This window comes from Scyliorhinus canicula, chromosome 6, assembly GCF_902713615.1.
Source record: "Scyliorhinus canicula chromosome 6, sScyCan1.1, whole genome shotgun sequence".
Classification (NCBI taxonomy): domain Eukaryota; kingdom Metazoa; phylum Chordata; class Chondrichthyes; order Carcharhiniformes; family Scyliorhinidae; genus Scyliorhinus; species Scyliorhinus canicula.
Genome location: NC_052151.1, coordinates 121026322 through 121308569, shown reverse-complemented (window position 1 = coordinate 121308569; position 282248 = coordinate 121026322). Strand labels below are relative to the sequence as shown.

The 282248-nt window shown below is 47.1% G+C and overlaps 1 protein-coding gene across 2 annotated transcripts; it reads left to right on the top strand.

Annotated features, from left to right (window-relative positions):
- Positions 1-160258: 160258 nt before the first annotated feature.
- Positions 160259-276115, top strand: si:ch211-243j20.2 (uridine-cytidine kinase-like 1). Of its 2 annotated transcripts, none has more exons than XM_038800031.1 (15): positions 160259-160394; positions 173776-173975; positions 175684-175790; positions 180675-180845; positions 196215-196286; positions 214815-215004; positions 228431-228492; positions 233215-233234; positions 236531-236629; positions 238400-238493; positions 240181-240243; positions 250739-250861; positions 260086-260193; positions 262161-262317; positions 275649-276115. In XM_038800031.1, exons 1-15 carry the CDS (start codon positions 160315-160317, stop codon positions 275723-275725), a joined length of 1623 nt encoding a protein of 540 aa, XP_038655959.1. In that variant the 5' UTR covers positions 160259-160314; the 3' UTR covers positions 275726-276115. The 2 variants fall into 2 exon arrangements, with proteins under 2 accessions (XP_038655959.1, XP_038655960.1); XM_038800032.1 differs by lacking the exon at positions 233215-233234 and adding an exon at positions 232055-232071.
- The last annotated feature ends 6133 nt before the right edge of the window (positions 276116-282248 follow it).

Genomic DNA, 282248 nt, shown 5'->3' with positions numbered 1-282248 from the left:
TGCTGACTGTTGCTGGGCTCTGTGTACTGTGTGGGAGTGAACCATTGACGGCTGGTGGGGTTGGGGTGAGGGGGTTAGCGTCCGCGCGCAACCAAAGGGACCCTGCTAGTGTCCATATAACAAAGATGAAGGTTGTCTTCATCTTTCCTTCTCTTCTCTTCTTTTCTTCTCTTCTGGTCTTCTTTGAACTTCTGGAATCCTGTGAACACAAGCATAATATCTGTCATTATCTTTCTTAAGATCTCGTGTGTTTGTCTGTCTGTCCTTTATTGCCAATTACCCTTTATAATTGGTCACCATCTGTGACTCCCTCATTTTTAAAAAAACCGAATTTCAGGACAAGACATTCTAAAAGAAAAATACTGACACAGTGCGAGCCATCTCGCAGCCTGTGCGATTTACCATCCCAATGTTTGAGGATGTAAATAGCATGAGGAAAGCAACCAAAGGGTCGCCGTGAAACAAACCAAAAATCTTTTGAAATAAAAGAGCCAAAATGAGGTGCGTATGGGCCGCGGTGGGTAAGAAATGGATGGAATCCCCGGGTAGGACGGTATGTGCTCTACCCGAGTGGAGCTGACCAGAGGGGGGTGTCCTCAGGCAGGGCGGCGATAAGTGCCGTTTCTCCACTGCCTGAGTAACTGGCAAGAACGGGTACGAATGTGGTCATCGTGGGGGGTTGCAGTAATGCTTCTACCGTCAAATCAGAAGAGCAGTTACGAACCGGTGTCTGGGCAAATTCTCAGAGGTTTCTGCGGACAAACTAGTCGGTTGTCCGTGGAAAAACTTGTTCCATTAACTGCCAGGGGTCGTTAAAGGAGTGGTGGCGTGGGGCTATGAAAACTCTGTTAATGCTAAACAATGAACACGTAACAAACACATACAAACAAACATGCAACAAACATGATGCAGGTTCCATCAGAAAGGACATCGTATCTCTCTATCGATTCCTTCTTAACCAACATGTGGACACCTCAATTCTCAGTAGCAAACAGAGTCGCAAAGGGGTTCATTTGATGGGAGTCAGTCTCAATGTCATCATCTTCTCCCGGCTGCCATCCTCTCGATTGGAGTAGCCTTGCCAAAGCTGCGTGGGGCGACTTGGGGTCCATCTCATCGTTCCGGATGAGCCTGGATGAATTGTCGCGGTGCCAGATTCATGTGTCTAGGTTGGAGCTACTGGGGTTCAATCCGTAATCGTTGGGCGGTGGGTCTGGGTCAGGGGCTTCGATGTATGTGATCTCGAAGGGATCACTTGAATTGTACTCGGAATCGCTGGGAGTGGTGCCTGGTGCAGGGGGATAGTTGTAACGTGGTGTGCTGTGGCTGTCGTTAGTGCTTTCGCAGTCACTGTCGCAGCTGTTTGGGGGCGGGGAGAGACGGAGTCGTGTGTCTGGGGGCGGAGTCGAAGTTGAGTCTGAGGACGGGCTGGACTGGCTGGGGGAGGGTAGGAATGTGTCTTCTGTGGGTGGGGCGTGGTTTTCTGCTGCTGAGAGCAGGATGTGGTGTGTGTGGTTGTTCTGCGAGCCCTAAGCCTGAAGCTGGTTTATGTGGAACCACGCAGACTTTCCATTAGGGTATTTAATTTTGTAGACAGAGAGGCTAACTTTGTCCGAGATGGAGTACGGACCTGAGTATTTTGGTGAAATGAATGTGCTCGGGTTATAGAGGGAAAGCATTACTTGCTGCCCTATTGCAAACTCAGTGGCATGCACTGTTTTCTCGAAACAAGCCTTGCTCTGTTTCTTCCTTGTTCCCAGTCTCACAGCCGCTGCGAGTTGGGCAGCTTTAACATTTTCTATTAGCTGTTGCACATCGTTTTCGTGTGTGAGGGCTGTCACTGCGGGGCTGCTCAAATCTAAACCTAATAAATATCCCGCTCCTTTCATGGGGTGTCCGGTCATGAGAGTGTGGGGGGTGTATCCTGAGGATGTGGATATCTTGTTCCTTAAAAACATTAACGCAAATCGGAGAACTGAATCCCAGGTGCTGTTATTCTGCTGGACAATTTTTCTGAGGGTGGCTTTTAGTGTCCTATTCATGTGTTCGACGATACCACTTGACTGGGGGTGGTATGCGCTATGAAACTTCTGTGTTATTCCGAAAATTGTGAGGACGTTTTTCATAACGCATCCTGTAAAATGGGAGCCTTGATCAGACTCTATGCTGCGGGGGAGTCCCCATCTTGTAAAGATATGGTGGGTTAGTATTTTTGCCGTTGTTTTCGCTGTATTAGTGCGTGATGGAAAAGCTTCCACCCATTTTGTGAAGGTGTCGATGACCACCAACACGTACTTATATCCATTTCTGTAAGGGGGTAGGGGTCCTATGAAATCTATCTGGAGATTTGTCCAGGGGCCATTAATGGGGCGGGTGTGGCTAAGGTGAGCCTTCTTTGCGTATCTGTCCAGATTGTTCTGGGCACAGATCAAGCAATTCTCTACGTAGTGTGTCACATCGGCTTTTAAATTTGGCCACCAGCAGAGCGGTCTGAGGTGGGCTAAAGTGGGTTCAATTCCCTGATGTCCATGATTGTCATGGAACTGACAAATGAGTTGGTTCCTATCCTGCTCTGGAACTACATAAAGGCTGGCTTTTAGAATCACACCGTCATGTGTGGTTATGGATTTCTTGAATTTGTCATAAGGGGCTGGGAATGTTCTCTTTAAAACGTCTCTGAGTTTCTCGCCCTGTTTCTGTGTCTGGGTTAAATCCTGGATGTTGGTTTGTGAGACCTGAACTGCGTGTACTGCAAACTTTAACAGTTCCGTATTTCCTATCCTTTGCTGCTTTAAAATATGGCGGAGTAATGGGGCTGATGGTAGGGATTTTCCGTCTGCGGAAACAAATCCTCTTGTTTCCCACAGGGGTAGGAATTCCGTCAAACTATTGCAGACATACAGGCTGTCTGAATAGTTGTCTGCTGGGGTGGGGAACGAGTTCTGCTGCCTGCAAGCCTTAGTGTCCTGGCAACCAGGTAAATCTCTTCTAGGGCGTGTCCCTGCGTGTCCTCTACATAAATGCCGCAACCTGTTATACATCTGCCATTTAAAACTGTGGAAGAGCCATCCACATAAAGTTTCAGAGGGTGCGCACGTGTCTGTGGGCTGGGGTCTCTGGGGTGAACGACCTCTTTTCCTGGGAGGTGTTTTTTGAATGAATGGGCCTGTGTTGTGCTGTGTGGAGTTAATCTCACATTCATGAGGGGTGCCTGGGTACTGTAAATTGTCTGCAAGGAAAGTGTGGGTTTTTGTTCTTTTAACTGTGATGTCCCGTCCCTGTAAAAGAAGGGTCCAACGGGCTGCTCGGATTTGGCTGACTGTGTCATCTTTAAGTCGGCCGTCTAATGTAGCCCTCTAAGATGGACACCAGTCTACAAAATGGAGAACCGCAAAGAATACAGGGAAAAACAGCCATAGTAAGGACACACAGCTTGCAGAAGCATTTAGCATTTTGCACGTACAAAACCGGTTTCAAGGCAGTTGCAGAAACTCAGCCAAAGGTGCAAATAGGAAAGCGATCTGCATACTAATGAGGTGATACTGGCCCAGTCCCAGATACAATAGAAACATTTTAAGTATCAATCGATACTTTTCTATAGCTACCCAGCCAGGATGGCGCCAGAGAAACCAGAACAATGACCCCTAGGAACCGCCCCAGCCATCGAGAAACGACCCCAGGATAGGGGAGTTCAAAACGTATCGATCGGGAAAGACCCAATCGATGAGGGAACCGCCCCAAGGGGGCCTGGACCTCCTGGGACCTATAAAAAGAAGGTCCCACACATGATTCGGTCTGTTGCTTCCTGACTCCGGCCTAGGCTGTTGCATCCTGACTCCGGTCTCCGACTCCAGCCTCCAGATCCTGTCTTTCATCACCGGCCATTGAGCATCAGCCATCTATCAGTAAGTGCCAAAAAAACGATCGCTCCGTGACCCAGGCATTGCTTATACTCTTGCCGACTTTAATAACCAGAAGTTGCAGACCAAGAACGGGACGAAGGTCTTGCCCCCCTGACCTTGCCTGTTCCTTTCTAGATAAGTATTTAGTCGTTTAATAGTAGGAATAGGTATTAGTCTTTTAGCGTGTGCATGAGTATTTATTATATTTGTTATAATAAACACTAATTGTTTGGACTTACTGATCGGTGTTTAGATTTATTGCTTTGAACTTGACCTTGATAACTTGTGACGGTGTCTCTTACGGCACCTGGCGACTCCAGAGCATAGATACAGATACAGAGCCAAACCAGTGTTAAGCACATGTCCTTTATTGGAGGCGTGTTAATCACACTAACAGTAGAACGAGCAACATTTAGTGGCAGACTCTGCCGGGACTCGATTAAAAGTGGCACCCCCACTCAGAGAGAACCCAGAAATTTGAATTGGAAATCTAATTGGGCAAAAGGAAAAATCACAAGTGTTCAAGGAGTTCAAATCAATAACGATAATTCGGAAGTGTGTTTTGTGCATGCGTAACTAACAGGGTTGTAAGGTTAACCTGAGAGATTTGTGTTGCGACAAACTGTCCGGAGTTTTTAAGCGGAACATAGCGAAAGCCTTACCCGTCTTTTAAAACATTACCTGAACATCCCCGTTCCAAATTAAGACAGAAGGAGGAAATGGCCATGCAGGCAATGGAACGCCTCATGAACCCAGAGCAGTTCTTGGTCGCAGCGACCAGCAGTAGCAGAGTAGGTCAGTGTCCCGTATGGGAGCTGGAACTCCGCAAGTATCTAAAAGGGAAAGGATGGCCCCTTTGGAATGAGATTAGTATGAATGAGGAGACAGGTCCCGGGAGTATAGGACATACTTGGTGGGAAAACCTCTCTCAAATTCATAAAAAGAATTTAAGTAAATCACGCAAGCCGATGGCAATCGTGTCCTGTTTGGCACAGTTGCGAGGCACTGAGGAGGTCGTTCAGACGCTCCGAGCAGAGTTAGAAGAACGAAATAGAATGAGTAAAGTGGATGTCAGGGACATCGAGAAGGAAAACCGGGAACTAAGAGGGAAGCTGGCAGAGAAGGCTAGAGAGGTAGATGATGCCAAGAGGGCACATCAGTCGTGTCTAGCCCATCTGAGCAGTTCCCAGACCCAATATGAAAAAGCCTATCAGGATGTGCAACGTGCAGTCCTGATAAGAGAGGAATCGGAAAAGCAGGTAGAGGCATTGCAGAGGCAATGCTCTGACCTAAAGGCAGCTTTAAGAGCACTCCACGCTGCCACTACTGAGCAAAGACAGAGCACAGTAGACCATGCAAAATGCAGGAAGCAGATTGCGGAGCTGCAATCGCTGCTTTCAGTGCAGAATGGGTTCCAAAGCACCTTTGGAACGCAGTTAGATGAGGAGAATGCCCCAGACTGGCAGGAACTGAGTGAGACAGCGCAGCGTTATGTTCAAGGAACATGTGCGCCAGCAGCGCAGCAAAAAAGGAAAGCACCCCAACCCCCCACAGATCAGATAATTACCGCACCAATGAATCCAGTCACCACCCAAAGGAAAGCGACCACAGACGGCGCACCCGATATCACCTACACCACCCCCTTAACTGTAACGCAACTCAGGGACGCGTGTGAGAAAATCACTCCGTTTCTCCCCACCGCAGACCCCCACCAATTTTTCGCAAATGTTAAACAGCAGGCTACCATGTACGGCCTGGACAATAGAGAGCAGGTTAAGCTCACGGTTCTGAGCTTAGACCCATCCGTAGTAGCAGCCCTCCCCGACCCACAGAACGTTGGAGGAGGCACACTAGAGGAAATGCACACCTCCATTTTAGATTCAATAGGGTATAACAGAGGAGACCCAGTTAAAGGACTAAATAAATGCAGACAAAAGAGAACAGAGCATCCCACAGCATTTGCAGGAAGGCTGTGGATCCATTTCACTGCAGTTTTTGGCGAATTAAACCGAGCGCATTTGAACTGTGACAACATGGTTAAATGGACGCGCACCATAATCTCCCATGCCACAGATGCAGGACAGAGTGCTTGCAATAGTTACGAACCCTCAGAGGAGGCCCATAACGAGAAATTGGTTCTGAAAAGATTGTCCCGTGCTTGGGAACAATCGGTTCAGGGCAAAATTAAAATAAAGACCCCAGATGAAGCTCAGGCTGCAGCGGACATTCAGGCAGTGAGAGCGCACCAAAACCCCGCATGGGTAAACGAAGGGAAGAACAGCCCTCCACAGAAGTCGCAGGAATGCTACAACTGTGGTCAGTTAGGACATTTTGCTAAGGAATGCAATGCACCCCAAAGATCACAGAGAGGCCAGCAGACAGGCACTCTGAACAGAAATAGAGCGAAGCCTTTTCACAGTATAGGAATGCAGTCAGGACAGACCAATGTGGACGGAACGGACTGACGGTGTTCGGGCTCCCCCACTTGGGTCTGTGACACCCTCTAGGACCAATCCGGGAGACCGGTAGTCACAGCAAAGGTTCGAGGGAAGCCCATAGAGTTACTTTGGGACACAGGAGGGTCCCGCACCACAATTAATTCCACCACCACGGCACAGGCAGACACGTGGCCGACCACATCCACCATTACACTCAGCGGTTTTACAGGACACTCGCAGCAGGGACACATTACAGCCCCCGTAGCAATTCAGCTAGGGACCATCTCCACCAGACACCCCGTTGTATTAGTTAATCTACCCCGTACAGCAGAACACATACTGGGTATAGATTTCATGAATGCCCATAGCCTGTCGTTCGATCCAGTAAACCAGTGTGTCTGGCGAATGACAAAATCAGACAGAGCACCCGCTACTCTCACAGTAGGAGAGTACGCTAATCGGATTAGTGCAGTAGGCGACTATTGTTTCGACCCGACCACGCTTAGCACGGACAAACAGGTTAGGACAGTTTTGAATAAACACAGGACAGCATTTGCCAGTCACCGGCATGACTGCGGCAGAATGACGGGCCAAGTTCAAGTTACCGGACCTGACCCCCGACCACAGAGACAGTACCGATTTCCCCTAGAAGCAGAGGGAGAAATAGGAAAAGTAATAGATAGCTTATTGGAGCAAGGTGTACTTAGGACAGTAGCCTCGACCAATAATGCACCTATTTGGCCAGTGAGAAAGCCCGACGGATCATGGCGTCTGACCATCGATTATCGGGAGCTCAACAAAGTAACCCCAGCAGTAGCCCCCACGGTAGCAACAAGTCCCGAGACCATGCTCAAACAGGGACTCAACTCCAAATATTTTACGGTATTGGACATTAGCAACGGCTTCTGGTCAATCCCATTGGCAAAGGCGTGCCAGTACAAATTTGCCTTCAAATTTAAAGGACAGCAGTATACGTGGACATGCCTCCCACAAGGATTCCACAATTCCCCCTCCATTTTCCACCAACAGCTGCCAAATGGTTTAGTAAAATTTTCCCGACCCGAATGTCTGGTACAGTATGTGGACAACCTATTACTGCAGACAGACACAAAGGCAGAGCACATTACGCTTCTGGCCGAGCTCCTGGAACCTTTAACCTCGATCGGAAACAAAGATAACCCCAGAAAGGCCCAGATATTAGAAAACAAAGTGATGTACTTGGGGACAGTCATCACGCACGGCAAACGCGAGATCGAATTCAAAAGGATTGATTCGATTGTCAAATTGCCCCTTCCCCAGAATGTTTCAGCCCTCCGGTCGTTTTTAGGACTGGTTGGTTACTGTCGGAACCATATCGATGGATTCGCGACAAAGGCAGCCCCACTCTCAGACCTCCTTAAGAAAGGAGCCCCATGGGAATGGCTTCCGCAGCATACAGAGGCTGTGGAAGATTTAAAGAAAGCCCTTAGCGCAGCACCTGCGCTACAAGTCCCAGACCAACTCTCCCCCTATGCAATAGAGGTAGCGAGCACAGATCTGACCCTCTCAGCCGTGCTACTCCAGGAACGGCATGAGCAGCTAAGACCAGTGGCTTATGCCTCCAGACTTTTAGACCCCGTAGAGCAAGGATTTTCAGCCTGCGAGAGGCACCTCCTAGCAGTTTTTTGGGCAGTTCAGTACTTCGCGTACATTACCGGACTCAATCCCATCACCATTTTGACCGAGCACACCCCCACACAGTTACTTTTAGACGGTCGACTGAAGGACGGTTCAGTTAGCCAGATTAGAGCAGCTAGATGGACGTTACTTTTACAAGGACGGGACATCACAGTTAAACGGACCAGGACACACACGTTTTTAGCCGACAACCTCCAATATCCAGGACAGCCCCATGAATGCGAAATTGCAGCATCCCTACACAACACAGGACCCTTCATTGCAAAGACACCCCCCCAGAAAGATAGGGAATTCAAGCCAGAGCCCCCAGCACGCAGACACGTGTGCCCCACTGAAAATATATGTGGACAGTTCATCCACAGTTTTAGATGGAGAACGCATCACTGGATGCGGAATCTATGTTGAGGATGCGCAGGGTCGCGCATTAGAAGAAATCTCTTTAAAATTACCAGGTCACTTAGGCACACAGGCAGCAGAGCTCGCGGCCATTGCTTATATAGTGGACCACCCAGATTCGTTCCCCAGCCCGGCAGACATATATTCGGACAGTTTTCTACCCCTGTGGAGGACACAAAGTTTTGTCCCCGCAGACGGGAAACCCCTTCCATCAGCCCCTTTACTCCGCCATATCTTAGACAAGGCAAAGGATAGGACGTATGGCATAATCAAAGTTAGAAGTCACCATAGGTCATCCCCCCCTGGAAATGTAAAAGCCGACGTACTGGCAAAAGCAGGTTCCAGGAGAGGACACTTTTGGACACCCCCAGCTAGCGCACCAGCCAGCGCCCCTGTGAGTGCAGTTCAGGTCTCACAGACAGGGATAGAAGATTTAGTACAGGCCCAGAAACAGGATAGAGATCTCAGGGAGATTTTTAAAGGAAATTTTGTGCACCAATACGATAAGTTCAGACACGCTTTGACCACACATGAGGGTGTGATCATTAAGGATAAACTTTATGTGGTTCCGGAACAGGATAGGAATCAGATGATTGCCTTGTTCCATGACAGTCATGGACACCAAGGGATCGACCCGACCACAAGGCACCTCAGGCAACTCTGTTGGTGGCCAAGTTTAAGAAACGATGTGACCCATTACATCGAGAATTGCCTAATTTGTGCACAAAATAACCTGGAGAGGTACTCAAAAAAGGCACAACTTAGACATACTCGACCAGTTAATGGCCCCTGGACTAACCTCCAGATCGATTTTATAGGACCATTGCCCCCTTGTAGGAATGGCTATAAATATGTTCTGGTCGTTATAGACACCTTTATCAAATGGGTAGAGGCATTCCCCTCACGAACCAATACAGCTAAGACAGCTGCAAAGATCCTGACCCACCACATCTTCACGAGATGGGGTCTCCCGAGAAGTATAGAGTCAGATCAGGGATCTCACTTCACAGGACGGGTCATGCAGAACGTCCTGACAATATTTGGAATAAAACTAAATTTTCATATTGCGTATCACCCCCAGTCAAGCGGGATAGTCGAACGCATGAATCGGACCCTAAAATCGACTCTTAGAAAAATGGTTCAGGAGAACAATTCAACATGGGATCCAGTACTCCCATTCGCACTCATGTTCATCCGCAAAACGGTTTCATCATCCACAGGATTCACCCCACGCACACTCATGACCGGACGCCCTATGAAAGGTACAGAATTCCTTTTAGGACTGGACATGACTAGCCCCGAAGTGACGGCCCTCACACATGAGAAGGCAGTCAAAGATTTAGTTGAGACTGTGAGGTCTGCACAGTTAGCAGCCGCAGTAAAATTGGGAAAAAGATGAAAACAGAGCACAGCCTGCTTTAATAAGAATGTACACCCCACAGAATTTCAGGTTGGGCAACAGGTTATGTTATCTGTTTATAACCCCAGCACGTTTTTGGCACCTAAATTTTCCGGCCCGTATTCAATTTTGGACAAAATTAGCCCCTCTTACAGAATAAAATACCCCAGCAGTAAGACTGCGTGGTTTCATATTAACCAACTGAAGGCATATGGAACACAGATTAACCACACACACCATGTCCTGCTAGACGCAGCAGAACATCTCGCCTCGCCCACTAGAGACACAGTCCCACCATCCCCCTCACAGACCAGTTCCTCATCGGACTCGCCCACGACTCTGCCCACTGACCACGCCCCGAAACGCCCACAAGCTGCCACAGCAGAGGCAGCGACACTGACTCTGACAATGAGGACAGCCACAGCACCCCACCCTACAGCCCCCACATCAGCGACTACGACCCCGACTCCAGTGACCCCATGGAGGTCACCTACGTTAAACACCCAGACCCACCACCCGACCCCGATGACACCGACAATGCCCCTTCAAACTTAGATACCACACTTTGGCACAAGGACAATTCATGGAGACTTGTCCGCAATGATGCGAGTGACCCCCGGTCACATAACGCACAGATCGCATGCCTGATCCATACAAGAGTGTGGGATCCGGGAGAAGAGAAAGACGTGATGTCTGACTCCCGATACGGCAACCCCTTTGTGACCCTGTTCACAGAGAGAGAGGAGAAGTGAGGTGTCCAGATGATGTAAAAGAGGAACCGCTTGAGGGAAGCGATATCCTTTCTGATGGAACCTACACGTATGTTTGTTTGTTTGTGTTTGTTTGTTTTTTGATAATATTAAGGGTTTGATTGGAGATCAGATCACAGTCTTTTCAGCTGAAAAGCTTGTGACCGCCTCGCACACACGTTAGCTTGTCCGCAGATACCTCTGAGAACTTCAGTTAAGTATCCTCTGGTGAACCGACAAAGTTCACGACTTGTAATCTGTTTTCAGATGGTGGAGCATCTTGGCTCCTCCCTTGGTTTTTCAGGTACCCCTCTATTCTGTGAATAGAGGCTGCAATCCCACGATGAATACATTCATACCCGTTCATTTCAGGTTGCTCAGGGAGTGGAGAAACGGCATTGAGGACCCGCCCTGTCTGAGAACCCCCCTTTGGTCAGCCAAGCTCGGGTACGGCACAGCACGCCTTACCCGGGGATCCCATACAAATCTTACCCGTAGCGGCCCATACGCAACTCATTCGACCTTTTCGTTCAAAATTTGGTTTCATTTTTCTTTAGGTAGCCCTTCGGCAGCCATCCCACATGCTATTTACATCCAGGAACATTCAGATGGTAAATCGCAAAGCCTGCGAGACAGCTCGCAGTAGAAAAGTTGTTAGGTGTATATCTGCTCCTAAATTCGCATTTGAAAAAAAAAAATGAGGGGAGTCACAGGGTTTGACTTGGCCATTCATTTAAGGGTCAATTGGAATGAGAGGATAGATACACTAACAGTACAGATATTAAACTGTGTATTGACAGATACTGTGCTTGATCCCATAGTTTTCGAACAGTTGAAGGAGGGTTCACGGCAAGATCGGCCATACAAAGGAAGAGAAGGAAGAGAACAAAGAAGACCATGGTGGAAGCCTACCTATTTAAATTAAATGTTGTTGCATTTTTGCATGTTGAAGCAAATCATGTTTCCCCCACGACCCCCGCCGTTAATGTTTCCCACACACCGACTTCTCCGTGCTCAGCACTGATCAGTGAGGTTCAGACCTGGTGCACGAAATTCATGACCTGGTACTCGATGTCGTATGTGATTGAATCACTGTTGGTGATTGCAATTCTCTGCATCATAGTACAGACCCTCAGGTAGAGGAAATTGAAAAGGAGAGCCTCCCGTTCCTGCCCCTCAACCATTTACGGAGTTCAATCCCCTATTTTCGGTTTTCACCAATCCCCCCAACCCCTTGATCCATAGGAAATGTATTTATAGCCATATGTAAATAAAAATGAGACACTGAACTCGTGGTTCTGAACTTGACTGCCGAGTCAGAAAGCGACATGTACTGTGGTGTGAATGGATAAGACTTTAGAATGTGATGAAATGTTTAAAGTAAGATGAGAGTAGGAATTGTGATAGGTAGAGGTTCCCGAATATTGGTAATGCATGTCTCCTTTGACATAGCGCCAAGTAGAAAATGTGAGTTAAAATGTTCTTGCCATAATTAAGGACAGAGTAGACGCCCAGGAACTTGCTAAGGTCAGGGAACCCAAAAAGTAACCCAAAGGAAATCAAAGTAACATAGAAGAACCATGCATAGGTGATCCTTCACAATTTCTCGTGAGGATCACAAGGAGGGAATGTAGCCCTCTAAGATGGACACCAGTCTACAAAATGGAGAACCGCAAAGAAAACAGGGAAAAACAGCCATAGTAAGGACACACAGCTTGCAGAAGCATTTAGCATTTTGCACGTACAAAACCGGTTTCAAGGCAGTTGCAGAAACTCAGCCAAAGGTGCAAATAGGAAAGCGATCTGCATACTAATGAGGTGATACTGGCCCAGTCCCAGATACAATAGAAACATTTTAAGTATCAATCGATACTTTTCTATAGCTACCCAGCCAGGATGGCGCCAGAGAAACCAGAACAATGACCCCTAGGAACCGCCCCAGCCATCGAGAAACGACCCCAGGATAGGGGAGTTCAAAACGTATCGATCGGGAAAGACCCAATCGATGAGGGAACCGCCCCAAGGGGGCCTGGACCTCCTGGGACCTATAAAAAGAAGGTAGGTCCCACACATGATTCGGTCTGTTGCTTCCTGACTCTGGCCTAGGCTGTTGCATCCTGACTCCGGTCTCCGACTCCAGCCTCCAGATCCTGTCTTTCATCACCGGCCGTTGAGCATCAGCCATCTATCAGTAAGTGCCAAAACAATGATCGCTACGTGACCCAGGCATTGCTTATACTCTTGCCGACTTTAATAACCAGAAGTTGCAGACCAAGAACGGGACGAAGGCCTTGCCCCCCTGACCTAGCCTGTTCCTTTCTAGATAAGTATTTAGTCGTTTAATAGTAGGAATAGGTATTAGTCTTTTAGCGTGTGCATGAGTATTTATTATATTTGTTATAATAAACACTAATTGTTTGGACTTACTGATTGGTGTTTAGATTTATTGCTTTGAACTTGACCTTGATAACTTGTGACGGTGTCTCTTACAGCACCTGGCGACTTCAGAGCATAGATACAGATACAGTGCCAAACCAGTGTTAAGCACATGTCCTTTATTGGAGGCGTGTTAATCACACTAACAGTAGAACGAGCAACACTAACAAAAGCTGTGTTAGGGTGTGTTCAGTGAGGATGGTGTTGGGGTGAGTCCTGTGATATATGAGAAGTACAGTACTGCCCAAAAAACTGCGAGCAGGTGTCTTTCACAGACAGAAAATCTTTGCTCGACAGGGTCTAACACCCTTGAGGTGTATGCCACGGGTCTTAACTGGTCATGGCGTTCCTGGAGGAGCACTGCCGAAAGGGTTGGGTCGGTGCTTGCTCCTTCGATAGCATACGGGGATAGGGGGTCTGGGACCTGTAGTGCGGGGGCTGTGCTGAGTGCTCTTTTTAAAGCATCCACGGCATCTGTATGCTGTGGAAGCCATTCCCAAGGTGCCTGCTTCTTGAGACGTTCCGAGAGGGACGCTGCTTTAGTGGCGAAACCATCGATATGGTTTCGGCAGTAGCCAACCAGTCCTAAAAATGACTGAAGGGCTGAGACATTGTGGGGGAGGGGCAATTTGACGATCGAGTCAATTCTCTTTTGCTCGATCTCGCGTTTACCATGCGTGATAACTGTTCCCATGTATATCACTTTTTCTTCCAAACTCTGGGCCTTTTTGGGATTTACCTTACAGCCAATCTCTTGTAGGAGTCCTAAGAGTTCTGATTGAAGCGAAATGTGCTCTGCTTTTGAGTCTGTCTATAGTAGGAGGTCGTCTACATACTGGACCAGACATTCGGGGCGGGAAAATTTAGATAATCCATTTTTCAGTTGTCGGTGGAAAATGGAGGGGGAATTGTGGAAGCATTGTGGAAGGCACGTCCACGTACACTACTGTCCTTTAAAGGTGAAGGCAAATTTGTACTGGCACGCTTTAGCCAATGGAATGGACCAAAAGCCGTTATCAATGTCCAAAACCGTAAAGAATCGTGACTGGAGTCCCTGCTTGAGCATGGTCTCGGGACTTGTGGCTACGGTGGGGGCTGCTGCTGGGGTAACTTTGTTCAGTTCCCGGTAATCAATGGTCAGTCGCCATGATCCATCCGGTTTCTTGACGGGCCAAATCGGGGCATTGTTTGTGGAGGCTACTGATCTCAGTACACCCTGGTGTAACAAGCTGTCTATAACTTTCGAGATTTCTCCCTCTGCTTCCTGGGGAAATCCGTACTGCTTCTGGGGTCTGGGGTCAGGACCTGTAATCTGCACAGAGGCAGCCATTCTGCCACAGTCATGCTTGTGCTGTGCAAATGCTGCTTTGTGTTCTTGCAGGACTGCCCAAACCTGTTTGTCTGCACTAATGGTTCGTGGGTTCAACCAGTAGTCTCCTACTGAGCTAATCCTGTTTACATATTCCCCCACTGTGAGCGTGGCGGGGGCTCGTGATGCCTTTGCCATTTTCCAAACACATTTGTTGACTGGATCAAATGAAAAGCTGTGGGAGCTCATAAAATCAATCCCTAAAATATGTTCTGCTATGTGGGGCAGATCAACTAACACTATGGGGTGCTTGGTGGTTATGTTACCAATTTATATTGCTACAGGGGCTGTGATGTGTCCCTGCTGTAAGTGACCTGTAAAGCCGCTGAGGATGATGGTGTCTGTTGTGGGCCATGTGTCCCTCTGGAACATCGTGGAGGAATTGAATGTGGTGCGGGATCCTCCTGTGTCCCAAAGAAATTCTACGGGCTGACCCCGGACTCTGCCTGCTACGTCTGGTCGACCGGACTTATCCCAAAGGGTGTCGCAGACCCAAGTTAGGGAGCCCGAACACCGTCAGTCTGTGCCGTTCATGTCTCCATGGTCTGAACGGGTGCTAACACTATGTATCGGCTTTGCCCTATTTCTATTTAGGGTGCCTGTCTGTTGGCCTCTCTGTTTCTGTGGCGCATTGCACTCTCGTGCAAAGTGTCCTAACTGTCCACAGTTGTAACACTCCTGTGATTTGGGCTGGGGTGGGCTGTTGCTACTCTCATTTACCCATGCTGAGTTCTGGTGCGCTTTAACTGTATGCACGTCTGCATCTGCCTGTTCTTCCTTGGGTTTCTTTAATGTGGGTTTGTTCTGAACGGATTGTTCCCAAGCACGGGATAAACTTTTCAAAACCTATTTCTCATTGTGGGCCTCATCTGAGGGGTCGTAATTCGTGCAAGCTCTCTGTCCTGCCTCTGTTGCATTAGAGACCAAGATTCGAGTCCATTTTGCCATGCTATCTGGGGACAAATGGGCGCGGGTTAATTCACCAAAGACTGCTGTGAAATGAATCCACAAGCATCCAGCAAACGCTATGGAGTGCTCTGTTTTCTTTTGCCTACATCTATTTAGTCCTTCTACCGGGTCTCCTCTGTTATAGCCGATCGCATCAAGGATCGCTGTGTGCATCTCTTGGAGTGTGCCTCCTCCTACATTCTGTGGGTCAGGAAGGGCTGCCATGACTGAAGGGTCGAGGCTTAAAACTGTGAGCTTTATCTGCTCTCTCTCGTCCAGGCCATACATGGTGGCCTGCTGTTTAACCTTAACGAAGAATTGGTGGGGGTCTGAAGTGGGGAGGAACGGTATCATTTTCTCACATGCGTCCCGTAATTGGGTCACGGTTAAGGGGGTTGTGTACAGAAAATCTACTTCTCCTTCTGCTGCGGCCCTGCGGTGTGTGGTTACTGAGTTCATGGGGGTATGTTCTGCCTGTTCAGTGAGGGGTTGGGGTGCTCTCCTTGTCTGGGGTTTCTCCTGCGTACATGCTCCATGTACGTATCTATGGGCTGTTTCGTTTAACTCCTGCCAATCTGGGCCGTTTTCCTGGTCTAGTCGGGGTCCGAATGTGCTCTGAAAGCGATTTTGACCAGAAAGCAGGGATTGCAATTCTGCAATTTGCTTCCGGCACTTTGCGTGGTCTACGGAGTTCTGCCTCTGTTCCGTTGTGGAAGCATGGAGTGCTCGTAGGGCTGCTTTCAAATCATTGCACTGTTTCTGCAATGCTTCTACCTGCTGCTCCGTTTCCTGTCTTACCAGGACCGCACGTTGTGTGTCCTGGTAGGCCTTATCGTACTGTGTCTGGAAGCTGCTTAAGTGCGTCAGACAAGACTGATGTGCCCTCTTGGTATCATCCACCTCTCTGTCTTTAGCTGCTAACTTCTCTTTCAAATCTTTATTCTCCTTCTCAATTTCACTCACATCTACCTTACTGGTTCTATCTCTCTCCTTTACCTCTCTACGGAGCGTCCAAACGACCTCCTCTGTGCCTCACAATTGTGCCAGACAGGACACGATTGCCATTGGCTTGCGAGCTTTTCCCAAGCTCTTCTTGTGGATCTCTGTCAGGTTCTCCCACCAAGTATGTCCTATACTCCCGGAACCTGTTTCTTCATTAGCGCAGAATTCGCTCCAAAGGGGCCATCCTTTCCCTTTGAGGTACTTGCTAATTTTCTCTTCCCAAACGGGACACTGTCCTACTCTACTGGTCGCTGCGACCTCAAATTCCTGGGGGTTCATAAGGCGTTCCATTGCCTTCATTGCCATCTTTCCTATCTCTGGGTTCTCTACTGAATTTGGAACAGGGGGTGATAAAGCGGTGATGGAAACACGGGTACGGCTTACGCTAATTTCCGGCCGACAAAACTCCCGACAGTTTTACGCAACAATATCTCTCAGGTTTACCTTATATCCCTGTTAGTACGCATGCATTAACACACTTCCGAATTCTGGAGGATTGATCAGTACTGCTTAAACACTTGTGGTTTTCTGTTTCCAATTGGATTTCTAATTCAAATTTTGGGTTCTCTCGGAGTTGTGGGGCCACCTCTAAGTCGAGTCCAGCGGAGTCGCCAGTAAATGTTGCTCGTTATGCTTTCCTTAATTTGCTCTGTTTTAATTACCTTTGCTCAAGAGTCGCCAGGTATCTTTGTGATACCACCACAAGGTTCAAAACCGAATACTGATCAATGACTCGATACACCTGTTAGTAAGTTTGAAATCAATGCACATTTATTTACACACACAGTCAATTATTACTCATGCACAGACTCTACTCACTAAACTGCAACTACTACTAAAAGCCTATACTTAGCTTTGGGTGCCCACTCAGTCAGAGGAACAATGGCCGTTGTCCGGTTCTGAGGCTGCTGGCTTCGAACCGGTATAGAATAGTAGCTAGGAGCACCTATTTTGTAGCGTGCATTGACCTTAGACTTACTTGGCTGGTGCTTGGCGGGCCTCTCGTCGCTGAGAGCCAAATGCCAAGATGAAGGTGAAGAAGAAGAGAGCGATCTGGCCTTGAGGACTCCTCTTTATACCTCAAAGGGTATAAAGTCCCAAATGTCCCAATCATTTGTATTGATTCTCTCCAATAAAGGGGTCGTTGCTTGATCACTGGGCGGGCCCTAGGTAACCGTTGGCCTGCCTTTGTTTTAGTCTCCACTGGCACCGGGGAGTCTGCTCTGGTACCGATTGCCTAAATGTTTCTCTTTTGTCCCCGGAGATAGCTCATTACTATGCTAATGGCTTGTAGTATCAGTTCTGTCTGGGAGCTGCAAATTCCAATCCACAGGCAAACCTTGCACCTGCTTGTTTTCCTAGCATTGTCCATTTTTCCCTGTACTCTTTGCAAGTGTCCATTTTGAAATCGGGACGTGGCCACCCCAGGTGGCTACACATCCAATTCCTGGGGCAAGCAAGACCAAACCTTTATCTGCCTGAACCTGTTGGTCACGTGTGGTCCCTGGGTTGTGGTCTACCCGCAACATGACTGCCCAACTTTCTAACTTTGGTAGTAGTGTTCAGACTGAAGACTTGAACTTAGACATAACCATCTTACCAGTATGTATCCACCCTATTGGGAATTTGGGTCCACCATTGCTTCATGTTCTTGCTAATTGCAGTAATGCTGAAAGCCTATGACATTTTACCTCATGCCCCCGTTCCAAGGGAGGATCTGGGGAACCTACTTCCCCTCTCAGTGGTGTCACAAAGCCAAAGCTTCTAATATCGTGAGGTAGGCAGGCCCTATATGTCCATCTGTAGTGGTTATTGTGCCCATTTCTTTCAGATTGCATGAGATGCACTTTATAAATGCAACTTCTTTCTTAAAAGAGGTACTCTCCCAATATTGGCAGAATCACCAGGATCACAGTCTGAGCAATTTAATTAATTTTCGCCTATTGAGTGTTTCCAGGTACCAGGAGGACATTACGGTGGCACTCGAGAAATTACAGTGGCACAGGGTCATTATAGTTGCACTGGGAGATTACAGTTATACTGGGAGGAGGATAAAGAGGACCCAGGAGGTTGTGACAGTGGCACTGGGAGGTGATTGTAGTGGTATTGGGAGGAGGTTACTGTGGTATTGGGAGGAGGTTACAGTGGTATTGGGAGGAGATTACAGAGGTATTGGGAGGAGGTTACAGTGGTATTGGGAGGAGGTTACAGTGGTATTGGGAGGAGATTACAGAGGTATTGGGAGGAGGTTACAGTGGTATTGGGAGGAGGTTACAGTGGTATTGGGAGGAGGTTACAGTGGTATTGGGAGGAGGTTACTGTGGTATTGGGAGGAGATTAGAGTGGTATTGGGAGGAGATTACAGAGGTATTGGGAGGAGGTTACTGTGGTATTGGGAGGAGGTTACAGTGGTATTGGGAGGAGGTTACAGTGGTATTGGGACGTGGTTACTGTGGTATTGGGAGGAGGTTACTGTGGTATTGGGAGGAGGTTACTGTGGTATTGGGAGGAGGTTACAGTGGTATTGGGAGGAGGTTACTGTGGTATTGGGAGGAGGTTACTGTGGTATTGGGAGGAGGTTACAGTGGTATTGGGAGGAGGTTACAGTGGTATTGGGAGGAGGTTACTGTGGTATTGGGAGGAGGTTACAGTGGTATTGGGAGGAGGTTACAGTGGTATTGGGACGTGGTTACTGTGGTATTGGGAGGAGGTTACTGTGGTATTGGGAGGAGGTTACTGTGGTATTGGGAGGAGGTTATAGTGGTATTGGGAGGAGGTTACTGTGGTATTGGGAGGAGGTTACTGTGGTATTGGGAGGAGGTTACAGTGGTATTGGGAGGAGGTTACAGTGGTATTGGGAGGAGGTTACTGTGGTATTGGGAGGAGGTTACAGTGGTATTGGGAGGAGGTTACTGTGGTATTGGGAGGAGGTTACTGTGGTATTGGGAGGAGGTTACAGTGGTATTGGGAGGAGGTTACAGTGGTATTGGGAGGAGGTTACAGTGGTATTGGGAGGAGGTTACTGTGGTATTGGGAGGAGGTTACAGTGGTATTGGGAGGAGGTTACAGTGGTATTGGGAGGAGGTTACAGTGGTATTGGGAGGTGGTTACAGTGGTATTGGGAGGAGGTTACAGTGGTATTGGGAGGAGGTTACAGTGGTATTGGGAGGAGGTTACTGTGGTATTGGGAGGCGGTTACTGTGGTATTGGGAGGAGGTTACTGTGGTATTGGGAGGCGGTTACTGTGGTATTGGGAGGAGGTTACTGTGGTATTGGGAGAGGGTTACAGTGGTATTGGGAGGCGGTTACTGTGGTATTGGGAGAGGGTTACAGTGGTATTGGGAGGAGGTTACAGTGGTATTGGGAGGAGGTTACAGTGGTATTGGGAGGAGGTTACAGTGGTATTGGGAGGAGGTTACAGTGGTATTGGGAGGAGGTTACTGTGGTATTGGGAGGAGATTAGAGTGGTATTGGGAGGAGATTACAGAGGTATTGGGAGGAGGTTACTGTGGCATTGGGAGGAGGTTACTGTGGTATTGGGAGGAGGTTACTGTGGTATTGGGAGGAGGTTACTGTGGTATTGGGAGGAGGTTACAGTGGTATTGGGAGGAGGTTACTGTGGTATTGGGAGGAGGTTACTGTGATATTGGGAGGAGGTTACTGTGGTATTGGGAGGAGGTTACTGTGGTATTAGGAGGAGGTTACAGTGGTATTGGGAGGAGGTTACAGTGATATTGGGAGGAGGTTACTGTGGTATTGGGAGGAGGTTACTGTGGTATTGGGAGGAGGTTACTGTGGTATTAGGAGGAGGTTACAGTGGTATTGGGAGGAGGTTACAGTGATATTGGGAGGAGGTTACAGTGGTATTGGGAGGAGGTTACAGTGGTATTGGGAGGAGGTTACTGTGGTATTGGGAGGAGATTACAGTGGTATTGGGAGGAGGTTACAGTGGTATTGGGAGGAGGTTACTGTGGTATTGGGAGGAGGTTACTGTGATATTGGGAGGAGGTTACTGTGGTATTAGGAGGAGGTTACAGTGGTATTGGGAGGAGGTTACAGTGATATTGGGAGGAGGTTACTGTGGTATTGGGAGGCGATTATTGTGGTATTGGGAGGAGGTTACAGTGGTATTGGGAGGAGGATACTGTGGTATTGGGAGGAGGTTACAGTGGTATTGGGAGGAGGTTACTGTGGTATTGGGAGGAGGTTACTGTGGTATTGGGAGGAGGTTACTGTGGTATTGGGAGGAGGTTACAGTGGTATTGGGAGGCGGTTACTGTGGTATTGGGAGAGGGTTACTGTGGTATTGGGAGAGGGTTACAGTGGTATTGGGAGGAGGTTACTGTGGTATTGGGAGGAGGTTACAGTGGTATTGGGAGGCGGTTACTGTGGTATTGGGAGGAGGTTACAGTGGTATTGGGAGGAGGTTACTGTGGTATTGGGAGGAGGTTACTGTGGTATTGGGAGGAGGTTACTGTGGTATTGGGAGGAGGTTACAGTGGTATTGGGAGGCGGTTACTGTGGTATTGGGAGAGGGTTACAGTGGTATTGGGAGGAGGTTACAGTGGTATTGGGAGGAGGTTACTGTGGTATTGGGAGGAGGTTACTGTGGTATTGGGAGGAGGTTACTGTGGTATTGGGAGGAGGTTACAGTGGTATTGGGAGGAGGTTACTGTGGTATTGGGAGGAGGTTACAGTGGTATTGGGAGGAGGTTACTGTGGTATTGGGAGGAGGTTACAGTGGTATTGGGAGGAGGTTACTGTGGTATTGGGAGGAGGTTACAGTGGTATTGGGAGGAGGTTACTGTGGTATTGGGAGGAGGTTACTGTGGTATTGGGAGGAGGTTACTGTGGTATTGGGAGGAGGTTACAGTGGTATTGGGAGGCGGTTACTGTGGTATTGGGAGAGGGTTACAGTGGTATTGGGAGGAGGTTACAGTGGTATTGGGAGGAGGTTACTGTGGTATTGGGAGGAGGTTACTGTGGTATTGGGAGGAGGTTACAGTGGTATTGGGAGGAGGTTACTGTGGTATTGGGAGGAGGTTACAGTGGTATTGGGAGGAGGTTACTGTGGTATTGGGAGGAGGTTACAGTGGTATTGGGAGGAGGTTACTGTGGTATTGGGAGGAGGTTACAGTGGTATTGGGAGGAGGTTACTGTGGTATTGGGAGGTGGTTACAGTGGTATTGGGAGGAGGTTACAGTGGTATTGGGAGGAGGTTACAGTGGTATTGGGAGGAGGTTACTGTGGTATTGGGAGGAGGTTACAGTGATATTGGGAGGAGGTTACAGTGGTATTGGGAGGAGGTTACAGTGGTATTGGGAGGAGGTTACAGTGGTATTGGGAGGAGGTTACTGTGGTATTGGGAGGAGGTTACAGTGGTATTGGGAGGAGGTTACTGTGGTATTGGGAGGAGGTTACTGTGGTATTGGGAGGAGGTTACTGTGGTATTGGGAGGAGGTTACAGTGGTATTGGGAGGAGGTTACTGTGGTATTGGGAGGAGGTTACAGTGGTATTGGGAGGTGGTTACAGTGGTATTGGGAGGAGGTTACAGTGGTATTGGGAGGAGGTTACTGTGGTATTGGGAGGAGGTTACAGTGGTATTGGGAGGAGGTTACTGTGGTATTGGGAGGAGGTTACTGTGGTATTGGGAGGAGGTTACAGTGGTATTGGGAGGCGGTTACTGTGGTATTGGGAGAGGGTTACAGTGGTATTGGGAGGAGGTTACAGTGGTATTGGGAGGAGGTTACTGTGGTATTGGGAGGAGGTTACTGTGGTATTGGGAGGAGGTTACTGTGGTATTGGGAGGAGGTTACAGTGGTATTGGGAGGAGGTTACTGTGGTATTGGGAGGAGGTTACAGTGGTATTGGGAGGAGGTTACAGTGGTATTGGGAGGAGGTTACAGTGGTATTGGGAGGAGGTTACTGTGGTATTGGGAGGAGGTTACAGTGGTATTGGGAGGCGGTTACTGTGGTATTGGGAGAGGGTTACAGTGGTATTGGGAGGAGGTTACAGTGGTATTGGGAGGAGGTTACTGTGGTATTGGGAGGAGGTTACAGTGATATTGGGAGGAGGTTACAGTGGTATTGGGAGGAGGTTACAGTGGTATTGGGAGGAGGTTACTGTGGTATTGGGAGGAGGTTACTGTGGTATTGGGAGGAGGTTACTGTGGTATTGGGAGGAGGTTACTGTGGTATTGGGAGGAGGTTACTGTGGTATTGGGAGGAGGTTACAGTGATATTGGGAGGAGGTTACAGTGGTATTGGGAGGAGGTTACAGTGGTATTGGGAGGAGGTTACTGTGGTATTGGGAGGAGGTTACAGTGGTATTGGGAGGAGGTTACTGTGGTATTGGGAGGTGGTTACAGTGGTATTGGGAGGAGGTTACAGTGGTATTGGGAGGAGGTTACAGTGGTATTGGGAGGAGGTTACTGTGGTATTGGGAGGAGGTTACAGTGATATTGGGAGGAGGTTACAGTGGTATTGGGAGGAGGTTACAGTGGTATTGGGAGGAGGTTACAGTGGTATTGGGAGGAGGTTACTGTGGTATTGGGAGGAGGTTACAGTGGTATTGGGAGGAGGTTACTGTGGTATTGGGAGGAGGTTACTGTGGTATTGGGAGGAGGTTACTGTGGTATTGGGAGGAGGTTACAGTGGTATTGGGAGGAGGTTACTGTGGTATTGGGAGGAGGTTACAGTGGTATTGGGAGGTGGTTACAGTGGTATTGGGAGGAGGTTACAGTGGTATTGGGAGGAGGTTACTGTGGTATTGGGAGGAGGTTACAGTGGTATTGGGAGGAGGTTACTGTGGTATTGGGAGGAGGTTACTGTGGTATTGGGAGGAGGTTACAGTGGTATTGGGAGGCGGTTACTGTGGTATTGGGAGAGGGTTACAGTGGTATTGGGAGGAGGTTACAGTGGTATTGGGAGGAGGTTACTGTGGTATTGGGAGGAGGTTACTGTGGTATTGGGAGGAGGTTACTGTGGTATTGGGAGGAGGTTACAGTGGTATTGGGAGGAGGTTACTGTGGTATTGGGAGGAGGTTACAGTGGTATTGGGAGGAGGTTACAGTGGTATTGGGAGGAGGTTACAGTGGTATTGGGAGGAGGTTACTGTGGTATTGGGAGGAGGTTACAGTGGTATTGGGAGGCGGTTACTGTGGTATTGGGAGAGGGTTACAGTGGTATTGGGAGGAGGTTACAGTGGTATTGGGAGGAGGTTACTGTGGTATTGGGAGGAGGTTACAGTGATATTGGGAGGAGGTTACAGTGGTATTGGGAGGAGGTTACAGTGGTATTGGGAGGAGGTTACTGTGGTATTGGGAGGAGGTTACTGTGGTATTGGGAGGAGGTTACTGTGGTATTGGGAGGAGGTTACTGTGGTATTGGGAGGAGGTTACTGTGGTATTGGGAGGAGGTTACAGTGGTATTGGGAGGCGGTTACTGTGGTATTGGGAGAGGGTTACAGTGGTATTGGGAGGAGGTTACAGTGGTATTGGGAGGAGGTTACTGTGGTATTGGGAGGAGGTTACTGTGGTATTGGGAGGAGGTTACTGTGGTATTGGGAGGAGGTTACAGTGGTATTGGGAGGAGGTTACTGTGGTATTGGGAGGAGGTTACAGTGGTATTGGGAGGAGGTTACTGTGGTATTGGGAGGAGGTTACAGTGGTATTGGGAGGAGGTTACTGTGGTATTGGGAGGAGGTTACAGTGGTATTGGGAGGAGGTTACTGTGGTATTGGGAGGTGGTTACAGTGGTATTGGGAGGAGGTTACAGTGGTATTGGGAGGAGGTTACAGTGGTATTGGGAGGAGGTTACTGTGGTATTGGGAGGAGGTTACTGTGGTATTGGGAGGAGGTTACAGTGGTATTGGGAGGAGGTTACAGTGGTATTGGGAGGCGGTTACTGTGGTATTGGGAGGAGGTTACTGTGGTATTGGGAGGAGGTTACAGTGGTATTGGGAGGAGGTTACTGTGGTATTGGGAGGAGGTTACAGTGGTATTGGGAGGAGGTTACTGTGGTATTGGGAGGAGGTTACAGTGGTATTGGGAGGAGGTTACTGTGGTATTGGGAGGAGGTTACAGTGGTATTGGGAGGAGGTTACTGTGGTATTGGGAGGTGGTTACAGTGGTATTGGGAGGAGGTTACAGTGGTATTGGGAGGAGGTTACAGTGGTATTGGGAGGAGGTTACTGTGGTATTGGGAGGAGGTTACAGTGATATTGGGAGGAGGTTACAGTGGTATTGGGAGGAGGTTACAGTGGTATTGGGAGGAGGTTACTGTGGTATTGGGAGGAGGTTACAGTGGTATTGGGAGGAGGTTACAGTGGTATTGGGAGGAGGTTACAGTGGTATTGGGAGGAGGTTACTGTGGTATTGGGAGGAGGTTACAGTGGTATTGGGAGGAGGTTACAGTGGTATTGGGAGGAGGTTACTGTGGTATTGGGAGGAGGTTACTGTGGTATTGGGAGGAGGTTACAGTGGTATTGGGAGGAGGTTACTGTGGTATTGGGAGGAGGTTACAGTGGTATTGGGAGGTGGTTACAGTGGTATTGGGAGGAGGTTACAGTGGTATTGGGAGGAGGTTACTGTGGTATTGGGAGGAGGTTACAGTGGTATTGGGAGGAGGTTACTGTGGTATTGGGAGGAGGTTAATGTGGTATTGGGAGGAGGTTACAGTGGTATTGGGAGGCGGTTACTGTGGTATTGGGAGAGGGTTACAGTGGTATTGGGAGGAGGTTACAGTGGTATTGGGAGGAGGTTACTGTGGTATTGGGAGGAGGTTACTGTGGTATTGGGAGGAGGTTACTGTGGTATTGGGAGGAGGTTACAGTGGTATTGGGAGGAGGTTACTGTGGTATTGGGAGGAGGTTACTGTGGTATTGGGAGGAGGTTACAGTGGTATTGGGAGGAGGTTACTGTGGTATTGGGAGGAGGTTACAGTGGTATTGGGAGGAGGTTACTGCGGTATTGGGAGGAGGTTACTGTGGTATTGGGAGGAGGTTACTGTGGTATTGGGAGGAGGTTACTGTGGTATTGGGAGGAGGTTACAGTGGTATTGGGAGGCGGTTACTGTGGTATTGGGAGAGGGTTACAGTGGTATTGGGAGGAGGTTACAGTGGTATTGGGAGGAGGTTACTGTGGTATTGGGAGGAGGTTACTGTGGTATTGGGAGGAGGTTACTGTGGTATTGGGAGGAGGTTACAGTGGTATTGGGAGGAGGTTACTGTGGTATTGGGAGGAGGTTACAGTGGTATTGGGAGGAGGTTACTGTGGTATTGGGAGGAGGTTACAGTGGTATTGGGAGGAGGTTACTGTGGTATTGGGAGGAGGTTACAGTGGTATTGGGAGGAGGTTACTGTGGTATTGGGAGGTGGTTACAGTGGTATTGGGAGGAGGTTACAGTGGTATTGGGAGGAGGTTACAGTGGTATTAGGAGGAGGTTACTGTGGTATTGGGAGGAGGTTACTGTGGTATTGGGAGGAGGTTACAGTGGTATTGGGAGGAGGTTACTGTGGTATTGGGAGGAGGTTACTGTGGTATTGGGAGGAGGTTACTGTGGTATTGGGAGGAGGTTACAGTGGTATTGGGAGGAGGTTACTGTGGTATTGGGAGGAGGTTACAGTGGTATTGGGAGGAGGTTACTGTGGTATTGGGAGGAGGTTACAGTGGTATTGGGAGGAGGTTACTGTGGTATTGGGAGGAGGTTACTGTGGTATTGGGAGGAGGTTACTGTGGTATTGGGAGGAGGTTACTGTGGTATTGGGAGGAGGTACTGTGGTATTGGGAGGAGGTTACAGTGGTATTGGGAGGCGGTTACTGTGGTATTGGGAGAGGGTTACAGTGGTATTGGGAGGAGGTTACAGTGGTATTGGGAGGAGGTTACTGTGGTATTGGGAGGAGGTTACTGTGGTATTGGGAGGAGGTTACTGTGGTATTGGGAGGAGGTTACAGTGGTATTGGGAGGAGGTTACTGTGGTATTGGGAGGAGGTTACAGTGGTATTGGGAGGAGGTTACTGTGGTATTGGGAGGAGGTTACAGTGGTATTGGGAGGAGGTTACTGTGGTATTGGGAGGAGGTTACAGTGGTATTGGGAGGAGGTTACTGTGGTATTGGGAGGTGGTTACAGTGGTATTGGGAGGAGGTTACAGTGGTATTGGGAGGAGGTTACAGTGGTATTGGGAGGAGGTTACTGTGGTATTGGGAGGAGGTTACTGTGGTATTGGGAGGAGGTTACAGTGGTATTGGGAGGAGGTTACTGTGGTATTGGGAGGAGGTTACAGTGGTATTGGGAGGTGGTTACAGTGGTATTGGGAGGAGGTTACAGTGGTATTGGGAGGAGGTTACTGTGGTATTGGGAGGAGGTTACAGTGGTATTGGGAGGAGGTTACTGTGGTATTGGGAGGAGGTTACTGTGGTATTGGGAGGAGGTTACTGTGGTATTGGGAGGAGGTTACAGTGGTATTGGGAGGAGGTTACTGTGGTATTGGGAGGAGGTTACAGTGGTATTGGGAGGAGGTTACTGTGGTATTGGGAGGAGGTTACAGTGGTATTGGGAGGAGGTTACTGTGGCATTGGGAGGAGGTTACTGTGGTATTGGGAGGAGGTTACTGTGGTATTGGGAGGAGGTTACAGTGGTATTGGGAGGAGGTTACAGTGGTATTGGGAGGCGGTTACAGTGGTATTGGGAGGAGGTTACAGTGGTATTGGGAGGAGGTTACTGTGGTATTGGGAGAGGGTTACAGTGGTATTGGGAGGAGGTTACAGTGGTATTGGGAGGCGGTTACTGTGGTATTGGGAGAGGGTTACAGTGGTATTGGGAGGAGGTTACAGTGGTATTGGGAGGAGGTTACAGTGGTATTGGGAGGCGGTTACTGTGGTATTGGGAGGAGGTTACTGTGGTATTGGGAGGAGGTTACAGTGTTATTGGGAGGAGGTTACAGTGGTATTGGGAGGAGGTTACTGTGGGATTGGGAGGAGGTTACAGTGGTATTGGGAGGCGGTTACTGTGGTATTGGGAGGAGGTTACAGTGGTATTGGGAGGAGGTTACAGTGGTATTGGGAGGAGGTTACTGTGGTATTGGGAGGAGGTTACTGTGGTATTGGGAGGAGGTTACTGTGGTATTGGGAGGAGGTTACTGTGGTATTGGGAGGAGGTTACTGTGGTATTGGGAGGAGGTTACAGTGGTATTGGGAGGAGGTTACAGTGGTATTGGGAGGAGGTTACTGTGGTATTGGGAGGAGGTCACTGTGGTATTGGGAGGAGGTTACTGTGGTATTGGGAGGAGGTTACTGTGGTATTGGGAGGAGGTTACAGTGGTATTGGGAGGAGGTTACTGTGGTATTGGGAGGAGGTTACAGTGGTATTGGGAGGCGGTTACTGTGGTATTGGGAGGAGGTTACAGTGGTATTGGGAGGAGGTTACAGTGGTATTGGGAGGTGGTTACAGTGGTATTGGGAGGAGGTTACTGTGGTATTGGGAGGAGGTTACAGTGGTATTGGGAGGAGGTTACTGTGGTATTGGGAGGAGGTTACTGTGGTATTGGGAGGAGGTTACAGTGGTATTGGGAGGCGGTTACAGTGGTATTGGGAGGAGGTTACAGTGGTATTGGGAGGAGGTTACTGTGGTATTGGGAGGAGGTTACAGTGGTATTGGGAGGAGGTTACATTAGTATTGGGAGGAGGTTACAATGGCATTGGGAAGAGTTTACAGTGGCACTAGACAGATTGTCAAGGACAGGAAATTTATTAATATTCCACCACAGCACAAATAAATATTAGTCCACTTACAACTGATTTGATTTGATTTATTGTCACATGCATCGAAGTACAGTGAAAAGTATTTTTCTGCAGCCGAGGGAACGTAGACAGTATGTACATAGTAGACAACGAGAATAATCAGCAGAGAACATTGACAAATGGTTAAATAGTTTTAGGAGGTCATAAGGCGATAGGAGATAAAAGAAAAGGAACACGGGGAGAGAGCTCGCAGAGAGTCGCCATGCTCCAACGCCACATATACCATATGAAACACATATGAAATAATTGGCACAAGTCAAAAATAATACCAGGTATACTAATACCTGATTGTTTTTATACCTGCATGTTATCTCTTGAACATTAGAGGGCCTCCTTAATGGAGTAAGCATATTGTAGTAATATACTGGTCTCATACTATTTATCTGAAATTTAAGACTTCACAAAGTTTTGTTAAGATGTGGGTATCATTATTCTTCTATGTTCTCAACCTTCAGTACCATTAATTAGCATTTCTTTAGTCCCAACTCCCAATTTAGATTTGCAGTACTTGCTTGAAGTGCAAATTTTCTGGTTATACCCACTCTATTTCCAAAATCTCCCTTCTTGTCAGTTGCAAAATAATTATTTTTAGTTCCCCTTACCTCCTACGGTGGCTTTGTAATTCGGCATCAAAGCACGTCATAAAGATTTTCCATGGAATCCTGACATCTGTTATACCAAAATCTGAGAGGTAAAGTCCTTGAAATGATTCATTTGCTTGCATTGGCACCTTGAAAGTACTGATAAAAGTAAAGAAGAAGAATAATTGGACTTTGTAGCACAAAGTAGAAATTAAATATATAAAATATTTCATAAATCCTATGGTGACTATGTAAGATTTCCTCTTCTGAGTCACGATTAATGTTTTAGGTCCTTTTCTGCTAGTTATTCATTTTTGCTGTCGGCATGGCTGGTATGGCTCGCATTTTCAGCCCATCTCTATTTGCTTTGAGAAGGTGGTAGGCCTTTTTGAACTATTTTACATGGAAAAGTTGCTGTTTGTAACAGTTTGATACATGGCTTTCTAGGTCACTTCAGAGGACGTTAGAATCAAGTAATATTGATGTGGGATTAGATTCACAGATAGTCCGACAGCCTCCCACAGTGAAACAGTTGAATTTTTGTGTGAAAATCTGATTTATACAACAGCTTTAAAACTGGATTCAAATTTTCAAACTTCAAACTTCCACAGTGGTACTTGAATTCAAATTCTCTGGATTTATTAAACCAGGGGCTGGATTTTCCATGTCATCCACTGCCAGTGGAGTTCCCGGTGAGGTGGAGAATCCGGCATCGGGAAAAAATTGATCCATTTCCTATGCTCCGGTCTGCCGCTGGGGTCAGAATCGAGGTTCGTGCCCCATGCCAGCGGAAGGTTGTAAATGGGTCATTAAGTCACATTTTCATCCTATTAATGGGCTGGGAAACACATTCTCTGGTCCTCCGGGCTGGGAATCACGTGGCCAAGAATTGGTGCAGGTCCTGACAAACATGTACCTGACATGGTGGACCTCGAGATGGACCAAGGTAGCTCTATAAGGGAGTTGCCCCTAAAGTCCATCCGAGCGCCACGCACCCCCCCCCCCCCAATAATACAAAACCTGCCCACCCCACAGACTCTCCCTAATTAAAGAGACGCCCAACAGAGAGACCCCCCCCAGAAGAGAGACCCCTGTTTGGAAGACCACCAGAAGAGGGTTGCCTGTCAGGAAGTACCCCAGAAGAGACCCTGTCAGGAAGCCCCCTCAGAAGAGAGATCCCGATCTAGAAGTTAGAGAGCAGTCCAGACAGAGGCAGTGAAAAATCCTGCTGACTCAGGCAGAGAATGGAGCACCTGAAATGAAATGAAATGAAAATCGCTTATTGTCGCCAGTAGGCTTCAATTCAGTTACTGTGAAAAGCCCCTTGTTGCCACATTCCAGCGCCTGTCCGGGGAGGCTGGTACGGGAATCGAACCATGCTGCTGGCCTGCTTGGTCTGCTTTAAAAGCCAGCAATTTAGCCTGGTGAGCTAAACCTGGCAATTCCTGGGAAAGATAAAACCAATCAGCTGAGTTCAAACCCCTCAGATCTTTGATCTGCAAACCATTCATTCACTTCGCCTTCATATTGGTTTTACTAGAATATGATTGACAACTTCCATACACACCCAGCTGACAGCATTGATCCATTCATTTCCCTTTATGGTTGAGTGACCTTGAAGTGATCAGCTGTGAAACTAACCACAATGTTTATAAACATCAAGCTTTGATTGACAGCTTCTGGACCACTTCAAACAGAGCTAAATGTTTTCTGCTAGTTTTACTGCTGACAGGTTATCTCTTTTAGGGTTTTCCAGACAGGGGTCTCTCTTCTGGGTTGTCCCTGGTGGGGGCGGGGGTCTCTTAAATTAGGGGGTGTCTTTGGGGAATCTCTTTGTTTATGGGGTATGTGGGGGTCTCTTTATTAAGGGGGTTTTGGGGTCTCTTTATTTAAGTGGTCTCTGGGGATCTCTTTAATTTGGGGGTTTCTGGGGGTCTCTGGTGCAGAATAGTGGGGGTGTCTGGTGGGGGTGGGGTTGGCAGACCTTGTATTGTGGTGGCGGGGGTGGCCCTCTGATGGATATGGACTGGATGGACTACACCTCAGGGTTCTGAAGGAGATAGCTGAGGATATTGTGGAGGCATTGGGGGTGATCTTTCAGGATTGAATGGAGGCAGGGAGGGTCTCAGAGATCTGTAAAATGGTGAATGTAACACCACTGTTTAAGAAGGGCAGAAGGCAGAAGATGGGAAATTATAAGTCTGTTAGCCTGACTTCGATCATTGGTAAGATTTTAGAGTCCATTATTAAAGATGAAATTGCGGAGTACTTGGAAGTGCATGATAAAGTAGGATTGAGTCAGCACGTTTTTGTAAAGGGGAGGTCATGTCTGGCAAATCTGTTAGAGTTCTCTGAGGAGGTAAGAAGGAAGTTAGACAAAGGAGAACCAGTGGACGTGGTCTATTTAGATTTCCAGAAGGCCTTTTACAAGGTGCCATATAGGAGGCTGTTAAATAAGTTAAGAGCTCATGGTGTTAAGGGTAAGATCCTGGCATAGATAGAGGATTGGCTGACTGGCAGAGGGCAGAGAGTGGGTATAAAGGGGTCTTTTTCAGGATGGCAGCCGGTGACTAGTGGTGTGCCTCAGGGATCAGTGTTGGGACCACAACTTTTCACAATATACATTAATGATCTGGCAGAAGGAACTGAGGGCAATGTTGCTAACCTTTTGCAGGGAGGCAGTGACGTAGTGGTATTGTTGCCCGACTAATAATCCAGAGACCCGTTGTAATGCTTTGGGGACCGGGGTTAAATCCCACCAGGGCTGGTGATATTTGAATTCAATTTTAAAAATATCTGGAATTAAAAGTCTAATGATGACTACAAAACCATTGTCAATTGTCATAGAACCTCCGGTTCAGTGATATCCCTTTAGAGATAGAAATCTGTCATCCTTACCTGGTCTGGTCTACATGTGACTCCAGACCCACAGCAATGTGGTTGACTCTTAAATACTCTCAGGGATGGGCAATAAATGCTGGCCCCGCCATGACGTCCACATCCCACAAACAAATAAAGAAAAAAAATGATATAAAGACATGAAGAGGAGACAGGTAGTATTGAGGAAGCAGAGAGGCTGCAGAAGGACTTGGACAGGCTGGGAGAGTGGGCAAAGAAGTGGCAGATAGAATACAATGTGGAAAATTGTGAGGTTATGCAGTTTGATAGGAAGAATGGAGGAATAGACTATATTCTAAATGGGAAAAGGATTAGGAACTCAGAAACACAAAGGGACTTAGGAGTCCGTGTTCACGATTCTCTTAAGGTTAACGTGCAGGTTCAGTCGGCAGTTAGGAAGGCAAATGCAATATTAGCATTCATGTCGAGAGGGCTAGAATACAAGAGGAGCAAAATACTTCTGAGGCTGTATATGGCTCTGGTCAGACCCCATTTGGATTATTGTGAGCAGTTTGGGGCCCTGTATCTAAGGAAGGATGTGCTGGCCTTGAAGAAGGTCCAGAGGAGGTTCACAAGAATGATCCCGGGAATGAAGAGCTTGTCATATGAGGAGCGGTTGAGGACTCTGGGTCTGTACTCGGAGTTTAGAAGGATGAGGGGGGGGGATCTTATTGAAACTTGCAGGATACTGCGATGCCTGGATAGAGTGGACATGGAGAGGATTTTTCCACAAGTAGGATAAACTAGAACCAGAGGACACCATCTCAGACTAAAGGGATGATCCTTCAAAACAGAGATGAGGAAGAGTTTCTACTGTTAGAGAGAGGTGAATCTGCGGAACTCATTGCCGCAGAAGATTGTGGAGGCAAATCACAGTGTCTTTAAGACAGCAATTGATAGATTCTTGATTAATAAGGGGTTCAGGGATTATGAAGAGAAGGTGGGAGAATGAGGATGAGAAACATATCAGCCATAATTGTATGGTAGAGCAGACCCGATGGGCTGAATGGCCTATTTCTGCTCCTGTCTTATGGTCTTATGAGGGAAATTCCCTTGAAGAGTTACCTCCTTGGCCCACCGCGTCAGGTACATGCCTATCAGGACCTTCACCAATTCTCATCCATGCAATTCCTGGCCCTGAGGACCAGAGAATGGGTTTTTTTTTTTAAATAGCATTTTATTGAGGTTTTTTTTGGCATTGTCACAGCAGCAATGTACATAAAAATAAACATAGTGCAAATATTGCCTCCCTCCCCCACAGGTCCCACCATTACTTTACCACCTAATCTACGCTAACGTAGCCCCCCCCCCCCCCCCCCCCCCCCGCCCCCCCCCCCCCCCCCTCCCTTCTGCTGACGGTTAACTCTCTGCGAAGAAGTCGACGAACGGTTGCCACCTCTGGGCGAACCCTAACAGTGACCCTCTCAAGGCGAACTTAATTTTCTCCAGACAGAGGAGGCTAGCCATGTCCGATAGCCAGGTCTCTGACTTCGGGGGGCTTGAGTCCCTCCAATCTAATAGTATCCGACTACGGGCTACCAGGGAAGCAAAGGCCAGATCGTTTGCCTCTTTCTCCTCCTCGATTCCCGGATCTTCCGACACCCTGAAAATCGCCACCTCTGGACTCAATGCCACCCTTGTATTTAATACCTTGGATATGATGTCAGCAAACCCCTGCCAAAATCCCCTCAGCTTTGGACATGCCCAGAATATGTGGACATGGTTCGCTGTTCCTCCGCCACATTTTGCGCATCTATCCTCCACCCCAAAGAATCTGCTAATCCGAGCCACTGTCATGTGAGCCCGGTGCACGACCTAGAATTGAATCAGGCTGAGCCTGGTACACGTCGCGTTGACTCTACTCAATGTGTCTGCCCAAAGGCCCTCCTCTATCTCTCCCCTAGCTCCTCCTCCTACTTTCGCTTCAGCTTGTCGGTCTGCGTCTCTTCTGATCCCATAAGCTCCTTATAAATGTCCAAACGCTCCCCTCACCTATCCATCCTCCAGAAACCACCATATCCTGAATCCCCCTAGCGGCAGGAGTGGGAAGGTTGGTACCTGTCTGCGCAGAAAGTCTCCCACCTTCAGATATCAAAATTTGTTTATCCCACCCAATGCAAACTTCTCCTCCAGCGCCCTCATAGTCGGAAAGCTCCCCTCTATAAACAAGTCCCCCATCCTCTCAATTCCTGCTCTCCGTCAAATTCTGAACCCCCCATCCATCCTCCCCAGGGCAAACCAGTGATTATCGCTGATTGGGGACAACACCAATGCTCCCACTGCTCCCACATGTCTCCTCCACAGCCCCCAGACTCTCAAGGCCGGCGGGAACGGCAGAGGCGCAGTTACCAGCGCCCCCAGACTTGTGCCCCTGCAAGAGGCCGCCTCCATACGCACCCATGCCAACCCGTCCCCCACCAGCAACTTCCTAACCATGGCTATATTAGCTGCCCAGTAATAATTGCTGAAGTTCGGCAGCGCCAGCCCGCCCTCCACCCCTTTTTCCGCATCCATTGCGACCACTACCTCCACCTCCCTACTCTCCGGGAGCATCATGATCACGTTTAACAGCCTTCTTACATTGGCCACCAGCTGCCTGCCCTTAATCGACCGTGGATATCTAAGGAAATAAGGGAGAGTATCAAATTGAAGAAAAAAGCATATAAAGTGGCAAAGATTGCTGGGAGATTAGAGGACTGGGAAATCTTTAGGGGGCAACAGAAAGCTACTAAAAAAGCTATAAAGAAGAGTAAGATAGAGTATGAGAGTAAACTTGCTCAGAATATAAAAACAGACAGTAAAAGTTTTTACAAATATATAAGACAAAAAAGAGTGGCTAAGGTAAATATTGGTCCTTTAGAGGATGAGAAGGGAGTTTTAATAATGGGAAATGAGGAAATGGCTGAGGAACTGAACAGGTTTTTTGGGTCGGTCTTCACAGTGGAAGACACAAATAACATGCCAGCGACTGATAGAAATGAGGCTATGACAGGTGAGGACCTTGAGAGGATTGTTATCACTAAGGAGGGAGTGATGGGCAAGCTAATGGGGCTAAAGGTAGGCAAGTCTCCTGGCCCTGATGGAATGCATCCCAGAGTGCTAAAAGAGATGGCTAGGGAAATTGCAGATGCACTAGTGATAATTTACCGAAATTCACTAGACTCTGGGGTGGTCCCGGTGGATTGGAAATTAGAAAATGTGACGCCACTGTTTAAAAAAGGAGGTAGGCAGAAAGCAGGAAATTATAGGCCAGTGAGTTTAACTTCGGTAATAGGGAAGATGCTGGAATCTATCATCAAGGAAGAAATTGCGAGGCATCTGGATAGAAATTGTCCCATTGGGCAGACGCAGCATGGGTTCGTAAAAGGCAGGTCATGCCTAACTAATTTAGTGGAATTTTTTGAGGACATTACCAGTGCAGTAGATAACGGGGAGCCGATGGATGTGGTATATCTGGATTTCCAGAAAGCCTTTGACAAGGTGCCACACAAAAGGTTGCTGCATAAGATAAAGATGCATGGCATTAAGGGTAAAGTAGTAGCATGGATAGAGGATTGGTTAATTAATAGAAAGCAAAGAGTTGGGATAAATGGGTGTTTCTCTGGTTGGCAATCAGTAGCTAGTGGTGTCCCTCAGGGATCCGTGTTGGGCCCACAATTGTTCACAATTTACATTGATGATTTGGAGTTGGGGACCAAGGGCAATGTGTCCAAGTTTGCAGATGACACTAAGATGAGTGGTAAAGCGAAAAGTGCAGAGGATACTGGAAGTCTGCAGAGGGATTTGGATAGGTTAAGTGAATGGGCTCGGGTCTGGCAGATGGAATACAATGTTGACAAATGTGAGGTTATCCATTTTGGTATGAATAACAGCAAACGGGATTATTATTTAAACAATAAAATATTAAAGCATGCCGCTGTTCAGAGAGACTTGGGTGTGCTAGTGCATGAGTCACAGAAGGTTGGTTTACAAGTGCAACAGGTGATTAAGAAGGCAAATGGAATTTTGTCCTTCATTGCTAGAGGGATGGAGTTTAAGACTAGGGAGGTTATGTTGCAATTGTATAAGGTGTTAGTGCGGCCACACCTGGAGCATTGTGTTCAGTTTTGGTCTCCTTACTTGAGAAAGGACGTACTGGCGCTGGAGGGTGTGCAGAGGAGATTCACTAGGTTAATCCCAGAGCTGAAGGGGTTGGATTATGAGGAGAGGTTGAGTAGACTGGGACTGTACTCATTGGAATTTAGAAGGATGAGGGGGGATCTTATAGAAACATTTAAAATTATGAAGGGAATAGATAGGATAGATGCGGGCAGGTTGTTTCCACTGGCGGGTGACAGCAGAACTAGGGGGCATAGCCTCAAAATAAGGGGAAGTAGATTTAGGACTGAGTTTAGGAGGAACTTCTTCACCCAAAGGGTTGTGAATCTATGGAATTCCTTGCCCAGTGAAGCAGTTGAGGCTCCTTCATTACATGTTTTTAAGGTAAAGATAGATAGTTTTTTGAAGAATAAAGGGATTAAGGGTTATGGTGTTCGGGCCGGAAAGTGGAGCTGAGTCCACAAAAGATCAGCCATGATCTAATTGAATGGCGGAGCAGGCTCGAGGGGCCAGATGGCCTACTCCTGCTCCTAGTTCTTATGTTCTTATGTTCTTATGTTCTTAACGAACCCCGTCTGATCCTCCACAATGACGTTCGGTACACAATCCTCAATCCTAGAGGACAAAATTTTGGCCAACAGTTTGGCATCTACGTTCAACTGGGAAATCGACCTGTAAGACCCACATAGCTCTGGGTTCTTGTCCCGCTTGAGGATAAGCAAAATCGTGGCCTGTGACATCGTCTGGGGCAGAATCCCTCTTTCCCTTGCCTCATTAAACACCTTCATCAGCACCGGTCCCAATATCCCGGAGAACTTTTTATAGAACTCCGCTGGATACCCGCCCGGTCCCTTCAAGCCCTCCACTACCTCTTCCAACCCGATCAGGGCCCCCAGCCCTTCCACCAGCTCCCCGTCCACCTTGGGGAAAGTCAGCCCCTCCAGGAAGTGCCTCATCCCCTCCAGTCCCGCAGGGGGTTCCCACCTGTATAACCCGCTGTAAAAATCCCGAAACTCCTTACTCACCCCTGCCGAGTCCCCAATTAAGTTCCCATCCCCGTCAATAACTTTCCCTATTTCTCTAGCTGCCTCCTTCTTTTTGAGCTGCTGTGCAAGCATCCTGCTGTCTTTCTCACCATGCTCGTATATCGCCCCCCTCGCCTTTCTGAGCTGTTCCACTGCCCTCCCTGTGGTTAACAAGCCAAACTCAGCCTGTAGCCTCCGCCGTTCCCTTAAAAGCCCTATCTCTGGGGTCTCTGCGTAACTCCTGTCGACTTGTAGAATCTCTTTTACCAGTCCGTCCATCTCTGTCCTGTCCGTCCTGTCCCTGTGACCCTGGATCGAGATCAGCTCTCCTCTCACCACTGCTTTCAGCGCTTCCCAGACCACCGCTGCTGAGACGTCCCCCGTATCATTTACCTGCAGGTAATTCAGCATGCAATTCCTCAGCCTCTCGCACACCGCTTTGTCCAACAATAGTCCTACATCCAACCTCCATTACGGGCGCTGATTGCTATCTTTGCTAACCTGCAGGTCAACCCAGTGTGGAGCATGGTCCAAAATCATAATCGACGAGTACCCCGTGTCCACCACCCCTGCCAGCAAGACCCTATCTAAAATAACGAAATTGATCCGCGAGTATACCTTATTCACGTGGGAGTAGAAGGAGAACTCCTTCACCCACGGCTGCCTAAATCTCCATGGATCCACCCCCCGCCCTATCTGCTCCATGAACCCTTTCCATTGTTCCTTTACCATTGCTGGCATCCTACCCATTTTCGAGCATGACGGATCCAGGCCGGGATCAATAACTGTATTAAAGTCCCCTCCCATGATCAGCTTGTGCGAGTCCAGGTCCGGTATCTTCCCCAACATTCTCTTTATAAATTCCACGCCATCCCAATTTGGCGCATATACATTAACCAGCACTACCTTCATCCCCTCCAGCTTACCGCTAACCATAATATATAGACCCCCCCACATCCGAAACTATTCTACCCACCACAAATATCACCCGCTTATTAATCAACATCGCAACCCCTCTAGTCTTTGTATCCAGCCCCGAGTGGAAAACCTGACTGACCTCAATCTAACCTGGTCCACTACTCTAAGGTGCGTCTCCTGCAGCATTACCACGTCCGCCTTCAGTCCCCTCAGGTGCGCAAACACACGTCCCCTCTTAACCGCCCCATTTAACCCGCGAACATTCCAGGTGATCAGCCTAGTTGGGGACAAAGTGGCCTCCCCCCTCCGCCGATCAGCCATCCCCTTTCTTGGGCCAGCTTCCAGCCCCTGTGCCACGCCTCCTCCGGCCCGTCCCCGGTGGCCCCCGCCACACTGTCCTCCTCACTGTCCCGCCACCGAAGTCCCTCCCTCATCAGCAGAACCACCCCCCCCCCCCCCCCCGCCAGCAACACTACTCTCAAACCTAACCCATCTGCTAAACTAAACATATGCACACCCCCCACTGCGCTCAGAGAATGGGTCTTAATGACCTATTTGCATCCTCCTGCTGGCATGGTGTGTGAGCCTCGAACCCAATGCCAACGGGCGACTGAAGCATCAGAAGGATGATGATCCTGTTTTTTTCCCGCTGCAGGATTTTCTGCTGCATCGGGAACTCCGCTACCGGTGGCAGGCGGCAGAGAAAGAAGCCCATTATCTCAAACTACTGTTGTCAGATGGTTTCAATAGTTTGCAAATAAGCCAAGAAAAGATAGGAGGGGGCTCTCCGTCGGCTGACACCGGAATCGGAAAATACAATTGGGTGGAGAATCGGTTCTGCTGCTGAAATCATGGCTGGTGCCGGTAGGCACGAGAGGCCGCAAAATGTGTGTGCCAGGGTCAACACACACGGGACGCTCTGATCGCCTCCAGGTTCACCGATGGGGGGGGGGGGGGGGGGGGGGGGGACGACTGCCCAGGGGCACGGATACCGTGTCCCATACCCACACTCACCTGATGAAGGAGCTATGCTCCGAAAGCTAGTGATTCCAAACAAACCTGTCGGACTTTAACCTGGTTCCTGGTGTTGTAAGACTTCTTACCTTGTCCTTCTAGATGGTAGTGGTTGTTGATGTGTTATCTGTATTGGTCTAACATCGACTGCAACTGGATGTAGTGAAACGAGAAATAGGCTTCCGACACAGGAGATGGTCCAACACTGTTTTATTGAACCTGTTGATTGCTGTACATCATCTGCTGTGGGTTGACACTCTATTAACCTAACTGGTAACCTCCTACTGGCTTGACCAGACTAGCTCTCTACCACATGGTGATGAAATTCATTGACCTGTCCGTGTCCTGTGAGAGAGAGAGTCTCTTAATGCCCTGTGGGCTTTACAGTGGTGGTGCCCTGTCTGGTGATTGGTTGTTTTGTGTCATGTGTGTTCATTGGTTATCCTGCGTGTCAATCACTGCCTGTCTGCATCTCATGATATACATGAGTGGATATTATGACAGTTGTGGGTTTGGAAGGTACTGCCTAAGGACCTTGGTGAGTTACTGCAGTGCATCTTGATGGTGCACACAGCTGCCACTGTTCGTCGGAGGTGGAGGTTTGAATGTTTGTGGAAGAGGGAGCAATCAAATGGACTGCTTTGTCCTGGATGGTATCGAGCTACTTGAATGTTGTTGGAGCTGCACTCATCCAGGCAAGTGGAGAGTACTCCATTACATTCCTGACTTGTTCCTCATAGATGATGGACAGTCTTTGGGGGGGAGGAGGGGGGGCTCAGGAGGTGAGTTGGTGAGTTACTCACTGACGGATTCCTAGTCTTTGACCTGCCCTGGTAGCCACAGTATTATTATGGCTAGTCCAGTTCAGTTTCTGATCAATGATAACCCCAAGGATGTTGATTGTGGGGGATTCAGTGATGGTAATGCCATTGAATGTCAAGGGGTGGAGTTAGATCCTCGCTTGTGGGAGATGGTCATTGCCTGGCACTTGTGTGGAATGTAACTTGCCACTTGTCAGCCCAAGCCTGGATATTGTCCAGGTCTGGCAACTCTCTGCAAGCTCTTCCTAACAGATCCACTTTTTACTTAACTTACAATTGTTCTAATCTTTTCCCTATTATGTATTTTATTTTATTTCCTTTTCTTTTCATGTACTTAATGATCTGTTGAGCTGCTCGTAGAAAAATACATTTCACTGTACCTTGGTACGCGTGACAATAAACAAATCCAAAGCAATTTGGACATGGACTGCTTCATTATCTGAGGAGTCACGAATGGTGCTGAACATTGTGCAGTCATCTGCAAACATCCCCATTTATGACTTTATGATGGAAGGGAGGTCACTGATGAAGCAGCTGAAGGTGGTTGGGCCTCGGACACTACCCTGAGGAACTCCTGCAGTGATGTCCTGGAGCTGAGATGACTATCATCCAACCACCACAAACATCTTCCTTTGTGCCAGATATGGGGTGGAATTCTCCGACCCCCCGGGATGACGTCAGCAGCCGCTGATGTTCCGGCGCATGCGCGGACTTCCGCCGGCCGGCGAAGGCCTTTCGGCCCCGGCTTGCGGGGTGCCAAAAGCCGTTCACGCCGGCCGGCGGAGCGGAAACCACTCCGGCGTGGGCCTGGCCCCTAAAGGTGCAGAGAATTCCGCACCTTTGGGGAGGCCCGACGCCGGAGTGGTTCTCGCTACTCCACAACATCGGGACCCCCCGCCCCGCCGGGTAGGGGAGAATCTCGGCCATGACTCCAACCAGCGGAGAGTTTTCTCCCTGATTTCCATTGACTCCAGTTTAACTAGGGCTCCTTGATGCCATATTGATCAAATGCTGCCTTGATGTCAAGGGCAGTCACTCTCACCTTACCTCTGGCATTCAGCTCTCTTGTCCATGTTTGAACCAAGGCTGAAATTAGGCCAGGAGCTGAGTGACCCTGGCGGAACCCAAACTGAGCGTCCGTGAGCAGGTTTTTGCTGAATAAGTGCCACCTGATAGCACTGTTGATGATTCCTTCCATCGCTTGTTTCTTGAGTACAGGGCAATTTACCACATTGACGGGTGGATATCAGTGTTGTAGCTCTACTGGAACAACTTGGCTAGAGGTGCGGCAAATTCTGGTGCACCAGTGTTCAGTACTATTGTCAAGATATTGTCAGTTGCCTGTATCCCCAAGGCATTCTTTAAAAAAGTAAATGCTGGTGATCCACACAATTTGTTGATGACACAAAGATAGGTAGGAAAGTAAATTGTCAAGAGGACAGAGGAGTCTGCAAAGAAACATATATGTGGGTTAAGTGAGTGGGCAAACATTTGACAGATGCAATATTATGCAGGAAAACTTACTGCCATCCCAGGGGATACAGGATAAGGTGGTGTCGAGAGTAGGAATAGGGGGGGAAGAAGGTTTCAGAGATCTATAAGGAACTGATGGGAGTGGGAGGGAGCCCCAATAGGAGAGGTGAAGAGAAGGTGGAAAGAAGAGCTGGGTGGGGGGTTGGAGGCCGGATTATGGGAAGAGTCATTGAGGCGAGTCAATGAATCCTCGTTGGGTGCCGGGCTCAGCTTGATACAATTCAAGGTGGTCCACAAAGCGCACATGACGGTGGCCCGGATGAGCAGGTTCTTTGAGAGGGTGGAGGATAGGTGTGGCCGCTGTTCGTGGGTCCTACGAACCATGTCCATATGTTTTGGGCATGTCCGAGGCTGAGGGGTTTCTGGCAGGGGGTTTGCTGACGTCATGTCAGAAGTATTAAAAGTAGGGGTGGTTCCAAGTCCAGAGGTGGCAATCTTTGGTGTGTCGGAGGACCCAGGAGCCCAGGGGGGTGAGAGGCCGATCTCCTGGCCTTTGCCTCCCTGGTGGCCCAGAGACGGATCCTATTATGATGGAGGGACTCGGGACTCCGAAGTCGGGGGTATGGGTTAGCGACATGGCGGGTTTTCTCAGACTCGAGAAAATTAAATTCTCCTTGCGGGAATTGCTGTAGGGGTTTTCCCGGAGGTGGCAGCCGTTCATCGACTTCTTTGAGAAAAATTAAGCTGTCAGCAGGGTGTGAGGGGTTAAGGGGGGGTGAAGGGAGGCATGGAGGGTCGAGTAACATCAGGAAAACCAGTGGAAAGAGGGGCTGGGGAAGGAGGTCCTGTTTGTGTAAGCCATGTTTGCTGGTGTTTGTTACTGGGCAGGGTGGGGGGGGGGGGGGAGGGGGGGTGGGGTGTGTTGGTTATAGTGTTTTGTTCTTGTTGATACCTGAAGGTTAAAATTGTTCAAATTATAAATGTCTTAATAAAACATTTTCTAAAAAAAGTGATGCTGCCTGTATCCTGTCTCGGTCTAGATGGGTCTTGCGTCCATGAAGGGAATTTGCTTGGGACTTTGCACTGATTCATCCATTCTTATTTGTTCCCATTCTTGGTTAATGTGGTGCGCTGTAGCTGTTGGACATTGCTACCTATGGCTATCTTTTGTGTTTTGTTTTGTCTGATGTGATTTCATTAAAAATTGAAAACTCGAATAAAGAGATGTTTTTTAAAGTTAAATGCACAACATAAAATGGCAGTGATTCTCCTAGTCTATCAGCAGCAAGTTTACATTGTTTTAGGAACTCCGATCTTGTGCTTCCTCCACTGCCACATTTGAGAGATTGTGCAATTTTCCACTGGATTACAGAAAGTCCAATTTGCATCAGTTTGGAGACATTCAATTTTCTTTTAAATATGCAACATAGATAAGGGAGGCGGTAGAGTAGTGGTATTGTCACCAGAGATCCGGCTTAATGCTCTGGAGACCCAGGTTCAAATCCCGCCACTGCAGATGGTGAAATATGAATTCAATAAAAATCTGGAATTAAAAGTCTAATGATGACCGTAACACTGTTGTTGATTGTTGTAAAATCCCATCTGGTTCACTAATATCCTTTAGGGAAGGAAATCTGCCATCCTTACCTGGCCTGGCCTATATGTGACTCCAGACCCACAGCAATGTGGTGGACTCTTAACTGCCCCTCAAGGGCAATTAGGGGTGGGCAATAAATGCTGGCACAGCCTGTGACACCCATGTCCCATGAACGATTTAAAAAATACACCTGGACTAGGCAATCATTAATCATGAGGAATAATAATCACTTATTTTAGTTTAAAAATGGGATGTATTTTAATGTTGGATATTTTAAAAATAGATGCAGTTCCATATGTTAACATAAGAATATAAGAAACAGGATTGGCTCTAGGCTATACGACTACTCAGACCTATTCTGTTGTTCAATAAAATCATGGTTGATCTTCTACATTAACTCCACTTTCCTGTCCCATCCCCACAACTCTTGCCTCCCTTTGTGACTAAAATCTCAGTCTTGAATAAGCAGAATGACTGAGTATCCACTACAGTCTGAGCTGGACAATTACAAAGGTTGGCCGCACTCTAAATGAAGAAATTTCTCCTCATCTAAGCCCCAAATGGCCAACCCCTTATCCAACAACCATGGCCCTGGTTCCAGAGTCTTCCATCTGGGGGAACAGCCTCTCAGCATCTACCCTTGTGGGAACCTGTCAGGTTTGTACCCTCAGCATCCTCCATTTCTACATTTTCCACTGTCTCATCTGCCAATTTTTTCCTTCCAATTTATCTAGGAGATGGAGTCAGACTAGCATCGCAACTTATGAAGTGTTTCCCAGTATCTGGATGAAGAATAGAACTGGCAACGGCTTGTAGTAAATAAATCAGCCATGAGTGTGACAGTTCCAAGGTAGGGGTAAAATATTTCTACTGTATGAGAATTTTCTGAAAAATATGGTCCAGGTGTAATCACCTTCTCAATGTAATGGTTTAGCTAGTGCTGTCATTCATTTTTGTATATATATATATGAATATATGTATTTGGCATTCAGCCTCTCAAGCCTGCCCAGCCATTCAATAAGATCATGGCTGATTTGATTGCAGACTCAACTTCACCTTCCTTCCAAACCGCAGCCCCCAACCCCCACCAATACCCTTTGACTCCCTTGTCAATCGAGAATCTATCCAATTCAGCTTTAAAAAATATTCAATGATCCTGCCTTAACCACTCTCTGAGGACGAGAGTTCCACACACTTAGGACCCTCTGAGAGAAAAAATTTCTCCTCACCTCACCCTTAAAAGGAAGACATCTTATTTTTATCTGTATCCCCTAGCTCTCGTCTCTCCCAGAAGGGAAAACATCCTTTCTGCATTCACCCCGTCAAGTCCTCTCAGGACCTTATATGGTTCAATAAGATCACCTCTCATTTATACAGGCCCAACCCCTTCACCCCTAGAATCAGTTGAGTTAACTTTCTGCGGCATTTAAGTCCTTTCTTAAATATGGAGACCAAAACTGTACATAGCACTCCAGATGTGGTCCCACCATTACCCTTTGTGTCATCAACAAATTTAACAATCATTCTTTCAATCCCGTCATCCAAGTCATTAATACAGATTGTAAATACATAGAAACATACATAGAAAATAGAAGCAAGAAGAGGCCATTTGGCCCTTCGAGCCTGCTCCGCCATTCATTATGATCACGGCTGATCATCAAGTTCAATACCCTGATATCGCCTTCCCCCTATATCCCTTAATTCCTTTAGCCCCTAATTTCTTCTTGAAATTACACAACTCTTTGGCTTCACCTACTGATGGGACCATCAATTCACTAGACACGTGCTTTAAGATATGAACAGTGGTTTTAATCTACTTACTACAGAGCCAGCCTGTTACCCATTGAACTCTCGATGAACTGCAGGCTGGCTTGGGACAAGGGTATTTATACAGTAGTCCAGGGGGAGGAGTCATGGGCGGAGCCAAGGGTGGAGCCCTGTACAAACTCCTGAGCATTCCCAGAGCTACTCCCCCTAGTGGTCGGATAACGCTACTGCGCTTACAATGGTATTGGTAAATACAGTGTGAATTACTAAGTTACATTCACCACATTCACCCCCTGCAAAAAAATCAAGTCCGGTGGGGGTGGTGGTCTACAAAGTCAGCCGGTGGTCGAACTGTCCGCTGTGATCTGCGGAGCACCGGCGGTGGCTGGATGGGTGTTGTGTGCTGGGGTACGATGGCGAATTCCAGGGAGGGTTGTGTCCGAGCGTCATACTCTTCTGGTTCGACCGGGGACTGGGGGCGCTGGGGGCTGGCCGGAACGGGTGCACAGAACTGGTGGAGCGAGCACGTGGGCTCGGGAGCGCGAGGGGGCGGCAGCATGGGGTGTAGGGTGAGGGGTCCTTCTGTGGGGGTAGAGGGGGCGCTGGATCCGGCGGGTGCCAGATCCCGGAGGGATACTGTGTCCTGACGGCCGTCAGGGAACTCGACAAAGGCGTACTGGGGGTTGGAGTGGAGCAGGCGCACCTTTTCAACAAGGGGGTCGGTTTTGTGCGCCCTGACGTGTTTCCTCAGGAGTACCGGGCCCGGTGTCCTCAGCCATGCCAGAAGTGAGACCCACGTGGTAGTGCCCCTGGAAAAAATGAAGAGCCTCTCGTGAGGGGTCTAATTGGTCGCTGTGCACAAAAGGGACCTAATAGCGTGGAGCGCGTCTGGGAGGACTTCCTGCCACTGGGAGACTTGGAGCTTTCTAGACCGGAGTGTCAGCAGGACGGTCTTCCAGACCGTCGCGTTCTCCCTCTCCACCTGCCCGTTCCCCCTGGGGTTGTAGCTGGTAGTCCTGCTCGAGGCAATGCCCTTGTCGAGCAGGTACTGACGCAGCTCGTCGCTCATGAAGGACGAACCCCGGTCACTGTGTACGTAGCTGGGGAAACCAAACAGGGTGAAGATACTATGCAGGGCCCTAATGACTGGGTGGGAGGTCATGACGGGGCACGGGATAGCAAATGGGAAACGGGAGAACTCATCTACGACGTTTAGAAAGTAAACGTTCTTGTTATTTGAGGGGAGTGGCCCTTTGAAATCAATCGCGAGGTGTTCAAAGGGCCTAGAAGCCTTGACCAGGTGGGCCCTGTCTGGTCTATAGAAGTGCGGTTTGCACTCCGCACAGATCGGGCAGTCCCTGGTGACCGCTTTTACCTCCTCGTTGGAGAAAGGCAGGTTTCGGGCTCTGATGCAGTGGACGGGCCGGGTGACCCCCGGGTGGCAGAGGTCATTGTGGATGACTTTTAATCGGTCAATCTGCGCGCTGGCGCATGTCCCGTGGGATAGGGCATCCGGAGGCTCGTTGAGCTTCCCCGGTCGATACTTAGTATCGTAGCTATAGGTGGAGAGTTCGATCCTCCACCAAAGAATTTTATCATTTTTTATTTTGCCCCTTTGCGTGTTATCAAACATAAAGGCAACCGATCGTTGGTCGGTGATGAGGATGAACCTCCTACCTGCGAGGTAGTGCCTCCAGTAACGAATAGCCTCCACAATGACTTGTGCTTCTTTCTCGACTGAGGAGTGTCGGAGTTCTGAAGCGGAGAGGGTACGGGAGAAAAATGCGACTGGTCTCCCTGCCTGATTTAGTGTGGCTGCTAGAGCTACCTCTGAGGCGTTGCTCTCTACCTGAAAGGGAGTGGATTCATCCACCGCCTGCATGGCTGCTTTGGTGATATCCTCCTTGATGCAGTTGAAGGCCTGACGGGCCTCAGCAGACAGGGGAAATCGTGTGGCCCTAAGAGTGGGCAGGCTTTGTCCGCATATTGAGGGAACCACTGGGCGTAGTAGGAGAAGAAGCCCAAGCACCGTTTGAGGGCCTTGGGGCAATGGGGGAGGGGGATTTCTAAGAGGGGGCGCATACGGTCCTGGTCTGGGCCCAGGACTTCGTTTTCCACGACGTAGCCGAGGATAGCCAGTCTGTTTGTGCGGAAAACGCATTTCTCCTTGTTATAAGTGAGGTTTAATTTCTGAGCCGTCTGGAGAAAACGGTAGAGGTTGGCGTCGTGGTCCTGCTGGTCATAGCCGCAGATGGTGACATTGTCCAAGTACGGAAACGTGGTCCGCAGCCTGTACTGGTCCACCATTCAGTCCATTGCTCGTTGGAACACCGAGACCCCATTAGTGACGCCGAAGGGGGCACAGAGGAAATGGAAGAGGCGGCCATCGGCCTCGAATGCCATGTAGTGGCGGTCCTCTGGGCGGATTGGGAGCTGGTGGTATGCAGACTTCAGATCCACCGTGGAAAAGAGCCGATGCTGGGTGATCTGATTTACCATGTTTGCAATCCTGGGGAGGGGATACGCGTCGAGGAATCTATTTATGGTCTGACTATAGTCGACAACCATGCGGAATTTTTCCCCGGTCTTAACGACCACTGCCTGAGCTCTCCAGGGACTATTGCTGGCCTCTATAACCCCCTCACTGAGTAGCCTTCGGATCTCTGCTCTGATAAATACCCTATCCTGCAGGCTGTATCGCCTGCTACGAGTGGCTACAGGTTTACAGTCCTTTGTGAGATTGGCGAAAGAGGAGGGGGGAGATTCGCAGCGTAGCGAGGCTGCAGATAGTGAGTGGGGGCAGGGGCCCGCCACAGCTGAGGGCGAGGCTCTTAAAATCTAGGCCTAATAAGAGTGGCGCGCAGAGGTCGGGCAAAACGTAGAGTTGAAATTTTGAGTAGCTAGCGCCTCGGATTGTGAGTGTCATGGCGGTGCGCCCCTGGATCTGGACAGAATGGGAGCCTGAAGCGAGCGAGATAGTTTGCTGCACGGGGAAAACGGGGAGCGAACAGCGTCTTACCAGATCTGGATGTATGAAGCTCTCAGTGCTCCCAGAGTCGAAAAGGCATGGCGTGTTGTACCCGTTGATTTGGACCTCTGCCATCGAATTTCGCAGATGCTTCGGGCGTGATTGATCCAGGGTGACTGCGCTGAGTTGCGGGCCGCGTGACGAGCGCCCGGGGAGGTCGTACTCTTCCGTTGAGTTGTTCGAGCGTGGAGATGCAGGTCGGGCCCATGGATCGCACGTGGCGGGCAGCGAGGAAGATGGTGTCCAAGATGGCGGCCCCCATGAGTCGCACGTGGCCGGCCGCGTGGTGGAGGTTTGCCAAGCTGGTGGCCCCCATGGATCGCACGTGGCGGGAGGGGGTGGGGTCGGGGCATAGGCCGCAGCGTTTCGGGCCCCGCGGGCCTGCGGGTGTGAGGAGCGATTACTTCGTGCCGCTGGGGAGTTGGAAGCTGGGGCCCTTTTTGCGAGGCACACTCTCGCGTAGTGGCCTTTCCGCCCACAGCTGCTGCAGGTCGCGTTGCGGGCCGGGCAGTGCTGCTGCGGGTGCTGATTCTGTCCGCAGAAATGGCAGGCTGGAGCAGCATAGTGGCTGGCTGGAGCAGCATAGTGGCTGGCTGGGGCAGCATGGTGGCTGGGCGGCCGCGTGGCACAGGCCTGGGGGAGTCGCTGGTCAGGGGCCCACGATTGGGTCCGCGGGGAACGAGGTGAGGCTGCGGAAGGAGACCTCCATCGTGGTAGCAATTTCCGCAGTTGTTTCTAAGTCTTGGGCCCCCTTTTCCAGCTGTCGTTGGCGCACATAATTAGACCCGAGGCCCGCTACAAAAACATCGCGTACAGCAAGTTCTCTATGTTCAGCCGCGGTAACCGCTTGATAATTACAGTCATTTGGTAGATTATTGAGCTCTCTTAAAAATTCGGTGAGTGATTCTGTAGGCCGCTGGTGGCGAGTCGTGAACACATGGCGAGCGTAAACCTCGTTAATGGGCCTTACATACATCTTATCGAGTATCGCTAGCGCTGCAGTATATGAACCGGCCGAGTTTAGTTGCGTAGAGATTCTGTGGCTCACCCTCGCGTGCAGTAGACTTAACTTCTGTTCCTCTGTTTTTTCGGCTGTGCTCGCTTCTGCCAGGTAGGCCTTAAAGCACCGCAGCCAGTGGGAGAAGATTTATTTTGCCTCTGCATCCTGTGGGTCGAGTTCCAGGTGTCCAGGCTTGAGGGCTGATTCCATGATCGATCCTGACTGTTCTTAAGTAGATTAAATTGATGGAAGCATCAATTCACTAGACACGTGCTTTAAGATATGAACAGTGGTTTTAATATACTTACTACAGAGCCAGCCTGTTACCCATTGAACACTCGATGAACTGCAGGCTGGCTCTGGAAAAGGGTATTTATACAGCAGTCCAGGGGAGGAGTCGTGGGCGGAGCCAAGGGTGGAGCCCTGTACAAACTCCTGAGCATTCCCAGAGCTACTCCCCCTAGTGGTCGGATAACGCTACTGCGCTTACAATGGTATTGGTAAATACAGTGTGAATTACTAAATGACATTCACCACACCAACTTTCTGAGTTAGTGAATTCCACAGCTTCGTTCGCTCACTGGGTGAAGAAATTTTTTCTCACATCAGTCCGAAAAGGTTTACCCCTTATCTTCGAACTATGACCCTTAGTTCTGGACTCTCCCACTATTTGGGAACATTCTATCTGAATCTACCCTGTTTAGCTGGTTTGTGATGCAAAACAAGGCCAGCGGTGCGGGTTCAATTCCCTTACCAATTTACCCGAAAAGGCGCCGGAATGTGGCGACTCGGGGCTTTTCACAGTAACTTCATACTTGTGACAAGAAAAGATTATTATTATATGCCCACTCACTCAGCCTGTCCAAATCGCATTGAAGTATTTCTGCATCCTCCTCACAGCTCACCCTCGCATTCAATTTAGCATCATCTGCAAATTGCTAAGGCCCAGCACTGATTCCTATGGCACTCTACTCGTCACACCTTATCAAGCTGAAAATGACCCACTTATGCCTACTTTCCGTTTCCTAACTATTAGCTAACTATTCTTCTCCATTATGAGCTGTTATTTTGATGTGGCACATTGTCAAATGTCTTCTGAAAATCTAATAATTTCACATCCTACAGGTTCCCCTTTATCCATTTTGCTGGTACTTTCTCAAAGAACTCTAATAAGTTAGTCAAACATGGTTTCCCTTTCGCAAAACTTTGTGTGATGATATAGAAATTCTCTAAGTGCCCCACCATAACCACCCTCATATTCCAGTATTTTCCAGAAGATACATGTGAAGCTTAACTGCTTTTTGTCTGTCTCCTTTAATAGAGGAGCTACATTACTATTTTCCAATCTGATGAGACCTTTCCAGAGAATTTTGGAAAATTAAACCCAATGCATCTACTATCTCAGCAGCTACTTCTTTTAAGACCCCAGGATGTAGTCCATCAGGACTTGGGAACTACTTTGTTTTTAGTTCTAATAATTTTCTCAGTACTCTTTTAGTACTCTTTAGTAATTTTTTAAGTTCCACACCCTTCCTTTCACCTCTTGTCACTCTCATTAGTCATAGTTTTCACTTCTATTATTCTCTGATGATAGCTTTAGATACAATTTTAAATTTGACAATTGTTTCTTGCTGAGGTTTGAGTTTTTTGCTCTAACAAATGTTCTTCAGTGAATAATATTGATGCTCTGCAGAACACACCTGATCAGTCGGTGACTAGTTATAAAAAGTACGCTTTTGAGGCTGAAACATGCCCCAGACAAATCCTGGCACCTAATCCAGAGATTTTGGTAATTGGACTGCTCTGACAGTAGCTTTCAGTACAAGGTGGGATGGGCTGGAAAAATAATTGAAGCATCCTCACATTATCTTGCAGAAGAAGACCTATAATAAGGATGACACCAGGAAGAGGATAAGGAAGGACATGAACCATTTACAGCACACCCTAGTGCACGAAATGACAAAGATTCAAGGAGAACTCATCAATTATTTTCTTCCCCTCGAGGCCCACACATAGCACTTTCTGCAAAGATAAGGACACAATTCAGGAATCTGTAAATACAGAAATAAATATTATTTCCCAATATGTAGAAAATAACTCTTACGCATCAATGTCCATATAAAAGGTGATGGCTACTATTGTATTAATGCAATATTAGTCTCTTGAAAGCCTTTATGCATAATTTCTTTATCTCTTACCTTTATGCATCCCAGCCTAATAGAGCTCTGTCTCTCTGTCAGAAATAGATTGTCTTAGACAAGCTGTGGGGGTGTCAGTGATGAGAGGTCATCTATCGGAAATTGGCAGTAAGAGCACAAGCAAAGAGATTAGGAACGATTTCTTTAACCAGAATTATTAGAGCATGGAATGATTTGACACAAACCATTACACTTTTAAGTGAAAGTGAATAAATATTACATAGAATTACATAAAATATACAGCACAGAAGCAGGTTATTAAGTCTGTGCCAATCTACATGCTCCACATGAGCCACCTCCCATCTTTCTTCATCTCACGTGATCAGCATATCCATTTTCTTTATTCTTCAATTTATTTCTCAATCATCTACATATCTAGCTTCCTCTGAAGTGGATCTATGCTATTCACCTCAGTTACAACAACAAGGAAACACATTTATATAACCATTCCATGTGGTAGCTAGTTCCACATTCTTACCAATCTCTTGGGAAATAAGTTTCTCCTGAATTCATTATTGGATTTAAGAACAAAGAAAATGGCAGCACAGAAACAGGCCCTTCGGCCCTCCCAGCCTGCGCCGATCCAGATCCTTTATCTAAACCTGTCCCCTATTTTCCAAGGTCTACTTCCCTCTGTTCCCTGCCCGTTCATATATCTGCCTAGATGCATCTTAAATGATGCTATCGTGACCACCTCTACCACCTCCGCTGGCAAAGCGTTCCAGGCACCCACCACCCTCTGCGTAAAAAACTTTGCACACACATCTCCCTTAAACTTTCCCCCTCTCACTTTGAAATCGTGACCCCTTGTAATTGACACCCCCAATCTTAGATAAAGCTTGTTGCTATCCACCCTGTCCATACCTCTCATAATTTTGCAGACCTCAATCAGGTCCCCCCTCAATCTCTGTCTTTCCAATGAAAACAATCCTAATCTACTCAACCCTTCTTCATAGCTAGCACTCTCCACACCAGGCAACATCCTGGTGAACCTCCTCTGCACCCTCTCTAAAGCATCCACATCCTTCTGGTAATGTGGTGACCAGAACTGCACGCAGTATTCCAAATGTAGCCTAACCAAAGTCCTATACAACTGTAACATGACCTGCCGACTCTTGTACTCAATACCCCGTCCGATGAAGGCAAGCATGCTGTATGCCTTCTTGACCACTCTATCAACCTGTGTTGCCACCTTCAGGGTACAATAGACCTGAACTCCCAGATCTCTCTGTACATCAATTTTCCCCAGGACTCTTCCATTGACCATATAGTCCGCTCTTGAATTAGATCTTCCAAAATGCATCACCTCGCATTTGCCTGGATTGAACTCCATCTGCCATTTCTCTGCCCAACTCTCCAATCTATCTATATTTTGCTGTATTCTCTGACAGTCCTCCTCGCTATCTGCAACTCCACCAATCTTAGTATCATCTGCAAACGTGCTAATCAGACCACCTATACCTTTCTCCAGATCATTTATGTATAACACAAACAACAGTGGTCCGAGCACGGATCCCTGTGGAACACCACTAGTCACCCTTCTCCATTTTGAGACACTCCCTTCCACCACTACTTTCTGTCTCCTGTTGCCCAGCCAGTTCTTTGTCCATCTAGCTAGTACACCCTGAACCCCATACGACTTCACTTTTTCCATCAACCTGCCATGGGAAACTTTATCAAACGCCTTACTGAAGTCCATGTGTATGACATCTACAGCCCTTTCCTCATCAATTAACTTTGTCACTTCCTCAAAGAATTCTATTAGGTTTGTAATACATGACCTTCCCTGCACAAAACCATGCTGTCTATTACTGATAAGTCTATTTTCTTCCAAATGTGAATAGATCCTATCCCTCAGTATCTTTTCCAACAGTTTGCCGACCACTGACGTCAAGCTCAGAGGTTTATAATTCCCTGGATTATCCCTGCTACCCTTCTTAAACAAAGGGACAACATTAGCAATTCTCTAGTCCTCCGGGACCTCACCCGTGCTCAAGGATGCTGCAAAGATATCTGTTAAGGCTCCAACTATTTCGACCCTCGCTTCCCTCAGTAACCTGGGATAGATCCCATCCGGTCCTGGGGACTTGTCCACCTTAATGTCTTTTAGAATACCCAAAGCTTCCCCCTTCCGTATGACAACTTTACCTAGAGTATTTAATCATCCATCCCTAGCCTTAACATCCGTCATGTCCCTCTCCTTGGTGAATGCCGATGCAAAGTACTAATTAAGAATCTCACCCAGTTCCTCTGACTCCATGCATAAATTCCCTCTTTTGTCTTTGAGTGGGCCAATCCTTTCTCTAGTTACCCTCTTGCTCCTTACATACGAATAAAAGGCTTTGGGATTTTCCTTAACCCTGTTGGCCAAAGATATTTCATGACCCCTTTTAGCCCTCTTTATTGCGCGTTTGAGATTCATCCTACTTTCCCGATATTCCTCCAAAGCTTTATCAGTTTTGAGTTGCCTCGATCTTATGTATGCTTCCTTTTTCATCTCAGCTAGTCTCACAATTCCACCCGTCATCCATGGTTCCCTAATCTTGCCATTTCTATCCCTCATTTTCACAGGGAGATGTCTGTCCTGCACTCTAATCAACCTTTCCTTAAAAGACTCCCACATTTCAAATGTGGATTTACCCTTAAACAGCTGCTCCCAGTCCACATTCCCTAGCTCCTGCCAAATTTTGTTATACTCGGCCTTTCCCCAATTTAGCACTCTTCCTTTAGGACCACTCTCGTCTTTGTCCATGAGTATTCTAAAACTTACGGATTTGTGATCGCTATTCCCAAACCAATCACCAACTGAAACTTCAACCACCTGGCCGGGATCATCCCCCAATACCAGGTCCAGTATGGCCCCTTCCCGAGTTGGACTATTTACATACTGTTTTAAAAAAACTCTCCTGGATGCTCCTTACAAACTCTGCTCCATCTACGCCTCCAACATTACACGAATCCCATTCGATGTTGGGGAAGTTAAAATCTCCCATCACAACCACCCTATTGCTCCTACATTTTTCTATAATCTGTCTGCATATTTGTACCTCTACTTCATGCTCGCTTTTGGGAGGCCTGTAGTAAAGTCCCAACAATGTTACTGCACCCTTCCTACTTCTCAGCTCCACCCATATTGCCTCAGTGCTCGAATCCTCCATCGTGCCCTCCTTAATCACAGCTGTGATATCATCTCTGACGAGTAATGCAACTCCTCCACCCCTTATACCTCCCTCTCTATCCCTCCTGAAGCATCTATATTCTGGGATATTCAGTTGCCAGTCCTGCCCTTCCCTCAACCAAGTCACAGTAATACCAATAACATCATATTCCCAGGTATTAATCCAAGTCCTAAGTTCATCTGCCTTACCTGCTACACTTCTCGCATTAAAACAAATGCACCTCAGACCACCTGTCCCTTTGCGTTCATCATCACTTCCCTTAGTCACATTGAGTTTATTATCTAGTACCTTACTGGCTTTAGTTGCTGCCTCTTTACTGACCTCTAACTTCCTAATCTGGTTCCCATCCCCCTGCCACATTAGTTTAAATCTCCCCAACAGTGTTAACAAAGCACCCCTTAGGACATTGGTTCCAGTCCTGCCCAGGTGTAGACCATCCGGTTTGTAATGGTCCCACTGCCCCCAGAACCGGTTCCAATGTCCCAAAAATCTGAACTCCTCCCTCCTGCACCATCTCTCAAGCCACGTATTCATTCTGACTATTCTTGAATTTCTACTCTGACTGTCGCGTGGCACTGGTAACAATCCTGAGATTACTACCTTTGAGGTCCTAACTCCCTAAATTTTGATTGTAGGACCTCATCCCGTTTTTTACCTATATCGTTGGTGCCTATATGCACCACGACAACTGACTGTTCACCCTCCCCCTTCAGTATGTCCTGCAGCCGATCTGAGACATCCCTGACACATGCACCTGGGAGGCAACATATCATTCAGGAGTCTCGTGTTCGACCACAGAAACGCCTGTCTACTCCCCTTATGATTGAATCCCCTATGACTATAGCCCTGCCAGTCTTTTTCCCACCCTTCTGTGCAGCAGAGCCAGCCATGGTGCCATGAGCCTGGCTACTACTGCCTTCCCCTGGTGAGTCATCTCCCCCAACTGTATCCAAAACGGTATACCTGTTTTGGAGGGAGATGACCGCAGGGGACACCTGCACTGCCTTCCTGCTCTTTATCTGCCGTTTGATCACCCATTCCCTGTCTCCCTCACCAATCCTAATCTGCGGTGTGACCAACTCACTGAACGTGCTATCCACGACCTCCTCAGCATCACGGATGCTCCAAAGTGAGTCCATCCGCAGCTCCAGAGCCGTCATGCGGTCTAACAGGAGCTGCAGCTGGACACACTTCGCGCACATGAAGGAGTCAGGGGCATCAGCTGCGTCCCTGAACTCCGACATTGAGCACGAGGAGCATAACACGGGTCTGGGATCTCCTGCCATTTTTACCCTTTACATTAACTGACTACAAATATAATATCAAGTGAAAGGAATAAAGATTTTACTTACCAATCACAATACTCACCAACACACAAAGAGTTAAATTTCTCCCAGCTGCTGCTAATTGGAGCACTTTCCTTACCAGCCAATCAGGTCACTGCTTTGCTGTGATGTCACTCTTCAAGGTAAGTTTTTAAAGTTTTTAAAGAGGTAAACTTACCTTCCCAACGACCCCTCGCCACTGCTCCCGCCAAAAATCTGAAGGCTGCTGCTCCTTATCACCACAGTCTTTTTTTTTTGGTTAGAGGAGGAGGGCGGGTGGGAGACACTACACGTGTAGTGTCTCGGGTTTACCTGCTGCCCAAATATATCAGTTCACTCACCTTCCCAGAGCGCAATTCGACCGCTCCCACTCAGCTCCTCCCACGCACTGAAACTGCAAGGTAAGCTTTTAAAAAGGGAAACTTACCGCTCCCACTCAGCTCCTCCCACGCACTGCTCCTGCAAGGTAAGCTTTTAAAATAGGAAAACGTACCTTTCCAACAGCCCCCTGGTTTCTGCTCTCGCTGAAAAAAAGCACACTCCGTGCTCCTGAATGAAGTCTCACCCCTGTCTCTCCACTCTTTTATGAAGTCTCCTCACCTTCCCAGAGCAGAATTCGACTGCTCCCGCTCAGCTCCTCCCACGCACTGCTCCTGCAAGGTAAATCTTTAAAATAGGAAAACTTACCTTTCCAACAGCCCTCTGGTTTCTGCTCTCGCTGAAAAAAAGTGACTTATTAGTGACTATCTTTTATTTATATTTATCTTATATTTATTATTCCTACTTTTGGAATCTAAGACCGTTTACTCCTTTCACTATTCTTTTTGTCCTAATGTATTGTTTCACATTTTTTGTGTTGAACTGTGTCTCCATTTTGTCTGAAAATATATACATTCTGCTGCCATCTCTGCATTGCCCTCTAACTTGGCATTGTGAACAATCTTTGATGTAATTCTTCTGTTTATGGCCAAATAAATAAATAAATAGCAGGATCTCCTCCAGGGCAAATCATTACATCCTGCCTCGGTGAAAAATAAAACCCTTCACCCTCCCCCTGCTTTTTGACCCATAGTCATCTTTCTGGGCAACCTGTTCCCTTTACTGCCATGCGCCTCAGTCTTCTCCAAAAAGCCTCTTATCAAATTATAAATATATAAAATGTCTTGATTTGCAATTATTGACATAAAAACTACAGTCAAAAAGATTTCAATAAATTTCAAAAGCTCTAACTGATGCAGCTGCACGCTGCATCTACCAACAGGACAATTTGAGCATCTGAAAGAAGCTATGATTGTGCATCAGAAAACTCACCATGACAATAATAGATTTTTGATTCGACAGTTTGATCAGCCATTTATAAATGCATAGCTAAGGTCAACATTTTCACAGTCTGAGGTAGAACAAACGGAAAATGCCCAAATAGTTGAATGGGGTGTGTAGGACATTGTGAAGGTGTATGGTGTTATGGGTAATGTATTAGCATGGATAGGGGGTTGGTTAACTGACAGAAATCAAAGGGTGGGGATAAATGGGTGTTTTTCTGGTTGGCGATCAGTGGCTAGTGGGGTGCCTCAGGGATCAGTGTTGGGTCCACAACTGTTTACAATTTACAAAGATGATCTGTGTTGAGGACCAGGTATAATGCGTCAAAGTTCGCAGATGACACTAAGATGAGTAGTAGAGCCAAGTGTGCAGAGGACACTGAAAGTCTGCAGAGAAATATAGATAGTTTAAGTGAGTGGGCAAGGGTCTGGCAGATGGAGTACAATGTTGGTAAATGTGAGGTCGTCCATTTTGGTAGGAATAACAGCAAAATGAACTATTATTTAAGTGGTAAAAAATTGCAGCATGCTGCAATGCAGAGGGATCTGGGTGTCCTTGTGCATGAATCGCAAAAAGTTGGTTTGCAGGTGCAGCAAGTAATAAAAAGACAAATGGAATTTTGTCCTTTGTTGCAAGAGGAATGGAGTTTAAAAGCAGCTGTATAGGGGGCTGGTGAGGCCACCCCTGGAATAAAGTGTGTGTTTTGGTCTCCTTGCTTGAGAATGGATGTACTGGCACTGGAGGGGGAGCAGAGGACATTCACTAGGTTGATTCCGGAGTTGAGAGGATTAGCTTATGAGGAGAGACTGAGTACAATACTCATTGGAATTTAGAAAAATGTGGGGGAATCTTAGAGAAACATATACAATTATGAAGGGAATAAGTAGGATTGTGCAGGGAGGTTGTTACACTGGTGGGTGAAACTAGAACTAGGGGGACACAGTCTCAAAATAAGGGTGAGCCATTTTATGACTGTGTTGAGGAGGAACTTCCTCACCCAAAGGATCGTCAATCTGTGGAATTCGCTGCCCAATGAAGCAGTTGAGGCTACCTCGTTGAATGTTTTGAAGGCAAAGATAGATAGATTTTTGAACAGAAAAGGAATAAAAGATTACGGTAAGTGGAGCAGAGTCCACAAAAAGATCAGCCATGATCTTATTGAATGGCAGAGCAGGCTCGAGGGGCCAGGTGGCCTACTGCTCCTAGTTCTTATGTTCTTAGTTTTGAATTACTCTGGTGAAGAAGCAGTATAGCTGGGATGGCCAAATTGACTCTGTAAACCTCTGTAGCTTTATAGTTCATACAGGCTGTTCCAATTGTATAAAAGGAGAGCTGGTAAGCAATCCTTCTCAGCAGCTAATAAGCATGACTTTTTCTTTCTGGCCTGTGTCATTCTGTTTTTTTAAATAAATTTAGAGTACCCAATTATTTTTTTTCCAATTAAGGGGCAATTTAACATGGCCAATCCACCTAACCTACACACCTTTGGGTTGTGGGTGTGAAACCCACGCAGACACGGGGAGAATGGGCAAACTCCACACGGACAGTTACCCAGGGCCAGGATTCGAATCCAGGTCCTCAGCGCCGTGAGGCAGTTGTGCAAACCACTAGGCCACCGTGTTGCCCAGCCCCTCCACCATTGAAGAATTGTGGCAGTGTACCATCTATAAGATGAACTGCAGGAACTCACCAACGGTCTTTAGCCAGCACCTTCCAAACCCACCATCACTACAATCTAGGCTGCAATGCTAACCACTGTGCCACGTGCCACCCCAACATGTATCATTCTTGTGAAATATCATCATTACCTCTCTGGTGTATTCCATTTTAAAGTATTTGCTCAATTCTGTTTTAGAATACTCGTGCCAAACATTTCTATGGTTGAAACCTGCAAACACTGAGTTAAACATTTCAATCAATATAGCTACTTGTCCCTCACATGTGAGTGTGAAATAATTCACTGTCGTCTCATTGCTTGCCTTAACATTTTTCTTTCAACCAATTATTTTCCTCCATATATCCTTCCAAATGGAGGTTATTGAGGTTGTATTGACCTGCTGTATAATTGCCTTCCACAACTGCTTGACTCTTCTCTCTCTCTCGTGCAATAATCATCATTAAAGGAAGCCTTTGGATTCCTTATTCTCTCAATAAAGGTCTGTTCAGGGACTAAGGAACTATGTTGATCGCTTGGCCGTGCACAAATTATACTTCGACCAGCTAGGAAAAGAAAGGGCGGGGGGGGGGGGGGCGGAATTAACTAATTTAACTCCCAATCCTTTTGACAACAGCCTAGGAAATCACAAGAAGTAAAATACAGCAATGCCAGAAATCTTAAATGAAAGCAGAAATTATTGGAAGCACAGAGCAGCTCAGGCAGCAGCTGTGGAGAAAGGAAGCCAGATGAACAGCTTACAGAGAAAAACCAAGCCAAGGAAAAGGAAGTGAGAAAAAATAAAGTTATTGCTGTTGAATCCCACATGGAAAGGCAAGGTGAAACACGATGCTTCTGAATGAATTGTTATTCCTGGGTCAATGACAAAAGACATTCACAGAATCACAGAATTGCTACAGCACTGAAGGTGGCCATTCAGCCCATCATGCCTGCACGAACTTTCTGAATGAGCAATGCATCTGGTGCATTCTCCAATCTGTTGGTATCTCAGAGCCAGAAACAGATAGTGATCACATGCCAGAAGAATCCCAAAAACATCCACAAGATACCTTGAAATCACTTCTCAATTAGGAACACTTGGAAGTTTGGCTTTTCCAGCGCAGCATAGTTACTAGATAGGCAATCACATCACAGAGGTAAATGTCAGAACAACCAATTACAATACACATTCTACAGACATTTGCTATTGCTGCAGTAAAAAATAATTGCTTCACTGAGTCATTATAGTATCTATTTTATTACAGTGTATATGTACATGAGGAGTTTATCAGAGGTTTAATCAGAGAATCAAAGAATTTACATTGCAGCAGGAGGCCATTTGGCCCATCGGGTCTGCTCCAGCCCTTGGAAAGTGCATCCCACTTTCCCCATAACCAGTAACCCCACCTACCCTTTTTGGACACTAAGGGAAATTTAGCATGGCCAATCCACCTAACCCGCACATCTTTGGACTGTGAGAAGAAACCGGGGCACCCGGAGGAAAACTACACAGACACGGAGAGAATATGCAGACTCCGCACAGACAGTGACCCAAGCCGGGAATCGACCCTGGAACTCAGGAGCTGTGAAGCAACAGCGCTAACCACTGTACTACCGTGCCACCTAAATGCTTTTAAGTTGGCCCAATGATAGGGTTGAATGCTGTTTTCCTGGTGTTCTTTGGATCAGTGGATTTTGAGCTACTGGCTGAATATTCAGACCCTTATCCCTTTTATATTCCAAGTGAAGTCCAGTAAAAGCCTTCTACCAAAGTCTGTGTACTGTTAGACACACACATGTCAGAAGTGGGCAAGATTAAGATTAGGAAAACATAGTAAAACAGGGAGTTAATTAGAGGCAGGTGTCTGGGAAAATGATGAGCTGCAAATTCACCTATCAGTGGAAAGCAAATATTTTACATGTGTGACTAGAGAAAACAATTGGGCTATAGAGGTTGTCATTTTAAAACGGAGAGATAAGGAAGCTGGCACGTACCTGTCCAAAGCCAACACCACGTGGCGAATAGCATCAGAGGGAAAGAAATACTGTAACTGTAGAACACTAACTAAGGAAGGGAGAGAGAGACAGCTCACAGCAGAATTGTAACAGTTTCAAATATAGGGCATGCTTTAACCACCACGTTGTGCCCGGTGCGGATGTGGGCAGCCGATTAAATAGTGGAACGGGCAAATTTGAAATTCATGCTGGGCATGAGCAAGTTTGCAATTCACCCGGCCCACTCCCGATGGCGAGTTCTGGATCACACCAAAAATGGCGAGCATACCATTCACCCTAATTTGCATTCATTTTAATCTCATTAGCAAGATTGAAGTTGAACGCAGCAATCTCCGATGAATGAACCGACTCCCCAGCGATAAATCATGAGGCTGTCGTTTAGTACTTCTTTTCAAAAATATGAAGCTGGTGCAATGGAATGAGTAGTAGACATTTCCATTTCCCGGCATGCAGCTCGCGGGAGCCGGAGCTGCTGCCCCAGTGCTCAGGGGAGTGTGTGTATGTGTGTGTGTGTGTGTGATTGGGGGAGGGGGGAGGGTCGGCTTGGTTGGGGGGGGGGGGGGGGTAGAAGCGTTCCAAGTGGGTGTTGCACCTGGGTGGGGGGGGGGCTTTGCATCTGTGAGGCCTTCAATCCATCTTTAAACATTGCGAAGACCCATAACAGGGGCAGGTTGCAGCCTCAGCCTGTCGCTTCTCCTAAATACTTCCAGACAGAGCCTTCAATGCTGAATTTCACTCCTTTTAACTGTGAGCAGCCTCTAGCTGCACAGCTGAAGGCTATTGCAAATGATGAATTAGCCATGTTAGTTGTGGGAGCAATTCACACTCCTCAACTCTCAAATGCCTAGACTGCCATGTCTCAGAGGATAATTTGTGCATAGCATTTCACGGAAACTTCAAAGCGTGAACACTGTGTCTGAACCCGAGAAGCAACAGCACCATAGAGGCTGCTGCCAACAATCAAACACTAAAAATCTGGAATTCAGCACTGGGGATCCTCTCGTAAGTGTCTGGATAAGGTGAGGGCACCGGAGCATGGCCCTCCCAGAGATCAGTGCTGGATCCTCTGCTATTTGTGATTTTTATCAATGACTTGGAGGAGGGGGTTGAAGGGTGGGTCAGTAAATTTGCTGATATCACCAAGGTTGGTGGAGTAGTGGATGAGGTGGAGGGCTGTTGTAGGCTGCAAAGAGACATTGATAGGATGCAGAGCTGGGCCGAAAAATGGCAGATGGAGTTTAACCCTGATAAGTGCGAGGTGATTCATTTTGGTAAAAATTATTTGATTGCGGATTACAGTACTGTACACACCCCTGTCAGCATCAACGGAGCCGAGGTAGAGATGGTGAGCAGTTTCAAATTCCTAGGGGTGCACATCACCAAAAATCTATCCTGGTCCACTCACGTCGACGCTATCACCAAGAAACCACAACAGCGCCTATACTTCCTCAGGAAACTAAGGAAATTCGGCATGTCCACATTAACCCTTACCAACTTTTACAGATGCACTATAGAGAGCATCCTATCGGGCTGCATCACAGCCTGGTATGGCAACTGCTCGGCCCAGGACCGCAAGGAACTTCAGAGAGTCGTGAATACCGCCCAGTCCATCACACGAACCTGCCTCCCATCCATTGATTCCATCTACACCTCCCACTGCCGGGGGAAAGCAGGCAGCATAATCAAGGATCCCTCCCACCCGGCTTCCTCACTTTTCCAACTTCTTCCATCGGGCAGGAGATTCAGAAGTCTGAGAACACGCACGAACAGACTCAAAAACAGCTTCTTCCCCACTGTCACCAGACTCCGAAATGACCCTCTTATGGACTGACCTCATTAACACTACACCCATGTCTGCTTCATCTGATGCCAATGCTTATGTAGTACATTGTATATATTGTGTTGCCCTATTATGTATTCTCATGTATTTTCTTGAATTCTGTTTAATTCCCTTTTCTTCCCATGTACTGAATGATCTGTTGAGCTGCTTGCAGAAAATACTTTTCACTGTACCTCGGTACACGTGACAATAAACAAATCCAATCCAATCAGGGTCAACAGCAGGATTCTGAGGAATGTGGAGGAACAGAGAGATCTTGTGGTTCATGTCCACAGATTACTGAAGGTTGCCACTCAATTGGATAGAGCTGTGAAGAGGCTTATAGTGTGTTAGCGTTTATTAACAGGGGGCTTGAGTTTAAGAGCCGCGAGGTTATGCTGCAACTGTACATGACCCTGGTGAGACCACATTTGGAGTCTTGTGTGCAGTTCTGGTCACCTCATTATAGGAAGGATGTGGATGCATTGGAAAGGGTGCAAAGGAGATTCACCAGGATACTGCCTGGTTTGCAGGATAGGTCTTATGAGGAAAGGTTGAGAGAGCTAGGGCTTTTCTCTTTGGAGCGGAGGAGGATGAGAGGTGACTTAATAGAGGTTTATAAGATGATGAGGGGGATACATAGAGTGGACGTTCAGAGGCTATTTCCTTTGGTGGATGTAGCTGTTACAAGCGGGCATAACTATAAGATTCAGGGTGGGAGATATAGGAGAGATATCTGAGGTAGGTTCTTTACTCAGAGAGTGGTTAGGGTGTGGAATGGACTGCCTGCTGTGATAGTGAAGTCGGACACTTGAGGAACTTTCAAGTTGTTATTGGATAGGCACATGGAGCACACTAGAATGACGGGAGTGGGATAGCTTGATCTTGGTTTCGGACCAAGCTCGGCACAACATCGAGGGCCGAAGGGCCTGTTCTATGCTGTATTGTTCTCTGTTCTAATGTTCCTGGCAGAGTTCTGGGGTCGAGGGACTTGATGTGGCTGAGGGTGAGTGAGCGGAGCAAGACTTGCCAACACAACTGGCTCGCACAACTGGACGGCACTCTGAGAGAACGCGGGAGAGTCAAGGTAAAGGGGGAGGGGGTGGTTGGGGATTTCAGGGTCCTGGGTTGGGATCCCTAACTAATTGTCGGTCTCTCTCCTTCTCCAATCCCTTTTAGATTAAAAAATTTCTTCTGGTGTGGATCCCACAGAGGCAGCGGCCATGCTGTTGTTGGCAGCCGAGGCAGGCAGACGTAGGAGAAGATGGTGGCAGCGACGACACAGGCTGGAAGCAGCATCCCACATGCAAGGGGCCACCGCACTTCCTGAAGACCCGGATACCCATCAGGATGAGGAGGAATCCAGGAAGGGAGGCCAGCAACAGCCCAAGGTGTACAGACGTCTTTGGTCTTTTGAAGAGATGATGGCCAGCATGTGCTGCAGGAGTGTGCAGCCCCTGTCTTTTTTTTTGAGACACGGACATGGTACCCCACGGAGGACACCTGCTTCCGGTGGCTGTGAAGGTCACCGCAGCCCTGAACCTCTCTACAACCGGATCATTCCAGGGCTCGAGAAAGGACTTGTGCGCATTTTTCAAGCTACAGCCCCCAGGTACATCCGGGAGGTCATGGATGCCCTGTATGCCAGGGCATCAGACTATATCAACTTTGAGCTGCACCGAGCCCACCAAGATGTCCGGACAGCAGGATTCTCCACCATTGCTGGGATGCCCCAGGTCCAGGAGGAAATAGATGGCACTCATTAACAGGAAGGTATTTCACTCCCTGGATGTTCAAATTGTGTGCGACTACTGCCTCCGTGTCATGCATATGTCTGTGCATGCTAACTGGGGAACATGCATGACAGCTACATCCTGGAACACTAGGAGATCCCTGGCGTCTTCGAGGACTACCCCAGGATGACAGGTGGCTCTTGGGGGTTAAGAAGTGCCCACTGAAGTCCAATTTGTATCAATTTGGAGACACTCAGTTCTCTTTTAAATATGCAACATAGTTGATGGAGGTGGTAGATTAGTGGTATTGTCACTGGACTACTAAACCAGAGACCCAGAGTAATACTCTGGGGACCCAGGTTCAAATCCCACCACTACAGATGGTGAAATATGAATTCAATAAAAATCTGGAATTAAAAGTCTAATGACGATGATGAAACCATTGTCGGTTGTCGTAAAAACATATCTGATTCGCTAATGCCCTTCAGGGAAGGAAATCTGCCGTCCTTACCTGGTCTGGCCTACATGTGACTCCAGACTCACAACAATGTGGTTGACTCTTAACTGCGCCTCACGGGCAATTAGGGATGGTCAATAAATGCTGGCACTGCCTGCAACACCCACATCCCATGAACGAATTTAAAAAAAGAATGTCACTGACATTCCCTCCTGAATCTCACAGCTGTGTCCTATCATAGAAATTTCAAAGAATTTACTGTGCAGAAGGAGGCCATTCAGCCCATCGAGTCTGCAGCGGCTCTTTGAAAGAGCACCCTACCCAAGCCCACACCTCCACCCTATCCCCATAACCCAGTAACCTGACCCAACACTAAAGGCAATTTTGGACACTAAGGGCAATTTAGCATGACCAATCCACCTAACCTGCACATCTTTGGACTGTGGGAGGAAACCGGAGCACCCGGAGGAAACCCAGGCAGACACGGGGAGAACATGTAGACTCCGCACAGACAGTGAACCAAGCCGGGAATCGAACCTGGGACCCTGGAGCTGTGAAGTAATTCATCTGCATCAGCTCTGGGAGAACCTTGTCCAGAGGCTAAGTATCTGACTGGGATCCAGCTGAGTCACGGGATCCAGACCCCTGTCTCCTGACTCCACCTGATGTGCATCAGCAAGTGTGTGGTGCTCTAGAAGCCTGTTCACTAATGTCGCCACCGAGGTGTGTGCCCTGGTGGAAAGTGGGAGTGAAAGCTCTGATGCCTCATCAGTGCTCACCTTGGAAGCTCTCCTCTGAGGACTCTTTTGGGTGGCAGGGTGGGTGTAACGACTCCGGTTGGCCCGGGCTCATCAGATGGAGATCCTGTGAGATAATGGACATGTGGTCAGTAAGAGGGAAGCACCATTATGTCCGGTGTTGAGTTTCCTGAGTGTTGTTGGAGATGTACTGATCCAAGCAGGAAAGTATTCCATCACTTTCCTGACGTGTGCCTGGCAAGTGGTGGGAAAGCTTTGGGGAGTCAAGAGGTGATTTACTCTCTACAGAATTTCCAGTCTCTGAACTGCTCCTTTAGCCGCAGTATTCATATAAGAACAAAGAACAAAGAAAAGTACAGCACAGGAACAGGCCCTTCGGCCCTCCCAGCCTGCGCCGATCCAGATCCTTTATCTAAACCTGTCTCCTATTTTCCAAGATCTACTTCCCTCTGTTCCCGCCCGTTCATAAAATAAATATGACTGGTCTAGTTCAGTTTCCGGTGAATGGTTAGCCCGGGATGTTGATAATGGGGAATTCAGTGATGGTAATGCCATTGAATATCATGGGGAGATAGTTAGATTGTCTTTTGTGGAGATGGTCATTGCCTGGTACGAATGTTCCTTGTTATTTATCAGCCCAAGCCTGAATGTTGTCCAGACCTTACTGCATCTCGACATGGACTGCTTCAGTGTCTGAGGAGTCGCGATTGGGATGCTGAACATTGTACAGTCATCTGCAAACACTTTCATGCCTGACCTTATGATAGAGGGAAGGTCATTTAAGATGGTTGGGCCGAGGACACTACCGTGAGGAACACCTGCAATGATGTCCTGGGATTGAGATGATTGACCTCCAACAACCACAGCCATCTTCCTTTGTGTCAAGTGTGACTCCAACCAGTGGAGAGTTTTCCTCCTGATTCCCACTGATTTAAGTTTAGCTAAAGCTTCTTGATTCTACACTCAACAAGTTCAGCTCTTTTGTCATTATTTGGACCAAGTCTGTAATGAGTAACCCTGGTGAACCCAAACTGAGCATCACGGAATCATACAATTTACAGTGCAGAAGGAAGCCATTCAGCCCATCGAGTCTGCACCAGTCCATGGAAAGATCACCCTACCTAAGCCGACACCTCCACCCTATCCCCGTAACCCAGTAACCCCCCCCAACCTTTTTGGACACCAAGGGCAATTTAGCATGGCCAATCCACCTAACCTGCACATCTTTGGACTGTGGGAGGAAACTGGAGCATCCGGAGGAAACCCACGCACACACGGAGAGAACGTGCAGACTCCGCACAGACAGTGACCCAAGCCGGGAATCGAACCTGGGATCCTGGAGCTGTGAAGCAACTGTACTAACCACTGTGCTACCTTGCTACCATAGAGGATCACACTGCCAATGAGTCGGTATCACCTATTTCAAGGGGAAAAAGTCAATTGATGCCTACACCAGACCCAGCTGAAAATCTTCTTTTAATGAAAGCTGTTCTTCAGCATAAAAGTTGACAGAAAATATTCAGAGCTTCTAATGCTTCAGAACCAGGTGCAGGCAGTCCTTGGACTTACGACACAATTGGTTCCTGAAAACTGTGTCATAAGTTGAAACATTGTAAATCAGAACCGATTTTCCCATGGGTGCAATGTTAAAAATGGGTGATTAGTCTGTGAACACATGTTAATGTCCAGTGCTCAGGTTTTTTTGTGTGTCTACTTGTATGTGGCCAAGCTAGTCCAGTACAAGTTGGTCCCAAGTGATGATAAGCCACTTGTCTGAAACTATTTGTCGTAAAATAAGTCACTGTGAGAGATTAAACCTCACTGATACGCTATGAGATGAGACTGGTATAGTGCTGATATGTTTACTGTGCTCTCATGCTCTCAGTGTATGTGTCTGTCTAAACGTGGTACACAAAACCAAGACAGATTTTCCACTTCTCCCTGCCCATCCTGTCTGTCTCTGTCTCCATACCTTTATACTGTAAAGACACATTTTACCGGAAAATCAGAGGGGGGGTTTCCCCACCTCCATGAGCTCATTTGGGGTCAGTGACCAAAAATATGAAAGATGGGTGGTGCAGAATGTCGAAAGACAAAATCGACATTGTACAACCGTAACAGAGTGCAAATTTATAAATGTTGTAAGTGCCATTTGTTCTAACTTGAACACTGCGGGTCGAGGACTGCCTGTACAGGGAACCTGTCTACAATTTATTTGTTTACAGGAAAGCTGCCTTCATATCATCTTAGAGTTCATCCATTATAGAAGATGGTCTTATTTTCATATCCTCCAAAGTTCCTCCCATTGCCCATGATAGAGCAACCTCACACAGGAAAAAATGTAGCAATGTTCACATTCTTTCCAATATACCACTGGGAAATCATCTCTTCTTTGTTTCCTGAAAGACCTTTTTGCTGTTTTTATTCTCATCGTCCAAATTTGGGAGAATCTCAGATCTTCATTGTCTTGTTTGACTTTGATAGAGCAGAGACTGATACGATTGTGGAAGTCTTCATTGGAGATGAAGATCATTTGTCGTCTTAGATCTTTTCCCAATGTGCTTTGAGGCAGCAACAAATTAGCCTCTTGTGCATCAGTCTCTTGTTGACAAAGGACCTTTGTCCTTACAGTTCAACAGTCCAGATGTCTACACACAGATAACTAGCAATGCTGCAAAGTTACCATGCATCTTGCACATGACGATGTCCTCCAACACATTTTCCTGCAGGGTTGTGAACACTGTGGGAGACGGAATCCCTCATAAATGGCATGGAGGGTGAGGGTTGGGGGGGAGGGAGGTGGTTGGGTGGGGGGGGGGGGGGGGGGGGGGAGGTGGCAGGGAAATTGGAGTAGGATCTGGGATAGAATCTGTAGCAATAAAGGGGAATTAGAAATGCTATGTTAATTGTTTCAAAAATAATTTCACATTGTTATTATGAAGTTGATAGAATACTTGGGGAGAGGTGTGGTGTAAAGGGTTAACAGAATAGATATGCTATTGAATGATGAAGACAATGATGTATCAGTGACACCAGTAGTCCATAGAATCCATAGAACCCCTACAGTTCAGAAGGAGGCCATTCAGCCCATCGGGTCTGCACCAACCCTCTGAAAGAGCATCCTACTTATGCCCACTCCCCTGTCCTATCCCCATTACCCCAGCTAACCTGGACATCTTTAGACACTAAGGAACAATTTAGCGTGGCCAATCCACCTAACCTGCACATCTTTGGACTGTGGGAGGAAACCAGAGCACCTGGAGGAAACCCACGCAGACACGGTTAGAAAGTGCAAACTCCACACAAACAACCACCCAAGGCCGGAATCGAACCCAGGTTTCTGGCGCTGTGCAACAGCAGTGCTAACCATGAGAGTGTAGTCATGTGCTAGACTCCCATGAGAGAAGATGGAACACTCTGTACTCGGGAGAGATATACCTATGCTGTTGCCTATCTGAACCATTCACCTGAAGAAGGAGCCGTGCTCCGAAAGCTCGTGTTTGAAACAAACCTGTTGGACTTTAACCTGGTGTTGTAAGACTTCTTACTGTGCCTATCTTATATACAGTGTTAAAAATACCAGTTCACAGATCATGATGGCAACACAAAGCATATTGCATCAGATTTTTAGATGAAACACAATTGTGGTAAAACTGTTTATCCCCTTACAGTTGTTGCTGCTGCAAAAGGGATTAGATTTAAATGGTTTTATGTGAAAAAGCAGCGCCTGTCATATCCTTGATTGCACTGCAAATTAAGCCAGATATATCCCCGAGGGACAGTGGAAAGATTTGGTCATGTAGTAACTCAGCACTGTTATTTGAACTGCCAGTGGGATGGCAGATCCAATCATTGAGTATAGCTGCAAGTATTGTTCAAAGAGGTGGCATATGTCACTGACAGTCTCCATACTTAGCTTAAGCTTTCTCTGGCACTGATTCATTAAGTGAGTGGTTTAATGAACGATGCCACTGTGATCTGTGGCTTGGTAAATTCTGTGTGTCCTTTCCAATGGCCTCTGCACCCATAGGGTTGAGTTTCGCCATCAGGGGCAGGCAATGAAAACCTGAACTATTTCTGGGTCACAAAGTCCCCCCTGGGGGAACAGGAATGTGCCTCAGGTTTTACAGAGATGACCAGTTCATTGGTGCAAAGATGGGTTTGGCATCCAATTCACAGCCATGAGAAAAAGAAAAGTGTGAGCCTGATTTAAACTCACATAGCAACCATTACTGCAGCTGCTACATACGTTCTGAGAAAGAATATCAAAAACAGACAGGGAACTTACTTTCATTGATATCTGAGGAGAGCCGACGGTCTGAAACCCAGGGCAAGGGTAGCCCCTCGTTTTTCAGATACATTCCTGCATGCCATGAGGGAGAGGAGAGAGGTACACTTTGTTTGGGTGACATGAGGAGGCTACTCACACAGACCTAGTAGGCCTGGATAGACTTTACTGCCACTCAATGGCAGAAGGGTGCTGAGATGAAACCCTGGCTACAGTGCAGGAAAAGGTTCGCTGAACCTGATGTGCTCTGGCAAGGTGAGTGCTACTCTGAGCCATCAAGTCACACATCTGGGGACTACAAATTGACCATCAATCAAGCAGCCACCTTGGACAGGTATCTGATTTCAAAGGTTGAGGATCTTTATGTGAAGTTAATGGGTTGGGGGCTAACGTACACAAAACTAGACATGAGCCAAGGGTATCAACAATTGGAATTGGATGAGGATTCAAGAATATTTGTAATGATTAACACCCATAAGAGGTTGTTTCAATACACCCGGTTACCCTTTGGTCTGCCTTCAGCATACGCTATCTTTCAGCGCACCATGGAAAGCTTATTGCAAGATCTACCCAAGGTAGTGGCATACCCAGATGATGTTTTGGTCACAGGAGTTTCCCACGAAGAGCATTTGGCAAACCTTGAAGACGGGCTTAAGAGATTCAAAGTGGCAGGGGGCAGTTTAAAAGAGAGAAATGTTCCTTTTAGGCCCATAAATTTTGGCCCACTCTCCTAATCTACCTATAGCCATTTGTAAGGTTCTTATTTGCTGATTTTACTTACTGCCTCACCAATTTTTGTGCCATCTGCAACATTTACTCTAGAACCTTCCATCCCTGTATCCAAGTCGTTAATATAGATTGTAGATAGCTGGGACCCAAGGACCGAATCCTGTGGCACCCCACTAGTTATATCTTGTCATCTAGAAAAGGACCCATTTATCCTGACTCTCTCTCCTGTCCATCAGCCAGTCTTCTATCCAAACTAATAAATTACCCCTAATCCCATGTGATCTCACCTTGTGAATCAACCTTCTGTGCGGCACCTTTGCAAACATCTTCCGGAAGTCCAGATATACTGCATCTATAGGATCCCCATTATCCACTTTGCTTGTTACATCTTCAAAGAACTCTAGCAAGGCTCTAATCCAATTCTATTACGCAAATATAGATAACCTTATGAGCTGATATTTTCTTTTAGACATTCTGGCAATCTCTAAAATCCAACAATTTTATTACCTTTTACAATCTTCCCAGAGCTAAGCATTACCTCTAAAATACTAACATGAATGATGAGCTAGATATTCACATTTGATCTTGATGCTTTTGCCAGATGTTTTTCACATCTCCTTTTGACAGTTTACCTTGACATTTTGACATTTGTTTTTGACTTCCAATGAGCTTCACAATTCTGATGAGTTTATGCACTTCTTACGCACATTCATGTCTATCTTTAGTAAAACATAAGGGCAGTTGACCTCTCCCGAAAGATACCTTACCCCTCCCAAAGATCACTTGACCTCCCCCAAAGGTGATCCAGAACCATACCTAAGGGAGTCCCTTACCTTTCCAAAAGAGGACCCTTACAATCCAAATGAATCCACAAAGTTCAGATCAGGTCTAACCTGTCCACATTGGGCTTCAGACACCTCTCCCACTAAAGTCACAAATGAGCAGAGGCTCAGTGATTTCTATGGTTAGCTACCCCCATGGATTACATGCAAAAATCATGACTTAGGTACATCTGGTCCCCATGAATATAGTACGTGCTATGTTCAGGTGCGGAACGTCAGCATTCTTGACTATTCCCCCTTTTCTACAAACGGAGGGGCTCTCCATTGTGTTGAAACTCCAGGCCAAATGTTTGCCAGATCGTTACTTTTGCCAACTGGCAAGATATCAAGTAAAAGATCATAATATAATAATAATCGCTTATTGTCACAAGTAGACTTCAATGAAGTTACTGTGAAAAGCCCCTAGTCACCACATTCCGGCGCCTATTCAGGGAGGACGGTACGGGAATTGAACCCGCACTGCTGGTATTGTTCTGCATTACAAGCCAGCTGTTTAGCCCACTGTGCTAAACCTCAACATTGTAGGTGTGGAAAAATCTTCAAATTAATTAAATTTTCATGACATTGATAAAATGGTAAAATACATTTTAGAGTATTGAAAGTATAGCCTAGTATGATAACATTGTCAAATTGTTAAACTTTTTTCATTGCTTTTATGTATTCAGTTTACACATCTATTAAGATAGCAGTTCTAAAGTCATTTTGTTCATTTGGGAGAGAGTTATGGGCTATTCAACTACTTCCAACTGTTATAGTAGGATTTGTGGGTTCTATGTAAAGTTGATGATAGGTGAGTGGGGTGAGGTGTGAGGTTTAATGGGATGAGGAAGGGAGGGTGAGGAGGTGGGTTTAGGTTTAAGGGAGGTTTAAATTGATCAGCGGGCTTAAATTTCTATCTATTCTTTCTATGTGAGGCATTGGCCACTGATTTCATTGGAAGAAATTAAGCCAATGTTTTTTGTGAATGGAGATGGGCACTTAAGCCTGCATGTTTCAGAATCATTCCACTTGCAACCCCACAGCAGAATCGCCTGGATTAATGGCTGCTGTAAAACCCTATTTCCCAATAGCCTGGCAATGGAGGCAGAATTGCAAAGGCGAGATTATTCTTGCCTCTCAATTCCTGCCTCTGAGATGATAGTCTGTCCCCTTGTCTAATTTTCCATCCATTAAGAGTAAATAATATTTAGGACCCGCAATAACACAACCCTTACACCAATGTGCTTGTCTGCTGGGAGTCTTTACCATTTTCTAATCTAAAACCTAATCACCGAAGATAGTTACCCTGAGGCGGAACTGATCTAGCTCGTCTATTTTTAATACAGGCTCCCCAGTTAAGTGGAAAGATTCTGCATGCTTACAGTGTTATTGATTTCAAAACTTATTCTGTTCCTTTGTAGAGCACAAGTGTTAAGTCCTGACCAACACGGCAAGTACACCATTGGAATGGACTGATTTCTTAAATCATAGCTACACCTGCACCCCCGTCCAATGGAGAAGCCCGAGGACCATCGGGCATCCCAAGGGAGGAGGTGACCGGGCCCGTGCCGGGTGACTCCCGCAGGGGAGGTGCCGGAACATCTCAGCACCTCGGACTCCCCCTCCTCCTGTCTCTGTTGCATCTGGTGGGCAGCAGGCAGAACAGGGCGGCACCACCCACCTGGAACACCAAAGCAATGGCCGGGCCCATCCAGACCGGATCGCCCAGGAGAGTGCGTCAACGGGGACCCTTGTCGCAGGGCAGGAGTGACAGCAGGCTGCCTCCACTCTTGCTGTACCATCTGGGAAACCACCTAGGCGTAGTTTTAGGGCCCATAAGGCCAGAAAATTAGATACTAGTTAGGTTGGCATGGGTGCAGGGCACAGTTTCGTAATAGGGTCTAGGGTACAGACTGTATATATTTCTTCACAATAAACACCTGCTAGAAGCATTGAAACCTGCCTCGGGGCTCTGTTTGATGGGTGTGGGTGTGGGCTGGTCCAGACTGGTCGGATGGCAGGGACCAGTGCTCCTCCCCCTCCCTACCCGCACACCCCCTCATGCCCCGCCCGTCGCCAGCACCCCCATCCCAGGGATTCTACGGGACCACGTGATGGACTGGCCAGCTCGCAGGCAGGGATCACCCAGGTGGAAGGTGCTACCATGGGCATGAGTCAGATGTTGTCATACGGTGTGGAGCACCAGAGCTCATCGCAGAGCGGGTTGTCATCATCCTCCATCCCATGGACCAGACCCACTGTTACTGCCAACCCAGGCCTCCAGGGCTCGTAGCAACGCAGCTATGTATAATGGAGGGGTGTGCAAGCGGGGGGGGTTTGGCGATGCGGGGAGTGAGGGGCTGTGGATTTGGGATATGATGTCCATGCCCCTGGCCAGCTGCCCCCTCTAGTTGGCGAACCTGGAGGCAATCAGAGCGGCCCGTTCGCCTGGCCCTGGTGCACACATCGTTCGGTCTCCCCTACTTGCCTGGGACCCATGTCCTGATAATCTTCCCCCTCCCCCGCATCCTCTTCGTCAGACGAGGCCTGCCTTTCCTCCTCATCCTTCTCCTCCAGCCTCCAGCGTGTCACCTCTCTGCTGCACAATGTTGTCGAGGATGCAGCAGGCCACCACGATGTGGCTGACCCTCTCAGCATCGTCTTGAGGATGCCAAAGCACCGCTCGATCACACTCCTGGTGGCTGTATGGGCGTCATTGTAGCGGGTGTCCGCGTCGGTCTCTGATCTCTGGACAGGTGTCATCAGCCACAGCCACAGTGGGTAATCCTGTCACCCAGGAACCAACCCTCAGCCACTGGGGGGGGGGGGGGTTGCCATTCAAACATGTCAGGGATCACCGAGTGTGCCAGGATGAAGAAATCGTGCACACTGTCCGGGTATCAGGCGCAGAGGTGTATGATGTGCATCTGATGGTCACAGACCACCTGGACATTCATTGAGCGGTACCCCTTTTAGTTTGTGTACAGTGGTCTGTTATCCGCCGGTGCCCGTGGGTGACATGCATCCTGTTGATCACCCCGTGGACCTGGGGCATCCCGGCGAAGGCGGCGAACCCTGCCTTCCGGGCATCCTGTTGGGCTTGGTCCACATGGAAATGGTTGTATTGCTCCGCCTGGGCATATAGGGCCTCCATGGCAGCGCGGATGCAACTGTACGCCGAGGTCTGTGACATCCTCGACAGGTCCCCACTCAGCGACTGGAAGGACTCCGTCGGGTAGAAGTTCAGTGGAACCATCACTTTGACAGTCACCGGGAGCAGGTGTCCTCCCCATACCGCCACGGTGCCAGGTGTGCCATCATATGGCACTGTCTCTCTGCTCAGCCGGAGTCTCCATGGCTTGGCAGGTCCGGCAGGTCCTCGAATAGACAGGCGGTGCCGGTACACACAAGACCTCATGTGGCGCCTCCTTGGCACGTCCTCTTCCTCAGTGGCCACCTCTCCAGCCTGTCCGGTCGCCACCTGTCCCTCTGCAGCCTGGTTCTCTGCAATCCGGTCCTCTGCAGTCGGTTCTGCTGCTGGCTGCTCTGCTGCTGCCCGTTCTACTGCTGCAGCTTTCCCCTCCTCTCTGAGCAGCCCCCGCTCACGCAGCCACAGGGCATCTGGGTCTGCATAGGGTGAAAGGCCAACTTGTTAGCATGGTGCATACTCCCATGCCCAGCCAAGCTACACGGTGGCCCCGGTTGGCAATGCAGGCTCCGCCCCTGCATGTCCTTCCCCCAAACCCTCACCCCTGCCCCATCGGTGCCTGGCACCGTGGGGGCCCCTGGTCCTAGTGCCCGTCCCTTATGCCAGGGGTACCATTGGCTGGCACTGCGCTCACTGGGGGCTGCTTTGGGTGTCACCCAAAGTGGTCCCCTGGTGAGTGGCGGGGTGTCTGGGGGTGAGGGGGCGCTGTGGCAGGGGGAGGGGGGTTGTGGGGGTGGGCACACGCATACGGCCGGTGTCACTGTGTAGAACCAGGAGCCAAAGTGGGTGGTCAGTGGGTGCACAGCAAGATGGCCACCGTAATGGTGGTCGATGCCTGGGCACCGTGCCTGTCCTGTGGGGCAGCACCCCGGCTGCTCGGCCTGTTTCCCCCCCACTCCTAGCCCTGGCAGAGGGCCCCCCCACCCCACTCCTAGCCCTGGCAGAGGGCCCCCCCACCCCACTCCTAGCCCTGGCAGAGGGCCCCCCCACCCCACCCCTAGCCCTGGCAGAGGGCCCCCCCACCCCAGCCGATGAACTTGGCCCATCTCACCGGAGGCAGTCGCACTTTACACTGTCGACCTGGGTGATCCCTCCATGCTAGCCATTCCATCAAACTGTCCCATCGGTTCCCTCGCATGGCGGTGATAGGGATGGTGGGGCCATCCATAGGGTCTGCCCATTTCCCCAGCCCACAAGGTCTTCCATTCCAGCAAACCCCCCAGGCCAGCATAGACCAGCCCAGACCAGCCCACTCCTCACACCTATCTGACAGAGCACAGAGGTAGGTGGCAACAGGTGCTTAATGTGAATGAATGCATACAGATTTGTGCCCTAGCCCCTATAACTAAACTGTGCCCTGCACCCGTGGCAACTTAACTAATGTCTAACCTCCTGGCTTTTGGGGCCCTAATACTACATCTAAGCGGTTCCCCACATGGTACAGTAGGAGTTGAGACAGCCGGCTGTGATTCCTGCCCTGCGACCTGGGTCCCCGTTGGCGGGTGTCTTCAGGGGCAACCGGGCCTGAATGGACCTGGCTGCGGCTCGGCTGTCCTGGGTGGCATGGTGCCACCCCATTCTGCCCGCTGCCCACTAGATGCGCCAAGGACAGGAGGGTGGGGTCCGAGGTGCTGCGATGTTCCAGCATCTCCCTTGCGAGCGTCACCGGCATGAGTTCCATCACGTCCTCCTCCGATGGTCCCCGGGCTACACAATGGGACGGGGATGTGAGAGGAGCTATCCCATACGGCTCCCCCGCCACCTGACGCTGCCAGTGTTGGAGGCCCACTCTGGTCTCGACCAGGGTCTGAATGCTCACAGCCATGGAGCACAGTGACTGCGCCATCTCCCTCTGGGACTAGGCCACCTCCTTCTGTATCTGTGCGATGTTGGCTACCCCACTGATGCCACATTGGCCAGCACCTGGGCAATACCGCCGACGTCCCCAGCCATGGGCTTCTGTGACTGAGACACGCTCAGGAGCACCGCTACGATTTCCAGGTGACTCTGGGACATGGTCACCTGTGAGGCAGCAACCCTGTCCTGGGTGGGGTGTGGTGGTGTGGGGGTGAGGGTGGCGTGGGGGGTGAGGGTGGTGGGAGGGGTTTTGGGAGGGTTGCACACGTGTCACGTGGAACCGCAACTAAGTGGGGTCTCACTTCCTGGCCCATGGCCGAGCTCCACTTTTGCGACATCCCGTTCCTCCGGCCCATCGATCAGATCCAGAGCCCTCTGCTCGGCCAGGGTGAGGGCCGCAGGTCTGGCGGTCCCCATAAAGTCTTCTACCACTCCCGGAGCATTTGCACGATCTTCACCTGGTGGGGGAGGGAACAGAAAATGACAGTGTTAAACAGTCCAACTCATGCAGCTCAGGGGGTGGATAGCACCCGGCCATGGCAGCCGGTATGGGTACCGGCATGTGGTGCAGGGTGGGGGCTCAGCCGCTGTGATAGGGAGAGCTACAGCGTGAAAGATAAATAAAGATGTTTAGCATGGGTGGTCCTTGTAAGGGGAAAAAAGCTTCTCTTTGTTCTTTAATATTAGCTGGGACAGGCAGCTAGAGAGGGAACAACTGTCCCAGCATTGTTAGAAGAAAAGCCATACAATGGATTAATGGTTAAGAAAGCCAGTTTTAATCTAAAGGACAGCTACATAAGGAAACTGGAGAGATGAAGAGGACTTTCCAGGGAGTCTGAAGTTAAAGGAACAAAGAAGAAATAGGAGAAGAATAGGGTGCTGTTCATTTCAAGACGCATAACTGGAAAGGAGCTGGTCAGTGAGAAGTCAGAAAGATCTCTGAAATGGTTCTAAGGTTTGTGATGTCTTACTATATGTTGTGAGATGTAATTGAAATAATTGTGGAGCAACCAGTGCCTGGATATCAGAATTATTGTGTGTACAAGCAGTCAAGGCAAAGAAATCCTAAAAGGGGTTTGTGTAAAACCTGGAGTGGATTTTCAAAAGAGCCATTTGGAAAACGTAGAGTGGATTTCACAATGCAACCTGCTAATGGAAAGCACAATTATTAAAGAAGGTTTTAAAGCATGTTTTGGGAGTGGAGGTCAGAAATTTTCATATGACAATCATATGGGGGTACTCTGGGGAGGCATCAACAAACATTACCTTGGAGTTTCATAGATTTTCATAGAATTTACAGTGTAGCCAGCCGGCTCATCGAGTCTGCGCTGGCTTTGGAAAGAGCCCCCCACTTAAACCCACACCTCCACCCTATCCTCATAACCCCGTAACCCTACCCAACACAATCTTTTTGGACACTAAGGGCAATTTAGCATGGCCAATCCACCTAACCTGCACGTCTTTGGACTGTGGGAGGAAACCGGAGCATCCGAAGGAAACCCACGCAGACACGGGGAGAACATGCAGACTCCACACAGACAGCGACTCAAGTCGGGAATCGAACCTGGGACCCTGGAGCTGTGAAGCAACTGTGCTAACCACTATGCTACCATGCTGTTCCAGAGTGAAATCTCTATTTGTCCACAAGCATTTTACGTGCGTCAAAACAATGTCTCAATGAGACAATTGTAGCCTAAAATGTACGTTGTCATCAGTGCTCATCTTAAAACCTGTGTGTAATTATTAACCTAAGGAGGGAGGAAAGGAGTATTGTATGATTATCCATTTCCAACTTTAATATATGATTTTATTTTTGTATTAAAATTAAGTAGTGGGCCTGCGACTCTATCCCCCACATTTGATAATAAAATGTAAAAGCTATGTGGCTGATTCTCCGTTCCTGAGACTAAGTGTTGACGCCGAGGCTGGCTTCCCGGATTTCTACGACAGCAAAACCTGCGCCGCACCTTGGCCGATTCAATGACCGTTAAGGGATTTGCACCGACGCCACATGTAACACAATCGATTCCAATGGGAAATGGTGTGGGATTCTCCGAGTCTGGTATGGGCACTCAAGAGGCTGACAGGCTGCAGCCGCATATACACCCTTCACTCCACACGGACACACTCATCCCAGCCAACAAGATGACAGGAAGATGCACAGCCCCAAAATTCCCCGACGGAAAACTGGAGACCCTGCTGGACACCATGGAGGAGAGATGGGCGACCCTGTACCCTGGGGTGAAAAGGAGGCTGCCAGTCGCCGCCGTTCGCCGGGCATGGATGCAGGTTGCAGAGGTGGTCAGCGCCGTGGGCAACACCATCGGACCAGCCAGCAATACCAGAAGAAACCGCACAACATCCTCAGGGCAGCCAGGGTGAGGAGGAAGCACTGTGCCCCTGGCACTAACCCCCGACCCCCACCCTGCACCACATGCCGCCACTGATACCGGCTGCTATGATAGGGTGCCCTCGCCACTGAAACCACCAGATACTCATCCCTAAGCTGCATCTGTCGGAGTGTCTAACACTGTGTGTTTTCAGTCTCTCCCCCGCAGGAGAGGGCCACTCATAACCGCAGGGAGAGGGGGAAGACTGGAGGCAACCGATAGAACGGTGGCTTATTACCGCAGCAGAGTACAGGGCCCTGGATGTGGTCATTCGATCCCAGCGACAGGGAAGTTGCCGGGGTGAAGGTCGGCATTGGGCGAGGCAGTGAGACCCTGCTGAATTGTGGTTCTGCATGGCAGATGTGTCACCAACCCCCCACTACCAACTCTCACACTCACATCACCCCCAAACCCACACCACCCCCAAAGCCCTGCTCCATCACCACCACCACAACTACAACCCCCCTCCCCAACACACTACCACCCCCCACTACCACACACACACAAACCCCCCCCCCCCCCACCCACCGCCACCCCTGCCCGCGATGCAATATTGCATCTTGCAGGAGCTGCTGGTGATGGGGTGGGCAATTCTGGTGTCCACACGACCCCAGCCACAGCCAGAACCCCAGGTGCCAAACAACGAACAGGAAGTTACTGACAGGAGCCATCGGCCCGCATTCCAAGACACCCGGGAGCCCAAGTCCGGGGATGACACCAGTTTTCCATCACAGATATCTCCACCACCCTCCACCATCCCAAGGACACTCACCTCGGTTGGCCACCTTAGTGAAGAGGCTTCAGGGGCACGACCTGGCACACAGGTGGAGGTAGGAACTCCCGAGAGTGCAGACGTTGGAGAGCAGGCCGACGCCAGGGACTGGCTGCCATCTAAAAGGATTTGAGGCTTCTGGAACAGACAGTCCCATCGATTGTGGAGATGCAGTCGCAGAACCAGGGACTACATAAAGTGAGTATCCAGCACCTACAGGTGCGTTGGAGGAGTCCAACCGCGTGCAGGAGCAGAAGGTGGTGCTGACCATGCATGCTACGAATGATGAAACCATGGGAAAACTATGGCGACAAACTAACGGAAAAAGCACTAAGTGCAGTAACAGATGCAACTTCCCAGGTGCTTCCCGACGGCCGACCCGACGAGACCACAGCCGGTATCCAACATTAATTAGGGCCAGAAATGAACCCCCATGGACTTCACGGTGGAAATGGCCATCCCACCAGCTGATTCACCTGGACCTCGCCGGACGGCTCCCCGCTAACACGGGGGAGCAGTCATAAATCACTCCCTCCGAACACAAACCAATCAGCAGGCAGCCATGCCACCATGGAAACCTGCTCTACGCTTTGGGGGAAACCAACTTGACCATGCTGCTGGATGTTATGGAGGCTCGAGATTCCTCCGAGGGGTCGAAGAATCAGCTACAGGGCCGCCGATGCCACCTGGAAGGCATAGAAGTGGCCATCAGTTCAGACAGCATGACCAGGAATGGTCTCATTCCTCCAGTGCAGGACTGAGACCAACGACCTCCACCGGGACGCATGGATAAGTTGGCACCGGCCCCCTGGCATCGCTCCCGCCTACCATCCCCCGCCAACAAATTCCCATGTTGGCGGCTGGCACCTCGTCCTAGCCCTCCAAGCATAATACCGCACTTATGCCCAGCACACCCTGGCACCACCAGCACAACCCACCCATGCCCAACAGCGGTGACCACACTTGTCACTTGCCATTGAACCCCCTCCTGCCAGATGCATCAAGTGCAAAGCTCACCATGTCCTCGCTTTGCCCCCTCAGGAGAAGTTAGCACATAATAGGTGGGAAAAGGCCTAGGCGGGCGGTAGGGTGCCGGACATCAGAGTCCTCACCCCCTATGAGGTACGGGCCCTAGAGATCACGGGGTTGGTTGACCGAGGAGAGCGCAGTCACCGACAGCGAGGTTGGGCTGCGACGCAGAGGTGGATACCCACTGCCCCTTCACCCCGATGACCTGTTCATGCCAGGCAAAATGATTTTACCCTCTCACTGACTACATGTCCATTATTTCACAGGATCGGCATCAGATGGGACCAGACTATCCGGGTTTTTTCGTCACCACACCCCCGGCCTTCCAAGAAAAAACCTCGGAGGATACCGCCATCAAGGCATCAGAGCTATCACCCCCCATCTGGCATCTGGCATCTCCCCAACACTGAGACGCACACCTTGGTGGGTGACACAAGTGGGCAAGCTTCTAGGACACATCGGGTGGAGGCAGGTACATCCAAGGCATTCAGCAGCCAAAACACAGCTGTGTCCCAGTCAGATGTTGAGCCTCGAATAAGGTTATCCCGGACCTGGTGCAGATGCTAGGACACTGCCATGGGATTCAGGACGGATCCTCCGGGAAATGCATAGCCAATTGGAGGAGTCCCAAAGGCTACGGGTGCATGAAATGATGCCAGCAATGCGAGGCACCGATGCCAATACTGCTAGGGTGGTGAGCGCAGTGGAAAGCCTGGAGCACAACGTCAGCTCACTCCAACTGCCACTCCATACCATGGGGGCACCCATGGTTCCTCAGGCATCGTCTGGGAGGAGGGAGCACTGAAGGCCAACCTGAAGCCTTCTACTGGGGAGACGACAGCCGTCTCCATTACTCCCGAGTCCCCCCTCCTTAACAGTCTCGAGGTCAGCGGGCAGAACAGGGTTGCACCGGTAAGGCGTACTGGATCCTCCGGCCCCCTAGATGGCGCCCGCCGGGGCATCAAAGGCCACAGGGCACGTGTGGTAAACCAGTGGTTGCATTGTCTGGACTGTACGGTATCATACATGCCTGGGCTTGCCCAGGTTGGCTCCGCCCGTGGCTCCTCCCTTCGAGCTTCTGTGTAAAAGTGCCGTCTCCGCCTCCGGCCCCAGTCGGGTCCTGAGGCTGGAGGCTTGCTGTTTAGTGTATTAAAGCCTCAGTTAACTTTATCAACTAGTCGTGTATTATTGATGGTGTATCAATTTAATACACTAAACTTCTAAGATGGACGTTTCACTCAAGATGAACTCCTCACTCAAGCCTGATCGCCTGAAACTGGACCCACAAGCAGCTGACACTACAGAGACTTTTGAACACTGGCTCAACTGCATCGAGGCCTACCTCGCATCCTTCAAGGAGGACTTCACGGACCTCCAGAAGAAGCATGTCCTCCACGTATGGGTGAGCCCAAGAGTCTTTAACCTCATCAGATACGCCCCATCATACGCGGAAGCGATAACACTCGAGGTGCTACTTCTGCGGCCAGAATAATCACCCCCAACAACGCTGCCCGGCACGGAACACGACTTGTAACAGCAGTGGAAAGAAGGGCCACTTCGCAAAAGCCTGCCAGGCCCGAACCCCCCTAAATCTTCTCGGCCCAGCAGCGCTGCCTGCTCCCTGTCGGCGCCACCCCCAGCTGCTGCGCCACCCGCCATGTGCGACCCGTGGGCGCCGCCATCTTTAATCTCAGCCGACTCGTGCGACCCACAAGGGCCGCCATCTTGGACGCCATCTAGCACCTCGCCTATCACGTGCGACTCATGGGGGCTGCCATCTTGGGACCCCTCCGCTGCCTCCCGGGAACCCAGCTCGCACGACAGTACGCTGGCCGCTGCTACCGCCAACCGGCCCGCCAACTGTCTTCCGTCACTCGCCTCCGTCACACTGGACCAGATCCGACGCAACACCTCGCGAGGTCCACGATGACCGTACGGATCAACGGGCACGAGACATCCTGCCTTTTTGACTCTCAGAGCACAGACAGCTTCATACACCCAGATACAGTAAGGCGCTGCTCCCTCTCCATCCTACCTGCGACCCAGAAAATCTCGATGGCTTCCGGAACCCACGCAATAGAAATCCGGGGGTACTGCATCACTACCCTCACTGTGCAAGGCATAGAGTACACCGACTTTAGGCTCTACGTCCTCCCCCACCTCTGCGCTGCCCTATTACTGGGGCTCGACTTCCAATGCCACTTCCAGAGTCTTACCTTGAAGTTCAACGGACCCCTGCACCCCCCTCACCATCTGTAGCCTCGCGACCCTTAAGGTCGCCCCACCCTCCCTCTTCGCAAACCTCACTCCAGACTGTAAGCCCATCGCTACCAGAAGCAGACATTACAGTGCCCAGGACTGGACTTTCATCCGGTCGGAAGTCCAGCGACTCCTGTGAGAGGGGATTATTGAGGCTAGTAACAGCCCCTGGAGAGCCCAAGTGATGGTCATCAAGACTGGGGAGAAGCACCAGACAGTCATCGATTACAGCCAGATCATCAACCGGTACACGCAGCTCGATGCGTACCCCCTCCCCCGCATATCTGACATGGTCAATCAAATTGCGCAGTATCGAGTCTTCTCTACAGTCGACTTGAAGTCTGCGTACCACCAGCTCTCCATTCTCCCGGAGGTCCGCCAATACACTGCCTACGAGGTATCTGGCCGCCTCTATCACTTCCTCAGGGTTCCCTTCGGCGTCACTAACAGGGTCTCGGTCTTCCAAAGGGAAATGGACCGAATGGTTGACCAATACGGGCTGCCGGCCACATTCCCGTACCTGGACAATGTCACCATCTGCGGCCGTGACCAGCAGAACCATGACAAGAACCTCCAGCACTTCCTCCACACCGCTAAACTCCTGAACCTCACTTATAATAGAGAGAAATGCGGCTTTCGCACGACACGCTTGGCCATCCTCGGCTACGTTGTGGAACACGGAGTCCTAGGGCCCGACCCCAACCGCATGCGCTCCCTCCTGGAACTCCCCCTTCCCCGCTGCCCCAGGGCCCTGAAGAGATGCCTGGGGTTCTTATCCTACTATGCCTAGTGGGTCCCCAACTATGCGGAAAAGGCCCGCCCACTGATCAAATCTACCATTTTTCCCGACGGCTGAGGCCCGACTGGCCTTCAACCACATTACAGCAGACAGTACCAAAGCCGCGATGCACGCTGTGGACGAGCCCATCCCATTCCAAGTGGAGAGCGATGCGTCGGACTTTGCTCTGGCCACTACACTCAACCAGGCGGGCAGGCCCGTGGTTTTCTTCTCCTGTACCTTCCATGCCTCCGGAATTCGATACTCCTCTGTCAAAAAAGAGGCCCAGCCATCATAGAAGCTGTGAGACACTGGAGGCATTACCTGGCTGGCAGGCGATTCACTCTCCTCACTGACCAACGGTCGGTTGCCTTCACGTTCAATAGCACACAGCGGGGCAAGATTAAGAACGACAAGATTCTGAGGTGGAGGATCGAGCTCTCCACATACAATTACGATATCTTGTATCGTCCTGGGAAGCTCAATGAGCCCCCAGATACCCTCTCCTGCGGTACATGTGCCAGCGCACAAGTAGACCAACTCCAGGCCCTCCACAACGACCTCTGTCACCCAGTGGTCACCCGCTTTTTCCAATTCATCAAGTCTCGCAACCTGCCGTACTCCATCAAGGAGGTCAGGACCGTGACCAGGGATTGCCACGTCTGCACGGAGTGCAAATCACACTTCCATCGGCCAGACAGAGCACACCTGGTAAAGGCCTCCCGCCACTTTGAGCGCCTCAGCAGGAACTTCAAAGGGCCCCTCCCCTCCACTGACAGTGACGTGTACTTCCTCAACATCGTTGACGAGTACTCCAGATTCCCCTTCGCCATCCCCTGCTCTGACATGACCTCTGCCACCGTCATCAAGGCTCTCCACAGCCTTTTCACCCTGTTTGGGTTCCCCGCCTATATCCACAGCAATTGGGGTTCCTCCTTTATGAGCGACGAGTTGCGTCAGTTCCTGCTCAGCAACGGCATCGCCTCCAGCAGGATGACCAGCTATGACCCCTGGGGAAATGGACAGGTGGAGCGGGAGAACGCAACGGTCTGGAAGGCCGTCCTTCTGGCCCAACGGTCGAAGAATCTCCCAGTCCCGCTGGCAGGAGGTCCTCCCCAATGCGCTCCACTCCATCTGGTCACTGCTATGTACAGCTACTAACGTGACCCCTCATGAACGTCTGTTTGCCTTCCCCAGGAAGTCCACCTCCAGGGTCTCGCTCCCATCCATGCTGACAGTCCCAGGGCCCATCCTTCTCCGGCAGCATGTGAGGAGCCATAAAACTGACTCCCTCATCGAGAAGGTCCAGCTGCTCCATGCAAACCCCCAATAAGCCTACATGGCACACCAGGACGGGCGGTGTTGCTCGTTTTACTGGAGTGTGATTAACACGCCTCCGTTTAAAGGCCGTGTGCTTAACACTACTATAGCTCTGTATGTGTAATTATGCTCGGAGTCGCCAGGTGCCGTATTGAGACACCGTCACAAGTATATCAAGGTCAGGTTCAAAGTAATAAATCCGTACACCGATTAGTAAGTCCAAACGATTGGTGTTTATTATAACAAATATAATAAATACACATGCATACGCTAAAGAGACTAACTTACTTCTAATACTAAACAACTAAATACTTATCTAGACAGGAACAGGCAAGGTCAGGGAACAAGGCCTTCGTCCTGTTCTTGATCTGTAACTTTCTGATTGGCAAAGTTGTCAAGGGCTATCAAGGTCTGGATCACGTAGCGATCGTTGTGTTGGCACTTACAGTTCGATGGCTGATGCTCAACGGCCGGTGATGAAACTGGAGTCAGGATGCGATGTAACAGGTCTGGGCTGGAGCAAAACAGCAGACCTGGGCCGGAGCAAGCAAGCAGACCAAACCATGTGCGGGACCTACTCTTATAGGTCCTAGAAGTCCGTGCCCCCTTGGGGCGGTTCTTTCACCTGCCAGGTATCGATTGGGCCTCTCCCAATCGATATCTTCCAAACTCCCCAATCTGAGGGTCGTTCCTCGATGGGTGGGGTGGTCCCTACGGCTCTTTGTGTTTGGTTGCTTTGGCGCCATTCTGTCTGGGCGTCTACGGAAAAGTATCCATTGATACTTAAATGTTTCTATTGTCCGGGGTCTGGATCTGGATCACCTCATTACTATGCAGATCTGTTTCCCATTTGCACCTTTGGCTGAAACTCTGCACCTGGCCAGAAACTGGTTTCTGTACGTGCAGAATGCAAATTAGTCTTCTGCAAGCTGCTTGTCCTCACTAAGACTGTTTTTCCCTGCAGCCTTAGCAGTTCTCCATTTTGTAGCCCAGTGTCCATCTTAGATGGCTACAGCGGCAAGACACAATCTCCCTTCGGGATTTGGCTCCTGCAGGCTCCCCGGAGACCATCACCATCACCACCACCCACCACTCTAGACCGTCTTCCACCACCCCTGCCCACCTCCCTCGCGAACTGACACCCGCAGGCCCACCAGCGACAAATAGCACCACCTCCGCCCCTACACCGACCCCCCCTTCGCCGACTCAACATCTGGGTGAAGAAGCTGATGACAACCGCTCCTGGACACACAGGCCTCGACGCCGGCACCAACACCACATCCGGGCCTGAGGCGATCACGGCGGAAGGTTAAGGCCCCCGACAGACTGGACCTTTAAGACCACTTCACTCCCACGACTTTTTTTAAACAGGGGGTGAATGTGGCAAACCAGGTGATTGTATTGTCTGGACTGTACTGTATCATACATGCCTGGGCTTGTCCAGGATGGCTCCGCCTGTGGCTCCTCTCCTCTGGGCTTCTGTATAAAAGTGACAAGTCTCTGCCTCCGGCTCCAGTTCGGGTCCAGAGGCTGGAGGCTTGCTGTTTAGTGTATTAAAGCCTCAGTTAACTTTAACAACTCGTCGTGTATTATTGATAGTGTATCAACACGAAAAGCAGCAGGCTGCCCCACCTCTGATGTGCTTCCTGGGGACACACTTAGACGTAGTGGCAGAGCATGGAAGGCTTAAGAAGATCGGGGATCACTGAGTGTGCGCAGGGGGGTGGGGGGAGGGGCTTGGGGGCATCATCGGTAGCTAGGGACAGTTTTGAATGTTTAAAATTAAAACGTGTTACACCTGTTACATGTGAAGACTCTGTCACGTTTTTCCACATAGCGGGCCAGCCTGCACCCTCAACCACCTGTTGCCTTTTGCACCCCCTCATCACCGTGCCCGGTCACAGTGGCCCTAGATCAAAAGCCCCCAATGCAGATCCCATTTAGAGGGTGGGTGTGAGTACGCTGTCAGCAGAAAGACAGAGTCAGACACTTTGGCATAAACTGAGGAGCATCAGAGCTAACCTCAGAGCAACTGATCATCACTCTCCTGCCTTGTAAAATGACCCGCTGCTAGTGCCAACACATGCTCACCACCTTGGAGTGATATTATTCAGACCCTCAGAGTGTGGGGCAGGGTATTCGAGGGGGGGAAGGAGGAGGAAGCACGGAAATGAGTGAGAGGGTGGGACGGTGGGGGATGGTTAAGGGGGTGATCGGAGGGACTGGGGGGACTGGGGGGAAGGGCAAACGGGGGGAGGAGGGAGGCAGAGAGGGGGTGAGATGACAGACAAAGGGTTGTCCTATGAGAGGCGGGCGAGGGTGAGGGCCTCCTTGGTGCTCCGGGCAGGCTGGACTCGCTGAAGACACCTTTCCTCCTCCGTCCCTGGGTTCTTCTTCCAGCCCCTCCTGGTCCATCCCCTCCTCCTCCTTCTCCTCCAGCACGTTGTCCTGCAGCTGTTCCAGGTTATGGAGGGCAAAGCAGATCACCGTAAAGCGGGAGACCCTCTGGGGGGTGTGCGACATTGCACCATCAGAGCCGTCCAGGCATCAAAACTACATTTTGAGTAGTCTGATGCACCACTCAATGATAGCACGGGTGGTAACATGGGCCTCGTTTTCCTGGATCTCCGGTTCGGTCACTGGCGTCCGTATTGGTGTTCTCAGCCAGGACCTCAGCGGGTACCCATGATCCCCAAGAGCCAACCCATCATCCTGGGGTGGTCTTCTAAGTGCCAGGGATCTCCGAGTGTTCCAGGATGTAGCTGTCGAGCACACTCCCTGGGAAGTGTGACGGACACATGCATGATCTAGAGGTTTTGGCTGCACATGAGTTGAACGTTCAGGGAGTGGAACCCCATCCTATTAATGAAGGACACTACCTAATGGCCCGGTGAGCGCAAGGCAACATGCGTGCCATCTATTACCCCTCGGACCTGGGGCATCCCAGCTACGCCGGAGAATCTTGCCAAGGCACCTTGATGGGCTTGGTCGAGCTCAAAGTTTATATAGTTGTGGTGATCCACCACTGTATATATATGTGTGTGCCTGTATTAGGGGATGTACAGCAGTACCTGCTATTACAGGTTTGCCGGTAAGCCCCTGCCGGCTAGGTCCGCCCACAGGGAGCAGTATAAATATTCATGAGCTCTCCTGAGCTGCCATTCTACAGCTGCAGTCGAGGGACTAACATCTCATGGTAATAAAGCCTCTCTTGTACCGATTTGTATCTTTGTGTGCAATTGTTAGCGTATCAATAGTCAGCTGCCCGGGCATACAGGGCATCTATGAAGTTGTGTGGCATAAGTCCCATTAGAGTCCTGGAATGAACAGGTGACATAGATGTTCAGGACTGTAGTGACCTTCATGGCCACTGGAAGCGGGTATCTTCCTCCCCCATGGGGTGTCAAGTCCGCGAGGACATGGCATAGGTGCCACACCATCTCCTTGTTGAGATGGAGCCTCCTGTAACACATGCTGTCTGACATCTCCGCGAACGGACAACGACACCTGGACACCTTGGGCTGTCGCTGCCGTCTCTCCCTGGCCCAATGGGCAGCCGGGTCTGCAGGGTGTGCGGCAGAGCCTTGCATATGGGGTTCCACCTCGAGCCTGAATCAATGCTGCCGCCTTCTCCGGGTCTGACTGCCTGAGCTGCCACCAGCACTGTGGAGGCTGCCTCTGTGAGATTGACAGCACCTTCCACATTGTTATATCTGTAAGGAAATAGAAGGGGGAGAGACTGACAATCAGTTGGAGCTTCCAACCTGGTACTCTGAAATCCCCCATGCCTCCCCCATCCTTACGTGTCCCGCCTTCTTTCAGTGCATCATCCGGCGAGCATCCTGTGCTGTGTGACCCTGCTTTGAGCGTGCACGCCCAGCCACAGCAGGGGCCCCTAGACCCAGCCCCCAGAGCCCTGCCGGGAATATCAGGGAGACCAAGATATTGTACCCTTCCTTGGTTCACACATTCACTGCGGGATATCCGTAGTGCTGAAGCCCAACTCTGGAGTGTTAAGATTGTTGGCTGCTGCCTCATTGGTGCTGACTCCTCGATGGTTCAGGGAAAGTGACCAGGTCTCAATATTTGATAGGAATGCTGGGCAATAAAACTCGCCTGAGGCATGGTATATGTACGCACGAGAATGCACTTCAGAATATTTTGTTTATTAAATGGTCTACAGTACCTTTTTATGAAGAGATGAAAACCAATGATATACAGTCCATTAATCAACAAGGAAAAGGCCCCATGCCAATCCAAGTACCAATCCGCTCAAGAATATCCAATACTCCAGGTGCGGTCTGACCAATGCTTTGCATAGGATGAAGAGGGGAAGCTAGATAGTACATGCAGGAGAAAGAAATTGAAGAATATATGGACAGGCTTTAATGCAGTGGTGGAAGGAAGCTCTTGTGGAACTTGAATACTGTTATAGATCTGTTGCGCCATAGAACCATAGAATTCTTACAGTGCAGAAGGAGGGCATTCAGCACATCAAGTCTGCACCAACTCTCTGAAACTGCACCATACCTAGGCCCTATCCCCATAATCCCATAACCCCACCTAACCTACACATCCCTGGACACTAGGGGACAATTTATAGCAAATCCACCAAACCTGTGGATTGGACTGTGTGGAGAAAACCCACACAGACACGGAGAGAACATACAAACTCCTCACAAGCAGTCGCCCAAGGTGGGAATCGAACCTGGATCCCTGGTGCTGTGAGGCAACAGTGCTAAGCACTGTGCCACCATGCCGAGTGACCTTTTTAAGTGCTGTAAATTCTACGTCACTTTGGGCGAGCAGTAAATGAGATAGCTGTCTCACATGAGGAGGAAAGGAGTTTGCTGTGGAATCTTGCCAGAGTGTAAATGGTCCAAGGATCTCAGTTCAAACAGGTTCAAGCCATCACAACTTTTTGGTTTTCTGGTTGAACAGAAAACTATTTGAGCTACTATTTTGATGTATTGCAGGCTAAGAGGTTTGAGGGCTGATTTTGTGATCCAGTACTCTCAGTAGGAACCACACTCAGTGAATATGCATCTTCGGAAATCGTGAGCTGTGTTCCCTGCAGGTGCAGTTCCCCACTGGGAGCACCAGCTTGTGGAAATGCACCTATGATATTAATTACTATGGTTATTTTCAATAACAAATTTTTCTAGCTGTGAAAAAGTAACATAATTAAAAAACACTTTCCTGTTTTAACCATTTATTCTTTGATAGGATTGCATGAATAGGCATGTGGTACAAATATCCGACCATTACAAACTTGTTACTTTTTCGATTCCACTTCCTATAGGTATCAAATTTAAGCCAACATTGTTCATTGGAATGCATCCTCATTTGCAAAAGAAAGTAAGGGTGGAAATGTTAAGGGCAATCTTTCAAGTTTCCTTAGATATGGGAGAAGTGCCCACATTTTGCCAAAATAAATCTCCTGGTCCTTTCTCGACTAATATTATAACTAGCTCAGTGGCAACTAGTGAAGTGCTTTCCGATCGAGAACACAATGCGTTACTCGCTAAGGAGTATACAAAGTGTGTAATGGGTGGACTGAAAACTTTGCCAAAACAACATTGGAACCCCCTCCTCTCAATATATAAATCTTTGATTTCATGTATATGTTCCCAACCAGACTCCACACAAAAACATCTTCCAACCTTATGTGTCATTACATTGTTTCCACTCTTATAACTCTTGCATTTCCTTCTCTGTACTTACCCTTTTGTGGTAGAGCCTTTAAGGCCCAACCCTTCATTCTGGCATTCCATTCCTAAAATCCTCTTCCTTGCTACATCTATTCCTTCTTTCAAAGTCCTCATTAAAACCTATCTCTTTGCCCTTGCCCAATCACCGTCAATACTTGCTATCCAGCAGTTGCCTTTCAGATTATTTTTCCATTAAAGGTGCTAGAAAAATGTAAGTTATTGTTCCATTATGAATAATTTAACAGGGATAATTTTACAAAAGCACAGGAAACTGGGGAAAGGTGGTGTGGAGGGAGGCCCTTACATTTCTGACATGTTCTCCTGACAGGTGGGGCTCCATGTCAGAATCTAAATTTAATTCAGCAGTATTTGGATATCTATTACGATGATTAGCAAATGATTCAACAACATTATTGCTGGATTTTCGGTCTGCCTGCTTAGTTCATGTTAATTAAGAAAGCTTTCTGAATAAATTTATTTCCTGTCAATGTGCTATGACAAATGAGAGGGAAGTTAAGTCTGATTTAACACACTGTTCTAAGTAAATTAGTTTCCCAAGGTATTAGAAAAATAATCTCCTTCCATGTAGGAGGAATTTCATTATAAAACGTATTAACACAACCTTCTGGAGATTCGACAAAAAGCCTCTCTGCAAATACCACCTACGTATTTTATCAGCATGTGGCTCTCAGATTTCATGGGTGACTATCCTTTTGGCTCAGAATGCTGATTGGCAGCCTTCAGGGAGTTGGCAGTTCAATGCTCCATAATATTGTGTATTGGGTATTTTTTTTAAGTATCGGGAAGATGGTTTTCATCCTCAATGCAAAGTTCATTCCCTTTCTACCAATTCCATCTTCAGACAGCATTTCTATCTCAGGCAAATGAGGAGTATTGTGTTAGGCTAAACTTCACTAGGGATGCCATCCAGCAATTGTGTCATCAGCCAGATCCTCACCATACCCAAAAGTACATTTATTTTGTTATTCATCGAAAGGATGTGAGCATTGCTGGCTGAGCCAAAATTTATTGTGGGAACCTAAATTGTAGTCCCAATGTACAGGATGTTGAGAGTAGTGAGGTCAGGGATAGGGTTAAAAGTTCGAAAGAGGGCACCGGCAAGCAGGACGCTGGTTTGAAGTGTGTCTACTTCAACGCCAGGAGCATCCGGAATAAGGTGGGTGAGCTTGCAGCATGGGTTGGTACCTGGGATCTCGATGTTGTGGCGATTTCGGAGACATGGGTAGAGCAGGGACAGGAATGGTTGGTGCAGGTTCCAGGATTTAGATGTTTCTGTAAGAACAGAGAAGATGGTAAAAGAGGGGGAGGGGGGGGGTGTGGCATTGTTAATCAAGGAAAGTATTACGGCGGTAGAAAGGACGCTTGAGGACTCGTCTACTGAGGTAGTATGGGCCGAGGTTAGGAACAGTAGAGGGGAGGTCACCCTGTTGGGAGTTGTCTATAGACCTCCGAATAGTTCCAGAGATGTAGAGGAAAGGATTGCAAAGATGATTCTCGACAGGAGCAAGAGTAACAGGGTAGTTGTTATGGGGGACTTTAACTTTCCAAATATTGACTGGAAATACTATAGTTCGAGTACTATAGATGGGTCAGTTTTTGTGCAGTGTGTGCAGGAGGGTTTTCTGACACAGTATGTAGACAGGCCAACAAGGGGCGAGGCCACATTGGATTTGGTACTGGGTAATGAACCCAGCCAGGTGTTAGATTTAGATGTAGGTGAGCACTTTGGTGATAGTGATCACAACTCGGTTATGTTTACTTTAGCAGGGATAGGTATATACCGCAAGGCAAGAATTATAGCTGGGGGAAAGGCAATTATGATGCTATTCGGCAAGATTTAGGATGTATAGGATGGGGAAGGAAACTGCAGGGGATGGGTACAATCGAAATGTGGAGCTTTTTCAAGGAACAGCTACTGCGTGTCTTTGATAAGTATATACCTGTCAGGCAGGGAGGAAGTTGTCGAGCAAGGGAACCGTGGTTTACTAAGGAAGTTGAAGCACTTGTCAAGAGGAAGAAGAAGGCTTATGTTAGGATGAGACATGAAGGCTCAGTTAGGGCACTTGAGAGTTATAAGTTAGCCAGGAAGGACCTAAAGGGAGAGTTAAGAAGAGCGAGGAGAGGACACGAAAAGTCGTTGGCGGATAGGATCAAGGAAAACCCTAAGGCTTTCTATAGGTATATTAGGAACAAAAGAAATACTAGAGTAAGATTAGGGCCAATCAAGGATAGTAGTGGAAAGTTGTGTGTGGAATCAGAGGAGATAGGGGAAGCGTTAAATGGATATTTTTCATCAGTGTTTACATTGGAGAAAGACAATGTTGTCGAGGAGAACGCTCAGGTTCAGTCGACTAGGCTAGATGGAATTGAGGTTCAAAAGGAGGAGGTGTTAGCAATTTTGGAAAATGTCAAAATAGATAAGTCCCCTGGGCCAGATGGGATTTATCCTAGGATTCTCTGGGAAGCCAGGGAGGAGATTGCAGAGCCTTTGTCCTTGATCTTTATGTCGTCTTTGCCGACAGGAATAGTGCCGGAAGACTGGAGGATAGCAAATGTTGTCCCCTTGTTCAAGAAGGGGAGTAGAGACAACCCTGGTAATTATAGACCTGTGAGCCCTACTTCGGTTGTGGGTAAAATGTTGGAAAAGGTTATAAGAGATAGGGTTTATAATCATCCTGAAAAGAACAAGTTGATTAGCGATAGTCAACACGGTTTTGTGAAGGGTAGGTCATGCCTCACAAACCTTATTGAGTTTTTTGAGAAGGTGACCAAACAGGTGGATCAGGGTAAAGCTGTTGATGTGGTGTATATGGATATCAGTAAGGCGTTTGATAAGGTTCCCCACGGTAGGCTATTGCAGAAAATAAGGAAGTATGGAATTGAAGGTGATTTAGCGGTTTGGATCAGTAATTGGCTAGCTGAAAGAAGACAGAGGGTGGTGGTTGATGGCAAATGTTCATCCTGGAGTTCAGTTACTAGTGGTGTACCGCAAGGATCTGTTTTGGGGCCACTGCTGTTTGTAACTTTTATAAATGACCTGGAAGAGGGTGTAGAAGGATGGGTTAGTAAATTTGCAGATGACACAAAGGTCGGTGGAGTTGTGGATAATGCTGAAGGATGTTATAGGATACAGAGGGACATAGATAAGCTGCAGAGCTGGGCTGGGAGGTGGCAGATGGAGTTTAATGCGGAAAAGTGTGAGGTGGTTCACTTTGGAAGGAGTAACAGGAATGCAGAGTACTGGGCTAATAGCAAGATTCTTGGTAGTGTAGATGAACAGAGAGATCTCGGCATCCAGGTACATAAATCCCTGAAAGTTGCCACCCAGGTTAATAGGGCTGTTAAGAAGGCATATGGTGTGCTAGCCTTTATAAGCAGGGGGATTAAGTTTCGGAACCACAAGGCCATGCTGCAGCTGTACATAACTCTGGTGCGGCCGCACCTGGAGTACTGCGTTTAGTTCTGGTCACCACATTATAGGAAGGATGTGGAAGCTTTGGAAAGGGTTCAGAGGAGATTTACTAGGATGTTGCCTGGTATGGAGGGAAGGTCTTACGAGGAAAGGCTCAGGGAATTGAAGTTGTTTTCGTTAGAGAGGAGAAGGCTGAGAGGTGACTTAATAGAAACATATAAGATAGTCAGAGGGTTAGATAGGGTGGACAGTGAGAGTCTTTTTCCTCGGATGGTGATGACCAACACGAGGGGACATAGCTTTAAATTGAGGGGTGATAGATATAGGACAGATGTCAGAGGCAGTTTCTTTACTCAGAGGGTAGTAGGGGTGTCGAACGCCCTGCCTGCAACAGTAGTAGACTCGCCAACTTTAAGGGCATTTAAGTGGTCACTGGATAGACATATGGATGAAAATGGAATAGTGTAGGTCAGATAGGCTTCAGATGGTTTCACAGGTCGGCGCAACATCGAGGGCCAAAGGGCCCGTACTGCGCTGTAGTGTTCTATGTTCTATGTTCTATCTCTGATTGCCCTTCAGAAGATAGTGGTGAGCTGTCTTCTTGAACTGCTGCAGTCCCTGTTGTGTAAGTAAACCCACAATGCTGTTGTAGTGATCCTCACTTGAGTACAGAAGGGGCTAATGGGAAATGGAAATACCACCAGGGGGCAGCACAGGGACGTATAAGAGTGACGCCGAAGGCCCTCCCCCTCACTTTGGCTGAAGAGACGGTGAAGAGACAGGGACAGAAGTGAGCTCAGGGCTGCTAGTGTGGTCAGGCCTAGTTGCAGAGCATAGAGAAGTGTAACCTTTACAAGTGCAGTTCTGTAAGTAAGAGCTCACGCAATCATTTAAGTTGTGTAGCACAATAAACCTTCCTTCAACTACTGGACGACTTCTAGCATTCTTTCCAGTAACATAACAGCTGTTAGAGAGAGAAGTCCACGATTTTGATATCGCGACAGTAAAGGAGCAGCGATATATTTCCTAGTCAAGATGGTGAGTGATTTGGAGGGGAATTTCCAGATGGTGGTGTTCCCATTTGTCTGCCCTTGCTCTTCTAGATTGTAATTATGGTGGGTTTGCAAGGTGCTGGCTAAAGACCATTGGTGAGTTCCTGCAGTTCATCTTATAGATGGTACACTGCCACAATTCTTCAATGGTGGAGGGGCTGGGCAGCACGGTAATCTAAATTTATTTTAAAAAATGGTGGAGGCTGAATGTTTGTGAATGGAGCGGGCAAATAACCAGCTGCTTTGTTCTGGATGGTGCCAAGCATGTTGAGTGTTATTGGAGCTGCACTCATCGAGGTAAGTGGGGAATATTCCATCATACACATGACTTGTGTTTTGTAGTTGGTGGACAGATTTTGGGGAGTCAGCATTTCGACCTCTGACCTGCTCTTCTAGCCATATGGTTATATGATTTGTGCAGTTCAGTTTCCAGTCAATGGTAACCCTCCCTCAGGATGTTGAGAGTGGGGGATTTTGCAATGTTAAAGCCAGTGAATGTCAAGGCATGATGGTCAGATGTTCTCTTGCTGGAGATGGTCATTGCCTGGCACTTGTGTGGTGCGAATGTTACTTGGTACTTGTCAGCCCAAGCCTGGACATTGTCCAAATCATGCTGCATTTGGGCATGGACTACTTCATTATCTGAGGAGTCAAAAATGGTATGCTGAACATTGTGCAATCATCAACGAACATCGCCACTTGTGACCTTATGATGGAAGAAAGGTCATCGATAAATCAGCCGGTGATGGTTGGGCCTAGGACATATCATTGTACCTCCAGTGGCAGTAAAAATAACAATGTCACATAACATTTACACTACAGGTCCTTCTAAGCACCAGTAGGACATTTTGACATAAATTATAGATTTCATATATCTGGATTTATAAAAGGCCTTTGATAAGATGCCAGATGATAGTCTCATGACTGAAATTAGGGGCAGCCTGATGGCACAGTGGGTTAGCACTGCGGCCTCACGGCGCCGATGTCCCAGGTTTGATCCCAGCTCTGGGTCACTGTCCATGTGGAGTTTGCACATTCTCACCGTGTTTGCGTGGGTTCCGCCACCACAATCCAAAAGATGTGCAGGATAGGTGGATTGGCCACAATAAATTGCCCCTTAATTGGAAAAAAATTTTGTTTTTTAAATGACAGAAATTAGGGCACATGGAGTCAAGGAACAATAGCTGAATGGATGACAAACTATTTTTTAAAAAAGAGGCCAAGAAGAAGGGTGGGTAGTTATTCAAAGCTGAGGAAGGTAAAAAGCAATCTTCCAGGAAGATTGATCTAGTACCACTGTAGTTCATACTAAAGAAATGTCTCACCATTCGCAACTTACTCATTCACGACTTCGGTTACACGGGTAAAACCAGGTTACCCATTGTAGGCCCAAATGTTTGCTTATCTGCAGGTTTAAAAATACAAAGTAGAAACCAACTTTAGAAAATACCCTCAAAGAAAAAACACCTGAATGAAGATTTGAAAAGGTGTTCATGATTTATTTCCTGCTGTAGAAAGTGTGGACTGTTTGTGCATCATTGGCCATTGTTTGTGGGTGTTCCTCCTTGCTGTGATTCAGTTCTTAATCACAGTGCAGTATCTGGGAAATCTTTAAGCCAGTGGGCATGATTCAGCGACCTCGTCGCATCCGACTTGGTGTTGGGATGAGGACGTTGAATCTCACGAGATTCACAAGACTCAAAATGTCTTGTGAGATTCATAGGAATTTTATGAGACCTCATAGTCTGGATCGTGCTCTCCCTGGGTGAGATCCAGATATCCATATTTAAATGAGCCATTAGGTTCATTTAAATATGTGTTCGCCAGATTCGCCCGGGACCGGGATTCCTCGGCCGTGCCTCGTCAGGGTGCCAGTTAGCACTGGTCCACACAAATGTGGACCTGCCTTAATGGCACCTGGGGAGGATCTCCCAGGCCATTAGAGACCCCCGAGTGGTCGTGCATTGAGGAAGGCTGTACCCTGGCACTCCTGCTGCCACTTGGGAATCTTGGAACTGCCACCCATGCACTCTGGCAGTGTTTGGGTGCCAGGTGACACTGCCAGGCTGGCAGGGGCACTGCCAAAGTATCATTCTGGCAGTGGCAATGTGCTCATGCGCCAGATGCCCTTGCCAGGGGTTGGGCCTTGTGGTGCTTTCCCATAAGATGTGGGGTGAGGGGGGGGGGGGGGGGGGGGGGGGGAGGGCGCTCGTGGACCCCAGGGGAGGTAGGTTGGGTAAAGTGGGGGGCTCCAAAGCCAACAGTAAGGTTACTGAGGGGGCTCAAAAAATCAGGGTTGCCGTTAAAAATGGCGCCCGATCCACATGTAGTCTTCCTGCCACCAGTACAGGAAATGGCGAAGTGTGGCCTCGACGGGATATCCTTGCCTTTGGAGAGCTGTGTCTTTTTTGGCGTTGCAGATGCCGACATATAACCCTCAAATGCGCCCAAAACCAGACATTGAAATTTGGTAAGAATGATGCCCGGTATCATTAAGCCCGTACAGTACAGTATTCAAAAGTAAGTAACTCAGAAACAAACAATAAACGTCTTAGAAAAGTGATGACGCTTACCCAAAAAGTGACAATGTTGGACTGAAAAACGATGCGAGTGATACCATGTTGGCCAAGGTAAACAGTGTCAAGGAATCTGGAATTAGTTACATTGCACAGCTTGAACATAAAATAAGAGAGGGGGGGAATGATCTTCCGGCCTCGTTGCGCTCTCACTCAAACAAAACGAGCCAGTGAATAGCGGGAGAGGCCAAAAACAAGAACCACACCGGGCGACAGTTTGCAATGCAACCAGCGAGCTCCCGTAGGCAAAATCAGGATCTCGCCATAGCGTGGCTAGAAATCAATTATCACCACTTAAGCCCAATTTCCATGCAATTAACGGAAGCCACCCCATATCTAATGGCCTCCCATCATTCACCGGCCTCCTCACCAAGTGCTCACACTGGCACCGATTAGTTCGCCTTTTGAAAAACGTGAACCTGGCGGAAGGGCTTCTGTGGGGAGCCGGGGAGGTGAGTAGTATGGTGGTATGGATATGAGCACTGCCATTGGTGTAGAGCACTGGCTTCCCATTGGCTCTGGCTGGTCATGTGCCTCTCGTCCGATTGGTTGGGACTAGTCATGTGACTGCTCTCCAATTGGTCGAGAGGCAAGTAGGTCCGAGGCTGGGTATAAGTACCCAGAGTTCCCGGCGGTCGGCCATTCTCTGTAGTCGACCACCGGGCTAACAACTAGCTGATTAAAGCCACAGTTCGGATCCTAAATGTGTCTTGAGTCGAATTGATGGTACATCAAGTAGTCATCTTTGCAAAGAGCCTGGGAGTGCTTGGCTTGCCACCCCAGTGCTCAATGGGGGCGGTGAAGGACCCTCAGTTGGGGATGGGAGATCCTCTGCAGAGATGGCCCACCATAAGAGGGTGGGGGGAGGCGCTGGGGGTGGCGAGGGGCAACCGCTCAAGACACCACCATGACAACCGCTAGATCGTTTTCCCGTTCCAGGGGCAACCCTTGTCCCTGCCAGGCTGCCCCAACAAGCACCCCCACTGACTGCCGACGCGTGTGGCCGTGCAGCTGACGGTTACTGTTAATAGGGAATTGGCAATCATGGTTAAGTGACCACTTCATACATCCCAATTGGATTCCTGTAAGTGGGCGGGCCATGTAGTATGTGGGAGTCATTGCCTAGAATCACCCCTTGATGCCTGGACACACTGCCTGAATACTGGGGAGGCAAAACCACACACGTAGCAGCCAACATCCAAACACCCAGAGGATGGGACACAGCTCCGGGTCATGTCCATAGCCGGAGGGTGGATGGGTGCCACGGGGAGGGAGAGATGTGCCAAAGGTTCGGAGGTCAGCCTGCATTGCAGAAGAAAGTGACAGAGGCGTCTTACTGTAAAGGTGTTTAATGTACAAGTTCCCACTGTCCCATTCCCCCCCCCCCCCCCCCCCCCCCCCCCTCCCCCCCAGCCCCTACCTAGCCCTCTCCCCTCCCAGGCATCCTCAGTGATCCTCCTAGCTCTACCATTATGTCTATGTGTGTCCTCAGGATGCACACCTCAGGAGGAGGCAGCCAGCTGCTTAGCACGCCTTGGCGGGCGGTGGCACATTTGTCGGAGGAACATGCACTGCCCCGCCACCCTGTCCCATTTGCTGATTTGAGACGCAGCCTCATCAGAGGGATGGAACTTGGGGAAGCTGGTGGCCACCATTGTCACTCCATGGGACTGGTCTGGATTGGCACCTAGTGCCCCCTCTTCACGATCGGTGCTCACAGGGCCATGGGGTTCACCACAGGATGAAGGGTCAGCTGGTTCGAGCGCCAGCTGCACTCGCATCACCTGGCTCTGCCAGCCCTGGGGGCTCCCCAATTTCTAAACCATTGGGCCGACGCCCTCAGCAATGCTCCTCAATGACCGGGCCATGCTCTGTGGTGCCTCGGCAATGCCCACCTGCATATCCCGCAGAACCTCATCAAGGTCAGCCTGGTACTGGGTGATATCCCCCAGTGAGTTGGGCATTTTGCCAAGACCCTCAGCCAAGACCGTCACCGACTGACGTGCACCAGGTTCTCCATTGCGGTCGCCAATCTAGCAGTGTTGGCCTTGGTGCCACGCATTGCTGGCACCATCTCCTCTGCCCATAGCCTCTGGGACTCCTCCAAGCAGCTATTGATTTGCTGGAATGATACTGACAGCTCCCTCTGTACGGCCCAGCAGCTCCCTATCATCACCATCAGCTCCAGGTCCCTCAGTATCACAGGCTCAGCATCAGGCTGGGACCCAGATGGGTCCTGGAAACCAGGAGCCCTCCGATTCTGTCTCGCCTGGGAGTTCCTGTCTCCACATGCCTGTATGCATCATCAGCAGTGTGGTGCTCACCAGATTGTGCCCCAGAAGCCTGTCCACGAACATTTCCTACCGAGCACAGTAAGAAGTCTGTCAACACCAGGTTAAAGTCCAACAGGTTTGTTTTGAATCACTAGCTTTCAGAGCACTGCTCCTTCCTCAGGTGAATGAAGAGGTGGGTTCCAGAAACATATGTATAAAGTCAAAGATGCAAAACGATACTTTGAATGCGAGTCATTACAGGTAATTAAGTCTACAAGTCCAGACGGAGCAACTGGAGAGACGGGAGAATCACAGGTTAAAGTGGTGTGAATTGTCTCAAGCCAGGACAGTTGGTAGGATTTCGCAAGCCCAGGCCAGATGGTGGGGGGTGAATGTAATGCGACATGAATCCAAGATCCCGGTTGAGGCCGCACTCTTGTGTGCGTAACTTGGCTATAAGTTTCTGCTCAGCGATTCTGCGTTGTTGCACGTCCTGAAGCCCGCCTTGGAGAACGCTTACCCGGAGTTCAGAGGCTGAATGCCCTTGACTGCTGAAGTTTTCCCCAACTGGAAGGGAACATTCCTGCCTGGCAATTGTCACGCGATGTCCGGTCATCCGTTGTCGCAGTGTCTGCATGGCCTTGCCAATGTACCACGCTTCGGGACATCTTTTCCTGCATGGTATGAGGTAGACAACGTTGGCCGAGTTGCACAAGTGTGTACCACGTACCTGGTGTGTGGTGTTCACAATGGTCTGTTTGAGGTTGAACGGTTGTTTGAAGGTAAGTACTGGGGGTATGGGGATGACCTTGGCAAGATGTTTGTCTTCATCAATGATGTGTTGAAGGCTGCGAAGAAGATGTTGTAGTTTCTAGCTCTGGGGAAGTACTGGACAATGAAGGGTACTCTGTTGGCATGTTTGTCTTCTGAGGAGGTTGGTGCGTTCTTTTGCTGTGGCACGTTGGAACTATCGATCAATGAGTCGAGCGCCATATCCCATTCATACAAGGGCATTTTTAAGCATCCTCCTCATCTGAGCAGATCATGTGTATACGGAGGGCTTGTCCATAGGGGATGGCTTCTTTAATGTATTTAGGGTGGAAGCTGGAGAAGTGGAGAATCGTGAGGTTATCCGTGGGCTTGCGGTAAAGCGAAGTGCTGAGGTGACCATCCTTGATGGAGCTGAGTGTGTCCAAGAATGCAACTGATTCTGTAGTCATTTCAGTGAATCTTCACCATCATCCCCCATGACGACGGCATTGCTGCAACTGCCTCAGTCCTCAACACTGACAATCTCCAGAAGCAATTCTGCAACTCATCCGGTTCATTCTGGATCACAACGTCTTTAACTTCGACAACAAGTTCTTCATCCAGACACACGGAACAGCCATGGAGACCAAATTCGCACCTCAATATGGCAACATCTTCATGTACAAGTTTGAACAAGATCTCCTCACCTCACAGGACCTTCAACCGACGTTATACACTAGATACATTGATGACATGTTTTTCCTTTGGACCCACAGTGAAGAATCACTGAAACGACTACACGATGACATCAATAAGTTCCATCCCACCATCAGACTCACCATGGACTACTCTCCAGAACTGGTTGCATTCTTGAACACACTCATCTCCATCAAGGACGGTCACCTCAGCACTTCGCTTTACCGCAAGCCCACGGATAACCTCACAATGCTCCACTTCTCCAGCTTCCACCCTAAACACATTAAAGAAGCCATCCCCTATTCACCAGAGGAAGGAGCAGTGCTCCGAAAGCTAGTGATTTGAAACAAACCGGTTGGACTTTAACCTGGTGTTGTCAGACTTCTTAATGTGCTCACCCCAGTCCAACGCCGGCATCTCCACATCATTTCCTACCTGGCCCGTGTATCTGTGCTGGTGGGGGGGGTGGGCATTCCAGCTGTGCCGCATCTATAGCGGTGGCCTCCTCGGAGTATTCCTCCGAGGTGTTCTCCTTGGAGTCAGGAGAGTTGCCATCTGGGATGGACTGGTGCCGTTAGTTGGAGCACCTGCGGGAGAATGGACACGTGGTCAGTGGGAGGGATGGGTCAGTCAGTAAGGCAATAAAAACTCAGGTTTCACAGGTTCTCTGGGCGGAGCCCGGTGGTTCCTCAGCGCTGTGGTGACCTCCAGCCTCCGCGTGGGGGACAGCCCTGTCCTCGGCCACACCAGGGCCTCTCCTTTGCCTTTCAGAGGATTTAAGCCAGCACAGGATGGCTTGATGGCTTTAAAAAGCATTTTGGTCTGCATAATGTGAAATTGTTGGGGGAGGCTGCATTAGCTGACAGGCTAATATTCTCAGTATGTACCAATGTGGCTGGTTTTAGATGTAAACTAGTGTTGATTTATAGGTCAGTGATTGATTAATGGTTTGGACTTAGGAGCATGTAATAATATCAAAATGTTGCAAGTGGCATCAAACTAGGTATAGAGGTATCAGTGACGAAGAGTGCAACATAACAAAAGGAGACAAAAGAAAATTTGCTGACTGTAGGTAGGTAGGATAGAGATACTTTGATGGGAAAAATAAAACATTAAATGCACCTTAGAAAATAAGAAACTGAACATGGTAGAAGAGCATTGGAATCCAGAGATACATGTCACAGGTTCACAGTTTAGCAAAGCAATTAAAACGGTAACAAAGCACCAGATTGTTATATTTTTAAAACGTCACAAAAATAAAAAGTATGGCGGTGCTACGCACTTGGATTTCTTCAAAATATTCTTCAAGGTTTATTCGGGGATTGTCGCTCATACAAATCTAAGAGAAGTGAAGCCCGCGCGAGCACTCTGCTGATGTCACTATAGATCACATGACATTCCACCAGCCGAGATGCATTACTTATACATAACACCCATCTTCCTTTACTTCTTTGGTCCCAAATATTCTAACATTTAATCAACAGACTCAATTAACATTAGATACATTCACTTGCATCATTATTTCCCATATATACATAGATATATAAAATTAATAAGACAGTCTCACTGGAGGCCATCTATTTATTTTGGGTTGTACTTGATGTTCTGGAACCTGGCTACATGAAACCTTTGAAGTGTCTAGATGTAAAGGGATATGATATAGTTGGGATTAGGGAGACATGGCTCTAAGGTGACAAAGGATGGGAGCTAAACATTGAGGGCTATTCAGTTTTTAGCAAGGCCAGACAGACAGGTGATGGAGTTGTATTGTTGATTAAAGAAAGTATTGAAATGATATTGAGGAAGATATTATTACAAATAATGTGGAACCTATATGGGTCATGTTAACAAACATTAAGGGGTGGTATACAGACCACCAAACTACAGTGGTAATGATGCCGATAGCATTAGACAGGAAATCAGAGATGCATAAGATAAAGGAACATTTGTGATGAGGTGGGTGACTTTAATCTGCCTATAGATTGGGTGACTCAAATTAGTCACAGTACAATAGAGGAGGAATTTCTGGAGTGTACACGGGATGATTTTCTGGACCAGTATTTTGAGGAACCAACAAGGGAACAGGCCATCTTGGACTGGGTGTTGTGCAATTAGACAGGATTAGTTGACAATCTAGTTGTGAGAGAACTCTTGAGGATGAGTGACCATAATATGGTAGAATTCTTTACCAGTGTGAATAGTAAGATAGTTAATTCTGAAACCAGTGTCCTGAACCTCAATAAAAGTAACTATATGGTATGAGGCACGAGCTGACTATGACAGACTGGGAAAGCATTACTGAAAAGAAGGACAGCAGACAGGCAATGACAGGCATTCACGAAAATATTAGGAGAACTCCACAAGTTGTTTATTCTTCTTTGGCGCAAGAGTAAAAAGGGAACTGTGGCTAAACCATGGCTCACAAGGAAAATTAGAGAGAGTATTAGATTCAAAGAAAAGGCATACAAATTAGCTAGAAAAAGCAATAGACCTAAGGATTAGAAACAGTTTAAAATTCAGCAAAGTCAGACCAAGGGATTGATTAAGAAACGGAAAATACAATTTGAAAGTAAACTAATAGGGAACATAAAAGCTGACTGTAAAAGCTGCTATACGTATGTAAAGAGAAAAAGATTGATGCAAACTAATGTAGGCTCCTTATAGTCATGGGGACAGCACGATGGCACAGTGGTTAGCACTGTTGTTTCACAGCGCCAGGGACCCTGGTTCGATTCCCGGCTTGATTGGATCACTGTCTGTGCTGAGTTTGCACGTTCTCCCCGTGTCCGCGTGGGTTTCCTCCGGGTGCTCCGGTTTCCTCCCACAGTCCAAAGATGTGTGTGTTAGGTAGATTGGCCATGCTAAATTGCCCCGTAATGTCCCAAAGGTTAGGTAGGGTTACTGGATTATAGGGATAGGGTGGAAGTGTCCGGCTTACGTCCGGTGCTCTTTCAAGGGCCGGTGTAGTCTTGATGGACAGAATAGCCTCCTTCTGCACTGTAAATTTTATCATTCTACAGTCAGAAACAGGGAATTCATAACAGGGAACAAAGAAATGGCTGAGGAACTAAATTTGTACTTTGCTTCTGTCTTCTCAGAGAAGACATAAATAATGTACTGGCGGTTCTGAGAAACACAAGTTTTATTGAGGATCTGAAGGAAATTAGGATTAGTAAAGAAAGGGAGCGGGATTCTCCATTGCCTGACATTGATATAGTAATCAACGATCGGGCGGAGAATCTACGCCAAAATTGGGGCCGGTGCTGGTTTGACACTGGTCAGCCATGCTCCACCCCCTCCGAAATGGCATCATTATGTCATGTGCTGCATACCTGTGCAACAGCATTGGTGCGTCATTGGGCGGCCCTCCCCCGATACTCCATTCCCCAATGGGCCAAGTTCCCGATGGCCTGGGACACGTGTGGGTTCAGCAGTGCAGGAACCCAACGTGCCGGCTGCGGACTGTGTCCAGCGCCGCCACACTGGGCCCGGGTCTGTGCCGCTGACTGGGGGGGCTTCTGTGCGGGCTGGGGGTATTGGTGGGGGTTGGCAAGGGCTGTGCTGTGGGGTTGCGGATGGCGGGTCGCGTCCACACACGGCCAGGGCCATGTTGTACGGCGCAACCACTGCAGGTTGTCAGCCGTGCGCATGAGCGGCCTGGGACCTGGCCATTCTCCGGCTGTTTTGTTGTCGCGGGAGGTAGTAGTTTCACCCGGCGCCAGTACGTGCCCCTCAACGGCCCCGGAATCAGTGATGGCTTCACTCAAATTGTTTGATCATAAAAGACCACACATGCTCTGCTGGCATCAGCACTTAGCGGAGAATCCAGCCCATGATTTTGGGAAAATTAATGGGATTGAAGGTGGACAAATAACCAGGGGCTGATAATCTTCATCCCAGAGTACTTAAGAAAGTGGTTCTAGAAATAATACACCCATTGAGGTTCGTTTTCCAAAAGCTTTTGGACTCTGGAATGGTTATTACAGATCGGAGGGTAGAGAATGTAACCCCATTCTTCAAAAAGGGAGGTAGAGAGAAAACAGGGAACTATAGACCAGTGAGCATAATGCCGGGTAGGGAAGTTGCTAGAGTCCATTATCAAGGATTTTGTAGCACAGCATTTGGAGAGCAGTGGTGTAATTAGACAAAATCAGCATGGATTTATGAAAGGAAAATCATGCTTGACAAATCTACTCGAATTCTTTGAAGATGTAACTGTTAGAGTTGACCAGGGGATGGATGTGGTTCATTTAGACTTACAGAAAGGTTTCGACAAGGTCCCACATAGCAGATCAATATGTAAAGTTAAAGCGTATGGGATTGCAGGTAATGTCTTGAGATTGATAGAAAGCAGACAGGAAGCAAAAAGTTGAAATAAATAGGTCTTTTTCTGATTGGCAGAGAATGACGAATGAGATATCGCAGGGATCTGTGGTAGGACCCCAACTGTTTGTATTATATATTAATGATTTGCACAAGGGAACTAAATGTATTATCTCTAGATTTGCAGATGATACAAAGTTGGGTGGGAATGTGAGCTGTGAGGAGGATGCAGAGATGCTTCAGTGGGATTTGGACAGGCTGAGTGAGTGGGGACATGTATGGCAAATGCAGTAAAATGTGGATAAATGTGAGGCTATCCATTTCAGAAACAAAAATAGGAAAGCAGGTTATTATTTGAATGGTGTAAATTGAAAGAGGTGGACACTCAGCAAGACCTTGTTGTCCTCGTGCATCAGTCACTGAAAATAAGCGCGTGAGTAATGCCAGCAGTAAAGAAGGCAAATTTCAGAAATTTCATCCTTGTTTTAAATTCCTTCCTGGCCACATCCCTCCCTATCACTTAGGTTCCCCTAACGCTGCAATGCTCGCAGATATCTGTGTGGTGATATGACTAGGAGGTTTACGGTACCTATCTGCCATTGGTGCAGAACACTCGCTGCCCATTGGCTCAGGCCGGTCACGTGCCTCTCGGCTGGTTGGTTGAGACTAGTCATGTGAATGCTCACCGATTGGTCGGGAGGCAAGTAGTCCCACCTACGAGGTGGGGTATAAGAAACCGTAGGACCCGGCGGTCGGCCTTTCTCTGTAAGTCGACTGCCGGGCACACAACTAGTCGATTATAGCCGAATGTCTGGATCTTCATCTCGACTCGTGTCCAATTGATGGTACATCAATCTGCATTTCTCCAATTCTGAATTCTTGCTCAACCCCAATTTTAATTGCTCTACCACTGGCAGCTGTGCCTTCAATTGCCAAGGCCCAAAGTAATTTCCTCCTGAAATGTCTCTCCCTCCAGGCCTCTCTTCCATCTTTAAAGATGCTCCTTAAAATTGATCTCTTTGACCAAGTTTTTTGTCATCAGCCCTAATTACTCCCGATGCAACTTTGTGTCAACTGAACTTGGTAATGCTCCTGTGAAGCACCTTGAAACATTTTACTTCATTAATGGCTGTAAATAAATGCAACTTTTTGTTGCTTTGTTATCCATTATATTTGATGTAATTAGCCAGCAACTGAAAAGAGGCACAAATGGGGAAATTTGTAAGATTGCACAACCTCTCTAAATAGGAATGTGCATCTAGGAAACTATGAAACTAGAATCCTGATTCTATAACCTGTACTCCCATCGACCAAGGCTCTGACTCTTGCTGAATTTGCCCAACTGTACATCTCAAGTGTATTTCTATCATGTACTTGAGGCTCAATGACAATGAAACTCCAGATTGTGTGTACTCATGGATGGGAAGTTATACATATTTCTGCACATTATGCATTACACCAGCATACAACTGAGTTACTCAGTATTCAGTTTACAGCCATTTGACAGGCATAGACAACACAAAACACATTTTGACTGCTTAAAGAATAGCTAAAGTTTTGGAATTCCCAAAGGTGTTCTATAATAAGCCACCAAAAGTGTTGAAAGTGGTATACCCTAGGCTACAGTGGAAGGATTACATTGATGAATATCAGGAAACCGAAGAAGAAATGTCACCTCAGGAAACAGCGTAGGCACACTAGACACTGATAGAGACTTTCATCTCTTGAGGTCATGGGCAATGCTGCAAGAATTGGCACTAATTTGTGGAAGTTATAAATATTTATGCTTCACTTCATAAATTTATTTCTGTTACTTATATTCTATTCAGAAGCCATTCATTATTTCTCTTGTTAAAAATGAATAATTGACAAGTTGCATGCTTTGGTTCGTGGTTTGGCCTTCCACCTTGAAAATAACACTTTGCCAGGCTATTCACTGTCTGCCAACAGCAACCTGTAAATCAGGCTTTGCATGAGTTACGTCCGAGCTCCATGAACACTGAAAATAGCACAGTATAGCTGTGTTGAAAATGAAAATCGCTTATTGTCACAAGTAGGCTTCAATGAAGTTACTGTGAAAAGCCCCTAGTCACCACATTCCGGCGCCTTTTCGGGGAGGCTGGTACGGGAATTGAACCGCACTGCTGGCCTACCTTGGTCTGCTTTCAAAGCCAGCGATTTAGCCCAGTGTGCTAAACCAGCCCCTTGCCTATCCTGTAATATTTATACCGACTAATTGGCTTTTTGGCTCAATATTAAGTGACTGTTGGATTACTGACGGAAGCTTCAATTGATAATTCTGTAGTGCATTAATTATAATGAACCCGATCTTGCAAAAAGTGCTTTCAGAAAGAGCAAATTTAATTGCCATTTAATGCATTCTAATTGTAGCGAGTGGATTTTTGCCTAACTTGCCTAATGAAGAGGGCCTGATGATACGATTTTTGGTGTCAGTGGCACTTTTGCACTTTTGGCTCTGTCTCCCTGTATTTCATATAGTTTGTCAATTATCCACTGTTGTGCAGACTGTCAGCTTTTTTGAGGTGATATCCAGAATTGACTGCCAAAAATTATCACATTTCATATGCATACTGAACACTTTTAGTACAAATTCCCAAATCTACACTTCAATGAGACAGAGAAAACTGAATCCTAAATGATGAAAAAACTTTGGATAATCAAAGCTACCTACAAGACTGCACCATCACAAGACCATCAAACTTTGCACACACAAATTTAGAATTCCATAAATGTGCACAATTTTCTTCAGGAAGCTTGAGGACAATTCAGCCCAAAGAGGTTAAAGGTTGATATATAAGAGAGACAAGTGAATTGTGTTTAACCCATTGTCGCATAGTTGTGGCTTGTTGTGTCTACAATAGGATGAGGAGGTCTGTTAGCTCAGCTGATGCAGAGCAACAGTGCAGATTTAATTCCTGTACTGGCTGAGGTTATTCATGAAGGCCCCACACCTCGCCTGAGGTGTGGTGGCCCTCAGGTTAAATTACCACCAGCCGGCTCTCAAAGGCAAGAGGAGCCTATGATCCCTGGGACTGTGACGACATTTACATTTTTTTAATATTAGGATTCTGTTAGAATTATGTTGCAAATTTGATGTAAGACCCACGTAATAGTACTATTCAGCAGTGGAGGTCATATGTACACAATTAATTTTTATTACAGGGATTACAAAGGCATTGGAGTACAAGAATAAAGAAGTCTTGACATGGTTGTATAGGGTTTTGCTGAGAGTACATCTGGAGTAGTGTGTGCAATTTTGGTCTCCACATTTATGATAGGATATACTTGCATTGGAGATGATATAGAGAAGGTTCACTAAATTGGTACCTTGAATAAGGGAGTTGTCCTGTGATGGGAAGCTGAGTAAATTGTGTTAATTTTATCTGGCGTTTTGAAGAATGCGAGGCAATCTCATTGAAACCTACAAACTTCTGAAGGCTCGGGGAATCTAAAACACAGGGGGCACAATCTCAGGGTTCGGGCCAATCGTTTAGGATTGAGATGTGGAGAAATTACTTCATTTAAAGGGTTGTGAATTTTTGGGATTCTCTACCACAGAGGATTGTGGGCAATCCATCACTGAATACATTTAAGGCTAGGATGGACAAATTTTTGATCTCTCAGGAAATTAAGGGGTCTGGACAGAAAAATGAAGTCGTAGCCCAAGATCAGCCCTTATCATATTGAATGTCAGAGCAGGCTTAATAGGCCAGTAATTCTACTCCTGGTTCTATTTTTAATGTTCTTATGTTCTTAAATATGCTCAAGTGGATAAACACCAGCCGGTACAGGTTGGGCCGAATGGCCTGCTTCTGTGGTTTTTATCTGGAATTTAAATCTGGAATTCCCTCATTTATGAAGAAATTCTTAAAACCTACTTCCCTAATGAAGGTTTTGGTGTCCCAGTGGAAGTGAAGTGTCATACACACCCCTGTCTGCGTCAATGATGCCGAGGTGGAGATGGTTGACAGTTTCAAATTCCTAGGTGTGCACCTCACCAACAATCTGTCCTGGTCCACCCAAGAAAGTACAACAATGCCTATACCTCTTCAGGAAATTAAGGAAATTTGGCATGTCCATATCGACTCTTACCAATTTTTACAGAAGCAACATTGAAAGCATTCTATCTGACTGCATCACAGCTTAGTATGTTAACTGCTCGGCCCAAGACCATAAGAAACTATGGAGTTGTGAACACAGCCCAGTCCATCACACAATCGCGCCCCCCATCCATTGACTTCCGCTGCCTTGGGAAAGCAGGCAGCATAATCAAAGGCCCGTCCCATCCGAATTATTCTCTTCCAACCTCTCCCATCGGGCAGAAGGTACAAAAGGCTGAGAACACATACCAATAAATTCAAACACAGCTTGCTTCTTCCCCGCTGTTACCAGACTCTTGAATGACCCCTTATTGACTGAACAGACCTCTCCATGCATCTTCTCTACAGTTGTAGGTCTTCACTTTACCCAATATCTATGTCTATGTATTTACACGGCATATCTATCGTATGTCCTATGTTTCTTATGTATGGGGTAATCTGCCTGGACTGTACGCAGAACAATACTTTTCACTGTACCTTGGTGCACGTGACAATAAATCTAAATCTAAATACCTTCTTCCAAAGGTACTTTATAAATTCATATAACCATAGTTGTTCAATGGTGACTCATCTGCACGAGAGTGTATAATTGTTGGGGGTGAAGTCCACTGGCAGGCAGTGTGGAAAGTCTGCAGAGGTCTGCAGGTGTAAAGCTAACATTGTTAAGGATGCTTCAAAACCATACTGTACTTCACTCCAACTCTCTAACTAATTTTAACTGGAGATTTGTTAAACACGTAGTGCCCTGGAGAGCAGGGCAGCTTGGAGATAGAGTGAAGCAGTACTGTTGTAGAACGAGGTTGAGACTGTTCATGGTGATGCATGGCATTGAGGATAGATCTCAGAATGTGCTGGGAACAGCAGTCCAAGGATCATTGGCAATCTAAGAGACATCTGCAATTGCGGGTGGATCTGAAATATGAAGGGTGGAATTTCAGTTGCATAAGTTGGAGCTAGGACCAGTTGCAGAAGAAATAAATGTGGCTGTGGAAGTGTTTTATTTTCAGAGACCTGATCAAATATGAGAAGAGAAATAGAAAGCAATGAAGGCAAACAGGGTAAAATAAACAAATGAAAATACTATCAGAGAGAGAAGAGCAGACCTCATTCAAGCTGGGAAGGCATTCCTGGAAACAAAATGGCAGCAAATTAGACACTAATCAAAATATAGAATCCTGCAGATACTGGAAATCTGAAATAAAAACAAAAAATGATGAAAATAATCAGCGGGTATGCCCATCTGAGAGCATCTGTGAAGAGAGAAACAGTGTTAGCATTTTAGGTCGGTGACCTTACATTAGAACTATTCCAATGCCAATTGAGGCCCTTAAGTAGGAAATTGATGCCCATTCAAGGGTGTTGTCCTACTGATACTAATGAATTGCAGGAGGCTCACATACAGGGATCACAACAAGCAGCCCACCTGGTCAAGAGATCAGGCATTGTGAAGAGGGTGGTTCTAATCTCAACCAACTACTGTTGCTGCCAATTCCACTCAACTCTGTGGCTCCCTTCCTGTCATCCCTTATCTATGCTTGCGCCCCTCCTCAATCTGAGGTCTCAGGAGGGTTAATACCGGCAGTAGCTACCACCACCCCAGTCATGCTGTGGGTACAGAGGAGCTTCCTACGATGGGCAGCAACTCTCGGTGAGTGGGACTGTCACCACCTCTGAGTCCTTGATCCTGGGAGAAAACCTCCTGTGGCATGTTAGGTGCTTGAGCACCTGTGTTGGGCATTCTCAAAAAGAGGTGATGTGGGGATCTTGCCAGCTATCCAGCTCTCCAGCTGAGACCCTTGTCACTTCCATAAGATTCTGCCTTCATTGTAAATTCAGAGATGGCTGCCATTATCCAAAATGGTTCCAGGGAACACAGATCCAGATGCCCCACCCTATTTTCACTGGTAGAGAAACAGAGGTCGAACAAAGCATTTGAACTCAGTGCTGAATTCAAATAGGCTCCATTTTCAATGGAGTAATGGCCTTATCTTGGAGTATTAGAGTAGACCTAAATGCTTGTAAAAGATGGATAACATCTGTGGAACTGTCACGCTGTTAATTTATTTAAATTCTAGCCCTTTAAATAAAAAAACAGGCTGGCTATATCGAAGTTGAAAAGAATGGTCCTTGCAGTTTCAATTGCTGCTGGTTGATATAACCCTAAATACCACTATTATAGAGTTATTGACTAATTCCACAACCTGTCATTTTCACAGTTGGTGGGGGCGGGCTGTGAATTCACAGTTTGAGTGACAGTTCTAAAAGGTTATTAAGGGATTAGCTGCTTTTATTGTCGGGCAATTATTATGAATGTTTGAGTTTAACAGTGAATTAAATACTTGAGGAAACTTAAATGTATTGAATTAGCTTTTATCAATAAGACTGTTTCTTTATATAGTGAAGTTGTAATAGCTTCATTTCAGGGCCTCGGCGAGCAATGATGCCACCTCCCCCCACCCCCCAACTCACACATGTTCTATTTCCTGCACTAACGAGCTCCACTTATCATTTTTAATTGGCACGCACCCCGATCTTTAGACCCCCCCCCCCCACCGCAGCCTCCAGACCCCCCCCCCCCCCCCCCCCCAACACCCCAACTTACCGATTGGGGTCCTCGAACCCCCTGCACCCCACCTCATAAGGGCAGGGCATCCCCAGGCCCGATCCTTAGCGCAGGCAAGATGCCACCAGGGCACCTTGGCACTACTGGCCTGGCATCCTGGCAGTGCTACCTGGGCCAGGGTGGCACTAAGGTGGCACTGCCAGGGTGCCAGGCTAGCAGTGCCATGGTGATGGGGGGCATAGAGAGTGCCAGCGTTCCACCCTGCCCACCCAGGGGCCCTGTGAATGGGTTGGGCTCTGACCTCACCATTCTTTACTTCATCGAGAGTACCCAGAGTGCACTCCTGAAAATGAGTCAACAACTGCATCTGGGAAAAGCCAGCTCTGTCTGCATTCACTGGCGCCAGCTCAATGTAGAATTATCTTCTTAACAGGCAGATTTTGGAATCTGGAATGGTGAAAGCCTATGACCTAAATGAACAAACCAACCTAATATAATTGTGTGATTATGCAATCTGTAGTTATGTGGCGGCAGGGCTGGTGTTTATTGCTTAGCTACAGCCAAAAGGCATTTCCATTGCACAAATATATATTGGCTTTGTAAAGTAAAGTTATGACTGTGCATTTGGGAGGTACATGTGGGTGGAGAGCTAGGTATTGTCCCTATGAGAGATCACACCACTAGACGTGGGCATCCTGTCTTAACTTTGTGAATTTGCAAGTTCAAAATGTGAATTTTTGTTGTTGGAAATGACGTAAGAATTTAATATTGGTCACTTTGGTTTCTTTGAAGATAAATTAATGCTAAGCCACTGACTACTTACTGGGACAGAAGCATTTAAAGGAACCTTAATAAACACGAAACCTATAAAATTCAAACTGAAAAAGTCAGTAGCATGAAAATTGGGGTCATGGTATTGTGGCAGAGGGAAGCAGGGCTGCAGTGGTCATTGGCAATGTTCCCTCTAGGCTGCACAGTCACAATTGTAAAAGTACATCGCAACCACTCATAAACTGTCCCCTTTAAGATATTGGACATGTATGGCTGGACAAAAAATGTAAAGGTACCACACATTAAAATAAACAGGCTGCACACATGTAATGAACTCCAATTGGCTTTATTGGTTGGCCAATTGGAGTATGAGCTCCCTCAATGATAGCTCATTGAGGGGGCCCATCTAAGCACCTGTGTAGGATTTGTGTGCCAGTCTTAAGTTGACTGGACTGCTAGCAGCACTGTATGGTGACGGAACTCCTGCCTCCCGTGGATTACTACAGTGGCGACGAGGTAAACTAAGAATTTTGCGGAGACCAGCTGCCGCACTCGGAGGGTAAGCCTTGCCATTTTAAAAATGCCGTTTTTTGGGAGGTTAGAGGCATTCGACCCGGCTATTGAGGACTGGTCCCAGTATGTGGAGAGAATGTGTTACTTCTTCAGGGCAAATGATATACTGACGGAGGAAAGGAGACGGCTTATCCTGCTGTCGGCGTGCGGACCCTCAGCTTTCGCCATTATACGTAGTCTGACTTATCCCGATGCGCTGGACACGAAAACTTTCCAAGAATTAACGGAATTGGTGAAAGAGCACTACGACCCAAAACCACCCCTCATTTTGCGTAGATTCTACACAGCGAAGCAGGAAGACAGGGAGTCAGTCACGAATTTCTTGACCCGCCTGAGAAGGCTGGCAGAAAAATGTGAGTTCGGCCCGACACTAAATGAAATGCTTCGGGACCGGTTAGTGTGTGGTATAAACGACCTCACAATACAGAAACGCCTGTTGGCGGAAAGGGAGCTAGACTGCAGGCAGGCGTTACAGCTCGCACTGTCCCTAGAAAAGGCAGCAAGTGGGGCGCAGGAACTACAGGACACGCCAATGGAGGTAGATACCTGTGAGAGGGACTACCACAACGGGTCTAGCTACCAGATAGCCGCTCTCAGGAAAGGCCTAAGGAATAGAGGGAAAAAGGAAAACCCCAGAACTGCCCCCAAGTCTGCCAGGACTAACTGGAGACAGAGGGAAGTATAAGCTGAGGCTCCCCCAACAGAGAAGGACCGTTTCTGGCACCAGACAGAGTGGGGTAACAGCGACAGAAACCCTAGAAGGAGGTGGCAAAAGAGGAATAGCAGGTGGGGACGCAGGGACGTACACAACCTAGACACCCCATCCTCCTCCGAAGGGGAACAATGATATAATATTGCAACAAAGAAAGAAGAACCCATTAACATTACCCCACGGGTGAACGGGCAGTCGACAATAATGGAAATAGACACGGGTGCAGCCGTATCAGTAATGGGAGTGGCAGCATTTAGAAAAATCAAAGATGGACTCCAACCACTAACCCTAACAAAAACATCGACGAAACTTAAAACCTACAGGGGGGAAACCCTGGAAGTTCTAGGCACGACTCATGTACCCGTGGAATGTGAGAAACAATTGTTCAGATTACCGTTGACGATAGTAGAGGGCTCCGGACCGAGCTTAATTGTACGAAACTGGCTGAAAGACCTAAAATTAGATTGGATGAAAATTTTCCAGAGTGGAAGCAGGCAGTTGAGTGGAGTACTCCAGAAATACCCGGAGGAGGGCAGCACGGTGGCCTAGTGTTAGCACAACCGCCTCACGGCGCTGAGGTCCCAGGTTCGATCCCGGCTCTGGGTCACTGTCCGTGTGGAGTTTGCACATTCTCCCCGTGTCTGCGTGGGTTTCGCCCCCACAACCCAAAAATGTGCAGAGTAGGTGGATTGGCCACGCTAAATTGCCCCTTAATTGGAAAAAATAATTGGGTAATCTAAATTTAAAAAAAAAAGAAATATCCGGAGGTCTTCCAGGAAGGTTTGGGGGAAATCATAGGCGCCGAAGCAACTTTGCACGTGGACCCAGAAGCCCTTCCGAAATTTTGTAAGGCCAGGCCGGTACCTTTTGCATTAAGGAATGTGGTGAATGTAATATATAGATGTATATATGTTAATTCACACTGTCTTTGTAAGCGCAGTAGCGCTATCCTACCACTTGGGGGAGTAGCGCTGGGAGCACTCAGGAACTTGTACTGGGCTCCACCCTTGGCTCCGCCCATGACTCCTCCCCCTAGTGCAGCTATATAAATACCCTTGTCCAGAGTCAGCCTGAGTTCACTACGAGTTCATCAACGGGTAAGAGGCTGGCTCTGAAGTAAGTCGATTAAAGCCTAGATTCATATCGGAAACACGTGTCTGGTGAATTGATGGTTCCATCAATTTAATCGACTTAAGAACAGTAAAGATCGATTATGGAATCGGCCCTCAAGCCTGGACGCCTGGAACTCGACCCGCAGGATGCAGAGGCTAAAGAAATCTTCTCCCACTGGATCCGGTGCTTCAAGGCCTACCTGGCAGAAGCGAGCACAGCCGAAATGACAGAGGATCAGAAGCTAAGTCAACTGCACGCGAGGGTGAGCCATAGAATCTCTACGCAACTAAACTCAGCCAGTTCATATACTGCGGTGCTAGCAGTTCTCGATAAAATTTATGTGAGGCCCATTAATGAAGTTTACGCTCGCCATGTGTTCACGACTCGCCGCCAGCGGCCTACAGAATCACTCACCGAATTCCTAAGGGAACTCAATAATTTGTCCAATGACTGTAATTACCAAGCGGTTACCGCGACTGAACACAGGGAATTGGCGATATGCGATTTTTTTGTAGCGGGCCTCAGGTATAACTATGTGCGCCAACGACTGCTGGAAAAGGGGGCCCAGGACTTAGAAACGACTGTGGAAGCTGCTACCACGATGGAGGTCTCCTTCCGCAGCCTTAACTCTTTCCCTGCGTACCCCGCGACCCAATCATGGGCCCCCGACCAGCGAATCCCCCAGGCCTGTGCTACGCGGCCGCCCAGCCACTATGCTGCCTCAGCCAGCCACTATGCTGTTCCAGCCAGCCACTATGCTGCTCCAGCCTGCCATTTCTGTGGCCAGAACCAGCACCCGCGGCAGCACTGCCCGGCCCGCAACACGACCTGCAGCAGCTGCGGGCGAAAAGGCCATTACGCAAGAGTGTGCCTCGCAAAAAGGGTCCCAGCTTCCAACTCCCCAGCGACTCGCAGTAATCGCTCCCCTCACTCGCAGCCCCGCGGGGCCCGAAACGCTGCGGCCTGTGCTCCGACTCCGCCCCCTTCAGCCACGTTCGATCCATGGGGGCCGCCACCTTGGAAAACCTCCACCACGCGGCCGTCCACGTGCAACTCCTGGGGGCCGCCATCTTCCTCGCCGCCCGCCATGTGCGACCCACGGGCCCAATCGGCATCTCCGCACTCGGACAACTCTGCGGAAGAATTCGAATTCAAGTATGAACTCAGAGGGCAATCATCACGGGGCCACTCCAGCACAGCTGATCGAGCCGCCGACTACCCGCAACTCAGCGCGGTCATCCTGGACCAATCACAACCAAAGAATCTACGAAACACGATGGCAGAGGTCCATATCAACGGGTACAAAACGCCATGCCTCTTCGACTCCGGGAGCACGGAGAGCTTCACACATCCAGACCTGTTAAGACGCTGTTCGCTTCCCGTTTTCCCCGTACAGCAAACTATCTCACTCGCTTCAGGCTCCCATTCGGTCCAGATCCAGGGGCGCACCGCCGCGACACTCACAATCCGAGGCGCTAGCTACTCGAAATTCAAACTCTACGTTTTGCCCGAACTCTGCGCGCCACTCTTATTAGGCCTAGACTTCCAATGTAACCTCAAGAGCCTCACCCTCAGCTTTGGAGGGCCCCTGCCCCCACTCACGATCTGCAGCCTCGCTACGCTGCGAATCCCACCCCCTCTCTTTGCCAATCTCACTAAGGACTGTAAACCCATAGCCACTCGTAGCAGGCGGTATAGCCTGCAGGATAGGGTATTTATCAGAGCAGAGATCCGAAGGCTACTCAGTGAGGGGGTTATAGAGGCCAGCAATAGTCCCTGGAGAGCTCAGGTGATGGTCGTTAAGACCGGGGAAAAATTCCGTATGGTGGTCGACTATAGTCAGACCATAAATAGATTTACGCTCCTCGACGCGTATCCCCTCCCCAGGATTGCAGACATGGTAATCCAGATCGCCCAGTACCGGCTCTTTTCCACGGTGGATCTGAAGTCTGCATACCACCAGCTCCCAATCCGCCCGGAGGACCGCCACTACACGGCATTCGAGGCCGATGGCCGCCTCTTCCATTTCCTCCGGGTCCCTTTCGGCGTCACTAATGGGGTCTCGGTGTTCCAACGAGCAATGGACTGAATGGTGGACCAGTACGGGCTGCGGGCCACGTTTCCGTACTTGGACCCCCGTGAGTCGCACACATTGTGCGGGCTTAAAGGTGGCTGCCCCCACGGACAACACGAGGCCGATGACGCGTCCGGGGGTGACGGAGCCGGCAGGCAAGCTGCTACACTGCGGGATCTCCGGGCCTGTGAGTCTGAGGGTCGGGCCTGCGATTTTAAGGGTTTGGACCTGGCCAGGCAAATCTTAGCGAAATGTCCTTTATTCCCGCAGTCGCTGCAGTTCGTGTTCCGGGCCGGGCAGCGCTGCCTGGGGTGCTGATGCTGGCTGCAGAAATAGCAGGGTAGCCCCCCAGTGTTGGGCGGGCAACCGCGCGGCACAGGCCTGGGGTACTCTTTGGTCGGGGGTCCACCAGGGAGCCGCAATTTCAGACGGGAACGCGTTGAGGCTTTGGAACGCTACTTCTAGGGAGGAAGCTAGCTTTACCATCTCTTCCAGGTCTCGGGCACCTTTCTTTAGTAGGTGCTGTCTCACGTAGTTGGACCTGACTCCAGCCACGTAGGCACCCCGGACGGCGAGGTCCATATGCTGAGTGGCCATAAATGCCTGGCAGTTGCAACTTCACGCAAGGACTTTGAGGTCGCGTAGGTACTCCTCCCGCGATTCCCCAGGGCGTTGGCGGTGAGTAGCAAGGAGATGCCGCGCGTACACCTCATTCACGGGTCTTACGTATAGATGCTTCAGCATCACGAGGGCGTCTGCGTAGGTGGAAGTTTCCTCAAGTTGTACAGAGATTCAATGGCTCCCTCAGGCGTGGTAGAGGCTCAGCTTCTGATCGTCGGAGACGGAAGGCCAGGAGGAGGCGGCAAGGTGGGCCTGAAACAGCGGAGCCAGTGCGAAAAAATTCCTTTCGCCTCTGTGGCTTGTGGGTCGAGTTCCATTCGGTCAGGTTTGAGGGCCAGTTCCATTGTGGTGTTGTAGTCGATTAAATTGATGTGACCATCAATTCACGCAAAACAACAGCATGATACAGTTACATACATGATGAATGGTTAATGCAATACGTTCACCATAGTGGTTTAGAAAGTCGAGGATCCAGTTGCAGAGTGAGGAGCCAAGTCCTAGGTTTTGGAGCTTTGATATGAGCTTGGCTGGGATTATGGTATTGAAGGCGGAGCTGTAGTCAATAAATAGGAGTCCTTGTTGTCGAGATGCTCTCGGGATGAGTGTCGGGCCAGGGAAATGACGTCTGGTGTGGATCGGTTGCGGCGGTATGCGAATTGCAGTGGATCAAGGCATTCTGGGAGTATGGTGGTGATACGCTTCATAACCAACCTCTCGAAGCTCTTCATTCAGGGCCACCGGACGGTATCATTGAGGCACGTTGCCTGGTTCTTCTTTGGCACCGGTATGATGGTGGCCTTCTTGAAGCAGGTGGGGACCTCGGAGCGGAATAGAGACAAGTTAAAGATGTCCGCGGACACGCCTGCCAGCTGGTCCACGCAGGCTCTTAGTGCACGACCCGTCGCCTTCCGAGGGTTCACTTTCAGGAAGGCTGATCTGACTTTGGAAGCTGTGATGGTGGGTATGGGTGTGTTACGAGCTGCTGGGGCACTCGACAGCAGATCGTTGGTTTCCTACTTGAACCGAGCATAGAATGCATTGAGTTCATCGGGGATTTAAGTAACACCAGTGTTCCTTTCACCATTGTGGCCTCCACAGCAGTGGCCCTACTCCAACATTAATGCTACTGCTCCAATTTTCCAAGTTTCTTTAGGAATGTGCCCCTAATATGCTTTTTCAGCCACCGATTTCACATTCCGCTTGTGGTTGATTAGTGATCTGGGTATTTCCTGCAGTCTTGGTTTATGTTCCCTATTAGTTTTTCACATACAGAGTGACGACATATATCATGAGGTTAACATCACTACGGAAAGGGCAGGAGGGCAATCTGTAGGCATTCTATAGTCCTGTTTCTTGATGCTGCAAAAATTATGCCCTCTTTTAATCATAGATTCATAGAATCCCTACAGTAGGCCCATCAAATCTACACCGGCGCTTGGAAAGAGGAGCCCACTTAAGCTTAAGCCCACGCCTTCACCCTATCCCCATAACCCCACCTAACCTTTTTGGTCACTCAGGGCAATTTAGCATGGCCAATCCACTTAACCTGCACATCTTTGGACTGTGGGAGGAAACCGGAGCACCCGGAGGAAACTCACGCAGACACGGGGAGAAAGTGCAAACTCCGCACAGGCAGTCACCCGAGGCCGGAATTGAACCCGGATCCCTATAGCTGTGAGGCAGCAGTGCTAACCACTGTGCCACCATGTTGTCCAAACTGGTTTCTAAGTATGGACCAACTCTATAACCCCTCCCACCCAATGGCTGTTACAGTCAGGAGCAGTATTACTCCTTTTAGCCCACACTGCATGACTAACAAGTGCCCTGGAAGGTAACTTCAGTGTGTTAATGGTGGAGTCACAGAAAACTCCCACCGCCAACCCACCATTAGAAGAAATATTCATCACAGTGTCAGAGAAGAAATAACTAAAAAAGAGAGATCAGTTTATACTAAGGGCGAAATACACCCATGCACTTGCTGGTGGGATTAATGGTATGTGGCGGGGGGAGAATTCAGCAGTAGGAGCAAACATCAGGGGCAGGATTCTCTGATCCTGACGCTAAGTGTTGACGTCATCGTAAATGCCGTCGTGTTTCCCAACGGCGTCAACATGGCCTCAGGAGCAGCGATTCTGACCCCTACAGGGGGCCAGCACGGCACTGGAGTGACCCACGCTGCTCCAGCTGCCGATCCCGGCGTCAGATGGGCACCGCTGTCTGCGTATGCACCGTGGCTCCCTTCTCCACACCGGCCCCGATGCAACAGGGCATAGGGCTACAGGAGCCGGAGCAAAACAAAAGAGGCCCCAGCCCGAGAGACCGGCCCGCCAATCGATAGGCCTCGATCGCGGGCCAGGCCACGGCGGAGGGCCCCCCCGGGGTCGGACCCCCCCCCCCCCCCCCCCCCCACCCGGCTGCCCCTGGATGCATGCCGAGGTCCCGACGGGTAAGACCAGGTGTGAACAGCGCCGCCAGGACTCAGATTTCTTGCATGGCCGCTCGGCCCATCCCGGACGGAGAATCGCCGGGGGGGGGGGCCTCGTAGAGAGGTCCCCAACTGGCGCCACGCCGACAGCATCGCCGGCAATGGCACCGATTCTCCGCTCTCCGGAGAATCAGCGGACTGGCGCGCGCGATTCGCGTCCATCCTGGCGATTCTCCAGCCCGGCCTGGGCTGAGAGAATCCCGCCCCAGTTTTATGCTGACGTGAATTTGCAGCATCTTCCGTTTGTGCCCACCATGACAGATCAAAAATTCCAAGGGAGGCCAGTGTGAAACCAATTTGGTTCCACTGATGGGATACAAACGAAGGTTTGTCCAGAATCTTCCCCTTATACTTGACTGTCTGTTACGTCAGGGGGAAAGGTCGCCAGTCCGCAACATGTCTGGACCAACGTGGTGCGCAAAAGTCAGGACTCACTTTTAGGGCCTTGCATTGCTCATGGATATCCGAGGAGAAGATGATGCTGGAAGCCTGCAGCTACCAGACCCTTGAAGAACACATCATTCACCACATGGTGGCTGGATCAACATGTATAAGTCGCAGCCACAAAGTAGCTCTCGGAAGATGGTGCGTCTCTACGCAGCAGCTTCAGCTTTGCTGATATCGGAAGGCACGGTGGCACAGTGGTTAGCACTGCTGCCTCACAGGTTTGTGACCCAGGTTCAATTCCGGCCTCGGGTGACTGTGTGGAGTTTGCACTTTCTCCCCATATGTCCTGTTTCCTCCCACAGTCCAAAAATCTGTCCAAAAGGTTAGGTGGAGTTGCGGGGCTGGGGTGGGGCATGGCCTCGGTAGGGTGCTCTTTCCAAGGTTTTGTGCAGACTCGATGGGCCGAATGGCCTCCTTCTGCACTGTTGGGATTCTAGTATTTCTGTCCCACCTTTTCGGAACTTCAAAGTCTTCGCCATGCACTGGTAAAAATGCGGCAGAGGGGGAGGGGGGCCAGGAAGCTTAGGTGTGGGTGGGAGTGTAAGATCTTGATGGAAGGATGAAGTTGAGAGGGGGGATAAGGATGTGGGGGCGGTGAAGGTGTCAAGTGGGGAGAGAGATGATGGTGTCAGGAAGAATAAAGGCAGGAGGATGCGAGTACGGTGTGATGCACTATCAATTACCACAAAGACGAGAAATGCCTCGAATGCCGCACAGCTTCAACGATGGCTTGGGCCTCCTTTTCGACAGAGGAGTGCCGAATTTCGGAGGCATGGAGGGTGCGGGAAAAGAATGCCACGGGCCTGCCTGCCTGGTTGAGGATGGCAGCGAGCGCGACGTCTGATGCATCGCTCTCGACTTGGAAGGGCAGCGTCTCGTCGACCGCGTGCATCGCGACCTTGGTGATGTTGGCCTTGATATGGTTGAAGGCCTGGTGAGCCTCGGCTGCCAGGGGAAAAACCGTGGAGTGGATGAGTGGGCGGGCCTTGTCCGCATCGTTAGGGACCCACTGGGTGTAGTATGAGAAGAACCCCAGGCATTGTTTGAGGGCCTTGGGGCAATGGGGGAGGGGGAGTTCCATGTGGGGGTGCATGCGATTGAGGTCGGTCCCTAGAACTCCGCTCTGAACCAGGTAGCCGAGGATGGCTAATCGGTCCGTGCTGAAAACGCACTTCTCCTTGTTGTATGTTAGGATGAGGAGTTTGGCGGTGTGGAGGAATTTGGAAAGGTTAGCGTCGTGGTCCTGCTGGTCATGGCCGCAGATGGTGACATTATCCAGGTACGGGAGGGTGGCCTGCAGTCCGTACCAGTCAACCATTCGGTCCATCTTCCGTTGGAAGACCGAGACTCTGTTAGTGATGCCGAAGGGAACCCTAAGGAAGTGGTAAAGTCGGCCATCCGCCTCAAACGCGGTGTACTGGCGGTCCGCCTTGCGAATGGAGAGCTGGTGGTAGGCATATTTCAGGTCCACAGTCGAGAAGACCCGGTCCTGCAATCTGATTGACCATATCAGATATGCGTGGGAGGGGGTACGCGTCGAGCTGCGTGTACCGATTGATGGTCTGACTGTAGTCAACGACCATCCTGTTTTACTCCCTACTAGTGGTGGTATTTTTCACCATAGAACATAGGACATAGAACAGTACAGCACAGAACAGGCCCTTCGGCCCTCGATGTTGTGCCGAGCCATGATCACCCTACTCAAACCCACGTATCCACTCTATACCCGTAACCCAATAACCCCCCCCCCAACCTTACTTTTTAGGACACTACGGGCAATTTAGCATGGCCAATCCACCTAACCCGCACATCTTTGGACTGTGGGAGGAAACCGGAGCACCCGGAGGAAACCCACGCACACACGGGGAGGACGTGCAGACTCCGCACAGACAGTGACCCAGCCGGGAATCGAACCTGGGACCCTGGAGCTGTGAAGCATTTATGGTAACCACCATGCTACCGTGCTGCCCCTACCACTACCACTTCGGCTCTCCAGAGGCTGTTGCTGGCCTCGATAATACCTTCCCGCAGCAGCCGCTGGACCTCAGACTTGATGATAGTCCTGTCCTGTACTCTGTACCGTCTGCTCCTGGTGGCGATGGGTTTGCAATCCGGGGTGAGGTTTGCAAACAGAGAAGGCAGGTCGACCTTAAGGCTCGTGAGACCACATACAGTAAGGGGTGGTAAGGGCCCGCCAAATTTCAGGGTTAGGCTCTGGAGATTGCACCGGAAGTCCAGGCCAAGTAGCAAGGCAGCGCAGAAGTTGGGGAGGACGTAGAGCCGGAAGCCACTGAACTCTACACCCTGGATGGTGAGGGCGACGGGGCAGTACCCCCAGATCGCCACGGAGTGGGATCCGGAGGCCAGGGAGATTCTCTAGTTGATGAGGTGTACTGTGATTGAGCAGCGCCTTACCGTCTCGGGGTGGATGAAGCTCAGTGCTCCCGGAGTCCAGAAGGAAGCTCAAAGGCATATCGGTAGTGGTAGAAGGGGCAACGAGGGTAGTTGCGGGGAATTAGAGGAATACGCAGACCCTGGAGTGGAAAGGAGGTCAGAGAGTTCAATGTGGATGGTGGGGGGAGGGAGGGTGTTCAGGACGGTGGGGAACATCCACTTTCGCCTGGATAATGTTGAAGCAGGAATGTTCAGGCTGAAGGGAAATGAAGGGAGGTCAAAGGTTATGGCAGGGCAGTAATGGGGAAAGGACATGGGTTACAGAGGGAGGGTAAAGCAGGGGGAAGCTAATCAACAATTGAACTATCTCCATCTTTCTGAAAACAAAAGTCATTGGGCTACGCGTTGGATGGACACAGGTGCTGCATGGGAATGGGTGGGTGGAGATGCAGGTCAGCGCAGATGGACAACTGAAAGAGAACCCCAACAGGCAGCATTGGAAAATCTCAGCACAGTCAGATGTGTGTGATGGGTGGAGGATTTGTATGCGCGGAGGATTGCTTGCACAAGGCTGTGGTCCACAGACACTTCTCACTCCAGAATCACTTGTGGTGTGGCTGCTAAATTGTTAGGGGAAGGCTACATGAAGCTTATATAATGATGGTAAAAGACAACTGTTATAACTCAACCAGAGGCCACAGTGTCTGTAACATCAGACTCCCTGTGGCCTCACGATTTCCCTAAATGAGGGGGCGGAGTCACCCAATTAAGCCAGGGGCCTCTGGGACATAAATACCCCAGCCCAGGTGTGGGCCAGGAGCGGGAAACCCTTCGGGAAGTAGGAGATGTAATATTTAGGTGAAATAGATTAGAGTTTTTCTTCCAGTCATCGCTTCCGTGTGGTCACTTGCCTGGAATTTTACAATAACACAAGAGATTATTTAGTGACAGTGAATATATTTTTAGCTAATACAGTGACAGTGTTCGCCCATGCAAACATGAGTGATCAAAATATATTTAGTTTTCGTAGCCGACTACTATTTCTAAGTGCTTCAGTGACATGCACTGCAGGGGTGAGGCAGCTCTGTTGTCTTTGATGACTTGGGAAGCCATCCTCTGGAAAGCCGAGATCTGGAAGGCCCAAGCTTACTTTGATTTTCCACTGTTGGGCCAGCTGCTCCCTCTGCAGTGACAGAGGACGAGCTGGAAGGAGTCACAAACCGGTGGGATTCTGAGGGGACAGACAATCTCTGAGTGGATGACGTAGAGATTCCTCCCTTCAGGTGCCCGAGGGTCCTGGCCCTGAACAGAAGTGGCACCTGGAGTGACGCCAAGGTGCTCTCTTCCTCTCTCGCGTTGCCCCTTCATAGATGCTAGATACATAGAATATACAGTGCAGAAGGAGGCCATTCGGCCCATCAAATCTGACCCACTTAAGCCCTTACTTCCACCCTATCCCCATAACTCAATAACCCCTCCTAACCTTTTTTGGACATTAAGGGCAATTTAGCATGGCCAATCCACCTAACCTGCCCGTCTCTGGACTGTGGGAGGAAACCGGAACGCCCGGAGGAAACCCACGCAGACACGGGGAGGACGTGCAGACTCCGCACAGTGACCCAAGCCGGGAATCAAACCTGGGACCCAGGCGCTGTGAAGCCACAATGCTTGCCACGTGTGCTACCGTGCTGCCCTATGACTTCACCCATGGCAATAGCGATGGAGTGCAGGTGTGCGTACATCTCTGGAAGAAATTGGGCAGTCTATCAGACCAGGGCCTCCATGTTATCCTCCCCATTAAGACCTTGAGGTGCGCACATGTCATTGACACCACTGCATTGGAGAGCAGACAGGAGGACTCCTCCGACTTGCGTGCCACTCTGCTGAGGGCTTCCAACAGCTCACACTAATGCTGCCCACCCTATTGCTGACTCTCCACCATGGGTTGGAAGGTCAATTCCAATGGCTCTTCATTGGACTCAGAAAACTCAGATGCTCTTTCCCCAGCTGTCCTTTGAGAGACCTCCTCCAGCTGCGGACACGTGTCCATACAGTGCCACCAGATCGTGAGATCCTTCTTGAACTAGCACTAAGATGCTAGTGTAGTCCTGAGCTGGTGGAGGGTTCAAGTGAGGAGTGTGATGCCTCTGAAGGTGTGGAGCTCCTCTCTTTCACTCCCTCATAATTTTTTTTCAAGCTGTGGCTGGGGCCTGATAGAGAGTTCTCCTAGCCCTCCTCCTTGGGCCTTGGTCTCTTCCTGGAGTCACCTATGTGAGAAAGGAGAGTGCAAGCATCAGCTGCCTCCAACATGGGAAAGGAGGGAGGTCAGCTAAAAGATGCCTGGCCTTGTTCATAAAATACCTCCCCTGCCCCTTGATTGTCGCAGCTGGCCCACTGCCTTAGCTGTTGGTAGTAATTTAAATTGTGTCTGCAGCTTTTTCCTACTTGCCAGCAACTCTGTGTTTGGGGCAAATGAGTATCGATGATCCACCTCAAGGATGGAGTTCACCAGCCTCTGCCACTCCACCTTCACAGTCCTTTCCACGTGTGCTTTGTCAGAAATTGTCTCCTCTTGATAATCACCTCAAGGGCTTCCCACCATATAGAAGGTGAGATAAACTCACTTTTATTAAATTTAATATATTTCCCAATGGCAGTGGACATGCGTTCACAAAATATTTTGTCCGCTAACAATGCCGTATCCAATCTCCATGATGGACGTTGGGAGGGACCAGACTAGTACCGAATCCACAAAATGTGGGCATGGTCTGAAATGACAATTGCCGAATATGCCGCCCGCTCCACCAAAGGGAGGAGAGACTTACCCACCACAAAGCATGTGAATACCTGGTGGACATGTGACAAAAAAAGAAAAATCTTTGTCCCTCAGGTGCACAAACATCAGTGATCTTTCCCCCTATCTGCTCCATGAAAGCCAACAAAGCCTTTGCCATGCCATTGTGGGCAGGATCACCTTTTAGCAAATCTGCATCCTGTCTCACTTTAATATGCAGTTTCTTGAGGTACCCGAGGCATTGGAATCTATCTCCTTTGCCTCAAAGACCTTGGGCGAGCGACGTTCAGCCCTGGTCTCCACAAGCGGGGACCAGATAGAACGGCATTCATGGGGATCTCCCAGGGGGCGGGAGGCCCTCAGATGCATAGGTGCCCTTTGGATTGAATGGTCCCCTGGTACTGGCCACCCTGGCAGTATCATCTGGATGTCATCCTGGCAATGCCATGGTGCCCAGGTGGTGCTGCCAGCTGGTGGGGCACTGCCAGGGTGCCAGGTTGGCACTGTCAAGGTGCCAAGTTCACAGTTTTTCCCACAGTGGCGATCAGGTCGGGGTGCCTTACACAGGTGTTGGGGAGTACAGAGGGGCCCAGGGATCCTCCCATTGTGCGTTGGGGCTGGGGGGGGGGGGGGGGGGGGGGGGCAGGGGTTGGGGAGCTCAGTGCATAAATGGGGCTATGTGCAGTCTCGGCCGCGCGTTCATCACCCATAACCCAGGTTAAATAGGGTGCAGTTATAGCGTTGTGTTTCTTGGCGCTGCAGCGCTGGGAAAGAACAAAGAAGAATTACATCACAGGAACATGCCCTACGGCCCTCCAAGCCTGCACCGATCCAGATCCTCTATCTAAAACGGTCGCCAATTTTCTAAGGATCTGTATTCCTCTGCTCCTTGCCCATTCATACATCTGTCGAGATACATCTTAAATGACGCTATCGTGCCCGCCTCTACCACCTCCACCGACAATGCGTTCCAGGCACCCACCACTCTCTGCGTAAAGAACTTTCCACGCATTTCTCCCTTAAACTTTTCCCCTCTCACCTTGAACTCGTGACCCCTAGTAATTGAATCCCCTACTCCGGGAAAATGCTTCTTGCTATCCACCCTGTCTATACTTCTCATGATTTTGTAGACCTCAATGAGATCCCCCCTCAACTTCCGTCTTTCTAATGAAAATAATCCTAATCTACTCAACCTCTCTTCGTAGCTAGTGCCCTCCATACCAGGCAAAATCCTGGTGAATCTCCTCTGCACCTTCTCCAAAGTATCCACATCCTTCTGGTAATGTGGCGACCAGAACTGTACGCAGTATTCCAAATCTGGCCGAATCCAAGTCTTATACAACTGTAACATGACCTGCCAACTCTTGTACTCAATACCCCTTCTGATGAAGGAAAGCATTCCGTATGCCTTCTTGACCACTCTATTGACCTGTGTAGCCACCTTCATGGTACAATGGACCTGAACACCCAGATCTCTCTGTACATCAATTTTCCCCAGGGCTTTTTCATTTACTGTATAGTTCGCTCCTGAATTGAATCTTCCAAAATGCTCCATCTGCCATTTCTCCGTCCAACTCTCCAATCTATCTATATTCTGCAGTACTCTCTGACAGTCCCCTTCGTTATCTGCTACTCCACCAATCTTAGTGTCATCTGCAAACTTGCTAATCAGACCACCTATACCTACCTCCAGATCATTTATGTATATCACAAACAACAGTGGTCCCAGCACGGATCCCTGTGGAACACCACTGGTCACAGTTCTCCATTTTGAGAAACTCCCTTCCACTACTACTCTCTGTCTCCTGTTGCCCAGCCAGTTCTCTATCCATCTAGCTAGTACACCCTGGACCCCATGAGACTTCACTTTCTCCATCAGCCTACCATGGGGAACCTTATCAAATGCCTTACTGAAGTCCATATATATGACATCTACAGCCGTTCCCTCATCAATCAACTTTGTCACTTCCTCAAAGAATTCTATTAAGTTGGTAAGACATGACCTTCCCTGCACAAAACCATGTTGCCTATCACTGATAAACCATTTTCATCCAAATGGGAATAGATCCTATCCCTCAGTATCTTCTCCAGCAGCTTCCCTACCACTGATGTCAGGCTCACCGGTCTATAATTCCCTGGATTAACCCTGCTACCCTTCTTAAACAAGGGGACAACATTAGCAATTCTCCAGTCCTCCGGTACCTCACCCGTGTTCAAGGATGCTGCAAAGATATCTGTTAAGGCCCCAGCTATTTCCTCTCTCACTTCCCTCAGTAACCTGGGATAGATCCCATCCGGACCTGGGGACTTGTCCATCTGAATGCCTTTTAGAATACCCAACACATCCACCCTCCTTATAACGACTTGACCTAGAGAAATCAAACATCTATCCCTAACCTCAACATCCGTCATGTCCCTCTCCTCGGTGAATACCGATGCAAAGTACTCGTTAAGAATCTCACCCATTTTCGCTGACTCCACGCATAACTTTCCTCCTTTGTCCTTGAGTGGGCCAACCTTTTCTCTAGTTACCCTCTTGCTCCTTATATATGAATAAAAGGCTTTGGGATTTTCCTTAACCCTGTTTGCTAAAGATATTTCTTGACCCCTTTTTGCCCTCTTGATTCCTCGTTTCAAATTGGTCCCACATTCCCGATATTCTTCCAAAGCTTCGTCTGTCTTCAGTCGCCTAGACCTTATGTATGCTTCCTTTTTCCTCTTAGCTAGTCTCACAATTTCACCAGTCATCCATGGTTCCCTAATCTTGCCATTTCTATCCCTCATTTTCACAGGACATGTCTGTCCTGCACTCTAATCAACCTTTCCTTAAAAGACTCCCACATATCAAATGTGGATTTACCTTCAAACAGCTGCCCCCAATCTGCATTCCCTAGCTCCCGCTGAATTTTGGTATAGTTGGTCTTTCCCCAATTAGCACTCTTCCTTTAGGACCACTCTCGTCTTTGTCCATGAGTATTCTAAAACTTACGGAATTGTGATCACTATTCCCAAAGTAATCCCCGACTGAAACTTCAACCACCTGGCCGGGATCATTCCCCAACACCAGGTCCAGTATGGCCCCTTCCCGAGTTGGACTATTTACATACTGCTCTAGAAAACCCTCCTGGATGCTCCTTACAAATTCTGCCCCATCTAGATCTCTAACACTAAATGTATCCCAGTCAATGTTGGGAAATTTAAAAGCTCCTATCACCACCACCCTGTTGCTCCTACATCCTTCCATAATCTTTTTTATATATTTGTACCTCTATCTTATGCTCGCTGTTGGGAGGTTTGTAGTACAGCCTCAACATTGTTACCGCACCCTCCCTATTTCTGAGCTCTGCCCATATCACCTCACTGCTGGAGACCTCCATAGTGCCCTCCTTCAGCACAGCTGTGATATCCTCTCTGACCAGTAATGCAACTCTTCCACCCCTTTTACCTCCCACTCTATCCCGCCTGAAGCATCGATATCCTGGGATATTCAGTTGCCAATCATGCCCTTCCCTCAACCAAGTCTCAGTAATAGCAATAACATCATACTCCCAGGTACTAATCCAAGCCCTAAGTTCATCTGCCTTACCTACTACACTTCTTGCATTAAAACAAATGCACCTCAGACCACCAGTCCCTTTGCGTTCACCATCTGCTCCCTGCCTACTCTTCCCCTTAGTCACGCTGACTTCATGATCTAGTTCCTTACAAGCTTTAGTTACTACCTCCTTACTGTCCACTAACCTCCTCATTTGGTTCCCACCCTCCTGCCACATTAGTTTAAACCCTCCCCAACGGCATTAGCAAAAGCACCCCCAAGGACATTGGTTCCAGTCCAGCCCAGGTGTAGACCGTCCAATTTGTACCTTCCCCAGAACCGGTCCCAATGTCCCAAAAATCCTTACCTTATCAACACACCACAGTCATTTTGTTTTAGTTAGAGGAGGAGGGCGGGTGGAAGACACTACACGTGTAGTGTCTCGGGTTCAGCCGCTGCCCAAATATATCAGTTCATTCACCTTCCCAGAGCGCAATTTGGCTGCTCCCACTCAGCTCCTCCCTCCCAACGTTCCTGTAAGGTAAGTTTTTAAAAAGGGAAACTTACCTTCCCGACAGCCCCCTGGTTACTGCTCTCGCTGCTACCGCTGAACAACTGAAGCCACCTGGCAAAATGCGCTCACTATGGGGCTTCATTCCCATGCAGTTAAATCCACCCAGAGATTTGAGCCTGGATTGATTCATCCTAAAATCCAGGACTCAGTTTAAGCCAATCCCCAAGATTAGTTTACGTTCCAGGTGACCAAATGAATTGGGAACCTCCCACTCCCCCTTGATCCGGAGTCAGCCATTTCTTTGCAGTTACACAGAATGTATAACCACCAGGCTCACCCAAGACGGCCACCAAACCTACTAGCAAGACAAAACAAAGGAACATCTGCAGTCACCCCTATCCCTACGCTCCCCCACCCTGCCCACCTCACCCCCAAAACAATATCACACCCGAATATTCATACAAAAAACACTAAAGCAAACAAAAAAACACTCAAATGTATTTCTAATAAACCTAACCCCAAACAGACCAAGAACACTAATCTCATTATCTAAAACTAAACTAATACAATGAACTGCAGTCACCGCCACAACAGCACTCCCATTTGCTAACACTGAGCCGGGTGCTCTCTGCTGCCGGCATCCTAGCCCCCAGCAAAACAGGGAATCGGTGGCCGTTTTATGCCATTATTTTCTGGCGTAAAACGCCACCGTTCCCACGCTGACGTGGGGGACATAGCCCCAGAATCAGCCTGCCACAGAGAGTCAACTAGTGGATTTAAACAAAAAATAATTTAGATAATCCAATGGGAAATAACCTCAATAATTACTCTATTTAGCATCATTGCCACTCGAATGAAGACTAACAGTATTTTAAAGCCTTGTCAAAAATTGTGAGTTACCACTATAATGAAAATTACCACTTCATGTGCTGGCAGATTCTCTTTCTGTGCTTTTTTTTTAGTTAAATACTTTAAGATCATATGGTAAGTTTTACCCATTGTGTTAATAACAAAACAGTTGTCATATGTGCCCAGGTAGTTCTGCTGTGTTGATAATGATGTATTGTTCAAAATTTATTGTAACCTTGCAAATTATACACCTGTATTCGACAGCAAAGGTTTAGTAGGCAGCAACTTCACAGTATTATAATGGAAGGAAAAATATAATGAAGCTAATGAATTTCTTTCATTGTCACTTCCCACTCTTTGCCATTTCTGACATTGTCACTTCCTACATATTACCATTTACTTTTCTGTCACTACCCACACAGGTATTTCTTTATCTGTTCCCACTTACCACACATGAAAGTGGTGAATAAAATTTAGCTCTAAAAGCTTTCAAATGTACATAAATAATGAGAACAGCCGAATTGATTTGACTCTCTGAGGGAGGTGAGTAAAAAGAACCAGCAATTCCAAGAAAATAATATTAAGCATTTTCACAGTCTATCCACTCTATTCACTTAAAATGAATCCTCCTTCCAATTGTTTTTAAAGAAATCCTCCTTCTCTCTTAAAGCTGATTAATTGTGCCGGGGAATAATTTCATCATTCCCAAAATGTGAACCAATACTATGGCTGCGATCTAGCAGCCCCGTTCGCTGCAGGTGCAAATCCTGTTACGGCCACTAAATCTCACAAGAAGGCTAAATTGAAAATTTGGGTTGGCGAAACCTCAGTTTGAGATTCCCCCCCCACCCCCCACACAAGTGACCAGGTTCATGGCCAACGAGGGCATTAACCTGATTGCCATGATTTTACGTACATTTTAGTATATTTAATGGGATTGACACTGTAGCGTCCACCCATAACACCGTCTTGGCACTGTCACACCAACGCAACTCACTACTAATTTTCAAAAGCCAGGGGTGCGGAAGTGCCTGGAGGCCACGGGGGTTGAGGGACAAGGATGGGCATTTCTCCCTGACACTCTGGCAATGTTGTGGGCAGTACCAGCGGATATATGAAGGGGGCACTGCCAAGTAAGCGCCAGCAGGAGGGGTAACCCTCTTCCATAGGGGAGGGGGGTTCCCTTATGTGTGGTGAGGGCAGGCGGTGAGGTGTCGCTGGAAGAGCACTGATGCCTGCGAGGTGGATGAAGGGGAAGAGTGCCCCGATACGTCCGTATTGGGGGGGGGTTGTCCCGATGCTTGTGGGGGCGGTCCTCTGTGTCCGGGGGCACATTGGGGAACTACATTTTCCCCTTAAAGGTTTCTTTTAAAGATGGCGACCTGCTCTCTGTCCAGCCAGCCTAGCCAGCTCTATCTAGTCCTGGCCCCGCCAGAGTTACAGCATAAACCACGCCCAACACATTCTGTGCACTAAGTGCCAGAAAACCTGGTCTGAGAACTTGGCTGTATTTCTGGACAGAAACATGACGGTTTCCAGTCAAGGCCTGACGCTGACAAACTTTGGGAAAATTCCTCCCTACAATTTTTAACTGAACAATGAAGCCGGTTAGACATCAGTCAAGCCAAGCCATTGACTCATTCAGTATCAACACATACAAAGTTCCAATATAGGTTTCCGGACAGTAACCAAAAGTGGGGATTTCAGCATTTCCTTTCTTGCTCCACTAGCTGAGCTCAGGTAACACAACACAGATCCAAAATCATAACGGGGTCATTTCTGTTGACGTATTTCAATCACACATGCTGGACCTGCATGCACCAATTTGTCCCACATTCCCCTCTATTCGTCAACAAGGATAGCTCACCTTCACTTGACAGTAAGAATATCTAAAAGGATTGAAGGGTTATTGCTAGATTCAGGATTTGGTGGCCGCTGCTGAAGGCTCAAATGGAAAATCTGTGTCCTGGGGAAAGTTTTAACTCACAGTATACTTTGAAATCCATCAAGAAAAAATTGGCATCTTTAATGGGCTTTTGGAAGTATTTACCGATCTGGGTTCGCCCTGCACTGCTGCCAGCAAGAAGGGAGAATTTGGCACTCAGTCAAAACTCCATTCACTGCAACAGGACCAGAGAACTGCGCCAGCGTGAATGGAGAGATTACAACCAGCGGCATCATTCCTCTGTTCATTATCTTCCCAGATGATGGCAATATACTTCTTATTTTTTTCTGCATTTTCAGTTTTAATATAATGTGGAAAAAATCTTTCATCTGTCTATTCAGATACAAGGCAGATGCTGACCCATTGCACTGTGCTTGTTTAAGGCGGCAAGTATTTTGTAAGAATCTGAAATGAATTAAATACAGGATTCATGTTTTCCTTCCTTTTCTTCTCATATCATTGGTCTTGCCATTGAACACATAAGCACCAAGAATACGAAGTGTAGGTGGAGTAGACCATACGGTCTGTTGAACCAGGTCCAAATGACCAGGGCTGATCTTGGTTTTCAACTCCATTTTCTTGCCTTTCCTCATATCCATTGATTCCCTGAGAGATCAAGGCCGGGATTCTCCCTTCTAGGGACTAAGTCCCCATGGCGGCAGGAATGCCGGCGCCAACCACTCCGGCGTCAACAGCCCCCGATATTGCGGAATTCTCTGCATTTTCAGGGGCTAGGTCGAAGGCCGGAGTGGATCACGCCACTCTTGGCGCTGGCGTTGGGCCGCCCAGAAGTTGCGGAATCCTCCGCACTTCCGGGGGCTAGGCCGGCAATGGAAGGGTTGGTGCCGTGCCAACTGGCGGCAAAGGGCTGCTGTGGGCCAGCGTGAGTTGTCGCGTGCACAGAACTGCCGGCGTGTTCTGGCACATTCGCAGAACCGTCGGCGTGTTTCCTGCGCATGCGCAGGGGGTTTCTTCTCCGCGTTGGCCATGGCGGAGTCTTACAGAGGTTGGCGTGGAGGGAAAGAGTGCCCCCACGGCACAGGCCCGCCCACACATCGGTGGACCCCGATCGTGGGCCAGACCACCGAGGGGGACCCCCCCACCCCCGGGACCGGATCCCCCCTGCGCACCCCCGAGGACTCCGCTAGCCGCCCTCAAAGCCAGGTCCCGCTGGGATGGACCATGTCCATTTCACGCCGGTGGGACTGGCTGAAAATAGGCGGCCGCTCGGCCCATCGGGGCCCGGAGAATTGCTGGCGGTTCTGCTGCCAGCGGCCCCCAACCAGCGAAGCGTGATCCCTGCCCTCCACCCGAAAACCGGCGCTGGAGAATTCGGCAGCCGGCGTCAGAGCGGCAGGGCAGGATTCATGCCGCCCCCCCCCCCCCTGGCGATTCTACAACTTGGCGGGGGATCAGAGAATCCCACCCGAAGTGTCCAAAAAGCTCTGAGGCAAAGAATTCCAAAGATTTGTAACCCTTTGAGTGAAGTAATTTTCCTCTCATCTCAGTCCTAAATGAATGATCCCTTTCACTGAGATTGTGCCCCTGTTAAGAACCCCACTGATGTTACCTGCAGGAGTGTCTCAAAGCCCCAAAGGATAACTTGAAATACTGGTTCTTAGTGGTATATATTTGTGTAGAATAAAGTGAGGAAACAATGTCCAACCCAGTGAGGAACCAGACCAGTCATTATGCAAACAATTAATATTTATTAAAATAAAAGAAAAAACCACATGCCAAAAGACTAATACACACTATTTTTCCCATTTTCCTAAGGAACATCTAATTTTAGTAACTTTATATAGGTCAAATCCAGCTAATAGTTACCACACAATACCGCTTGGTGACCACGTCTAGGAAACGTGGTTCAAGGTTCAGTGAAGGCACAAAAATGTGTCTTTTCCAGGAAAACATCTGAAACCTGCCATGGCTCTAAATGTTAGATGGAACAGGCCTCCATGGCTCAGTTCAGAAATGGAACTGGCCTGCCTGACTGTTGGTTGGAGAACTAGTTTCCTTCCCCAATGAGGGTACTAGCAGTTATTCTTTTCAGTCTCTTTGATATCTCACCCTGTGGATTCAGTTGTATACATCTCTCAAACTCCTTGGGCTGGATTCTCTGATTGTGAGGCTATGTCAGGCCGGCGTGGAACAGTGGCATTTTACACACAAAATGTCAGCACAAAATGGCCACCGATCCTCCATGTAGCTGAGGGCTAGCATTCCGGCAGCGTAGAGCACCTGGTTCTAGCTGCTGATACAGCCCGGGGAATTGCCGGGTCCGTGGCTGCGCATGCGCACGGAGGCAGCCTGTAGCGGGCGCGCAGTGCAACATGGCGGTGGCCGCTCGTGGACCCAGCCTATGAAATAGTAGCCCCCCTTTGGCCAGCTTGCGTGCCCCGGACCAACCCCCACAGTGTCCCCAGCCCCTGATAAAGTCCCCCATGCCCGCAAATCAGCCTTTCCACGACTGTGGCTGCGCTGGACTGAGTCCGCAGCCGCTATGCCGAGTTCCCGACGGGAACAGACCATAAGGGACCCATGCTGTCGGGAACTCGGCCGGTTGGCGACGGAGCACCAGACGGCCAGGCCTCAGACAACATCCTGAGGCCGTCCATACTTCACACGGCGTACTGTGTGAATACACCGCTTTGGATTTGGTCGGAGCTTTTATTCTCCGGCCAGCCGAACATGATTCTGGCGTCGGCGACCGGAGAATCCAGCCCTCTGCCTTTAGACGTTATTGGGCTGGATTCTCCGCACCCTGGTGCCAAAATCGGGTTCAGTGACGGGGCGGAGAATCCGTTTTCCCGCATGAAATCAGGCCCAGCGCCAGTTCCGCTATTCTCCACCCCCCTGTAAAACGTTGTACGCGAGGACTATGCCCCGCGGAGTATCCACCGCCTTAGGCCATTGCCTGAGGCCTGCGCCGCTATTCGCTCTGTCCCCAACCGACCAAATTCCGAACGGCGTGGTTCTAATCTGGTCCTGCCGTTCGGGAACCTCACATAGTGGCTATGGACACAGTCCGGGGCCGTCACAGTTGGGGAAGAGCCAATTGGCGGGCAGGTGGGGCTTTATTCGAGACTGGGGGCTCTGCGTGCGGGCAGTCCAGGGCAGACGAGTGGCCAATGCGGGGCACTATTTCAGCGGTCCAGGTGCATGGGCTGAGTCCGCGCGGCCTCTGACTCGGAAGTGTGGGGGGGCTGTGTCGGCAGCTGGAGCTGCAAGCTCCATGACAGCTGTCTGCTCACCCCCCTGGAAAACGGGGAATCTGTGGCCTTAAGACGCCAGTTTTCCTGGCGTAAAAGACTACAGTTTTCACGACGGCGTGCGGACATGATTCCAAAAATGGAGAATCCAGCCTATTATTTGTATAGCCCCACTGATCTCTGACAAACAATGGTCGGAATTCTCCATCCCTTCATGCGGCGGGATTCTCCAGACCTGCTGCATTGAATGGAGTTTTGGCTGAGTGCCAAATTCTCCATTCTCGCAGGCAGCAGTGAATTTGGATTTGTTTTATTGTCACGTGTACTGAGGTATTGTTCTGCGTTCAGCACAGACAGATCATTCCATACATGAAATAAAAATGAGGACATAAATAAATTCACAATGTAAAAGGCAGCACGGTGGCGCAGTGGTTAGCACCGTTGCCTCAAGCGCTGAGGAACCAGGTTCGATCCCGGCTCTGGGTCACTGTGAGTGTGGAGTTTGCACATTCTCCACAAGTCTGCGTGGGTCCCACCTCCACAACCCAAAAAGATGTTCTGGGTAGCTAAATTGGCCATGCAAAATTGCCCCTTAATTGGAAAATAAAATTGCCGGCGGGATTCTCTGATCCTGAGGCTAAGTGTTGACGCCATCGTAAACGCTATTGCGTTTTCCGACGGAGTCAACAGGCCCCCAGGATCAGTGATCCTGCGCCTCATGGGGGCCAGCATGGAATTAGTGTGACTCACGCAGCTCCAGCTGCCGATACCGGCATCAAACGGGTACTACAGGTCTGCACATGTGCGCAGCGGCCGGCGCAAATTTGCACATGCGCGCTAGTTGCCTTCTCCGCACCGGCCCCGACGCAGCATGGCATACAGCTACAGGGGCCCGTGCGGAGTAATAGTGGCCCCCACCAGGAGAAGCCAGCCCGCCGATTGGTCGGCCCCGATCGCGGGCCAGGCCACGGTAGAGCCCCCCCCCCCCCGGGTCGGATCCCCCCTGTCCCCCACCAGGCCGCCCCCGCAGCATGAACGCCGCGGTCCCGCTGGGTAGGACCACATGTAAACGACACCGGTGGGACTCGGCCTATCTCAGTGGCCACTCGGCCCATCCCACACGGGGAATCGGTGGGGGCTGCGAAGAGCGGCCCCCGATCGGCGCCACGCAGACCACACCAGCGCCAATGGCGTTGATTCTCCGGTCACCAGAGAATTAGCTGACCGGCACTGGGGCAGCATCGTGTGAATCCCCCCCCCCCCCCCCCCCGACCCCCGGCGATTCTCTGACCCGACCCGGGGTCAGTGAAACCCGTCCTGTGTACTCCAATGTTTTTTTTTAAAAAAAAATACAATGTAACTACATAGACACAGGTAACTGATGAGCATATGGAGTACATTACTACTTAGTAGAGAAGATGTGTGAACAAATCAGTCCATAAGAAAGGCATTCAGGAGTCTGGTAACAGCGAGGAAGAAGTTGTTTTCGAACCTGTTAGTGCGTGTTCTCAGACTTTTGTATCTCCTGCCCAGTGGAAGAAGTTGGAAGATTCAATAACATGGGTGGGAGGAGTTTTGCTTGCTTTCCAAGGTAACGGGAGGTGTAGACAGAATCAATAGATGGGAAGCGTGTTTGGGTGATGGACAGGGCTGGGTACATGACTCTCTGTAGTTTCTTACAGCCTTAGGCCGAGCAGTTGCCATACCAGGCTGTGATGCAGCCAGATAGGATGCTTTCTATAGAACATAGAACATAGAACATTACAGCGCAGTACGGGCCCTTCGGCCCTCGATGTTGCGCCGACCCGTGAAACCATCTGAAGCCTATCTGACCTACACTATTCCATTTTCATCCATATGTCTATCCAGTGACCACTTAAATGCCCTTAAAGTTGGCGAGTCTACTACTGTTGCAGGCAGGGCGTTCCACACCCCTACTACTCTGAGTAAAGAAACTGCCTCTGATATCTGTCCTATATCTATCACCCCTCAATTTAAAGCTATGTCCCCTTGTGTTGGTCATCACCATCCGAGGAAAAAGACTCTCACTGTCCACCCTATCTAACCCTCTGACTATCTTATATGTCTCTATTAAGTCACTTCTCAGCCTTCTCCTCTCTAACGAAAACAACCTCAAGTCCCTGAGCCTTTCCTCGTAAGACCTTCCCTCCATACCAGGCAACATCCTAGTAAATCTCCTCTGAACCCTTTCCAAAGCTTCCACATCCTTCCTATAATGTGGTGACCAGAACTGCACGCAGTACTCCAGGTGCGGCTGCACCAGAGTTATGTACAGCTGCAGCATGACCTTGTGGCTCCGAAAGTCAATCCCCCTACTGATAAAGGCTAGCACACCATATGCCTTCTTAACAGCCCTATTAACCTGGGTGGCAACTTTCAGGGATTCATGTACCTGGATGCCAAGATCTCTCTGTTCATCTACACTACCAAGAATCTTGCCATTAGCCCAGTTCTCTGCATTCCTGTTACTCCTTCCAAAGTGAACTACCTCACACTTTTCCGCATTAAACTCCATCTGCCATCTCTCAACCCAGCTCTGCAGCTTATCTATGTCCCTCTGTATCCTATAACATCCTTCAGCACTATCCACAACTCCACCGACCTTCGAGTCATCTGCAAATTTACTAACCCATCCTTATACACCCTCTTCCAGGTCATTTATAAAAATGACAAACGGCAGTGGCCCCAAAACAAATCCTTGCAGTACACCACTAGTAACTGAACTCCAGGATGAACATTTGCCATCAACCACCACCCTCTGCCTTCTTTCAGCTAGCCAATTACTGATCCAAACCGCTAAATCACCTTCAATAAAGAAATACTTCCTTATTTTATGCAATAGCCTACCATGGGGAACCTTATCAAACGCCTTACTGAAATCCATATCCACCACATCAATCGCTTTACCCTCATCCACCTGTTTGGTCACCTTCTCAAAAAACTCAATAAGGTTTGTGAGGCATGACCTACCCTTCACAAAACCGTGTTGACTATCGCTAATCAACTTGTTCTTTTCAAGATGATTATAAACCCTATCTCTTATAACCTTTTCCAATATTTTACCCACAACCGAAGTAAGGCTCACAGGTCTATAATTATCAGGGTTGTCTCTACTCCCCTTCTTGAACAAGGGGACAACATTTGCTATCCTCCAGTCTTCCGGCACTATTCCTGTCGACAAAGACGACCTAAAGATCAAGGACAAAGGCTCTGCAATCTCCTCCCTGGCTTCCCAGAGAATCCTAGGATAAATCCCATCTGGCCCAGGGGACTTATCTATTTTTACATTTTCCAAAATTGCTAACACCTCCTCCTTGTGAACCTCAATTCCATCAAGCCTGGTCGACTGAACCTGAGTATTCTCCTTGACAACATTGTCTTTCTCCAGTGTAAACACTGACGAAAAATATCCATTTAACGCTTCCCCTATCTCCTCTGATTCTACACACAACTTTCCACTACTATCCTTGATTGGCCCTAATCTTACTCTAGTCATTCTTTTGTTCCTGATATACCTATAGAAAGCCTTAGGGTTTTCCTTGATCCTATCCGCCAACGACTTTTCGTGTCCTCTCCTCGCTCTTCTTAACTCTCCCTTTAGGTCCTTCCTGGCTAACTTGTAACTCTCAAGTGCCCTAACTGAGCCTTCATGTCTCATCCTAACATAAGCCTTCTTCTTCCTCTTGACAAGTGCTTCAACTTCCTTAGTAAGCCATGGTTCCCTTGCTCGACAACTTCCTCCCTGCCTGACAGGTACATACTTATCAAGGACACACAGTAGCTGTTCCTTGAAAAAGCTCCACATTTCGATTGTACCCATCCCCTGCAGTTTCCTTCCCCATCCTATACATCCTAAATCTTGCCGAATAGCATCATAATTGCCTTTCCCCCAGCTATAATTCTTGCCTTGCGGTATATACCTATCCCTGCCCATTGCTAAAGTAAACATAACCAAATTGTGATCACTATCACCAAAGTGCTCACCTACATCTAAATCTAACACCTGGCCGGGTTCATTAACCAGTACCAAATCCAATGTGGCCTCGCCCCTTGTTGGCCTGTCTACATACTGTGTCATGGAAAGTTGGTTTTGATGTCCTCCAATAGTCTGCCCATACTAACTGTCCAGGCCCACACATAAAGGATGTTGAAGGTGTAAGTTGAAGGTGGTTTGTGAAGGGGCTGTTCTCGAGTGACAGCTTTACCCGAAACACTACTTACCTAGTGTCTCCCACCCATCCTCCTCCTCTAACCAAAAAAAAGTTCTGTCCGTCGGATTGCTAAACTAAGTAGTTTTTTTTTAGTTTTTAGTTTTCAGTAGTTGGGAAGTTAGTTCAGTGGGAATGGAGGTTAGGGCAGTTGAATGTTCCTCCTGCAGAATTTGGGAAGAAAGGGTCACCTCGAGTGTCCCTGCTGACTACATCTGCAGGAAGTGCACCCAACTCCAGCTCCTCGAGAACCGCGTTAGGAACCTGGAGCTGTAGCTGGATGAACTTCGGATCATTTGGGAGGTGGAGGGGGTTATTGAGAGGAGTTATAGGGAGGTAGTCACACCTCAGGTAAAAGAAGAAGGTAGATGGGTTACTGTCAGTGGAGGGAGAGGGAACCGGCAGGCAGTGCAGGGATCCCCTGTTGTCGTTCCCCTCAATAACAAGTATACCGTTTTGGATACTGTTGCGGGGGACAACTTACCAGGGGTAAGCAATGGGGCACAGGTCTCTGGCACAGAGTCTGTCCCTGTTGCTCAGAAGGGAGGGGAGAAGAGGAACAGAGCACTTGTCATTGGGGACTCCATAGTTAGAGGAACAGACAGGAGGTTCTGTGGGAACGAAAGAGACTCACGGTTGGTGTGTTGTCTCCCAGGAGCCAGGGTTCGTGATGTCTCTGATCGTGTTTTTGGGATCCTTAAGGGGGAGGGGGAGCAGCCCCAAATCGTGGTCCACATAGGTACCAACGACATAGGTAGGAAGAGAGATGCGGATTTGAGACAGAAATTCAGGGAGCTAGGGTGGAAGCTGAGAGCTAGAACAAACAGAGTTGTTATCTCTGGGTTGTTACCCGTGCCACGTGCTGGCGAAGTGAGAAATAAGGAGAGAGAGGAGTTGAACACATGGCTACAGGGATGGTGCAGGAGGGAGGGTTTTGGTTTCCTGGATAATTGGGGCTCATTCTGGGGTAGGTGGGACCTCTACAAACAGGATGGTCTTCACCTGAACCAGAGGGGTACCAATATCCTGGGGGGGGGGGGGGGGGGGGGGGGGGAGATTTGCTAGTGCTCTTCGGGGGGGGGGGTTTTAAACTAATTCAGCAGGGGGATGGGAACCTAAATTGTAGTCCCAGTGTACAGGATGTTGAGAGTAGTGAGGTCAGGGATAGGGTTAAAAGCTCGAAAGAGGCCACCACGCAACCCGCAGCCTCCTCCCTCAGCTGGCCAAACCCTCCCCACCAAATAGCCAAGTCTTACGGTCACTCCAGGATTCTTTGAGCCTTCTTATTAGGATTGTTTGCAGTCCTGGCAACATTCACTTCTGAGCTCTCGGCATTGCCGGAACTGCTGGAGCTGTTGGTCAATCCCACAGAGTTGACAGCTCCTGATGGCAGGACCTCCTCCCCAGTCAGGGCTGAAACTCCCACTGTGAGCCAGTTAAGCACCCCCTGCCTACCCCCTCCTCTGCCCTGTAAAATTCAGCCTGATATCTTGCACCTTTTCACTTTCTGGCAACGTTGACTAGATTATCAGGAATAATAACTCTCATGATTTCTTCTCCATTCAAGCTCAGTGGCACTGAGGTCAATTGTAGAAACACAAGTGTTGTGGTTGTAATAGCGAACTCAGCAAAAAAAGGAATGTTCTGGCCTGTGTGAGTAGGTAGTGATATGTATTGTACTTGAACAATTAATTGAACAATAAACAGCATCTGTTGGGAGCAAAGATACTGCAGCAATCACACTCCAGGGTCTCCTCTAGAAAAGTAGCTCTTACGCTGCCACACTAATTTAAGTGTTTATTAGGCATAAGAGGTATCAGGGAATGCCTTCAAGCTGTGAGCCAAACTTTTGTTTCAGCAGAAGCTTGATGACAATTGAGTTTTAAAAAGATAGCTAGTGATCAACAGATAATGTCATCTTACATTCTGACAGTAAAACTGGGAAGTGGACATATTTGAAAGATACATCATTTATTGTTATGACTATACTGCCCGTGCTTGTCCTTTTTACACAGCATATAGATTATCTGGAGGAACCAGAAAAACCACGAATAGGGAAAACCAATACAAATGTGACGCAAGTACACAATAAACCCTGAATGATAAAAGGATATTCAGTCTGTCGGTCCTTTCCTACCACTTCTTCAACAATACATAGTTATTTGGATTCTCCCAAACCCACTTAATCCCTGTGAGAAAAGGTTCAGAAGTTCATAAGATATAGGAGCAGAATTAGGCCATTCTGCCCATCGAGTCTGCTTCGCCATTCTAACATTCTTCACCTGCTACCTATAATGCTACAGACCAAGAGCTGGATGGCGAAATCAGCCAGAGCATCTTCTCCCTTGAACACATGATCTAGGAGCAGGAGTAGACAATTTAGCCTCCCGAGCCTAAACAAATTCAATGTGATCTTGGCTGATCCCATCCTGGCCTCAACTCCACAGTCCTGCCCGTTCTCCATAACCTTTCAACCCAGTACCAGTTAATAATCTGTCTAACTCCTCCTTAAATTTACTCACTGTCTCAGAATCCACCGCACTCTGGGGTAGTGAATTCCATTGATTCAGAAAAATAAGAAGTGAAAGAAAAACATGCAGTTATACAGCATCTTTTCATTACTTAAGGATGTCGCAAATTGATGCACAAAAATGCCAGGATATATTCAACATCGCAGGTCCTGGTACATGGTAAAAGCATATGTCTGGAAAATGGAAGTACTTAGACCATGATTTTCCATTCATTAATTTTAATGAGCAGACACACATAATAATAATAATCTTTATTGTCACAAGTAGGCTTACATTAATACTGCAATGAAGTTACTGTGAAAAGCCCCTCGTCGCCACATTCCAGCGCCTGTTCGGGTCACAGAGGGAGAATTCAGAATGTCCAATTCACCTAACAGCACAGCTTTTGGGACTAGTGGGTGGAAACTGGAGCAGCCGGAGGAAACCCACACAGACTCCGCACAGACACTGAACCAAGCCGGGAATCGAACCTGGGACCCTGGCAATTTGAAGCCATAATGCTAACCACTGTGTTGCCGTGCTGCCGTGCTACCACGGTCAGGGACTGTGGAATTTCCTAACAATGTGTCATAGGAACACTAAAGCTGAAAATCTCAACTCAATATTCTGATTATGGCCTCACCAATGATCTATGTAAGTTGACGGAAACTTGTTTTCACTTATAGGAGGTAATTTTCAGAGTATACATTGGCAGTGGGAAATGTCACCTGTATCAAGTGTATGTCATAGATGCCTGCTACTTTCATATGTGTTTGTAGCAGTGTGCATTTAGTAAATTGCTACCCAATGCAAATATCCTCAAATGCATTTGTTGGATGAATAGCCTGGTTAAAAGTAACCACATTCACTGGATGCTCTTTACAATGGTCGTTGAACCCCATGCTAGCAAGTATTAGATTAAGCGAATATTGGGATCCGATTACCAATTACATGCATGCATCATAAGTAATGTAATTGAGTTTGAAAATCATACAGTGCCAGCAGAACAGTATTAATGCTGTAGAATAGCTCTGTGGAAGGTAGTGATTCTCTGGTTCCTCATTCAAATGCCTAACCTCATCTTGTAAGGCATGATAGCAAGTACCACACAGTGACAGCTGCTGTAAAGAGTTTGAGCCTCTTGATTTCCAAAACTGTACATTTTCATTACTCGTCGCTGAATAGTGATTAAGATTTGGAAAGTTGCCTGATTCCTGCCCTCAGCTCTTCATGTACGCCGAGTCTAATTATATAACTCTGTTATCCTTGGATTTCTAAAAATTTGAAGTTGACCAAAATAATTATATGTAGCATTGCTGTTACCTTGGAAATGTGCCAACTGATTTCTATATCTACCTGCAACCTTCAACCTAAATTCACTTTCCCCATTATACTCACTGTGCCAGAGAAATACTTATTTGTGGTGATACAGGAAAATGTGTTGATGCAGATACCACAATCTCTGATCTGCTGCTTGCAACACTGATTGTTATGCATTGTGGAACTGAGTCATCTGGTGTTTGTTTGAACTCCAGATGGTACAGGTTCACAGGTGGGCAAGTATTACATTAGGATCACACTACAGCATAACCATATGCACAGCAAAGATTACTTATGCTTATTGGCAGAAAGTTACCACATCAAATAATGGACAACAAATGTAGTCTATACTTTATGAATTTCAATCATCGATCACAATGGTGATGTAAGTATTTTTCCCATTGCGCACTATTATAAACCCATGTCAGGGAAGTGTGAGGTGATGCATTTGGGGAGGTAAAACAAGGCAAAGGATTACATAATAAATGGGAGGATACTGAGAGGAGTAGAGAAAGTGAGAGACTTTGGAGTGATCCTGAAGTTAGCAGTAGAGATTGATAAGGTGGTTAAGAAGGCATATTGAATTATTTTGAATTATTAGCTGAGGCAAAGAATACAAGAGCTGGAATTCTGTAAAACATTAGTTCAGCCACAACTTTGAGCATTGTGCGCAGTTAGGATCACCTGATTAGAGAAAGGATATAATTGCATTTGAGATGAGATTTGAGGATGTAACTAACAGCTATGAGAAAAGATTGGATAGGCTGGGCTGGTTCTCCTTAGAACAGAAGAGACTGAGGGGAGGTTTGTTTGAGATGTACAAAATTGTGAGTGGCCTGGATAGAGTGGATGTGAAAAGCCTATTCATTTTAGCACGGAGGTCAGTGACAAGGGGTCATAGATTTAAAGTGATTGGTAGAAAAATCAGAGGGAAACTGAGAAAAACTTTTTTCACCCAAAGGGTTGTAGGGGTCTGGAACTCACAGCCTGAAAGAGTGATTCTCTCCCAAATGGTGCTGGATGCACCTCCTGCTATTCCCGGAGAGTGCCTAAATGGGGTTCACATCAGGTGCCAAATGGTGTGTAATGCCCCCGACACTGGCACCCGATGCGATCTGATTCACACACTTACTGGGCATGAAACAAACTTGTATATTTAAATAATTCTTAAAACCCATTTAAATATGCACAGCCCTTATCGAGGCTGGAGTTTTCAGGCTTCTGGAATTCACCAACCCCTCTAGCACAACGTGAGGCCGGCGCTAATCAGTACTGGTCTCCATCAACGGAGACTAGACATAATGACTGCGCTGGGTGCTAGGAGGTCATTGGAGCTCCTGGGTCTTTGGCGGACAGAGCAGTTTCCTGGCACAGCCCCTGGCACCTGGGCAATGCCAATGTGCCACCCTGGCAGTGTCAACCTGGCACTGCCAAGTTGGCACATCATGGGTGACAGGTTGGCACTACCTGGGTGCCAAGGGTTGTGCCAGGATGCCAAGAGCAACTGACAAGGGGCGAGCTTGAGGGGGAAATGGCCATGAAAGCAAGGGGGTAGTGAAGAAGGGGGCATATAAAGGGTGGAGCCAAAAGTGGTGGGGGGTTTGAAGGGTGGGGCATGAAAGCTGGTGGTATGAAAGGTGGGGCCTGAAGGGGGCACATGGAGGAAAGGGGAGGTGCTGAAAGGGATGGGACTAAAAGAGGTCATCCGTTAGCAGGATATGCTCATTTGGGGTGGGAGGGGGAGGGACGAAGCCATGAAGCTGACAAGATGTATGGAGGTGGGACCAGGTCATCTCATTCCTGCATGGCGTAGGAGGGTGGGGGGGGGGGGGGGGGGGTGGAAAGACGTGGACGTTTACTGATAGGGTGGGGTATGTTGCCCCTTTGGGGTCAAGGGTTGGGGTGTTGCCCAAGTGTGCGATGGATTGCGATGTCTCTGTGAGGGACCTCAACTTAACTTTGAGATTTGAGCACCCTGTGGTGAATGTACTTCACATAATTCACACTGTATAGTATTGTGTCCTTGTGGGCTCTGTCTGTGAGCCGTTGCGCGGCTCTGCCCATAGGGGGAGATGAGGAGCTTGTACAGGGCTCCACCCTCGGCTCCGCCCATGGCTCCACCCGTGGACCCTCCCACTACTGGAAGTATAAAGTGCTGCAGCCATGTGAGCCTGCCCTCAGTTCTTCTGGTCGCAGGCAGGCTCAGTTGTAAGTCTATTAAAACCACAGTTTACTTCCAATCGTGTCTCGAGTGAATTGATGGTCACATCAATTTAATAGACTTAAGAAAACTACTATGGAATCAGCCCTCAAACTTGATCGACTAGAACTCGACCCACAGGTTGCAGAGGCGAAGGAAATCTTTCTACACTGGCTTCGGTGTTTCAAAGCCTACCTGGCTGCATCGACCAACTCCGAGACTACAGAGGAGCAGAAACTCAGCCTACTGCATGCACTGGTGAGCCATCGTATCTCTACGCAACTCAACTGTACCGACTCCTATACTGAGGCCCTCGCTATGCTCGACCGATTATACGTGCGGCCGTTAAACGAGGTCTACGCGCGACACATTTTCGCTACCCGCCGCCAGCGCCCCACAGAGTCGCTAGAGGACTTCCTGCGCGATTTAAAAGCCCTAGCTCGGGACTGTAACTTTCAGGCTGTAACAGCCTCCCAACATATGGAACTCGCTGTCCGTGATGTATACGTTGCGGGGGTCCGGTCTAACTATGTGCGCCAGCGACTACTCGAAAAAGGGTCCCAGAACTTGGAGGACATGGTGGCGCTAGCAACCGCTATGGAGGTCGCGTTTCAAAGTCTCAACTCATTCCCCGCAGACCAAGCGACCCCATCGTGTACCCTCGACCAGCGACTGCCCTAGGTCTGCGCCGCGCGGCCACCCACTCACTATGGAGTGCCAGCGTGCCATTTTTGTGGCCAGCCCCAACACCCATGGCAGCACTGCCCGGCCCGCAACGCGACCTGCAGCAGCTGCGGTCGAAAAGGACGTTATGCCAAAGTATGCCTGGCGAAATCAAAACCCTCTAACTCCCCTGCAGTCCAGAACAATCGCTCCCCCAACTCGCAGGCCCGCAGGCCCCGCAACGGTGCAGCGTGTCTGCTGACTCCGCCTCCGCCCGACATGTGCGACTCATGGGGGCCGTCATCTTGGCAATCCTGCCCCACGCGGCTGGCCATGTGCGAGTCATGGGGCCGTCATCTTGGGCGCCATCTTCCTCGCCGCCCGCCACGTGCAATCCACAGGTGCCGCCATCTTGGACGCCATCTTTTTCATCGCCCGCCACGTGCGAACAACGGGGGCCACCATCTTGGCCATCACCTGATGTTCACCTCGACGACTACGACCTCAGCGGACAGTAATCACGGGGCCACTCCAGCACTGCTGATCGAGCCGCCGACTACCCGCAACTCAATGCAGTCACGTTGGACCAGACGCGTTCGAAGCACCTCTGGAGCTCGATGATGTCCGTTCAAATCAACGGACACAAGATACCATGCCTCTTCGACTCCGGGAGCACTGAGAGCTTCGTACATCCTGACCTGGTAAGACGCTGTTCGCTCCCTATCTTCCCTGCACGGCAAACTTTCTCCCTCGCCTCGGGCTCGCACTCAGTCCAAATACAAGGGCGCACCGTTGCGACCCTAACGATTCAGGGTGCCAGCTACTCTAATTTCCAGCTGTGACGTACTCCCCGACCTCTGCGCCCCACTCTTACTCGGGCTCGACTTTCAATGTAATCTCAAGAGCCTCACACTCAGCTTCGGCGGACCCCTACCTCCTCTCACTATATGCAGCTTAGCGACTCTAAAAATGGACCCCCCTCCACTCTTCGCTAACCTAATGGCTAACTGTAAACCAGTAGCCACCTGCCGCAGGCAGTACAGCCTGCAGGACAGAGTATTCTTCTGAGCCGAAGTCCAGCTGCTCCGACGTGAGGCAGTCACAGAGGCCAGTTACAGCCCCTGGAGAGCTCAGGTGGCCGTCAAGACCGGGGAAAAGTTCCGGATGGTGGTTGATCATAGCCAAACCATTAACCGGTTCACGCACCTCGATGCGTACCCCCTTCCCAGAATTTCAGACATGCCAACCAGATCGCCCAGTACCGCATATTCTCCACGGTGGATCTGAAGTCTGCTTACCACCAGCTCCCAATCCGCCCGGAGGATCGTCACTACACGGCATTCGAGGCAGATAGCCGCCTCTTCTATTTCCTCCGGGTCCCCTTTGGCGTCACGAATGGGGTCTCGATGTTCCAACGAGCAATGGACCGAATGGTGGACCAGTACGGGCTGCGGGCGACGTTTCCGTACTTGGACAATGTCACCATCTGCGGCCATGATCAGCAGGACCACGACGCCAACCTCCACCGATTTCTCCAGACCGCCCAGAAACTCAATCTCACCTACAATAAGGAGAAATGCGTTTTCCGCACAACCTGACTAGCCATCCTTGGCTATGTCGTGGAAAACGGAGTCCTGGGCCCCGACCCGGACCGAATTAGAACTCCCTCTCCCTCATTGTCCCAGGGCCCTCAAGAGGTGCCTGGGATTCTTCTCTTATTACACCCAGTGGGTCCCCCAGTATGCGGACAAAGCCCACCCACTATTTAAGACCACACTCTTCCCACTGTCCGCTGAGGCCCACGAGGCCGTCAACTGCATCAAGGAGGACATCGCCAAAGCCACCATGCGGGTGGTGGATGAATCCGTCCCCTTTCAGGTGGAGAGCGACGCCTCAGAGGTCACTCTCGCCGCCAATCTGAACCAGGCAGGGAGACCAGTCGCCTTCTTCTCCCGAACATCTCTCCGCTTCGGAACTTCAACACTCCTCAGTCGAAAAAGCAGCTCAAGCCATTGTGGAAGCCGTACGGCACTGGAGGCACTACCTTCATGTTCGACAACTCACAAAGGGGCAAAATAAAAAACGATAAAATCTTGAGGTGGAGGATCGAACTCTCCACCTATAATTATGACATCATATGTCGACTGGGGAAGCTCAACGAGCCCCCAGATGCCCTGTCTCGCGGCACATGCACCAGCGCGCAAGGCGACCGCCTAAAGGCTATCCACAATGACCTCTGCCACCCGGGGGTTACCCGGCTCACCCACTATGTCAAAGCCCGAAATCTGCCTTTCTCCACCGAGGATCTAAAAGCCATCACCAGGGATTGTCCGATCTGTGCGGAGTGCAAACCGCACTTCTATAGACCAGACAGGGCCCACCTGGTAAAGGCTTCCCGGACCTTTGAACACCTGAGCAACAATTTCAAAGGGCCCCTCCCCTCGACCAATCAAAATGTGTACTTCCTCAACGTCATAGACGAGTTCTCCCGCTTCCCCTTTGCTATCCCGTGCCCCGATATGACCTCCCACACAGTCATCAGAGCCCTGCATAGTATCTTCACCCTGTTCGGTTTCCCCAGCTACGTACACAGCGACAGGGGTTCGTCCTTCATGAGCGACGAGCTGCGTCAGTACCTGCTCGACAAGGGCATCGCCTCGAGCAGGACTACCAGCTATAACCCCAGGGGGAATGGGCAGGTGGTGAGGGAGAACGCGACGGTCTGGAAGACCGTCCTACTGACCCTCCGGTCCAGGAATCTCCCGACCTCCCACTGGCAGGAGGTCCTCCCCGACGGACTCCATGCAATTAGGTCCCTCCTGTGCACCGCCACCAACCAGACCCCTCACGAACGGCTATTTGTTTTCCCTAGGGGCACTACCACGGGAGCTTCGCTCCCATCTTGGTTGAGGACACTGGGCCCGGTTCTCCTCTGGAAGCACATCCGGACACACAAAACGGACCCGCTAGTAGAGAGGGTACTACTGCTACACTCGAATCCACACTACGCCTTTATTGAATACCCCGACGGCCGTCAGGACACCGTTTCCCTCCGGGATCTGGCGCCTGCAGGATCCACCACCACCGCCGAGGTACCCCTCACACTACACCCCACCCAACCCCCCACGCCCTTCGCCCCCAGGCTTATAGGTTTCCTGCGCCCCCCCCTTCGCCCGTCGCACCGGTCAGGAACGGAGCTCGGACCGAAACACCCCCGGAGTCCACCCTCATATCCACGCCGACCATCACCATCCATCCACCCAAAGAGGCTGCAACCCCGGTGCCCCGCCGATCCCAAAGGACGACTCGGCCACCGGACCGGCTCAACCTGCAGACCCGTCACCCCCGCCGGACCTTATTTTTTTACAGGGGTGAATCTGGTGAATGTACTTCATATAATTCACACTGTATAGTAGTGTGTCCTTGTGGGCTCTGTCTGTGAGCCGTTGCGTGGCTCTGCCCACAGGGGGAGATGAGGAGCTTGTACAGGTCTGCACCCTTGGCTCCGCCCATGGCTCCGCCTATGGCCCCTCCCACTACCGGAAGTATAAAGGGCTGCAGCCATGTGAGCTTGCCCTCAGTTCTTCTGGTCGCAGGCAGGCTCAGTTGTAAGTCTATTAAAACCACAGTTTACTTCCAATTGTGTCTCAAGTGAATTGATGGTCACATCACACCCTTTAAAAAGGGTGCCCAAATGTCTGAGGAATTGATCTTGCCGGTGTCTTTAGTTCCCCACACCAGAAAACATATTTGGGTGAGTATCTCCCCAAACTCCAAAAAATTATTAATGCGTGAGTGAATTGCAATCTGGATTGCGCCCATACACTCGGTGGAAATCACACTTAGGACTGACACTTAGGGCTGGATTCCTCAACCATCCCACCACAAGATGACTACAGACGGGACGTGGACCATGTAAAGGTCCATTGACCTCGGGTGAGAATTTACAATTGCCGGGTGGGAAGAATCACACCCACTGTCTTTCCTTTTGATCTTTCCTTATCTGAACTAACCTTCTTAGAAGTCACTCGTAATTAATTTTATTTTGTGATGTCACATTTTAGAATGATGTGGAGATGCCGGTGTTGGACTGGGGTGGGCACAGTAAGAAGTCTTACAACACCAGGTTAAAGTCCAACAGGTTTGGTTCGAATCACTAGCTTTCGGAGCACTGCTCCTTCCTCAGGTGAATGAAGAGGTAGGTTACAGATACTCTACAACATAACCTTTTAGAATGTAAGTGTGAAATTCACCCCCACCTTCTCTTTTGAACTTTCACTATCTCTACTTTAACTTTTGACATTCTAACTCACAATTTTACCATCTTGCCTTCGATAAACATTTGTACATAGAGTTGCTAGGCTAATCAGCATCTCAAAAACCTTAGTTCCATCAACTCAGCCAACATTTTCTACAGTCTATTCTGCAATTTCCATTTTAAGATGCGTGGCTACCACTACCAGATTCTCAGGATATTTCCCATAGCCCCAACCCCTTACAGGATCCCGCATTGAACCGCACCCACAAAGCCTCTATCTCCTTACTCCAGCTCAGCAGCTTCTCCACAAACAAAGTAATATTGCAACAAATTCGGAAGAGCCAAACCCCCCCCCCCCCCGACTGCTGTCCCCTCTGGAGCACTGCCTTCCTTATCCTCGCATCCTTCCCTGCCACACAAACATAGAACAGTACAGCACAGAACAGGCCCTTCGGCCCTCAATGTTGTGCCGAGCCATGATCACCCTACTCAAACCCACGTATCCACCCTATACCCGTAACCCAACAACCCCCCCCTTAACCTTACATTTATTAGGACACTACGGGCAATTTAGCATGGCCAATCCACCTAACCCGCACATCTTTGGACTGTGGGAGGAAACCGGAGCACCCGGAGGAAACCCACGCACACAGGGGGAGGACGTGCAGACTCCACACAGACAGTGACCCAGCCGGGAATCGAACCTGGGACCCTGGAGCTGTGAAGCATTTATGCTAACCACCATGCTACCCTGCTGCCCCATCGAGACCAGCCTACCAATCCCTACAAAAAATGCCTTTGGCAAAAAGACAGAAACAACATATACTCCACACCCCCTCGCTATCTCCCTCCATACGTCTAAATCCTTCAGCGCAATCACCAAGAGCTCAAACGCCAACACAAACAAGAAGGGGGGACAGAAATAATAAATAAATAATATTTATTGTCACAAGTAGGCTGACTTTAGCACTGCAATGAGGTTACTGTGAAAATCCCCGAGTCGCCACATTCCGACGCCTGTTTGGGTCACAGAGGGAGAATTCAGAATGTCCAAATTACCTAATAACACGTCTTTCAGGACTTGTGGGAGGAAACAAACACCCAGAGGTAAACCCACGCAGACACAGAGAGACCATGCAGACTCCACACAGGCAGTGACCCAAACCGGGAATCGAACCTGGGACCCTTGTGAGTCACTGTCTGTACGGAGTCTGCCTGTTCTCCCCGTGACTGCGAGGGTTAGGGTTACCTCCGGCTGCACCAGTTTCCTCCCACACGTCCTGAAAGACGTGCTTGTTAGGTGAGCTGGACATTCGGAATTCTCCCTCAGTGTACCCAAAAAGACGCCGTAGTGTGGCGACTATGGGATTTTTATAGTAACTTTGTTGCAGTGTTAATGTAAGCCAACTTGTGACACTAATAAAGATTATTATAGTGTCGCCATTGTGCATGACTCTCCGCTTTGCTGGGTAGGCCATACCAAACCGCATGTTGCGCTTATCCAGTGCCACTTTGGCCCATCTGAAGGTTGCCCACCACGTTGCCAGCTCTGTCATCAAGTCGTGGTATATGCGTAGACCCTTGCCTTCCCACTCCACCTCGCGCTTCTGCTTTGCCCACCTCAGCGCTCTCCTTTACCTGAAAATTATGGAAGCAGACGATCACTGCCCTCAGTGGCTCATCCATCCTCGGTTTCGACCGGAGTGACTGATGGGCCCTGTCCAACTTGTACAGGGATGGATCCTCCCCTCCCCCTTCAACTTTGCCAGCATACCAGAGAAGTATTCTGTAGGCTTCTAGCCCTCCACCCTTTTAGGCACACCCATGATCCTCAAGTTATGTTTTTACGACCAGTTCTCCAGGTCTTCTACCTTGGCTCTCAACCCTCTGTTATTGTCTGCCACACTCCGCAGCTCTTCATCCATCAAGGTGAACTGGTCACTATGCCATGATGAGACCTCCTCCATCCCTTTAATTTTCTCCTCCTGCTTCCGCACCATCGCTAAAGTTCTCACCAATTCCTCTCCCACTGAGGCAAGGGCCTCACCCACCCACGTGGGTGGCACAGTAACACAGTGGTTAGACAAATTCTGTGACTTAAATGTTGTATTTGTTGTGTTATGTACTCTGAAATAACACAGGCTGCAACTCGATGCAGCTTTGACCGAAAGATACTCCAGACTTTGAAGTAAGTTCAATGTGATTTATTGAACCATTAGCACAGTTCTCTATGAGTTCGACTCTCCTGCTAATCTTGCTGTAGTAATTCAGTCTAACTAACTAGTCTGCTTTCAGCCACGTGGTGGGTGTGATGCTTTTGATCTGCCCCGTCCTACTCTCTAAGTGTCGACTGTGGAAAGAGACAGAGCATGTGTGCCCTGTCCTTATATATGGGTTGTGTAATGCCCCCTTGTGGTAGTGTCACCTCTCGGTGTCTTGACTGGCCATTGGTCGTGTCCTATTCTATGTCTGCATGTCATGACGCCTCTGGTGCTCCCTCTAGTGTTTACTTGGTCGTAGTGTATTTACATTAACCTCTTGTGTATTTACAGTGATGCATATTACCACAGTATTATCCTTCACATCCCAAGCACTTTTGAGAGCCAATAATGCCATGGTTGTGTGTTTTATCCTGTGAAAATTGGGCAGATAGACATGAGGTCCACAAGGTTCCTGAGATGCTCAGTAGTCCCAGTGTAGGCAATTAGTACAAACTATTTTGGAAGCCAAGTGAATACTTTTTTTTTTCTTAACACTTTTAGGGGAGGTGGGTATTGCTGGTAAGGCCAGCATTTGTTGTCCATCCTTAATTACTCTTGAACTGGCTGGCTTGCCACACCATTTCGGAGGGAGTTAAGGGGCAACCACATTTCAGTGTGTCTGGAGTCACATGTAGGCCAGACCACATAAATTTCCTTCCTTTAAGGACATTAGTGAACCAGATGGGGTTTTACAAAAGTCGTCATTGATTCACAATCACCATTACTAACACTAGCTTTCAATTTCAGGCTTTATTAATTGACATGAGGGAGGAACTGGCCAGAGTTGATTGGAAAAGGAGCCTAGCAGGGAAGGCAGTGGAACAGCAATGGCAGGGGTTTTTGTGGGTTATCCGGGAGGCACAATAGAAATTCATCCCAAGGAGGAGGAAACATGCTAAGGGGAGGACAAGGCATCCATGGATGATGAAAGAAGTCAAGGACAGCATAAAAGCTATAGATAAAGTGGCGAGGATTAGTGGGAAGCCAGAGGATTAGGAAGCATTTAAAAGCAAGCAGAGGACAACTAAAAAAGCAATAAGGGGGGAGAAGATGAAGTATGAGGGTAAGCTAGCTAGTAATATAAAGGAAGATAGGAAGAGTTTTTTTCTTGGCACTGTCAAGGTGCCAAGCTGGCATATTCTGCTCACGTGCGATCAGGCCGGGTGTCTGGTGTGGGTGTTGGGGGTGGCCAGGGGACACTCCCAAGTTGCGTTCGGGCTGGGGGGAGGTTGAGATTTTTTCGGGGTCTCGGATATTGGGACATTTAAAAATGGCATCCCGATCTCTGGCTACAACGGGGAGTTGCGGCGAGTGGAACTCCCCATTGTAAGAAATGCAGCTATGTGCGGCCTTGGCCACGCGTTCCCTGTTTAGGATCCATAGAGGGCAGAGGGCAGCAGAGTGGAGCTACTGATTGGCTGTTCCGGGGAGATTTGCATATGTGCAGTGCGGTCAGCCTAATTTGAAGGTGTACCTGCAAAAGAGACCCGAGGAGTTCGAGTGCAAGCAAGCATCCAGCAGAGGGCAGCAGAGCGTAGCTACTGATTGGCTGTTCCGGGGAGATTTGCATACGTGCAGTGCGGCCTAATTTGAAGGTGATTTGTGAAGGGGCTGTTGTCAAGTGACAATTTAACCTGAAACACTTCCTAGTGTTTCCCTCCCTACCCCCTCCTCTAACCAAAAAAAAAACAACCGTGGTTGTCGGGAACAGGGCCGGTTTTAAGCCTATTTGACCAATTTCATCAAATTGGGCCCTGCACCTTAAGGGGGCCCCGCACCAGCGGCGACAGAGTTACCGTTTGAAGCCTTTTCTGTATTCTAAGAGGAACTATAAGGTAGTTTTTACTTTTGGGGAACGCACCGCATTACCGTCGACAAATCCTTCAGTCCTGCGCCGCCAAATCCTTCCGCCCGGGTAAGTAAGTTTCAAAATTTTAGTATATCAAGCATTTAACGTTTTTTTTTGGTTAAAGACAGCATACGACACGAAATATAAACATACAGTAGGGGCCCAGCCATCACTTTTCTAATTGGGCCCGCAATTCCTAGCACTGACCCTGGTCGGGAAGGTAAGTTTATCTCTTTAAAAACTTACCTTGAAGGGTGACATCACAGCAAAGCAGTGACCTGATTGGCTGGCAAGGAAAGTGCTCCAATTAGCAGTTGCTGGGAGAAATTTAACTCTTCGTGTGTTGTTGAGTATTGTGATTGGTAAGTAAAATCGTTATTCCTTTCACTTATTAATTGTTTGATACTATATTTGTAATCAGTTAAGGTAAAGGGTAAAAATGGCAGGAGATCCCAGACCCGTGTTATGCTCCTCGTGCACAATGTGGGAGTTCAGAGACGCGGCCGATGCCCCTGACTCCTTCATGTGCGGGAAGTGTGTCCAGCTGCAGCTCCTGTTAGACCGCATGATGGCTCTGGAGCTGCGGATGGACTCACTTTGGAGCATCCGCGATGCTGAGGAGGTCGTGGATAGCACGTTTAGCGAGTTGGTCACACCGCAGATTAGGATTGGTGACGGAGACATGGAATGGGTGACCAAAAGGCAGAGAAAGAGCAGGAAGGCAGTGCAGGTGTCCACTGCGGTCATCTCCCTCCAAAACAGGTATACCGTTTTGGATACTGTTGGGGGAGATGACTCACCAGGGGAAGGCAGTAGTAGCCAGGCTCATGGCACCATGGCTAGCTCTGCTGCACAGAAGGGCGGGAAAAAGACTGGCAGGGCTATAGGCATAGGGGATTCAATTGTAAGAGGAGTAGACAGGCGTTTCTATGGTCGAAAATGAGACTCCCGAATGGTATGTTGCCTCCCGGGTGCTCGGGTCAGGGATGTCTCCGATCGGCTGCAGGACATACTGAAGGAGGAGGGTGAACAGCCAGTTGTCGTGGTGCATATAGGCACCAACAATATAGGTAGAAAAAGGGATGAGGTCCTACAATCAGAATTTAGGGAGTTAGGAGATAAGTTAAAAAGTAGGACCTCAAAGGTAATAATCTCAGGATTGCTACCAGTGCCACGGGACAGACAGAGTAGAAAATCAAGAATAGTCAGAATGAATACGTGGCTTGAGAGATGGTGCAGGAGGGAGGGGTTCAGATTTTGGGGACATTGGAACCGGTTCTGGGGGCAGTGGGACCATTACAAACCGGATGGTCTACACCTCGGCAGGACTGGAACCAATGTCCTAGGGGGTGCTTTTGCTAACACTGTTGGGGAGGTTTTAAACTAATGTGGCAGGGGGATGGGAACCAGATTAGGAAGTTAGAGGTCAGTAAAGAAGCAGCAACTAAAGCCGGTAAGGTACGAGACTATAAACTCAATGTGACTAAGGGGAAGAGTAGACAGGGACGAGATGATGAACGCAAAGGTAGTCTGAGGTGCATTTGTTTTAATGCGAGAAGTGTAGCAGGTAAGGCAGATGAACTTAGGGCTTGGATCAGTACCTGGGAATATGATACTATTGGTATTACAGAGACTTGGTTGAGGGAAGGGCAGGACTGGCAACTGAATATCCCAGGGTATAGACACTTCAGGAGGGATAGAGAGGGAGGTAGAAGGGGTGGAGGAGTTGCATTACTCGTCATAGATGATATCACAGCTGTGATTAAGGAGGGCATGATGGAGGATTCGAGCACTGAGGCAATATGGGTGGAGCTGAGAAATAGGAAAGGTGCAGTAACATTGCTGGGACTTTACTACAGGCCTCCCAAAAGCGAGCATGAAGTAGAGGTACAAAAATGCAGACAGATTATAGAAAAATGTAGGAGCAAGAGGGTGGTTGTGATGGGAGATTTTAACTTCCCCAACATTGAATGGGATTCGTGTAGTGTTGGAGGCGTAGATGGAGCAGAGTTTGTAAGGAGCATCCAGGAGAGTTTTTTAGAGCAGTATGTAAATAGTCCAACTCAGGAAGGGGCCATACTGGACCTGGTATTGGGGAATGATCCCGGCCAGGTGGTTGATGTTTCAGTCGGTGATTACTTTTGGAATAGCGATCACAATTCCGTAAGTTTTAGAATACTCATGGACAAGGACAAGAGGGGTCCGAAAGGAAGAGTACTAAATTGGGGAAAGGCAGAGTATAACAAAATTTGGCAGGAGCTAGGGAATGTGGATTGGGAGCAGCTGTTTAAGGGTAAATCCACATTTGAAATGTGGAAGTCTTTTAAGGAAAGGTTGATTAGAGTGCAGGACAGACATGTTCCTGTGAAAATGAAAGATAGAAATGGCAAGATTAGGGAACCATGGATGACGGGTGAAATTGTGAGACTAGCTAAGGTGAAAAAGGAAGCATACATAGGATCGAAGCAACTCAAAACTGATGAAGCTTTGGAGGAATATCAGGAAAGTAGGACGAATCTCAAACGTGCAATAAAGAGGTCTAAAAGGGGTCATGAAATATCTTTGGCTAACAGGGTTAAGGAAAATCCCAAAGCATTTTATTCATATGTAAGGAGCAAGAGGGTAACTAGAGAAAGGATTGGCCCACTTAAAGACAAAAGAGGGAATTTATGCGTGGACTCAGAGGAAATGGGTGAGATTCTTAATGAGTACTTTGCATCGGTATTCACAGAGAAGAGGGACAAGACGGATGTAGAGGCTAGGGATGGATGTTTAAATACTCTCGGACAAGTTGTCATACGGAAGGGGGAAGTTTTGGGTATTCTAAAAGACATTAAGGTGGACAAGTCCCCAGGACCGGATGGGATCTATCCCAGGTTACTGGGGGAAGCGAGGGTCGAAATAGCTGGGGCCTTAACAGATACCTTTGCAGCATCCTTGAGCACGGGTGAGGTCTTGGAGGACTGGAGAATTGCTAATGTTGTCCCTTTGTTTAAGAAGGGTAGCAGGGATAATCCAGGGAATTATAGACCTGTGAGCTTGAAGTCAGTGGTAGGCAAACTGTTGGAGAAGACACTGAGGGATAGGGTCTATTCACATCTGGAAGAAAATAGACTTATCAGTGATAGGCAGCATGGTTTTGTGCAGGGAAGGTCATGTCTTACAAACCTAATAGAATTCTTTGAGGAAGTGACAAAGTTAATTGATGAGGGAAGGGCTGTAGATGTCGTATACATGGACTTTAGTAAGGCGTTTGATAAGGTTTCCCATGGCAGGTTGATGGAAAAAGTGAAGTTGTATGGGGTTCAGGGTGTACTAGCTAGATGGATAAAGAACTGGCTGGGCAACAGGAGACAGAGAGTAGTGGTGGAAGGGAGTGTCTCAAAATGGAGAAGGGTGACTAGTGGTGTTCCACAGGGATCCGTGCTCGGACCACTGTTGTTTGTGATCTACATAAATGACCTGGAGGAAGGTATAGGTGGTCTGATTAGCAAGTTTGCAGATTATACTAAGATTGGTGGAGTTGCAGATAGCGAGGATGACTGTCAGAGAATACAACAAAATATAGATAGATTGGAGAGTTGGGCAGAGAAATGGCAGATGGAGTTCAATCCAGGCAAATGCGAGGTGATGCATTTTGGAAGATCAAATTCAAGAGCGGACTATATGGTCAATGGAAGGGTCCTGGGGAAAATTGATGTGCAGAGAGATCTGGGAGTTCAGGTCCATTGTACCTTGAAGGTGGCAACGCAGGTTGATAGAGTTGTCAAGAAGGCATACAGGATGCTTGCCTTCATCGGACGGGGTATTGAGTACAAGAGTTGGCAGGTCATGTTACAGTTGTATAGGACTTTGGTTCGGCCACATTTGGAATACTGCGTGCAGTTCTGGTCGCCACATTACCAGAAGGATGTGGATGCCTTGGAGAGGGTGCAGAGGAGGTTCACCAGGATGTTGCCTGGTATGGAGGGTGCTAGCTATGAAGAAAGGTTGAGTAGATTAGGATTGTTTTAATTGGAAAGACGGAGGTTGAGGGGGGACCCGATTGAGGTCTACAAAATTATGAGAGGTATGGACAGGGTGGATAGCAACATGCTTTTCCTAAGAGTGGGGGTGTCAGTTACAGGGGGTCACGATTTCAAGGTGAGAGGGGGAAAGTTTAAGGGAGATGTGCATGGAAAGTTTTTTTACGCAGAGGGAGGTGGGTGCCTGGAACGCTTTACCAGCGGAGGTGGTAGAGGCGGGCACGATAGCATAATTTAAGAAGCATCTAAACAGGTATATGAATGGGCGGGAACAGAGGGAAGTAGACCTTGGAAAATAGGAGACAGGTTTAGATAAAGGATCTGGATCGGCGCAGGCTGGGAGGGCCGAAGGGCCTGTTCCTGTGCTGTAATTTTCTTTGTTCTTTGTTCTTTGTATTCAAAGCGAGTCACGTTGAATAGCCATGTTTCTCGGCACTGTGTTCTTGGTTCCTGAGGGGCTGGTTTAGCTCACTGGGCAAAATCGCTGGCTTTTAAAGCAGACCAAGCAGGCCAGCAGCACGGTTTGATTCCCGTACCAGCCGCCCTGAACAGGCGCCGGAATGTGGCGACTAGGGGCTTTTCACAGTAACTTCATTGAAGCTTACTTGTGACAATAAGCGATTTTCATTTTTTTAGGGGCTGGTTTAGCTCACCAGGCTAAATCGCTGGCTTTTAAAGCAGACCAAGCAGGCCAGCAGCACGGTTCGAGTCCCGTACCAGCCTCCCCGGACAGGCGCCGGAATGTGGTGACTAGGGGCTTTTCACAGTAACTTCATTGAAGCATATTCGTGACAATAAGCGATTTTCATTTCATTTCCTTTTTGAGAAGATCATGCCCTAAGTATCGTATGTACGCTGCAGTCCATCTAGATTACTAGACCAGTGGACATTATCACTACGCCACCGTCCCCAAGTTCATTAGTTCAAATTGCATCATTTACACTGAACTATGATTTGGTTTTGTATTGTTGTTATAGAATCATAAATACCTTAATAAAATGTTTTTAAAAAAACACAAATTGCATTGTTTAAATGCAAAGCCCAGTCCATTCCATAGTTGGAGCACAGCAGCAGCGATACAGCCACAACACTTGGGGCAAGGATTGAATACAATGGCCAAGACAGCCAGTTTGTCAATGGAAAGAGCAGCAGGCGTGTTTGCGTCATCCAACGTACGTGTAACAAAAGGAAGCGGAGAAGGTGCGTGGAGGCAATGGCCGGCAACGTGGATCAGATGGCAATGGTGGGAGAGGAAGAGGAGGAGGGAGATAGGAGCATCTCCAGGTCAGACAGGTATGAGCAAAAGGCAAGGCACGGCAGGGGAACAGGAGTAGTGTCTCCCGAAACAGTTATGGTGGCGATGGCAACCGAGGCGGCTTTAAAACTCCCCGCACCTGGGCCAGGGAGCGGGCCTCGCCTGGGGCGGGAGGGCGGCTGGTTACCAGGGGCAACCCGAGCCACCGAACGGGCAGCGCGCGCGTGCTGCAGCTGGCGCTCCCCCCCCCCCCCCCCCCTGCAGCACGAGCTGTGGGGATGGCAGTGAGGTTGAGCTCCACTTGCATCGCGGCAGCTCACTCCTGGACACCCGGTTCACCGTGTTTGAACGGTGCCTGGTGTTATCCCAAATCCACTTGGCTGCACCATAAAACCATATTGTTAGACCCTTGAAATGCGGGAAGTCCGTCAATGTCGACGTGCCGGTTGGCACAGAAACCACACCGATTCTGCTGTTTTAAGTGATTGCACTAAAAGAAGTAGGTAGAATTATTGGCTTGTATTGAAAATAAATCGTTTAATTTTGGCCAAATTAGACCCCCGAAAATTAAGTTGAAATTGAACCACGTTGCCGGAAGTGACTGCAAAATGTCAGGGACCTTTTAACATAGAACATACAGTGCAGAAGGAGGCCATTCGGCCCATCGAGTCTGCACCGGCCCACTTAAGCCCTCACTTCCACCCTATCCCCATAACCCAATAACACCTAACCTTTTTGGTCAATAAGGGCAATTTAGCATGGCCAATCCACCCAACCTGCACATCCCTGGACCGCAGGAGGAAACCGGATCACCCAGAGGAAACTCGCGCAGACACTGGGAGAACGCACAGACAGTGACCCAGTGCGGAATCAAACCCGGCACCCTGGCGCTGTGAATCCACAGTGCCATCCACTTGTGCTACCATTGTGCCCTTACTTCCCCAAGGAATTCTCTCATATGTCAAGAGATCATATATTTATGTACTGTATCTCTATAGGGAACAAGCGCAAGTATGCTACAGTCCTCTGGAAACTAATCCCCTTCGGCACCAATTATTCTCAGAAGCAAAACTTGCTCTGGTTACTTTTCAATACTTCTAAGTTATCTGTTGGTTGTTTCATCTGACAAGACTCGAATGAGAGCCACTAGATTCAGACAATTTTCCAGCTTCTGTTCCCTCCCAAAATTCAAACTGATATTGAAATTAAATGAAAATCGCTTACTGTCACGAGTAAGCTTCAAATGAAGTTACTGTGAAAAGCCCCTATTCGCCACATTCCGGCGCCTGTTCGGGGAGGCTGTTACGGGAATCGAACCGTGCTGCTGGCCTGCTTGGTCTGCTTTCAAAGCCAGCGATTTAGCCCTGTGCTAAACATCACTCAGATTTTACACGATGAATGAAAAAGTTCGGGTTTTTTTTAAAACTCTGTTTACATTGCAAGTCTATCTATCCGTCATTTACTTTGGCTATCTTTTTTCAATGAGGTACAAACTGCACACACTGGTTTCAAATTGCCACTACTTGGATAGCTCTGCGGCCTTTTTATTGTCTCAATCGGATTCGGTCTACCCAGCAGTTTAGTTTCCATCTCGGGTTCAGTTTTTGCTTCCTTAGAAACAGGAAGGGTCGGGTGGCATGATGGTGCAGTGATTAGCACTGCTGCCTTAAGGTGCCGAGGACCCGGGTTCAATGTCAGCCCCAGGTCACTATTTGTGCGGAGTCCACACATCCTCCCCGTGTCTGCGCGAGTCTCACCCCCACAGCCCAAAGATGTGCAGGCTAGGTGGACTGGCCATGCCAAATTGCCCCTTAATTGAAATTTTAAAAAAAACAAAGGTCACAGGGAATCTTTTTTCCTTTCTATGTCCTGCATTAAGTTTATCCACTTGCTACTTTTTGGCTCTATCACTTCCATTCTGGCCTTTTAAAAAGTGTAATAACCACCCAGCTCGTTTACATTGTATTCATATAAAATGTTTCTCCCCAATTTTCTACGGATAAAACTAGAATTCCCTAAAATGAAAAAGTTACATTCTAAAACACATGAGCCATGAACTAGATATTTGAAACACCTTTAACACCTATATCACTATTTAGCCTTTGATTTTTTAAATGGTTTCGTTTCCCCAGTACAAGTCAAGATGTATCATGCTTCATTACAGCTTAAGACACAAGGCTGCGTCCCACTGCATTTTGTGTAAGGGTTGTTATTTTTAAACATTCCCTTGTACTTTTCAGTTCACATCCCAACGCAAAATTAGATTATCAAACGCACTGTCTAAAGCGTTCTGACAATCTTTGAATCGGTAAAGTGTTCATAGGATTAGATTAGAACACCAGTTTAATTCGATCAAATTTCTGCTCACCCAGTAAAGTTGTGCAGCAAGCTGCCTAACGATTTTAGAGATGATGGAAGGAGGGATCGAGAAAGGTGATGGTACAGTAGGGATGAGTGTCAGTATGTGGGGAAACAGACCTGTTTTCAGATGATTTCACGTCGAAAGAGGAGCTGGCCCAGGAGGCTGGAGGACCAGCCAGAGGATGCAGGACAGGCAATGGCGAGGATCTGGCATGCCTGGAGGATGCTGGGAGGCCCTTATCCTCGCCCACTTCTAATAGGATGTAGCTTCATCCATCATTCACTGACTCCTGCCCTCCTCAGTTGCTTTGTTCCACCCCCCCCCCCCCCCCCCCCCCAAGGGTCTGTGTAACATTACTCCACGGTGATGGGCCTGCGTTGTCATTGTCAGCGGGTCAATATACAAGGCTGGAGGGTGAAGATAACCTGCTGCGAGCTGAGCTCTGGTACTCCTCAATCTATGCCATAGTCTGACTCCTGTCTGTCTGCTGACCGTACACTGACACCCATCACCTGCTTGTGGTATGAGTCAGGAAGAGGGGAGGGATGCGATCTTAAGACCATTGTTGAGGGGTACAGGCCGGCCCGCAGTGCGGAATAACATGACTGGGGCTTCACATGTCTTGGGTGTAACGTATTTTAATTGTGTACAATGGTGACCCTAACTGTCCCTAGCTACCGATGGTGCCACTCCCCCTTCCCTCGTGCCTTCTGTGATGTGTATCTGTTTAGTCCTCCGTGCTCTGCAGCTACATCTAGGCATGTCACCAGGATGCACATCAGAGGTGGAAGCAGCCTGCTGCTTACTGTAGCCTTTGATGCCCCTGGTAGGTGCCTCTGAAGGGCTGACTTGCTGGTGGCACATGCCTTTTCCATCCACTAACCCTGAGATGCACCGTTGTCAGAGTGAAGGGAAGGGACTTTGGAGAGCTAGTTACCACAGTCATCTCCCTGTAGGGAGGCTCATGGTTGGCCTCCAGCACTCCCTCTTTCCGGTCGGAGCCGGTGGGGTCGTGAGGGTCTTTTTGGGGTGCAGCAATGGCTGGAGTGAGCTCCAGAGATACCTGCAGCATCTAGCTCTGGCAACTCCTTTTTATCTATGGTGTTGACGCCCTCAGCAATGCTCCTCTGTGTCCAGGGCTACGCTCTGCAGTGTCTTGTCAATGCCCATCTGCGTTTGGGACATGTTTCTCAGCGACTGGGTCATGCACCGGAGTGCCTCAGCAATGCCTACCTGAGACTGAGACAGGCTCCTCGGTGTCTCGGCAAGGTTCATCTGCATCAGGGGCCTCCAGTGACCAGGACATTCTGTCAAGACCCTCAGCCATCGCCGTTACTGACTGAGCAGTGCCTTAGACGATGTGATAGTGGAAATCCATGGTGTGTAGCGGAACGAGGAGATCATGGCAGATTCTGAAAACATGTTTGTCCACCATTCTGAAAAACAACTACAACATCTTGGAACAGTTCCACAAGCATGCATCAGCATCAGGAAGAGAATGGGGACAGCTGGCGATCCCAACTTCAAAGAAGCTCTGCAAACATGGTTCATGATGTGGAGATGCCGGCATTGGACTGGGGTGGGCACAATAAGAACTCGTACAACACCAGGTTAAAGTCCAACAGGTTTGTTTCGAATCACTAGCTTTCGGAGCACAGCTCCTTCCTCGGGTGAGGTCCTTCACCGGCATCTCCACATCCTGTATAATTGCAGCAAGACCTCCCTGCTCCCGTACTGTAATCCTGTCGCTATGAATGTCAACATACCATTTTCTCTCTTTACCATCTGTATGCTACCTTCAGCGACTAGTGTACACAGACACCTAGGTCTCATTGCACATTCCCCTCTCTTAATTTATAGCCATTCAGATAATCTGCCTTCCTGTTCTTAATACCAGAGTGGATAACTTCACATTTAATCGCATTATATGCATCTGCCATGCAGAGGCAATGGTCTAAAATTCCCTGTTTTCTCTCTATCTCTCTTTTCTAAATAGTGGAGATGGATTAGCTACCTGTCAATCTGTTCCAGAGTCTATACAATTTTGGAAGGTGACCACCAACGCATCCACTATTTCTAAGGCCACTTCCTTACGTACTCTGGGATGTACATTAGCAGGCCCTGGGAATTTATTGGCTTCAATCCCACCAATTTTCCCAACACCACCTACGAATACTGATTTCCTTAAGTTCCTCCCTCTCACTAAATCCTGTGTTCCGCAACATTTCTACTGTGTTACTTGTGTCCTCCTTTGTGAAGACAACCAAAGTATGTATTTAAAAGAAAATTACTGCAGATGCTGGAATCTGAAACGAAAGAGAAAACGCTGGAAAACCTCAGTAGGTCTGGCAGCATCTGTAGGGAGAGAAAAGAGCTAACGTTTCGAGTCCAGTGACTCTTTGTCAAAGTTAACTGACAGAGAAAGTGGGAAATATTTATACAGTGGAGTGAGAATGAAAGATGAGTCATAGCCACAGAAACCCAGGGAAACCGGGTGCCAATGGCAGTCCCAGAGAGAACAAAAGATGTGAACGGTCAAACAGCAGAGAAACTAACATCAGAGGATGAACTGTAGATGTGGGGAAGGGGGAAGCAGAGGAGAAAGGTTAAGGAAAGGTGGATAAGATTGGGGGGGGGGGGGGGGGGGAAATTAAATATATATTAAGAAAGAAAGAAATGGTAAAAGACAGTTAAAATGAAATGGGTCGAGGTGGGGTAGAGCTGATCATCTGAAGTTGTTGAATTCGATGTACAGACCGGAAGGCTGTAGCGTGCCTAACCGGAAGATGAGATGTTGTTCCTCCAGTTTGCGTTGAGCTTCACTGGAACATAGCAGCAGGCCAAGAATGACGTGGGCATGGGAGCAAGGTCTTTTGTTAAAATGGCAAGCAACAGGAAGGTCAGGGTTCTGAATGCACACAGACCGAAGATGCTCAAATGTGATGCTTACATGCTGAATGTGCGCATTCAGGACCCTGGCCTTCCTGTTGCTTGCCATTTTAACAAACGACCCTGCCATTAGCACCCGGTTTCCCTGGGTTGTGTGGCTATGACTCATCTTTCATTCTCACTCCACAGTATAAATATGTCCCACTTTCTCTGTCTGTTAGCTTTGACAAAGAGTCATCAGACTCAAAACTTTAGCTCTTTTCTCTCACTACAGATGCTGCCAAACCTGCTGAGATTTTCTAGCATTTTCTCTTTCGTCAAAGTATGTATTTAGTTGGTCAGTCATTTCTTTGTTCCCCATTATATATTCCACGTTTCTAACTGGAGGAGACCTACATTTGTCTTCATCAATCTTTTTCTCTTCACATACCTATAGAAATTTTTCAGTCAGTTTTTATGTTCCCCGCAAGCTTACTCCTGTACTATATTTTCGCCGCCTTAATCAATTGCTTGGTCCTCCTTTGCTGAATTCTAAACTGTTCCCAGTCCTCAAGTCTGTTGTTTTTCTTGGCCAATTTGTATGCATTTTCCTTGGATTTAATACTGTTTCTAACTTACCTCGTAAGCCATAGTTTGGCTGCCTTTTCTGTTTTACTTAGCGCCAGAAAGGAATAAACAATTGTTGCAGTTCACCCATGCACTCTTCGAATGTTTGCCATTGCATATCCACCATCCCCCTGTAAATAACATTTCCCAATCCACCATAGCAAACTTGCGTAGTTTCCTTTATCGTAATTCAGGACCCTAGTCAATCAACTACATCACTCTCATCTTGATAAATTCTATGATATTACGGTCGGTCATCCCCAAGCGGTTTCGCAGAATTAGATTGCCAATTATTCCTTTCTCATTGCACGATACCCAGTCTAGGATGGCCTGTTATCTAGTTGGTTCCTCAACGTATTGGTGCAGAAAATCATCCCGTATACGCTTCACGGATTCCTCCGCTACGGTAATGTGGCTAATTTGATTTGCCCAATCTATATGCAGATTAAAGTCACCCATAATTACAGATGTACCAAACCAAAAAAAACTGGAATTGAAAATCTGTATTCCTAGCACGTCAGAGAGTCTGCTGCTGCCAACACAGTGGTGTGTTTGCCTCATTAAAACATGATGCTAATACTCAGCAGCGCATCTCTTAACTCCAGTCCTTGAACTGAGATTATTGAATTTAAAAGAAAATTAAAACATTCCAGTAGATAATTTTGTCTTTCTTTTGAGGCTAAATTACCTACTCTCCTGCTCCTTATGTTCTAAGAAAGAACTATTCTGTCTAATTCCAGCTTTTGGACTGGAGGTCCTGTAGGTAACAGCACCTCCAGCACAAATCTAGTGTTCTTGGGTAAAGGCAGGAGAATGGGGATGAGGAACAAATCAGCCATGATCGAATGGCGGAGCAGAATCGATGGGCAGGATGGCTTAATTCTGCTTCGATGTCGGTCATTCTTAATTTAATATATTGCTATGAAATGGTATAAGAACTAAACAATGAAAACTCTTTTCTAATGAATTGCAGAATTAAGCTAGTTAAGAAATAAATTATGCCTGAGGAAACTTTAACAGACTATTTATCGTAAGGATTGGATGGAAGTGAAGGAATGATTTCTGCAGATCATTTGGGTCATACCTTCTTAAAAAGTTATTGGTTCTTGATTTGCTCGAAGACACTCTGTCATATCAAAGGTGAAGGTATATGAGCTGAGGCCAAGTACCATCTGCCTTTGGTGACCGTCGATCCATCTGATTCATCCTGTCATTGTTCATTGAGCCCCCACCCACTATTACCCTCAACCTTACCCTTCCATTCATCATTCTCAACCCTCCTGATAATCATGCTTGACGTATGACTCTTGACATTGGCCTTCGCCTGCATAGTTAACTTCCTCCCTCTGCCCCATAAGACTTCATAGGGCTGTTGCCTCCCTCCTTGCTTCCTTCAGACAGCCACATCTTGTTCTCCTTTGACTGCCAACTTCCTGCCTCCCTCGGTCAGCAATGCTCCATTCCCCCTTTTGCCCTTTAACTGCCGCCACTCAATCTCAATCATCAATGTCTCCTCTCCAGTTGCTGAACAAAGATCTCCATAGAGGAAAAAGCAGCTCCTACTCACTCCAAATTCACCAGGAAAACTACCTCCCCTGCTGTAGGTCATTTTTAAACATTTGTGAATTTGAAGGCATGTGCTGCATCTTTGCTGATTACTAAATTGTAACGGTATAGTGATGGGGACTGTCAGAGGATATAGCAGGATATAGAGGGCAGCGAGATGGCTGATTGAGTTTAATCTGGACAAATGTGAGGTTATGCATTTTGGAAGGTCTAATACTGGTGGGAAATATACAGTAAATGGCCGAACCCTTGAGAGTATTGACAGGGAGGTGGATCTGGTTGTACAGGTTCACAGGTCACTGTGGAGAAGGTAGTCAAGAGGCATGTGGCATGCTTGCCTTGATCGGCCGGGGCATTGAGTTTACAAATTGGCAAGTCATGCTGCAGCTGTATAGAACCTTAGTTAGGCCACACTACCAGAAGGATGTGGGGGTACAGAAGCAGTTTACCAGGGTGTTGCCTGGTATGGGGGGCATTAGCTATGAGGAGTTCTCACTGGAATGACCAAGGTTGAGGGGCAACCTGATCAAAGTCTACAAAATTGAGGGGAATGACAGAGTGGGTAGTCAGAAACCTTTTCCCAGCGTAGAAGAGTTGATTACTAGGGGCGATAGGTTTAAGGTGCAAGGGGCAAAGTTTAGAGGAGATGTGCGAGGGAAGTATTTTTACACAGACGGAAGTGGGTGGCCTGGAACTTGCTGCCAGAGGAGGTGGTGGAAGCAGGTACGATAGTGACGTTTAAGGGCGCCTTGACAAATACATGAATGTAGGGAAATGGACCCCAGAAGTGTGGAAGGTTTTGGGTTAGACGGGCAGCATGGTCGGCGCATGTTTGAAGGGCCACTGCCATTTCTGTGTTTCCCCATTATTATCTCTGTGATTTCATCTTCCAAGGGACCAACATTCACTCACGTGAATCTCTTCCCTTTTATGTACTTATAGAAGCTTTTGCTATCCTTTTTGATATTTTGCGCTAGCTTTCTTTCCTAATTTTCTTTAACACTTTTTATTACTTTTTTAGTAACCCTTTAAATTTTCCAATTTTCCAGCCTGCCACTGGCCTTTGCAACAAGGTATACCTTAGATTTGTCTTTATATTGTCCTTAACCTCTTTGCCTATTCATGCATCTTTTTTACTCCCTTGCCATTTTTCTTCCTCTCGGAAATGTATTTTAGTTGTGAGGAATTGGCATCTCCTGAAACAACTGTCGCTGCTCATCAACTGTCCTACCTTTTAGCCTTCCTGCCCATTCTACTCGTGCCACATCTGACGTCCTATGTAATTACCTGTTTAATTTCAGATCGCTAGTGTGGGACTTCACTTTCTTGCCCCTAAACTGAATTTTTAATTCTATCATACTATTCCCTATTCTCCAGAGGATCCTTAACTATGAGATCATCGATGAATCCCTCCTAATTACACAATACCAAATCCAGAGTAACCTGCTCCCTGATTGGTTCCACAACATATTGTTCCAAGAAACAATCTCTAATACATTCTTTTTTTTTAATAAACAATTTTAATGAGGTGTTTTTGGCATGACAAACAACAACAGTATAAACAGTATAAAAACAATGTACAAAGAACAAGAAACATAGTGGAATCACCAACTCCTATCCTACCAAGACCCATCTAATTGACCTCCTATTCTACACCACCCTAACCTCTCTCTCTCTCTCTCTCTCTCTCTCTCTCTCTCTCTCTCTCTCTCTCTTTACCCCCCCCCCCCCCCCCCCCCCCCCCCCCCCCCGACGATTAATTCTCCGCGAATGGTTGCCACCTCCGGGCGAACCCTAACAGTGACCCTCTCAAGACGAACGTCATCTTCTCTCGGCCGAGAAAGCTCGCCATGTCAGTCAGTCAGGTCTCTGACATTGGGGACTTTGAGTTCCTCCACGCTAGCAATATCCGACTCTGGGCTACCAGGGAAGCAAAGGTGAGATCGTCTGCCTCTTTCTCCTCCTGGAGTCCAACACCCCAAAAATTGCCACCTCTGGACTCATTGCTGCCCTTGTTTTCAAAACTCTGGACATGACGTCCGCAAACCCCTGCCAATATCCCCTAAGTTTTGGACACGCCCAGAACATGTGAACATGGTTTGCTGGTCCTCCCGCACATTTTGCACACCTGTCCTCTACCCCAAAGAATCTGTTCATCCGGGCCACTGTCATGTGGGCCCGGTGGACCACCTTGAATTGGATCAAGCTGAGCCTGGCGCATGTTGCAGTCGCGTTGACTTTGCTCAACACGTCCGCCCATAAGCCATCGCTCTGTACGTCCTGTCCAGCTCCAATGGTCGGGGAAAAGCCCCCTCCCCCAGAAGCTTCTGAAACTACTCGCCAGAAACGTGCCGACCGACAATTCTTAAGTTCTGCTGGCGAGCTCTATTCTTCCATCTACTCCAGCAGCCTATTTTGCTGATCCTTCAGCATCCCCACCTCCAGTTCAACCACCGTTCTGTGCTCCTCCTGGTCCGCCAGCGCTTTCTCCGGCTTCTGAATCGTCCGATCCTGGGCATCCAGCCTGCGCTCTAGCTGATCGATCGAGTCCTTTATCGGGTCAAGACAGACCCGTTTCTGCCTAGCGAAGCCCTCTTGGATCACCTGCATCAGTTCCTCCGTTAATGGTTGGGCCGTCGCAGCAGGGGTCCGAACATGAGCCATATTGTCTTCAGCCGCAACCTCCACCCAGCCCTTGCTTATCTTCTTATTTCTTCCTTTTTGATCCCTTGTGGTTCTTCGTTCCATACACCAATGTTTGGATCCAGTGCCAAATTGTCTGCACCTGCAAAGCCAGTGCTCAAAACTGCAAAAAAAGTCCGGAGAAAGGTCCAAATGTCTGGCCAGAATGGGAGCCACCAAATGTGTGACTTACTCCCTCATAGCCACCACCGGAAGTCTCAATCTCTAATACATTTAATTAACTCTCCCTCCCCTCACGGTTACTCATGCCAATTCGATTAATCCAGTCTATGTGCATATTAAAATCACCCATGATTACAAGCCCCCAGTATTTCCTGGTTTGTACTGTGCTCCACTGCGGAACTACTGTTTGGAAACCTATAGATTACTCCTTCCGGGGACTTCTTCCCGTTGCTATTTCTTATTTCTACCCAGACTGATTCCACATCTTGATCCCCAAGGGCTGGTTTAGCTCAGTGGGCTAGATAGCTGGTTTGTAATGCAGAACAAGGCTAGCAGCGCAGGTTCAATTCTCATACCAGCTTACCCGAACAGGCGGAGGAATATGGTGACTAGGGGCTTTTCACAGTAACTTCATACTTGTGACAATAAAAGATCATTATTAATGGTTATATCATTTCTCATTCAGCACTGATCCCTTTCTTCACCATCAAATCCACACCCACCTCCTTTTCCTTTCAGTCTATCTTTCCAAAATACTGATTACCTTTGGATATTCAATTCCCACATCTGGTCTCCTTGAAACCTTATGTCTCGGTAGTCGCCACCAAATCATATCTGTTGTCTCTATTTGCTCCATTAACTCATTTAATTTTGTTCTGAATACTTTGTGCATTTAGATACACAGCTTTAAAATTTGTTCTGTTGTCAAATTTCCCTCCTTTGTAATTCCTTATTGCAAAAACAAATTCACATGTTATGTCCCTCACCTTTTATTTTCTGGTAACCATCCCCCACATCGCCAATCTGCACTACTACCAGAAGCGATGATTTTCAAGAGTGGGCAAAACCATCTTTTGAGGGGCTGGGAGGAGCTTGGGGAGATAAAGGAATCCAAAGGTGTGCAGGTTAGGTGCATTGGCCATGATAAATTGCTCTTAGTGCACAAAAAAGTTGGGTGGGGTAACTGGGTTACGGGGCTGGGGTGCAGGTGTGGGCTTAGGTAGGGTGCTCTTTCCAAGGGCTGGTGACTCGATGGGCTGGATGGCCTCCTTCTGCACTGTAAATTCTATGATTCTATGAATCCTGTTCAAACGTGTGTGGGCAGAAGGATTTTGAGAACAATCACGAGACGACAGAGACAGGCTTTCAGGCAAGGCCTGAAAAAGCCATACCATATGTTACGTAATGCAAGTATCATTTTTGCCTGCCTTTGTAAATGGAGATGAGAGCTGTATGTTAATTTTACATGCTATTTAATGGGAAATAGTGTGTTAGAGTTAAGAAATACATGTAAGCTGTTCTTGTTAGGTTCAAAGTTTAAATATTGTTTTTATTTCGTTTGTTTGTAAAAATAATCAAGCCCTATTTCTAAAGTGATTACTCCTGGGGTGAATCAGTCATTCTGCATGGTCTTAAAAATTAAAATAAAACATTACTGTTCTGGTCCAGTATTGGGATGTGGTCTGGCATTTGGAACAGAAGGGCAAATGGAATTTTGGCATTCATTCCAAATGAAATAGAGTATAAAAGTAGAGAAGTGCTGAGACTGCATTTGGAGGAGTACTACACACAGTTTTGGTCTCCTTACTTGAGAAAGATGTAAATGCATTAGAGGTGGCTTGGAGAAGAGTCACTAGATTGATTCCTGGGGTGAAGAACTTGCCTTATGATGAGAGATTGAGCTTTTACTCTTTACTCACTGGAGTTTAAAAGAATGAGAGGAGATCTAATTGAGATATATATGATGCTGAAGGGGAGTGACAGGAATGTCTGGACATTCTAAACAAGAGGCCATAGTATTAGGTTAAGGGGTGGCAGATTTAAAAGATAAATGAGGAATTATTTCACTAGAAGGGTCATGAATCTGTTGAATTCTCTACCCCAGAATTCAGTGGACGTCAGAACACTAAACAAATTTAAGGAGGGGATAGGTTTTTAATTAGTGGCGGGATGAAGGGTTATGGGGGCAGGCAGGAAGCTGGAGATGAGGCAGTGATTATATCAACCATGATAGTATTGCATGCGGAGCAGGCTCGAGGGATTGAATTGCCTACTTCTACTCCTAGTTCTTGGGCTGGATTCTCCATAAATGGGGCTGGATTCTCCAAAAATGGAGCTATGTCCCCACGTCGGTGTAAAAACGCAGGCATTGCACTCCCGAGTTTCCTAGAAAAAAAACAACCCGATTCACTTGCCTTCAGGGGGCTAGCAGTGACCCAGAGTGCTTCACGCATGTTTGGCTGCGGATACGGACCCCCCACTTCCGGTTCCGCAACCATTGCCGAGTGCCATGGTGGGCTCGGACCGCGGACCAACACCAATAAACTAGACCCCTCACGATCGCCCCCCCCCCCCCCCCCCCCCCCCCCCCCCCCCCCCAGTCGCAAGCCGCTATTTGCGGATATTCAGGACCCGGAGCGACGCCAGCCCCGATTCTGTTGGGTCCTTTGATTCTCTGCCCATGCGCCAAATGGGATTTCGGCATGGGGCTGCGGAGAATCCAGCCTCTTTATGTTTTATGGATGTTGCATTCTGGATTATGGAGAATGGGAGAGATGGTGGAGTTGACGCCAGGATGGGAACGGCCATGATCATATTGAGGGTGTAAGGCTCGGGAGGCTATTGCCTAGTCCCGCTCCTCGGTCATGTGTTCCAGGGAGGAGGAGATGCTCTGGCTGATTTTGCAGCTCTTGGAAACTACAATTTCCATTGTGGTTAGCAGGTGAGGAACATATCAGCCATGATAGAATGGCAGAGCAGACCCGATGGGCCGAATGGCATAATTCTGCTCCTATATCTTGTGAATATCTTGCAAGTGTTACATAATTCATTGTTCATATAATTTAACAGTGGGAATTATTAATGTTGGGATGTGAATGAAAAGCAATGTGTTTGTTCTGGTAAAATGAAACTGTTTACAAAGAGACCACTGTAACACAATATTAATTTTTATTATTTATATTGGAATTGCAGCAATTAATATGCAAAACTATTGGTCTTGGAGGCACAAATGTTGTTTGGATATTTAGCCAGATTATACATGCTGCAAATTCAAAGTCTAAATTTTGAAAAGTATTGCATATGTAACTACAAAACAGGATGTGTCTAATGTTGTATGTATTCTATCCTAGTGGCAGTGGTGAGGATTCCTTGGATAGTTTGTTCTCTCGGTTACCATTAACTCCATCTCTTTCTCCACGGAAAAGAACAACAAGCCAAAGTAAATCTGAGCCACCACTTTTGAGGACTAGCAAGCGCACTATCTACACAGCAGGGAGACCTCCCTGGTATAATGAGTCAGGAACTCCATTTAAAGAAGCCTTTGTCATTGGTAGGTGATGCTCTGGTTTTACACTGTACCAATGAAAAATAGAATAAAACATAGTTTAAAATTTGGCTGAGGTAATGCTTAATGCTGTGGACCATAGAATAGCAGTAAGGGACAAATTAACAAGCAGAACCTCAATGTTAATGATATCTGGGTTATTACCTGATCAACAAACAAATTGGCGTAAGGTAAGTGAGATTAGTGAGATGAAGGCGTGGTTCAAAGTCTGATGTGGGGAAAAATGGGTTTTGATTCATGGAGCACTGATACCACCATTGGGGAAAATGGGAGCTGTGCCATTGGGATGATCTTCTTCTGAACCATACTGGGATCAGTATTTTTGTGAGTTGCATAACTATAGTGGTGGAGAGGGTTTTAAACTAAATAATGGGGGAAGGGATCATACGCGAGGAAGTATAGTAAATTAGAGAGAAACAACATGGTAATAGAGCAGAGTAGCGACTTAGGTAAGGATAACCAGAGCCTTGCAGGAATGGACAAGGGTACAAACCAGAGAACCGGCAGATAAGGCCAGAGCGTGCAAAAATGGTAAGAAGATAGTTAAGTCTCTGAATCTGAACACCTGCAGCATTTGACAAATTGTTCACACACAAATAGATACTTATGACCAGATAGCCATTATGGAAACCAAAGAGAAAATGCTGTAAAATCTCAGCAGGCCTGGCAGCATCTGTAGGGAGAGAACATCGCTAACATTTAGAGTCCAGATGACCCTTTTGTCAAACCTAGCTTTGACAAAGCTAGCTGGCAGAGTTTCTACAAGTACGTAAATAGGAAAGTTGTAGTTAACGTGAGTGTTGATCCCCGCGAGTATATATCTGGGGAATTGATAATGAAAAACAAAGGACAACAGGTATTTTGTGTCTGTCTTCACAGTAGAAGACTTAGAAAACTTCCCAAAGATACTTAAAAATGAAGAGATGAACGGGTGGGAGGAAATTCAAATAATCACTGCCACTAGAGAAAAGCTGCTGTGGAAACAATTAGGCTGGGGAGACAATTAGACCTAAAGGCTATACGGTCCCCAGGAGCAAATGAACAGCATCCTAGGGTCTTAAAAGAAGAGGCTGCGGTGATAGAACCTGCATCAATTATAATCTTCTAAAATTTCTTAGATTCTCAAAAGGTCAAAGGCAGCTGGAAAATAGCTATTGTAGCATCTTTAATAAAAGAGTTGGGAGACAAAAATCAGGAAACTACAGGCCATTTAGCCTAACATCTATCCGAGAGAAATTGCTAAAATCTATTAATATGGAGGTTCCTGCAGGGTACTTAGAAAACCATAATGTGATCAGGTGGAGTTAACATGGGTTTGTGAAAAACTAATTTATTAGAGCTTTAGAGGTTAGGTAGTTTGTCCTTGCTAAATTACCCCTTAATTTGAAAAAAATAATTGGGCACTCTAAATTTATATATAAAAAAATAACCTTGGTTAAGCTCCTTTGGCTGCACAGCTTGTTCATGGTGCAGGACGAGGCCAGCAGCACAGGTTCAATTCCCGTACTGGCTGAGGTTATTCATGAAGGCCCCGCCTTCTCAACCTTTCTTCTCACCTGAGTGATCCTCAGGTTAAGTCACCAGTCAGTTCTCTCCCTCAAAGGGGAAAGTAGCCTAAGATCATCTGGGACTATGGTGGCTTTACCATTTACTTGTCATCCACATTTTGCTTACAGCCGGTTTTCCTTTCCAGGTTTATGTGGAGGAAGCTCTTCAGGCAAAACCACGGTGGCTAACAAGATAATTGAGGCTTTGGATGTTCCCTGGGTGGTCCTGCTATCTATGGATTCCTTCTACAAGGTAACACAGTTTTGCTTCCAGGAGTTGGTATTGAATATGCTTTTACAAATACTTAGGTTTTCAAATTATAATGCAGGATACTACAGCATTCGTGTGAAATTCTTTGCTATTTTAGTGCTGTTAATGTCTTTAGAAAAATGACAGTGTGGCACAAATGTTGTTACCAATGAATTAATTTATTGCCATTAATGGATATAGCATTTTGCATCACCGGTGTCTATGTTTAAAATGTCTTGGTTCACTATCCAGCCACATTGCTGCGTTTATTGAAATCCTGCTGTGGTGATGACCTTTCAAAGTGAACTGTGCCTGTCCAGGTCATTAATTCTGTCCAAATTTACTGAGCTGGTCATTTCCATGGGTTGCTTGCACCCCTAGCAGGGCTTCGAGTCTGTAAATAGGGAAGGAAAGCCAATTGCTGTTGCAGATTGGTTGGGCAAGTAATAAAAGCAATGACTGCAATGATTAGGCCTTCTGACCACATTCTAAACCCTCCACCTGATGCTTGTAAAGGGTGAAAAGGGGACTTGCCTGTAGAGGCTTTGTCTATAGTACTCTGAACCTACACTTGGTAGGAGCTGGAGGTAAAGCTCTTGAAACTGCTTCTTTTTCCACCCCTCTACAGAAAGGAGAAGAAAATGAGGAATGCAAGTGATCCTGCTTCATGTTATATGCCTATTGCAAATCCAGGTGCCCTGCATGCACTCATCCCTGTGAATCCTTGTAATTTAGGTCCCCACCCTGTTATCAGAGGCCTGAAGTTGTGCTCATTTTCAGAGGTAGCCAAACTTTCTGAATCTTGGAGTCACATAATCTTCAGACATTTGAGAGCTACAAGATGAACAACCTGTTACAGACTGAAGAAGACAATTTGGGCATCCTTAGATACTAGATAATACACTGCAACCATTTATAAACCACCATTTTACTGGATGTTGAATTCTTCAATTCAGACTATGGAATTGCCAACTGTAACAGATATTACAAGGACAGTGTGTCTCTGAGAAGTCAGTTGTAGGCAGAGAAAATGCATATGTTACAATTCAAGGTCTATTCTACAATGTGTAACAAGGTACCATTGTGATTGCTCCAGTAAGTCTGCTGATAGAAATAGGGAGATTATTTGATGGCTACACCCCAGATATCTGACCCCCAGTATCACTAATTGGAAGATGACATATGTGCTTTTGTAATGATTGGATAGTTTAATTAAGCATGCGGACCTTTAATGTAATTGGTTAATTATTTTCCTATACTACACATGACGTAACCTTAATCGATAGTCATGATTGAACATAGAGAACTACTAGTAAATGATTGGTATATGCTAATTTCTTGTAATCGAATCATAAAGTATATCTGTCTGTACCATTCTTGAATCTGAGCTTTTTTTGGTGTCCTATTTGGAATGCCAAGAGCCCTCGCTGTAGTTTGTAAATAAAGACTAGTTATTAACTCCAAAAGTCTTTGTCTGGTCTCTCATGAGAGTGAGGGTTAAGTACACTACAGTCGTATAGCTGAATACAGCCCTCAATACAGATACTACTTTTACACACACTTGTGTGCGGAAATATGCTTAACAAATGAGTAAGTGCAAATATTGTTTAAAAAAAAACCTATGTATGCAGCAATGTCTTCCTATATATATAATGTTAATTTTAAGTTTACTCTTCACTTCAGTAGCACATATACCACCGTTTCTAAATCTGAATTAATACATTTGAACTGTATTCAATATGTTTTGTTTAAATTAAATACCACTTTAAAGTATAATAATAGAGAAATTCTTAAGTGCGATGATACTTACGGTTATTAGGTCTAGTCACTGCTTTAGGTAGTGGCTTTGTGAGTTTCCATTTGAATACAAGTCTTTGAAAATATGGCTGATATGTTGTCAAGCTAGTACGCAGGAGATCTGTCAGATGTTGAGGGCTGCATCATATTTTGATTTTACAAACTTCATCACAAAGCACGGGGATTCACAGCAGTATATTGCACTAAAAATTGAAAAAAGTCACACCGTTGTCGTCTTGAGTTGAGGATACTTTGCTTCTGGCACTTGCTTCAAGAACTTAATTGTAAATTGGAATTTAATGTGTCATCTTTAAACCCTGGTCCTCCTGTAATTCCAACAGTTCAACTCCTGCAGTAGATGTTTCTGTAACCAAGGGATTGGGAAGGGGTGTGGAGGTTAAGGTTCACCAAATTGTTAAGCTGCAGGAGGGGGCTATTTGGCCCATCGTGTGCGCCGACTCTCCAAACATTGGCTTAGTGCCATTTTCCTGCCCTTTTCCCTGCACCCCAGCACACTATTTCTGTTCAAGTAGGCATTGAATGCCCTCTTGAATACCTCGAATGAACTTGCTTTCTGACAGTGCATTCCAGCCTCAAACCACTTGCTGTGTGAAAATATTTTTTCTCACATCACATTTGCTTCTTTTCCACACCACTTTAAATCTGTGTCCTCTTGTTCTTGAACCTTTTAGTTTTTCCCTATCTACTCTATCCAATCCCCTCATGATTTTGAACATCCCTATCAAATCTCCTCTTGGCCTTCTCTCCAGTGTAAAGAGATATAAAACTGTTTAAGGCCTGAGTTCTAAATTTCTAACACTAGGGTCGTCCATTTTGTTTGACCTAAAACAAAGTATAAATAAGATAGTAATTATGAATTAAATATAATTTATTAAGCAAGATTTTACATATACTTAACGAGAAGCAGATCTTAAGTTCTTGGTGTTGCAGATGTCTTATTTGTCTTTGAAGTGATGATGAACTGCCCAGAAGAGTCATAATCCCAAAAGCCATGGTATCACTGCCAAATTCCTTCTAATACAGATGTCCTGCCCTACAAATATAGTTAGTTAATCAATTAAATCAATACATGTTTTTAAAAAAAAAAGATTTTATATATATATATATATAGCGTTGTCCTCAGTTCAGACTAGAACATAGAACATAGAACAGTACAGCACAGAATAGGCCCTTCGGCCCTCGATGTTGTGCCGAACAATGATCACCCTACTTAAACCCACGTAACCCGTATACCCATAACCCAACAATCCCCCCATTAACCTTACACTACGGGCAATTTAGCATGGCCAATCCACCTAACCCGCACATCTTTGGACTGTGAGAGGAAACCGGAGCACCCGGAGGAAACCCACGCACACACGGGGAGGACGTGCAGACTCCACACAGACAGTGACCCAGCCGGGAATCGAACCTGGGACCCTGGAGCTGTGAAGCATTGATGCTAACCGCCATGCTACCGTGAGGCCCCCACTACTTTAGCTATTCCTTCAAACTAAAACACAATGGTATTGTGGACAACTAAAACAACATATAACTGCTTCAACCCGAGATGCAAAGTAACTTAGCAGAAATTCAAACTGAACCACTTAATTTAAATTGTGGTTACAGAATAAAATCCAAATATATTACAGATTCTGAAAATAAGTTGTTATTAAAACCTTACACCAAGGAGAACAGTCTGAACCCCTCCAATCTATTTTCCTAACTCTCCCCAATACGTTTATATCCTTCCTATAGTATGGTGCCCAGAACTGTACACAGTATTCCAGCTGAGGTCTAACTAGTGTCTTATACAAGGTAAAAACATTTTGGCTAGTTCAAATTTATCACCCTCTTAGTTTTTAAACCTTCTATTAGATCACATCAGTGGATCTTCTGTATTAAGCCTATTTCCTGACTATTCTTTAATTTAGATTCTTGAAATCAGCTAGAATTTTGGTCCTAATATTTCCGATTGGAGCCTGGCCAGTGTCTCAAGAGCAGCGCCATTACTCTTGGGGTTGTTTTCTGTCTTTTTGCTAATGCGGCCTGGAACCAGCTTCGTTTTTCCACTGCAGCTGTTCACTGGGGCAGTTGATTCCATGACATTTTTCTGCAACTCTTTTACCTGATTCATATAACTTAGTTTGAATCCTTTGCTTTCATATTAATTTGGTACATCTCCAATTGTCAATTTCTGGTGCAGTTTCTGATCTATTCACATCTGGTTTTGTTGCTTATTACTTCCTTTGCCTATTCTTGTATCATCTGTGCCTACTCTTGTATCATCTCTAGTTTTGATCCCTTTTAATCGTGTATATATTGTAATTAACAAAGATCCCGGTAGCTTTTGGTGCTCAACAGATTACTTCCCATTTTGAAAAGTTGTCACTTGTGGCTCTGATGTGTTTCCTGTTTATATCATTTTTGCAATTGACACTCCAACCATTCTTTTCCTCATCCATGACTGCGTCTTAGCTATTATTTCAACATAGAATCTTAAAAATCTTTATGCATTATGTTTTCACAGTAAGTTCTCACAATCACCCCCCTTAGCCTGGTTTCATTTAGACGTTGTTTATTCTGATTTTCCGACTTGTGTCATCATTTACATTGTCTGCACTCTGGCCCCACCACCCCCGTGCTGCACTGTGAGTCAGCCGCCTCATGTTCTAATGCTGGAGCTGCCGTTGCCAGTAGCTGGGGCTGTGGGGAGAGCGATGCTGTAGATCCAGAAGTACTGGGCAGGGAGCCTGCACAGGCTCAATTGGGATGTTTTAACATTAATTAATTTAATCAAAGTATTTTCTGCTATACTGTATTCAGTAATTTATTTAGCAAGTTATTCTCGCTAGGAAAGCATAGTGCTGCACATATACGATACAGGATTTTAACTTGTACTATCGCCATTTCTTGTCCAGAAAAGCCAAATGAACCTAACTCCAGCTTTAACATTGATTTTTATGGGACCTAAGCTATTGCACTTAAATTTACAGGAACTCAGCACAATTTTTAACTTGTATTCACGACCTCTTCTGATTCATACCACATAAGTATGGCAGTGGCTCAGTATTTTCTTTTTGTCACCAGGTCTTAAACAAGGAAGAACAAGAACTAGCTGCCAAAAATGAATATAACTTTGACCATCCTGATGCCTTTGATTTTGACATAATTATACATACATTGAGGAAGCTGAAGAAAGGAAAAAGCGTGAAAGTTCCAGTTTATGACTTCACTGCACATAGTCGCAGGAAGGATTGGGTATGTAAAAGAGTTTTAATTCCTTATTCTACAAAAAAACTTCAATTTTGAATTATAGCACACATAGCTATTATTACAGCAAGTTAGCTAATAAAACATCATTATTGTAAAGAAACAAATGCCTTTAGAAACAAGTTTCTTCTTTTGAAAAACCATTGTATGCAGTTGCAGAGAATACTCCGGATAAATGTGCATAGTACTGAGCTATAAAGATCGCTAATGGTTGGATAATGCCAGTCAGGCGAATATAATATGAAAAGAAAAACTGATGGACTTCCGGTTGCGGCTATGCGGAGCTAAGCCGCACATTCGGCAGCTCCCGCTTTAAGAGGACTTGTGGGCTCTTTTAAGGGCCCCAAACGGCGCTGATTCGACTATTCCCGGTGGATAGAGGGGTCTGGAGCAAAACCCCCCGGGATTTATGGTGCGGACTCGAAGTGGGGCGAGGAGAAAAACGGCAGCAGCTCCCCTGGAAAAGCGGGGAAGGTGGACAAAATGGCGGCCGGTGGAGCCCCTGAGGAGTGGAGGAGCAGCAGGCGGCCCTTCTGCGCTATTTCGCGGAGCTGAAAGGGGAGTTGTTGGAATCCCTGAAGGTGACGACGAGTAAGCTGCTGGAGACCCAGACAACCCAGGGTGCAGCGATACTTGAGTTGCAGCAGCAGGCCTCTGAGCGCGAGGAGGAGGTTTCGGCCCTCGTGGGGAAGGTGGAGATACACGAGGCACTTCATAAAAAGTGGCAAGATCGGTTCGAGGAGGTGGAGCTTCGGTCACGGAGGAAGAACCTGCGGATCCTGGGCTTCGAGGAGGGGCTGGAGGGGTCGGACCTGCCGGCCTATGTGGCAGTGATGTTGAACTCGCTGGTGGGGGCAGGATCCTTCCATCTGGAGCTGGAGGGGGCCCACAGAGTTCTGGTCAGGTGGCCTAAGGCGAATGAACCCCTGCGGGCGGTGCTGGTGCGGTTCCATCGGTTTAGTGACCGGGAGTGTGTTCTCCGATGGGCCAAGAAGGTGAGTAGTAAGTGGGAGAATTCGGTAGTGCGTATCTACCAGGACTGGAGTGCGGAGGTGGCCAAGCGGAGAGCCGGGTTTAACCGGATGAAGGCGGTGCTCCACGGAAAGCCGGTGAAGTTCGGCATGTTGCCGCCTGCGTGCCTGTGGGTCACCTACAAGAACCGGCATCGCTACTTTGAGTCCCCGGAGGAAGCGTGGGCCTTTGTGCAGGCTGAAAAGCTGGACTTGAACTAGAGATTGGGGGCTGTGGGAGTTTTTCTATCTCTGTACCATTGTTTATGCTGTAGCGGGTTATTCTGTTTGTTTCTGTCTTTTCTCTCTCTTTCGGACGATGCGGGTTATGGTTTTGTGTTCTAAGTGGGGTACTGGGGTTTGTGGTTTATCTGTGTCTTTGTTTGTACGGAGTTGGTGGTTGGGTTGGGACTGCGGTTTGGGAGCTGCATTGGTGGGGTGGGGCAGTGTGGAAGCGCAGGCTTTTCTCTGGTTTCCCGCGCTGCGGGACGAGGGGGTGGAGCTGGTGGCGAGGGGCGTGGTTATTAGACCGGGTTTCCCGCGCTGAAGCGGTGCCAAGGAGCTGATGCAGGGGAGATGGGGGGACCTCATATCGGGAGGGGTCGGAGTTAGAGCAGGAGCTGCCGGGGTCAGCAGAAGTCAACTGGCTCACGGGAGTACAGTGGAGGGAGAGTCGCAGCTAGGAGGGGTCCTAGCCTTGGAGGGGGGAGGGAGGGAGAGGGGAGAGATACCGGGTTGCTGCTGGATTGGCCAGGGAGGAGTTGGTGCGGGTCGGGGTGAGGTTCTATCGCCGTGGGAAACGGGCCAAATGAGTGCTGGCCAGGGGCGAGCAGTCGATGGGCTATGGCTAGTCGACAGGGAGGGTGGGGTGCCCCCTGATCCGGCTGATTACGTGGAACGTGAGGGGGTTGAATGGGCCGGTTAAGCGGGCCCGGATGTTTTCGCATCTGAACGGGCTGAAGGCGGACGTGGCCATGCTCCAGGAGACCCACCTGAAGGTGGCGGACCAGGTCCGTCTGAGGAAGGGGTGGGTGGGGCAGGTTTTCCACTCGCGGCTTGACTCGAAGAACCGGGGGGTGGCGATCCTGGTGGGGAAGAGGGTGGCGTTTGAGGCGTCTGAGGTTGTGGCTGATAGTGGTGGCAGATATGTGATGGTGAGCGGTAAGCTACAGGGGGAAGAGGGTGGTGTTGGTTAATGTGTACGCCCCAAATTAGGATGATGCTGGTTTCATGAGGCGTATGTTGGGCCGCATTCCTGGCCTGGAGGTGGGGGGCTTGATCATGGGGGGGGGGACTTCAATACGGTGCTGGATCCCCTACTGGATCGTTCTAGTTCAAGGACAGGCAGGAGGCCGGCGGCGGCCAAGGTGTTGAGGGGGTTTATGGACTAGATGGGAGGAGTGGATCCCTGGAGGTTCGGGAGGCCGAGGGCTCGGGAGTATTCCTTTTTTTTTCTCCCCCATGTGCACAGGGTTTATTCCCGCATTGATTTCTTTGTTTTGAGTAGGGGTCTGGTCCCGAGGGTGGAGGAGGCCCGAGTATTCGGCTATTGCGATTTCGGACCATGCTCCGCATTGGGTGGATCTGGAGATGGGGGAGGTGCGGGACCAGCTCCCGCTTTGGCGTCTGGGCGTGGGGTTGTTGGCTGATGAGGAGGTGTGTAGGAGGGTTCGGGGATGTATTGAGAGGTACCTCGAGGTCAATGATACTGGGGAGGTCCAGGTGGGGATGGTGTGGGAGGCTCTGAAGGCAGTGATTAGTGGGGAGCTGATCTCCATCCGAGCCCATAGGGAGAGACAGGTGGAGGAGCTGTTGAGTGTGGATAGGAGGTACGCGGAGGCCCCGGAGGAGGGATTGCTGGGGGAGCGGCATAGCTTGCAGGCCAAGTTTGATTTATTGACCACCAGGAAGGCGGAGACACAGTGGAGGAAGGCGCAGGGAGCGGTCTATGAGTATGGAGAGAAGGCGAGCAGGATGCTGGCGCACCAGCTTCATAAGCGGGACGTGGCTAGGGAGATTGGTGGAGTGAAGGATAGAGATGGGAATGTGGTGTGGCAGGGGGCAGAGGTCAATGAGGTCTTTAGGGACTTCTATAGGGAACTGTACCGGTCGGAGCCGCCGGTGGTGGGAGGTGGAATGGAGAGTTTTTTTGGACAGGCTCCGATTTCCAAGGGTGCAGGTGGAGGGACTGGGGGCGCCGATCGAGTTGGAGGAGCTGGTCAGTGGGATTGGCCACATGCAGTCGGAGAAGGCGCCGGGACCGGATGGGTTCCCGGTTGAATTTTATAAGAAGTATGCGGACCTGCTGGGCCCCCTGTTGGTTAGGACCTTCAACGAGGCATGGGAGGGGTGTGTTCTGCCCCCGACGATGTCTCGGGCGCTAATCCCCCTGATCCTGAAGCGTGATAAGGACCCCTTGCAGTGCAGATCATACAGGCCGATTTCATTGCTGAATGTAGACGCCAAGTTGCTGGCGAAGATCTTGGCCACTAGAATAGAGGACTGTGTGCCGGGGGTGGTACATGAAGATCAGACGGGTTTTGTGAAGGGGAGGCAGCTGAACACTAACGTGCGAAGGCTGCTAAATGTGATAATGATGCCGGCAGCAGAAGGAGAGGCGGAGATTGTGGTGGCATTGGAGGCGGAGAAGGCCTTTGACAGGGTTGAGTGGGGGTACTTGTGGGAGATGTTGGAGAGTTTTGGGTTTGGGGTGGGGTTTATTAAATGGATGCGGTTGCTGTACGAGGCCCCGATGGCGAGTGTAGCGACAAATGGGAGGAGGTCAGAGTACTTCAGGGTCCACCGTGGGACGAGGCAGGCGTGCCCCCTGTCCCCCTTGCTTTTTGCGCTGGCTATTGAGCCTCTGGCCATGGCTCTCAGGGAGTCGAGGAGGTGGAGGGGTTTGGTGCGAGGTGGGGAGGAGCACCGAGTGTCGCTGTATGCGGACGGCTTGCTGTTGTATGTAGCAGACCCGGTGGGAGAATGCCGGAGGTGATGGAGATTCTTGCTGAGTTCGGGAGTTTCTCGGGATATAAATTGAACCTGGGCAAGAGTGAGCTGTTTGTCGTACACCCGGGAGATCAGGAGGAGGGGATTGGTAGGCTCCCGCTAAAGAAGGCAGTGAGGAGTTTTAGGTACCTGGGGGTTCAGGTGGCTAGGAGCTGGGGGACTCTGCACAAGCTCAATTTTACTAGGTTGGTGGAGCAACCGGATGGAGATGGCGTCCTGTGGAGGCACGAGCCTGAAGGCACTGGTAGCGGCGCCGCTGCCGCTCCCTCCAACGAGGTGCACTACGAGCCCGGTGGTGGCGGCTACCCTCAAAATTTGGGGGCAGAGGCGGCGACACGGGGGAAGTGGGGGGCTTGGTGGCGGCCCTGCTGCGGGGGAACCACCGGTTTGTCCCAGGGAACATGGATGGCGGGTTCATGGGGTGGCACAGGGCGGGCATTAGGAAGTTGGGAAGCCCTGTTTATTGACGGGAGGTTCGCGAGCCTTGGTGAACTGGAGGAGAAGTTTGAGCTCCCCCCGGGCAATATGTTGAGGTACCTTCAGGTCAAGGCGTTTGCTAGGCGACAGGTGGAGGGGTTCCCTTTGCTGCCCCCACAGGGGGTAAGGGATAGGGTGCTTTCGGGGGTGTGGGTCAGGGATGGGAAGGTGTCTGACATCTACCAGGTGATGCAGGAGGTGGGGGAGGCGTCGGTGGAGGTGCTGAAGGCTAAGTGGGAGGTGGAGCTGAGGGAGCAGATTGAGGAGGGGACATGGGCGGACGCCTTGGAGAGGGTGAACTCCTCCTTTTCATGTGCGAGGCTTAGTCTCATCCAGTTCAAGGTGCTGCACCGGGCCCACATGTCCGGATCTATGATGAGTAGGTTCTTTGGGGGCGAAGACAGGTGCGTCAGGTGTTCGGGGAGTCCAGCGAACCATGCCCATATGTTCTGGGCATGCCCGGCACTGGAGGAGTTCTGGAAGGGGGTGGCGAAGATGGTGTCGAGGGTGGTGGGATCCAGGGTCAAGCCAGGCTGGGGACTTGCGATATTTGGGGTTGGGGTGGAGCCGGGAGTGCAGGAGGCGAAAGAGGTCGATGTCTTGGCCTTTGCGTCCCTAGTAGCCCGGCGGAGGATCTTGCTGCAGTGGAAAGATGCGAGACCTCCGAGCGTGGAGACCTGGATTAATGACATGGCGGGATTCAATGAGCTGGAGAGGGTCAAATTCACCCTGAGGGGGTCGGTACAAGGGTTCTTTAGGAGGTGGCAGCCCTTCCTCGACTTTCTGGCTCAACGATAAGGTATTAGGTCAGCAGCGGCAGCAACCCGGGGGGGAAAGGGGGGTGGGTTTCTAGGGGGATAGTGTTTAAGTTAATTTGCTTATTGTTAATTTATTTTGTTGTTTATTGGGGGTGGGGGGGTTTGTTATATACGTTGTTATGGGTGCCGGGGGGTGTTTATTACTATTATTGTTATTGTTATTATTGTTTTGTTATATATTTTTCAAAAATTCCAATAAAAATTATTTTTTTTTTAAAAAAAGAAAAGGAAAACTGATTTGTATTCCTTATTTACACTTGGTGACTCCCGGTAAACAATGGATGTGAGCATCAGCATGTACTCAGCAGAAGTGCCCCCAGGGTTAGGTGATAACTCTTTTTTTTTTTTGTAGACCCATTAGCGTTAAAATTAAATTCCAAAGTATTTTTTAGAGCCGGAAGATAAAACTGGTAGAATACATTAAGTAATGTACCCTGCTGAAGTGGGAAGACAATAGGTGGAAGTTTGTCCAGAAAGATGAACAGGCATAGAACATACAGTGCAGAAGGAGGCCATTCGGCCCATCGAGTCTGCACCAACCCACATAAGCCCTCACTTCCACCCTATCCCATAACCCAATAACCCCTCCTAACCTTTTTGGTCACTAAGGGCAATTTATCATGACCAATCCACCTAACCTGCACGTCTTTGGACTGTGGGAGGAAACCGGAGCACCCGGAGGAAACCCACGCACACACGGGAGAACGTGCAGACTCCGCACAGACAGTGACCCAGCGGGGAATTGAACCTGGAACCCTGGCACTGTGAAGCCACAGTGCTATCCACTTGTGCTACCGTGCTGCTCTGAGTTGCAAGAATTTTCCAAAGAGTGTTTAGGGAGGGAAATCCAGAAAGTAGGGCTGAGACAGATGAAGGCGGCCAGTTTCTGAGCGCTAAGGGTCGAAAGTGAAATGGAAGGCAAGAAGAAATAGTAAAGATGGGGTGAAAACATTGAGGGTGAGAATATTAAATTCAGTGAACTGGAAAACACAGATCCAATGTAGATATATGGACCTCAAAGTTGCCTAAGCTGTCGTAGATGAATTTATGGAGAGCAGTTGTTGGAAAGTTGACGAGCAATGTTTTGAAGAAATTGAGCCCACAGATGATAAGATCACAGATAAGGTTCAGCAGCTATGAACTGAAGGGGAGGGCAGATGTTAGTGATGAGACAAAGCTGAAATTAGGGAGTTTTGGTGGTAAACTGGAGGGTTTGAGATTTTGGACTTGAGTTAAACAGGTTAAGTAGGTTTCCATAGTCTGGTACAACCTAAAAGTTGTATCTGGGGAATTAATAACAAGGGAACAAAGGTTTCAGTCTTGATGCCTTGTTGGACTCATGATCAAGGGATGCATAAGAGAGATGAAGTTGGTATCATTATCATAGATCAGTATGAGTAGGTTCTTCCTGGAGGTGGAGGATAGATGTGACAGGTGCCAAGGAGGCCCGGCCAACCACGCCCACATGTTCTGGTCTTGCCCCAGACTTGTGGGGTACTGGACAGCCTTCTTCGAGGCAATGTCCAAAGTGGTGGGGATGAGGGTGGAGCCATGCCTGAAAGTGTCAGTCTTCGGGGTATCAGACCAGCCAGATCTATTCCTGGGGAGGAGGGCGGACGCCCTTGCCTTTGCCTCCCTGATTGCCCGCTGTAGAATCCTGTTTGGCTGGCGGTCACCAGCACCACCCAAAGCTGCAGACTGGCTGGCTGACCTCTCAGAATCTCTCCAAATGGAGAAAATCAAATTTGCCATCCGAGAGTCAGGTGGCAGCTTCCACAGAACGTGGGAGCCATTCACCCAATTGTTCCGGGACCTGTTTGTGGCCCAACGAACAAGCAGAAGAATAGCCAGGTAGCTAAGAATCAGGGGAAAGTAGCCGAGGTGGGGAAGGGAGGGATAAACCGGGGAGGAGGAAGGGGGGTGGATAAACCGAGGGGGGGGGGGGGGGGGGGGGGGGGGGGGTGGTAGCAGCTAAACCCAAGAGAAGAAAGGCCGAACCACAGGAGTAGGGGGTGAAGAGGGATGAGACAGGGAACAATAGAGGCGAACCAGTGAGGGGGGGGGGTGGTGGGGGGGGGGGGGGGGGTGAGGGGGGGGGTGGTGGGGGGGAGGCAAGGGAATTACAGTCGGTAGGAGGGCACAGGAAACAATAACAAACTTGGCATCTACAAGAGCAGATAACAAGGAAAATCCAACGAAAGACGGGACGAACGGCTGAAGCAGACGTGACCGCTAGACGATAACGGCAGCGATAACTGTCCAGGAGAAGCAAGCGACAACATCCAACACCAGATCCATTTGCGTATTGCCCTCTGTAATTGTTCTGTATTTGTTTCCCCAGCGCCCAAATGTATATGTACCCCCCCCCCCCCAACAAACAGATGCCTACTTATGTGCTAAATGCCAATTGTACAGAGCTGCTACATATATATACATCAGAGTAACTTGCAAACATATATTGTTTAAACTCCGTCATTTGTGAAGGATAACTTTGAATTGCTCCAATCTAGGGGTGAATTTCAATCTTGTCCTGACTTTGCATTAACATAACCAGAAAATGTATGAAAGTGCCCAGGTAGGGAATAAAGCATATTTTTAATGGTTTAATTTTTTCCATTTTCTTCTAATTCAAGATGAATGAACATTAGTACATTAATTTTATTAGTCAAAATTTATCTTGGACCAAGATCCCTTGATTTGTTTGTTACAGGCAAACACAACATGAGTTATAATGTACAAGTAAAATATTACATACTACGAATAGTCAAAGCAGCACTAACATTTCTGGTTTGGATGTTGAGGGGTATACTGAGAATTTGTGCCTGAGCAGGTACATCTCATCATGAGTTGGGCTCTATTGAGCGAAGGAGATTGAAGAATTACAATAATATTTACAAGAAATGGAAAAATGGTATATAATCTGTTACACATCAGTGATGGACAATAGCTTCATCACGAAAAAGGAAACTACCGTGCAAGCATGGCCAGCATGGTAGTATAGTGGTTTGCACTGTGGCTTCACAGTTCCAGGGACCCCGGTTCGATTCCCGGCTTGGGTCACTGTCTGTGTGGAGTCTGCATATTCTCCCTGTGTCTGCATGGGTTTCCTCCAGGCCCGAAAGACGTCCTGTTAGTAGCAGAACTGATTTTAACCCTTTGCTTCACATGTATTTAAAGATTTTTTTCCCTAGTATTATCCTCTGCACTAGTTCTCAATTGCCATTCATATTCACAATTTATGGTTGTACAATATACTCTGCACTGTCTAATGGAAACTGAACAAAGTGTAATGAACATAGAACATACAGTGCAGTAGGAGACCATTCGGCCCATCGAGTCTGCACCGACCCACTTAAGCACTCACTTCCACCCTATCCCCGTAACCCAATAACCCCTCCTAACCTTTTTGATCACTAAGAGCAATTTATCATGGCCAGTCCACCTAACCTTCACGTCTTTGGACTGTGGGAGGAAACCGGAGTACCCGGAGGAAACCCACGCAGACACGGGGAGAACGTGCAAATTCCGCACAGACTGACCCAGTGGGGAATCAAACCTGGGACCCTGGCGCTGTGAAGCCACAGTGCCCAATGTTGTCCCCAAATGCATCTGTGCCTTCCCCCTCTTCTCAAGTATGAACACGTGCTTTCCTATCCCTAATGCAATCACGTACTCCGTGATAGATCAATGATGTTGGAGAATTCACTAAATGGTGTCTGTTTCAATTTGAAAAATATTTGGGAGTAAGTGGCTGTTTATGTTTCAAATGATTACCCCCAGGCAGCTGCTTCTTGATTGACTTTTAGACAACTCTGTACAGGCAGGCATGCATGTCATTTCACACCTGGTAGCAGCAAGACAATATATCTGTAGATTTGTAATTAACAGCAGACAAGTGATTGTATGCGCAAGCATCTACCAGTATTTTCAGCTTCTGGTTATTCCTCTTTGCATATAAATTTGTTTTTTTTCCTCTATGAAAAGATATGCATTTGAATTTGATGTTATACAGCCGAAGCACGAATCCTGTGGGTGTAGGATTGGGACTTATGACAGAGAAGTGTTACTGCCTTCAATTTTGCCACTAATGAGGGTTGTAACAGGTGCTTGTGAGGGCGGTAGTTGGCCCTCTGATGATATAACAAATTCCCTTGCTGTGATTCTTATTTTTCCTTCTCCCCCCCCCCCCCCCCCACCTTGTTCAGTTTGATTGATCTAAAATTAAAAGACATAACTATGACATTATCAAATTCACTCAAATCGAGCTTTTGGTATTTAAATTCAAACTTTCATTTGCAGTGACTTACTTATTCAGATGATGTTTACATTGCACAATTATTCTTGAGATTTATACAAATGTCTTGGCAATTGCATTCTGAACTTCTGATCAAAGGGCATCACCATCTATGCCAATGTAACTATACCATATTCAAATATCCATACTGTGGGAGGACACCTTGGAGGGCTCATACAATGAGGCAATCTGGATAGAGCTCAGGACCAGGAAGGGGGCAATCACAATGTTGGGGGTTTATTATAGGCCCCTCAACTGCCAGTGAGAGATAGAGAAGCAGATAGGTAGAGAGATTTTGGGTAGGTGCAAAAGTAACAGGGATGTTATGGTAGGGGATTTTAACTTCCCTTACATTGGCTGGGACTCACAGTGCTAGGGGCTTGGATGGGGCAGAGTTTGTAAGGTGTATCCACAAAGACTTCTTGATGCAATATGTAGATAGTCCAACTAGGAAAGGGGAGTACTGGACCTGGTATTGTGGAATGAGCCTGGACAGGTGGTTGAGGTTTCAGTCGGGGAACATGAAATGAAAAAAATTAAAATTGCTTATTGTCACAAGTAGGCTTCAATTGAAGTTACTGTGAAAAGCCCCTAGTCGCCACACTCCGGCGCCTGATCGAGGAGGCTGGTATGGGAAATGAACCGTGCTGCTGGCCTGCCTTAGTCTGCTTTCAAAGCCAGCGATTTTTAGCCCTGTGCTAAACCAGACATTTTGGGAGTAGTGACCACGATTCCATAAGATTTAGGGTACTTGTGGATAGGGATGAGGGTAAACTTGGGAAAGGCAAATTACGATAAATTAGACAGGAATTGAACAATTTGGATTAGGTGCGGTTGTTGGAGGGTAAACCAACATTGGACATGTGGGAGTCTTTCAAACAACAGTCGATTAGGATTCAGGACAGTCACGTTCCTAAGCGAACAAAGAAGTGTGGGAAGTTTAGGGAACCGTTGATAACGAGGGGTATTGTGAACCTCGTCAAATAGAAAAAGAGTCTTTTGTACTGTCAAGAAGGGTGGATACAGTCTAAACGAGGCATTTTCAAAGTTGGGTTCGCGACCCACGGATGTATCGCGTGCGGATGTCGGAAGGGTCGCGGGGCCGTCTGTCGCGGCGCTCCCAATTGCGCACGTTCGCGCGCAACAGCCGCAGCAGCAAGTTTTTAACAATGCCGGCCAGGAGTGGCCTTCAGAAAGGCAGCGGCCATATTAATAAAAAAATGCGACCACACTGCGCATGCGTGCCCGCTCATCGGTGTGCATGCGCAGAGTTTTACGCATGCGCACCGATGAGCGGGCACACGTGCGTAGTGCGGATACATTTCTTTTATATGGTTTGCGCCTTTTTGAAGGCCGCTCGCAGCCGGAATTGTTAAAAGCCGGCTGCTGTTGCTGTTGCCCGCGAATTTGCGCAATCGGAGACGCAGAAGATTTTTTTTTATTCTATGTAATCTTCCTGCCTGAAGGGAGGCAGAGAGCAGGTCAACCCTCCCCCCTGAACATTGACATCACGTGCTTTGGGCACAATTGCGACTCCTCCATTTTTGGCAGCAGCAAACAAGATAAGAGAAAATGGTGGTTCGCGAAGGTCGGCCGACGTGGGTCCCGAAGACTGGCCGGTTGGTAAAAATGGGTCCCTGGAAAAAAAAGGTTGAAAAACACTGGTCTAAACCTTTGCGGAGTATTAAGAAAGTAGGACGGTGAGTGGGAAATTAGGAGGGCTAGGAGGGGTCATGAAAAGTCCTTGGCAAGTAGGATTAAGGTGAATCCAAAGTTTTATTTTCATCTGGGTGGCCAGGGAAAGGATTGGACCACTGAGTTGAGCCAGAGGAAATGAGCGAAGTACTAAATGAGTACTGTGCATCAGTGTTCACCAAAGAAAAGGACTTTGTGGAAGATGATTCTTGGGTAGGGTGCCTGGATGGTATAGAAAGTCCGAGAGATCTGGGCGTACAGATCCACAGATCTTTGAAAGTGGCAACACAAATGGACAAGGTAGTCAAGAAAGCATATGGAATGCTTGACTCATTGGATGGATTATCGAGTATAAAAATTGGCACGTCGTGCTACAGTTGCATAGAACTTTGGTAAGGCCGCACTTGGAATATTGCTCACAATTCTGGTCGCCACGCTACCAGAAGAATGTGGAGACTTAGGAGAGGGTGCAGAGGAGGTTTACCAGAATGTTGCCTGGTCTGGAGGGTGTTAGCTATGCGGAGAGGCACGGACTGTTTTCATTCGAACGACGGAGGTTGAGGGGTGACCTGATAGAGGTCTACAAGATTGAGAGGCATGTATAGAGTGGATGGTTGGCACTCTTTCCCAAGGTGGAGGGGTCACTCACTAGGGGCATAAGTTTAGAGGAGATGTACGAGGCAGGTTTATAATACAGTGGGTAAGATTGTGGTAGCAGATACATTAATGGCATTCAAAAGGCATCTCGACTTAAAAAATGGATACGATGGGTATAAGAGGGATATGGCACTGGGAAGTGCTGAGGGCTTTGGCCAAAGGTGGTATGACCGGTACAAGCTTGGAGGGCTTAAGGGCCTGTTCCTGTGCTGAATTGTTCTTTGTTCTTACCCTTATGGTTTTGTTGAGAATTATTTATACCTATTTTGTCAAATTCTGCTTGGAGATATGGGTTGCTGACAAAATTTAAATTCTCAAGTCCTTTCAATTTGATTTTTTTGGGGGAAATTATTTCTTTTGAACTTTGACTTAAACCTCAGGTTCTATTGTTACAACTCAGCTAGAAAGACAGTGAAGACTAGAACTGGAACCTTGTTACACTCAGACAAGGTGCAACTGACGTGGCAGACAAAAAAATGCACAAAATAGTTTGTACAACTGAATCTTTATTAATGTTTTAAAAAATAGACAACACAACTTTTTATATAATTTGTTAAAGTACTGATTACTTGTTAGAATGAACCACAAGATTCCTGGCTTAGACCAGAGTACTACCTGTTACAAGGTGAGATGGGTCGTCTTCTTCTCCGAGTCTGGGACTCGGGGTTTATTTACACAATGGTTTTTCCTGCAGGTCTCGCTGCGGAGGCTTCTAGCCTCCCCTTTTTATCTAGTTTTGTTTTCCAGCGTTAGGAAAATTCATAGCCACGTACACCCATGACCTGGGATCATTAGTTTGACCATTCCTAGCTGAAACAGGATCCATCTTCTGTCCTTGTCCTTCTTATCTGTCTTCAACTATCAGTCCACGCGACCGCAACAGTTTCATGTTGAATCAGTACTCCCTCCATGTTGAACACCACTTGGAGGAAGCACTGAGGGTGGCAAGGGTGCAGAATATGCCCTGAGTGGGGGACTTCAATGTCCATCGCCAAGAGTGGCTTGGTAGTACCACCGCTGACCGAGCTGGCTGGGTCCTAAAGGACATAGCTGCTAGACTGGGACTGCAGCAGGTGGTGAGGGAACCAACAGGAGGGAAAAACATACTTGACCTCCTCCTCACCAGTCTACCTGCTGCAGATGCATCTGTCCATGACAGTATTGATAGAAGTGACCACCACACAGTCCTTGTGGAGACAAAGTCCCGTCTTCACATTGAGGATACTCTATTGTGTTGTATGGCACTACCACCGTGCTAAATGGAATAGATTTCGAACAGATCTAGCAACTCCAGAATGGGCATCCATTGCTGTGGGCAATCAGCAGCAGCAGAATTGTATTCGACCACAATCTGCAACCGGCATATCCCCCAGTCTACCATCGCCACCAAGCCAGGGGATCAACCCCGGTTCAATGAATAGTGCAGGAGAGCATGCCAGGAAAGGCTTGAGTTGTTTTCGCTGGAGCGGAGAAGACTGATCAACGTGTTCAAGATTATGAGGGGCATGGACAGCGTGGCTAGGCAGCAGCTGTTCCCCTGATTGGAATCGTCAGTTACAAGAGGACACACGTTCAAGATCAGGGGCATGAAGTTCAGGGGGGGATTTGAGGAAAAGTCTTTTACCCAGAGGGTGGTGACGGTCTGGATTGCAGTGCTGGGAAGGTGGTGAGGTGGGTTGCCTCACATTTAAAAAGTACCTGGATGGGCACTTGGCCCATTAGAACATTCAAGGCTGTGGGCCAAGTGCTGGCAAATGGGACTAGGTAGGCAGGCCAGTTGTTTTTCATGTGCTGGAGCAGATTCGATGGGGTGAAGACCCTCTTCTGTACTGTATTATACTGTGATTCTGTTATTCTGTTGTATATCAGTGATATATTAAGAAATCCTGATGTAGATTGTAATTATTTTGTGTGAGTAAAAGGGAAATTGACAGGATATTTGTAAAATAGTCCGAAATTTATTAATATAATTCTCTATCCACACTTGGTAATTTATATTACCATTTTAAGATTACAAATGGCCTGGCTGACCAGAAAGGGTTTAATGATTAAGCCCATATCAACAATTTATTCAAGCAGTGTTATATCTATTTGCTGCCCGATGTCAGCATTAATATCAGGTCTGTAGTTTATAGTACTTTGTGAATGTTTTTTTTAATAAATAAATTGGTACTTTAATATAATACAAAATATTTAGTATCATGCTTGAAACTAAAATTGTTAAAATCTCAATTGTGGATTCTGGAAAATTGGACCGAATTATATATTTTAGTAATAATATTATTGTCACAAGTAGGCTTACATTAACACTGCAATAAAATTACTGTGAAAAGCCCCTAGTAGCCATATTCTGGCGCCTGTTCAGGTACACGAATTCTCGGAGAATTCAGAATGTCCAAATTACCAAACAGCACGTCTTTTGGGACTTGTGGGAGGAAAACGGAGCACCCGGAGGAAACCCACGCAGACACGTGCGAACGTGCAGACTCCACACAGACAGTGACCAAGTTGAGAATCGAACCTGGGACCCTGGAGCTGTGAAGCAACGGTGCTAGCCACTGTAAATTACGATAAATTCTTAAGGACATTTCTTACCATTAAGAGGAAATATGTTTGAAAGAGAATAGCTTTTCCAATTTTAAGCAACACATTTTTTGACCATAGTATTTAGCTTAGAAGAAAACATTGGAAAGATTGAAGTGACATCCTGGGTCATGATATTTATAAATAGTCTACATGAAATTCTGCAATTCAGTATTTTGAGTAATTTATCATTTTCAATTTTGTATGGTTAAAAACCATTGCTTTCAGGTTTATTGAAATATAATCAGCTTATATAAAGAAAAAAATATAATATATATTTATATTTATTCTGGTCCCCGAATCATATTCTACCAAATGCTGGAAAATGGGATTGGAATAGATAGGTGCTTGATGGTCGGCATGAATGCATTGGGCCAAAGAGCCTTTTACCGTGCTGGAAAACTCCTGACTCTAAGCTGCGTATAATTGTGTATATGCGATCATTTACAATTGAAATTGAGTTGAAAATAATTTTGTGCTTTTCTTGCAATCAGTGTAAGCAGAAAATATTATCCATCATTTACATTATATTGGATTCAATATCAGAGGTAAAAAGGTGATATTATAACCACTCCTCCCATATCCCCATGGCAGCCAATGCTTGAAAGTCATTTTCCGTTCGATTGGATTCAACGTCAGAGGTAAAAAGGTAATATTCTGACCATTCCCCCATACCATCATGGCAGCCACTGCTTGACAGTCACTCGTTAAAATAGGTTATCAGCTTTTAATTTATGGTAGTATTAAACATAGTGTGAAACATAGTATATATAATGCAGTGTGTGCTGTTCGCTAACTTTTGTTTGTTTTACAGAAAACTGTGTATGGAGCAAATGTTGTGATCTTTGAAGGAATTCTTGCATTTGCTAACAAGGAACTCCTAAAGGTGCACAGTTATTTTTCATTACAATATTGAAACAAAAACTGTTTAAGCACCATAACCCATTTAGACTAATTATGCCTGATACTGAGTAGTAGCGTATTGAAATTAGTAATACTTTTCTGGAATGTAATGCCTTAAATTTCTTACATTGAAATGTAGTACTGTTTGATTCTGCATGAAGACCTAATAATTGATGACAGTGTAAATTCTGTATTCTTGTCATGTGTTACAGTTTCGGCTGAGCTGCTTTTCATTCCACTTTTGTGAAGTTATCCTCAAAAGTTTTAAATCTTTTTTTTTTTTAATTCCAACGTGGTCACTATATCATAGCATATAGTCTTTTAAATTCATTACAAGAGCTGAATTTTCAAAAAATATATTTTTGTCTATTTTCTTTGTCACAGAATTGAAACTTTGCTCCAACTTCATGACTTAATGGTGGCATATAATCTAATGTGCTCCAAAAACATGAAATATGATCTTTGTCTTCACCTGAGAATTTTTTTGATGGTAATGGAAGGATTAATGAAGGTCATCACCAATTGCTGTGAAGTAGTAATAAGGAACATCGAACCTTTTTCAAATCATATACAATGTTTTAATAAGTGAAATAATATAGTAAATCATAAAAATACAGAAACCCGATTGATACTTGGTGTGTATACTTTATTAACATAATTAGCTTTAGATGAAATGTATGGTTACTTTATTTGCACAGTAGCTGACCAGGATTTTAAAGGTTACTAGCTAAGAATGAGATTGAACGCTTGGAAGGTGGTGAAGATTATAGAAGAGCAAGGGGAGAGACAAAGATGATTTGGTGCTCAGCATTACACCACCAACATGAGTAGGGCATGTAGAGCAAAATATAGTCAGATGGAAAGACATCAGTAAGGGGCAACATGTCAGCGCTGATTAATCAATAGTTTTGCGATCATACTGTTTACTTTGCTTAATGTTAAGATAAGCAATTCTTACTGCTATTCTAGAACCACAGAAAAGTCCAACACAGAAGGTCATTTGGATTATTAAGTCTGTGCCAGCACTTTCAAAGAGCAAACCAGTTAGTCCCTCAAGGTTCCTCTAATTAATTTGTTGTGTTGGGCCTAATAATTTCCCTACATTTTAACATCCTTGGCCAGACTGGTCAGGTTCCACTTGTGGATTCGTGTCCAGTCATGGGCAATCTGGATCCTTGGGTAGTGGAATTTGTTTTGGGCTACTTTAAATGGTAGTACCTCCAGCTCTGCCCCTTCCCCTCTCTGGTTCTCAGGGAATATTTCAGGTTGAGTTTGTAGCCCGAGAAGGCTCCAAATTCTCTTAAAGCGTCAAGATTTCTTCCATGCCGCTTTGCGGGTCCGAGATGTAGATGAGCAGGTCATCCGCATAGAGCGAGATTTTGTGCTCTCTGACTCCCTTCCACCCTCGCTGCTCTTGAGGGCAATTTGCCAGGGCGAATAGGAGCGGGGACAGCAGGCATCCTGACCTTGTACCTCTGTGCAGCTGGAAGTATTCAGAGCTGGTAGCATTGGTCCATACGCTCGCCTTGGGGCGTTGAACAGGAGTTTCACCCATGAGGTAGAACCTGTCCCTAGCCCAAACTGCTCTAGTACCTCATTGAGGTACTTTCACTCGACTCTGTCAAAGCCCTTTTCTGCACCAAGGAAGACGATCACCTCTGGTGTTCTCTCCCCGGATGCGGTCATTATCATGTTCAGCAGTCGTCTAATGTTCGCTGTCTAGCCTTAACAAAGCAGGTCTGACCTTCTGAGACCGCCTCTGGTACGATTTCTCCAGCCGCTTGGCCAGGACCTTTGCGAGTAGTGTCTGCATTAAGCAGCAAGATGGGTATCTATGATCCGCATTCCGTTGGGTCTTTGTCCTTTTTGGGGTCAGCGACATGGTGGCTTCTGTTAGCGTTGGAGGCAGCTAGTCTTGTCTCCGTATTCATAGAAGGTCCCCTGTGTCTGGAGGAGTTGATACACTGCTTTCCTGGTGGATTGAATTCCATTTGTAGCTTTTTCCTCTCTGCCAGAAACTCTATGCTAGGGGCCTCGGAGCATCTTCTGTCGATCCCCAGAATGGAGTCGATAAGTTGTTGCCTAGCTGCCCTCTCTTCCCTGTCCCTGCCTGTCTTGTCGGCGATAATTTCTCTCTAATCACAGCTTCCACTACCACCCAGAACATGGAAGGTGAGACTTTCCTGTTCCAGTTGTTGGTAACATTCTCGTCTATGGCCTGTGTTCTTTTTTGGCAGAAGACCTAGTCAGCCAAGAGGGTTGTGTCCAACCTTCATGGGGGCGTTGGCATGCTTCATGGGGGCGTTGGCATGGCCCGTCTCCAACCTCAAATCCATGTAATAGAATATTCCGCTCTGACTATCTGGAAGCATCAATTTACCCACTACAAAGAAATCAACATGGGTGTACATATGTACTGGTGAGAAGAACGTGAATTCCTTCTCGCCTGGGTGCAATGAATGGTAGGTCTGTCACACCCTGCCCTTCCTTACCTGAACTTGGTCCTTCCCCCTCGGGTGAGTCTCTTAGAGTCTTTTAGAGGAAGACTATGTCAGCTTTCATACTTTTCAGATGGGCGAAGACTCTGGATCTTTACACCGGGTTGTTAAGTACCCAGATGTTCCAGATGACTATTCTGATGGGGGGTGCAGCAGCCCGAATGTGATTTTGTTTTTAAGTAAGCCAAAGTTTCCTGATTAATTTCCGCCCTGTGCTTTGCCAGGTCCACCCCAATGTCCTGGTAGACTCTGTTTTTATGTCCCTCCCGGTGCATGTCTTCATCTCTCTGGCCCAGCGAAGGATCTTTTTCCAGTCCTGGTACATGTGTAGCTTTACTATTATTGCTCTCGGCTGCTCCCGCGCCTTGGGTTTTGGTCAGAGCGACCTGTGAGCCCTGGTGATCTCCGGTGGCTTGGGAAGCTGTCCCTCCCCACTATGTTGCCCAGCATTTGGGCGACTTCATCAGTCGGGTCCCTGCCCTTGATTCCCTCTGGCAGGCCCACTATTCTGATGTTCTGCTCCCTCGACCGGTTTTCTTGGTCCTCGACTTTTCCTTTCAGGCTGTCCTGGGTCGCCACCAACCTCTTGATTTTGGCCTCCAGAGCGACGTTTCGGTTGCCCTAGTCCATCGATGCTTTTTCCAGCTGCTTTATCGTGCTCCCCTGGGCTTCCAGTCTCCTTTCCATGCCGCCATCTTGACCGCTGCCTTTATTTTGGTCTTGATGTTGTCCCTCATTGCCTTCAGTTTCCCGGTGAGGGATGTCTTCCATCCAATGTCTGTCACCGAGGCGGGGGAAGCTTGCTTTTGGGGTCGCCTTCTCCCTCTCTTGGGGGTGGCTAGGCACCCCATGCCTTGTGCACCTGCTTGCTCGCCATTCCTGTCCCTTGCTGCACTTCTTGCCATTCTTGCCCCCTCTTGAGCAGCAGCTTCCTGGCATTTTCATTGTACATCTTGTTGTTGAGGGTAAGGGGATGTTTTAGTCTGATTTTGCAGCTAAATTCGGTCAAAAGTGCCTGTTTTGCAGTCTTACGGAGGATAGCCACCTGATGTGTGACTACTCAGCACATCCCCCTCACCAGAAGTCTGTATCCATGGTATCTTAAGGAATGCTATTGCATTGGAGGCGATTCAGAGAAGGTTCACTAGAATAATCCACGGTATGGAAGGATTGTCTTATCAACAAAGGTTAAATATGTTGGGACTCTACTTATTGGAATTTACAAGAGTGAAAGGTGATCCTATTGAAACATAAAAGATTCTTAAGGTGCTTGACAGGGTAAATGCTGAGAGGTTGTTTCCCCTCATGGGAGAGTCTAGAACCAGAGGGCATTGGCTCAGAATAAAGTTTTGGAACTCTTCTCCTCTCTCCCCCCCCCCCCCCCCCCCCCCCCCAAAGGTTCTTGATCAGTAAGGGAATCAAGGGTTACGGGGAAAGGGCAGGAAAGTGAACGTGAGGAATGTCTGATCAGCCATGACCTTATGATGGCAGGGCAAGCTCGAGGGGCCAAACGGCCTACTGCTGTTCCTATTTCTTACGGTTTTAAAGGGAACAACTTTGTGGGAATCTTTTGGTTGTTGTGTGATCAGACATGCACCACAGCTTGGAGGAAATTTTGATCATGCTCCCTTGGTCTTGACCTATATCCTGGAAAGCATTTCTCCTTCAATTATTTGTCCACTTCCCTTTTGAAGACTGCTATTTAATCTGCTGCCCCACCATATATAGGGTGCACCCCAAATCCCAACCACTTGTGCAGAAACAAAATTTGCTCATGTCACTACTGGGTGTTTTGCCAAACACTTAAATCTGTGCCCTTTATTATTAAAAACATCCTGATGAAATTTCCTTTTGGACTTCTCTGCTCTTAAGGAGAACAACCCCAACTTCTCCAATCTATCTGTGTAATTTCTCATTCCTGGAAGCATTTTACTAAATCTCATTTGTACCCTCCGCAAAGGTTTCACACCCACTTAAAGTATGGTCAGAGTTTTTTTTTTATAAATTTAGATTACCCAATTATTTTTTCCAATTAAGGGGCAATTTAGCGTGGCCAATCCACCTACTGTGCACATTTTTGGGTTGTGGGGGCGAAACCCACGCAGACACGGGGAGAATGTGCAAACTCCACACGGACAGTGACCCAGAGCCGGGATCGAACCTGGGACCTCAGCGCCGTGAGGCGGTTGTGCTAACCACTAGGCCACCGTGCTGCCCCTAAAGTATGGTCAGAGTTGATTGGAAAAGGAGAGTAGCAGGGAAGACAGTGGAATAGCAATGGCAGGAGTTTTGGGGGTTATTCAGGAGGCACAGCAGAAATTCATCCCAAAGAGGAGGAAACATGTTAAGGACAGGAGAGGCATCCATGGTTGACGAGGGAAGTTAATGACAGTATAAAAGCAAAAGAAAAAGCATACAAAGTGGCGAGGATTAGTGAGAAGCCAGAGGACTGGGGAGCCTTCAAAAGCGAGCAGAGGACAACTAAAAAAGCAATAAGGGGAGAGAAGATGAAATATGAGTGCAAGCTAGCTAGCACTATAAAAGAAGATAGAGTTTCTTTCAATATATAAAAGGAAAGAGAGAGGCAAAAATAGATATTGGACCACTGGAAAATGTGGCTGGAGAAGTAATAATAGGAAACAAATAAATGGTAGGCGAACTGAATAATTACTTTGCATCAGTCTTCATGGTGCAAGACACCAGGGGGATGCCTGGGTTCCAGGAGAATCAGGGGGCAGAGGTGAGAGCAGTGGCCATTACTAAGGAGAAGGTTCTGGGGAAACTGAAATGTCTGAAGGTGGATAAGTCACCTGGACCGGATGGACTACATCCCAGGGTCCTTTAAGAGATAGCTGAAGAGATTGTGGAAGCATTGGTGGTGATCTTTCAGGAATCACTGGAGGCAGGTAAGGTCCCAGAGGACTGGAAATTGGCTAATGTAACACCACTGTTTAAGAAGGGAGGGAGGACAAAAAAAACCCAATAAAAACATTTATATTTTTAAAAAAAGAAGGGAGGTAGGCAGACAACGGGAAATTATAGGCCAGTTAGCCTGACTTCAGGCATTGGTAAGATTTTAGAGTTCGTTATTAAAGATGAGATTGTGGAGTACTTGGAAGTGCATGGTAAAATAGGACTGAATCAGCATGGCTTTGTCAAGGGGAAGTCATGTCTGACAAATCTGTTAGAGTTCTTTGAGGAGGTAACAAGGAAGTTAGACAAAGGAGAACCAATGGACGTCATTTATTTAGATTTCCAGAAGGCCTTTGACAAGGTGCCGTATAAGACACTATTAAATAAGTTAAGAGTCCATGGTGTTAAGGGTAAGATCCTGGCATGGATAGATAATTGGCTGACTGGCAGAAGGCAGAGAGTGGGGATAAAGGGGTCTTTTTCAAGATGGCAGCCAGTGACTAGTGGTGTGCCTCCGCGGTCTGTGTGGAGACCACAACTTTTCACAATATACATTAATGATCTGGAAGAAGGAACTGAAGTGCTATTGCTGAGTTTGTAGATGATACAAAGATCTGAAGAGGGACAGGTAGTATTGAGGAAGCAAGGGGGCTGCAGAAGGACTTGGACAAGCTGGGAGAGTAGGCAACGAAGTGGCAAATGAAATACAATGTGGAAAAGTGTGAGGTTATGCATTTTGGAAGGAGAAATTTAAGCATAGACTATTTTCTAAATGGGGAAATGCTGAGGAAATCAGAAGCACAAAGGAACTTGGGAGTCCTTGTTCATGATTCTCTTAACGTGCAGGTTCAGTCAGCAGCAAAGAAGGCAAATGCAATGTTAGCATTCATGTCAAGAGGGCTAGAATACAAGACCAGGGATGTACTTCTGAGGCTGTATAAGGCTCTGGTCAGACCCCATTTGGAATATTGTGAGCAGTTTTGGGCCCTGTATCTAAGGAAGGATGTGCTGGCCTTGGAAAGGGTCCAGAGGAGGTTCACAAGAATGATCCCTGGAATGAAGAACTTGTCATATGAGGATTGGTTGAGGACTCTGGGTCTGTAGTTGTGGAGTTTAGAAGGATGAGGGGGAATCTCATTGAAACTGACAGGATACTGCGAGGCCTGGGTAGTGTGGACATGGAGAGGCTGTTTCCACTTGTGGGGAAAAACTAGAAGCAGAGGACACAATCTCAGACTAAAGGGACGATCCTTTAAAACAGATGAGGAGGAATTTCTTCAGCCAGAGGGTGGTGAATCTGTGGAACTCTTTGCCGCAGAAGGCTGTGGAGGCCAAAGAGATAGATAGGTTCTTGATTAATAAGGGGATCAGGGGTTATGAGGAGAACGCACGAGAATGGGGATGAGAAAAATATCAGCCATGATTGAATGGCGGAGCAGGCTCAATGGGCCGAGTGGCCTAATTCTGCTCCTTTGGCTTATGGGCAGCGCGGTAGCACAGTGGTTAGCCCTGGCTTCACAGCTCTAGAGTCCCAGGTTCGATTCCATGCTGGGTCACTGTCAGTGTGGAGTCTGCACGTTCTTCCCATGTCTGTGTAGGTTCCTTCAGGTGCTCCGGTTTCCTCCCGCAGACCCAAAACGTGCATTGGCACGTTAAGTGGATTGGCCATGCTAAATTTCCCTTGGTGTCCAAAAGAGTTATATGGGGTTATTGGGTCAGTGGGATAGGGTGGAAGTGAGGGCTTAAGTGGGTTGGTGCAGACCAAATGGGCCGAATGGCCTCCTTTCACAGTGCATATTCTATGGTTTTTTGGTGCCCAGAATTTGACACAATACACCAGCTGGTGCTGAACTAGAGCTTGTATATGTTTGGCATTATCTCCTAGATTTTAATCCTCTCGTCTCAGGATCCCACTTGCTTTATTAACTGCTTTATTAACCTTCCCTGCTCCGTTAAGAACAAGAACAAAGAAAAGTACAGCACAGCAACAGGCCCTTCGGCCCACCAAGCCTGTGCCGACCATGCTGCCCGTCTAAACTAAAATCTTCTACACTTCCTGGGTCCGTATCCCTCTATTCCCTTCCTATTCATGTATTTGTCAAGATGCTCATAAACGTCACTATCGTCCCTGCTTCCACCACCTCCTCCGGCAGCGAGTTCCAGGCACCCACTACCCTTTGTGTAAAAAGCTTGCCTCGTACGTCTCTAAACCTTACCCCTCGCACCTTAAACCTATGGCCTCTAGTAATTGACCCCTCTACCTGGGAAAAAGCCTCTGACTGTCCACTCTGTCTATGCCCCTCATAATTTTGTAGATCTCTATCAGGTCACCCCTCAACCTCCGTTGTTCCAGTGAGAACAAACCGAGTTTATTTAACTGCTCCTCATAGCTAATGTGTTCCATAACAGGCAACATCCTGGTAAATCTCTTCTGCACCCCCTCTAAAGCCTCCATATCCTTCTGGTAGTGTGGCGACTAGAATTGAACACTATGCTCCAAGTGTGGCCTAAGGTTCTATACAGCTGCAACATGACTTGCCAATTCTTATACTCGATGCCCCGGCCAATGAAGGCAAGCATGCCGTATGCCTTCTTGACTACCTTCTCTACCTGTGTTGCCCCTTTCAGTGACCTGTGGACCTGTACATCTAGATCTCTCTGACTTTCAATATTCTTGAGGGTTCTACCATTCACTGTACATTCCCTACCTGCATTTGACCTTCCAAAATGCATTGCCTCACATTTGTCCGGATTAAACTCCATCTGCCATCTCTCCGCCCAAGTCTCCAAACGATCTAAATCCTGCTGTATCCTCTGACAGTGCTCATCGCTATCCGCAATTCCACCTACCTTTGTGTCGTCTGAAAACTTACTAATCAGACCAGTTATATTGTACTCCAAATCATTTATATATACTATGGACAGCAAAGGTCCCAGCACTGATCCCTGCGGAACACCTCTAGTCACAGCCCTCCAATTCGAAAAGCACCCTTCCATTGCTACTCTCTGCCTTCTATGACCTAGCCAGTTCTGTATCCACCTTGCCAGCTCATCCCTGATCCCGTGTGACTTCACCTTTTGTACCAGTCTACCATGAGGGAATTTGTCAAAGGCCTTACTGAAGTCCATATAGACAACATTCACTGCTCTACCTGCATCAATCATCTTTGTGACCTCTTCGAAAAACTCTATCAAGTTAGTGAGACACGACCTCCCCTTCACAAAATCATGCCGCCTCTCACTAATACATCCACTTGCTTCCAAATGGGAGTAGATCCTGTCTCGAAGAATTCTCTCCAGTCATTACCACTGACGTAAGGCTCACCGGCCTGTAGTTCCCTGGATTATCCTTGCTACGCTTCTTAAACAAAGGAACAATATTGGCTGTTCTCCAGTCCTCCGGGACATCACCTGAAGACAGTGAGGATCAGAAGATTTCTGTCAAGGCTTCAGGAATGTCCCCTCTAACCTCCTTCAGTATTCTGGGGTAGAGTTATCCATCATCCTTTTATTTACTATACTTTGTGTCATCTGTGACTTTGTGTTCTGAATATGTTAAAAACAGCAGTAGTCCTAGTACTGAATTTTGGAAACTCTTCTATAATAATAGAACATAGAACATAGAACGATACAGCGCAGTACAGGCCCTTCGGACCTCGATGTTGCACCGACATGGAAAAAATCTAAAGGCCATCTAACCTACACTATGCCCTTATCATCCATTATGCTTATCCAATAAATTTTTTAATGCCCTCAATGTTGGCGTGTTCACTACTGTTGCAGGTAGGGCATTCCACGGCCTCACCACTCTTTGCGTAAAAAACCCACCTCTGACCTCTGTCCTATATCTATTACCCCTCAATTTAAGGCTATGTCCCCTCGTGCTAGCCACCTCCATCCGCGGGAGAAGGCTCTCGCTGTCCACCCTATCTAACCCTCTGATCATTTTGTATGCCTCTATTAAGTCACCTCTTAACCTTCTTCTCTCTAACAAAAACAACCTCAAGTCCATCAGCCTTTCCTCATAAGATTTTCCCTCCATACCAGGCAACATCCTGGTAAATCTCCTCTGCACCCGTTCCAAAGCTTCCACGTCCTTCCTATAATGAGGCGACCAGAACTGTACGCAATACTCCAAATGCGGTCGTACTAGAGTTTTGTACAACTGCAACATGACCTCATGGCTCCGGAACTCAATCCCTCTACCAATAAAGGCCAACACACCATAGGCCTTCTTCACAACCCTATCAACCTGGGTGGCAACTTTCAGGGATCTATGTACATGGACACCGAGATCCCTCTGCTCATCCACACTACCAAGAATTTTACCATTAGCCAAATATTCCGCATTTCTGTTATTCTTTCCAAAGTGAATCACCTCACACTTCTCCACATTAAACTCCATTTGCCACCTCTCAGCCCAGCTCTGCAGCTTATCTATGTCCCTCTGTAACCTGCAACATCCTTCCGCACTGTCTACAACTCCACCGACTTTAGTGTCGTCTGCAAATTTACTCACCCATCCTTCTGCGCCCTCCTCTAGGTCATTTATAAAAATGACAAACAGCAACGGCCCCAGAACAGATCCTTGTGGTACGCCACTCGTAACTGAACTCCATTCTGAACATTTCCCATCAACTACCACTCTCTGTCTTCTTTCAACTAGCCAATTTCTGATCCACATCTCTAAATCACCCTCAATCCCCAGCCTCCGTATTTTCTGCAATAGCCGACCGTGGGGAACCTTATCAAACGCTTTACTGAAATCCATATACACCACATCAACTGCTCTACCCTAGTCTACCTGTTCAGTCACCTTCTCAAAGAACTCGATAAGGTTTGTGAGGCATGACCTACCCTTCACAAAACCATGCTGACTGTCCCTAATCATATTATTCCTATCTAGATGATTATAAATCGTATCTTTTATAATCCTCTCCAAGACTTTACCCACCACAGACGTTAGGCTCACCGGCCTATAGTTACCGGGGTTATCTCTACTCCCCTTCTTGAACAAAGGGACCACATTTGCTATCCTCCAGTCCTCTGGCACTATTCCTGTAGCCAATGATGACCTAAAAATCAAAGCCAAAGGCTCAGCAATCTCTTCGCTGGCTTCCCAGAGAATCCTAGGATAAATCCCATCCGGCCCCGGGGACTTATCTATTTTCACCTTGTCCAGAATTGCCAACACTTCTTCCCTACGCACCTCAATGCCATCTATTCTAATAGCCTGGGTCTCAGCATTCTCCTCCACAATATTATCTTTTTCTTGAGTGAATACTGACGAAAAGTATTCATTTAGTATCTCGCTTATCTCCTCAGCCTCCACACACAACTTCCCACCACTGTCCTTGACTGGCCCTACTCTTACCCTAGTCATTCTTTTATTCCTGACATACCTATAGAAAGCTTTTGGGTTTTCCTTGATCCTACCTGCCAAAGACTTCTCATGTCCCCTCCTTGCTCGTCTCAGCTCTCTCTTTAGATCCTTCCTCGCTTCCTTGTAACTATCAAGCGCCCCAACTGAAACTTCACGCCTCATCTTCACATAGGCCTCCTTCTTCCTCTTAACAAGAGATTCCACTTCTTTGGTAAACCACGGTTCCCTCGCTCGACCCCTTCCTCCCTGCCTGACTGGTACGTACTTATCAAGAACATGCAATAGCTGTTCCTTGAACAAGCTCCACATATCCAGTGTGCCCAACCCTTGCAGCCTACTTCTCCAACCAACACATCCTAAGTCATGTCTAATGGCATCATAATTGCCCTTCCCCCAGCTATAACTCTTGCCCTGCGGGGTATACTTATCCCTTTCCATCACTAACGTAAAGGTCACCGAATTGTGGTCACTGTTTCCAAAGTGCTCACCTACCTCCAGATCTAACACCTGGCCTGGTTCATTACCCAAAACCAAATCCAATGTGGCCTCGCCTCTTGTTGGCCTGTCAACATATTGTGTCAGGAAACCCTCCTGCACACATTGTACAAAGAATGACCCATCTAATGTACTCGAACTATATCTTTTCCAGTCAATATTTGGAAAGTTAAAGTCTCCCATAACAACTACCCTGTTACTTTCGCTCTTTTCCAGAATCATCTTCGCCATCCTTTCCTCTACATCCCTAGAACTATTAGGTGGCCTATAGAAAACTCCCAATAGGGTGACCTCTCCTTTCCTGTTTCTAACCTCAGCCCACACTACCTCAGAAGAAGAGTCCCCATCTAGCATCCTATCCGCCACCGTAATACTGTCCTTGACTAGCAGCGCCACACCTCCCCCTCTTTTGCCCCCTTCTCTGAGCTTACTAAAACACCTAAACCCCGGAACCTGCAACAACCATTCCTGTCCCTGCTCTATCCATGTCTCTGAAATGGCCACAACATCGAAGTCCCAGGTACCAATCCATGCTGCCAGTTCCCCTACCTTATTTCGTATACTCCTGGCATTGAAGTAGACACACTTCAAACCACCTACCTGAACACTGGCACCCTCCTGCGAAGTCAAATCTGTGCTCCTGACCTCTATACTCTCAATCTCCCGTACCCCAAAACTACAATCCAGGTTCCCATGCCCCTGCTGAATTAGTTTAAACCCCCCCAAAGAGCACTAACAAATCTCCCCCCCAGGATATTGGTGCCCCTCAGGTTCAGATGTAGACCATCCTGTCTATAGAGGTCCCACCTTCCCCAGAAAGAGCCCCAGTTATCCAGAAATCTGAATCCCTCCCGCCTGCACCATCCCTGTAGCCACGTGTTTAATTGCTCTCTCTCCCTATTCCTCATCTCACTATCACGTGGCACGGGCAACAACCCAGAGATAACAACTCTGTTTGTTCTCGCTCTGAGCTTCCATCCTAGCTCCCTAAAGGCCTGCCTGACATCCGTGTCCCCTTTCCTACCTATGTCGTTAGTGCCAATGTGGACTACGACTTGGGGCTGCTCCCCCTCCCCCTTATGGACCCGGAAAACACGATCCGAGACATCACGTACCCTTGCACCTGGGAGGCAACATACCAAACGTGAGTCTCTCTCGCTCCCACAAAATCTCCTATCTGTGCCCCTGACTATTGAGTCCCCAATTACTAATGTTCTACTCCTTTCCCCCCTTCCCTTCTGAGCAACAGGGACAGACTCCGTGCCAGAGGCCCGTACCCCATGGCTTACCCCTGGTAAGTCGTCCCCCCCACAAGTATCCAAAACGGTATACGTGTTACTCAGGGGAACGACCGCAAGGAGTCCCTGCACTGACTGCTTCTTCCCAGTCCCTCTTACAGTTACCCATCTATCTCCAGTCTTTGGTGTAACTACTTCCCTGAAGCTCCTATCTATGACCCCCTCTGCCTCCCGAATGATCCGAAGTTCATCCAGCTCAAGCTCCAGGTCCCTAACACGGTTTTTGAGGAGCTGGAGTTGGGTGCACTTCCCACAGATGAAATCAGCAGGGACACTGACGGCGTCCCTCACCTCAAACATTCTGCAGGAGGAGCATTGTACTGCCTTCCCTGACATCACCTCTAGATTTAAAAAAAAACAAGAAAAAGAAAGGAAGAGCTTACCTGATATTACCTCAAACCCTGCTCCCGCTGAAAAGTAAGCAAATTTAAAGGCACTCACTCACCTACACGACAGGCCCCTGCTCCCGCTTCCCAACCACCGTGGGGTGGGGGGGTTGATTAGTTGATTAGAGGAGGAGGTAGGGTGGGAAACACTCACGAAGTGTTTCGGGTTTAACTGTCACTTGCCAACAGCCTCTCCACAAACCACCTTCAACTTAGGCTGACCGCACTGCACGTATGCAAATTTCCCCAGAACAGCTGATCAGTAGCTCTGCTCTGCTGCCCTCTGCTGGATAGCAGTTAGCACTGCTATTAATAATAATGAATAATCTTTATTAGTGTCACAAGTAGGCTTACATTAACATTGCAATTAAGTTACTGTGAAAAGCCCCTAGTCGCCACACTTCAGCGCCTGTATGGGTACATAGCGGGATAATTCAGAATGTCCAATTCACCTGACAGCGCGTCTTTCGGGACTTGTGGGAGGAAACCGGAGCACCCGGAGGAAACCCACGCCGACATAGGGGGAACGTGCAGACTCTGCATAGACAGTGACCCAAGCTGGGAATTGAACCTGGGACACTGGCGCTGTGAAGCAACAGTGCTAACTGCTATGCTACTGTGCCACCCCTACATCCATCTAGTCCACAAATCGGAGTTCAACTGTTTTTTATCCCTTGGGAACTTTGGGATGCATTCTCTGCAGGATTCTCTATTCCACCGGCAACACCACCCGCCTGCGGATTTTGCGGCGGAAGGCCGAGAATTCACCCCTTTGTATCCATGCTGTTAGAATCATAGAATCTGCTTACTGCATGGAGATAGGCCCTTCGGCCCAAACTGGTCCATGCCAACCAAAAAGCCCGTCTAAGCTAACCCTATTTGCCTGCATTTGGCCCATATCCCACGAAACCTTTCCTATCCACGGTGGCCTGGCCCACGATTGGGGCCCACCGATCCGCGGGAGGGCCTGTGCCGTGGGGGCACTCTTTTCCTACGCGTCGGCCTTGTCGCCCTCCGCGATCGCCGACGCCTAGGTGATCCCCCTCCCGCGCATGCGCGGGGATGACATCAGCAGCCGCTGACGCTCCCGCGCATGCGCGGACCCTTGCCAGCCGGCGGAGTCCCTTCGGCCCCAGCTGGCGTGGCGCCAAAGGCCTTTCACGCCAGCGGGCAGGGCGCAAACCACTCCGGCACCGACCTAGCCCCTGAAGGTACGGACGATTCCGCACCTTTGGGGCGGGCCGACGCCAGAGTGGTTCACGCCACTCCGTCCCACCGGGACCAGGCGAATCCCGCCCCATGTATCTGTCCAAATGCCTTTTAAATGTTGTCAATGTCCCTGCTTCGACCACTTCCTCGGGCAGCTCACTCCCTGTGTGTAAAGAAAAAAAGTTGCTCTTTGGGTTCCCATTAATTCTTTCCCCTCTTAAACCTATGCCCTCAAGTTCTAGATTCCCCGACCCTGGGAAAAAGACTGAGTGCATTCACCCTATCCATGACTCTCATGATCTTATACACCTCTATAAGATCACCCCTCAGTCTCCTACGCTCCAAACAAAAAAGTCCCAGCTTGTCCAATACCTCCCTCTCTGTAACTCAGTCCATTGAGTCCTGGCAACGTCCTTGTAAATCTCTTCTGCACACTTTCCAGTTTAATATCATCTTTCCTATAGTAAGGCAGCCTAAACTGAACACAATACACCAGGTGCGGCCTCACCAATGTCCTGTACAATTGCAACATATCTTCCTAACTTCTGTACTCAATGCCCTGACTGATGAAGGCCAGCATGCCAAAAGCCGCCTTCACTGCCCTATCTACCCGTGACTCCAACTTAGAGAACCCTGCACCTGAACTCCAAGGTCCCTCTGTTCCACATTACTAAGTTCCTACCATTCATTGTCAAAGTCCTACCTTTATTTGACTTTCCAAAATGCAACACCTCCCGCTTATCTGTATTGAACTCCATTTGCCATTTCTCGGCCCACTTCCCCAGCCTATCAAGATCCTGCTGCAATTTTTGATTACCTTCCTCACTGTCTACAATACCACCTATTTTAGTGTCATCTGCAAACTTACTGATCATGCCTTGTATATTCTCATCTAAATCGTTAATATGGATAACAAACAGCAATGGGCCCAACACTGACTCCTGAGGCACACCACTACTCACAGGCCTTCATCCGACAAGTATCCTTCCAACATTACCCTTTGCTTCCTACCATCAAGCCAATTGTATATCCGATTTGCCAGCTCTTCCTAGATTCTATGTGACCTAACCTTCCAGAGCAGTATACCATATGGAACTTTATCAAAGGCCTTACTGAAGTCCATATGGACTACGTCTATTGCCCTGCCCTCATCAACCTTCCTGGTCACTTCATCAAAGAACTAACAAATTTCTAATGCATGATCTCCCATTCACAAAGTCATGCTGACTACTTCTAATCAAACCCTGTCTTTCCAATTGCCCCTATAACTTATCACTCAGAATTCTCTCTAGTAAATTACCCACCACAGATGTTAGGCTTACCAGTCTATAATTCCCAGGTTTTTCTTTGCAGCCCTTCTTAAATAAGGGCACAACATTTGCTATCCTCCAGTCTTCTGGTACCTCACCCGTGGCTAACGATGATGCAAATGTCTCAGCCAGGGCCCCCGCAATTTGTTCTCTAGCCACACGCAATGTTCTTGGACATATCTGTTCAGGGCCAGGAGATTTATCCACCTTCACAAATTTTAATAAGTTGATCACCACCTCTACTGTAATGCGAACTGTACCCAATATATCACTACTAACCTTCACATGTTCCCAATTCTTAATTTCTTTCTCCACGGTAAACACAGGAGAAATATTCATTAAGAACCTCACTCATCTCCTGCGGTTCCACATGGATGTGTCCACTTTGGTCCTTGAGGAATCCTATTCTCTCTAGTTATTCTTTTTCCTTTAATATACTTAAAGAATCCCTTTGGATTCGCCTTAATCCTCTCGACCTCTCAGCCAAAGCTACCTAATAGGCAGCACGGTAGCACAGTGGTTAGCACAGTTGCTTCACAGCTCCAGGGTCCCAGGTTCGATTCCTGGCTTGGGTCACTGTCTGTGTGGAGTCTGCATGTTATTCCCGTGTCTGCATGGTTTCTGCCCGGATGCTCTGGTTTCCTCCCACAGTCCAAAGATGTGCAGTTTAGATGGATTGGCTATTCTAAATTGCCCTTAGTGTCCAAAAAGGATAGGTGGGGTTACTGGGTGACAGGGATAAAGCGGATAGGGTGGAGGTGTAGGGCTTAAGTAGGGTGGTCTTTCCAAGGGTCGGTGCAGACTCAATGGGTCAAATAGCCTTCTTCTGCACTGTAAATGCTATGACCCCTTTTTGCCCTCCTAATTTCCTTCTTGAGTATACTCCGTATCCCCTGGGAATCCCCTGATTCCATCTCTGCTTGTACCTGAGCCATACCTCCTTTTTCTTGGCAAAAACCTCAATGTGTGTTCCTGACTCTTTTATCCCAGAGGCTGCAATATTGTCAACGAGCTTATGTGGCACTTTATCAAAGGCTTTTTGAAGGTCCATATATACATAATGTCAACTGCACTACCCTCATCCACCTTATCTGTTACCTATTCAAAAAAAGTTCAGCCAAGTTAGTTTTTCAGGATTTATCCTGAAAAATTCATGCTGCCTCTCCTTTATTAGTCCTCGCTTGGCCAAGTGCCTTGTTATTGAAAATAAAAGCGTTAAATAATAAAAAGGCTTTTACAAAGGAGATGCACATTTTGCATGCATTAGTGTTAAAGTGTGTATTACAGTCAATAGAATAGTTTAGGTAGTTCTTTCCCTTTACGTTAGAGATTTTAGTAACAGAAAGTTCAGCCGTAGTTGCTTGTACTAAATAAAAATATAAATCAAATATCATGGCAAAGATAAGAGGGAGATTTATACAGTAAGCTTAACATTACCCCATAAATCCATGAGTAATTGTTTTTCTCATTATAGGTTGGAATAATATTTATTCCTGTATTTAAACTTTTTTTTAAAATTTAGAGTACCCAATAATTTTTTCCAATTAAGGGGCAATTTAGCGTGGCCAATCCACCTAACCTGCACATCTTTGGGTTGTGGGGGGCGAAACCCACCCAGACACGGGGAGAACGTGCAAACTCCACACGGACAGTGACCCAGGGCCGGGATTCGAACCTGGGTCCTCAGAGCCGTAGGCAGCAATGCTAACCACTGTGCCACCGTGCTGCCCCTTCCTGTATTTAAACTGAAGTGACTTTATAAATTACTGCCTACGAAAAGCCAGAATTGCTAGGACAATTGCTGGGGCCTCACGGTAGCATGGTGGTTAGCATCAATGCTTCACAGCTCCAGGGTCCCAGGTTCGATTCCCGGCTGGGTCACTGTCTGTGTGGAGTCTGCACGTCCTCCCCGTGTGCGCGTGGGTTTCCTCCGGGTGCTCCGGTTTCCTCCCACAGTCCAAAGATGTGCGGGTTAGGTGGATTGGCCATGCTAAATTGCCCGTAGTGTAAGGTTAATGGGGGGATTGTTGGGTTACGGGTATACGGGTTACGTGGGTTTAAGTAGGGTGATCATTGCTCGGCACAACATCGAGGGCCGAAGGGCCTGTTCTGTGCTGTACTGTTCTATTCTATAAATAGCATATTCAATAATTTTGCTCTGAAGGCTTTAACTTCTTAGATGATTATGTGCACATTGCATGTGTTAAAGTTAATCTTGGTTCATTACATCTACAAAAATGATTTAGATAGAAATAAGAACTTGGTATGTGAATGTCAAGTGACCTGGTTTAAATATTCACCAATGGATAGATCATATATACATGTATGTTAGTTGCGCAATGCAAGATAACTTTAAAAAGAAACAGAATAGATTCTCCTTAGCGATTTTGGTGATCAGTCCTTGATAAAAGGCATGGGGGCGGGGTGCTATTTATATCGCAGTATGCAAAGACAGAGGTTATATTTTTTGTTTTTTTCCTTAGATATTAAATAAAGACAATTCAAAAATGGCACAATTTTATCCAATACTTAATGAGATTGCAAGAATTAATAGTGTGCTATATACTTATAATTTAACATTATAAATTACAATGTTAATTATAATTTAACATTTATAATTAAATATAATTATTTAATAATATTTTATTAAATAAATTTCATCGCTCTGTTCTGGTTAGTGGGAGAGAAAAAATATACTCCAAATTCCTGGTTGCTGCTATCCTTACTGACATTTCGACAAGGTTATCTTTGTGGGAGAGAAAGATTGAAAAAGCAGTACTTTTATGCAAACTTGCTACATTTTCATGAATAATTCAAATCCCACCTGCATTCTTTGTAGGGTACAATAGTTAATGGTAATGATGCATATTATCACAGGCATAGTATCTTTGTATTGATGGGTTTCATGGTGTCAGTCGAATCAATGTAGTGACAATGTAAGTTAAAAGGGCAGACTTTTCAGTCATTAAAAATGATGGAATTTCTTTTGAATTATAATAACTTTTGTCTTTGTCTTCAGCTTTTGGATATGAAAGTTTTTGTGGATACTGACTCTGACATAAGACTTGTCCGACGCTTAAAAAGAGACATATCCGAGAGGGGTCGGGATATAGTTGGTGTCATCAAACTGTACAACAAGTTTGTCAAGCCTGCCTTTGAGCAGTACATAGAGCCAACAGTACAGCTGTCAGACATTGTAGTTCCTCGAGGTAAGAATCACCTACACAGTTAACTGGGATTTAGTTAGTTCAACTGTTGAACTGAGAAATATAAGAATTTGAAAAATATACCTGACTTCTTTTGTGCAAGTGTTTATCTTTTTTTTTAAAGTTAGTGTTCTACATACATAAGTTATACTTGTGGTTCAAGGAAAGGAATTTTAACCTTGGGACTTTTGAATTCTGTGTCATAAAATTAATATCTGCTTACTTTGTGTAAATTGACCATCTTCTCCAGAGGCAATGCCGCATCTGCATGGAGTCCTACTTCTAGTTTATTTTCTCTTTGACAACTAGCTTGCTTTTACTTATTGACGGTGCTACTTATACCTGATCAGTCCATGATGCCTACTTCTTCAGTAATGCAGTGGAAAAAATTGTATAATGTAATCCCCAAAGGACTAGTTTAAAAACCCCAGAATTTTGTGTAATAAAAATAGAATTTGACTTTATTCACTATACTAATGGTCCTAAAATTTCAGACCTTGTTTAGAATTTTTAAGTTGTCCAGTAAAGAAAAGAGAAATTGAAGTATTTATAAGTAGCATGTATTTACCCTTTGACCTCCCCTCTGTCACAATGTATGCATATTGTAAAACACAAAAAAAAAGATTAATGTAATGTTGCTACTCTAGTCACTAGATGGTGCTATAGAGCAACCATATAAATATTATGCACTGGATTCTCTGGCCTGCCGCGCCATATTTCCATTTCTACACCCCGCTGGTGGGATGCTCTGTTACGCCGGCCGGCCAATGGGGTTTCCAGTTGTGGGGCAACCCCACGCTGTCGGGAAACCCCCGGGCTGCCGGCAAAACGGAACATCTTGCCGGCAAGGAATCCAGACCCATATGCCTCCTTGACTTCTGGGAGATAGATGGAGAGAGTGGAAGAGAGCAAGACAGAGTAGTTGTGAGATAGTTGAACTAATGGTACAGTTAATAGTGTATATGTGTAGTGTAGTCTTTACTAATTCCTTCGTAATATGCTCGAATCTAATTCAGTGTAGTGTCATAAATTAGCTTTGTTTCTTAAACTATCTTGAAAGAGCTAAAAACAAAGAACATGCGTGATACTAGGAGTGATTGCTAAAGGTTGCGGAGTGATGAAGATTGTCAGAGAAGCAGGATATAGATGGGCTGCAAAATTGGGAGGAGAAATGGCAGATGGAATTTAACCCGGACAAACGCGAGGTGATGCATTTTGGTAGATCCAATTCAGGTAGGAGCTATAAAATAAATGGCAGAACAATCAGGAGCATAGACACAGAGAGATCTGGGCATGCAGGTCCACAGATCCTTAAAAATGGCAGCACAGGTGGAAATGGTGGTAAAGAAAGCATATGGCATGCTTGCCTTCATAGGACGGGGTATCGAGTAATAAAGCTCGCAAATTATGTTACAATTATATAGAATGTTGGTTAGACCACATTTGGAATACTGTCCAATTCTGGTTACCATACTACCAGAAGGACGTGGTGCCTTTGGAGAGATTACATGAAGGGTTTACCAGGATGTTGCCTGGTAAGGAGGGTATTAGCTATGAGGAGAGATTGAATAACCTGGGAATGTTCTCCCTAGAAAGATGGAGGCTGAGGGGCGACTTGATGGAAGTTTATAAAATTATAGGTGCATAGACAGGGTGAACAGTTGGAGGCTTTTTTCCCAGTGCTGAAATGAAAATTACAAGGGGCACAGTTTCATGGTGAGAGGGGATAAGTTCAGTGGAGATGTGTGGGTTACGTTTTTTTAGAGGGTGGTGGTGGCCTGGAATGCACTGCTAAGTGAGATGGTTGAGGCAGCTATGTTAGCAACCTTTAAGACTTATCTGGACAGAGACATGAATAGGCGGGGTACAGAAGAATACAGGCGGATGGTCTAGATAGGACACGTGATTGGCGCAGGCTTGGAGGGCCTAAGGGCCTGTTCCTGTGCTGTATTGTTGTTTGTTCTTTATTTTTAGTTAGATTAGCAAGAAGATTGTCAAAACAAAAATTATTCGAGAGAAGAAAATCTAGAAGCACAGAGTGAAACAAGAAGAGATGGAAGGTCTGCAGACTCCCAAATACTTCAAAACCTCTGGTAAACTAGAAACAAATTGGAGAATTTTAGCAACAGTTTCAGTTGTATCTCTCGGCTTCAGCTCTAGACTCAGCCAGTGACCAGCGAAAAATTGCACTGTTTCTCATTGTGGCTGTACTACAATCCATGGGCGGCATTCTCCCCTACCCGGCGGGACGGGGGGTCCCGGCGTAGGGGAGTGGCGCAACCCATCCGGTGTTGGGCCTCCCCAAAGGTGCGGAATTCTCCGCACCTTTGGGGGCTAGGCCCGCTCCGGAGCAGTTGGCACCACGACGACTGCCGCCAAAACCGGCACCAGCAGCCTTTCAGGCCTGCCGCCCCGCGCTGGGGCTAGCCGAAAGGCCTTCGCCAGTTCGCGCATGCGCCAGTGGTGACATCAGCTGCCGCTGACGTCACCACCGGCGCATGCGCGCTGGGGAATTCTCTTCCGCTTCCACTATGGCGGAGGCCGTGACGGCGGCGGAGGAGAAAGAGTGCCCCCACGGCACTGGCCCGCCCGTGGATCGGGGGCCCCGATCGTGGGCCTGGCCACCGTGGGGGCACCCCCCCGGGGTCCAATCGCCACCCCGGGGGCCCGCTCGCACCGCTGATCCCGCCGCCACCAGACGTGGTTCAAACCTCGGCAGCAGGAGAGGCCTCCCAGCGGCGGGACTTCGTCCCATCGCGGGCCGGAGAATCGCCGCAGGGCCCTCGCCGATCGGCGCTGATGTCACGCCGATCGGCAGGGCGTGATTCCCGCCCCCGCCAATACCCGGGTGGCAGAGAATCTCTGCCACAGCAGGGGAGGGATTTTCGGCGGCCCCAGGCGATTCTCCGACCCTGCTGGGGGTCAGAGAATTTTGCCCCTGAGAATTGTTTAATTTATTTCGCTTTGAAGGTAGTGACAAGAAAAACTTTAATGCAGTAATGGAAAGGTTTGATCTGCATTGTAAGGCTCAAATTAATGAAACATATGAAAGATATAGGTTTTAAAAAACGGGTACAAAAAGGCAAATCGGTAGATTCGTTCTTCACGAGTCTCTGTTTAAGAGCGCAGACTTGCACCTTTTCTGTGCTGACAGATTCTCTCTTCCGTGACTAAATCGTGTTTGATATTAAAAATGAAAACCATTGTGAGCGTTTCCTTAGGCAGCACAATTTATTGTTAGAAGATCCAATAAGTTTATGTCGAGCAAGTGAGCTTGCCACAGTCAGTATACAGAAATGTGATCCCGGGAAAAAGGCACAAAAGAAGACAACGTAGTTGACGCCATTAATGCTGTGGCGCAGTTGAACAAACAGCGTGCTACAGCTGGTAGCCATTTTGCTAATGACGTAAGCAATGTTGTGATGTGTGGAAGTTATAGCCATGCCCACAAGAGAAAGAAAGGTCCAGCCATCGGGAAAGTATGCGCGAACTGTGTGTTTTTGAAAACACACCACTATTCTTAGAATTCCCCCTATACCAAAAAGGGCCGACATTCTAAATGGTGAACAGGGATTCTCACTCCCTGACTCCGATGCAGGCTTCAGTGGGTGCTATTCAGGTCAAACTATATTTTCAAGTTATCCCCCGGTATAACCCATACCTTCACTGAAGATTTTATCTATTTACCACTTAATAGCATTGATATCCTGGGTCCTGCATTGCTAAGTAAGTAATGTAGACTTCAGGAAAAAAAACACTTTTTCAGGTTAAGTTAAGTTATTTTATTATTATATTTTTTCTTTTAAAAGCTGCAAACACTTTCTTTACAGAAAGGTAAAAAGATCTTGCTTCTGGATCCTGCTGGTTGGTTGAAGGGACCTTCAGGCCCACCTTGACAATCAATCTTCTTTAAAGTCTGGTCTTCTTGACATGTGTTCGTGGTTAGCTCTGTTGCTGTGTTTTGTCGATCCATGTACTGAGCTATAAGAGCTGGCTCTGCTGGCTATCTCTGAGCTGACTCTGACTCCTGTTTAAATTCTAGTCTTCCTTAGATGTATAGCTGTTTAAGCTCGGCTGCTTGTCTTGTCTTTCCCATGACCGAGCTGTGAGAGCTTGAATATGCTTCTCTCCTCTCTCTGAGTTCTCCTCCCCTTCTCTCCTGTTGCCTGTCTGCTTCTGCTCCCCGGGTTTATATTCTCTTTCTACCAATTATTAAGTTTTTAGAGCCTTATTGTAAATTAACTTATTTCACTTTGATTGTTAAATAGTATCTTTGATCTAAACATTTTAATACAACTAAGTATTCATTTTGGGCATGATCTGATTACATTGTCCTTTGTGATGTTCAAAGGTGCTTTGTGATATTTAAAGATGCTTTGGTTTCAATAGGTGTTACTTTTAATTTCTGACATTTGAATAATTTAATTTTCCAATTGTCCCCAGCTCATAACTTTGCCTTTGATTTTGACTTTAAATTATGTCTCTCATAGACAGGTTGTCTCCAATTTTCTTTTAATTGACTTGATGTTAGTCGGATTTCACACTTAGAATTGACACCAAATTCGACTGAACATATCCATCCTTTCCAGCTGTTTACTAAGAGAGTTCATTTCAATAAAGGTGTGAAACCTTTGCTTTTAACTGTATGCTAAAATCCACTTGGTTATGACTTGAAAGACCTGCCTGTTTTAAACATTCGTCACTTAATTCAATTGAAACTCTCATCCATGCTTTTCCAGATACTTCCTAAGATAGTTACATTCAATGAAGGTGTGAGCCATTGTTTTAGCTTACTACAAGGATCCTGTGTGTTTGCTAACCCTGCTTGTGAGAAAGAATCTGTATTTTATAATCCTGCTCTTTGCAGCTGCTATTAACCTTTCATGGGATCTTTCCCTGTATCCTCTCAGAGCAGATATTGCCAGACTTCCATGTTTCAAATGACACATTTTTCTGTATTTTCAATTACATGTGGCAAACGTAATCATTACGCTTCACAGTGCCGTTCAAGTAAAAAAAAGCCTCCGATTAAAACAAAAAGCTCTTTTAACAATGCCATGAAGATTCAAAGTGTGCAACATGGATCAAATGGAGAAAAAAATTCTCATTCCGATGTTGAAGCACAATACGATTTAGAAGTCACATTCTTTGTTGATGCAGTCAACAAGAATGATAACGCTGAAACACAACATTTGAAGCAGATATCATCTGTTCATATGAAGAAAGATTGGAATGTATCAGTAAGAGTAAATAGGTCCAAAACTTTTTTCAAGTTGGATACTGGAGTTCATGCTAAGTTGATCACCCTGAATTAGACCTCTCTAAAGTACAGTGTCCTCCTCGAATTAAAGCTACTAAATGGAAATTGAGGGACTACAATGGCAACATCATTAGCACAAGAGGATTGTGTTATCCAACAGTAAGTAATAATGATATCCACCTGCTAGTGCAATTTGAAATAATTGATGCCAATAAATCATCTCTACTAGGTGGTGATGTTTGTTTAATGCTGAATCTTGTGAAAAGTATTCACAGTGCCAATCGATGTGTTGGTTCACAGCAAAATAATAGACATCCTTGCTAGATTTCCAAATGTGTTTATTGGTATGGGAATGTTACTGTTTATTTATAAAATATCGCTTAAAGAAAATGCAACACCAGTAATACATCTTCCGAGAAGAGTACCAGCCCCTCTCAAAGAATGTCTCAAGCAGAAACTTGATTGTATGCAGCAACTGAACGTCATATCCAAGGTAACTGAACCGACGGTTTGGGTTAGTTCCATGGTATATGTACGAAAGCCTAATAGTGATCTCTGAAAATGTATAGACCCAAAGGATCGGAACAAGAATATCAGGAGAGAGCACTAGCCAATTCCTAAATGCTAAGAAATTACAACAGAGATGGCACATGCAAAAATGTTCTCAAAAGTAGATGCCTGAAAAGGATTTTGGCAGCTACAACTTGATAAGTCCAGCAGAAAGCTCTACTTTTAATACGGCGTGTGGGTATTGTTTTAATCGTATGCCCTTTGGAATCATCTCTGCCTCAGACATTTTTCATAGAGTGATGGAAAACGTAACAGAAGGTATTAATAGGGTACGGGTGTACATTGATGATATTATCATCTGGTCTGCAACACCAGAAGAGCACAATTCCAGACTATTACAAGTGCTAAAACGCATTGATTCATATGGATTGAAGCTCAACAAATCTAATTCAATTTGGGATTTCCAAACTGAAGTTTTTGAGAGATCATGTATCTAAGGATGGTGTAGAATTGGACAGTGATAAAGTTAAAGCTATACACAAAAGCAGTCTTGAGAATACTTGGAGTTGTCAACTTTCTTGGCAAATTTATTCTGAATCTTTCCTCTAGGATGACAGCTCTTTGACAATTGATCAAGAGAAATGTTTCTTTTTCTTGGGACTTCACAACATGATAATGAGTGGTCCGACCTCATCCAAACTGACCACAGCCCCAGTTCTCTCATTTTTCAATCCTACAAAGGAGACCCCTCGACGGACGTGAGTCAAGGTGGGATAGGAGCTATTCTGCAGAAGAATCAAATGATCTGTGGAGACTGGTAGCATATGCTTCTTGAGCCATGATGTCCACAGAACAACGCTACGTAGAGATTGAGAAAGAATGTTTTGGTGTTGACGGGTGTTGAAAAATGTCACTATTACGTTTATGGTCTACCTATATTTGTGCTCGAGACTGATCATGAGCTGCTTGTGCATATAATTCACAAGTGTCTAAATAACATGTCGCCCAGACTGCAACGAATGCTAATGAGACTAAGAAGATATGATTTTAGTCTAGAATATACTCCAGGAAAAGATCTGTCCTAGCCGATACCTTATCACATGAAGATAAGATTCCAGATATTGTGCAGGTGATAGAAGCTGAAGCTGACATGCTAACTGACACACTACCTGTTTCTGATGTCAAATTAAGACTGAATGAACTGCAAAGGATGACGTTTTGTAGCGATTGATTCACCACATGACTGATGGATGGCCAAATGCAAGCTGTTCCAGTTTCAGAAGTGTTAAAGATGGCCTCTCTGTGGTAAATGGATTTTTACTCAAATTGGATAGAATAGTCAGTCAATAGTTGAGAGGACAGATTCTCACCCAGATCCATGAAAGACACCAGGATATTGAGAAATGTAAGTGACGCGCAAGGCAATCAGTGTATTGGCTTGGCATCAATTTGAACATTGAAAATTATGTTTCCATATGTGAGATTTGTCAAAGAAACCAGTCTGTTCAACAGAAAGAGAAATTCACAATGATTTTTTTTTTGAATAATTTTTATCAACAACAAATTTTTTCACAACAGAGAAAAACAGTAACCCCTCCCCTCCAATACAAAAACAAAAAATTAAGAAGAAAACAAAATAAGCATAAAACCATGAGAACAAACCCCCATAACGAACCCGTAGCCCCCCCCTCCCCCCGGTTGTTGCTGAAGGTTTTTTTAAAATAAATGTTTTTATTGGGTTTTTGGCTGTCTTCTCCTACCCCCCCGTGGTTCGCCCCTCCCTCCTCAGGTTTAGCCGCCTCCCCCCCCTCCCAGTCCATCTCTCCCCTCCATGCCTCGGCTACCTTCCCCCAATTCCTGACCATTTTCCCCTGATTCTTGGCCACCCGGCTATTCTTCCTCTTGTTCGTTGGCCACAAACAGGTCCTGGAACAGTTGCGTGAATGGATCCCACGTTCTGTGAAAGCCGTCGTCTGACCCTCGGATGGCGAATTTGATTTTCTCCATTTGGAGAGATTCCGAGAGGTCGGACAGCCAGTCTGCAGCTCTGGGTGGTGCTCCTGACCGCCAGCCAAACAGGATTCTATGGCGGGCGATCAGGGAGGCAAAGGCAAGGGCGTCCGCCCTCCTCCCCAGGAATAGATCTGGCTGGTCCGAGACACCGAAGACCGCCACTATCGGGCATGGCTCCACCCTCACCCCCACCACTTTGGACATGGCCTTGAAGAAGGCTGTCCAGTACCCCGCGAGTCTGGGGCAAGACCAGAACATGTGGGCGTGGTTGGCCGGGCCTCTTTGGCACCGTTCACATCTGTGAAATTCACAATGAAATGAAATGAAATGAAAATCGCTTATTGTCACGAGTAGGCTTCAATGAAGTTACTGTGAAAAGCCCCTAGTCGCCACATTCCGGTGCCTGTCCAGGGAGGCTGGTACGGGAATCGAACCGTGCTGCTGGCCTGCTTGGTCTGCTTTAAAAGCCAGCGATTTAGCCTTGTGAGCTAAACCAGATATTGTCACAATTCCATAGTCTAAAGTAGGAATAAATGTTTTCTACTTTCAAGGCAAAGACTACCTTGTCATTGCTGGAAAATCTCAGCGGGTCAGGCAGCATCCGTAGGGAGAGAAAAGAGCTAATGTTTCAAGTCTAGATGACCCTTTGTCAAAGCTTTGATTTAACTTGTGTGTAACTTTTAATGAACGTTATTGTACGATTCCCATACAGTACATGTGTGTGTGTGTATATATATATATTTGAATGCAAGTTCAAATTTTTCAAAGGAAGGGGGATATCGCAATATATGGATATGTTAAAGCGCATAAAGGGTTAATGTAATGTTACTGCTCTAGTCACTAGATGGTGCTATAGGGCAACCAAATAAATATCACTTACCTCCTTGACTTCTGGGAGATAAATGGAGAGGGTGGAAAAGAGCAAGACCAAGTAGTTGTGAGATAGTTGAACTAATAGTATAGTGTAGATGTGTAGTGTAATCTTTACTTAACTATTTCCAACAACGGCTACATTCCAGTTCTTTGCTAAGTGCTTATTGACACTAGAAAAGGACACAATGTCCTGTGAGTTTGGAGAATTCTAGAAATTAGGCCATAATTTCGGTCTGAACCTCTGTGCTACTATGCCACCATTGATTATTTTTTCCGGAGAAGTATACTAGAAAAATAACGAGTAGTTTCTTCATTAATGTAAATACTTTTAAAAATAAATTTAATATACCAATTTTTCCAATTAAGGGCCAATTTAGCATGGCCAATCCACGGACCCTGCACATCTTTGGGTTGTGGGGGCGAAACCCACTCAAACACAGGGAGAATGTGCAAACTCCACATGGACAGTGACCCAGAGCTGGGATCGAACCTGGGACATCGGTGCCCTGAGGCAGCAGGGCTAACCCACTGCGCACCGTGCTACCCCAATTAATGTAAATACTTGCCAACATTTATTTAATAAATTTCTAAATGTTTCACTATCGACTACTTTCTGCACCTTCCATATGCTGGTGGAGTAATAAAGAGCTTGATTGATTCTAGATAAAGCATACTCTGACCAAGCACAGAAAGTGGTCTTGCCACAGATGGTCTTGCATGTAGTTTCATATATTGTACAAAACCGTTGGACCCAAACTACTGTACTAGTTAATTTTTACTCCGACCCTACACTCCAATCTTCTATATGACTGAAAATGCAAGCTTTATTTGTAGATCCATTTGTCATATTTTTTTTTTTTTTTTTAGCCAGGTGTCATTCTGGTGAATATGCTCAGCACTCCTCACCTAACAATCTACCTTTCCTGAGGTGTGTTGCCCAATTGATGCATGTTTAAATGTGTGAACTGCACTAACCTCTCCATGCAATACTTAAACCAGTCTTGATGGTGTCCAAAGGCTACATTGTGACAATTATCTTTCCTCCAGTATAATCAAATTCCTGAGGGATATTGGATGACTTTACATACTATAATATTTTAAAAATGTACTTCAAAACAAATCTTGTATTCCAAGAATGCTATTGCAGGGGTGAATAATCCACATCTACATGCAATGTATGACCCTCTCTATTCTGACTTAATTTCCTATAACATGCCCTCTGACGATAACAGAATTAATTGATAAATTTGCATTGACGTAAACTACGGGTATAACTAATTTGACTCCCCAAGGAATTTCATCACGTTCTGTCTGTTGAGGATGGGGAAAAGCAAGTGGCTGGTGCCATTTCATCCAGCTGTATTTTGCAGATGGTTGAAACTTTTGCTACAGGTAGGATGAAACCTCACAAATCACATGCAAGCAAGACGTTGAAATGAAAAAAAAGACAGTTTAGATGGCAAAGAGGCTGATCATTCCCATATGTAAAGCTAACATACTGGTTGAGATTTTCAATAGTTGGCTGAAGGTGTAATTGCTTGTGGTTCATTAAAGTTTCAGTATCCCTGCTCTACAAACCACTCCATCTCCATGGAAAGAATGATGAACTTTAGAGAATGCAAACTCTGTTTTCAAGAGGTGCATTAGGACTTCAAATATCCTAATTTGTGAGCAGTACTAAAATTGCACTGAATAGCTGTGCTGGGAGTTTGCTGCTGGTACTGTCAGCCAGTTAGTCATATTGTATTAACACCTGAAGTTAAAATCAGTTGACATAAGTGACTTGGCCGAGACTTGACTTAAGCCCACCTTAAAACATCCAATCTTCCTCAATGACTTATCCCATGATGCTGTAAGAAATGAGGATGCAATTTGTGAAATTTTGACAACCATTATGTGTGGGCACTTGATAGCGGGAGAAGTAGCAGCAAATTGGAAAGTGCCCCCATATGGACAGTGTTGTAGTTGGAAGCAAAGATTCCACGAGGGGCCAGGCTGACAGGGTACAACTTTCTTTATTCCACACTAGTACAATAATCACTCAACTCCACTCCCCGCAGGGTCTCCTTCCCAGAATTGCTTCCAGGTGGGGGTTTATATTCTGTGGGTAGCTCCTCCAATTAGGAGGGAGCTCCGCCTCCTAGTCACCTGAGTAGAAGGGGAAGCGGATGATATACAGCTCTGTCCCTCTAGGGGGTCGTAATAGACACCATAATCAGAAAGGGTGAAACAACAGATGTAGGCAGCTGTAGACCTGTCGGTGTCACTTTGAGTCCATTTAAAATAAATTAATTAATTAAAATCAATATTATCCTGCCTGGTCATGAGGAAATAGCATTTTAAAAATAAATTTTCCCACTAACTAAACAGTATGGCACAGCTGCCCATAACTGCACTGGTACTTTTCAAACTATAGTTATTGACTGCCATATGATCAAGGCGCTCTTCAAATTATTTTGACGTAAACACAGTCACTTACACGGATGTGTGAAACATTTGTGTGGCAATATTTTCAATTGCAAGTTCTAATTTAAATGTATAGTGTGCACTAAATGCAATGGAAGTTCTATATGATCATGTGAAGTATGTACATGAGCAAGTAATAATTGGAACAGGTTTATTAACAGCATTTTGTGGTATATAATCCTGGGCTGGTTAAAGGTTCCTGGATTTTAGAGGTTTTGTACATGGTGCACTGCTGCTCTGTCAGGAGAATGCCCTGGAGAGCCAAACAGGGCTCCCACTCTTGTTAAATAGAATATCTGCTATGCAGAAGGAGGCCATTCGGCCATAGAGTCTGCACCAACCCTCTGAAAGCGCACCCTACCTTGGCCCACTCCTCTACCCCCATAATCTGCACATCCTTGGACACTAAGGGATAATTTTGCATGGCCAATCCACCTAACCTGCATAGCTTTGGACTGTGAGAGGAAACTGGAGCACCTGGAAGAAACCCAAGCAGACACTGGGAATATGTGCAAACTCCACTCCGAGTCACCCATTGGAACTGAGCCGGGTCTTGGTGCTGTGAGGCAGCAGTGCGAACCACCGTGCCACTGTATCTACTTCATACAGTAACATGTCCGTTTTGTCAGTCATCAGAGTATGTTTGAATAGTGCTTTTGACCATGTGCCACCAGGCTCAGTCTTGTGTTTATCTTCTCTGACATTTCTTTCCCCTTTTCTCCACACAGTCTTTCAAAAGTGTGCTAAAAATGCTTTAAAAAAAAAACTATTTCCAATATTTCTGAAGTCGAAGAACTATCACTAAGATTATTTGCTTTTAAATATTTGAGAATCTATAAATTACCTCAGCAATCCTTATTGCAGACCACACTTTGGTTGAACTCGCTGCATCTGGGTCAATATGTGCAGAAGGTATACTCTTAACAATTTAATTGATGTTGCAAAGTCACCATGTTACTTGTATTTGAAACCCAGGCTGTTGTGTTGCCGGTGTGATGGAACCACATAATCAGCCCTCACATATGGTGTTATCTGACTGGAATGTCATTGTTCTATTTTTCCAAGTAGTCAGCACTTCGGCTGCTTGATACTTTTCAAGATAAACTATACTTTTTGTATGAATGCAAGGTGAGCCATATAATCAAATTTTGCTAGAATATTTTCATTATACCTGATCTGTCTTTTGGAAGACTAGAGGTTTATGGATATCTGTTAGCTATCATACTGCCACATATTTGTTCGCCATATTCAGTTTCAAACAATGTTCTTGTAGCTGTTGCCACTCGATTAGTTGTAGCTTGTAAATTAAAAATAAGACCCATCATCCAATCTATACTGAATTATTGGCCTGGATTTTGCAATGCAATGATGGCAGAATAGTAAATATTCATCATTGTTATTCTGTGAAACTGAACCTCTGGTGTCTGCACACGTGTAGTTAAACATGAATGAATCCAGTAGTTGTTATCGGTGATTCACCGTCCCGCAAAAGATATGCGGTTGAAGTGTTCACTGATGGAAATCAAGCAGACATCGCTGAATTTGACAGTTTTCATATTTAATGGTATATTTGTTTTGTGAAAACCAATGAAAGTATTGAATCTTGGTGAATGATATATACATGGATTTTTAATGGTGTACTAAGTCATAATTATTATTATTTCTTTTAACTTTTCCAATTAAGGGGCAATTTACTGTGGCCAATTCACCTACTCTGCAAATCTTTGAGTTGTGAGGGTGAGACCCACGTAGACACGGGGAGAATGTATAAACTCCACACGGACAGTGATCCGGGGTCGGGATCGAACCTGAGTCCTCGGCACCATGAGGCAGCAGTGTCACCATGCCGTCCTAAATCCGAATTATTGATTAACATTCTCTCTGTCCCTGAAAAACTAAATCTATAATTGTGGAATGTCAATTTTCTTCATTCATGCTAAAAATTCCATAGATTTTGAACAGAAATATTCTTAAAAGTTTACAGTATTTCAATTTACACTTTAATCCCATGTGCACATCCCAATCTTAATTTTGCATTAAAAAAATAACTGTGATACCTTGTTACTCCTGGTTTCCTGTCTGAGGTTTCTCCAATGCTTCAATGCATTTGGTTGTTTAGTCTGCTTATAACATTACTGTTGCTAGATGCTAGATATCACCTTGATTGGCATCAGAAAAGGTGATTATTTCACACACACCTTGCTGGTTCTTTATGGGCATCTTTTGTTAAGATCAGCAGCAAGCACCATCACTTGACCCTAAAATCTGGGCCCATATGTTTGTAAAATTTCACATTTCTTTCATCAGGTGGAGAAAACTTTGTTGCTCTTGACCTTATTGTCCAGCATGTCCACAGTCAGCTTGAAAAGGTAGGTGTGGCTCATGACTTTATCTGTCTTTTTTTCCTTTACTTAATGTGCACATCCTTAATAAAACCGTTTTCTTGCATGTTTTTCTTTTATTATAGTAACACTTTTCATTATTACATATTCACAATTAAATTGGTACATTGACTATGATATTTGCCATGAATGTATGCTCTTCTCTCAATAACTGTACATGCCAAGGCCAATACGACAAAATAAATCTGGAATTAAAAGTCTAGTGAATAACGTGAAACCATTGCCGATTGTCATAAAAACCCATCTAGTTAATTACTGTCCTTCAGGAAAGGAAATCTGCTGCCCTTACCTGGTCTGGCCTACATGTGACTCCAGACTCAGCAATGTGGTTGACTCTTGAATGCCCTCTGAAATTGCCTCGCAAGCCACTTAGAATATTGAACATAGTGCAGAAGGAGGCCATCTGGCCCATCGAGTCTGCACCGACCCACTTAGTTCAAGGGCAATTAGGGATGGGCAATAAATGTTGGCCCAGCCAGCGATGCCAACATCCCATGAAAGAATAAAATAAAGCTAATGTTACAAAATATTTGCATTCCAATTATCTAAAATCTGAGATTCTTAAGGAGATAATTCATATCACAAAATGAATTAATGTGATGTTAATTAATCAAAAGATACAAGAATAGATTTTTTGCTGTTGTGCTTCTGACATGAAGCTTCACAAGCTGGAAATTAGCCAGGATAAGACTGGAACAAATTGAATTCTCAAATAAAGTAAAGCTTGGAGAATTGGTGAGCAGCATTGCCATAATTTCTATTACTACAGTTGTTACAAATGTTTTCATTCAGCATCCTAAACACATTACCAAAGTGGGATGGCAGGTTACCAGATTTTCTTAGGATTAAAATTATATAAAGACGGCCTCCATTCAGATGTTTTAAAATTCAGGTAAAATTTAACACCAACGACACAAAATGGATGTAGTGTTTCTGATATTCCCGATACACCTCACCCAGCTTTCCTTTCCACTGAGTGATGATGGTTTCAGCTCTCGTTTTGACTAACCCTGATCGAAGATTATCATGCTGCTTCCTTCTCTTCTGTTTTACTTCCCACTAGCCCCTGGTGTGGCTTGTTTTGAGACTTGCCTCCTATTTCCTCCACCAAATGCCTGGCAACACAGCGACTGACATCATTAGTAGTTCCCTTTTTCCACTGTCCAAAACTGACATCATTCTACTCCATAGATACCCTCATCGTCTGCCCATCTTTAAGCTCTGTTATTTTAAAAAGATTTTTAAACATACCATTATCATCAAGTTCCACATGCATCTTTCTTGTTATTGCCTGTTTAAATCCTTTTAATCTGGTTTATAACCTACTGTGACAGTCTTGGTCAAAGCTTCCAATTATGTAATTTATGACTAAAACTGTGATTTACTTCTCATCATTTGGCTATGCTAAATTGCTCTTAGTGTTCAAAAAGGTTAGGTGGGGTTACGGGGATAGGGTGGAAGTGTGGGGATAGGGTGGAGGTATGGGCTTAGGTAGGGTACTCTTTTCAAAGGCCGGTGCAGACTCGATGGGCCAAATGAGCACTGTAAATTCTATGATTTGACACAATTGAGCATTCCATCCTCTCCACCACCTCTTTCTCATGTCACAACTCTGTGGTATGACATCTTGCTTGGTCCCACTCTGAACCTTCTTGATAAAGTAGCTGATTGCTTAAACCATGGCTTATCACTACTTTGCTTTGTGACCGTGGGATTCCCAAAGACTTTGCCATTGGCCCATTTATTCCAGTCATACAGTCCTTTTAAATGTAGTTAAAGATCTCTTATTACTTGATATAAGCAAATATAGGTAGAGTTTAAACGCGATTGAGCTAGTGTCTACCTGCTGACTCTTGGTGATATCAATTGTATACATGGCATTGTTCTTGCCAGATACCCAACATATTCCCTGCTTTCGTGTGACTGTTGTAGATAAGTCAGAATGCTTTCCAGGAAACATCAACTTCTTCAAAAATCCACACTATAGCTCCTGGTCTCCGTTCACGACCGCAAGTTGTAGTTGAACATTCAAAAATTCACACTATAGCTCCTGTATTTATCTCTGTTCACGACCGCAAGTTGTGGTTGAACCTGTGTATAATGTTAACAGTTCTGCTTGATCCCAAACTCTCCTGTACTTTCTATCCCCAAAGTGCTTATTTCCACCTCTGAAAAATGCTAAACTCTAATTTTGCCCATTTCCTCCATTGCTGCTGAAAAACGCATTCTCAGTGTAGAGAATGTTTTCTCTACACTGAAACCATTGCTGATTTCCCCATCCTTCACTATCTCTTCATCTCCAAACCACGAAATTCAAAATCCTCCTGTTTTTCCATTTCACTTTTAGTTCCAAAGCAATCAAATGTCTTTGCATATATTCTCAAATATAATACTGTTTCCCATTTTTAAAAGAATCTTTTCAAACTAAATTCTTGACCTTCAAACCCTCTGCCATTTTTCTCTTCCATTTGCTTTAACACTCACTTCTATAAAGCGATGTGACACATTTTACCACCTAAAAGAGCCATTATAAATGCAAGTGGTTACTCCTCCATCTTTAAGTACTACCTGAGTCTGTCTCAATGTGGAGAATACCGGATTATGGATAATCTAGTTTGGAGAATAGTCTTCATTAACAAGATAAACATTCTTGAACTGCACTACCATCCTATCATCCTCCCAAGCTTTGTACGGTGGGTGTTTTGTTAGTTATTTTTTCCCCCCCTGCATATGACTTTTGCAAATAAGAACTGGCATAACTGTTGGTTATCTTTTTATACTACATACAGCCATGCTTCTAGTGTCATAAATCAAAATCATCTTAAAGGAAGGCTTTCCCTTTTCTGATTTTAATCTTGCATAAATTTGACCACTCTTCATTGTGTTATCTTCATTCTATTCTTGTAAGAATAAATAAGCCAGATAGGTAATCTTAACTAACTTTGAATGTACTATCACTGTTTAGGCACAGCTGTTTCTTTTAAATTCCCAAAGCAACATTTTACTTGACATTATTTTTTGTTAATTTTGTGTTTGTTTTTATACAGCATTTTCTTGATTAACATGACATTTAGAATTTTTGTTTCAAACCATTTGATCACTGAATGTAGTATATATTTTTTTAACCTTCTTTACCATGCAAAATATTAGTCAAAATCTATAATACTGAATATTATAAAATAGAATTGAAAACAGTGGCCACAGATTATATTACATTAAACATTTTAATATAAGAAATATATTATTTGCAATATGGAAATTCAGCTACTATTCAAATCGACATGAGGTAATATATAATGGAATATTTTAGGAAGAATATCCTTCTTCATAATATCAATCAAAAAGAAAGTGAAGATGGGTTTTATTCATGGCAAAATGCACACAGATTGCTTTTTTGTACTTGAACAGTTGCAGCTTGATATTGAATGATCCCGCAAATGAGAATGACTTTCATTTTTATTTCTTTCCTCCCATGTGTGGTAATGAAATACTTGATAAATCCTGAACGAATTTACTGTAATCACCACAGCGTGAAATCACTGTAAGGTATGACAAGAAGAGTGATGTTTTCAGTCTGAAAAAAGGAAGAAGGAACATGAGGAAGCCATCGGCATCACTGATGGCATTTCAAAAAAATTTTTTTATCTGACTCGAGCTTCTATGTGCCTCAGTCTGCCTTTGTTTCAAATGCTTCCTCCTTCCTTTTTAATAATATGCCAAGATATTAAAATGCAGAAAGCCAATTACAGATACTGGTTATTTCAATGGTATGTTTTCTGTGTTCAAATTTAATTAATTGCCTACATTGTCTTTTTTTTTAAAGTGCTGTATTCTGTCCAAACTATCTAAAGCTGATCTTTTGAGTATTGAATCAGTTTTGCTTTCAAATAGTTCAATTTTATTTCATATAACTGAACATTTTTCAAATTTATTTATCTGAATATTGCAAACTAGGTTTAAACGTTGTATTTGTGCCATAGATTTATACTTCTATGGTGCAGAAATATAACGATATTCCATCAACATAGATTATAAACAATCTAATTTGCATTTGTGTTCAAGTATATTAAACATAATTTATGTATAGCACCTGTGAAATTGCAAAATACCATCTAAATAACTAGCACTTGGGTTGTGTCCAAAATCATTTAAATAAATGTCATATTGTTTCTTTCTCTAGAATACTAGAAATGGGCAAAAAAATGCAGCCTTGCAGTATTGCCAACACAGGACAACACATTTAAAAAAACTTGATTGTGAAGTAATCCCATTTTTGTAATATAATCCGGCATTTGATGAGGAACTTTATGAAAGACTGATTAGCACCTACTATAAATTGTTGGTTGTAGTTTCTAAGGATTGTGTTTTGGTGAACCAAATAAATACAGAAAAAATTACATCTTGAAGGATTTTATGATTGATTTTCCCAAATCTGATTTTTGGGGTAAGGAGAAGAGAGGTGATGTTGCTTCTGATTTCTTTGCAAAATTTAATAGGCTGTGTCAGGAAATCGGCCTCTTTCTCTTTCCAGAAATGTCTTGTTTCAAAAATGAATTTTGGACAGGTCCTGAATGCTTTTTCAGTGGATATGTGCTTTTCTTTGTGCTAGTACCTAATATAGATGTCTTCTCTTTCTGTCCATGACTGTTTCTTCAATTGTCTCACGTTGAATAATTCTGAACTGAACAGAGGAAACTTCGCTGGGATATGTGAGGACAACTTGTGTATTTTGAGTTTTGTTATTCAATCCTGGAATGTTAATTTAATTTTTTCTTGCTGTTTGGCTTCTTTGCATCTTAAGTTGTTTCTTGTCTTGGCGTTCCTCATAAGTAGTTGTAATAAGTTTGGAAAATTTTGAACATTAAAGAACTGAGTGAACATAGCAGTTTAGTATTGAGATGTGTGTGTGCGCTGAATTTTGAAGGTATTCTATATTTAGCTTGTCTTGTGTTTAAGCCATGTATTTAAACTGAGTTGTGTTCATTGTGTTTTCTTAATTTTGAACAATGCAAATGTTATTGTTTGAGTGCACTCAGCATATAGTAAAGCTGTTCTTGGAATTTTGGTTGTTGAGGAAAAAATAGCCTGGTTTGCAGATTGCATGAAGTTCCTTTGTTTATACTAGCTTAAATGTATTTTGATTAATAAGAAACAAATGGAAGGGAAACTATGCAAAGGCAATCCCACATGCTAGAGAGGTAGTAGAGGGAAATGGTGTCGTTGGGTGTAGTGGAGGATTATCAATGTGGAGGATTTTCACGTCCGTCACAGTGAACTTTGGAATGAAGTCAACTAATGGAATGAATTTAAATAGAAACTGCAGGGAGCTGAAATCCAAAGGCTTTGGACGTGAGTGAGAGAAATAAACATGGAGCAGGAGTTGGAGATGATGGGACATGGATAACCTTGGTAGTGGGATGAAGGAAGTCGGTGAAAACTGTATTGGGAAGTGAAGGGTAATTGGGCTTTTGAGAAATCCCGGGTGACCTGTGGGGAGCAGGGTACAAGGGTACCAATGATAAGTGAGGGAACTGTTAACCTCCTGAAAACATACAGCTTGGTAGTTACATTTATTGACTCAAAAATATTTTCTTGTAGCTTTTTGTTTCTCTAAGAAACACCTTTTGACACGTGTCCTGTGGTTTAGATTTAATGTTTGACATTAAAATAAATGATTTTGGGATTCAAAAACCTAAATCTATTGAGGCCCACCTTTTACTGCATTTCTCCCTTTAAAATAAATCATACATTTCCAAAATAGGATTCCATTTAATTGCTTTTCTTGTACTTGAGGAATTGAAGTTGGAGTATGAAGTAGTTATTTCCATATATTGCTTTCTAAATTCATTTTAGGGAACCATCCCATCTCAATTTGCCTCGAATGGAAAAACAAATGAAAATTAAAAACATCCACATCACACAAACACTCATGACACTGAGAGGCAAATCCATATGTAGTTTCTGTTGTTAGTGCAATAAAGCAATTAGCTCTAACTGATTAACGTACCCACCTTGCATATCAAAGCAACAATTGATGCTTGTTTAAACTATTTATAAAAGAAGCAGGCTAGAAATTCTATTTTACGTTGTCATGTATACTCTACATATTAGACAACTACATGGCAACGGCTTCCATTTATTACACACCTTTTAATATAGAAAAAGATCAGAAGGTATTTAAAAAATACAATCTGAAAATTGGGCACCCAACCAAAGGTATTGGGAATGACCAAATGCTTGATCAAAGATGTAGAGTTTGAGGAGGATCTTAAAAATGAAAAGAATACGGATAAGGTAATTTAAACTATGGAGCCCAGGTAGCTAAAACCTGACTTGGCTGCCAATGGTGGGTGGAAAGAAAGAGGATAATATTTTGCATTTTGAGGTATTGGGGCCAAGAGTAAATGTTAATCAAAAAGGATGGTGAGGGATTATGGTTGTTAACCTGGTGGGAGCTCCTTCGGCACTGTTGACAGACAGTAGCCTGAGAGAATGCTGTCCTTTTAAACCGCCTACCATTGCAGCAGCCCTACTGACCCCAACTTGGCTTCAATGGCTGTCATCACAAAGACTTCTCCAATTTAGTGATGTTCCCACCCCACTCCCCGCCACACCCTTGGTACAGAAGATGGTGACGAGAAATGGGATTGGCTGGTATGCAGGGTGGCTAGAGAGAGAGAGAGACAGGCAGTGGGGAAAAATGTGGGGCTAAGATGCACAAAGGCTAGGGATCGATAATGGGATTGTGGAATGGGCATCGATGAGGGGGTGGTATGAATGGGAGACAATGGGCACTGGAAAGAGAGTAGGTCCTCGGTATATCTTGTAGATTGGGGAGCAACATACATGGCACTGAGGGGAGCAGCCATTAACTGTGGACTTGACTGGTGTGTCTTGCATTTGGAACTGTCATGTATTGAAAGGAAAGAAAAACAGAACATTGTTGTAAATCAGAAAAGAATAAAGATTGGTTGGTGATGCTTTGTCAGATTGTTCACCTTCTCATTAAAAGAAAAGCTAATTTATTCAATGTTTAAACATTTTAGGATTATATAGTATTAGAAAGGAAATTACTGACTTAAAAATGGGAAGAGTATCTGCAACTAGACATAAAAGTAGATACAGTCGATGTGAAATGCAAAGTGACCACTACTGAGTACAGGCATGGGGTGCCCTCTGCTGACAACTAGGGTTATGCCCATTTTTGTGACATGACAAAACTGCAAATTTTGGAAGAATAATAATTTTGTTTATCATATACATAGGCAGTTGATACATTTTCAACCTTTGTTTTTATTATTTTCTATCATGCCCTTTCCTAAAGGCATTGACTCCTTGCTGGTATGCAGTTCCACATGCACCAAGCCTTCACTGATCCATCAACCTCAACAGTGGAGATGATTGGATAGTGGGAGTGCTGTGCCAAAGCCGAATAGAATTTTCACTTGATACCTGCTTACAGACCTTTCCAGAAGATGTGACTAGAACATAGGGGGTGGCGGGGGAGTGGTTTGCAATGTTGGCCAATCCTGCTGCTCTGTGGTGAGACCAATTCCAGCAGCGCCAGCACTGGCTGAGATCTGTTGTTAACTCTGATCTGGGATGAAGTTTAGTAGCTTCTCGGTCTGTAACACTTATTATAACAGGGACTTCCATTGACTATTATATTAATCAAGTTTATAAAATGTAACTTTTGATTTGAAAGTCTAATTGGTGTAATATTAGTTGTATTGAAAGTCTTTACAGACAAATTTATGGAAAAATTTAATTTGGATGATCCTATCAAAGGTAAAACGTCTGAGTGCCAACAAAGGAATAGTTTCTTAAAAGCTCAGGACCCCAGTTTTGCTGGCTGTCAAATTAGATTTACATAGTTTGTGACAAATGAGAAAATGGTCTTGCAGTATCTCTAACAGTACTACTAACTGAAAGAAGATTTCATTCTGCACTTATTAAAGTTTACGGTAAAGATTTCTGTGGTGCTAACTTGTTTTTATTTCCACAGAGCAGCCCTGGCCTCTGCCCACCAAGGACAACCTCTGCCAGATAAGCTAAGTGTCCTTGAAAGCACTCCACAAGTTAGAGGATTGCACACAATTATTAGGTAACTTTAGACCTGCTTTAGCATATTTTAAATATATATAATTTGTCTGTTCTAGCTGAGTACATAACAAGAGGGAAAGAGAACTGCTGACGTCTCATTCATGAAGCTGATGGTACGCTTAATGAAGGACTAGTTTTGACACTACACAACAGCCATTGTTGAGTCTGGGGCCCAGTTACCGATTGATTGAGTGCATGAAGGGTCCAAATGATCAAGGAGTTGGCCAGTGTAGGTCCTCCCACTTTCCTGAAAGAAGTTGCCTGTCATGTTTCTGTTGAAGAAAAGCTGAGACTTTGGCTGCTAACTACTGGAAAATGTAATTTTGAGGTCAGATACAAGGGGCTGGATTCTGCGCTGGCATGATTCTCCGTTTTGCCGGCGCCGGGGGTTTCCTGATAGAGTGGGGCTGCCCCACAATGGGAAACCCCATCGACCGGCCAGCGTAATGGGGCAGAAATTTGGCATGGCGGAGAACCCTCATATATCCGGGTCTAGGTATTTCAACTGTGATTCGGTTGAAGAGAGACAAATAACTATCTGAAGCTCTCTACTTCCTTTCAGTGGATCATAGTGTGTGTTCATGTCTTGGTTAGGAGGATGGTCGCAATGAGTTATGCTACTTGTCATGTCAGTGGTTAGGAGATCTTTGTTTCTTCTGTTCATGAATCAGGCTCATTGGTTTTCTTGTAACGTCTGGAATGAGGGGACTTCAAGATAACATGCCCGAAACAAACAAATCCACCTCCTGTGTTGTGTTCGGTTATCCAATCAGTTAACTAACTGAGTCAAAACTAGTCCAGGGTACTGTGAATGATTCACCAGTCAATCTGCTCATGAAAGCAACCTGGAGGAAGTAGGCATATTAGCAGGTGGTGGGAGTGGGGCGATGCCAAGATTCTTCCCACTAGAATCTAGATAACCCTGAAAATCAATGCCCTAATAGGTACAGTGAGATATTAACTGGGAAAGCAATGAAATCTTTCTTGTGGTTCATTATGTTGAGCTGACAGATCTACCTGTTTATATTCCAGCGGTGCTGCTACATACACTTGAAAATTTGTAAGTCTAGGTTCTGCCAACTTGCACTTGATTGAGCTTTATGGAATTAGATTTGTGGGATGTGACCTTACAAGGAGATTATTTACATTTAATTGAGTAAATAGAAACTCTACAAGTGGTTATAGGTTGTTCAGTTATACTTGGAGACTCTTAATTGTACTGAAAGTTTTTGCTTTTGTCAGATACCCAACTAATCTAAAATAAATTGGTGCAAATTATAAATCAGAAGTCTAATCTAGTTTGAATCATGTTTGGACCACTTAAAGAAGGAAAGGACTTTCATTTGTATATTAGCGTTCGCATTCTCAGGATGTCTGAAGTAATTCACAATCAATTAAGTGCTTTTGAAATTTGGACACTGAGGGGCAACATGCCAGCCAATTTGCACGCACCAACTCTCTGTGGGGGTTGAACCAATGTGATTCGGGCTACAGTGATACTGCAGAACAAAGCTTTTTCTCTTGAAGTTTACACTTTAGCTTTCAATTAGTTTCTATATTCCATTGTTCTTTATATAACTAAATTTGATTTGGTTTTGCTTTAATTGGATGAGTAATTTAATATACACCGTTTTCAATTAATATTTTCAAAAATGTCCTATAAATGCCAACCTCTAATTAATCTATTGTTTAAAGCTGACATACTGCAGTTGGTGTTTCAGAAATGTTATTGGATGAATAATGTTTTGATTCTTCATTGGCTGTTGAACAGAAATAAAGACACGAGTCGAGATGAGTTCATCTTCTATTCAAAGAGATTGATGAGGTTGCTGATTGAACATGCCCTTTCTTTCCTGCCACTCAAGGTAAGATTTTCACCTGTACTTGTCCTCAAATTGTGAGGACATTGGACCTCATGAGCAACATATACATTGCATTTGGATTTTTACTGAGTCTGATTTAGTTTTATAATCATTACTCATTCTTAGCAAAACTAAAACCATTGATCTGTTTTCATTAGAACAAAGGACATAATAATTAGATGGGTGTTTGAAATTATGAAGGCATGGGACTAAGTACTGAAAACATTGTTACTTGTTGAGGGGCCGATCACATGAGGACATGAGATTAGATATAAAAAGATTATAAAGAGCAAGAAAAATATTTTACATTGGCTTCGGAGGCTGGGAATGCAGTGCCAATGTTAGTGATGATGTGGAGATGCCGGCGTTGGACTGGGGTGAGCACAGTAAGAAGTCTTACAAAACCAGGTTAAAGTCCAACAGGTTTGATTCAAACACGAGCTTTCGGAGCGCAGCTCCTTCCTCAGGTGAATGGCGAGGTATGTTCCAGAAACATTTATATAGACAAAGTCAGAGATGCTGGACAATGCTTGGAATGCAGGCATTTGCAGGTAATCAAATCGTTACAGATCCAGGGAGAGGGATAATCACAGGTTAAAGAGGTGTAAATTGTCTCAAGCCCGAACAGTTGGTAGGATTTTGCAAGTCCAGGCCTGATGGTGGGGGGTGGATGTAATGCGACATGAATCCAAGATCCCGGTTGAGGCCGCACTCATGCGTGCGGAACTTATAAGTTTTTGCTCGGCAATTCTGCGTTGTCGCGTGTCCTGAAGACCGCCTTGGAGAACGCTTACCCGGAGATCAGAGGCTGAATGCCCTTGACTGCTGAAGTGTTCCCTGACTGGAAGGGAACATTCCTGCCTGGTGATTGTTGCACGATGCCTGTTCATTCGTTGTCGCAGTGTCTGCATGGTCTCGCCAATGCAGACCGTGGATCTGTAACGATTTGATTACCTGCAAATGCCTGCATTCCAAGCATTGTCCAGCATCTCTGACTTTGTCTAGAAATGTTTCTGGAACATACCTCGCCATTCACCTGAGGAAGGAGCTGCGCTCCGAAAGCTCGTGTTTGAATCAAACCTGTTGGACTTTAACCTGGTGTTGTAAGACTTCTTACAATGTTAGTGATTTAAACAAAGACCATCTCAACGTTTAAGAATGTTAAATTACGGGTGGAGCAAAGGTTAGCACTGCCGCATCACGGCGCTGAGGACCCAGGTTTGACCCTGGTCCCAGGTCACTGTCCGTGTGGAGTTTGCACGTTCTCCCCGTGTTTGCATGGGATTCACCCCCACAACCCAAAGATGTGCAAGGTAGATGGATTGGCCCTAATAAATTGCCCCTTAATTGGAAAAAAAAATTGGATATTGGATATTCTTACAAAAAGAATAATTTAAGTTGCTAGTTGAAAGGGGAGAAAGGAAAGATGTTTGGTGAACGGAGCAAGCATATGGAATTAGGACTATCGCTGAAGTGGTGGATAAACATCAACATGGATTTCTAACATCCTCAATGTATTTCTTTGTAACATGACGAGAGGAATGAGACAATGGGACAGAATGAGGCTTACATTGTGAGCTGTCTTTTATTCTGGCTCAAGTCCAGCATTTTTGTGCTGGCTTTTGCTGTCTGATAGTAACGAGGAAAAATGCTTCATTTACTGATTATTGATTTTCTTTAATATTTATAGCCTGTTACAGTGGAAACACCTCAAGGAGAACTGTATGAAGGGAAGAGATTTGGTGGAAAGCGGGTAAGCATCTCACTGTTTCCTAGAAGGTCTTTAGAAATTTTTTCTGTTTATTTTTTTTTAAATTTCTCTGATTAAGGGGCAATTTACGTGGCCATTCCACCTATCCTGCACATCTTTGGCTTGTGGGGGTGAGACTGTGATCGAACCCAGGTCCTCAGCGCCGTGAGGCAACAGTGCTAACTACTGCTCCACCGTGCCACCCCTGAAATTTTACGGTTATTAATGTGAGTTTGTATTGTTTTACACAAAGCATCCGTCAAATCCTTCACTAGTATTGTATGTTGTTTTCATTAGTTATTTAGAGGAGGAAAGGTTTGGTTTTTGGGAGGATGAGGAACTAAAAAGTGATTAGGATTTATGGATAAAGGGTGAGAACTCTTTAGGAAAGAGGAGACTATTATGCTGAATTAATTATAAGATTATAGATGAAACACAACAAAACTAAATCCAGAAAATCATTCATTATGGTAAAGGGCTCAATGAGGACATGGGTTTTAAAATTCAGAATTCTAAAAGGAAGCTGAGTGGAATTATTTTAACCAGTTATAATTGTGGAATAAGTTTATGGGAGAATGCCATTAATATGGTTCATTTAACTAGCCAATTAGATGTATTTGTGGCGAGAGTTCAGTGGTTTGTTCTGTTCTTTGATATGGTTAGAAACCAGATTTATTTAGTTGATCTTAATAAACAATGTTTTGCATTGTATAGTACATTTTAAGACCTCCAGATGACTCAAAGTACTTCATAGCCAATTAAGTATCTCTTAGAAATATAGCCAATAAAGTAGCCAATTGAATATCCCTTAGAAATTTAGGGCAAGAGTTTCTGTTTGGGAGACTATGGGCGCGATTTCCTGCCTCGTTACACTCGCGCTCAAGCGAAACAAGGCTGGTGAGTAGCGGGTGAGGCCAAAAACAGGAACCGTGCCAGGCGGCAAACAGTTTGCGATGCAACCGGCCCAGTCCCCGAGGCGAAATAGGAATCTTGCCTTGGTGAAAAACCAACAACAACACTTACAACAACCATTTCCATACAATTAACGAGAGCCACACTTGCCCAACGGCCTCCCGTCTTTCGGTGGCCTCCCCAGCAAGTGGTCACGCTGGTGCCGATTAGTACTCCTTTTTTAAAAACGTGAACCTGGCGGAAGGGCTTCTGTGGGGAGCCGAAGAGGTGAGTAGCCATCTTTGCTCACAGGCAAAGAGACTGGGAAATGGGGGACCCTCAACACAAGATGCGGGACCCTCCACAGGGGTGGGCCGCCATGGGAGAGTGGGGAACGGGGGGTGCAACAGCTCGCTGCGCTACCAGGCCAACCCCTGGATTGTGAGTACCTGTTCCGGGGGTAACCCTTGTCTCTGCCGTCAGCCCCCGGACCACCCACAACCCCTACCGACTGCTGAGGCCTCTGGTTGCGCATCTGAAGACTATAGTCTCTAGGGAATTGGCAGTCGTGGCTAAGTGAGCACTTCATACAACCCAAGTGTATTCCTGTGGATGGGCGGGTCCTGCAGCATGAGGGAGTCATTGCCTCGCATCCCAGCATCCCAATCAGACTGCAATGCCTGGACAGTGTGCCAGAATACCGTGGGAGGCAACACCACAGATGCAGCCGCCAACATCTGAACATCCAGGAGATGGGACACAGCTCCGGAGGACATGTCCATGACCAGAGGATGGGTGAGTGCCACAGGAGGGGGCCAGCGCCAGGTCCGATTATGTTGTGAGCAGGTGTACAGGGTCTGGGGCGGGGTGAGGAGGGCTTGCTGCGGCCTGGAGTACTTGGGCAGGGCATTCTGGATAGAGAGTGGTGAGGATCACACGGGGAATGGAGTGTTCTGGGGTGGGAGCCACCGTTGTTTGTCAGTCCAACACCCCCTCCCAATGCCTTACAGATGTTGAACGCTATGGCAGGGATGTTGGATGTAGAGATTGCCCTAGTGTGCTGGTGCTATGCGATTCCCCACACCTGGAGGACCCGGCCGCTCATCAGGCTAGGGAGGGACCCAGAGGGAATGTCCCGCGATGGCCCAGGGTGTACAGGTGTCGCTTGTCGTTTGAACCGATGACAAACAGCATGTGCCGCAGGAAGCTCCACCTCAACAAAGAGATGGTGCAACACAGTCCAAAGATGTGCGGGTTAGGTGGATTGGCCATGCTAAATTGCCCTTAGTGTCCTAAAAAGTAGGTTAAGAGGGGGGGGTTGTTGGGTTACGGGTATAGGGTGGATACGTGGGTTTGAGTAGGGTGATCATTGCTCAGCACAACATCGAGGGCCGAAGGGCCTGTTCTGTGCTGTACTGTTCTATGTTCTAACACCTGTGCCATATCCTCACGGAGGTGCCACCACGTGGAGGAGGAGGACACGCGCTCCTGGTGGCCGTCAAGATCACTGCAGATCTGACCTTTTTATGCCAGGGAATGATTCCAGGGCTCCATTCCAGGGTTCGAGTGGGGACCTGTGCTGTATCTCGAAGCCCACAGCTGCATCCGGCAAGTCATGTATGCACAGGCGGAAGATGATATCCACTTTGATATGGACCAGGCCTAACACGATGTCCGGGCAGCAGGTTACACTGACATCACCTGGATGCCCCAGGTCCAGGGAGTCGTATATGCCATGCATGTTTCCCTGCATTCACTGGGCCATCTGGGGGTGCTCTATGTTAACCAAAAGGGATTCCATTCCATCAACATACAACATGTCTGCGACCACCAGATGAAGATAAGGCACATGTATGCCCGCTTCCCGGGTGCGTACATGACAGCTACATTGTGGGGCTGTCGGTCATCCCTGCCCTTTTCAAGGAGCACCCCAGGATGGGCGACTGGCTCTTTGGGGATAAGGAATATCCGCTGAGGACCTGGCTAATTACTCCAGTACGGAAGCCGGAGACTGAAGCGGAGACCAGGTTCAATGAGGCCCATGCAGTCACCTGGGTTGTCGGTGAGCAGTGCATTGGACTCCTGTAGATGTGGTTCCGATACCTCAACCGCCCTGGAGGTGCCTTCCAGTACACTGCCCTGTGGGTCGCCCGAATTGTTGTGGTTTGCTGTGTCATCCACAACCTCGAACAGCAGTCTCGCAATGAGCTGGAGGTTGGTGACGAGGAACATGTGGCCACTCTGAGGGTGGGGAAATAGGATGATGAGGTGCTGGTTAGACGGCATAGTACCACAGTGGTTAGCACTGTTACTTCATAGCACCAGAGTCCTGGGCTTGATTCCCGCTTGGGTCACTTTTGTGGGCAGCACGGTAGCACAATGGTTAGGACTGTTGTTTCACAGCGCCAGGATCCCAGGTTCGATTCCCGGCTTGGGTCACTCTCTGTACGGAGTCTGCACGTTCTCCCTGTGTCTGTGTGGGTTTCCTCCGGGTGCTCCGGTTTACTCCCACAAGTCTCGAAAGATGTGCTGTTAGGTGAATTGGACATTCTGAATTCTCCCTCAGTGTACCCGAACAGGCGCCGGAGTGTGGCGAAAACGGGATTTTCATAGTAACTTCATTGCAATGTTAATGTAAGCCTACTTGTGACAATTTATTTTTTTAATTTTAGAGTACCCAATTATTATTTTTTCCAATTAAGGGGCAATTTAGCGTGGCCAATCCACCTAACCTGCACATCTTTGGGTTGTGGGGGTCAAACCCACACAGATATGGGGAGAATGTGCAAACTGCACACTGACAGTGACCCAGGCCGGGGTTTCGAACCCGGGTCCTCAGCGCCGGAGTCCCAGTGTTAATCACTGCGCCGCATGCCGCCCCTATTTGTGACAATAATAAAGATTACAGCCGGAGGCTGTAAGACAGGTGGCAGCGGTGAGTGTCTGGCAAGCCCGGAGGGCCAGGGAGGCCTTCTTACCAATTCACTTCGCGCGTGGCCTGTCCATCGCCGTGATCTTACCAACACACCGCCCCCATTTCCCACCCTCCCAGGGTATGTCACGTCACTCCAGGGTGCTGGGACTGTGTTGGCACTGTCCGCAGGTCACTGTCAAGGGCACGGGGTGTGATGATAACCCACAGGGAGCTGGGCGCTGGTGCTCCTCAATCTATACCATAGTCTGATCCCTGCCTGTCTGCTGAGTGCTTGTTCACACACATTACCTGCATGCGTTGATGCATCGTGAAAGAAAGTGACAGAGGCTTCCTACTGGTTGTGCACTTATTGTTCAATATAGGTCCCTACTCTGAAGATGTTGCAGCCCCCACCCCTAACCCCCTACCTATCCCCTCCACCCGGTGCCCTCAGTGAACCTCGATGTGCTTTGCCCTCCTAGCTTTACCACTATGTCTAGGTGTCACCCCAGGATGCACATACAAGGTGGAGACAGCCCTACTTACCTTGTCCCGTGGCCTTCGCTGCCTCTGGCAGGTGCGGCACATGCCTAGCCGTGCTGCCCTGTCTTGTGGGCTGACCCCGGGGTACGGCCTCATCAGAGAGGTGGAACTCTGGAGAACTGGTGGCCACCGACTCCGCGACATGGGACAGGTTCGGGTTGGCACTCAGCACCTCCCCTCCTCCCTGTTGGTGCACATAGGGCCCTGGGGTTCACGTTTGGATGGAAGGGCAGCTGGTTCGAGCCCCAGCTTCCCCTATATCATCTGTCTCTGCCAGCCCTAGCGGTTCCCCATGGCCCGCACCATGGTGTTGAAACCCTCGGCATTGCTCCTCAATGACTGGGACAAGTTCCACAGTGCCTCGGCCATTTCCGTCTGAGAGTGGGACATGTCCCGCAGAGCCTCATCAAGGTCGACCTGGTACTCGGTGATATTCCCCCAGTGAGGCAGACATACTGCCGAGACCCTCAGCCATGGCCGTCACTGATTGCGCGAAGCCTTGGACATTCATGGTGCTGACATTCCACTGCAGTTGCCACCCTACGGTGTTGGCCTCGGTGCCACTCATTGCCGGCGCCATCTCCTGTGGCTGTAGCCTCTGGGACTCTTCCAATCGGCTATGGATCTGCTGGAGAGATGCTGACATCTCCCTCTGAATGTTCCGGCCACTCCCTGTCGTCTCCATCAACTCCGGGTAACCCAGCTCTAGAGGCTCCGCATCAGACTGGGACCCAGCTGGATGTACATCAGCAGCTGTGTGATGCTCACCAGATTGTGCCCCAGAAGACTGCCCACTAACATTTCCCACCAAGGTGTGTGTATCTGCGCTGGTGGAGGATGGGGGACAGCTATGCTGCGACTTTTAACAGTTTCATTCTAGGAGCTCTCCTCGGGGTCAGGAGACGGTGCCGCCTGATTGGGCCGGCTCTGTCGGCTGCTCGACCTGCGGGAGAATGGACATGTGGTTTGTTGGAGGAATGGGTTGGTCAGTAAGGCAATCACTACTCACATTTGGCAGGTCCTCCGGGTGGGGTCCGGTAGTTCCTCACCTGTGCGGCATCCGCCAGCCTCTGAGTTGGTGACTGCCTTGTCCTCAGCCACACCAGTCATCTCCAGGGCCCGCTCCTCGAAGGAGGTAAGGATTCTCAAGTCCGGCACCCCACCGCCAGTCTGAGCCCTCTCCCGGTGATTGTGGGAGAGCTTTTCCTGAGGAGACACAGAGAGGGCATTGTTAGCCACACGCGTGTTTCACAGTGGTGGGGCTGGGTGTGAAGGGAGGGTGGGGTGGAGAGCGGGTTGAAGGGGGGGGTGGAGGGAGGGCGGAGGGGGGGAATGGAGGGAGAGTTGGAGGTCATCTAGGAGGATGCTCTCTTGGGGGGTGGGGTGGGACATTGGTGTCTACTCACTCATGCTGCCAGGTGTTGATCGTTGACCTTCTTCCGACACTGGAGGCCAGGTCTCCTGGTCACACTGCCCGAATTGACTGTGCAACTACCTCGTCGCACACAGCACTGGTTGCCTTGTGGCTCACCCTGCGGGACCCTCGGGGGGAACAGGACATCCCTCTTGGCCTCCACCGTGTCCAGGGGCCTCCCCAGGTCAGCATCCCTGAATCTTGGGGCTGGTCTCCTCGGCGCTATTGTTGACGGGCTGACTGGGGTTGGCTGAGCTAGTGCAGCTTAAGTGCTGCTTGATCTTATTAAGGTGAGCACAGTTCCGGTGAATCAACTGGCGCGCTGGCATTCGGGGCGGGAAGCCCGTGAGTCCTTGTTAAGTGGACCGATTAACGTTGAATAGTGTTGCCGGCCGAGCGCCGGGAAACCTGTGGCAATTCCCGCTCGCTAGCAATTCTCAGCTGGTACGGGAATCAAACCCGCGCTGGTGGCCTTGTTTTGCATCACAAACCAGCTGTCTAGCCCACTGAGCTAAACCAGCCCCTGCTATTGATGCCAAGTTTTTTAAAAAAAGGTCTAAGATATTTGCCTTTCTTCTTAAAAAGACATTGGTGAAGTCATTATTCACAAAATTAATTCCAGTTCTGAACTGAGAATGGTAACATCCTTAAAAAGGGGATGGCTTTGACTGTCGCCTAAACGGGGAGAAAACAAAGTTTTGATTATTTTTAGTCCTGACCGCTGCCAACGCCTTTGCTCACTATGAGCTAAGAGAGCAACAGACTTCACTGTGCATGACTGCGTTCACTGTGATGTTGGCAGCAAGCGCAGTCTTATGAAACATGACCGGAAACCTGTACATAGGATGGTCCCACAAATACCAAATGTAACAATGAGCAGGTAATCTGTTTTTAGTTGTTGATTGAGGGATAGGCTAGGACACTGGGAGAACTTCCTCTGCTATTTGAAATAACGCCATGACAACCTGTTACACGGGCCTGAGAGGATAAACAGGGCCTCATTTAAACATCTCAACTGAACAATTGTGCCACAAGCAGTGAAATCCTCTATTTTACCCTGGGCTGTTGACTTCGATTTTACGCCCAAGTCTCTGGGAGTGTTTGTGACATGCAAAAAGTAACCTTTCCATTCAAATCATGACAGTTGGAAAATTGAGAAGATTCATTTTTTAAAACCTGGAAAGCAATTTGAACAGCTGAGGAGAACTGATAATACAGTAGTCCCCCTTTATAACGCGGGTGTTGGGGTCCAAGACCCCAACCCGCGTTGTATCCGAGCCGCGGATATCCATGATGGGGGTTTTAAATTTATTTAAAAATCTATGCATGCGCTTCCCATTGTGAGTCTACGGGGGGCGGGGGGAGAGGTCAGACCCCCGTAGACTCACAATGGGAAGCGCTAGCATAGATTTTAAATAAATTTAAAACCCCCATCGTGGATCCAATTAAAATTTCAGCGGCCGGCTCACTTTGATCCGGAGAGGGAAGCTGCTCTCACTGAAATCAGCCGGCCGCTGAAATTGACACTGCCGGCTGCTCTCTCCCTCCAATCCAACTTTTAAGTTTTAATGTTTCTGATTGGAGGGAGAGAGCAGCCGGCAGTGTCAATTTCAGCGGACGGCTCACTTTGATCCAGAGAGGGAAGCTGCTCTCACTGAAACAATCAGCTGGCCGCTGAAATTGACACTGCCGGCTGCTCTCTCCCTCCAATCAGAAACATTAAAACCCCCTCTCCCCCCACACCCTCCGGCTCGCCCCCTCTCCCCCCACAATCTCCAACTAGCCCCCTCTCCCCCCACACCCTCCTGCTCGCCCCCTCTCTCACCCCCCCCCCCACCCTCCGGCTCGCCCCCTCTCCCCCACACCCTCCTGCTCTCCCCCACAGCGTCCAGCTCGCCCCCTCTCCCCCACACCCTCCTCCTCCCCCCCCTCTCCTCCTCCCCCCCTCTCCTCCTCCCCCCTCCTCCTCCCCCCTCTCCTCCTCCCCCCTCTCCCCCTCCCCTCCTCCCCCCCTCTCCTCCTCCTCCCCCCCCCTCTCCTCCCCCCCTCCGTCCCCTCTCCGTCCCCCCTCTCCTCCCCCGTCCCCCCTCTCCTCCCCCGTCCCCCCTCTCCTCCCCGTCCCCCAACACCCGCAGGGCCCTCCTCTCTCCCCCAACAACCCGCAGGGCCCTCCTCTCCCCCCAACACCCGCAGGGCCCTCCTCTTCCCCCCAACACCCCCCCCCCTCTTCTCCCCCCAACACCCGCCCCCCCCTCTTCTCCCCCCCAACACCCGCCCCCCCCATCTTCTCCCCCCCAACACCCGCACCCCCTCTTCTCCCCCCCAACACTCGCCCCCCCTCTTCCCCCCCAAACACCCGCCCCCCCTCTTCTCCCCCCCAACCCCCGCCCCCCTCCTCTCCCCCCCAACCCCCGCCCCCCTCTTCTCCCCCCCCAACACCCGCCCCCCCCTCTTTTCCCCCCCAACACCCACCCCCCCCTCTTCCCCCCCCCAACACCCCCCCCCCTCTTCTCCCCCCCAACACCCGCCCCCCCTCTTCTCCCCCCCCCAACACCCGCCCCCCCTCTTCTCCCCCCAACACCCACCCCCCTCTTCTCCCCCCAACACCCGCCCCCCCGCTTCTCCCCCCCAACACCCCGCCCCCCCCTCTTCTCCCCCCCAACACCCGCCCCCCTCTTCTCCCCCCCAACACTCGCCCCCCCTCTTTCCCCCCAACACCCGCCCCCCCTCTTCTCCCCCCAACACCCCGCCCCCCTCTTCTCCCCCCAACACCCGCCCCCCTCTTCTCCCCCCCCAACACCGCCCCCCCTCTTCTCCCCCCCAACACCCGCCCCCCCTCTTCTCCCCCCCAACACTCGCCCCCCCTCTTCCCCCCCAACCCCGCCCCCCTCTTCTCCCCCCAACCACCCGCCCCCCTCTTCTCCCCCCCAACACCCGCCCCCCCTCTTCTCCCCCCCCAACACCCGCCCCCCCCTCTTCTCCCCCCAGCACCCCCCCCCCTCTTCCCCCCCCCCAACACCCGCCCCCCCTCTTCTCCCCCCCAACACCCCCCCCCCCTCTTCTCCCCCCCCAAACACCCGCCCCCCCTCTTCTCCCCCCCAACACCCGCCCCCCTCTTCTCCCCCCCAACACCCGCCCCCCCCTCTTCCCCCCCCCCAACCCCGCCCCCCCTCTTCTCCCCCCCAACACCCGCCCCCCCCTCTTCTCCCCCCCAAACACCCCCCCCCCCTCTTCTCCCCCCCAACCCCGCCCCCCCCTCTTCTTCCCCCCCCAACACCCGCCCCCCCTCTTCTCCCCCCCAACACCCGCCCCCCCTCTTCTCCCCCCCACCCCCCCCCCCCCTCTTCCCCCCCCAACCCCCGCCCCCCCTCTTCTCCCCCCCAACACCCGCCCCCCCCCTCTTCTCCCCCCCAACACCCGCCCCCCCCAACACCCGCCCCCCCAACACCCGCCCCCCCTCTTCTCCCCCCCAACACCCGCCCCCCCAACACCCGCCCCCCCCAACACCCGCCCCCCCAACACCCGCCCCCCCTCTTCCCGCCCCCCTCTTCCCCGCCCCCCCCTCTTCTCCCCCCCCAAACACCCGCCCCCCCCCTCGTCTCCCCCCCCCAAACACCCGCCCCCCCCTCTTTCCCCCCCCCCCCCCCAAACACCCGCCCCCCCTCTTCTCCCCTCGCCAACACCCGCCCCCCCTCGGCAGTGTCAATTTCAGCGGCCAGCTGATTGTTTCAGTGAGAGCAGCTTCCCTCTCTGGATCAAAGTGAGCCGGCCGCTGAAATTGACACTGCCCGCTGCTCTCTCCCTCCAATCCAACTTTTAAGTTTTAATGTTTCTGATTGGAGGGAGAGAGCAGCCGGCAGTGTCAATTTCAGCGGACGGCTCGCTTTGATCCAGAGAGGGAAGCTGCTCTCTCGCTGAAACAATCAGCTGGCCGCTGAAATTGACACTGCCGGCTGCTCTCTCCCTCCAATCAGAAACATCAAAACTTAAAAGTTGGATTGGAGGGAGAGAGCAGCGGGCAGTGTCAATTTCAGCGGCCGGCTGATTATTTCAGTGAGAGCAGCTTCCCTCTCCGGATCAAAGTGAGCCGGCCGCTGAAATTGACACAACTGACAGTTGGGGTCCATCAGCCCCCGCGGTATATCGCGAACCGCGGTATTGCGGAGCGCGGTATAACGGGGGACTACTGTATAGAAATACTGGGCAGGAATCTCCGGTCTCCGACGCTGAAATCGCCTTCGGTGATCGGCCGGTGAACCTACGTTGGCGCTGAAATCAGGAGCGTGGCGCTTTTGCGATACTCCGCCCCCTCCCAAGACTGCGTACTCCTAGAGTACACTGTCGGGACAGCCTCAGGACATTACTTGAGGCCCTACCCCCGATACTCCGCCCCGATGGGCCGAGTTCCCAATCGGAGAATCCAGCCTATGTATTCAAGAGTTACCTACAAACATTTTGCTTTGCTCTGTGTAAAAGTACAACTTGTTATTCACAAAGTTAGATGACTTTGAAAACTATAGACTCATTTTAAAGTTTAGAAAATTGAAGTAATTTTTATTACAAATAAAAGTGGCTTTGCAAAGTGAACTGCTGATACCCCCATGAGGAAGTACCCGAACAAAATTCAGCCTATTTAGGAGAAATTAATAGAAAAATAAAAGAAATTTCTAAATTGTGTCGCATTTTTATCTGTAAATTCAGTATTGCAATTTAATGAATTATTTCCCGTTCTTCAGATAACAGGAGTCTCCATTCTTCGTGCTGGTGAAACAATGGAGCAGGCACTAACGGCTGTGTGCAAGGATATCAGACTAGGAAAGATTCTTATTCAGACAAACCATGACACAGGGGAGCCTGAGGTACATAATATACTGTTAATTAATTGCTGGGTTACCTAGTTTAATTAAACTTGTGACAATTGTCTCATGTAATAATTTCTTTATAATCTATGTTTTATCTGAAATAATAGCCTGGTTTATCCCTTAAACCAGTCACATGATACACAACATCATTTTCTTAATTGATCAGCAATCTGTATTAGTTACCAGTAAGTCAGAATTTTTGAAAAATTATTGATGTTGAAAATTTGTTTTATAATCCAATCGGTTCTTGCTTTTGTAGAATTTGCAGCACCCTGATGGTTCTACCAATCATTAAGCCTGTAATTGTAAATCTTTTCCAGTTTTTTTTTTGCATGCCTAGACATAGAAATTTTGTACCCTTGGAAAATAGTCTCTTGGCATTATGTGTTGGTTAATTTAATACAATTGGCCTGAATTTTCATGGAGAGGAGAAATAGAAGATGCTTCTCCATAGAGGGATAAACAGCTTGATTTGCTTCAATTTCCTCCCTGCCCTAGTTTTCTTCCTTTCCTGTATGTTTTGGTTCATGCCTAGATATGGTTCCAACAACTTTCTAGTGCTGTGTCCAAATGGTCATTCCTCAATGAGCCACCATTTAGAGTGTTTGCAGCCAGTGGATAATGGTGAGGAACCTAGCCCACTTCTCCTTGGCTCATGCATGAAGGCCACTTTTTATGCAGCTCAATGCACAAGAACACTAACTTGGAGCAGGAGTAGGCAATCTGGCCCCTCAAGCCTGCTCTGCAATTCAATGAGATCAAGGCTGATCTGATTGTGGCCTCAACTCCACTATACTATCTGTTCCTCCGTAACCCTTGGCTTCCTTGTCAATCAAAAATCAATCTAACCAGCTGACCCAGCCGCTGTTGCTCTCTTGGAAAATGATTTCCACAGATTAAGTGCCCTCTGAGAGAAAAGATTTCTATAATTGAATAAATGAACACAGATCAAAAATAAAATCTTGCATCTTATGGTTCGTATTGCTCAGCGGCCATCTGTATTGCCTTTGTCAAAGTAGAACCTCGAGGCTGAACATGTTTGCAGTGGTGACATTGTTGCATTTGAAGATTTCTTATTTCTTTTGAAATTAAATGCCAAATATTGTATTCAAATGAAAGTTGAAAAATTGTATATATTTATTGAAATATAGCTTTCAAGGTTCAATACCTATAAGCAAATTGCTGATTGATCATTCTTCAAGGATATCTATGCAGCTGTGCTAGCCTATTTATATAGACTACACTTTCTAGAATTATTATGTGTCCATTTTCCATCACCTATTATGCCACATGTCACAGTTCTTACCATATTAACCATTTTCATTAAGGACCATTTTGGTTGGTTGTTAGGAAAACAATATTTTGCAGAGAAAGCTGGCATACCTGGGGTGAAAGACAAACTGAAAAATTAAACTTGAAACCTGATGAACTGCTACCCTGCTGAGAAACATTAAGCATGAGACTGAAAGAATTGGAAAAATATAAGAAACTGAATAGCATTTTCAGTTAGTGTGGAATTATTTTGAATAAAGTTTACTTGTATGAATCAGCAACTATTAGGTGGAGGGTATAGCATGATACTCTCCCAGCTGAGGGGAGGATATACAAACATTTGAATTAGGAGCAGGAGACTGCATGTTCTCCCCATGTTTGCGTGGGTTTCCTCCGGGTGCTCCAGTTTCCTCCCACAAGTCCCGACGTGCTGTTAGGTGAATTGGACGTTCTGAATTCTCCCTCTGTGACCCAAACAGGCGCTGGAATGTGGCGACTAGGGCTTTTCACAGTAACTTCATTGCAGTGTTAATGTAAGCCTATTTGTGACAATAAAGATTTTTATTATTAACAGGCCATTCAATACGATCATGGCTGATCTCATTGTAACCTCACCCCCACATGCCCGCCCCCACCCCTGATAATCTTTCACCCCTTTGCTTATCAAAAATCTATTTTTGTGATGTGAATGCAGGAGTGGCTGCGTTTCCGTGAGCTTTGCTGCCATCCACCTTTTAATCCTTTTTTAAAATCCTGATGCAGATTCCATAATTATTTGCTTTCGGGGTATATGTTTTGCTGTGTCCCGGGAAGATCCTGGCTGGACTTTAGTGATGAGGGCCTGAGTTAAGTCAAAGAATCTGTGTTTGATTGAGGCCGTCAGAGATGGCTGAGGAGAGGCCCATCTTACAGTGGTGTTTTTTCTGGTGACTGGGGCGACGTATCGGCGGTGCTGTCAGCATCAAGATGATGGCTGCCATTGAGAAGAATTTTGTGGACGATGGTCTCAGCTCCATGCCACAGGTTATTGGTGCTCACTTTGGTGAACTGCGAAATATCGTTGAGAGAAAAGCGGAGAAGAGAATCCTGTTACTCACTGGACCCATTGATTATCCTGGCTGATTCGGGGAGATGGGTCGGAGAGGGAGTGTTCGTGCACCGTCTTGTGGGGAGCAGCGTACGAATCCCCAGCTGAATTTGAGAGTTGGCTGCCATGCTTTCGCAATTTTGATTTAAATGCTGGTCATTTCTAGTTCGACGGAGCACATTGTATCCAGTCTTTGAGGCCTGGGGTTGGCTGACCACTGGTCTTGCGTTGTCTTGTCATCGATGCTCATCGGGAAGGGTTGGAGGCGGCTGGTTGCCTTGGCTTTTCTGGGCTTCGGTACGACAACATGGTGGATGCGAAGGTTCGTTGGTGGAACTTGAAGGGACCTTGAATACTGCACGATGATCCTGTCATGGCTTTGGCCTTTCGAAGCTCCATGGATGGTCTTATCATCCTGATGTTATTATCATCATTAATCTTGAACTTTATTCCCTTGTGACTATCCCGCTGATTTTATGTTGTTTTTCTTTTCCTAACAAGGGCGTATGATATGTGAGCACAGAGACTGTGGTCGCCTGTTACCCTGTTATGGCAAAAACCATACTGTTAAATGTGGTTGCGAAAGGGTGCTTCACCTACTCCGCCCACACCTTGTGCATCCTAATCAAAATAAGCCCCCCTCTAACCACTGCCTTCAATGCAGCCTTTGAGACCTCCTCTGTCTTACTAAACTCCACATTGTTCCGGATAGCCACTCCTATTTTCTCACAGACCTCCTTACTCGACAATAACCCCACATCCAACCTCCGCTGCAGCATCTGGGAGCTCACTGCCTCTACCCGTCCAGCCAGTGGCGCGTGGTCAGACACCACGATTGGCCCCAACCACCCCCTCCAGCAGTGCCTTGTCCAGGACAATTAAATTCAATCCAACAGTACCTCCTGTGGATATTGGAACATAGAAAATTCCTTCGCCCTCAGCCTCTCAGACTGCCAGGTATCTGCTGCCTCTATTCGCTCCAGAAATTCCAACAATTCCTTCTTCATTGCCAAAACCCTCAGATCTGGGGCATGACCTGTCCAGCCTAGGATCCAGCACAGTATTAAAACTGCCCCCGACAATGATCAGCCGGTGTGTGTCCAGGCCCAGGATCTTTGCCAGGACTCTCCTCATAAACTCCACGTCGTCCCATTTTCAGTAATAAATGTTCACCAGCACCACTGGCATCCCCTCCAACCTCTCGCTCAACATCTCAAATCTACCCCCAGGGTCCGTAACTATGCTCCCCACCGCAAAGGACACTCTCTGATTAACCAGTACTTCTACCCTCCTCGTCTTTAGATCCAGCCTAAATGAAACGCCTGTTCAACCTGTCCCTTCCTCAGCTCTATCTGATCCGCCACCTTCAAAATTTGTAGAGTCTCATGATCACCGCCCATGGCAGGTCCCCAGCTCTCGGCTTCTGCATCAGGGACCTATGCGCTCGATCCACTTCAGGCTCCTTATCTAGCACCCCTTCTGCCACCAGCCCCGCCAGCATCTTCAAGACATACCTCATGGTATTCACACCTTCCACTCCTTCAGACAGGCCCTCTATTTGTAGGTTCTGCCTTCTCGAGTCATTATCCTGCTCCTCCACCTTTGCCCTCAACATTTTACACAGGTGCCCTAGGAGCCCCATCTCCGCCTCCAGAACCACCAGACTATCGCTGTGGTCTGAGATCACTCCTTCGATCTGCTGAATCTGCGACCCGTGCACCTCCAAACACTTCTTCACCCGTTTCAGAGAACTCTTCATTGGTGCCACAGCTCCTTCGATGGACTTTGAGTGATTCTCACACATTTCCTTCCTCTGCGGCAGAATTTGTTTAATAAATGCAGTCAGCTCCTCCATCTGGGGCCTTCCAGCTTGCATCAGCTCTTCCCCCGCCTGCATGTTTACAGTGGCTGCTGCAGCAAAGGTTCCCTCCAACCTTTCAGCCAAATCTCTCACTGTTTCCTGCAGGTCTGATAGCCAGCAGACATACCATTCCCGGGGGAAACTACCCCTCCAAAATTCACAGAGGGTAGTGGGTGCCTGGAACTCGCTGCCGAAGGAGGTGGTGGAAGCAGGGACGATAGCGACATTGAAGGGGCATCTTGACAAATACATGAATAGGATGAGAATAGAGGGATACGGACCCAGAAAGTGTAGAAGATTTTAGTTTAGACAGGCAGCATGTTCCTGTGCTTTATTCTTTGATCTTTGTTGTTCACCTACATCTTTTCATCAAAATTCCACCCAGTATCGGGTAAAAAGAGCTCTTTTCTGTGCCTTCAGGCAGGAATGTGTGTGACCACTCGACCTGTGTGTGACGACTCACTCCATGGTCACAACCGGAAATCCTCAATATAGTTGACTCTTAACTGCCGTCGGGGATTGGAATCCCATGAACGAATAAAAAATAAAAATAAAAAAATGATGTCCTCTTCACAGCTTATTTTCCGACCCATCTTTGTGTCATCAGCAAATTTATAAACTGTACTTGGGTCCCTTCATCCAACTCATTTATGTAAATTGTAACATGTTGAGGCCCAGTACTGATCCCGTGGCACACCCCTCATTGCATCCTATCAACCAGAAAAATACCCATTTATGCCATATGTTTCCAGTTATCCTCAATGACTTTTCATAATTGATTTTGGCTTAGCTAGCTATTTCTAACAGGTCTATAGATTAGTACTCCCCACCTATAGATCATCTCACTCAATGATCTCCCTTATATAGGGAGTGAGAAGGTACTGGAGGTTTTGACAGGCTTAAAATAGGACAAATTCCCAGGTCCAGAGGAGTTGTGGCCCAGGCTGCTGTGGGAGGCAAGGGAGAAAATGACAGGGCTCTGTCTCAAATGTTTAATCTCTCTCTAGTCACAGCGGAAGGTACTAGGGGGCTGGAAGATGGCTATTATGGTTCCACTCTTCAAGAAGGGTGGTAGACCTGGGACTATAAACCTGGGAATTACAGACCAGTGAGTCTCACATCAGTGATAGGGAAACTATTGGAGAAAATTCTGAAGGACAGAATCAATAGTTTGATCAACAACAGTCAACATGGCTTTAGGGAGGTCATGCCGAACAAATTTAATTTAATTTTTGTTGAGTCTTGGGGTGCCTGTCCACAGATTCCTGAGCTGCAGAACAGGTTAATAAGGTAGTTAAGAAGGCATGTGGGACACTTGCTTTCATCAGTCACGGCATAGGTTATAAGATCAGGGAGGTTATATTGGAGCTGTACAGGACTTTGGTTAGGCCACAGCTGGAGTACTGTGTGCAGTTCTGGTCGCCTCACTGTAGGAAGGGTGTGATTCCACTGGAGAAAAGGTGCCGAGGAGATTTACCAGGAAGTTGCCTGGGATGGAGAATTTTAGCAATGAAGAGAGGCTGGATAAGCTCGGGTTGATTTCTTTGGAACAGAGAAAGCGGAGAGGGGACCTGATTGAATGATTATGAGGGGCCTGGACCGGGTTGATTGAATGCAGTTGTTCCTCTTAGTTTAAGGATCAGTAACAAGGGCAGAATTTTAATGTGAAAGGCAGGAGATTTAGAAGGGATTTGAGGAAAAGAATTTTCACCTAGAGGGCAGTGTGGCTCTGGAATGCACAGTCTGGGAGGGTAGTTGAGGCAGGAAATCTCACAATCTTTAAAAAGTACTTAGATGAGCACTTGAGATGCCAAAACATTCAAGGCTATGGGCCAAGTGCTGGGAAGTGGGATTAGTGTAGATTATTTTTTATTTCTTGACGGTGCAGGTTTGATGGGTCAAAGGCCCTCTTTATACTGTATGATTCTATGATTCTATTTTTTTTGCAGGTGTGCAGCTAATTCCGAGTTATTACCATGTAAATGCATAGAATGAAAGTGACAAATTAAGCATGGACTTCCCCAGCTCTCCGCTTCACCTGTGTCCATCTTCTGGAGAATTCTCAAGTAGTAACTAAAATTCCCCATAATTGCCCTTCTAAAAATGTTATCTTTTACTTTCATTTTACTCATTTTGACCACGTCTTGATTGTTCTAAAGTCAGTTTTTCTTTATGTGGTATGTGTCGGTTGCTTGATGATTTTAAAATGTTGCCTTATACTACCGACCACATGAACCATTCATGTCATGCTGTTTGTCAAGTAGTTGCGCATGTCTGTAAATCATTCTTCAGTGTAAAATTGCCATGCATTTCCACATGTTAATTGCTTCACGTAACAAATCACATGCACACGCATAGCCACACATTCTTGACTTTCAGATGATCTTGTCAAAAGAACAAAGGGAATTTGTTTTGAAATCTTTGTTTCTCTTCCCCTGCATGGTCCCTCTGTTTTTTTGGGAGCGGCAGACCATCAAATTCAGTTCTCTTAGGTTCATAAATAAGGACACACATATCTCCAAGCTAAAAACTCTAGTCAAATTAAAGCAAAATATTTCAAACACTTCATTTGGATTTGTGCCAAACATTTTAAAGGCTGAAGCTCATCACTTACAAAACAAAATGTTCCTTTTCCACAGTTGCAAAAATCAATTTTAAACCAGAATGACACACCAACAACTAACTTTACTTTGAAATATAATTCGAATTTTATTTAAGGGAAATGAACAGACTATCATTGATACTTTTCATACAACATTTGTGGCGACTAGGAGCTTTTCACAGTAACTTCATTGAAGCCTACTTGTGACAATAAGCGATTTTCATTTCATTTCATTTAATTTCATAAACCTTTACAGGAACCAAGTGGCAAAAATCTCTTTTGTTCTAATTTTCTAACCCAAAGAGCTAGGTGTCAACAAGTTTGCAACGTAAAACTGGCTCAAATGTCACCAAAAATCTATACCTGTATAGATAGAACAAGTACAAACTTATACTTCCAACATCAAAGACCAGATAACAAATGACCTTTCGCTCTGCCGAAAAGAGCACAAGTGATATGATCAGACTTTCATACACAAGCACACTGGAAAAACTCATTACATTACCTTAAAACAGGAATAACACTTATCCTCACAGCAGTTTTAACTATTGCTGTGGGCTTTAAACTTATTTCTTTTCCTTATTACCATTTTTCCTGCTGCACAATCTTAATTTCAGCCCAAGTGATGCTTTCAACTTTTTTTCTCCCCCCCCCCCTTTTTGAACTGTCCTCTCAACAGCTTGTTTTGGGTTCCCAACTCTGTCAAACATTCATCGTCCTCTTGAATGTTTCAGCTGGTTTCTAGCTTCTTGAGTTTCAATCACGACTGTACTAACATTCAGGTTTGAGACCTGTTGCTCGGTTGTACATTTCTTGCTGGTTAAGGTGCTCTATTTCCTGATCTTTCGAGTTAATAATCTGGTGAACGCAAGATGGTCTCACCATCTCACGTTTATAACTTTGTCCGTCTTATCCTATCTTGGATAAACTACATTTTCTGCTTGAAGGCCTTGAAGGATGATGTAACTTTCACTTATTGTAGTGTAATTGCCTTTAACCACTGATTGGTTTGTCAGGGTCTCCGCATTCCCCAAAGTTTTCTCTCTGAAGATGAGTGCTGACTGAACGTGCTATCTCGAGATTCTGACTGTCTCTCAAAATGTTCACAACCTAGCCAGTCCCATCTAGGGTGACACTGTTGGTGTTATGTCTTTCAGTCCCTAATCATTTTGGGGCTACTTTTAGTAAGATAAAGAACAAGTTTATTAAATTTTCAGGTAGGCTATAAGCAATAAACATGGGTAATAATTTACAGTCGAACACAGGCTCTATATTTGTATTATGACTGGATGAGGAGTGTAAGTGACTTCCTTTCTTGCAGCCTTTGGTCTTGGGGATCAACCTCTTCATTTGTTTCTCTCTCCCTCTCCTTTGCCTCTTGCTTTGATTGTCCTGATCATGTTTCTAGATTTCTCCATTGTGTGAATCTGATCAGGTGGTCCTTTTATATCCTTGCTCTTATCCTTAAACCTTGCGCCTCTTCAGTCATCTTCACCAAAAGGTTGATCATGCCCTGAGAATGCTTGCCTTAACCAACCAGCAATAAATAGTACTTGTTGCTAACCTTACGTATGCCCTTTTGAGGCATTTACATCATATGCCACCTTATATAAAGGGATATCCGTATTCCATTTTTGCACGAGCAGTTTCTCACAGACAGGCTTCAAGAGGTAACATTTTTGCTGCAGTAAACTGCAAAGCTTGATGTAAACTCCAGAATCCATCTACCTCTGAATCTTTTCGATACTGTGCAGTACTTAAGTTTTTTCACTTTACAACATTACCAAGATAAATGCCTAAATCAAGTTGTATGTTAGTTTCTAGTAATAAATTTAGATTTTAACAATTTGTATTCTGAAAAACGAGACACACTGTCGAAGCTTTTCGTCTTGCACTTATCAGGACAGACTGAAGAATACCAAAATTCAAACGGAGCAACAATTTGTACTGTTAAGCTACCTGGTGCATTTTCCATGGCAAAGCCTTGACCAATAAGAGGTGAGGTGTTTGCCAATCAGTATTCCTTTCTCCTGCAGTGCAAGTTATTGCTCCCTTTGAATTTTGGCATTTTAATGTCCACCGTGATGAGTGTAAGACTACAACATGTCTGCTGAAAAAGTACAAATTGTTACTCTATACCCGAACAGGCGCCGGAGTGTGGCGACTAGGAGATTTTCACAGTAACTTCATTGCAGTGTTAATGTAAGCCTACTTTTGACACTAATAAAGATGATGATGGTAATGTACTACCAAGCAACAATTAGTATTCTGGTTACGAATCTGATAATCTTACATCTGCTATGCAATTTAAAAATTAACTTGCAAGTTTCAAAATATAAAAGATGGAAATGGTCTTTTTTGATCGATTGGGTTGATTAATTTATCTATCTTTTGCACAGCTACATTACCTTCGTTTACCTAAGGATATTACTGATGATTATGTCATTCTGATGGACAGTACAGTGTCAACAGGAGCTGCTGCAATGATGGCCGTTCGAGTTCTTCTGGTAAGTAATCAGTTAGTTATTTAAAAAGGGGTACAGTTTGTCTTTTACTCCACTGAATCTTTGCCAAGTTTGAATTAGAATTTTTTTGTTGGTAAGTGGTGTATAGGAGAAAGATCTTGTAAGGGAGGGGTGGGTGCCATCATGCTTTAGTTTAAAGCATAAGATTTGTGTCCTGTATCTTTAAATGACTGTGGTGCTGTTGTTTTTTAATTTAGTTTGGAAATTTGTGGAAAGGTTAGAACACACAAATCCTCAAGTGATATTATAGGGTTATGGGGATAGGGTGGGGGAGTGGTGCTCTTTCAGAGGTTTGGGGTAGACTTGATGGGCCGAATTGCCTCCTTGTGGACTGTAGCGATTGTATAATTCTGTCTTCAGTGGTGTTTATCTATGTTCATATTTTAGTTGCATTAGAAATCACCTCGTACTTTAAAATATTGAATGCCTGAGATAAATGCAGTCTCTTTTTTCAAATACTGATAGTTCAGAGCTGTCTGTTTGAGAATGCACAAGCTAGTGAACCTGAAAGGGAAATAAATCTGGATTTGATATATTGAAGGTATGTTTTGAATTGTAAATTAATGCCTAAACATGTAACAGCATAGTCTTTCCCAGAGCTAATCCTGGCTTTCCCAGTACCTTCATAACTCTATTAGCCCACCTGTTTAGCAGGAGAGTCTCTGTGGACTCTGGTACCCACTTAAAGTTCACCAGAGGATCTACTGAAGGTTATTTGGTAGAATTGCCAAATTGGGACTAATGTTTCAGGAGAATGATCCAGGTAATATCTGAATTGAAATACCATGGTAAAGTGGTAGTTAATCCAATGGCAGGCTATTGAATTTGGATGTAAAAGAGCAAGCTTCAGTACCACATCTGCATGTGATTTTAAAAAAAGGTCATTTTAATGGGATGTGGGTATTGCTGACAAGTCCAGCATTGTTGCCTCTCCCAAATTGCCCTTGATCAGAGTGGTTTGTCACAGCACTTAGGGTCGACGACATTGCTGTGGGTCTGGAGTCACATGTAGACCAGACTGGGTATGGGTGGGTTTTTAGAACAATCTACGGTAATTTGGTGGTCACCAGCACTGAGACTAGTTTTTGATTTCAGACTGGCTAATTGAACTCATATTCCACCTGTTGCCATGGTGGGATTTGAATCCATGACCCTAAAGCATGAGATTGGGCCTCTCGATTACTAATCCAGGGATGTTACCACTCTACCTTCATATTCCCCCCAATATTGTTTACCTTTATGCCTTGAACCCGGGTTTAATATGTTAAGAGAGAGCCTGCACAGTTACCAGTTATATTTACAGTGAATTATAGGTTTATTTCTTTGGTAGGTTATATTGGAACTATTTACTTTGATTATTAAAGATTAACACGTACAATATGTGATGTTACAGAAAAGTTCTGTCTGATTGTTGGAAAAATGATAACTGTATAGCATGGCAATGTAAATACTGTCTTGGCTGGCCCTATGTGCTTTGTCCTATTCTAAGCAAAAGACTCTGAACTAAATCACTTTGAGTGGCACATCTGAATGTGATATCTGGTGGATCTGTAGAGGGGCCTGGATATTAAAATCTTGTGTTTTATAATGGAGCTTATCATTTGCAGCTCCAGTTCCATGAATATTTTGTCAAGGGGCATCGACTGTCATCGACTTCTATGATTCTTCAAGGGGCTCCTTGAGGGACTGAGGCTCTCCTCCCCCCACCCCTTATGATGAGGTTGATGGATTTCCTCTTTGTGCTCCAGTTATTTCTCGCTGATGCAGCCGGGGGCACTTTTTGGTACTCCTGTCTCAACAATCTCAAACATTGGGCAGACAGTCTTTGCAATGTCAACATGGATAAATACGACAATTAAGGAAGTTATAGGCCATTGTTTACAGTTTAACACCAGATTTAATGCTGATGAAAATTACAATGCTACTTAAAATTGTTTGGCTTATTTCAGGATCATGACGTGCAAGAAGATAAAATTTTCCTGCTCTCGTTGCTGATGGCTGAAATGGGAGTACACTCGGTGGCTTATGCTTTTCCTAAGGTTAACATCATCACCACTGCTGTAGATAAGAAAGTAAATGATGAATTTCACATTATTCCTGGAATAGGTACGGTTATATATGAATTTTTGTTTCTTTTATTCTCCCACTCTCCATGTACATTAAGTGTTTGACTTAAAGTAAAATATATGTTTCAGGGTCACCAGGTGTTACATAGTAGTAAACATTCCTCTTGTATTTTTTTTTCATGAATATGAGGGGGTAGGAAGGCTTATTTTTGGTGTGGAGGTTATTGATAATTGCCATTTCAACAATCATATGAGTGAATTGCTGCTGATGTGCAATCCAAGATAATTTGGAATTTTTAAAATACATTTGTGAGATGTGGGCATCGCTGATTAGACTAGCATTTATTGCCCTTGAGGAGGTGGTAGTGAGTCATCTTGAACCACTGCAGTGCATGTGGTGCAGGGAGGGAGTACCAGAATTTTGACCCAAGACAGTAAAGGAACAACAATATATTTCCAATACATGACAGTATGTGGCTTGGAGGGGAACTTCCAGGTGGTGGTGTTCCCATATATTTTCTACCCTTGTCCTTTTATATGGTGGTGGCTGTGGGTTTGGAAGCTCCTGTCTAAGGAAGCTAGGTGAGTTCCTGCAGTGCATGTTGTGGATGGTACACACAGCTGCGGCTGTGCTTCAGCAGTGAAGGGAGTGAATGCTGTGGGGTGACAATAAAGCAAGCTGCATTGTCCCGGATGGTATCAGGCTTCAAGTGTTGTAGCTGGACTCTTCCAGGCAATTTGAGAGTATTCCATCATGTTCATGACCTGTACCTTGTAGACGATGGATAGGCAGGCTTTGGGGATGAGTTACTTGCCGCAGGATTCCTAGCCCCAGTCATGCTCTTGTAGCCACAATGTTTAAATGGGTAGTCCAGTTCAGTTTCGGGTCAAATATAACATCCAGGTTGCCAATAGTAGGAAATTCAGTGATGGTGATGGTTAGATTCTCTTTTTTTGTTTGAAATGGTCATTGCCTACTACTTGGTGTAGCACAAATGTTTCTTACTACTTGTCAGCCCAAGCCTGCATATTGCCCAGGTCTTGCTGCATTCGACATGAACTGCTTCAATATTTAAAAAATATATATTTGTATTCTCATTTTCCACTTTTTCATCAAATATGCACCCAACAAAAGAAAACCAACAATAACAAATACAATAGCAATCCACCAACTAGCATCCCCTTCAATATACAAACCCAAACCTCCCCCCTACATCCCAAGTACAAAACAAGAAAGAATTCATGGTCATCCCATACATGGTAAACAATACACTCACCCCCCCCCCCCCCCCGCCAATGTTTGATGGCATCCAATTCTTGAAAGTGCAAAATAAACAATGCCCATGAATTGTAGAACGCTCCATCCTCCCCTCAACTCAAACTTCACCTTCTCGAGGGTCAAAATTCCAGTAGTTCCCCCCGCCACGCCGAGGCACAGGGCGGAGAAACTGACCTCCACCCCAACAGGACCTGCCTTCAGACAATCAGTGAGGCGGAGGCTAAGACATCTGCCCCCGCATCTGCCTGCAGCCCAGGTTGATCCGTCACCCAGAATATGGCTTCTAGGGGCACTGGTTTGAACCTCGCATGCACCCCCCGCGAGGTGACCTTAAAAGACCTCCCTCCAATACCCGTCCAATTTTGGATAGGACCAAAATATGTGAACATCGTTTGCGGGGCTCCTCCCACGCACTCACATATATCCTCCACCCCCTCAAAGAGTCGGCTCAGCCTCGCCCTCGTGAGGTGTGTCCTTTAAACCACCTTCAACTGTATCAGCCCAACCTCGCACACGAGGTTGAGGCATTCACCTTCCGGAGCACCTCACACCACAGCCCGTCCTCCATACCCTCCCACATCTCTTCCTCCCATTTTGCTTTAATCCCCTCCAATGATACCTTGTCTTCCCCCAGAATCTTCCCATAATTCGCCAATACCACCCCCCTCCATTCCCCATGCTGTCAATACCTCCTTCAACAATGTGCAGGCCGGCACTATCGGGAAGTTCTGAACCTCCTTCCTGGCAAAATCCTGGTCCTGCAGATATCTAAATACCTCCCCTGCCCCAGTCCATATTTCTCCTCCAGCCTCACAAAACGGCCCCCCAGAAACAAATCTTTTAATACCCTAACTCCCATCTCCGAAATCTCCCATCCCACTTCCCTGTCTCAAACCTATAGTTTCCCCTAATTGGCATCTCTCTTGACCCCACCCACAACTTAAAGTACTGCCTCAACTGCCTTCAGATCTTCAGTGTCACCACCACCACCAGACCCCCCCGAATATTTACCCAGGTCCATCGGGGAACTGCTTCAATATTTCAGAGGTCATGAATGGTGCTAAACATTTTGCAATCATCAGCGAACATTCCCACTTCTGATGTTATACAATTTTTTTTCATTAACATTAATAATTTTCCTATCTGAAAGATCCAGAACTAGGGACAAAGGATTAAATTTGGTCTTGCCAAATATCCTCTTAAGCTCCTTAACCACACCAGACCAATAGGATTGAATCTTGACACGGGTCCAAATTCAATCATCCTAGACTACCAGGCACTTTCAGCATATTAGGGATATAGCAGGATCAAACCTCTGTCTCATGCTTGGCGTGATATGCAAGTGGTGCAGTATTTTGAACAGTCTTCATTCTATTTCCACACCAAAATTTTATTGGCACAATCCCATATACTGCTCCATGTCTCCTCAATATTAGTTGCCAAGTCTTTTTCTCAATACTGCAAAGTACCCAATGTACTGACACAGGATCTAGAACATAAGGTATCATAAAATTTGTTAATTAACTGTTTAGGCTCTGCAGAAGTCAGAATTTTTTCTACCAGGGAAAAGAAGAATCAAGCGCCAAGTTGTCTTATTGAGGATAAAGCCTCTAAGTTGCAGATACTAGAAAGGATTGTCTTAGAATATCAAATTGTTGGAATACCTGCTCAAAGGATGACCAGGAGACTCACCGAACATATCTCCAGCCTAAAAATACCTCTATCTCTCCAAATATCAAATCCATGGTCCAGGAGACCTGGTAGGAGGTCCGGACTGCCCTGGATGGGAGAGAACGGAAGTCAGTTTAGATCTCCCTTCTAATAGATGGACCATCCTCCCCGCTCAGAGTGGTTTTTTTTTACATTCTTATTCAAGCTAAATTTTCATTACTACAAACACAATGCAACAAATCCCAACCCCATATCATTCCCTCCCAGTTTCTCCATCTTCCTCCTCCCCACTGCCCCAGGAAGAAAACAAAAACTTAACAGGCTAACAAAAAAGACAACCCCCAACCACCAATTGCTGACGGTTCCCTGAAAAAGGAGATGAAGGGCTGTCACCTGGTGTAAAACACTTCACCGACTCCCTCAATCTTAATCTTCTCCAAGTACAAAAAGTCCATCAGATCCCCCAACCAAGCTGAGTCCTTAGACGGCACCAGGGACCTCCGTCCAAGTGGAACTCGGCTCCAGGCTATTAGCGCGGTGAAGGCTAGGACATCTTCCCCCACCCCCATCTGCAGCACAGGTGAGAAAGAAACTCCAAAAATGGCCACCAACAGGCACAGCTCCAGCTGAATGCCCAAAATTCCTGAAATTGTATCAAAAAAGGAGACCCAGGAACTAATCAGCTTGAGGCAAGACCAAAACATGTGCCGATGATTCACTGGTCCCTTAGAACACACTCAGACCTATCCTCCACCCCCGAGAAGAACCCACTCATACGCACCCCAGTCACATGCACCCTCTGCGCCACCTTGAACTGAATCAGGCTTAACCTCACACATGAGGATGTGAAGTTGACCCTCTAAAGAGCCTCACTCCACACTGCCCCTCAAAGACAAAACCTAGCTCACCCTTCTATTTCCTCTTTATTGCCATCGGTGGTATGGGTGTCGATGATAAGGGACGAGATTATCTCGTTCAAGGTGCAGGTGGATAGGGAGGTAAGAGAGGAGCAGCAGCGGTTGGTAGACAAAATTTTGGAAGTGGATGGGAACTATGTGGAAGTCCCACTCTGGAACTTTTGGCTAGCAGAAATGAACTGCAGATGCAGTTTGACCTTTTGTCTACAGGGAAAGCGGTGATCTAGGCGAGGCGGGCGAAGAGTGTGGTATACGAGTACGGGAAGGAGGCCACTCACTTCTTGGAGGGACAGATCCACTGGCAGGCAGCTTCCTGGGAGGTTCAGGTTCGAGATGGGGTGAGGGGACTAGTGGTTGTGCCGGAGCAGGTGAATAGGGCATTTGAGGAGTTTTATAAGAGGTTGTATGTCGGAGCCCCCAAGGATAAGTTGGATATGAGGATATGAGGGAGTGGGAGAGGAGGATAGGGCAGGATTGGAGTAGCCAGTGGAATTGAGAAGGTAGGGAAGATGCAAGTGGGTAAAGCACCGGATGGGTTTTATAAGAAGTTTTTGGATAGAATGGCGCCACTGTTGGTGGAGAGGTTTGAGGATGCGTTAGCTGGGGGGCACCTTCCGGAGATGATGGGACAGGCATCTATTTCACTCTTGTTAAAAAAGGATACGGATCCGGATTCGTTTAAGCAATGTCTCTGTTGAATGTGATGCCAAGATTCTTGCCAAAGTGTTGCCGCTTAATTTGGAGGAGTGCCTTCCACAGGTGGTTGGGGAAGATAAGACAGGGTTTGTAAAGGATGGGCAGTTGTCCTTGAATGTGCAGCGCTTGTTAAATGTAGTGATTTCACCATCAGAAGGGGGCAGCACAGGAAGTGGTGGTGCTGCTGGATGTGGAGAAGGTGTTTGATCAAGTAAAGTGGAATTATTTGTATTCGGTATTGGAACGGTTTGGGATTGGGTCAAATTTGTGGCATGGCTCAAATTGTTGTCTGGAACCGAAGGTGAATATACGTACGAATGAGGTGAACGCGGGATAGTTTCAGCTGCATTGGGGATCGAGGCAAGGGTGTCCCATGCGCCCCCACCCCACCCCCCTTTTTGTTTGTGTTGGTGATCGAGTCTTTGGCCATTGTGTTGAGCATCTCAGAGGATTAGTGGGATGGGTAGGGGGGAGCATAGAGGGTGGCTGTATGCTGATGATTGGGTCCAGCTGCATAAATTTAATTCACAAGCCTGGGCAGGGTCAAGGTGGATTTGTCTCCCTGTTATTGGTAGGCCGGTGCAGGTGGTAAAGATTAAATGTTTTGCCACAGTTTTCATTTTTATTCCAGTGTTTACGAGTCTTCTTGCTGAAAGCGTTTTTTATGGGAGTGGTTGATTTTGTCACTGGTTTAGGCAGGTAAGACCATGAGAATTCAGAAGATGGATGGTGCTTCAGAGAGGGCGGCAGTCAGGGGGTGTGGCCCTGTCAAATCTCCTGTATTATTGGGAGGCGAACGCCGAAAAGATGCAGGGCTTCGGCAGGGAGTCGGAGGCAATTTGGGTTAGGATGGAGGCAAGCTCTTACACGGGGTGTGCGATCGCTGGCAATGGCGGCGTTCCATTTGCCCCAGGGAAATACTGTGGTAGTCCGGTGGTGGTGGCCACGCCGATTTCTGCAACATTTTAATTTGGGGGCCGGGTCGAGGCTGATGCAGATTCGAGCGAATCATGGGCTGGATTCTTGTGGGGCTATGACCGGAGGAAGTGTCTAGTTTTACCACAAAAAAATCGGTGAGGCCCCAGCACTGATCCTCCGACTGGTAAGGGGCTAGCAGCCGAGCCACGTAGAACGCTCAGCTGTCCCGATATAAATGCCAGGAGAAGTGCCGGGGATCCGTGGCCACGCATGTGCTTGGTGATGACCTGCAGAGGACATGCCATACAACATGGCGCTGGCCGCGCATAGACCTGACTTGTTATATAGTCCCCCCAGCCCTCGCCGAAGCCCCCCTACCGGGCCGCAGTACCGTTCTCCCCCCACCCCCCACTGACTGTGGCGGTACTGGACACAGCTGCCACGCCGGGTTCACGAAAACTGTGCGCTCAAATGTCCTGCGCCATTGGGAACTTGGTCAATCGTGGGAGGGCCTTCAGGTAACGTCCTGAGCCGGTCCCCAATGGCGAGCGGCATACTCCACGATGCCGCCATTTTGGAGGGAGCTGAGCATCCGAAAACTGGCACCACCCCCAATTCGGTCGTAGCCAATTACAATATCGGTGTCGACCAGATGCTAGGTTTTCAGGGATGCGAGGAGCAGAGGTTGGTGGAAATGAAGGATTTGTTCTTGGAAGGATGATTTTGCAAGCTTGGAGGAGTTAACGGAGAAGTTTGGGGTTCCACAGGAGGAGGCCTTTAGGTATATGCAGGTGTGAGATTTTTCAAGGAAGGTGTTCCCGACGCTTCCTGTGACACCCCCCTCCTAGTTGTTGGAGGAGATGTTGTTGATGATGGGGTTGGAGGAAGGTGCGGGGTCATCTCGATAATTTATGGAAGGATTCTGGAGGAGGATGTCGTTGGAGGGGTTAAAGCCAAGTGGAATGAGGAGCTGGAGATGGGGTTGTGGTGTGAGGTGTAATGGCAGTGTCCAGTTAAGAAATGTTTTGTCTCATCACAGGCTTCAGTGATGTTGTTGTGTGGCTGGAACTGGGCTGTGGCTCTGAGTTTTACTTTCATTTTGGTTTGGGCTTCTTTTGTGCGCTCTGATTTTTTTTTTTTGTTTCTATTTTCACATTTGGCTGCTGGATTCAGACAGAGAAGTCTTGTCCTGTCTCTCGATCCTCATTTTAAAAGCTCTTTCCAGAATGCTCGATAACTTGGAAAGAAATAGCATCCATACCAGGGCTTGAGTGCTGTGTGCTGGCCCACACCTTTCAAAAGGGGGTACTGGTTTATGGGATCTTATTATCAAATTGGAACAGCTGAAGGGGGAAATTTATTAAGGGTGATACAACATAGAGCACTGTAGCTGTATGATGTATTTATGTTTGTAGTTGATAAAAGTGCTTACCGTGTTTATAAAAATGTTAACTAAATTCGTAGAATAAAGCTTGTTTTTGACTAAAAGTGCTTAAGGCCTCTGTTGAATAACACCTGAAAGACAGGCCCTTGGAGTTTTCTAAACGTTGGCCCATCACAGAGGTTTTGGACGACGAATATCTCGACTGTGTGCGAGACTAGACTACAGTTAAAGATGACGCACGGGGTGATCCTGACGAGGTCAAGGATGAGCCGGTTGTTTGAGGGGGTGGAGGGTATTTGCAAGTGGTGTGGGAGAGGTCCGGTCAACCACATATATATGTTCTGGTCCTGCTCGAAGTTAGAGACATTTTGGAGATCATTCTTCAGCACAATGTCAGCAACCGCACACTTGGACCTGGAGCCCAGTCTCCTGGGGGAGGTCATATTTGGGGTGTCGGACCAGCCGGAGCTGCAGATGGAAGCGGGGGTGAATGTTTTAACCTTCACCTCATTGATTGCTCACAGGCGGGCCTTTTTGGAATTCAGCTTCTCCGCCCTATGCCTCAAGTGTGGCTAATGGAGTTCCTATATCTTGAGAAAATGAAGTTCACCTTGAGGAGGGCAATTGAGGAGTTTCATAAGAGATGGGATCTACTTATTCGGGAGGGGGGGTTGGGTTGTGTGGGGTTATTCTGAGTTATATGGTGGGGGGGGTGTTTGTTTATTTTGTTGGGGGGTGTTTTGTTTTAAGTATAAAATGTTAAAAACTGAATATTTTTAAATACAGTCTCGATGGTCCACCTCCCAAGAACCTGCTCCTTATCCAAGTATCAATGAAACCTGACTGTGATCACCGAGGTGACTGCCCCAGTCTGAACTTCTGCCTCAGCGATCTATGAGCCTAGTCAATCTCGAGGAGCCAGAAAGACCCCTTGCCCCACCAATGTTCCGAACATCGGACATATAGTCTGTGGAGTTGGAGCCGTCCAGCATCGATGATCCTTAAGTTCTGTCGCCTGGAACAGTTCTCCAGATCGTCACCCTTGGCCTTTCGCACTCTCCGCTCCTTGGCCAGCACTGCAATCTCTGCCTCCAGGGAGACAATCCTATCACTATAGTCAGACAGCGCCACCTCTGTATAGTTGCCCCCCCCCCGTACCTCCATTGCCGTGCCCTAGCCAGGCTCTTCCAGTCCAGCTACAAAATTTAAATCTACTCGGCAATGTGGTAATTTTCCCACGTATGTGGGGCCTCACGGTAGCATGGTGGTTAGCATCAATGCTTCACAGCTCCAGGGTCCCAGGTTCGATTCCCGGCTGGGTCACTGTCTGTGTGGAGTCTGCACGTCCTCCCCGTGTGTGCGTGGGTTTCCTCCGGGTGCTCCGGTTTCCTCTCACAGTCCAAAGATGTGCGGGTTAGGTGGATTGGCCATGCTAAAATTGCCCGTAGTGTAAGGTTAATGGGGGGATTGTTGGGATACGGGTTACGTGGGTTTAAGTAGGGTGATCATTGCTCGGCACAACATCGAGGGCCGAAGGGCCTGTTCTGTGCTGTACTGTTCTATGTTCTATGTATGTCCTGTACACCATAAAGTGAGACAAATCCAACCCAGCTAATTACCACGCTATCAGTCTACTTTCAATCATCAATAAAGTGATGGAAGTAGTCATCAATAGTGCTATCAAGCGGCACTTAACAATAACCTGCTTATTAACGCACAGTTAGGGATCTGACACAGTCACTCCTGCTCCTCTAGCCACAGTAGTAAAATGGCTAGTCCAGTTTAGTTGCTGGTCAATGGTAACCTCCAGGATGTTGATAGATGGGGATTCAGTGATGATAATGCCAGAATGTCAAGGAAGGATGTTTTGATTCTCTCTCATTGGAGATGGTCATTGCTTGGCACTTGTGTGCTGTGAATGTTACTTGCCACATCTCAGCCCAAGCCTGGATATTTTCCAGGATTTGCTGCAATTGCACGTGGACTGCTTCAGTGTCTGAGGAGTTGCGAATGGTGCTGAACATTCACAACTCCTCAGATGCAAGATAATTGGCAAATGAAGCAATGGCGACATGAGGAAATATTTTTTCACGCAGTGAGTGGTTGGGATCTGGAATGCAAGATGGATGGATGCAGGATCAGTTGAGGCATTTAGGAAGGAATTAATTATCATCTGAAAAGAGAAAACGTAAGGGCATAGTGTAGGTTAGATGGCCTTTAGTTTTTTCCATGTCGGTGCAACATCGAGGGCCGAAGGGCCTGTACTGCGCTGTATCGTTCTATGTTCTATGTACAGAGAGAAAGCGGAGGATTGGCTTTCTGTAACTTGTCCTTTGAGCCGGTGCAGATATACTGAGCCAAATGGCCTTCTCTGCTGCAACAGTTCTGTGACTCTGAAATGCAATTAATGTTGTGAACATGGGTTGTCAAAAGATTTCCATCAAAGTATCACATAAAATATTTGTTGGAAAATTGAAAGCCTGTTGTAATTAGATGGGCAGTGACAACACTGGTATAAGATTGGTTAAACAACGGAAAACGGGTAGTAGTAGTTTTGTTTTTAATTTATAAATTTAGAGTACCCAATTATTATTTTTTTTCCAATCAAGGGGCAATTTAGCGTGGCTAAATGTAGGGGTGAAACCCACGCAGACACGGGGAGAATGTGCAAACTCCACACTGAGTGACCCAGGGCTGGGTCTTCAGCGCCGCAGTCCCAGTGCCAAACACTGTGCAATGTGCCGTCCCCGGTAGTAGCTGTTTTTGAGACCAGAGTGAAGTACACAGTGATGTTCCCAGAGGCTGGTACATCACATCCTTCTGATATTAATGACCTGCAGCTGGGCTTGCAGTGCATAATTTCAGGTTTGCAGATGACATGAAACTTGGAAATGTAATATATCATGGGGACAACAGAAAAAGTCTGGTGAGAGACTAATGCATGGCACATCAAATTTAATGCAGACAAATGATGAATTTTGGTTGGATGAATAAGGAGATAGAACTAAACAATGTAATTTTAAAAGAGGGTGCAGAAACACAGACCAGGGTGCATGTAGACCTTTCTAGTTTGCAGAGTAAATTGAGAAAGCTATTTAAAAAGCAAATGGTACCCGTTGCTTTATATAAAGCAGGGAGGTTCTGCTAAGTCTTTTTAAAACGCTAGTTGGAACTCACCTGGAGAATTGTTTTCAGTTTTGAGAACCATGCGTTAGATTGGATGTCGAGGCCTTTTAGAGGGAAGAGATTTACTGGAATGATGCCCAGAATGAAGATCTTCAGTTCTGTGGAAAGGCCGGAGAAGCTGGGGTTGTTCTCCTTTGAGCAGAGAATAGTGGAGATTTGATGGATATGTTCAGAACCATGAATGACTGAGGGATTTTAGTAAGATTTCATGATTCTCAATAACACAAATTGATATTCAATGTTGCCAATTTAGGAGATCTCATGAGTAAATCTTCATTAAATCTCTTTAATAAAATCCTCCAGGCACGGAACTAAACTGCAAACTGATATGAATGTCTGCACTGTATTTATTATTATCCTTAGAATTCCTCTTGTCAGGCAGATGTTTAGATTTATTTTGGGATTTGGATTCTGACAATGCATTTAGTGTTCTTTTTCTTACAGTCTGTTTTTGCAACTTTTTGTACATTAGACTTTTTAGCTTCAGTGGTGAGTAAATAAAATAGTTCAAATTAAAAGCAAGGGACCAAATAGGCCTTATTATCTGCCTTCCTAGTGTCTGCATTTGCAATTATTTCTAAGCTGCTCAAATGGCTATTATTGCTATAGACTGTGGGCGGGATTCTCCATTCCTCGGGCTAAGTGTTGACGCACGACGGCGTCAACAGGCCCCTAGGATCAGCGATCCTGCGCCGCACAGAGGGCTAGCACGCCACTGGGGGGACTTGCGCCGCTCCAGCTGCCAATATGTGTCAGGACGGCGGGCGCGAGTTCGCGCATGGGTTGCCGGCCCCGACACAACATGACGGAGACCTACAGCGGCCCGGCGTGGAGGAACATAGGCCCCGACCGGGATAAGCCTGCCCGCCGATTGGTAGGCCCCAATCGTGGGCCATGCCACCGTGGAGGCCTCCCCCCACAGCATGAACGCCGAGGTCCCGCCGGATAGGACCACACAACAGCGGGATTCTGCCTAACTCGGCCCATCGCACGGGGAGAATCGCCCGGGAGGGGGCGCATTGAGCGGCCCCTGCCTGGCACCGCGCCAGTGCCAATGGCAAATGAAGCAATGGCGACATGAGTAAATATTTGTTCACGCAGTGAGTGGTTGGGATCTGGAATGCAAGATGGATGCAGGATCAATTGAGGCATTCGGGAAGGAATTAATTATCATCTGAAAAGAAAAATGTTCAGGGCTACAGAAAGAAAGCGGAGGATTGGCTTTTTGTAAATTGTTCCTTTTGAGGAGTCGGCACAGATATAATGGGCCAAATTGCCTGTGCGGAATCTGCGCATTTTCCCCGTGTCTGCGTGGGTTTCCTCCGGGTGCTCCGGTTTCCTCCCACAATCCGAAGATGTGCAAATTAAATTTGATTTGCCCTTGGTGTCCAAAAAAAGGTTAGGTGGGGTTACTGGGTTACAGTGATAGAGTAGAAGTGTGGATTAAATAGGGTGCTCTTTCCAAGGGCCGGTGCAGACTCGATGGGCTGAATGGCCTCCTTCTGCACTGTAAATTCTATGGAATTCTTCTAAACTTCAGGAATATAATAATACTCGCTTATTGTCAGAAGTAGGCTTCAATGAAGTTACTGTGAAAAGCCCCTAGTCGCCACATTCCGGCGCCTGTTCAGGGAGGCAGGTACGGGAACTGAACCCATGCTGCTGCCTTGTTCTGCATTACAAGCCAGCTATTTAGCCCAGTGTGCTAAACCAGCCCCTAATAATAATCTTTTATTATCACAAGTATAAAGTTACTGTGAAAAGCCCCTAGTCGCCACATTTTGCGCCTGTTCGGGTAAGCTGGTACAGGAATTGAACCCGCACGGCTGGCCTTGTTCTGCATCACAAACCAGCTTTCTAGCCCACTGAGCTAAACCAGCCCTGATATAGACTGGATCTACTCAATTTCTTGTCATGGAACAATCCCTAGCCTGTGTTTTCCTGCATTTCCTACAAGTGGTAGTCATGGCTTCAACCTAGACTTTATGCTCTGGAATTACCGACTCCGTGATTCACTTGTGGTAATTAAAATCTGGAAAACTGCTAAGGGAGAGAGAGGGGATATGAAAAGTGTCCAACATATCTCTAGTGTGATGACAGTTGTGCTTCCGCCAGGGGCGGGGGGGTAGTAGTGGAGGGCAACCAGGAGGTCGGCCCTAGGGCCGGGGTGAATGGGCACATACCAACATTGCCACAGCTTGCAAGGCAGTCATCTGGCTGCACATGCCACTGACTGTCAACTGTGAACTTAGCGCCACAGTTCGTAAGGGTGCACACCCATCCCGTTGATGGGTCAGCGGGACCAGAGGGTACCTGGGCGGGGTGGCCTGGGGAGGCACCCTTACGATCTGAGGCGCCATGACCTATGAACTTAGTGCCACAGGTCGTAAGGGTGCCTCCCCACCCCACCCAGGTACCCTCTGGCCCCGCTGACCCATCAATGGGATGGGTGTGCTTCAATGCAACCAGTGCCATCTTCTTGGCTGGGATGAAGGTGTTTGAGGAGTGGAGTCCCTGCTTGTCAGGCTCTCCGTTGCTGATCCTGACCCCGCCATATTACATGCCAGCATGCATTGAAGCTGCACTAGTTCCACATGCCGCAGGTGCTAGCCCATTAGGATGTCCTGAATCACTTCAGGACCCTATTGTGCATGTAGAACATCATAATTCAGTCCCAGTGTCAGCACTTAGTCTCTCAAATGGAGAATCCTGCCCCACATCTTTGATTAAAGTTTTAGGTCAGACATTTTAATATCTGTTTCTTCAGCTTGGTGTGGTTTTTTTTCTCTCCGCTCTGAATTTTTAGAATCATAGAATCCCTACACTGCAGAAGGAGGCCATTTGGCCCATCGAGTCTTCACGACCCTCCAAAAGAGAATTCTATCTAGACCCACTCACTCTCCCCATCCCTGTAACCCCATAACTCCACCGCACCTTTGACCCGAAGGGACAATTTAACATGGCCAATCCACCTAAACTGCACGACTTTGGAGGAAACCGAAGAACCCGTAAGAAACCCATTCAGACACTGAGGGAAAGTGCAAACTCCACATAGTCACCCAAGGTTGAAATTGAACCTGTGTCCCTGGTGCTGTGAGGCAGCAATGCTAACCACTGTGCTACCATGTAATCATATATCAGTTAATATTTTACTGTTTTCTTAATTAATAAGTTTAAGAAAGTGGAAATAAGAATAAAAAGTATCATGTATATGATGCTTGAACTAAATTGTGTAACAAAAAAATTATATTAAAAAATACTACAATTGGAATATTGGTTTTATAATAAGAATTGATGTGATAAATGTTATTCATACATAGGTAACTTCGGAGATCGATACTTTGGCACCGATGCACCATCAGATTGGTACGAGAGTGATGAGGGCATGGACTACTGAATTCTGTATATCTAAGGGACCCAAGATTTGCATGGAAGTAAAAAGATTGCACTTACTGTACCGGAACACACTTTTGACCGTATCTGAGAGCAACTGAACATTCCTTTTCTGAATTCAAATTGTCAAATAAGCTTTATTTTGAATATTTCCAACTTTTTCATGAATTTAGACTATGTGTTATAAAACATATTTATGATAGTGTTTTTGGAGTGCCAGCTATTTGCAAAATATATCTGATAATCGTTATTATTATTATCACAAGTAGGCTTACATTAACACTGCAATGAAGTTACTGTGAAAAGCCCCTCCTTTTCACATTCCAGCGCCTGTTCAGGTATACAGAGGGAGAATTCAGAATGTCCAAATTACCTAACAAACATATCTTTCGGGACTTGTGGGGAAAACCAGAGCACCCGGAGAAAATCCACGCAGACACAGGGAGAAGGTGCAGACTCCGTACAGACAGCGACCCAAGTCAGGAATCGAACCTTGGACCCAGGGGTTGTGAAGCAACAGTGCTAACCTCTGTGCTACTGTGCCGCCCATATTGACATATATATTTGATATTGTCACAAGTTTATCTTTAATTAGATTTAAGCCTTCAGATACAGAAGCTTCGCTTAGAACAGGGGTGGGCAAACTACGGCCCGCCAAAGGTATTTCTGCGGCCCACCAAGTCATTAAAAAAAAAATAAAAAAATTTGTTTTTAAATTTTTTTTTTTTTTTCAAGGTTAATGGGGGGGGGCTGTTGGGTTACTTACTGGTATAGGGTGGATACGTTGACTTGAGTAGGGTGATCATTGCTCGGCACAACGTCGAGGGCCGAAGGGCCTGTTCTGTGCTGTACTGTTCTATGTTCTATATGAGGCGCCCAGAATCATAACCGGGTGAAGTAATTATTTTACTTAATATACTATGCGGCCCTTTGTGAATTGTGAATTTCTGAATGTGGCCCTTGCACGGAAAAGTTTGCCCACCCCGGCTTAGAATCTCCTTCAAAAGAGGCACTCTTCCTCCCCCCCCCCCCCCCCCCAATGCTGCCAGCATCATCCCTCTACCTAAAGATCTTGACTACTCCTAATGCAGCCTTTTACTGGTCTAGCTCCATTATTAAAACAATATAGAACAAGAGTTTACTGTTTTTTTTAAGAAAAGACATGGGAACTAATCATTTAACTATTCATATTTTAAAAAATAATTACATAAATCATTTTAATCAGTTAGGCTTGTAATAAAGCACTACGGATGACCTCCTTAATTTAACCACATTTCAGTGTTACATATATGGCCTGCTATTGTGAATGGAGACTATTTATTAAGATCATGTTAGTTTAAAAAATATATACAATTCCCACAGCACTTGCAGTCAAAGGTTAAACCAAATATAAGCAGGTGCAATTGGTTTCCCCTCTTCAAGATTACATTAAGACACAAATCAATTTTGAAGTTGTCAACAAATGAAAGTGTACGAAATCTGTAAGACTCTCGGGAGCTTGATTTTTCAAAGTTAAACACCACATTGTCAAATAGTTACGGAAATTATTTGCATTTCTATCTTGCCTTTCACAACCTTGTGATGTGTCAAAGTTCTTTACAACTAGTAAACTGATTTATTGTGCTGCCACTGTTAATCTGAAACTTGTATGTTTAACATAATTGTTAACTTTTGCAAAATCAGACTAATTATCACTTAACTATCTCATTTTGTTTTTAAAGAAAATGTAATTCTTGTGTTCTTTAATAAGTTTGGAGATGGGTATAAACTGTCAAGACTCAACTGCACTGGAAAATAAACAGGACCTGAAGTGTTGTGCACTATAATTTATTATTGCTTAACTGGATATTCATGTGAAGTAATACAATTGATACATCTGAATTTGGTCAATTTTACGGAGACTATTTGGTATTAACTGTTTAACAGCTGCAATTTTAAATATTATCGAAGTATTGGAATGCTGTTGTTTAAATGAAAAATGTATGTTTAAGACAAACGGCAATATTCAATTTATTTTTGAGTGGCAGGTGGGGCGAGATCATGTGTTAATATTACTAACTGAAAATGCAAAATTCCCAATAACTTTTTTTTATTATGGAAATGTTCAGATGTCACGAGTTGTGTAATTAATGCACATGATATGTATAAACATTATGCAACCTATGCTGTTTTAACTGTACATTCCTTGCATATGATAAAATTTATATTACAATTGTGCAACATATTGAATGAATAATGGATGTTACTTATTTTCATTCCAGTTGGAAGACTATAGCGTTATAATAAGATGAGCTCCAAAATTAAGACTTGCGCTGACCCTTGTAACTATAACAATGCCTGTAAGGCCCTGGGAACATTCTGGTTCTACAACAGAAAGATTAAATTACCAAATTATGTTGGAACTTTTGCTGCTTTGGACAAAAATACTTGCAAAATAGGATGATGCAGCAAATTTTGCCTGAGGTTCATGCACTTGTCACCGATGGAACCGATCAACTTATAGAACGATGTGTCTTTTAAACACATTAATATATTACTTTTTGTTAAAGCATTGTTATATATTCCAAATATAACCAAAAATACTTTCTGGGCAAATTACATTATTTTGTTGTTCTGTTCATTGTGTTCTTGTAATTTCTCCCCACTGAATCTTCGACTTAGTGGGAAAAATTACAAGAACACTTAGCATATTCTTTTAAAAAAAGAAACTGTCATCCCACTAAGGTTGGCAACCCTATTGGTGGCAGAACCTGCCTCCCACGGATTGACTGTCAGCCATTTTCAAATAAGAACTATACAAAGCTACCCCATCCTTAACGGATTTGGTTTGCTGCATGCCCATTATGTTGTGCAGATGGCAGAATGCCACCCACAATACTGCAATATAAGAGAAAGCTTCCAATATTGTATCTGTTTTTGCCTGGAGCTGTTTCTCTGTGATACGAGTTCCAGTGCAATAATTTATTCTAAGGTGCCTATTATACCAAAAGGTATAAAATATCGAAAACAAGAAAGCCTTCACTCTGACCAATTAGCGTAACAAATTAGTTTGTGTAGTCAGCTCCAGGATTGTCACTATATCTTTTCCCATGCAGGAAGGTAATGAAGGATCACAAAGATGATTACTAAGAAAATTTGACCTACAAAGCCATGTGCATTAACTGCAAATTCCTGCAATTGATTTTTGTTTGGAATATTATTGGTGTATCAATAAATGTTTATTGCAGTTGCCATAAACTGCTTTACACCTAACCCAATGCTTGTGTGTACTATTAAATTATTTTACAAGTGTCACTAGAAATTTTGATTCTTCACTGATTTGCCTTAATCACAGACCACTTTTTTTTTTGCTTTGTTTTCATCATGGACAACTCATTTTGCAGTATAGTCATGGAATGGTGTAGTTTTGTGATTTGCAATGTCTTTGGATGTTTGTATATAAGCATATTGCTTCTTAATTTTGAGTATTGAAAGTGGCTAGAATGTTTATTTGAATGCAAAATTTAACATTAAAATTTAAAATTGCTTTTTTAATTTCCATTTGGCCAGCTGAGCAAGTGAAAGAATTGGATCAGCTATTTCTAGATATCTAGAAATTATATGGGTGTCAAAATAAGAATTCCTTTTTTCCTAATGTGATTTGGAAGGAAAAACGTATTAGAGGATACCAAAGTAATATACCCACATGTTGTTTCCTTCTAATCACTTTTTCCAGACAACGGTGGATTTAAGTGAATTTTCCTAAGAACAATACATGCATAGGCTAAGATTGCCCAGGAATGTTGTGACTGGGTTATGTTACAATGTTAACAAATCAAAATCCAGTAGAAGCATGTTGCATCATTTCAGCTTTAAACCTGTTATGGCGGAGGCGCATTCCAAGATGTGGATATAGTCAATCTCTTCTCCAAGTTTAGTAGCAGTAGATAGAAGGGGAGAAATCAGACAACCACGAGCAAAAAAAAAAGTTTAGATGTAACACTATACATCTCTGTTTCTTATTGCCTGGTTTAACAAATCAAGGAGACAATTGCCAATTAAAAGGAACTCTTTTTGGTGATCTTCCTTCTGGTGCTAGATGCTGTTTTTTCTTTCTCTTTGTTCTTTAGATTCTCCTTGGTGAATTCCAAAATTATGGTTTAGCTCAAATCTGAATCATTGCATACTCCACAATTTCACCACCCAACAAAGATCTGTATTAAAAAGCCGGAGGAACATGGTGAGGAAACCAAGGAGGCTAAGTGTCCACCCGTTTGGCCTTTGCCATTCCTTAACAAGCATGCCTTCACTTACAATTGGCTTCATCTCAAGACTGGCAGAATATCTTTCTAGTCCATTGCTGCTATTTTGAATAACATTTGCAGGATACAATATCACCTTGTGTGTAAATATGTTTTATTCCACAATAGGTGGTCCATTGGCTGGCTGCAAAAACTCTTGCAAAATTCCAAAATGCAAGGAGAATTTAAAAAGATTACTGTCAGAGCCTATGCTACCTCATCTCAGACTTTGTAAAAGGTCCTGGAGACTTCAGAAGTGAGTTATTTTCGAGACCCGATTCATTTTCCAGTGTAGGATAATCAGATGTAAGGGCAGAGGTGAGCTAAATTAATAAGTTGATAACTTGCTGGCAGGACTTACAGGGGCGCTGGAGGGGAGGCTAGTGGTGCATGTGGTCCCCATTGGACCGATGTGGGATTCACGAAGGTGTGTGGGGTCATCCCTGATTTGGTCTCTTACAAACTGATAGTGGGGGGGACTGGAACTTGGTGCAGGAGCCAAGGTTGGACAGATCAAGGCCACGCTCGCTGGTCCCATCGGGGCCAAAGCGCTGGCTGGGCTAATGGTGGAAATGGGAGGGGTGGACCCTTGGAGGTTTCTGCGGTCCAGGTGCGGGACAGGGCAGGGAAGTTGGTGGTGGCTCCAGATCAAATTAACAAGGTCTTTAAATAATTCTATGAGAGGTTGTACAGGTCAGAGCCACCTGGGAGAGGCCGGGAGATGCGGAAATTTCTAGATGGGCTGGAGGTTGGGGAGGGGGACAGGGCTGCTAGAAGGGGCGATAGTGAAGCAGGAGATAAAAGATGTGATTGGGAGGATGCAGTCGGGGAAGGTGGTAGGGCGGATGGGGTTCCGGTGGAATATTATAAAAAATTCAAAGATAAGTTGTAGCGCTGATGGTGGGGATGTTTGAAGAGGCGATAGGGAAGGGGGTGTTACCACAAACCTTTGGGCAGGCATCGATTTCCCTGTCACTTAAGAAAGATAAGGATCTGACAGAGTGTGGGTCGTATAGGCCCATATCACTTCTTAAACGTGGATGCAAAGATATTGGCGAAGGTACTGGCAGGTAGGCTAGAGGAGTGCTTCCCATAGGTGATAATCAGATCGAGTTTGTGAGAGAGAGGCAGCTCTTTTCGAACATTAGGAGGGTATTGAATGTGGTTATGGCACCGACGGGGGTAGCTGTGGCATTGGACGCCAAGAAAGCATTGACGGGAGAATGGGGGTACTTGATGGCAGTGCTGTAGCTGTTTGGGAATGGACCAAGATTTGTGGATTGAGTAAAGCTACTATATAAGGAGCCGCGGGCAAGTGTCCGCACAAATAGCATTAGCTCGGAATACTTTCCTCTCCACCGTGGGACTAGGCAGGGATGTCCCATATCCCCATTGCTGTTTGCACTCATGATTGAGCCATTGGCCATCGCGTTAAGAAGTTTGGGATATGGAAAGGAATATTGCGGGGGAAATAGGGAATAGAGGGGTGCGATTCTCCGATATTGAGCCCAAGTGTTCACGCCATTGCGTTTCATGACGGCGCGAACAAGGCCCCGTCATATTCTGACGACCTATTCTGGCCCCCACAGAGGGCCAACATGGCGCTGGAGCACTTCCCGCCGTTCCAGTCTCCTTATGCGGCGCCAACCTGCGCATGCGCAGTTGGGCCGTGCCATCCTGCGCATGCGCACCGGCCCCGCCCCAACATGGGGTCAGTGTTCAGAGGCCGGCCGTGGCGGAAAGTAGGCCGGGGGGGGGGGGGGGGGGGGGGGGAGATGAAGCCAGCCCGCCGATTGATGGACCCCGATCGCGAGCCAGACCCCTTTGGAGCACCCCCCCCCCCCCCGGGTGAAGGAGCCCCCCACCCCACAGGCCACCCCCAAGCCTTCGCTACGAGTACCCAGCAGCAGCGACCAGGTGTTGACGCCGCCAGTGGGACTGTCATTTTTTTTTGCCGGCTGGAGAATCGCTGCTCACCATTTGTGGTGATTCTCCGAGCGGTGTGGCGCGATTGTCGCAGCGCTGGTTTTGGGGATGTGGGAGAATCGCGTGCTGGGGTCGGGGTGACATGGTACGATTTGCGCGGCGCCCTGGTGATTCTCCCACCCGGCGTGGGGAGGGGGGGAGAATACCGCCCAGGGTGTTCTTATATGCCACTGACTTGTTATTATACATGACGGAACCAACTTTGTCAATGGGAGCTGCTTCGGGTGTTTGGGTCTTTCTCGGGGTACAAATTAAATTTAG

Excerpts from the sequence above, each read along its gene's own strand:
- si:ch211-243j20.2 (XM_038800031.1), top strand. The coding sequence starts at position 160,315 with ATGGCCGGCAACGTGGATCAGATGGCAATGGTGGGAGAGGAAGAGGAG. Across the intron at positions 233,235-236,530 it reads AGGAAACTTCGCTGGGATAT|AGCAGCCCTGGCCTCTGCCC; the intron begins GTGAGGACAACT and ends TTATTTCCACAG. Across the intron at positions 238,494-240,180 it reads TTTCTTTCCTGCCACTCAAG|CCTGTTACAGTGGAAACACC; the intron begins GTAAGATTTTCA and ends TAATATTTATAG.